The 288,358-nt window shown below is 38.9% G+C and overlaps 1 protein-coding gene and 1 long non-coding RNA gene across 2 annotated transcripts; one reads left to right on the plus strand and one right to left on the minus strand.

The window, feature by feature from the left end:
• Window positions 1-11,117: 11,117 nt before the first annotated feature.
• Window positions 11,118-228,191, minus strand: GRM5 (glutamate metabotropic receptor 5). The gene is made up of 7 exons (XM_080375144.1): window positions 176,522-228,191; window positions 93,360-93,595; window positions 78,144-78,390; window positions 72,830-72,998; window positions 69,134-69,260; window positions 52,218-53,157; window positions 11,118-28,161 (listed from the first exon to the last, which is right to left on the minus strand). Exons 1-7 carry the CDS (start codon window positions 176,791-176,793, stop codon window positions 27,339-27,341), a joined length of 2,814 nt encoding a protein of 937 aa, XP_080231270.1. The 5' UTR covers window positions 176,794-228,191; the 3' UTR covers window positions 11,118-27,338.
• On the plus strand, window positions 78,391-91,464 carry LOC308058795. The gene is made up of 2 exons (XR_013925973.1): window positions 78,391-90,562; window positions 90,844-91,464. It is a non-coding gene; the product is annotated as an uncharacterized lncRNA (long non-coding RNA).
• Window positions 228,192-288,358: the final 60,167 nt, after the last annotated feature.

Below are 288,358 nucleotides of genomic sequence, written 5' to 3' on the forward strand. Positions count from 1 at the left end.
TGTGCTGCTGATCACAACGCTTTGAGCCCAGCATTTCAGCCAATTTTCAATCCACCACACTGTTCACTTATGCAGTCCGTCCTTCATTAGTTTGTCTACGAGGATGTTCCAGGAGACACGGTTGAAAGCCTTACTAAACTCACAATAAGCAACATTCACACTCTCGCCTTGTCCATTTAGCCAGTCAGTTCAACCAGCTGAATTATTTCTTTTTCCTCTGCAAAATACTGAGTCTTTCTAATTGACAATTAAGTGGACTGGAAATTGCAGTCAGATGTATATGTTCTCAATTCCATTCCCATAGATGCTACTGTCAGAAAGAAATTTGATTTTGAGAAAGGCCACATTACCTCCCACTGAAAACAGTAAAAGTAATGCTGCTCACCTAATTGTAGGTAGCTGAAGATGAGCCTTTATTCTGTGCTAGTCATATATTTTCCCTGTTTCATGGAAAGATAGAGCATGAAACATCTCTGGACAACAGCTTTTCCTTTCCTGATGTAAATGTCTAAGGTGGGAGGATGAATCTCCTCTTAGAAGTAGTTATCTCTTTACGTTGACTATCTATGGAGTCCAAATGAAATGACACATATAGCTTTTATAAAGATAAGTGAAATTATCCTCTCCCTTACATGAAAAACGTTTTAACCATGCCTATACCCTTAATGCTCTACTGATGTATAACACCACCATACTGTAGTCATAGCCAGGTCAAATAGGGAGAAAAGGATAAAGTATCAGTCTGTGGAGACTTGATCCCCACCACTGGCATGGACTTCTGATCCTGTAAGGGAACTGTTTTCATCCAAAACTGACAATGGGGGGAATAATCCCTCCACTTATACCTCTGCCTACCCCTCTGCAGTGCATGGGAACAAAACAACAGCAGCAGTGTCTCGTTGCAGGGCTGACTAACAGCAGCTACAGCAGGGTTGATGCCAATAAAAGTATGTGGCACCCTAGTGACACTTCTTTGTTGACAGAGGGATTTCAGAGCACTTTCATCGACAGAGATGCTCTCTATACATTTGGATCCTTGCCTGCTTATTTTCTTACTTATTGCTGTCCTTTTCTCCTCTGCCCACAGTGGTCTTACTGAATTCAGGACCTCATCATAAACATGATCTTCTCCTGTGCTATTCATAGTGCAGCACAATTGCACCGATTGCATTACGATTAGTAGCAGAATTCAGCTCTGGCAGAGGAATGATAAGAGCCCTCACTGCAGTTAGATCAATTAATCTGCAAAGAAATTCTGTGAAAATGTTCTCACCCCGCGGACTGAGAGTGGAATACATTAGCACAGAAGAGTCTATAAGTTTTTGTCAATATAACATTTAATAGTTCATTATTTGGAAGAACTAAAGAAAGGTTTTTACCAATTTGAATAAATCCATTTAAATGTTACATAAATGCATGAAATTGCATCTAGTGTCTGTTATAATGGGTCAGCATTATGGAACATTTCTCAATTACAGTAAGGCTATGCCAGATCTGGAATATATTATTCTAGAATAGCCAAGACTGGAATACATTAATATATGAAGACAAAAGAAGCTATAATACCTAATGTATTTCTATCTGCTGCAGAAATCTGTCTTCCATGTAAAAACTAACAGTCATCTTTCCACTACATCAGACTTCAACTGTCCTGCAATAAATACTTTTCACAAGAGTGTTATACAGATCATAGTCTACACAGCACCTTCCACCTTGTAGCAGGAGTGATTTGTGATTCTGGTACTGCAATTACTATTTGCATTGTCTTACTTCTAAGTAATCATAGGATCTTCAGTTCCATAGACATTTTAAAAAGACTTTTTTCTAGTTTGATTGTCCAAAGAGGACATGACTCACTCATTTTTGAGAGCATGTACTCACTAGGTTCCTCTATGCCATGGGCCAAAACATTTCACATTAATCCTGAGATATTTCATAGACATCCAAATCTGTTTTTCTGTGGATTCTTGTAAACAATTATGTTTATCTTTGAAGTTTTACTGTCCCTTTTTGATATAAATCTCAATATGTTGGCACCACAGTACATTTTGTAACTTTTTATCAATATCTTGATATTGGTAACTATTGAGTGCCTGATGATATGAGTGTGTGATACACTGTCTTAATTACTGGCAACTGTAATAGTTTAAACTGGTCCAAAGCAGTGAGACAGTCACCCTTGAGGGGTGAGATTGCTTTGCTTTTATCTGGACTGCAACTCCCACATGGACTTACTTCTCCTGTTTGTTTGTTTACCTTGAAAAAATTGCTGTGAAACCATTGCCATCAGCATTGACCGTTATACTAATCTGTATTCTTAATTAAAGCTAAGAAATAGAGTATAATTGCATTTATTAGCCAGACATTTTAAAAATTATTTTTCCTTCCTGACTTTACTAAGCTTTTAGCTGTTTTGTTCTACAGCCAGTCCATAGGAAGGAGGGTGGCAGAAAGCTGTGCCAAGAGCAGTCCATGCTGTAACTGTCCGTATGTAACTCAAAGTCCTTACATTTTTTTCTGCCTTGCTGGCAGTAAGTTACATATTGTTACATATGCTGTAACCTTAAAGATGCATTCATTTAAAAAGAGTGAGCTATTTAAATGTTAAACTTAGTAAAAGATGAAAGCACATAATCTTTTCATTTTATAAGTACTATTTTAGCAAGTATAAAAGACCACAACTCAGCAGAAAAGAATATTCAGCCTGGCTTGCTGACAGTTTTTACCTGAATACAGATTTCTGGAATATTCCTAAAAATTGTTCATTTTTATTTGCAACTGATGTTTTCGTACATTCTTAGGATGAGATAATTGGGCAGATGGCAGTACCTTATGGCACATTCAGATTCGGGTCCTGACTGAGTTGAATAAGAATATTTCTGAAGAGTTAGGTCCTAATCTTGCTTCATTCTCAAATGAGAATTTTTTTCTTCTATGATGGAGATTTGGTCACTAGTTTGTCACAAGTTCTGATACAAACAGAAACTGTTCCTGTGTGAAGGCCTTTGATTAGGAGAGGCAAGGTGCTGTGTCTCCACAGAATGTATAAAGAAGCATTTGAAGTAGAGAAAAAAACACATTAGAGGGGACACCAGGCAGTTAATTTGCATGTGCATGGCTGGAACATTGGCTGAAGCTGACTGTCTACATAAATAGATTTCTGGCTAAAGATTCAATTTTAGTTTACATGCTTGGAGTCCATGTGTTAATATTTATGCATGTATTTATGTATGTGGAACCTGATAATAAAAATAACCCCAAGAGAAAATATGATCTAAAAGCAAAAGGGAACAACAGGAAATGGATTAAGAAAATGTCATAAAGGCACTCAGCTTGCTGAAAATACTGGTTTTGGAGCACAGATGTGAAAAAAACAAAAATAAAAAAAAGTGAGACCTGAACCTGCGTTCATCCATGAACAAAAAAATATGAAAAGAATTAGAGAAGTAAGTTAGATGTCTTTGTTTCATTGGATAAGAAGAATAAGGAATGAATGAGACCCTACTGTCAATAATAACGCATAACATGTTGGAAGAGTCAAAAAAGGTGACTGATTAGTGTCCCCACACACAATGAGTTTTTTGAAAGAATTTTCTTTTAAAGTCAAAAACAAGCAGCAGAAGAGAGAATACATACCAGGGTGAAGAACTTCTCCATCTACATGGACCTAAGGAAGACTTGCGTGTTATATTAATATGGCATTGCACAGACTTATTAAAGGCAGGATCATATGCAAGGCAGTTGTTTCCGGGTTTCAGGACATACCCTTGGCAAATACAAACAAATACAGCTTCAAAGAGATCTCACGTACTATCAAGGACAGAAGAATTTGTCCACTGAAAGAGTGAGGACAGTAATAGTCATTAGCTCAGACCAAGCTCACAGGACTACGAAAAAGAACCTTTTCTGGACACGGACAAGAGCATCAGGAAGATAAATAGCACAATCCAGTTTGTACATCATAGAAGTCAACATGACAGTGGAAGTAAAAATGCCTGAACTATGGCAAGTGAAGCAAATAGGGTTTGAAAAGAATCAACTAATATCCTCTTCTAAGAAAGACAGAAAGGAAGGGAGAATGAATTAATGAACAAATGAACAGACCTTGCTTTCTGCACTGACCAGTATGAGAGAGCACTTCGAGCATGCCTGGCACATCCCAAAGTTCTCTTTGCACTGAAGAAGGATGCTGCATTTTATGATCTGTTTTTACATTAAAGAGCAGTTTGTTTCCTGACAGATGGTGAAGATAGTTGTAATATCAACCCAAAAAAATGTTAAAGGGCAATTCTAGCTGCAGCAAATGTGGCCAAGTACAGGACATATAAAACACAAGCAGTCTGAAGGTGTTAGTAAAAGAAACAAAGCTGACAAGCAGTAAACATTGTTCCTTGAAGTTCATAGGAGCTGAAATGAAGGAGTACCACCAAGTGCAAAACTTGGCTTCGGTGAAGCTCTTGACTCAGCAAACTTTCACTGTAACTAAAATTTTGGTGTGAGAGAAAAGGGTGACAAGTCACAGTGAACTTGGTCAAAATTTTAACAGAACGTGTGCTTCCAGGAGTAAATTCAGAGATCAAACGAGTTAAAATTCCACAGACTCCCTGAGCTCACTCACTGGCACAATTCCTTTAACTTGGAGGGAAGCTTGGAAGTTGCAAAGAGGTCACAATGCACTTATGAATTTAGCACAGAACGTGATAGCAGCATAGCATTGGCCAGGTTAGCTGCGCTGGTTGAAAGACAGTTCACATACAATATGAAAGAAGTTCCACTAGATTGACCCAGGATAAAAGTCATATGGTATATTGAGTGATATAAGCTTCCTATTCCTCTGAAAATCTTTGAACAGGAATAGCTGGGTTAGAAACTCTTTGGATCTCCTCTTCACTGCAAAGGTGGTCAATGTAACTGAAGAACATCACCTAGTGAAACTCGAATGCTGGGATTTTTACTGGAAGTATTTTATTAGTAGTATTTTTACCATGAGAAAAGAAATGGCATGTTGCTGTGGGTTGTAGTTGGCATCAGGACACTGAAGGGATGCACAGCAAGGGCAAGCATTTCCCCTCCTAATGAAGCAGTGAGTCACAGAATCTGCCACTGGATCCAAACAGTTCAGTGACACATGAGAACATAAGCACAAGATGTCCTGTTCTGTGTAATCACAAAGCAACATGAAAATGGCATTGATAGTAAAGTGACTGGTGGCAATGGCAACACAGATAGGAATGAAAAGACAGTGTTGACTCATCTCTTGGGTTAGAAAACTCAGAGGCTGGTTCTGTGGTTGTCTCCTTCATGTGATGGATGGTCTATTACTGCCAAGGAGAGCTGGAGCCCCTGTGCACTGGGAATGACATCAAATAAAAACACAAAGCAAGAGCAGCAATCCGAATACTGTGGAATGCACAGCAGATGAAGTAGAAACAAATCAGGCAACAGTAGAGACAACACTGAAGATAGTTATTTCTATCTGAAGATAGGTTTTTGATTTTCTCAAATAAACAGAATATTGACCAGGAGGTGGAAGAAGACAGGGATTTCAGCAAGACTAACACAGGTGTGTTGAAAAGAAGGAGGTATATAAGCAAGGGTAACTGTGTAACTGAAGGACTCTGAATCTTAACAAGGATTAGGTATCACAATTAAGGTGCATGTCTGATGGCATGTCTTAGTGACCTCTGGCCTTAACAAGTACTTGCACTGCTAACAAATCACCCAAACTGTTAGAAAAGAAAATGATCTTTATGAAATTTAGAAAGAAGGAGATGGATTACAGCAGGGAGTAATCTGGAGGAAGCACTAGAAAATTTATACATGGCTTGAAAGTGATCCTCAGTTGCAGCACCTCTGTAAACAGTTCTCTATAGAAACATCATGTTAGTTTTACATGGTATTATCCATCATATCATATATTAGCCAGCAACCATATATGCAGTGTTGCAGATATTGTGTATGAGAATTTTTGGCTCATCAGCTATTGTTCGCTGCAGGTTTTCTGTCTTACCCTTTTTTGAGATGCATATTACATCTTGAGATGTACATTTTGAGATGCAGATTACAAATCTTTAGTAGGATAAACTAGTAACTAATTCAGAAGAGCTCATCTGATTCTCTCAGTCTCTCTGATTCATTCTTAGTTCAAGAAGTGGTAATTGTAGAGTTCATTTAGGCATTGATTACATATGTAAGTGATTGCCTAGAACAACATGCTAGTTTGTAGAGTAAGTTTTAGATATACTGTCACCTTTTCCCACAAGAAGAAAAGATCTTGGAGGGGGAAAGGGAAAGATGAGAAAAACACCATCAAGGTCTTCAGAGCATCTCCTTAGATATAGAAGGAGAATGCAAGGAGCAAGCATGTGCACTTTTGCAGCATACCAGGCCTTTAAACCCTTTAGACCAAAGAAAGCTCACAATGAAGGGTGTCTCAGCTTGCACCTGAGTTGCTCTACACTAGCTCCCTCATGGGAATAACCTGCATTTGTTGCTAGTTCATCTGTGGGTTCATAGCAGACATTCAGAGATTCAGAGGGAATCCCGGAGGAGAGGGTCAGAGCAAGTTAGTATTACTTAGGAGAAACAAGTTGCCCAGAACTAGGGAGTACAGACACATCCTTGTTCCAGGTCTCTGAGGATTGCCATCAACATTCAGCCCCAAGAAAAGGGAAGCGGCATTATTTCAAAGGCAGTATGAATGACATTAAAAGGAAAGATCCTCCACTTTCATCAAGTCTGAAATATAGGGTCCTGCAGAGGGTCCATCAATACCAAGCCATGTAAGTGCTGTGCCTACAAAGTGTATCTACACTAAGTGAATTATCCATTAGATATTTTATTATATGTTTGATAAAAGACTACACTCACAGCATCCTTAAACCTACAGATTCAAGATTAAGGTCATGTTTTCCTTTGGTCGTTCCACAACCAGGATCTAGAGTTTTGGTTCTAGAGTTCTAGGTCATTGGGGGTTTTCTGCCTCTAATTTCTCTCTCTCTCTTTTTTTTTTTTTTTTTTTTCATCTCACTGTTGTATTATTCCATATTTTCAGAAGGCGAAATACAGTCTAAATCAAGAGAGAAAAATCCTTGTGGGTAGTCTGTAATAGAAATTTTTCCAAAAGAGTGTTTTCTTTTGTGAAAGGATTTGTCTGTGCATACTAGTATCAGTCTGTGTAATTTACTGTCAGCTTTTACTGCTATTTGAACTATTGGATATTTCTAAGTATGGCTGACTATAAATTCTAAATAGAAAAAAGAAAAAGAAAAAAAGGTAAAAGAAATTTCACCAAAACCAATGAAAGAGCCATATGAGCTGGACATTTTGGTAGTGCTTCTCTTGGTGAGATTGGAAATTATTTTTTTCTGCCAAAGCAACAAAAATAAACAAAACACAGAAGCAAAAGCTGAAAGCATTTTAAAGTAAGTGCAAGACAAAGCAATGGGCATGATGCTTTGGCTTTTCTGGAAATACTTCAGTGCAGGAGTTGATTGTAGTGTGAAAGTATGACTGTGCATAGCAGGAGGTGAACAACCCCTCACAGGAGCAAAGTGCCTGGCTCCATGGCTATGGGTTTGGGGAGGGCTCCAAGGGAATCCAGGGAATTCTCAAAGCACAGAGAAAACCAAGTGATGTCATGGATTTTGAAGAGTCAGACTTTATGAGTCTTGTTCACTTTTGTACATGAAATCAGCGAGGCTTAAACCCCAGTTATCTCAGTGTCCAAACCCATTTATCACCCTCTGGATTCATATAGTCTGGTGGCATTCAGCAGGAGGTTGTTGTGAAAAATTATTAGAGAACTGCTTGGGACTGTTTTACCAAGGTCTACTAGCTAAAGGATCATACCATCCTTTGGTGACCACCTTGAGTTGAATATGAAGAGAATCTCTAGCAGTAAATGTTACATTATTGTCAATGCCATTGGTAATTCTTTGGGCCACCTTGCTTCTTTGAGTAGCACTGGAGAACCAGCTCACACAATATTATAGTAATAATTTACCACTTCATACTGACGTAAAAAAAGAGAACAGAGCTATGAAGAGAACATACTTGGATTTATTGCTGTCTGCCTCACGTTTTTCCTCATTTTAATAAATATTTTTTTTTCTTGTTTCCACCAGGAAACAGCAAAAAGTATAACTGTTATGGCTTTATATAGTGCGTACTGAAAATAAATCTCATTTCAGACTGAACAAGGCAGCTGGTAAGACAACCTTGAGAACAAGGTCACTAGCTATTACATACCCTTGACATTTTTTAAAAGGTTTGGTAGTGCTATCAAGCTTTTATGATTTCACCTTTTGCTAGCCAATCTCAAAATATGGGATTTAATTGAGGAACTCACCTAACTTCGCCAATCCAAAAGCCAAGCATCCTCTATAAGCAAGTCGCCTAGGATCTTTCAGAGGAAAAGAAACAGACACTTCCAAAGTATCATCCATCTCCATGCAGAGTGGTGTACTGAAGCATAGAGGACTGAAGGGACTTGCTCAGAATTATCCAGCAACAATCATGGATCATTTCTACTAACCGGAGGGTCCAGTAAAACATTGGGCAGAGCTGTTCTCAGTTCCATGATGAGTTAGCAACTGTATGCAAATCACACTGACTTTTTGTTTGTTTGTTTGTTTTGCTTGTTTAAATTTCTAACGCAAATAAATGAAGATCAATTAAACCAGATTACAGCCTAAATTTAACATATTCTAAGGCCCATTCCTGCTGTGGAATATGATAGACCCCAAGATTACAAGATATTTTGACTTTTCCTGTAAAGGACTAGGACACAATAAGTCTCAGTTGCAGCATGGGGAAGGATTGTAACTCCTTATTGCTAAGATTTTGTGATAATTGCATGCAATTTTCCCAGACAAACATGTTTCAGAGACTGTGAAAGTAACATTTTTTCAGAACTATTGATTACTTCACCAGAGCTAAAGTGCTGATAATCAGGTGAGTTGTTTTAAAAATGACAATAGGTTTTCTTCAAATGAGTTCCCAGTCTCCATATAAGAAAATCTGAGAAAAATTATATTACTTGCAACATTCAGGAAGTTAGAGTATATGATCAGATAACCTTAAGTGGTCTTAAAATGTTAGATTATGTGTATGGTTATGTATAACAAGGACAGAATAGTAAAATAACTGCCATTACATAATTATATTCTCAAGTGTATTGCCCTTTATGTGTACAATGTGACATATGCAAGATCTGTCATTCTTGGCCGTGATATATTTAGTGTTTAGTAAGTGTTTTCATCTTCAGAGTGTTTTCTAAACATACTTCTAATGCCTTGTAAGTACAGTAGATACATGATCATCCTATATTTGCAAATGAAGGCAAGAAGATTTAGGATTTAGGATTTAGAAATTTCCCTGAAGCTGGAGGTTTTGTGCACAAGATTCATCATGTCACACTTACTGTTGATTTTGTCATTAGAATGAGTTTTGTGAACTTAGCAATCTAAATGATGAACCAGTGCTTGTTTAGCTGGTCTTGCCAAAGCCAAGTGCTTTTGCATATCTTTCCACAAATAAAAGTCTCCAACAATCGATGTTCATGAAAACCTCTCTTCTAAAGCATCAGGTTGGAGTGCTTTCCAAACTGCTTCTTTTTCATTACTCTTCTGTGGCTCCCAAGAACATGTCACTAGTATTTCTTGCTATTGATTATGTTTGATTTATAGTCGCAGTGAAGCACAGTTAACCCAAGAGAACATGCTCCTCATCCCTCTTCCTTTAATTTAAATCCTCAAGCAGTTACATTCCTGGTTCTCCTAATACCTATGAATTACTTTATGACAGCATATGCTATGCAATGGGCGACCACAAATTTTCAGTTTGTTTTTCAATTACTTTCTATTTCTTCATTTATAAGCAAGGCATTAAATAAGCAACAGTCATCTGACATATCTCTTCACTAGATTTCCTCCTCTTTGTGAATGATTTTGATGACTGTTGTGAAAATTGTTATTGCCTGGCAGCTGAAACGAAGTATTGCATTCTGTTTAATTGTATGGGGAAAAAAAAATAAATCTGAACCAGAAATCTGCTACAAATGTTTTCTTGTTTAATGGACAAAACCGACTCTGTCTGCTATACTGAAGTATTAGTGTCATGACATAAGGAAACATTTCTCAGATGGATGGCATTAATTTCAAGGAACCAGAAAAAAGATTGACAAATTGAGCCTTTAGAATGGCTTGAGCCTCTACTGGCATCTTTAGCTTGTCAAAACCAGGTGATTTTCATACATCACATACAATAGTTGCAGGAAAAAAGATACTACAAGTTAATATTTTATCATAATCAATATATACATAACTTGAACACTAACTTTTAACAAATTTCCTGGCAGGTCACTGTGTTGTTTCCAGCATCTAAATAAAACATGTGTGAGCCAGCACGTTCTGCTTGGTTCATGGGTCACAAGGTATTCTCCAAAGCAAAGAAAAAAACAGTATCTCTGTGTTTGAAGTGACAGAAACTGTGATGTGGTGCATAGAATGCCTGATGATGATAAACTAACTTCTGGAAAGTCTGAAAAATGCAAAGAGAGTTAAATGGGGCTCTTTCAATTTCTCTGTTAGTTTTAATAGCCATTATTATTAGAGGTCCGGGATCTACCTATGTTATTTGTCAGAACACAACTGCTTTTTTTTTCAGGCTTTGAAGGTGAAAGTGATAGTACAGGTGCAAAACAGCAGATGGAGGTAGTAAGATGTGAGATAACACATTGTCATGGATGAATTTATGCATTTCTGTTGTTCCAGTGAAAAGCCATGATGGAGAAATCTTCAGCTGAAAAATTTTTGATTGCTTATATTGTGCAGATTTTTGGATTATTGTTTAAAACTGAAAATGCAGCAGGTTAGGGAACAGTGTGCTCCTTGACATAATGTTTGCTACTGTGTTCAGGAAAGGAGCTCAGTACTGGTGTTTGGGTATCTTGCTTTGTTAAGTGAGGGAGAACCTGCTTCATATGAACCTGTGTGGATGCAGAAAAGGCAGGAGATTTCCAAAGTACTCGCAAATCAGTTTTTAAAGTTATTTAGACACTTTAAAGTGTCTAAACATTTAGACACTTTAAAGTGTCTAAACATTTTAAGGTTTGTTGCTGCCAAGGGAAGATAGAACAAACTATTTTAAATAGCTGAGCTCCTCAAGTCGTGTCTGCAGTTCTTGGTACCACCACCACTGCCTGCAGTGGGCTGCAGATACATCTGCCCCAGCCCTAGCCCACCCAGGGCAGTTGGCAACACCAGATGAGCTGTGACAATGGAAAACATGGCATCAGCTGATGTCTAAGTATCTGCTAAGGTCACAGGTAGATCCTGTGGTAGCTCTGGCGAACTGCTACCAGCATCCAGGCTGAGTGGTTTACAGCTTTCTCAGACACAGCAACACCTTAATGCTGCGAGCAGCGTGGAGCCTTAGTGCTAAATGCAACCCTGCTTCATGACAGTGGACGTATCACTGCCCTGGTGTGAGCTTTCTATTTCTCTTCCTGACTTTTCTGTTCAAGATTTACAGTCTTTTTGTCCAAGCTGGCTTAACAGAAAATAAAAGCCAAGTGAGTTTTCACTGGAGTTGTTAGTAAAATTGAGCTCACTTCCTCCTCTATTACACAGCTGGTGTAAATCAGTACAGTCCTAGTGACTTCAGTGGTATTTTATGTTAGTTGCTCTACTTAAAAATCCAGTATCTCAATCCAGTAGCTCCCTGACAGCCATCACGGATGAGGATAAAGAATATCGACAAAACAACAATGCATCTTGTATTTCTCCAGTGGAGGAGGTTTCTTTCTCAGTGGTCTTTTTTTTTTTTTTTTTTTTTAATTATTTCTTTGCCCCATTCTGTTACACTGCCAGCTATGCGGAGAAGAGTGGTGTAATCTTTTGTTACACTGTCCTTACTGGAGTGTTATCCCCTGCTACCAGAGGGGCAAGCTAAACAGGTGCCGGTGGCACTTGCTACTTTGCTGAAGTAACAGTTTTAGACAAGAAGGAAAGAAAAAGCTCCCTGAATGCTAAATAGTTCTATGTGGTTCACTACCCACCCACTCTGCTGAAACATGGTCCATTAACTCAGTATGGCTGATGCAATTTAAAAGGGAGCACCAGTTCATAAAGCAGCCTGCATCTGCCAATAATAACTTCACAGATGCTGGGGGAAGAAAAACAAAAAGGTGGCATAACATGATGCTATGCAGGAACACTTCTAGTTCACTATGAAAAACATCTGATACTTAGCAGTGACTTTAAGGAGCAAGTGACTTTAAGGAGCAGATCTTGAAAGCTGGAGAGGGACATTTTACAAGGGCAGGCAGTGACAGGACAAGGGGGGATGGCTTTAAACTGAAAGAGGGTGTGTTAGATTACATATTAGGAAGAAATTCTTCACTGTGCGGGTGGTGAGGTGCTGGCCCAGGCTGCCCAGATCAGCGGTGGGTGCCCCATCCCTGGCAGGGCTCAAGGCCAGGCTGGACGGGGCTGGGAGCAGCCTGGGCTGGTGGAAGGTCCCTGCCCATGGCAGGGGGGTGGGACTGGATGGTCTTTAAGGCCCCTTCCAACCCAAACCTGTCTATGATTCTATGCTTCTGTCTGCTGTCTTCTGAGGTTAATAATTCTGAGCATGATACAAATGAAGACCAATATAAAAAGTTTTTAAAAGTTTGTATTCCTCTGGATTTGCGGACTATTTATGTTAGACATTATAAGAGTAAATAAATGAATAATGCGATGAATAAACAGTACATCTGCGAGGATGTATATATCCATATGTATTTTTGCATTAAGACCAGAGTATTTATTCAACTTTGAAAGGATCATGACAATATTTCCAGTACACGTTCAAAAAAATCAAGCCCAAATCTGTCATCTCCTTAACAAACCACAATATTTCCAGAACACAAAAAAAGGACTAGCATAACAAATATTTGTGAGGAGTGGGTAAAAGGAGATGGAAGGGGGAGGTAACAGCTGCTGGTCATGTGATAGCCTTTTTGGGAGGACTTTAGCTGTATTCCTTTGCCAAGTTTAAATGGCCAGCTCTAGAAATCCATATTGGGACAAACCAGCTCCTTTAGCAGGACATTTAGTGGCTCCAAGCAACCAAGAAAAGCCAAAGCAGTTATTGATTTATTGGGGTGAGAGAAGAGATGTTAAGGGTGTTGCCTAGAATTTGGGATGAATTCAATTATTTGTTCTGCATTGACTTTGTAAAGGATTTTGGGGAAATCAATTACACTATAGTATCTCATTAGAGGTTTAATTCATACACAGAGAGGAGCTGCTGACGCTAGGGATCATCTGAGCCAAGTAATAAGGCATAAAAAGGAGTTAAGCAGGTTGGAACAAAGTGTATCACCTGAAAATTTCCTGATATTTACAGCTTTCTCTACTCCATAATGTGTTGTGGGTTTTACTTCATTTTTCTATCTCTTCATTTGTAGCTTTTCATTTTCTTCATCCTTAGGAAGCAACTTCAAGGAAGAAATAGTAAGATTATCTCTGATGTGACAAGACAGCAAAATCCACAGAGCTGACAGCCAGCACCATTCATGCTCCACCAAAGGGATTTCTGACATCAGGAAGAAGGGCTGTGCTAGACAGAAGAAAAATAGCACTTAAATAACACTATTTGGTAATAAAACTCTCAGGAAGAGCTTTGTGAAGATATTTTTCCTTGCAGGCTCTTTTTGCAAATGCTTTAACCAAGTGGCAGTTAAGATGGGAAGTATAGAAATGGCAAAGCTAAGGTTCTAGCTGTAAGATTTATTGCACTGGATCAGAATATTTGCCCGCAGAGCCTAGGCTGGGCTGAGGAAGTAGGATGGATGAGAGGGTTTCAGACCTTTTAAGCTTATCAGTAAATCCTTCCCGTAAAAGAACAAGACTCTGTCTTTTTACAAGCCATAGAGATAATTAGCTAAATCCCACCGAATATGAAGTGTGAGGGGTGGTTCACAAGATGTGTTCGGGGTCAGTCTTAAATTACCCACCATGGACTGACCTCAGTTTGCTGTACTGCATAAAAATCTATCACTGCCTTGTCTTCGCTCGCATTTTGCAATGCTAGCTATATCAGTGCAAAACAAAGTCTTATTTTAATTTTTAGAAGTGGAAACACCGTTAATGGAATTAGAAAGGCAGAGGTTACATACTGTATTTTATTCATACTTTTCCTCCATGTTTTGATCTCTTTTACATTGGACCAAAATTATCTTCCTTTTGGGAGACTCATTAATTTGGAACTTGGTTCCTCTTTGTCGACTTGGGTTTTGACTTCCCATAATGCTGAATATTTAAAAACAGATAATTTTGTTCAGTTAAAGGGAATACTAGGAAGAAGGGAGGTCGTTTTGGGTTTTGGGGGGGTTGTCATATACCACTCATGTTGCTGAGTTACCATATTTTGGCTCATGCATAGCAGACCATGTGTCTGCTTTAAGCTTGTGCAGAAGTGAGGCAAAAAATTCAGGGAAGAATGTTTGAAAGCACAGTACATTTTAACACACAGTTGCACTAAACCATCAACATGCATGAATTTGAGTGACCATGGCCAACTGACTCAGTAAATCCATGTATTGATGCCAATAATGAAGAGACTTATCAAATAAATGAACTAAACCCCATTATCTTTAGGATTGAGACATATTTTTAGTAAGACAAAAGTATGAACATAATACTAAAACAAGTAGTTTTTTTCTTTTAAAACCTGTGACACTTTTGCCATAAGGGATCCGCTTTTTGTGTCTCTCTACTTCTCATACAAAAATATTTGTTGTGAAAAGTGATTCAGCTAGAATAAGGATACAATTAGTCACTGAAAATGCCGAACAATTGTTATAGATAGTACCACTGACTTTAAAATCAGAAATGTTATTATTGTCTGTTGAGACTAAATTGACAACTAACAAACAGAAATGTTTGAAGAATGAAACCATGTCACGCAAACCATAATGATTTGACCTATTCTGTGACTTTTGTTTTGATGTGTGGGTGGAGGAAAAAAAGAAAACAGTCTTATTTCCTTGTGTAGATAACATGCTTCACCAGTTGGATGCTGTGCAATGTGAGCTGACACACTGCAGAAATACAGCATCAGGGGCACCAATCTGCTGTAGAAGGAAGTTGTAAAGAGGAAGAGAAAAACAAAGGCGATGAGCAATAAGAATATTTTTACTGTTGTCTAGTGTTAAAAAAATTTTAAATAAAAAAAGTCAATCTAGTGTCTGCAGAAATGGCAGCTTTAGAAAACACAAAGTGCTATGAGCAAGAACAGCCCTTATTTTTTGCTGAAGGCTGAATAAAATACCACCTTGACCAGTTGTGTACCAAACCCCGTAATACAAAAATCATATAACATATACAAAAAGTACGTTTATTACCTAGCCAGTGGGTATTAGGAATTAGTGCTGGGTTTAACTCAGCTCAATACCCTTCCACTGCCTGGTAACTCCACTGAAACCATTGCCATTGCTGAGGAGAATGAGATTTAACTGTTGGGCCGATGTCTAGGGTTGCTGTCCCAGCAGCTGTAGCAAAACTTCTTTGGGCTGGGTTTGAATACTGGTTTAGAGCTCTTCCCTTCTTCCCCATAGGACAGAAGAAGAGACAAGACTTGAAAATGGTTAAATTCAAAAAGATTTGTCCCACAGAGTGATCATTCCCTTCAATTTTGATCCAATTGCTTTGACCTGTTAGTGTTCCACCCTGATTTTTTCATGTTTCAGGCTTGAATAAGTTCTAAAACAGAGAATATGACTTTACATCCAGTCTGTGCTAGTAAATTTAAGATGAATGGGAACATTTTCTGGCACTGACTGGCATGATGTAGCCTTTGACTATTCTAGGAAACTAACCCTCCCAGAAAACTAGCTTTGTATTAAAGGTAGTTGGTGCAGAATAAAATAGAGTATTAGACAGGAGGAAGTCCAGCTTTAGTCAGGAGATGTACTTCTGTGAACACGCGGTCTGCAGAAAATTATCCCCCTTCAGCTGCCATCAGGAACAGTGCCCCTGCTGATGCATATTGGGCTGTTATCAGCTCCAACACAAACAAGGTTAACGATAAACTTCAGATTTACTCACTAGTTAAGTAATTCTATGGCTGAGTTCCCATTGGCTTAATTAGAACTGGGATTTGTTTTTCTGGGTTTTAGTTTAATTAAAAGATAACCGGTACTGGCAGTACTAATACGAAATTGCCAAGGACTCGTTAAAATAACAAAAGTGAAAGGTTTTAGGAGATTTCCAATGGAATTCAGGTAGACTGTTTTTCCTAGACAGCTCTATCAGGAAAAATCAAAGCCAAGGTATTATTGAAATTTATCAAATATGGAATCTGGGAAAACAAATACTGATTAACAAAAGCTGCACATTCTCTGGCAAACTTCTGCTATGGAAACATTTCATAAAAAGTGTTACACTTCCACTCACTCTGTACACAGCCTTAGATTCTGACCTGTTACACGTGCATAAGTCCACCAGTTTCCAGTGAAATTATTCAGTATCGATATTGCTGTGAGTCTTTTTCTTCCACCTTATCTGGTAAAACATGCAGTGCTTTGCTTCACTCAGCTGACTACATGTTCCCTCTCAGCCAGTGTTGACTCATTGCTTGTATCTCCCAATCTATTTTGAAGACAACTGCTGTCGATGCATTATGAGATGGTCGAACATCCCCTGTTGGTTATCATGTTGTGAATTTGTTGTCTGCTTGGGGTAGTGAAAGGATAATGAAGGAATTAAAGGCTCACTATTCCATGGTCTGTCATTAGCAGATAACTGAAGAATAACAGAGCAAAAGATAATCCCTGTATTTTCATGGCAAAGTTTTGTCATGTGGTACAAGAAATGTACAACTTTGGGACTGAATTCAAGCCTGATGAGGTTCCCTTTATTTCTGTGATTATTTGCAGCAGACGTGATTTCTCCATAGCAGTGTTCAACTATGCATTTTCATCTGTGGTTAGGGGGTTTTAATTCACTGGAGAAATACATGTCTTGTTATATCTGGACTACTGTTTTGCTTTTCCCAGACTGAACAGATGCTGTTTGCTGTTGGAGCAGCAGTGCAACCAGGAAGCCTGGTATTTTGTAACCTAATGAAGTCATCGTTCCAAGCCTCCCAGGGCTATTTGGAAAGCAGCTGGGATAAACTGTAAGTGGCACAAGCCAAGGCACTCTATTATATTGCTTTAAGATAGAGTTTGGTGAAGCTTGCATTTTGGCTGAATGTTTTCTGACATTTGGTATTCATTTATGGGTAATGCTTGCCAGCCTTATCTTCCCAAAGAAAAATATGGCAAGTCTTTGTGTTTTCAACTTTGCCACACTAATTTGATGCCAGGTTTTTCTATGGCTATTATCTAGATGTCCAACATCTTTCTGGTGAGAAAATAACAAAGAAAAGAACAAAGAGGAAAAGGAACAAGTTAATCTGGAAGGAAATATAGCTGTCTCATACAGTTTATAGTTTGTGTCAGGATTTCAGTCTGACAGTGGCATGGAAATCCAGTGACCTTATAAGATCATTATAGGATTTATCTCCTGCTCTTTAATGTTCTCCCACCCACAGCTTGCTTCATGGCAATGTGATACACAGCACTTTTGGCCGGTCTGCCTTCAGGTGAGCTCCCAGAGTTGTGTTAGCCTCTTTAGTTGCTTCCTAAATTTATAGTCTTGTGACTACTCTTCTAGTAATATTTCAGCAAGCACTTCTAATACAGTCTTGAATTTTGGTTTTGATTCCCTTTCCCTTATTTCTATTAGTCAATTTATCTCCATATTCCATATGCTACTTTTATTCATTCTACATAGATATAGGACATCGCCTTTTCGTACTTTGCCTTGCTGGCATTTTATTTGTAAGCTTGTCAATGACACCTTGGTTTGTGAACACCCGGTAGTATTTTTTCTTCTTGGAAGCCAACCTTACCCTCTCAGTCTCTGAGATTGTTAGGAGTTCACATCCTCTTTGCATCTTCCTCTCCAGATTCATCAGTGATGTATCTCCACACTTAGTTAAACGAGAGTCTAAAGTGATTCTTGAGATTCAACTGACATTCTTGTTGCTTATGCGCATGTTTGAGTGTATTGATAATTGAAGCTCTGAAGTGGCTCAGGCAGAGGGTGCTCAGTAGAGAGGACCCAGGTTCTCGGAATTGCTGCCGTGAGGGCCAGACAGCCTGGGGTGTCTATTACTCACCGCAGAAATCTTGTGGCAAACACTCGAGCCTGCTTTTCATGTTACCAAACAAGCACAAATCTAAAGTCTCACTCTTTTCATACATGTGTGAACGTATATATGTTCAGAATATATGATAGAAAGTCCAGGCAACACTTATCAGTGAAGCTTTTAATTTACTAAAATTATTTATTATAGGAATTAAATGTGTTAAGATATGTGGAGGGAAGTTTTGAATCCCTGTTACAAAATCATACTGAACAAGCATGCTGGTTTCTTTGGTTTAGCCTAAAAAACATGACTAAATTGTAAGATGTGATTTACAAGCAGACAAACAAATAAAAACAGATGGTGGTTTTAAGCTGAACTTCCCTGAAAAAACGTAAATAAAACACAAAAGGCTCTGTATATGTGAAAGAAACCTAGTCAAATTCTTTGCTGTAACAAATGCCTCATGCACTACGCTGTGGTTTGGTCTGAAACTCCTACAACAGGAAAACAAGTTATTAAACAGCCCCTAAACAGACAGAAAGCCAGATTGCAGTTCTTCAAATCCCAGCCTTGTTCCCAAGGTTTGTCTCTGCTGTGAGCAGAAGGAGGGCGGGGGAAGGAAAGGAGCACCCTGTCCATGTATTAGTTCAGCTAAGCAGGGCCTGGGGGAGTCATGAACTTGCTTTTCTCCTTTTGTCATGTTCTGCCTCCGTTAAGGACACCGTTTGCCTGTTGCTGCTTCATGACCTAGGCAGCTGAAACAGGGTGAATATGATCAGGAGGGGTGGGGGTTGGAGTTTGTTTTTGTTTGTTTGGTGGTGGCTTTTTTTGGTGGGAACACAGCAGTGCTGGCAGTAAGGCTTCTATGGTAACAGATGGCATTTATGGACCAAACATGAAAGAAAGTTCATACTCCAGAGAGGCAGAGAAATTAAATTTCAAACTTTCCAAGACACTGAGATTTTGCTTGTCTCACCAGCAAGTGCGCTGATAGTTCTGAAGGCATGTAATGGAATCATACCCTTCTCTTTTTGTGTAAACACTAAATTGTGATTAAATCTGGGATTGGATTTATAAGTTTATTAGTTTTGAATGCCATCATACTGTAGTGATAATATAAACCAAGAAGAAATGCAGCTGAGAGGTGCTGATTGAGCATGGAAAGAATTAATTTTTCTTGTAAACAACAAAAAAAATATTAGATCCAGTGTTCCAGAGAATGCTTTTAAAAAAAAAAATATTCTGCAGTGAAGCAGGCTATTGCATATTGTTTTCAAAAACCTTGTCTCCAAAGTGTAGTGTAATTGCACTGTTTCTTTTGCTAAAACTTTCTTCACCTAAAGCAGTATATTTTGTATAAACAACTGCCATGGAGAATTCTGCATGGAACGAGTTTACTCTGGGATGTGGACTTTTAGATTGTTCAAAGACACAATGTGGATTCACTTTATTTTTAGTTATAGACGGGTACTTTCCCTACTATTGTGTAATGAAATTATTCCCTTTAATTCTTCAACAGCAAATAAAGCAAATCAGCAGTCCCTCTGGAGATGTGTTTAGAAAACACTGCGTGTGATAGTCTTTGTTCTGAGAGATGCAGTTCACATTCTGCTCGTCACTGCATACACTGCAGCTCTTCCAGATTCATGCCAATCTAAGTGAGACCAGATTTTAGAATGGGATGGAGAAGATTTATAACTAAGAAAACTGTTTTTTTGGGTTTTGGTTTTTGTTTCATTTTCTTTTGTTTTCCATTTAGCAGGGGAAGTAAAACAAAATCTGTTGGCTGGAAACAGAATGTAGCCAGACTCCAGGTAAGGCATTAATTTCTAGTGGTGACAATAGCAAAGCACTAGAAACCAAATTATTAAAGGGTGTAGAAAATTTTCTCAGATGTTCTGTTTGCAGTTCAAGATTATATGTAAACCTGCAATGGTAGGAGTAATGTGGTTTCTTACAACAGTCATAAAAATAACGCTTTGATATATGAATTCTCAGTTGAACAGCTTTGTTTTCGGTTGCTTGAAACTAGGTTATTATTCTATTTCCTCTTGACCTGAAAATCCATATATACCTCACCAACGAAACTGTATTTGTTTCAAAAGAGAAATATCAAACTATACTAGACTGGTAGGCAACTATATGAATGTAGTTAATCATTTAAAACAACACAGAGAGAGGTTATCATTGAAGAGCTTGTGTATAGGCACACCTGCTTCACAGAAAAAATGCACTGAGAACACAGCTGTAAGTATTTCAGAGAAAAAAAAAAATCCACTTTTCAGTCATATCACAGAATTTTTTTAATACTGTTCAAAAAGTACCTGACTCTACATAAACACCAACTATAACATGATGTAGACAATCGAGAAACAAGCAAATGTATTTTTCAATGCTAAAATAAATTACATTTGTACAGGTAGAAAGCAAAACCAAAGCTGATAAAAATGTTAAATTTTATGAAAAATCATTTTCAGTTCACATCAAAATAATAACTTTACATTCTCTATTTTTTAATAGTATAAGCAGCAACAACATAAAAAAGAACAAACGCTCACAGAATGTTTGAAACCAGTTGTTCATAAGTTATTAGCAAATTAAAAAAAATAATTACAAGCACTTGTAGCCCACACAAATCTTTTAGAATTGGCACCGTCTCTCTAAAACATCTATATTCTATATAGATTTCTAATTACAAATACCACCAGCAGCTGCCATATAATCCTATTAGTACATGTAATATACATAGTATATTTGTTCCCATTTGGCAGATTGGAGTGACTTGATGATTATTATTTGTTTGTACTGTCATTACTCAGATGAGACAAAACCAGCCATATACACCAATTCATCACCTAGATGAATTTTTTACTTACCTTTATGCTTCACTGGTCTGTATCTTTTTTCCTTTTCACAGTTTAGAATTGTAAGTGGCAATTGCAGAGATTTGAACAGAGGGTATAATAATAAACCATAGCAAAAAAGGTGAATTCAGATAATTCGACTGAAGTCTTTAATATGTGCAGTGCACACCGAAATGGGTCGCAGATGAATGATATTCTTGTTCAAGGAGAGTATTGACTTCCTTTTATGAGATTCATGAAACTGCCAGAAAACTGTGACCTCTTTCTTATTTTTGGACCTGTTGTCTCACATCCCTTAACAAGTTTAGTCAAAGTCTGATTTTCTCATTGAGATACTTGCTAGAGTAGCAATGATAAAGAAGAATGGTGGAGGGGTACTATTCACCAAGCCTAGCAAGTTCCTTCAAGAATGAACCTAATCAAATATGTCTACTGTTTGATTCAAAAGAATGTGGGAAGAACATCCTGCCTCTATCATTCTCTGCTAAAGCAAATAGCCTAGATCTAGACATTGACCTCAACAGGTCCAAGGCCAATGCCAGTAAAGGACTTCAGCACGTAAAGTTATGAAGTGTAATACCTATTTTTTTAATACTACTCGGCTCTAGTGTGGAGGCCAGAACCCTTTGTTAAATGTCCAACCATACTGTCAGGTTTGTGAGAAGAATTAGGTGTCCAGCTAAACAATGCAACAAGGAAAGAGATGTCTGCGATTATTCTGCTTGAGCCAGTATGGAAATGCAATGCACAGAAAATACTACTTTTCAACTGGGACCCATTTTTGGACATAGCTATACTTTTTGTTTCAAGGTTGGATCACCTTCGAAAAAGATGGCCGGGGAAAATGAAATGAGTCCATTTTTTTCTGCAGTCTCAGAGAAGTAGGAACCCAAAGTTTAATTCCTTCACCTATCCAAGAAGACTCAGACTCTCCCTTTCCATGGAGAGGTCTGAGAACTCCAGATGGAAGACAAGATGGTTGCAGACACAGAGGTAAGGAAAGGCACATCCTCCCCTCCTGTCACTAAAGCACTTTTCAGAGGAGTATTTTAAGGGGTTTTTTTTGAGCCAATACATTGCACAGAAAACATGTCTCCACTTGTTTTTCATTAAAATACTCACCTGGTCCCTGCTGCAGAGATTTTTAATGTATTTTATATCAAATGGTCATATACCATCCCTAATTATATCAAGAGTAGGTACTATCAGGGTGCTGTTCCTGTTCTACTCTGGAACTCTTGAATTTGTTTCTGTCCTGTGAAGTTACCTTAGTGAGATGAACAGAGTGTACCTCCACACTGAGTCATCACAGCACTTCCTAGCCAGGAGGAAGATTTCCACCACCTCTGGCAATGGCAGGGCTTGAATTTAGGTCTCTTGCCTTCTGACTGACTGTTCTAACCTCAAGGCTATTATAAAAACAGCAGCACAACCAGACCCATAGCCTTAAAACAAAGGATAATTCCTACTCAGTTTCGTAGGGTGTATGATCCTGCTGGTCTATGTGCTGTGCACTCTGTGTACTGAGTCATGGGATATACAGGGTTTTAACCTAAGAACCATTGTTTTCTGGATCCCTAATGGATTTTAGTGTAAGTTAGATGCAAAGATCCTTAGATGTGTCAAGATCAGGGTAGTTGTGAGCATATACACATGTACAATGCTAGATGCCTGACTAAGGTGACAGTTGAATAGTGGTTTTAAAACTGGATTTTAAATATAGGTATCAAATTCTGCTGAAATCCTAACTTTAGGCACCAAAGTCCTTATTTTGGGTCAGCCCTGCCTGACACTGGTCTCCAATAGAATTGAATGGTCATGGTCATGTTATTAATCCTGAGCATAGTGCTCCGGTTTCCCTAAGGACCTGACATTTTTTGCATGCTGTCTGTTGCTGTCACGTTTTTCCCTTTCGTCTCATAAATTATGCATTAAGCAGAATAGCAAAGTTGCACACTTTCCTCTACAGAACTTCTACCCCATAGCTGTGCTGTCATTCAGTCTGATCTTGATTTTTCTAAAGAAAACATCCCGAGGTGAGCATCGCTATCAACCAGAGTCTGAATCACGGATTGGCCTTCCCATTTACTGTCTTTGGAGATCTTATTCTCACAGTTTTGATCACAAAGTTTTCCTTTTGCAAACACAGGAACTGAATAAACATCCAAGCAAGCTAACATTTTTTTTTCTTTTAAAACTTTTAACAGTTAAATTTTAATTAGCATTTAACTTTTAATTCATTTTTGTAGGTGGAAATCAATGGAAGAAGCCAGGACTTTGTGATCAACCAGGCTCCCATGAAACATCAGCAAGTGCTTTGTGGACCATGGTCTAAAAATCTCTGGTCTAAGGTCTCTGTATGAGTTCTAGGCACCAAATGTTCAGATAGAAGTACAAGGAAGCACATCTCCAAAGTCATGCAATTATTCTTCAGAGCCAATTAAAAAATACAGTTCTTCTTCAGTATTGCTAATGCTTCTTCCCAGCTGACTTGCCAGAGTGATTCTCTTTATTTCAAAAACACAGATTCCAGAGGTGGTTACACCTTCACTCTTCAGGGTTGGCCTCAAGCACAAAAGAAACAAGTGATTTTCCGAGGTCCCTGTGGTCAAGATGACAATAGTTTCAACTCCTTTAATTCCCTTTCTGGCAGCAGCACTAAATTGAAAGGCAAATACAAGCCATTCAGTTGGTACTTGCACATTCTTTAGCTAGATTGGAAAGTGTTCATGATTGTAACCTTTGCTTTTATGTCTGAAAAACCCTGCCGTTATATCTTAATGTCCTAAACAGAGAATAGCATACAAACAGCATAATGAAATCATAATGTCTTAATTCATAATTTTCTCTTTTCTTATGTCAAACCCACTGGCTTCTGTCAAAGGACTTTCCAGTCTTGCAAATCTCCCACTGGGCTCCTTTGAATTACTGCTACAGTCATTACATAATTGTTACCTTCTTCCCCAAAAAACCTTTCTTCCCTTTGTTGAAATCCAAACATATCATACAAAGTGACATCGACACATTCCAGCCTGTACAATTAAAATGGATTTTGCCTTCTTCAAAGGCCACTAAGGATGACCTACCTTTCATTAAAAATAGACTGGCAACAGGGAGGTGCAATCTCAGCAAGGTTCATCCTTGGTTCCTTGGGCAATTAAAATTTCTCCTGTGGCTAACAGATATACAGAAGATGCACAACTTCTGCCAAAATGAGAGCGAGCAAAAGTGTTTAAAATTTGTTTTCTGTAATACTAGAGTTTTAGCCTCTGAAAATCTGTATTCACATGTTAGATTGAGGCATTTGTGTGTGTGTGCATGTGCACATGCACACCTATATTATCTTGGCAACATATTTAAGTTGTCAAGAAGCTCTGAGCTATAGCTACGGCCAGGATTGCACAGAACCACAGTTTGGGAGCAGAAGAGGTATATTTATGCTGAGTTATATTTTGACAGTTTCTATATCTCACTCCTTTTTACTAATTACATTTTTAAGAAAATATTTTTATGTTTGTCTGTATAATCCTTATTTCCACTGTTGATTATTTCACAGTGCAGTTAAGCCCACAGATTTTAGCAGGAATACATTGGTATTAAGTGTCCACCAACATAATAAAAGACTACAGAAACAGGAACCTAAAAGGCTAGGGAGAGATCAAGCTGGAAAATGTTTTAGTAAGGACATTGGTCAACAACTTAAAGTATAAGAGAACAGATAGTTATAGAATCCCTTTGAAATTCACATTAACTATCTCAGTACACTCTGTATATATCAAAACAATATTGCACTGATGGGAAATGTATTATCATATAAGTCTTCCATGAACAACATTTAAGTGGCCCAAATTCCCTAAATGTGAATGTTTGTCACAGACTAATTGGATGTGCTCTTCCCTTAAATGCAGGTTGGTTGTAACCTGTGAAAAAAGATGCCTTTTCCTAAAGATGTGGGCAGCTAAGGAATGATGAGACATGCTAGTACTGTGACCCAGGAGGGCAAAACCAAGCTCTGGTCTGGAAACCATAGAGCTGCACTAATCAGTCATGTGAGGAGGCAAGAACTACCTATAAGCAACAAGGACCTAAAGTCACGACTTGGTGTATCTACCTGCCTTCTGGAGTAGAGCTGTTTTGTGACCTGCTGGTTCACGCTCTAGGCATAGCTAGTAAACAACTCTACCAGGCAAAACAAGCATGCCCACAGACCGCTCTTGGATAACACTGTCTTGTGCGGGATGTAGAGTCATTAAAGTATCTCTGTGAGGTGCTAGCCTGGATTCGTTCATCCAGTGCTTTTGTTTTTTTAATGTTGTTGAGCAGCAAATTGGGGTGCAGCACATAATGGTGAAACTAATGTCCCAAAGGAATAGAAAAATGCTCTTTGCTGAACTATGTGAATGTGCTTTCATCTTTTTTGTTTGTTTTGTTTGATCAATTATTTATTATTTTGGATATGGGGAGAAAAAGGGGGTATGAACTTTGATTACAAAATATTTATTGTCTTTGAAGAAATAAGATCTAAGTGTTTTGAAAACGAAACATAGCAGCCTTATCAAGGCTCCCTTCCATGAGGCTGTCTTCTATGTAAGGCTACATCAACTCAACTTTGAGTTGAAGTACATTGCTCACCATTTCATACTAACCTTAAATAAAATAAAACAAACCCATAAAAGTTTGGCACCTGAGGACAGCTATGTCATGAAGAAGAGAGCCAATACAGTGTGCGTTTAGGGCCTGACTTGCAAGTTCTATGTAACTACACCTATCAAAAATTATGTAGCTTCTATTCAAACTTTAAAACTCTTCCCTGCCTGTATTAAAAAAGTGCTGTGACAGTATGAAGTGCACTAAACTGTACTACCTTGGTATAGGAAAAAATAAGGGGAATCCCCTTGCTTCTGTGAGTTGCTAAGAAACAAAGAAAGACTCTGTTGCTTCATATCTCATTAGGTCTTCTCTGTTTTAACTTTACTCTGTATTGCTTCGAAAGATTTTTTTCTTTTTTTTTTTTTTTTTTTTTGTCACAGTTCATAGCTGCAAGGCATCAGCAGCTAAATAAGGTTAAAATTGTTGCTTACTAAAGAGTGGTTAAATCACCTCTAAGCAGAGTTTGACGCAGGGTTTTTTCTCCCTATCTATGAGTTATGACAACCTTTCCATTGACAGTTAGCATTCATCATAATCCAGCTTGGTCTCCTAGAATTCTGTCATTCAAAGCATGGAGAAAATCCTTAGGGCGTTTACCTGTTCCTTACAAGCAGAGTCTATGGGAACCCGAATAAGTATTTTAACTGGTAATGTTAGCATAAGAACATCCATAAAAATGTGTGGATTTCAGTAGGGAGTGCAGCTATAATATAGCTTGGTAGTGCTGCTAGAAAGAGAATATTCACCTCAACAACTTGCCCTGATAAGGGAATTACAAAACAGTACTCCAGAAAATATTTTTTGCTACTTCATTATTAGTTGGCAACATGGTGAAATAGTCAGGAAGTCTTCCTTGGGTTTTGTTGCTGTGAAGGTGAATCCAATGTTAACAAATCGAATATTTGATACTGAGAGAAGAGAATTTCATAAACAAACGTGTAGGTTGAGAAGTCACTTGTAAAGCCCTCCATATTGCAGTCACTCACTGCAAAGCCTCAGCTTAGTGTTATCCACGTGGAACGTTTCACGGACACAGTATGCTTCAGCAAGAAGTTTGGTAGTTATTGGACATACATTACTGCTTTCCGAGATCTTCATAGAAAAAAAAAAAAGAAAAAAAAAAAGAAAGAAAGCTTGACAGGTTGGTCCCAGATTTGAGTCTGTTAGAAAATGTACATTCAATGTTTGGTCTTCTATTCTTGATAAAAGATCAAGGTTCACTTCTGGGTAAGGAATCAGAGTAAACAAACAAACCATTGTACAGTTGTTTACAATCTAGTTCCCCCCCTGCCCCGTATAGTGTACACACGGTTCATTGTAATACTAAAGCAAAGCACTTGGTATGTAACTGATTTAACAGACTCCTTATAAGCCCTCAAAAATAGATTCAGTGTTTCTGAAAAGCCCATGTTTTTTTAAGGCCACGATAATCTGCCAAGAGTCATTTTGTCTTTAAAACAGCATAATTAATCTGATGTTTCCACTTCTCAAGTAATTCCTCTTCTTCCTCTCTGTTTCTCACAAGATGACCCAACGCCTCTTGCTCTATCTGCGTAAACACTGGAGATCTTGAAGGCCTGGCTGTCCTCTCACTACTTGCTTGTAGTCGTTGAGATCCAACATTGCCTTGAACTACATTCACAGCGAAGAAGAACTTTGAGTATAATCTCTGATGAGGAGTGTGTCATACTTTGGGGAGGACGGGATACAGAGAGCCGATTCAGAAACTGGAGAGCTGGGAGACGCACTTCCAGAATCGATAGAGTCTCTAAAAGGAGAAGGAGGAGTTAAAGCTACCAACTCCTCCAGGTCTTGCTTGGCTGATGGGGTCTCTGAAGTGCCTTCTTTGACGCTGCCATTTGAAGGTTTCCTAGCTGACTGTGAAGCACCGTTGACTTCAATGGCAGGAAGTGGTTGGATCTCTGCAAATGTGGTCATTGTCGTAGGGAGCTGGATTTCCCGTGGAATCAGGTATGAAGAGCAGAGAGGAGTGGCCACCATTGTCCCTGGACTGGCTGTTGAAAGCATCATAGAGTTCAGCTCGCTGATATTGGCTGTAAAGCGAGTAACCACGCTACTGATCTGCTCCATGAGGGAGCCTTGAGAGGAGCTACTCCGCTGAGGAGGCTCTGACTGGAAGGTAGGGGCATCATCTTCTGTTCGGCTAACGGAGGCAGTTCTGTGGCTCAGGGTGCTGATAGGCGAGGGAGTCTGTGGTTGGTACTGAGCTGGGTATTGCTCTTCTGCTTCCGAAACATCGTAAAGCGTTTTGGCACTAGCCTCTGGAAATGTAGCGCTGCTACTATGTCGGCTACTATCTGTGCTTTTAGAAAAAGGCTTGATGACTGCGGTTTGATTTGGGTTCTCCTTTTTGTTGATGTGGATCGACAACCGCTGCCAAAGGTGTGCTCCTCGGCTGCTTTTCTCATTCTGGGCCCAGGAAACCGATTTCCCATTAGAGCTGTAAACAGAAATGAGATAAGATAGCAACATGCATCAAAGTTAGAAAAATAATCTTTATACCTATACCGTGGGTATGTGGTATCCTGGAGCTTATATTCATCATAAAACTTGACTGTAATTTCATCTATATCTATATTTGTATCTATACCTATCTATTGCAATATATCTATATCTATCATTTATACCTATACGTTCTATGAAAAAAATACGTGTGCCAGCTCAGTTCATGGGCCATTTGTGCATCCAGCCATGACCTACTCTGTGCTAGTTCATGGCCACTGCTGATCCCTCTGTTGCCGCCCTTGGGATATAGGCAGTGTCCATCCTGGGGAAAGGAGCAGCTTGATGGTTTCTCTTATGTTGGATTGGTGTCAGGAAGGGGCGGGGGGGGGGGGGGGGGGAGGGCTTTTGGACTGAGGGATGCATGGAGGAGTAAGGAAGAAGTAAATGCTTGGAGGGAGTAGGTGAGAGACCTGGACTGGCTGGGTTGCAGGGGGCAGGTATGTAGGCTGGCCTGGGAGCATTTGGTGGCAAGGAGCTTTGTGTAGGCTGCTAGCCATGGATTCCTGGGCTGGGGCAGGGAGTGTAGGTGGGGACATGGAGAAGTGTAGCCTGTTACAGGTGGGAAAAATTCTGCTTATATCCCACTACTTGGAAGTATTGGAGCAATATTCAGAAAGGGGCTATACTGGTTGTGGGTGGAAAGAGGTTTCTAATGGGTGACTTCTTCATCAAGGTACTGGGTAGGTTAGCCACCGCTAGGTTAAAGAATGTTATTTTTTTTAAAATTGCAGGTCAGCTTAGCAACTAAAACTATATTCCTAGCAAGAAAGAAAGAACGGACAAGTTATACAAACAGCTCCTCATGGTGACTTGAGTTTGGAGACAGCAATAAACATTTTGCTTCACTCTCCTGCAAAATGAGTCCTCTAAAGGTAATTTCTCTTCAGATCTCTTCATACTCTGCTCTTTATTCAAGTTGCTCATTTTTCTCCTCTTGCTACCTAAAAAAAGCCAGTTGTGGCACTTATAAACACCTGGTATGAAACTACTCCTTTCACATCTTCCTTAGGCTGATAAGCTGGTGTTTAGACATACATTAACTTATAGTTCTTGGGATTAAGAAAGACCATTTAGAAAAATTTCTTAGCTGAAACAGACAATGACTCTGAAATGATGTCAACAGAAAAAAACATAGTCTTCACATACAAATAAGCATGATTTATATATAAAATGCAACAGAGCTTTAAACAATTCAGTTTGGTTTCCAAACATTTGCCACAGCCATTTAGGATTTTTGGAAAGATAACCACTTTGGAGACCCTGGCAGAGTATCACAAATTTGTGGTTGGTTTGTTTTTTTTTTTAAGCCTGAAATAGATATACTCACACGTTAGCCTGCAATGAACAGTTTGCAAGACACATAGTTTACTAAACACAGATGACTTTATACCAGCCTTCATGTGGAGGCTTGCCACACACTATCAATTAAATAGCTCTTCCAGTCATCTGAAAAAAAAAAAGTTGTGTGCTGACTATAAACAAAACCTTCTTGTGGGTTCACATCCACAATTACATTACATGGAATTACGACGGATCATGTAACACTACATATGTCAACAGCTTTCCCCAACAGCAGCATGAAAGAATCCAGTAGACAAACACAACGTAAACCAGTGGGTATTTTAAGAGAGGCTAGACTGGGAGATGATCTGTATGAGTACATAAGGGCTCACCTCTTTGCTGCAGTGATCACCAGGATGTTATCTGGATCTTGGAAGTTACTTGACATGCACCTACCCGCAAAATGCCAGGCAGAACAGCTGGTGGCTTGTAACTTGCTGTTCAGACAAGACTTTCTTTTTGCTGGACCTCAGTCAAAGCCAGAAGGAAAAGCAAAATCTAACCTGTAGCACTGATCACTTTGACTCTTTGCATCTCTGGCGGATGCAATTCTGAGCTGATCAGGAGTTGACACTAACGTCTTCCCAGAGGAAAACTGTTGCCTCTGAGGACTGTGTGCTCCTCTCACTGGAGCGTGTACTTGGTGGCTGTTAGATGTTTGAGAGGCCTGTCTCTTTAGCCGTGCTGTCTTGAGCTCAGTGGGAGCTCAGTGCCAACAGTGGAGCAGGGGGAACAGATTTGGATCCTTTGGCAGGTGAGATCTTGCCTCTAGTTCTCATATGATGACCATGAGACACCTCCTCCCAACTCCTGCTGAGTTTGAGGTGGACCAGGAGGCTGGGTGACCCAGCACATACAACTTTGATCTGACAGAAAGAGAGGGCCTAGTTCTAGTCCTGGATGTCCTCCTTGGTGGAGTCTCTTAAGTTCTGCTGAGTTCAGAGCTCAGAGGGATCTGTGACAGACCTGCCTGCCACAGACGTGAAATAAATGCCATTAACATGAAGGCTTAGCCAATGCAAATGGAAAAGCTTGCCTGAAGAAAAATGTAGCACGCCTCCTGACTGAAGTGCTGGCTTAGTACAGATGTTCAAACCCTATGGCTTGAAGTCTGCACATGAGCACTAAATGCGTGAAGGTATTTTCAGTTTACTGAAGGTCAGATTGTAAGAGGTTGCGAAGGGAACATGCCACTCCCTGGTCACCATTCAGGAGACAGTTATTAAGGAGGGATATGAGGGTGAACAGCCTGGGGAAAGGAAAAGGATGAAGCTGGGGATGTCTCCAGCCCTTGGCAAGGGCAACTGACAGTTAAATCTTCAGCAGAGCCACTGTCACCAGCCCCCTGAATGCCAGTCTGGTTTTGGATCAGCCTTGGCTGCTGCACTTGTTTACTGCCTTTGCACTGTGCCCAAGAGTAATCAAGCTGTATGTGTGGCTCTCATGGAGATCCTAGGGTTCTAAAGGAGACAAAGTGGCTGTTTGATGTAAATTTTGTGCTAAAAGACTTGACCATTATTCATTGCAAATTCCTTGATATAAAAAACTGAGTAGGAAGCAAGCAGCAATTTATAAGTATGAATGAACCCTATAGTTAAAATCCCATAGTTTGCTCAGCAATAATTGAAATTGTTTTCTCAGAAATGTATCATCCAATTCATCATGCTGCACCTACTTACTACAAAGTTGATGCTGGACTGAGGTGTGCAATCATTTACTACCTCAGTGAAAGCAGCACCACTTGCTTTCTTATACCAGGAGGTGTGCAATCATTTACTACCTCGGTGAAAGCAGCACTACTTGCTTTCTTATACTGGCATGAAGCTGTGTTACAGATAAATTGCAGTGATCATGCTTTAAGATCCTGCTCTAACTGCCTCTTGCTGCTCTGTCAGGTTAACTGGAAACCACTGCAATGCATGCAAATTAAAAATAGAGCAATAAAGATAGATTGCAGACATAGACTGTGATCCCTACTAATGGAATTGTTTGCATTTATTATGCCCAGCTCTGCCATAACCCTTTGATGATGGGAACTTTAGGTCAGTGAAATTCTAGAGTTTTCTTGCACACAGATTTTGGCTTCCTCAGATGAGAACAGAATAATTACACTTTTGAGCTCCCAAAGGAATTCCACTGCTAAGTTTAGCTGAATACACATTTTTCTACCCCACTCTGCTTTTCTGCTGGCACACTACATGGAATAGAGCAGAGCAGAGTATAGGTTGTACCTGTAGAAGAGTAAATGCCAATCACTGACATAATTTCCAATCCAAAATGCTAGCAAAATACTTCCTTTTTGGTAAAACAAAGCTTTTTCCATTATGCATTTTTTTTTTAATTTCAATATATGTTATTTAGGTTAAGCTTTATGTACAAGAGGGATTCCCTCACAAGTAATACTAATTGTTTCTTGAGTCACTTTACTAAAAGCTGCTTTGATTTTGATAGCTAGGCTTCTTCCCAGCCTCCTAGACCTACCATGGTATAACATGTATAAGAAATGATAGTGGTATAAATGAGAGAGCTTTTAAGTGTCTGATATTTCAAATAGTTCCGCTATAGTTATCCACTTACCGACAGAATAGCAATTACTATTGTTTCTCATTTTCTTCTCTTTCTTATTCATTTAAGAGTCGCTTAAGTTTTGCCTTTAGGGCTTTGTTCTGTATTAATAAGTGATATTAACTTTTTTATCCATTTAGGTGTTAAGAAAAATGTTCCCCTCCCCTTACACATGATTTCTTTTTACAGCCTAGAATATATCACTTCGTTTTTGGTTGTAGTAGCAGAAGTTTTGTTTCAGCATTTCTTGCTCTGTGGTATGATTATCTATGAGATGGTGCATAGCTCTGCCACCAGGGCTTCTTTAGCCAGATACTATTAAAGCAAATGTGTTTTGTGAGGTCCTTCAAATTGCAGAAGAAATGAAACAGAAGAAGAGGACCTAAGAACCACAGCAGCTAAAACCTCATACTTTAGCAAGGGTGCCATTCTCATTAATTACCTGAAGCTGCTAAACTGAATTCTGGTGATGAGTGCCTAGGGACTAGTATTAAGAGTTTCTGAAAGCATATGTAATCTGAAAAGTTACTTGTTCTCTTGTTCATATCTTTAAATGAAATAAGAAAATCTGTTTAAAATGATGGAATTTATTATTTTCTAAGAAAGCTTAGAATGCATAGCTACATAGTATTATTCAGCAGTGGAAACTGGAACGCAAGGGAAATCAATAGAGATTAATAAAAATTTAAGGGAATTTTTGTTCTTTAACACATACCAATATCAGTATCTGAATCCAGATTCAAAATGATAGAAGTGAAAACAGATACTAGACAATAACTTGATGGAGACCTGCATGATCTGTTTGAAACCTGTCCTCACATTAATATAATAAGGAATGATTTCAAATTCTTTAATTTATAAATCCAGGCAAGGAAGTTTATATTTCACAAGACTGATCTAAATTTTTTTGAGCTAAAATTGGCAGCAGTTACACTTAGATGTTTCAATGGCTGAAGTAGAGTGCTGAATTCAAACTTGAAGCTATATCTTGTTTTATAAGAAGATGATGTGGTTAAATTTTTGCTCCAACACTGTGCAGACCAAGCCTGTTCCTTAAGGACAGTCTTCTGCTGTCTTTAAGGCAGAAATTATCCACAGAAGCAACTGGTAATATTAAGCAGGATAAACTTCTGTACTTAGTCCATACAACTTTCTGCCAAGGTGATTTCTTGTTATTCAAAATAAAAAGTAAGAAGTGGTTGTCCTTTTAGACTCCTCTGCTGAAAACTTGTTAGAGACTCAATGATATAATTGATAAACAGTGCTATCTGTAGATTTAATTAAGAACTGACTCTTCATAAGGGGTGGACCTATGTGTGTGTCTCTGATGCATGCTGGCATGGGCACGTCTTTATTTTGTTTTTCTGGTCTTGCCACTTGAGACAATCTCAGATCAATATACATTTTGCTTGTAGTGACCCAAGTTGTTCATCCCTGGGAGAATGCAAGTGACTTGCAACATGCTACAAACACTGGAATAAAATAAGTGGTTGAAGTGGCAAACTCCCATATACCTGTATGAAGCCACTGTTCCTCCTGGGACTGCAGGACATACTGGGTGACTGACTAAAACTGGATGCAGAACCCTAAGGTGTCTAAACTAGAGCAGTTCTACCACTGTAACGGTTTATGTTGTTACTATTCCTCTCATTTTAAATAGCTTTTAAGGAAACCTCTACATGCCTATAGAATTGTTTCCTTGGGTGAAAGCTACACACAAATAACCTGTCAGTGACACATCACTAGTCATTTAGCTTAAATTATTCCCATGTTGCTTTTTCTATGGAAATAAATTACAGTAAAAGGTATAAAAGGAATGATACAGGGCAAAAATTAATTTTGTCCTGTCCCAAGTTCTAGAAGTAAACAACATATTTTGTGATTATTTTGCAGAGTTGTTTTCTGTTAACAACAGCAAGGGCATTTATTTCTGTTACTCCACAAACTGTAATCTGTTGGTACCTCTTTTCTGTGTGAAAATCACAGCTGACATTTATATGAATTACTTCAATGTATAAGGATGTAAGAAACTACAAGGTGAGAGAAAGCTGATGGACAGAAACTTTGCCAGTGACCTCCCAGAGCAGCCACCAGCAACGCTGATGCTGGCAGCTGTTTCAGCAGCATGCCTAGTTAGAACAGGAATTGAAATCTCTGGTATCTGAATGAAACATTTATAGGACACCTATTATGACCCAAAATGCAAAAATGATTTTGATAGCAGATGTATCTTCTTTCCTCTATTACTGTGACCTCATTGCAATTGTTAATTAAGGCAGCTAGTGCTGGGTTTCACTTCTTGTCTGAGAAAATGTCACTTCAAGCATCTCTGAGCACGTCTACTACACTGGAGCATCCTGTTTCCAGGAGGCAAAGAGGACAATGTTGCCTCTTGAACTGTGAGTTCTGCTTCCTGATGCACAAAGCTTTAAAATGCTTTCAACATTGATTAGTCAACGTGTTTTTTCACTGATAATTTGCTAAAGGTACAAAATGGAAACAGGGAAAAATAGGAGCCATCAGCTTTCATGACTCTGGTCAGAAGCACAAGCAGTGCACAATAAAGAAAAGAAAAAAAGAAAAGAAAAAAGAAAAGAAAAGAGAAAAGAAAAGAAAAGAAAAGAAAAGAAAAGAAAAGAAAAGAAAAGAAAAGAAAAGAAAGGAAAAGAAAGGAAAGGAAAGGAAAAGAAAAAAGAAAAGAAAAGAAAAGAAAGGAAAAGAAAGGAAAGGAAAGGAAAGGAAAAGAAAAGAAAAGAAAAGAAAGGAAAAGAAAAGAAAAGAAAAGAAAAGAAAAGAAAAGAAAAGAAAAGAAAAGAAAAGAAAAGAAAAGAAAAGAAAAGAAAAGAAAAAAAGAAAAAAGAAAAAAGAAAAAAACTTTCCCAGTTATATCTCCATAATCAAGGGTTGATTTAAATTCTATCCTCTGCAAAGAGTATACCATTGGAAGAATTTCAGGTGTTTGGTATGCCTGATAAATAATTACAGTGATATTTATGCACATGGGACTTAACAGCAGAAAAATTATTTTTGTGAATTACTAAGCAGTTTCTTATTCATTGCATTTAATCTAATCAGAAATGCAGATATGATGCAAGAAATGCGGAAAAAAAAAAGAAAAAAGATAATTGTGATGCCTGCTTTGTGAAAGCCTCATAAAACATCCCATTCCATAATGGGTTTTATCAGATATGTATGAATGATGCTTACAGGTGATGTAGGGTGTAGAAATTTCCCTTACTCAGAAACAGCCTTACAAAGTATCACATAGCATACCCATTACTGATATTTTTATGTCACTTTTCATATTGAAAAATCCCAAGCCATTCTAATATACAGACATAGTTAGGCCTTAATGTGAAAAATATAAAAAATCCACACTAGAGTTGGAACACAAAAATAATATTGCATGTAGGATTAAACAGCACTGCCCAGTATGAAATTGCACAGCATTTTTTAGACTGAAAGTACGTAAGTGGGATTTGGTCAGTATCATGGGACCTTTTCATCCCATTGGGATTTTTTCATTATTCGCAGATGGTCAGACCCCTGCATCTGTCTTTTTCCATCTGCACTTCATCCCAGTGACTTCTAGCACTGGTCTGATACTTACTGAGACAGGAGAATGGCACCTACTTTCCTTTCTGCAACATCTAGGTTCTCTCTGGGAGGTTCCCAGGCTATGCAGTGGTAGCTCTACTTAGCTCATGAAATTTGACAAGGACCACTGGCCAGGACACTGTGGCTGGAGATAACAAAAACAGCCATCAAATGCAATTGCACTCTCTGTTAAGCAGCAAGTATTCTTAACTGTTTGAGTAGGTCTTGCAGCTGACAGTCTTGCTGTGGAACTATCAGACTGACACAGTTTCCAGTCTTTTTGACTGTTAGGGCATCCTCTTTAACAGGAAGCTTTTTCTCCTCTCTACTTGACTCAGATCGATTACAGTCTGGAATGCAAACAGATTCTTCACTGTGAAGATATAAAATATAAAAAAAGAAGTTTTTCAAATATATAAATATGGCCAGGCAAAACAGAGCTGAATACTGTACAACAAAATACAGTTGTTTGACATTTACATGTACTTTTCTGCTCTTCAAAATTCTCTTATATATTGACTCCAGATAGCTTTTAAATGAAGAATAAATATCACTGAAGGCAATGAAATGTAGGGGGGAAAAATTCCAGACAACACACAGACAAGAAACAGAATCCCAGCTGACAAAAAAAACCCCAAACCAACAGGCGTGTATACATTTTGTACAAGACTGAAAGATGAATGTTCCTGATGTTACTTAAACAGCAGGAGTCCCCCAGGTGTGTGCTGTGTGGTGTTATAGTTGATAGCCTTATGTACATGAGTGAATATTGTGGTACCCAAGGGGAACATAACACCGTGCAAGTGTTTCACTGAACACCCTCCTGCAATGGTGAAATTCACCTGTCATCTAACACTTGGGGAAAGTAAAGGTATAATTTGGTCATACTGTGCTCTAAGGTTACATTTATAAATACCTTGCAGGGGTCAATAAGGAATGAGTGAGTAGGTCTTTTAGTAAATGGTAAACAAAATGCTTGTAACTTGTAGTAGAATGTAAAACAACGATACAATGCTTATTAAGAGTATTATTTCATGAAAGATTTATAACCATCTGTGACACATGCTGCTTATTCATTTATTAATGGAGATGTCTGGGGAAATGGATTTTCTGTCCTGTGGGAGAGTTCAACATTTGGAAATCTGACTGGCTCAAAATGAGATGAATAGCTGAAATCTCCAAGTATTTCATAGAATTAAATGGTTTGAAATATTTCAATACATAAACATCAATATGGCCATATTGAAACAGTTCATCCCAGAAACACTGAAAAAAATTTAGTATTTGATATTCATTAAAATTGTAACTTTGGTGGATGGTGTCATGCAATATATAATGGTCAAAACAAATCTGAAATTAAATATATAAATTAAATTAAATGGAGAAAGCTATGAAAATGTGTTCTGAACTCTATTTGAAATGAGTTTGAAACCTTTCCTTAAAACCACTGTAAAACTCAGCACTTTCCCACAAGATATATTGAATGAGAAGAACCAACATTTTCATAATGAAAATGTTTTCATCCATCAGTTTTTCTCTGGTCTTTTTAAAAGCTCTTTTGACTAGACCTAATGTAACCCCTGACATGTAGTGGGACCACCATTCCAGAGGAGTTCTGGAGCTGCTTATTGTAAGGTTGAATGCTGTCTCTCTTCATCTGCTCTACTGGCTTAGTGAGTCTGGTGTGAGGCTTCTCCTCCACAGAGCACCATATTACAACAACATCACACAGGACACGTGGTTCGGATCACTTGAATGAACATGGTGCAGGGGTTTTTTTTTGGAGGTCAGATGGAACACAGAAATCAGCAGTGGCCACGTGTTTTCTATTTTCTTTTTCTTTTCTAAACATACTATTATGGGATGCACAGGAATTACAGACAGAGGATCTGGCCTGGCATTGTCCCAGGGCTGCTCCTCTTGTTCACAGACATATCACACTGCCCTAAGGCCACTTGCTGTTTGCTTACCTGGTCATTGTAGCTCTCCCACCATTCCCCATACTCCCTTTTGGGGTGAAACACTCTATTTCCGACTTGTGCGGGGCCAGTCTCCTGCCTTTGTACCTAATAAATCACGACAACAACAGGAGCAAACAGAAAGAAGTGATTGCATGCTCAGCTCTTCTGTGACAGCTGCTGTGCAAAAGGCCATGCACATGAATGCTACGGTGGCAGTGGTGGGGTATAGTGCAAAGCAGCTGTGGGAGCAGTGGAACAACTGCATAAAATCCCAGACCTGTGTTAAAGCAAACAGGGCTATGCAGGAGAGGTGCTCACCATTTCCTTTTAGATAGATAGATAGATAGATACATAGATAGATAAATAGATAGGAGGAGCCAAAAAATTCTGCATACTAAATAGCATGCTAACCTTCTGTCTTTAATATTTTTTGGAGTCAGACGAAAACGCTTGACTGAACAGTTTGACAATTCAATTAAGGATCAGTGAGAAATCAGCTGGTGGCCACATTGTCAACCCTAACTTAATCTTTTTCTCTGATCCTCCATCTCTGTTACACTGGATTTGTTCCTCTGCTTGTCAAAGCAAGCACTGGTGTAGTTGATTGCTGCGATAACATTTGGGTGGGCTCACAGTTCATGTCCCCAATGGGCCTTCCTCCCTCCATTAGCAATATAAGGGTGCTAGTGACTTGCTGAGATGTAGACATAAGGTCAAGAGAAATCAACCCCAATCCTAGAGTCCAGTTCAGTACTATGGATGTTTTAAATACTGTACCTTGCACTTGGATGAAAAATTCACTTGGATAAACATTTTAATACTTGAGGACCTAATTAATCCTTGGATAAGATACCAGGATAAGAACTGGTCATTGTTTACTTTCTGAGCACCTAACTGGGGCGTGAGCATTGAAGAAGTCTTATTCTGGCTCTGTTCCTGGTGGTGAATTTCACCCTCATTGTACAAGTTCTTGTGCTAGGTATTGAAATCCCTGTTTAAATGCTTTAATAAAATTTGGGCAAAATGCTTGCAGAAGTCTTCTCTAAAAGTTTGTGATAACCCATTCCCACATGTGAGGAGCTGCACTGTGGGCATTTAACACACTTCTGTGAGGAAGCTGGTACATTTTAACACTGCTAGTATTACAGAATAAATCAGTTATTGGTTGCTTATCCAGTGACCTGATCTAGATAGCAAAAGGTACCTTGAAAAGAACAACTCTGTAAAAGTGAAATAACCTGAGTGCACACAAAGTGAAGCTAAACTTTGGATGCAGTTTTAGTAGATCCTCAGAGGCAGTGTATATTGCATAAATAATTGAGGAAGAACCTTCGTGAATCTGAGAGTGAACCAGAGACAGTAAAATGAGGTGTGCTCAGTGCAGAGAGGTCCTTTCATTTATAATTGTAACCTTACTGAAATGAGGAACAACAGGAGCTTTGTGGACTGGCTACCAAGGTTTTAAGGCCATCCAGAATGCGGTATATGGAGTGCTCCCAGAGAGGCATGAAACTCGTGCAGGACACATACATATTAAGTTTCCTAGAGCAGAGGAAAAAGTGGAGGGGCTTAGAGAGTAGATAAATTCACTGAAAAATACGAAGGAAGTCAAACTGGATTGTACAAATTACATTGGGGTAGACAGAGAGAGATAGCAAAAGGAAAAGAATATTTTAGAAACTTCACAGGAAAGAAAAGGAAATAAAGCTGGGGTGGAGGTGTCAGACATCAATGGAAGTAGAGTTTGGGAAGAGCAGGAAGGAAACACAGTTACATTCAGATAGCCAAAAGAGGTACTCTGTGCCCAACAAGACAGAAAGAGAGAAAGTCAAGACTAAGAGAAGGAATTTGGGGACTCTAAATGTTCACAATAAGCTGAATACTAAAAAGTAGCCAACAGAAGGAAACGAGGTAAGTGTCCTTGGTAAATCCATCCCGAAGAACCCCTGGCTAGGATGTATGTGATGCAGATAAAGAAACCCCCCAAACTGCCCATTCCTCAGTCACTAGCATAGGTTTCACTGCCATGAACATCAGAGGAGAGATACTATGAATCTCTCGAGTTTTTCCATCCACTCAAAAGAAAATTACACCATCAGAAATAGTATGCTGTCATAGAATACCTCAAAGCTTTGAATCATAGTAACTGCTCCACTGCCATTCAGTCAGTGTCAAATATCCATGTAATTATGAAAACAGTGGCCAAACTCTAATCAACCCTCCTAGTCTGAAAACTGCATCTAACCAGTGCAAGGAAGCTGCAAAGTTCTGTGGGTGACCATTCTGGAAACGCACATCAGAGGTTCTGTGTAAAAAAAAAAAAAAAAAAAAAAAGGTGTTCAGCTTTCAGAGCAGATAAAAGACATGATTTTGCCTTAGAAGGTCTTACATTAGAAAAATGTCCCCTTCCTGGTTGTTAAAACAAAGGATTGCTTGAAAAGATTTAACCTGAGGAGAGAAAAAACCCTCAAACATTTCTTTGCAGTTGTCATAAAAAATGTTAATGTGAAAATTAATGTGGTATTTCAGCTGGTGTATGGAGGAGGCAGTGTGAGTAGTATTTGCAAGAATAGACTCATTGTCAATTCCAGGACTATGTATTAGTTAGAAAAGACAAAAGACTTTGCTTCTGTGCAGAAAGGCAGCTGCTAAATTCTGTTTAAGAATTTAAAAGATTTTGAGTCATTTCTAGTGGGTTTTTTTGGGGTCTTTGGGTGTAGCATTATGAGCTGTGTCATTTTCTTGCACAGAGATGAGTTATCTTAAGAAAAATGCGTAATGTTGCATACTAATATTTTTTATAAATGTTCATCATTGACAGGAAATTTGGGAAGTAATTCCTAGTAATTCAGTCACTTTGGCACTTGTCCATTTGCTGAATACTTTGTTGCATCACTGTCCTACACAGCAGTGCTCTGCACTCTCCAGAGGAAATCAGTAGAGAAAGAAACTTCCTCCTGGGCTGAAAGAAACCATGTCTGTCTGTACTGCCTTGGCTTTTAGTGAACTTGATGTACATGTGATACATGGCAGGAAACACCAGTGTGACTGCTCGGGAATGAAGGACTGCTGGACCCTTTCCTTGCCTCCTTCACCTCCCAACAAAACTCCTCGTCGGCAAAAATTAATGGATACTGTGGGAAACAAAGGGGAAATAAGGGGATCATCATCCTGAATGAGATTAATAGTCATCCAACTGCTAGAAACCAGTTGTAATGTGTAGATCCTTACTTTTGTTTGTTTGTTTGTTTGGTCTTTTTTTCCAGTGAAATTGTGAGCCCTTGTACAACGACAAAGAGCTGAAGCAGATAGTCTTTAGATGTGGTCTTTATTACACTATGCCTACACTTTAGAACCAGGTGCTGGTATCCTGGCGGTCCTGTCTTCATGTTATAGTGAGACCCAGGTGTGCTTATGGCCTCTCCTGACCCTGCTCTGTCTTGATTTCCATGCAGAGTCTTGGATGCCTTGACCAACAGTCCATTCCATATGGGAGTGTATCTGGAGGGTATTGGCAGGCCATACCAAGAAGTTGTGCCATAGCCCACATTTCTGAGCAGTATGGTCAAATACCTGAAATGTAGTCTATGGATAGAAGTGGGTAGTAGTATACAGATTCTGTTAAACTATCTAAGCTACACCGGCTGAGAAAGATTACCCAAAAGACAAGTGCTTACAACTGTGAAAAGTAGTTGTTTCAGATAACCTGTCCTCTGAAAAAAAAAAAAAAACAACCCCCAAAAAAATACCCCAGCAACTAGAAACTGGCTTTTACTCTTAGATATAAGATTTTTTTTCTCTCTCTTCTTTTTTTGGTAAGAAGTTGAACTAACTAAAAGTTATCTCAGGATGTCTTTGTTTTTTCTTTAATGCAATGCAAAGCAAATGTAATTTGATGTGTTGGAGATGGAGAGCTGTCATCAATCCATATTTCAAATGCAATCTTCTACTGACATGCAGAAAAGTTATTAATTAATGAGCACCAAGTATGTGCTTGGCACTGTTAACCCCAGAGGAACAGAGTAGCTCTAATCAACACAGGAGTAATGTCCTGATGAAACTACCTGGCAAGGGTGGAAAAAGTAATGTTACCACAGAAACAGTTAAGAGGAGAGTGATTATACAGCCGAATCTCATTGTAGGGCAACGGGTAATTATATATTGGGGACTTAATTTCAGCATTGCAGTGATTAATTCCTGAGATGCTTCTTAATTGATGGGATTGCAATTTTTGGTCTGTAATACTGAAAATGGTATTAGCTGTCTAAAACTCTGAATCAAGCTCTTTCCCACAACTTAACAATAATCAAAGTAGGTAATAACTATAATTTCAACCCTAAACCTTTCTTTTTGGCCATTTTGAAATAAACCTGAAGCAAGACTTTTTCAAAGCCCTGGACAGTGAAATTAAGAGAGGAGAGGGAATTCAGAAAGCTTTACAGTGTATTGATGAAATATTGTCTTTCCATCATTGTTAGAGTCTTTGCAATGTGCTTATGCCTGGAACTTGGACAGTTCATCTGCCTTTCCGGACTCAGTTATATTTTTTAATTGTCAGATCTTATGTGCAAGTAGTATTTTTCACCCGCAATATTACTTGGTCTTGTGGTTAAGGAATGATGAAGAACTTGCATTTCATAGCAGCAGAGTTAAGGCTGGCCTTTAGACTAGGTAAGACAATATGTGTGTGAAGAATTCTACATAAATGTTAAAGAATGAAATACGAAAAATATTTGGTGTTGTTATTGTAGGGGTTGCTTTGAAATACAAACATACTGTGTTCTTGAAAATCAAGTCCGTGAGACTGATCATGCCATCTTGACATTTTATCATATTGCACTGAATATTTTTAAAGAGGTTTCAAATTATTGTGTGACATTTTCCCATTTATATAATGGCTAAAATAAATTATATATTATTAAGCATGGCACTTTTTGTTCCTTTTAAAAAAGTCAGCATATAAACATTGTTTGCTCAATAGCTCAATTTCAACAAGCAAAATTACTTTAAAGCCAAACTCACAATTTATTTTTTTTCAAGTGCATCTTTTTTTTACAGCTTATTCTAATTAAGCAATCATATGTAATTGCAGCTGGTGAATTAAAATGACATTTTTGATGGAATGATATACAAAACATTATACTGGCTCAAGGGAAGATCAGACTGATAGCAAAATATTACCAATATGTTTATTTACCTTCTTCCAGAAAGGGTATTTCTGAAATATTGGACAAAACATTGTATAGGATTTTTGTACAATAGGGTCTCATTCACATAGGACTTCTTGTTCTACCCATTCTACTCACCATGCTGAGCTGTCCTCTCTCCTTCGGGTTTGCAGAACTAGACATGCCATAGGAAGGTGCCATTAATTAATTCACTATTTCCTTCATTGTGTTGAAAAGGGAAGCTAAATCTCATTTCCTCTGGAGTATTTTAAATATTAGAAACTTATCTAGGTTTGGGAAATGGATGGATGGGGGCCTACTTTGCAGTGCCTTACCTTGGCATCTAGTTTAACATGACATTTTTCAATTTTGCTGACTTAGGAGAAAGAAGTTTCTCTTTTCTAATGTTTTTATTACTCAAGATCTGTTATGCTATGCTGTATATTTAATATACTAACTCTGTTTTGTTTTCTGATGTTTTGCATCTTTAGTGTTTATTAGATTTTTAATCTTTCTTTTTCTCCTACCTCATTACTGGATAGTGAACTGTAAAATTACTTCGTTTTTTTTCTAGCAATGTGTAATTGTGTAATAAGTCATCAACTGGCAGCAAACTGGATAATCACAGCAATATATAATGTTATAATTGAAACTATAGCAAATTAAAGGAGTTTTGTGTTTATATATTTTAACAGACACCTGCTTTGAATTTCAGCTACAGTTATTAAAAAAATCTATAACCAAATGCAGTTCTAAGTCAGCTGAAATTCCAGCTCTTCTCCCAGCCCACTAACTTGCAGTATTCAAGGACAATTACCATTCTTTATCATTCCTACAGGTATTTCCAACAGTGGCAGACTAGCTTATATCTTGTTTGGACCTTGGAAGGAGGGTGTCCTAATTGTCTGTTTATCAAATTAATTCCAATGCCTGTTTATATCAAAGTATGCTCTGGAAAGATCCAGAAGTTCCTTTGGTAGATAAACGTGTGCTCGGGTCAGATGGTAGCTGGCAAGAGGATCTGCATCATGCATACTGATGGGCATGATGCCATCTGCATGGCTTGTCGGTGCTCTTCAGCATGAACGATAAGGACAGCATTGATATAGTATATGGTGACATTTATTTGTCACCAAAATTTTGGGAGACAGGCTTGAAGATGACAAAAAAAGGTAAAAGAGGTAGACATGGCTGTTACAAAATAGAAAAATCTTTCTCAGCTCTTTCTTCCCCTAAAAAATAAACCAAACTTCTGGGTCCCATCTTCACTGCTCCTTCCATTTCTTTCTTTTTTTTTTGTAGTACACTAGCAAGGCTGCATTTGCAATCTAGAGCGTATTTGTGTAACAGTAAGCAGGGAACCGCTTACAGCATAATTTAATTTGCACAGTTCAGCTTTGATATGTGGTTCAAAATGGTGGAGGTGCTGTCTTAATAATATAAATAATTCAAAAAATTAGGCTTGAATACATATGCTCACTTAATGCAGCCAAACAATTTGTATCAGTCAATCAGTACTTTAATTAAATTTAAGTTGAGGGGAAAACTCAGAACAACACCACTAGTTCTGTATAGAAATTAGAAATCATTGTAATCAGGGCATTCAAGAATATAAATTCATTATACAGATGGAATGTTTTAGCAGCAATTTATCAAAATCTTCCAGACCTAATAACTTTCACTGAGTTTCATAAAATATTCTTCAGTCATTTCATAATAGTTGAAGTTTAATTAATCACAGTATCAAGCTTGTCCAAAAAGACACCAAGACTAAATTATTTAGGGAAAAATGAAGGACTCAAACCATTCAGTAATCTCTCAATCTAAATTTTTGTAGCATATTAGATTAAAATAGCTCCAAATGATCCATTTGGGAACTGATTCATTAATAAATGCAGACTAATCAGTCAAAAGGATAATGACTTCCCCTGAAGAGTCAAATGTTTTTTTCCTGCATACATCAAAATTCCTTTCTCACAAGGCTACAAGGCAAACAAATAATATTTTTTTTTTGTATCACTGTGACCAGGTTTTGGTTTTTTACGTAAGAGCAATACCCACTGAGCCAAACCTTCACTTTGTGTAAATTGTTACCTGCTTTAATGACATTGTGTCGTGTAAGAAGCTTAACCCTCACTGTTTTGCCATCGTCTCACAATACAAAGCCATCTAAGCACTCACATGCAATTTGTCATCAATGGTCCCCTTAAACAGCATCTGTAGAAATTACCTTATTTTTTGGTACATGATGATTTCTCAGTGGCATCTTTTGCCTTACAGTAATCTCTGGTCCTCTTTTGTGCAGCACTTTCACTTTTCACCTTCCACTGGGATTTATGGCACTGAGGTAAGCAATGGCTAAAAGCTGGCCACTGCTACAGTTCAAGGATGGTGCTGGTCATTTCTATAATATAACTTCTTAAATATTAGTTCTCCCTATTCACAGTCTTCGATTATCACCTGATTAGATCCCCATACACACAAGGGTTTATTTAAAAAATAAAAAGTCACCAATACATTATTTTTCTGTCCTACAAAACATAAAGGTATCAAATAATGAATAATATCCTTTTTTTAGTGTTTGTTTTTTTTTTGTTATTGTTTGTTTGTTGGTTTGGTTTTTGTTTTGTTTTGGTTTTTTTTTTTTTTTTTTTTTTTGCCAGTGAAATAAAACCAGAATTGTAAAGGTCTTCTAGTGTAAAGCTAATATAAAAGCCTGATGGATGGGGCACTTGTGGGGTCCAAGAGACCCAAGCTGGAATCTCTCCTCTGCCATTAAAAATAATTGTTCTTTTCACCAGACTAGAAAATAACTTTCTGCCTTTTCCAATCAGTGTTTATTTTATACAAAGCAGAATGGCTCCACCAGGCTCCAGGAGGAGAGCAATCCGCGTCGGCATAACTGACAGGCTGCTGATGCAACTCCATATGAGAGGTGATCCACCAGTCCTGAGCTCTGTATCCTGAGGTTACAACCTCTTCTAGATTCGGTTTCACATTGCTATGCATAAACCAGTGCAACTACCTGCATAAACTGCAGAACCAAAGATTTTCATGAAGCCTGTGGCTGTTATCCTATGGATTGGGAAAGTTGTTTTTTCCCCTGTTTTTCCAGACAATGGACCTGATAGAGTGTTAATCTTAGTGTACCGTGTGACAAATCAGATCACCAAGGGTATCTCAGCCCTTTGATTGGGAAAATGGTGAGTATGAACCTGTAGCCAATACCCTGACAACATCTGGTAAGTAAAAAGTTTTTCGGTAAGTAAAAATTTTTACAAATTAGTTTGGAAGAGAAGTGCAGTGTACTTTTATCATCATTCAAAATGTGTCAAAGAAATTGTTCAAGCTGCATATAAATGAAGACAAAATTGGCACTTGTACTATAAGAAATGTGTCCCAATAGAACACGCTGTGGCAGAAACTCACGATCAGTATCTTTCTCAATGGGTGTGCACACACATGGAAGAATGTAAGCCAGCTTCAGCTTTCCACAAAACTCCCCCAGATTTTCTTGTACTCCGTATTCTTTCAGATCTGAAAGTTCCATGTCATATAACAGCCCTTTTTGTCTCTCAGGCAACTTATCTTCCTGAGGCATAGGGAATTTGATTCTCTCACATTTACATCTGAAATCCTCATGCTGATAACGCACAGACATATTCTAAAAAGATTTGATCACAGCTTGATGGCCATGGCTTCAGGTCTATCCACTTATTTATGGATGTGGCTTGCAATCAGCCAAGAACTGATATCTGGGCAACAGGAATTGCATGGGTTGCTTCTTGGAGCCCCTTGGCTTGGTAAGTGTAACAGTGGCAGAGCTTAATTTTAATGGGGATTCCCATTTGTCAGGAAACTCAAAGATTTCCCGGGGCTTCCTTAATAATGCAGCATAGCAGGAGTCAGATGTTGAAGAAGGTGTAAGAGTTAAGACTGCTCAAGTTAATTCAAGCCTGAAGTTTTTGGTTCACTTCTTTCTTCAGTGTTTTAAATTAATTTCAATTAGATTCAGAATTAGAAGGAATATTTGAAAAATTTCCCAAGGGGGGAAAAAACCCAGGTGGTTTCTTTGGAGAAATTTCAATTCAGGCTTCTGAAAAAACTAACCTCAAGATTTTGATGCTGAGATATGATGTACTGATGTATGATATAATATTTAGACTGCAATATTTTAAAACCATGAATGGCAGTTTCTAGGCTGTTCCAAGCATAGTTTTCTTATTTTGCAGATCAAGATAGCTCCTGTTTGAATTGTAATGAAACAGATATAGTCAGTCATAAGAGGGAAAGAGAACAGATAAGAGGAGAAACCAGGTGTTCCTTGCATAAAACAAAGCCCACAGGGTGATGGTAGACACCTGCTTCCAAAATATTTCATTATAGCACAGTTTGGGACTGTCTGATGTAAACACTAATTGTAGCCACTGGTGGTCCAGGGCTGAATCCAGTCCAGTGGAAAAGTCTACTTTTCTACCTTGCTTATCATGTTTTCCTCATAGGAGACAAGGAATGACAGTTAATAGCACATGAGCCTGGACACCTGAATGCTTTTTCTGATGCCTGTGCAAGGCAGGCACTTGGTCCCTCAAGCTGCTATTGCTGTACCCGTGTAACACTTGAGAGGGAGAAAAAAATGCTCCTGAATGGCACCAGATTCTTAGGTGGATGTGAGAGCACCCTTGTCTAAGTTGAATAAGAGAAAACAAAATAGTAATGATTTATGCTAATTTTTGTGGTTCACTAAAGCAAGGTTCTCCACTCCTGAATGAAAGCTGTCAGTCCTATCACTTCAGCAGACGTATACACAGCAATGCTCAATTCTGCAATCACACAGTGATAGACAACCTTCTTAAGAGGACAAGATAATAAATTAAAAAACAAATTAGTACTTCATTTGTTTTTACAGCCACAGTTTATGTTTAAATCTTTAGGAATTACTGCATCATGAGGTAAGTCCAGGTGGAATAAAGCATCACTGTCACACTGGGCTATTAAGCTTTAATCTCAGTGAGATTTGTGAGTTGCTGTGGATGAGTGTCTACGATAACATGCAGAAATCAATATGCATCTTTTTTCTGTTGTCTAGTATTGTTCACATTTTTATGGAGGAATTATGTGCAGTACCAAAAAATATCCAATGCATCTTGAATATGGCTAACATTATCTGACTATGCTGGTGATGATTCTTTCCTGTTCAGTGATCATATCTACCTGCCTGGGTAACATTGAAAGTACTGCTCAGTCCTTTAGAATAGTTATGAATAGTTATCTTCAGTGATCCTAACTCATTTAGAAGATGATGATCTGTCTTGCATAGTTTCAGGAGTGTACTTGTGGCTTGCAGCCTTTTGCAAATGTGGTACAAGACACCTAAATGAGTCCTACATCATCACAGGGAGAACGGCCAACTGGCAGGTAAAACCACTTTAGCTGCCTAATTCCTTTCTTCTACCTCTCACTGTTACTGCAAAAATAAACAAAGGGGGATGCATATGAAGTAAGCCTCAAATCTCCAGGCAGAGAGCCTTACCTTGGGGTTGCAATGGTGTTTTCTGACCTCACTCTTCTTTCAGCAATTCCCACCTCACTGCCTGAACAGCTCTGCTGTTTGTGTCCAGGTCACAGCTTGATCTATAGAAGGATGCCAGGTTGCTCTTTTCTACAATTAGTTGGAGGGAGATGCCTGTGTTCAAAGGGTTGGTATATGTAAGCTTGGAAAATGGGGCATGTGTAGTCTGGGCCAATTAAAGACGTGTTCCAGAAGAGATAAACACCTACAGTGGTTAAATTACTGTGTGGAATCCAGGGCTAAGATACTAAAAGGCATGAGAAACTTTGGAACATCTGCTCCGTCTCCCTGGTGAAGGTAGCATCATGACTGAGACCTTTTGGTGTGCAGTCCTGGCTAGAAATATCATAGTGGTAGCTCTTGTAGCAGAAATATACAGTCTTTACTTTACCTGGGATATGGTTTTATTTGAAAATGAGGAGAGGATAAATTAGTCTTGTATTTTGGACTCTTCTGGACAGCAAAAGGGCTGAGTAGCATATTCCTGGAACCTTAAGGCAAGATTTGCTCAATTTATTTATGGCCTTCCAAGTTGCTATGAAACTAACTGGTAAGGTACCCGGAAGCAGAAGGTCTGTATGCCTCTCTACACAGGTTGTGTGGCTTTGACTCCAGCTATGTAGTATTCAGCCGCCTTCTTTGTGGAGTCACTTCTGATAATGTCTGGTTTGTTAGCCCTATTAAAATATATCCCTATCTAAATGAGGGTAGAATATGTTTTGGCAAATACTGCTGAATCACAATAGCCTACATGAAAAGGTTTTCATTTCACTAGGTAATGAATAGTTTTACTTTCTCTTTCTACATATTTCAGTACGTGAAGATTCATTCCAACACATATCCACAGCTTGCCTGTGTTCTCTTCATTGAAGAACACCCCATGCAAAAAGTCATTTAGGACTCTAACAGATGCATTGCTTTATTTAGGCAAAAGCAGTCTTGTTATCTGTCATTTTGCAGCTGATGTGAAAGCTCTGAATGGAGAATTGGCATTATCTGTTTGACAATGATTTGATGCAATACTACACTGTGCTATAAATTAGTGTCAAGAAGCAAAATGCTAATGATAGGGGCCCTTCTATACACTGGTGACTTAAATAGCATGTTTCTTTAAATTCAACAGTGACTCACTCTCTTTTAAATAAAACCCCTCTGAGCTATTTAAATAACGGCATGTAGCTCTAGTGCATATTTTCTGTGATTCTGAGTACTTCAGTGTTTACTTGAGTAAGTATGCAAACAAGTTTTTTGAGCATCGTACTGAGTAATACCTTGAAACATATTACTGTGTACAAAAATATTTTATTAAATAAATGTTTGAATATTAACTAAAATGGTCAGGCTTTGTTTGTTTATGCTCTACAGTAAGCAGAACTGAGGCTGACAGTGGTTTCCTGTTCTTTTTTGGAGATGGTAACAGACATAGGTGAAGTTCTGAGCAGCATTTTACATTTACTCAGCCCATATCAGGACTCCTTTTTGTTTTCTTTCATGCAACTAAATAGGCATTGATTAGAGAGAATTTCCCATGACTGATGGAACCAATTTGCCCTTGGATCCCCAGAGCCTTCAGGCACCCACTGACTGAGCACTGCTGAACTCACTGGCACTGGCACAGTTTAGCCAGCTGAGGAATCAGACACATGGATTAGGAGTGTCTTTTGTTGCGGTTTTATGTGTTGATGAACACTGCTGATGACATAGAAATTTTTCCTCCAAATTTCAAATGAAATGTTATAGTTCTTTATATCTAGGGAAATAAGTCAATATATCAGCTTTGAGCTGCCTTTCTCATTCCTACACACACATACTGGGCACTCTCAATGTGTTTCAGGATTGAAGACATTTCCAAGACAGTGCTATTGAAAAAGAAGTCATTGTTGATGATGATCTATTTATTACATTCTGCTAATAACTCTCTACTGCAGGTGTTATCTACACATTGAGGTATATAAAGAAATGGAAACGGAGTCCTCAAAAAGAAGAGAATACACCTTGTCTTTTAGGGTATTTAGTAGCAGGGTACACTCCTTACTTTTCAGAACAAAACAAAGATTTAGAGCAATATCTTTCAAAACCGGGCCTTAATGAATGCCAAACCCAAGATCTTCCTGTCATCTACAACTTCATCTTGTTGAGTAAAAAAGCTGTGAGATGGCAAATAAGCTCTGCAGCAAAAGTGAGGGAAAATAATAATGATCTCAAAGAGGAGGAATGCCCTCCTATTAAGGACACGTTATGAAGAATGCTTCTTTTAGCAGGCCCAGAAGTTGTTGTAGGGCTTCTAACCTGAACACCTCAGGTCATTCAGGCATACAGACAGAGGCTGTAGAAAAGGTCATTGCAGGTAACCATCACTTAAGCTGATAAAGGATTTATTATTTTAAAATAGCATCCTACTCTGCACCTGGAAAGAAACTGGAAGATACCATCTTAACTGAACATAGGTATAAAATTCTTATAAGACTGGTCATTTCTGTACCAATTCAAAGTCACTGAAAAAGAAGCATTAGTGATAAACTGACAGAAACAAATCATCACTTTGGCATAATCTGTCCTGCAGGTATTACTAGCAATACCCTCCCTCAAGTCTAAACTGTGCTTCACGCGAAGATGCAAGTATAAATTGTCCTCGTTCCATGCCAATTACAGTGTGAACAATGGCATGTCAGGAAATATTTGTATTATCAATCCTAAGATCCATGTGTGTTTCAGTGAGGAGGAAAATCTGGCTACTAGTCACTTCCAGGCTAGACACACATAGCTGAGGAATGACAAACCCATTTCTCTGCACTTTCATACAGGCAGCATTCTTTGTTTATGCCAGAAGTTAAATAACCCAAATCATCCCCATAGCACTCGTATCAAAGGTGAAAGGGATCAAAAGATGAAAATGAACTGCTGGGCTGGGTGCAATTCTACACACTCTGTCTATGAAGTAAAACACTATTGTACTCCACAGCTCTCCTTTCTCTTTCACTTACTGTAATTTTTATACAATGAACATGCAAGTTGTCTTCATGATCACTGGATTAAAATAATTCTTTGGGAAGAAACCAAAATATCTCACAGGGGAGCATCTGTTTAGTGATGGGAGGGTAGCAAAAGCAGGGCCTGTGAGCATCTGAATTTGGTGGAGTTAGGGGAATGAACACAGCAAAAGGTATCAAGAAAAGTGAAGAAGAGAAGATAGATGAGGATAAAAAGAATGAAACAGGAAGAGATAGTGCAAGAAAGGAAAATCAAGGGAATAGGAGATAAAAGGCATAACAGAAGAGTCATATGAAACAAATCTTCAGATGCCTGAGAGTGGCTGCTCATGATATCACTTGTGTTTATTACTCCACCTAGTTTATGTAGCACTAGTAGCAACCCTGTTGTCTTACTGTTGTGACTAGAGGCAAAGTACAGACACTATGCAATTCATTTAAGGGGAAGAGACTGTAAATGGGTGCATTCAGGACAAAGCAATGAGTTATAATTCTCATTCTTTTGTGGTTTTTTTTTCCCTCCTAAGATCTAGTTTCCCTCCTTATAATAAGTCTACAGTTGACACAGCCAGTACTTCCAGCCTTGTAATTGTTTGCCCATTGCTCTGTCCCCTGTTTCTGCACAAGCGTTTTAACTAAATCAAACCCCAAACTGTTACAAAGGTGGGAGAGAGGATTAATTCCTCTCCCAGTGCAGAGGCAAAGGAAATAAACCTATTTCCCTTTGTCCTTCCGCTATTCGTAACTCTTAGAAGACCATAATTTCTTCCCCACACTCCCACATTAGGAAACTTTACCTAAGGATTTCACCAGACGATCCCCTTCTTTTCCATAGGTTCACCAGGCTGCTCGAGCGGCTTGCTGCTGAAGATGACTTTCCATCCCCTACGTGCATGCGGACTACGGTTGATGTGGTAAATGCACTGCGTACGTTTCTTTCAGGCTTAGCAAGGATGATATAGACCTTGGGCACAAACATGCAGCCGAGTGCCACCGTGGCACTCAGACTTACTGAGAAACACATGGTGATTATCTTGTAGTTGCTTCCAAAATATATTGGCACAAAAGCCAGCCAAATGATGCAGGTGGTATACATTGTAAAGGCGATATACTTTGCTTCATTGAAATTAGCTGGGACATTTCTTGTCTTAAATGCATAAAAGGTGCAACTCAAAATTAATAATCCATTATATCCAAGGGGAGTTACAACACCCAAGTTGGTGGTGTTACAAATCAGGTAGACCTCTCGGATGCTTGGATAATCATGCATTATATCTGGTGGCTCCATTATAAAGAGAGCAACAATTATGCCTAATTGTATACATATCAGGATAAATGCAATAACCAGTTGGGCGCAGGCACTCATGAACCTGGGTTTCTTTGTACAAATCTTCTTCTTGCTTCCAGCCAGGATTCTTGCAATGCGGTTGGTTTTAGTTACTAGAGCAGAATAACTCATAGCTGGGGAGAGGCCGATGCCAATTCGTTGAAGATAACAGTAAATCTGTTGAGGTTTTGCGATGAGACAGAAAGTACACAAGTAACCCAAGCAGATGCCAGCTAGAATGATGTAGCAAAGTTCTCGGCTGGATGATTTGACCACTGGAGTATCACGGTACATTATGAATATAGCTGTAACAAACAAGGTGGCCAGCAGGCCCAGACATGCAAAAACAACTGCTGCAATTGGTTCAGGATCACCCCATCTGAGATACTGGACTGGGATGAGGTCACAACCTACAGGAAAAAAAAAAAAAAAAAACCAACCAAAAAACAACAGAAAAAGAGAAGGTAAACAAGTATGTAGGAGTGAGATTCTTCAATGATATAGTTATAGGTTTTCCTGGTATTTCTCTTCTTTTTATCTCTCAGGAAGGTGCCATTATAATAAGTGTAGGCTAAGATTGTTAATATAATGTCACGATAAATACATTTCAGTGACTACTTATTTCAGTAATATACTTTATCTGGAATATAACACGATGACTAGAAAAATGGCCAAGCTGATTAAGACAAGTCATCTCTCACAGTAAAATTTTCCTGTTAAATTTTTTTAAACATAGTAATTTATGAACAAATTTTAAAATCAATTTGCATTACCTTAGTGCAAAATGCTTCAGGCTTGTCTGCATATTATATGCACTTAAAGGACCAGACATCAATCCTACTAATTATATTGTACATTATGAAGGATATTGCAACTTGTTTAATGATTGTGGGAAAGAATCTTACAGATTCTAGCTGTCAAGAAAAGGAGAGTGCTTCTGCCTCAGATATGCTACCTTTTTTCTAACAAAAATTTTCTGGGATCAGAGTTGCAGATAATAGGTAATTTGGGATGGCACATCCTGCTCACTTCTCTGTCATTCATGCTTTTGAGACTTCTGAGGAATTAAAACATCATCTAACTCATGAAATCAAACTGAATTAAATAAATTAGTGTCAAAGCTGAATTAGCAGTGCAACTCATATAAGGACACTTGTTTTTCAATCTCTGTATAAGTTTTAATAAGCTATTCTATATACACAGGTCACAGGAAGTCAACCTTTACATTCCCCACTGTGCAGATTAATGGCCAGAAGGAAAAGCTGGCAGAAAACTTGTTGCTCACATCCCTCCTCCATCCCTCCTTTCCTTTTGCACTGTAAAGGCTGGATAGGTGTGGTGGGTTGGGCCTGGTTGAACACCAGGTGCCCACCAAGACACTCTATCAATCCCCTCCTCAGCAGCACAGGGCAGAGAGAAAAAAAGATGGAAAAACTCTTGAGTCAAAATGAAGGCAATTAACAAAGCAAAAGCAAAGGCCATGTGCAGAAGCAAAGGAGAACAAAAAAATTATTCTCTAATTCCCATCAGCCACTTCCTGGGAAGCAGGGCTTCAGTATGCTTAGTGGTTGCTCCAGGAGGCAAATATCATTAATAAAAGAATGTCCTTCCCTCCTTCTCCTTTCTCTTGGCTTTTATTGCTGAGCAGATGTCATATGATATGGAATATCCCTTTGGTCAGTGTGGGTCAGCTGTCCTAGCTATGTCCCCTCCCAAGATCTTGCCCACACCCAGCCTGCTTGTAACAGGGGAAGGTTGGAGAGACAGCCTTGATGCTGTGCAAATGCTGCTCAGCAGTAGCCAGAACAGTGGTGTGTTATCACCACCTTTCTAGCTTCCAACTCAAAGCACAGCACTACGAGGGCTGATGTGGGGAAAATTAACTCCATCTCAGCGAGACCCAATAGAATCTTCACCCCTTATTCCATACCATTTTCATCATGTTCAGGTCCCACATAATTTACTATCTCTCTCTCAATCTCTCTCTCTCTCTCTCTATCTATCTATCTATGTATCTATCTATCTTCTAACCATCTCATTCTCATTACCGAAATCGCTTCTTACCAACACTTAAACTACATAACTTAAACCATCTTTATAGGCAACATACAGATTTATACATTCTCATTAACAACTATCCCCTGTCCTTTAACACACAGATATTACTATCCTTGGGCTTCCTTCACTCCTCTAAATGTTCACAGAATAGGCTATGACGTGTACCATCTCTTAAAATGGGTGCTCAGGACAGGAGAAGCAGTATGTTCAGTTGTGGGGTACCAACATATATCCATTATATCTCTCAACATTTCCAGAGGCTTTTGGGCAATAGCGGGTGCTACACCCACTCAATGCCATGTTCCTTTACCCAGGAGTTAATGAGGCTATTTCAGAAAGGGGTCCAATTGCATGATTCAATTCTTTCTAGGGTACCATGTCACCACAAAATTTGCCTTTCAAGGCCTAAGGGGGTGTTTTGGGCAGTGCCATGGTTTACAGGGTATGTTTCTAGTCAACCTGTAGTTGTTTACACCATGGTGAGTATGTGGCGCTTGCCTTGGCGTGTTTGTGGCAGTGGTCCAATACAGTCAATTTGCCATACCTCACCACACTGAAAACCCAGCCACCGCCCTCTGTTCCAGGGAGACTGGGAGACTTTACTTGTGTGGCTTGCTTGATTGCAGCACGTTTCACGTTCGTGAGTGGCCTGTGTGATGGGCCTCCATGATCAGGTCCACCCCTTGATCATGAGGCCATCTGTATTTTGCATCTCTTCCTAGATGTTTGAACGTTTTGTGTGCCCATTGAGCTACAGATCTCTCACCCTTATGCTCCCAGTACAGATCCACCTGATCAATTTCATTTTTGACAGTCTTGTCTACCCATTCATTGTTTCTATGTTCTTCAGTGGCGTTGTTTTGGGGCATGTGAGTGTCTACATGATGTACCTTTAGAGCTATGTTTTCTACCTGGGCAGTCATGTCCTCCCACAATGCAGCAGCCCAGATGGGTTTACCCCTGCAATGGCAGTTGATCCTCTTCCACTCCTGTAGCCACCCCCCGAGAGGGCATTAGCCACCATCCAGGAGTCGGTACAGAGATAGAGCACAGGCCACTTTTCTCATTCAGCAGTCTCTAGGGCTAGTTGGATGGCTTTCACTTCTGCAAACTGACTTGACTCTCAGTGGCTTCAATGACTTACTGTGTGGGACTCCACAAAGCACCTTTCCACTTCTAATGGTTTCCTACCACATGACAGGATCCATCAGTAAACAAAGCATAACACCTTCTGAGAACTCATTATATGATGGTGCCTCTTAAGCATAAGCTATGTTCTCAGGCAATGCTCCAAAATCTCTGCCTTCTGGCCAGTCCATCTGTTCCAGGATTTCTGGGTGGTTGGGTTTCCCCTGTTGAGCTTGTTGCATGATCAACACTACCTACTTACTCCATGTAGCCGTGGTTACATGTGTAGATGGGATGTTTCCTTTGCAACATGGGCAATTGTGGAGCCAAGAGGAGATATACTTCTGTACCAACAACTTCTGAAGAGGCTTGAACCTCTCATATGTTGCTAGTACTCTTTTTCAGTCGAGGTGTAGTGGGCTTCTGATCCTTGATATCTCTGGCTCCAAAACCCTAATGACTGACCTCAGATGTCTCCTGATGTTTTCTGCCACAGGCTGCAGGCAAGACCATGCTCTCCAGCTGAAGTGTTAAGTAGTTTGCACAGCTGGTACTGTCTGAACAGGCCCAAGAGCTACTGCATGAGCTATTTCCTGTTCGATATACTCAAAGGCTTGTTCTTGCTCAAGACCCAGGTCAAAATAGTTCCTCTTTTGGGTTACTCAATAGAAAGGCCTCACAAACTGACTATAACCTGAAATACGCATTCTCCAAAACCCCACATGGCCTAGGAAAGCTTGTGTTTCCTTCTAATTAGCTACTGGAGACATATTGCTGTTTTGTTAACCACATCCATAGCATCTATCCTTCCATTTTATTCCCAGGAACTGAATTTCCAATGCAGGTCCCTTGACCTTCTTTTCATGGAAAAACCAGCTTTCAGAAGAATCTGAATTACTCTTTTTCCCTTTTCAAACACTTCCTCTGTCTTACTGTGTCACACAGTGATGTCATCAATGTATTGTAGATGCTGAAGGACATTACCCTTTTCCAGTGCAGTTTGGATTAGTCCACGACAAATGGTAGGGCTGTGCTTCCACCCCTGGGGCAGTGGATTCCAGGTGTATTGGACAGCCCTCCATGTGAAAACAAATTATAGCCGGTACTGTGTAGCCAAAGGAATTGAAAAAAACACATTGGCAATGTCAATTTTAGCAAACCACTTGGCTGTCTTTCACTCTTTTGACTTCATACCAGAGGTCTCACATGTCTGATGCAGCAACACTCCATGCTGGCATCACTTCATTCAGGCCATGATAGTCTACTGTTAACCTCCACCCTCTGTCAGACTTTTGCACTGGCCATATGGGACTATTAAGAGATGAGTGAGTCTTGCTGATCACTGCCTGGGTCTCCAGTTGATGAATCAGCTCATGGACGGGAGCCAGGGAGTCTCAGTTTGTGTGATATTACTGCCGGTGCACTGTTCTGGTAGCAATTGGCACCTGCTGTTTTTCAATTCTCAGCAATCCCACAGCAAAGGGATCTTCCAAGAGGTCAGGCAGGGTAGATAGCTGTTTGGTCTTCTCTGTGTTTACAGTGGCTACACCAAAAACCCATCGGTACCCCTTTGGGCCTTGACATACCCTCTCCTGAGGAAGTCTATGCCAAGGATACAAGGGGCTTCTGGGCTGGTCACAATGGGGAGCTTTTCCAACTTGTTCCCTGTTAAGCTCACCTCAGCCTCCCATACAGAAAATTCTTGGCATCCCCTGTCACTCCAGAGATCCAGATGGGTTCTGTGCCCCTATACCCTGATGTCATCACCATGCACTGTGCACCAGTGTCTACAAAAGCCTTATACTTCAGCGGGTCTGGTGTGCCGGGTCATCAAATCCACATGGTCCAAAGGCAGGGACCCTCTATTCCTGTTCTTGGTCAGATTATTCACTGTTTGTTCCTTGCAGTGCCTGACCAGAATTCCCGTCATCCAGGTCAAGGGAGATGATTTCCGTTCTTCTGTGTCTGGGAGATCAGTGGTTGCCTTCTTGTGTCTCTAAAGCAACTAAGCTGATGGTCTTCTTGGGTAGTCCCTTCTTAATATCTGAATTCCGTCTCAGCATACACTGGTTTCCATCTTAAAGGTGGATTCACCATCCCACTTCCTCACGTCCTCCCCCTGGTCGCGCAGGAAGAACCACAGTGCTCCACATGGCATAGGCCTAGGGCTCCCTTTCCCTCTGACCGGGCCAGGAGAGGAATGATTTCTTGGGATGCTCCTGATAGCCAAGGCACTGGCCTATAGGGATGAGGAGATACAGAGATTTTCTTCAAAGTTTTGCAGCCAAGAAGACGCTCTCTCCACAGTTCATTTATCCACATCCAGGCAATACATTGCTTCCAAGCTGTTAGAATATGGCACTGAGGCACTTTGAATAAACTTCATTGACATGGCCTATGTGCACAGGCCATCCTCATGATCTTTGGAGACCTCATCACTGCCTAGATCACTGTAGATGACTTCCAGCACTGCTAATTTCCTCAGGTACTGGATGCCTTCATCTGCAGTAGTCTATTTTCCTTGGTAGTTCTCAAGATCTTCCTTGAACAGATATCTGGCCCTCACACTTGAGAGGAGCTGTCTCCAGAGACTACAAATTGCTGCCTCTTTCCCAGTTCTTCTCTCAGATGCCTGGTTTCTAGCAAAGGATTCCACCTGTTGGGCTTCCTTGCCTTCCAGTTGCTGACTGTCAATGCCATTATCCCAGCACTGGAGCAGCTGGGCAGCAATCCCCTCACCGAGCTGGCGAGCTGGCGGCTGTCATCTTTCTACATATCTCGAAGTTCTGATGAGGACAGGGACCTGGGAGTTTCCACTTCTTGTCTGAATTCTCTCACTCCTTCCTTCAATTTCTTTGTGGAAGGATTGGTTTCTTTATCAAAACTTTCCTCTTCTTCCTCCTTCCTTACTAATTGATAGTATGGACCCATTGTTTTCCTTGTCCATGCTTTCTTTTTCACTCCTGGGGCAATTGCTGTAGCTGTTATTTGGGTCCCTGCCTTAACCACTCTGAGAGTGCTGGGCTGTGGCTCGACAGGCCCAGGCCAGGCCCCAGTGCAGTGCCAGAAGGTGTAGGTTTTCACTGGGGTAGGCAAAGCACCCTTCTGTCAGATGGCACGTCAGTTTGCCAGGGTCACTTGCCTGTTCAGGTATAATGTCCCAGGTTATGGGAGGTGATATCCACCCTGGAGACCTGCTCAAATCCTTCCACACACACTGCCAACCTGGGACCGGCTGCCTTAGGGCACTTTTCAGTATCGCCTCACCCAAAAGTTGTCTTCCCTTACACCAGGGCGATACTACTTTCCATAAACCCCATAATATGCTAATGGTGTTAACTAGTAGTATTAAACAGCTCATGTAAAAGTGACCAAGGACCTCGGGAACCTGCATAATAAAACCATCCACATCAATCCTGGTTAGGAGGAGGAAGATGTATTCCCTCATCCTCTTCAAACAATAGTTCCCCACCCAGCAAGGCCACCAATGCCAGGACAAAGCACATGGCCATTATTTCTATTAACATGTTCCCCAGCTTAGCAAAATAAAGAGGGAAGCAGTGCAGCCAAGATACTCCATGACCTATACAGGAGCTTGCCACTTAATTACTACTATAGATATAGCACACAATACAAAACTGCTGTTGTCTCAGACCTCACACTGGATGCCAAAAAGGACTGCATTGGATGCCCACCAAGCGGCTCCATCACTGCACTCCTCAACAGGACAGGGCAGGGAGAAAAGAAGATGGGAAAACTTGTGGGTCAATATAAAGGCAGTTAACACAGCAAAAGCAAAGGCCATGTGCAGAAGCAAAGGAGAACAAAATCTGGTAATTTCTACACAGAAGATCTGCTTTTTGCCTTTTTCTTTATTTTAACTGGGGCTTAATTTTTTTCCAAATCTGCCACTTGACATTCTCAGTGGTAAAAATCATATCATGAAATGGTATGGGTAGATATTAAGCTTAGCTCCTCTCTTCCCCCAGTGTTTCTGTATTCTATATCTCTACATAATATATCATCATATATCTCTACATAAAATATCATCAAAAATATAATACCTACACTAAGGTGGTATACTCAATAGATGGTGTGGCAAAAGTACAAAGCAGGTAGGTCTGTGTTCTCAAAGAAAGTAGAAAAATCAGAAGGATTAGGGTCAACAAGTCTTTGACATAAGTGCAAATAAAGGATACAAATTTGCAGTCACTGCAGTGTAACAGAATTGTGCTCTTGGTTACTAAATGCAGAATAATTTGCCATCCATATTTTAACTGCTTCAGTGTGCAAAGTTTTCTGTTGCAATAATAAAATTATTGCCATGTCTTAATGTAACAAAGACATCTAGATTTTTATGGAACACTCTCATAGCATTAGTTGATGCCTATTTAACTCTTCTTGGATTCAAAGAGCTTACTTATTCATTGTGAGGGAGACACTATTTCATTCTGACTTCATGAAGATTAATATAGCACAGGAATCACATTATTAAAATCAACATTTTAAACCAGTGGGAGTGGTGGAAGAAGGGTGAAAACCAGAAAGCATACTCTGGTATACACAGATGTGGGTTCTTCCCCAAGAAGTTTTATGAGTATACGACCTCTAAATCTATTTGTGATCTTGCCAAAATGTAATTAATGTTTTGGGGAAACAAACTGTTTCCATCTTCTAATACTACTGTATATTGTTGGACAGGAAATCTGAAGAGAAAGGGTATTTATCTGACAGCTGGCCTTTAAATGCAGACATTGATATAGGGGCTGAATATTGCTCAGTTTCTAATGTTGCAGTAGAAGTGAATCATAACCAAGCATTTCTCATTAGTTTCAGACTATTTCATGCTTTCCTTGCTTTATTACTCTTTTTACATTCTCTTAATAAAATACCTGAGAAAACAGCTGAAAACTTGTCCCATTTCCCCCCCCATCACTGAGTATACTTTACAAGGAGAATGCAAAACTGTGTAACAATTTATGCCTTAATTAAGATTTAAGGACTGGATAGTCTTCATAAAGCAATGATTGGTGAGGTTCCCATATAATAGCTTTGCAGTTAATGGGTTCTGACAATGGCACTTTGCAGAAAGGGACAACTAGATCAAGTAAAAGAAATATGGAAAAACAGCACTGGGAGTGTTCAGGTTAGGTTGATGGCCAGGATTATGCCAAAGCAAAAGCTGAAAAATGGTAATACAAGAAGAACTCATTCCTATTCCCCAAATACGTGTATGCTCCATGATCATTTGGACAAGATCCTGCCCCACAGCCCACCTCTTACATTTCAGCACCTCCAAGCACCTGGAAAATCTTCTCTCCTAGCTGGCACAGAAACTCCAGGGGAACAGAGCCAGTAGCCTTGTCTTGTGGCCCGTGCAGTGTGCTGAGGCAATCCTTGGCTTGTGGAAAAGGCTGTTGGGAGCCAGTCCAGTTTGGAGCAGGTGTAGAGTTGTTCTACCCTGTGCTCAAGGGAGCATTGCTGCTGCGACTGGAGCCCCAGTAAAACTGACATAAAAATGCCTCTGTCTTCCTCCAGCCAGAAACGTAGCCAGCAGGAGCAAGGTACTAGATACCCATGTGAATAACAAGACAAGCAGATAGAAGAAATCGGTGCCCCATTTGACACAGCAGGGAAAGGTTTTCTAAAAGGAACATCATAAATCACCAACAAATTGCAGATAAGGATGTATAAGTATCTTCTGGGAAAAAAAATAAATCTGATATTTTGGAAGAAGATCTCGCTGATTCAGGGGTGGGCTAAATTGTGCCATACACAAGGAGAGGAGAAGCTCTTGAAGGCTTGACCACTGCCATAGGTGTATTAGTACCCTGAAGTCTCTCTGTAGAGGTAAATTTTTCACTTATTTCTGATCTTTCATATTGCATTAAAATTAGTTAATCTGGGAGAAGAGTTCACAGATATGAAGCACTGTATTACAGTCTGTGTTTTCTGGGGTTTTGATCTTGACGCTGTTTTAATTTGGTATTATAGCCCTGACGCCTAAGAGACCTTACCATGCCTTCAGCATCCATAAAGCTGTATTAGCTTAGCACTGAAAATCCCTTTCATGGCAGGCAATATAAAACATAGAATTAAACTAGTTCCAAAGGTAAACATGACATACTAAGGCCTGTGAATAAAATGCACTCTGAAAAGGGAAGGGAATTTAGTGAGGTCTCTTAAGTCAACACCATGAGATCACTGAATATCATGGAGACTAATACTGGAAGAAAACTATTGCTGGTTTGGTAAGTTTGGCATCCTGGGCAGTGAGTTCAACCTGTTGACAAAAGACTTGGTTTTCTTGGAAACTTTTCACAGACCCTTCCAAAGATAGCAGAAGTCCAGACACCAAGGTGAAACCTAATTAACAACCTAGCTACATCTTAATTGTGAATGAGTCTCCACATAGGATTTGGCACACATTATTCAAAGTGTATTGATGTTATGCTGTTAGATATTTTATATTAATGTTTCTGAATATTTCCCCATTTATAATCCCAAAAGATAGGAGAAGGGATATCTTTATTAGTTGTTTAGGGTTTCACATATGGAGATCTGAGATACAAAAATGTAGGAGTCAGAATAAAAATCTACATGAAGCTGACAGAGTAGCTTTTATATTAAGTTTTAAATTTATAAAATCCCAACTTATTACCCAAACAGACAAGGCAAAAGTAAAGATTACGTTCTCCAAAGTTCTGGGTGAGAAACCAGTCCTGACCTCCACATGGAATGTGGACCAACTGCAGTGAGAGAGGACATCTTTAACATTTCAGCATTAAGTTCTGGTGCTATGGTAAACTATTATGGTCACACATTATTTGTCCTGTTCTGGTGGGACATTTTGTAGTTGCTACAGTGGCAGGGCATGTAGAGATGACCATGTGCTGGCTTCTTAGCTGCTGTAGTTCCCAGGCTGGCACATTTACTGAAGCCATCAGTGGATATGCACAGTCAATGGATGCAGCTGGGGACTATGCATGTGTTTATTTTGCTACCTCTGCAGGGCAGGAGTTGGGATCAGTCACATTCTAAACTGTGAAAGCTGGGGCATCTGTAGCTCAGGAGCCTAAGCCCCTAGTAGCTCAAATGGACTGATCTAGCTCTGCATTGCAGTAAAAGGCAAGGCCATGAACCTTAGAATAATACATTAAAATTACTCTGTGACCACATGGGGAATGATTCCTTAATTACACAAATGTGCAGAAGGACTGGAACAACTGATGAATTGCAGCAATGAGGTCCATCCTTATGTTAGCTCTAATGTTTTGATTTAAGTTTCACTAAAAAATGCTGGCTGTGTGTTGTAAATGTTTTGTTCAGAATATGTCATATTCAGCAAACTTTCCATAATGTAAGGCACAATTAAAAGTAGATCCTTCTGGTGTTGTTGGCAAGTCCCTCTTCACCCAGTTCAGGAGCCTCCAAAAGCTGTTGAATGCTGAGCTCAGCACTCTTGAATTAGCAACCTTGAGCCTGAGGTGCTGTGTGGCTCATGCTGGAGACTTGTGTTGTAAGGTGTACTGGAAGCTGAAGTCCACACCTTACCTGGAACAAGCAATTGAGAGAAGAGAAGTCCACAAATCCAGCAACAAGGGAAGGGATAAAATGACAGCCAGTGATCCTGGTTGTCATATTGCCACCTGAACCCTTAACTCATCCTTATCTGCTTTCTCCAAGAAGCTGGTCTAAGATGTACTTATGGAAATGGTTACATTTCATTTGGAATAATGTAAGGGCTCTTCCTGAAATCCGTGCAGGCTTTTGCTGCTTGCTCCCGAGCCCTGGATGTGGGGATAAAGAAAAGGCTTTGTTGGCTGTCTGGGTGCCAGGCTGCAGTGATTATGCCTTAAAATGTAGTGAGGAAGCAACTGGCACTGAATCTGGCTCTGGGAGCTCACCTGCAAATCAGTTCTGTGCACACCTGCCTGCAGTGAGGGGCTGCCCAAAGCCTCCCACAGCTTAAATCCTGGTCTGGGGAGAAGAGACCTCCTCAGGTGAGCATGGAGAGAGGAAACAGCTCAGAGGAGCATGAAGTGGGTGCAAAGGTGCTTTGCTGAATGTAGGCACGTTCCGGGGCAGCACTTGGGTGGGTAAGTGATTGTATATAACCAGCACTTATGTATGCAGTAAAGGATCTCACCTGGGGTCCGTGCCTTCATATGCCACAGAATGAGAAATAAAAAGGAAAGAGAAATACAGGGTGCAGAGAATCAGGGTGAAAATTGAATGTTATCTCTGCTGATATGCATTTATAATGCTAAAAACAGCCAGATAAAAAATGTGTTCTTCTTCTACCCTCGGTTTGAATTACAGCCTTACCAATTATGGTCAAAAGCAAAGTCCTAGTAATGTTTCAGCAGCAAATTCAATGTCAGCACAGACTAAATTGTGTTCTGCCTCATGCTTACAACTGTCAGGCAATTGCTGAAATTGCCAATGGCTGTAACTTCATTGCAAGCAACAGTGCAAGAAAGCAGTTTGATGGCAACAAGCAGTTACCATCTAAAATATTTTGGACAAGAGATGAATTACTTTTTTGCTGGGGGTAGGGTAGGGGCAGGATCCAGTCTTACAAGACACTCAAGCCTCAGACTTCTGGGGCTTTTGCCACAGCCTGAATCAACACGCTGCAGGAAGAGCCCACCAAGCCCTGGTGGGGATCCCTTGAGATCTGCTGTTGAGCATCACCCCTGCCCTTGGCCCTGCAGGTGGTTTGCATGAGCCATGGCAGTGGGCTGTACCAGATGGTGCCTGGAGCCAAGACAGCAGCAGCCTCCAGCACTGTCTGTTCTCTGCAGCTCTCGCTGACAGTAGGAGCAATGCCCTCAGGATGAGAGAGGCAGTCATCTCCCTACTCAGGGAGGAATCCAGGTCAGTACAAGCCAAATGGGATACAGCATCAGTGTTGTCAGAGCTCGTTGAAATGGCTGTTGTGTCACTTGGATGTGGGGTGCCCTTTTTTCAGTCCTTTCTGTTTCAGGGTTGTTTGGATAATCCAGCTCTTATCTGGCATCTTCAGATAGGCAGACAAGATCATGATGCTGCTATCTGGGGCTTACTGTACCTTATTAGGTGAAGCCATTTTTGTATCTATAGTAAAAATATGTATTTCTGATATTTAATCTTATCCCTGAATGGCAAGGAAAACATTTCAAGAGCTGTAAAATATTTCAGTTCCTATTTTCATGGGAATCCAATTAAGAAAATCAAATAGCCAGCATATTTGGAGTGCACAGAGAACGAGAAAAATGTCAATACAGCCTGAAGATAATCCAAGTGTTACTGAAATTAATATCATCTACTTTCCTTGCAGTCCCTGAGGCCACTAAAGAAAACTTTGTTTCTGTTATTTTTTTTATGCTGTCCCTGAATGACAGCAAGATAATTGCCTCTTTCCCCCCTCAAAAATGTCCTTAAACACTAGTGATAAGTGTACCAAGATGTTTCTGTATCCACTGGAATAGCTCTGAGATGCTGAACAAAACTTATCTGGTCCTTTCAAGGCACCATTTCTGAATGCAGAAGTCCATGTCCTCAAAGTCGCTTGGGTTTTTGGAGAACCAAAAAGCCATTCTCATCAGGCTGCTGAAAAATTAATTTCGTTTAGGTTTGGTCCCCAGTGTTAAGGAAATCCCTTTATTTGTATCTAAACATGCCTGGCATCTACTTCTCTCCACTGTGAATATAATGTAAAGAACGGATTTGAAGAGTAAGGGAGAGGTTGGTGTATACTTCTGGACTTAAACCTGTGCGTTTCTCCTGCTCTAATTGAGTATGTGGCTCAGCCACACTGCCCACACTGATGTGTGGTGGTGTAACGTGTGGATGTTGCTAACACAATGCATAGGGAAGAAGGGGAGCAACAGTAGACTGGAAAGTACATCTCGATACTAAACCAGGAGGAAGAAAATTACTTGAGGCGCACATTGGGATGATACAGATAAATTTGGAGAAAAGGAAGAGAATGACTAGTTTTTTTATCCAAGAAGGAGGTTGGTCCCTGGGGGGTGTTTATGCATAAGCAATGAAACTGGCATTTGTGAGGGAAATAAAATATGGGTGGCTAAACATTGCCTTTCCTACCTCAGCTCCACTTCTAGGTGGAGATTTTTTTACAGTCACTGATTTAATCAAGAGAAACTCTTCCTCTCACTTGTCTTTCCCACTACCTTTGGGCTTCCTGTACCTTTCTGTACTTCAGAATGCAAATATATTTTTCTGTTCTCAGAATAACTTTGTTTTCCTACATGTATTACATCCTTTATGTCTTCTCCCCTCCTGCACCTGAATTCTGAAATCTGATATTCCACAGGTGACTGAAAAAGGCATTAATCTCTCTTCTTTTCTGTAAGCAACATCCCTGCCATTAGACATTTTATATAGTGAAATTTGTGGCACAAAACTGATGCTGGTTATTGAGCATAAGAAAGATGGAGCAATGTTTTGTTGTGTGAGCCAAGAAAGGATTCCAAAAATGTTTTTATCCAGTTCAGATCTCTGGCAAACACTGAGGTGCAGCTCCACATTGAAAGCCTTCTCAGGCACGTGGCTGATATATTTACAGGACTCTCATCTGAAGGTGATCATGCAAGGAAGACTTATTCCAATGAGCTTTTTATATGTGTAGCCTTGTGGAGCTGACATTGCCTAAGATACGGCTTTATCAAGCAGCAAAGAGACATAAACTGCTGCAGTATCAGATGTAGGGACATTTCAAGGAGATTGGTGTATGCTTTATAAAACTGAGGGGAAATTTCCTTGCCAGAATACAAAATACATCTCCCTCTCCTTACTTTTAGTTCTCATTTATTACTAAATCTTCTGTTGTAAACAAGACTCAGAGGCAGTTTTTTACAAGCTGAAAAAGTTGGAACAATAAATATGATCATTAGAAATACAGCTCAATGGATTGTATGGATAAGCTGGGAATAGACTTTTAAAAATCTGTTTTGGATTTAAAAATAAATAAAATAAGATCCAGCCATCATGTGAATAGTAAGTTAGGTGGGGAATACACAGCTGTGAAGCCATGGTGATGGCTGTCCTGTTACCAGGAGTGCATATTATGTCAGCTGTGCTCATGGATGCCAAGGGGGGGTGGGGGGGTGTGTCAGTTTCCAAATAGCTCCTGCTGAATTTGTGTCTGGCTGAGGAACGAGGGTTAGGTTTCCTGAGGAACATTGTTTGGCATTGATGTTGAAGGGTTGTTTTGTGTGTGTATTGACTTTGGTCCCTATAAAGGCATAAAAGGCATGTCTAAAGCCAGATGAATAGTTTGCAAAATGTAGAATACAAATACAAAAAGCAACTTGCTTGACTATGAAGACAACTACTTGCCTTTAAAACAATCAGGGCTGGGTGAAAAATCATTGACTCATCCATCCTATCCTATAAGAGATTTTGAAGTGCCACCCTATCCTGCTTTTCCATCCTGAAGGCCAAGTAAGACTTTCAGAGGGTAAATCCTCCCACAAGCCCAGACTGATGCCTTGCCTGAGGCATGGAGATCTGCATGCCCTGGGAAGACGGCTCAAAGCACAGACCCCAAAGGCCAAGATGGTGGCTGTTTGCTCCACTTTGCCTTACATATGATGCTTACAGGCTGATTACCCAAACTTCATCAGGTCAATGGGCAGATCCCATTGCTGGTGTTTCGGCAGTGGGTCCTCTGTTGGTCCATTGAGGTACTTGGAGCCAGTTCCCTCCTAAATGAGCTCCTTTTCTGGCTGATCTATGTTGGGTAAAACTTCAGATGCTCACTAAAACAGATGCATGAACTGGGATCTCCAACATCTCGTACAAGACCCACAGTGGTTGAAGAGTTGACTGTTTGCACTGACCAGCCTGGTGCAGTGGCCTGATCCCTGCAACATGGGCTTTGGAGGCTTCTAGATGACCTAGATGGGATGTGAACCTGAGCATATTCCACACCGCCAATATGCTGCTCTGGAGGACATGTGAGGCCAAGTCTCTTTTCCTCCCCTTCTCCATTCTTCTGGCAGAAGAAAGCTTTTCATAGATGGGAAGGCTTTGCTCGGTGATTGCTGCTGCCCTGGAGGCAGGGCTGGGGGAGTGAGACTGGAGGAGCACTTGCAAATCCATTTTATTGCTGTTTCAATTTTCTCAGTTAAAAGATTTTTGTCTTATGGAAAGTTCCACATTTTACATTTTCTGAAAAATGTCCCATCAGTTTCATGGCTAAATGATATTACTTCGCAATAATTAGGTGCCCTAGCTCATATATGACAGCAATGCAACATTCTGTACCACGAAAGGGTTAACTTTATATATAAAAATCTGTCAATAGGCCAAGCCTTGACTGACACTTCCACTTATATAAATCCATTCAGCCAACTGTTTTTCCCCTTGTCTTCCTTCTCTTTCACCTCAAAAATTTCTCCCCTAATCCACGAGAATTATATGCAAACCAAGTCTGTGAGCTCTTCTGGAAAAAAATCTGTCTCTTCTTCCTTTGTCTATACAGAGCCTGGCACAATGAAAACCTGATCTCTGAACAGGGCGCTGTAGTGGTGTGTGCTCTGAGTGTTTGAATACTTGAATTCTGTTTATTAGTCATAGAGAAGAGAGGCTGTGGGATACAAGAGTTGGAGTGGTTTATCTCTAAAGTAGCCAAACTGATATTTTGCAAGAGCATAGAGATTTACACCACAGCAAGGAGAACACCAACCCTGTAGTCTAGCAGACTCTGGTGAACAAAGATGCAAACAAAGACAAAAATGCAAACCTAAGACTGTTTGGAGCACTTGTGCATTTAACAGTAGTAACTACAGCAACTAGTTCATAACTTTTTTGGATTAAAAAGAAAGTATCCCTTGATTCTTTAGTACCTGCTTGTGAAGAAAATAAAACTCTGAAATTGGATCTCCCTGAATTTCTCAGCCTGGTTGGGGAAGGATGAGATCTGCACCACCAGTTAGATGTTAGAACAAGGCTGAATATAAAACCAGGACTATATTTTTTATTTCTAGATCTAGTAACTCAGGTCTTTAGAAGGCAGCTGAAGTACACCAGTGATTCCCAGATCAGGTTGAGGAGAGCAGACAAATACCAGCCCCAGTTAAAATTTCAGCTTTATCCCTGGGTTCGAACTGACTGAAACTCACTTGAGTTCATCTGCTCAGCAGATTAATATTTTCATTGACAACATAAGCACAGCCACAACTCATTTACCTGTGAGGTCGTCGTTGGGCCAGGAGCCGAGCTGGCAGGCTTTGCATGTGTATTCATCAAATACGTATTCGTTCTCTTTACAAGGAGTGCAGGTCCAACAGCAACTCACTTCTCCTTTACGGATCACCTGAGACAAAAATTGACATTTAGTTTAGCAGCATAAATATACATTCATGCTGCCCCAGTTGCTAATCTAATTTTTTTTTAATTTGTTATTTTTGATAGAGTTTTTTAAAAGTTTTATTTTAAAGGAAATTCCTGTTCAGGATATGTTTGCTTATACAAAATATGATACAAGTTCTCAGTTCTCCCATCATGTATGTACCAGGAGAAAACATCGACTCCACAGAAGTATAAGTGGAAGTGTAGAATGACAATAAGATGTTTTTTTCCCCTTCTTATAATTAACAAAACTCTAAATTGCATAGATGGCGATGTGCCTACAGAAGCCAGTCCATGATACTCAAAGCACATAATTCAGTCCATGGTGGTCCATACAGGGAGTCATGTCAACAGCGTTACTTCTGTAAGGGTTCATTACCCAAAGGTTTTTGGGTAATGTGATTATTCTTCACCCAGTTGTGAATGATTTGTTAAAATTGATTTTTTCCAGCTATCAAACTGAACATGCCGTTTCCAGTATTATTTAGGTATTTCATTTCTAATTAACATTTAAGAGTGAGAATGTTATCTTTATCTATTTTAACATCTGACCCGATTTCTCATTTTATAATTTACTGCCAAATGTTGTTGCACACTCATGATTGAGATGCAGATTTTTCAGGATCTTTGTTTATCATCTCTGCACATTGAAAACATCTGTGCTTCTTTTCAATATGTCTTTATTTTGAAATAAAGTATTCCCAGCTTCTCTACTCTTCCCAAACAATTTATAAAAGGATACTCCCAATTACAGCATAAGTAGTAGGTTGACTTATGTATCTTTTGCAATGATGAATTTAGAAGGTGGCTTCAAAGCCAGATGTCTTTATTGCAATTTTAATAAATAAAATGTAAAGGAGTATGATCAAAAAGAACTGGATTACTCTTTGCAATGTTGCAGTGAAAAAGGTGTAAATTATCATATTAATCAGAAATATGGGGACTTGAAAACTTCAATTTTTGGTGGTGTTTTTAAAATTGTAGGCTATGAAAAAAGAAAAAAGCTACACCTGAATAGCTAAACTGGCAGAAAGGCCATAGAAGCATAAGTGATTTGCTCTGCACATGTTGAGATTAAAGCTACCTGCAAAGCAAAATATCTGCCTATAAGCATTATTTGCATCGTGGGATTTCTTTCATTTTGAACTAGAACAAAAAGTTGAACAAATGACAAAATTTCTTGTGTCTGATAAAATCAGTTCTTAGGAAGCTTGTACTAATTTCTGGACACATATTTTGGTAAACTTAATGCATTATAAAAATCCATAATTTTACAATGTACAAAATACTCAGGAAAATGAAATGACAAAATAGAAACCGTATGGTGTTATCAAAGCACCTAAACCTTTTATCAAAACAATTAATTTATACTTTTCTGTTAAACTTTTCAACAAATCAACATAATCTACAAAATACTTGGAATTTGGCATATCTGTCAGAAAACTTGGTACAGTGATAATTTCTTACCCATCACTAACTAGGGGTTAATCCAGAGAAGCATTATGTATCCTTCTCTAGGAATCAAAATAGTTGTTCTCTACTACTCTACTACTCAGAATCAGGTTAGACTTTTCTGTATTAAATTGCTTAGTCAGCTATTTCTTCATCCTATTAATTTCTTGAACAATTGTTTGTTGTAGCACTTAACTGTAAAACAACCTTTTCTATCCCTTTTAATAAAAATAATTTTTTTTAAAGCAAAAAAAATTTTCCCTTCCCCTTGTCATCTGGGCAATCCTTTGAACCTCTGTTTATCTAAATAATAGCATGTTAACATTATTTCAGGTGTGTAGAGTTAGGTTATTTGGATTTTATCAAGCACTTCAGATGAATGTACCAAATGTTGCTAAGTGTTGGATATATCATTACACTGAATCTTTCAAATTCCTGCATAATGACTCAGTCCCACAGAATTCCACCACAGAACTTGGCAGGGTCAGGCTCTCCCCATCATCTGTGAAGACTACGAAGATAAAGGACTGTGAAGAATATAATCAATAACCTAATGAGAAGCATAAAGAATATTTCAGACACAGAACTTCAAGCATGTGTCTAAGTGTGCGATGTATTGTACTCATAGTGAAAAATCCTCTTGGGAGAATCCTTGAGAGCATGGGCAGAAGGTGGAAGGAAACTGCGTTAATGAAGATCACAAGATACTTCCCATCACATTTGCTGTGGCAACAGATCATAAAGAAACTCGAAGCCGCCCAGTTCCAACGTTATTATTGGTTTGTCCATCTGTGTCCTCTCACATATGTAACTCTGGCTGGAACAGGCTAACATCAAATCCCTGTTTAGCTACTGCGAGAGTAAGTCACACCACCTTTCTTTATGTGTCTGCAGAAGGTATGTTCTCATCTGAACCAACTGTCCTGGCTAGGTGCCTTTTCCCATAGGTGAAGAGAAAGAAACGTTTTGACACCAATATTCATCTTAATTGTGTTCAAAGCCTACATGAGGATGAGATGCCTCCTGATCTGGAATAACGTATTGTTTCCATTGACTATAAAGAAAGTTGAGAAATCTGATATAACTGTATACACCTACACTGAAGACATATACATTTGGTCTGATGAGACTCACTTACTAACTCTACAAAGACCAGTTAGTGAATAAAACATGCTGACTGTGTCCCAAAACTCTGGGAAACTCAGACTGAAGAGATTCACTTAGTGTTGCAGAGCATGGTCAGCCTCCCACCAGCCCCTCAACGTAGCTGCTTCCCAGTTTTGCAGGCATGCCATGTTAACACAGGGGGAAAATAACCCAGCTTCCACTGAGACATGTCAGAAATTACAGCTGTTTCTTTTTTTTCAGTCTGTTGTCTGTGCCCATCCTCTTAGTCCACAGGCTTTTATATAAATGACTGCAAGGTAAGCTAAGGACTTGCAGTATTTTAACTGTTCTGCAGTAAGTGCCATGGGATGCTGAAGGATAATAAAAACAATTAATATGTGACAGATTAATATGTGACCCTCCTTACTTGAACATGGGAAGGGAGGAAGGAAAAATGTAAAACCTGGGAAACAAAGAAACAGTAAACCAGGCATGATTAAAAACAAATGTTACCTACATTTCCTGAAGTTCTCAGTACTGGTAGTTACTGATATTCTGTGATAATACCACAGATTTAAGGTCTGATTAATAATGTTCCAGTATAGTTGTCTATGTCTAGCACTGAAATAGTAGCAATTATTGTTTATAATTTACCTGCAATTGTACCGACAAGTCCCAGTCAGGGATTTGCACTCCACTGAATCATACTGTAAAAACATGCAGAAAAAAAACCCCAAACAATACCTGGTCTAAAGCATTTGGAATATAAGGATAAAAAAGTCAGCCATTCACAGATATAGGAGTACAAGAAAATGGCAACTTATGAAAATAATGACTATGATAGGAGTAAGAACAAAATACATGTCTGGACTTTAAGGTGTGGGATACTGTCTCCCTGTAAGAGTCAAGAAACACTTGCTTTCAGATTTCAAGGCTATGCATTCCACGATTGAAGTAAATGGAGAAAATATTTACCTTTATCTGGCCTTTTTCACAGGGTTCACTGCACACAGATCTGATGATATTATTTTTCTCTGACCATATTTCATCATCGTCCATTTTCAGCTCACCATTGTCCCAGCTGCCAACATTGATATAGTCAAAGTAGTCCTTCCCCATTTTCTTAAAATTCATGATTTCATATCTTTGGAAACACAAAAGGGAGACATAGCTGAGTGGAAGAGAACACCACAAAATGTTTACAGGAACACTATACAGTCAATCTCAAGCTGCTGAAATAAAAAAGGCAAAATTTCAAGTATTATACTTGCCCTTGAGTGTCTCCCAATATTTTTTGTGATATCATAATCTTTCTTTTGCTTTGTAATTTCATTTGTTTTCTTCTATCACAATGAAAGTTCCCTGAACACTTGGGGTTAAGTGACTGAGTTTCTGAGATTGACTGTATTTATTTAAGGAGAACAATGAAATGAGCCGGACAGGATTCGTCCTGTGTAGCTTTCAGCACTGAAGCTTCTAAACAACTGCATAGGGAACCCTGGCTGTCCTAGGCGGCTCCCTCTATAGCAGATGCAGAGACATCTAAACCTACAGTGGCAATTGTAGTGCTCCTCACTGTTTGCAGGCGCTTATTCCTTTCTGGAGAAAGCAAGCCTGAAGACATCTGAGCTCCTAAAGTGAGGCAGAAGCAACCTAGGTCTGTGGGATCAAAAGAAATGTCCTGCGCTGTAATACCGCAAGGTGCAATTTGGTGTTGCACCCAGAGAGGGGTCGGGCATCATTCTTCAGGCACAGAGCCCATGACTCTGGAACTTGTTCAGGCTTCAGGGAGATATTCTTATCAAGAGGCAGCTTGTAGTCCAAGGATTTGAAGAAGAAAATCGAGACTTGCCTTCCCCTCCCCCCCCTTTTCTTCTATAGCATTGCAGCAGCAAATGTTATTCTCTCCCATCCATACAACTCCCTTCATTTTGATGTAATTCCTCCATGATCAGAACACATTTAATTCCTTGTGCAGGATGGTGTGGAAAAGAAAGAGTATTGATGCCTCAGTCCTAGGCTGCTTTTGTGTCACATCATCTCATTATCTGGGGACAGAAGTCTTAAGAGCAGAGCTAGAGCTGATCAGAGTTCTCAGTTTCATGCTCCTCTTCCTCCTGCTTTCTTTTTAGCTCCCACAGAGTCTTACTGTGGAGGTGTGTGGGACTCACTAGCCTCCTACTGGCATGCTGAACACCAGGCCACCTTTTGCCTTACAGGCCAGTTCTTTTAGCATTTACTTGTAAGGCATGTTTGGAAAGCTGGGCAGCTCCTGAAGTGATGATGCCATGCTTTTCTTTACCTTGCCTTTAGTGGATTTGGCAGTAATCTGACTAAGCAACATGAAATTCACTGATGGAAAATAAGCAAATGATACAGACTGAGAAGATCAGCACAATCATAGGTTTAGAAAACCCGCCTGGCTCATGAAGAAAAAGACTTTTTTCTTGCAGCAGGCGTAAGATTAGTCCTCAAGCAAAGCATACAGACAGGGTTGGATTAGGAGTGGTATTTTCAGAGTGTAATTTGTGAAGTCCAATGTACAGATAAGTAAAAGAACCAGCTCATTAAATCCATCTCTTAACTAAGATACCCAGGTATCTCCCGTAAGTTTGGAAGGAACACTTTTAAGACTGACAAGCAGTAGCCATAATATATCTAGCATCAATATTTTTTCCCATGCTGATAATTTACAGTAAAACTGTTCTATAATACTCTCCATCCATGGATTTCAGGATGCTTTGCATCAGGAAACAAAGTCTAACGTACAGTGGGGAAACTATGGCAGGGATTCGATGTCAAAATCACACACAGGTCAGGATTAGGCCTGAAGCATCCTGTGAAAGAAAATGGAAGTGTAGCCTGACTGAATGAGTGATATGATATTACCGGTACCACATGACTCTTGAGTCTTTCCAAAAGAAGAGGAAACGAGCAACAACACAGCTAAGAAGAAAGGTTTATGGTACTCCTGGATTTTGGAATATTTCACTTTCCACCCTGTCTGAGGAAGGAAGCGTCCATGGATTTGAGAATGACCTCATCTAAGTTGGAGATGTGAATTCCAGACTGACACAAATGAGTTGAATCTAGATAACACATGCACAAACCAAATAAACAGGCTTTTACGCACAGTTATAAACCGAGATTTTTTTTCTGAGATTCACATGCATAGTAACAGTCTGTTCAAGGATCAAATGGATTAACCAAAAGGTTAGCCCAGAAGCCCCTGTGGAGTCTTTAGTCAGTATTGTCAGGACCTTTTAACGCTCCTCTGTGGCTTGCTTTGTTAAAGCTGTCAGTTCTGAGTTTCATGGGCAGATGAATGACAGTACTGCCAATGCTTAACAGGCCACAGGACCTAAACCACACATCCCTCCAGTAGTAGTTCCATGCATACATCCCAAGGGGAATACCGGAAAGAAATCTAACAAATTAAATAAACTATTGTCTCAATATGTTGTCACTCTCTTTGTGGAGAACAGCATTGGTGGGCTGATAGTAGTAGCCAGACACAGTAAGTCCATTGCTATAGTGGAGTTCATGAGTCAGTGTTTCCCTGGAACTTCCTTGAGATACCACAGGGACAGATTGTCACTTTAAGACAGGAGAGACCAGATGGTGCAGCAGCATATTTCCAGCACTGCCCTAATCTCAGTGCAAAATAGTTGTTTCAAAACAGAAGTGCCATGAAGTTGCCGAGAATCCATATTCTCTTGGTAGCACAACCAAAACGTCAGCATCTTGTTTTCCTTGCCCTTTCTTGCCTTCTCAATTTCTTCTTTGGAGTTTTGATAGTATTTACAGATAGCCATTATCTTCCTGACAAATCATGGCTGTTCCTTCCATACTCATTTGGGTTTTTCCATGTCTTCTGTCTGACCTAAATGAAGCCCTCCACTAGACTGTCTGTCTGCTTAAAGTTCAACATATACGTACAGGGCATTGGAATAGGACCAGGATTCAGGACATCTTGTGGGATTAATCATCTGTTGCATAATATCGAAGCCTTTTTGCTATACATCAAAATCCTGAGCTATCTAGGTCAGAGAGGTTTTTTGTGTTCTCATTTCCTGCTTAACACTGCCACCAGGGTACAGGGGTACACTTGTGAGGATTTAAATTTCTGTTTTACAAAGTGAAGATGCAGCTACAAATGCAAGTGACCAGGGGAGAGGTGTTGTTCCAGTATGACTGCACTATCTCCCAGCTGTTGCAAATATGTTTCACAGTGCTCAAAAGACTATAAACTACTCAAAACCTGGGCATTGGAGATGGACCTTCCTGTAAAGCCTTCTTAACCATGAAAAATTATATTTTGACTCAGTGTTGTCTAATTTAAGCACATAGACTGGATTTAATGATGCGACTATTGTAGGAAAAGAGAGAACAAACAACTATGTTTCAAAAGTAAACAAACTCCATGGACATTTTGTCACCACACACAGTCCGTTAGTTTGAATTGACAGATTCCTACTGCATCTCACACAAATCCAGTGAGGCTGGACTTACTTAAAGTTGTGTTACCCCGAGGTGCATAACCCCTGCTCATCAGTGAAACACTAACGTCCTGTTGTGACTGAGCAAATGACCGCACATAATTCCTTCATTTTTTTTAGAATTGAATTTAAAAAGACCCAAGACACTCAATTAAATTCCTTGCAACAAACTGAATTAAATCGGTATTGTTAGGCAAGCCAACATGAAGGAAAGCTGAAGCTAAAGATCTCTTTGCAACATTTAGATATTAACCTTGGTGTTGTCATGCCACATATCATTTATTTGTAGCAGTCTTCTGTCTTTCTGCAAGATATGAATGAAACAGATAGGAATAAGGTAGGATGCAGTCCACTGCAACTGAGCACCGTTCAAACCAAATAGGAACCCTTTAAGAGAAGTCTGGGACAAGTCTTTTTAAAATAATTTGGTCAGAAAAACCCAGACTGAGCACTTTTCTTCAGAATTCAGCTATTTGTAAAAATAGAAATGTTTAGCGGAAGACAGCCTTGCTCACCAAAACAGTGCTGAAAATACATTTCCATCTGAAATTTTTCTGGGTTTCTGCCAGTTTGTGCCTGAGTTCTCCTACCAGCTCACAGTGCACTTCCTTGGAGTCTGAGTCTGAAGAGTCTGAAAATTTGTGTCTCCAGAGAAACAGTCTGCTTTTGTAGGTGGCTGTCCTGCTTTCCCGTGGGGAGAATGCTGACTTTCCAGGTTTTCAAATGAAATACAATTTTAACAAATCAGTTCTGAAATTACAGGAATTTTTGGAAATGTCAAAATATTTTTACCACTGGATTTACCTTTTCCTACCCATACTCAGAAGTTAATGCTTTCCTTTCTGTTCACATTATTGGGAGAGGGCAAAATTTAAATTAGTGTACAGGATGAACCATTTTCCTTCTAGTCATCTGTTTATACAATGCCGTCATAAAGATGTTTAAAATCTTGCCAATAATGTAGACAGAAAGGGATGCCTCAGTCAAACTGGAGCAAAAGCAGTGAATAAGGCAGGAATCTACCAACTGAAATACAGGGAAAAATTATACTTTGAATGCTATCACACTTGCTCTTCATCTTCTGAGAGTTCAGTAGGCAGAAACCCAGAAAAAAAATCATTACACTTTTCAATGTGCATTTATATGGGTACTGCATATATGTCATAGAAAAAGAAAAACTTGTCTTACAATTCATAGGTGTATGTGTACAGCAAAGTTAACAGCAAAAGAAGTTTTATTTAAATTCAATTTGGCTTATAACAGCACAGTATGAATTAATAGCTTAGTCTGTTATGCAAGGCTTTATTTGGAAGATATGGAAGCAGATTTTTAATAATTCTGATGGGAAAAAAATCCCAGACAAATCAGTAAATTATTTCTCACACTGTTTTACCTTTCTTATTAAAGAACTATGTCTGCTGTGATCGCTTACTGCTCAAACACATAGATTTAAACATCCAAAGAGAGCAATGCTGTGGTGGCTGTCATGGTCTATCAACATGAAGTTGAAGGTCGTATGATTTTTAGTGAGAGCAAATTCCTTTAAATGGTACAGATGAAAATGCAGATTCATGCAGGAAGATTGTATGAAGAAAGTTCATGTCTTTAACCTTAAACATCATAAAAAATGTACATAAAAAAAGAAGAGTTATTTTGGAAAAATTACACAGAAAGTCAGGAAATGTGAAAACAGAAGTATGAGATCTTAGCTCTGGTGTCAAGCCCACATGTATCTACTACGAACAGTTAGTATGTCTGGTATTAAACAGTTTGACAAATGTCAACATTACCTTCCTGGCGAGTCACCGTTCTCATCAAACAAGATCATGTCCCCAGAGACCCCAGTAAAGTTTGTCTTCATGAGGGATTCCAGGAGCTTCCGACCATCTATGGGCTTCATGGCGTCACAGAGGCCCACGTAGCCTGGGCACAGTGACATCTGCATGTTGTGGAGGCCGTATGCCATTGAGTATATTGCATTGATCACAAAGCCCATCTTGGAGTCCTGAACATGCTGCGTCCTCAGGGTCATCTGGCCTGCCAGGGAACAGCGCAGAGTGGGTGGTTAGTGCGTGGGGCTGAAATACAGTCAGCCCTTCAGACATCTGTTGGTAGGTTGGCTATGAATGGTGGAAAAAGTCTTTTACAGTGTCTTAAACAGCTCATAGCAGATGCTCTTACCGGTACACACACTGACCATGCTAAAAAAAACCAAACAACAACAACAACACCCCCCCCAAAAAAAAAAAAAATAATAAAGGAATGAAAGAAGAGATTCCCCTCAAATGTTTTACTATCCAGCTGCTGTTTTTCTCTCTGTATGTAGCTCCACACCTCACATACGTTATTTTCCATTGCCTTCTCTTCCATGTGTTTTTTTTTTTAAGCATGATTTATGATCATTATAACATGTTTTGGGGAATCTAGTGCTTCTCCACACCTGCAGAAATCTCCCCAGATCCTCACAAATCTTTTGTTGAAGTATAAATGCTGACATGGGGTCTATTCTATAACGACCTTGTAGGCAAGACTTTTGTTTCAGAGACATGGGAACCCATCCTGTGCAGACAGACCTACCTAGGCACAACTCCTTTACTGCACCAGAAGTTTCTGTACTAACTCTTCTGATTCTGTCTCTCCTGCCTCTCTATATTTACGAAGTGAGGACAATGATGCAGTGTAGATGGATGTATTAAAATGTCTGTGAAGAGTTTGATGATGCGGGTTAGGCAATGACTCCATTTAGCCAAAACTGGTTAACCTTACGATGTTTGGCTTTTAAAACATAGTGCTTGGATTTGTATTTCCTATTTAAGCTTCTGTGAAATGCACTATAAAAGTACATTGAGTAGCACCCTGAAGGCCGTTTTTTTATAACCCGGTGTTATTAATGACACAGATTCACTCTGTTGGCAGCACCATCCCAGCTAAGGAAAAGTAGGCTGGAGGTTTTCTGCCTCGTATGTCATTAGCAAAGCTGCCAGCTGCACTCCAGCCACCAGATCTTTAATACTGGGGCAGTGAAAAGAGCCAGACATAAAGCAACTGCATCAACGGTGCTGGGAATATGTTGGACACCTGGAAAGGTTTGGCTCTGGAGGGAGGACAATGAAAGAGCTCTACTAGAACATTTGCTTTCCTTTTATCAGTCAAGCAGCAAACCCTAGGAGCTAGGGAGTCCCACATGTGGGCATCTAGGAGCAAAGCAAATGCAAACAACCTTCTGTGTCCACTCTGTAAGACAGTGTCTCCCATAGAGACATTGGCAAGGGGCAGGGATGGAGCTTACACCTGCAGGGGTAGCACAGTGTGAGAAGTAATTTATGCCACAAAAAGACTGACATACAGACAGTTTTTTTTCTTGAAATAAATGAAGACTAATATATCTGACCCTGAGAGTGGCACTCATCTAGTTTAACAATATCCATCCAGCATCCAGTCTGACATCTGAGCACCTTTTGTGGAGATGAGTAAGAATGTCCAGCTGGTGACTGATCCCATCATAAAACAGGTCCCTCTACAAACTCCCCTTTCCATTAGCAAAGCAGATCACCACACAGTTCTAATCACTAAAACATTTCTGAGCACTGAAAACATCAGGAAGGGTGGCAAAAATACATAGTTTGAACTGAAAATGATTGTGTAGAGGTCAGTAAGTGAATGAGGGGACTGAGAGATCCGTTTTCCCGTTCTCTTTCATGTGGGAGCTGGCACCCCCAACTCCAGTCAACCTCAGGAGCAGTGATTAACATTTTGTATAGCAAAGTGATATGAGCTTGGAATATCTGGAATGGAAAAAAAACCTTGGAAACAAACCACAGTGTTGCTCATTTGTTCTGTTCTACCAAGGTATTGCTTTTTCCTAATTACAAATAATAGGCATAAAAACTGCAACAGTGGAGTACATGTAAAACCCATGTTAATTGAAATTAAGTGGAAAATTGAACAAGCATATTACATTACAATACACAAAACTTGGTTTAACCAATTATTCATCCTCAAAATTAACAGCTCACAAACCATGCAGTTAATTATAGTAGCCATTAGAATGAATCAGATTTGCATCAGCAATAGTATTTTTTTATGAAACAATATTCAGCTGCTTTATTGTGTATGATTGTTTAAAAACATAATAACTTAATTCTTACAGGAACACTGGGCTTTGTGCTTCAATTTTACAGAATTATTATTATGACTTCCTTTAAACATTGAACCTCATTCAGTTCACCTGATGATTTGTAATGAGGCTGCTTAGCTTGTCACAGAAGCTGCTGGCAATTGTCAATGGAGTTGTGAGGGAATTAGCTGTTGTGAGAATTTTAATATACTTCCTGCAGCTGGAGAAAGCATTTACCCAAGATGTTAACTGCCTTGCTTTGCTCTATAGGGGCAAATCCAACCTGCCAAGTCTGACACTTCGTTTACAGGACCTCAGGACTCTGTAGTTAAGGGGAACATCTCAAAAACTGAGACAAAAGAAAACTTTTGCTTTTTAATATACTGCAATATGGTCTTAAAAAAAGCCAGTATTAGAAAAAGGAGTGAAGTCTGAAAATATTTTTCAACGCATTTCACAAAGTACTCAGGCACATCAGACTTGAAGCATATAAGTAACCCTATTTACCTCAGTGATCTGACGATTGATTTTAAGGGAAGGCTGAATACACAAGCTAAAAGGTAGTTTCTCAATCAGAAAAAAAAAAAAAAAAACCAAAAAACAAACCCCTGAAAATATTTTAAATCTATCTCTGCAACAAGTATGATTTAGGTAGCCTTAAAACCATTGTCCACTTAAGTGTTAATGCCTATTGTTCTTGCTGAAGTTTGAACACATGTTCTTCAATTCATACACGAGTGCTGTCTTCAGTCAAGAACCTTTCCTGACACAGGTCACCATGAGATGGAGAGGTAGCACAGATGAATTTAATGATGATGATGCCAGTAATGTCAATGGAATTGAATTTGAAGTTTAAACTTTTAATCAAGAATAAAGAAAAGATCTAATAGAAGTTGGGGAGTTCCTACATAATTGCTGGGCAGAGAACAAATATCCACAGACTGTAACCCATATTCTTGTTTGCAACACCCATAATATAATACTTTTCTATTAGAGTAAAAAAAAACCCCATATCTATAAAAGATCTGTTTTTCTCCATCTTGCATATTCCCATATAAGAAAAATTTGCAAAGAAGGAAATATTAATGTCTTGCTTTCCTGTGGGCTGGGAAAAAGCCAGCACAATGTTGCTTGAAGTTGTCATGTAGGGATAAGCAGCACATGCTCGCGTTTTAGTTCAGTTCAGGTGTGGGCTTTCAAAGCTGATTTCCAAATCGTTCCTGCTTATTTAGTTTTTATTTGGACTGGGCATCACAGTTTTGAGGTAATGTATCAAATTTCTTATGAAAGACACTAAACCAACTAAAGTGCCCCAGCAAAGAACCTAATGCACACAGTTGCAAGTGGGTGTCCAAACCTTAGGACGAGGCTACAGTCACTTTAGAATAAACCTCCCCTGAGCTGTGAATCTTTCTTGGCTCACAGAGTTTGCAATCAGACTCGGCATTGCTCCCAGGATGCTGCAGACAGCAGGAGCTGGAGGTACACAGGTGACAATGTGCGTGGGCCACGTACAAAGCTGCATTTCATAGGTCTCCAATTGATTCTTATTGCAATTTTGACAGGCTGAAGTACCTTTTCTGTGGCTGGACTGAGCAATTTTTTCAGGACGTAGCTCATTTTCCCACAAACGTTGTTTAGAATTATATCAACCTGTTTATGAATCTATGCTGAACTTGGTGATTATGTCCAAATGATTACAGAAAGTAATCTGTACTGCAGTAGCTCAGAACTAATAAATATTAACACTGTACCATGAGAATTACTGCAGAAATAAAAAACTCTGCCTCCTGTAATTAGGATGAACAAGTGGAAGAATGCAGGGTGAATCAAATCATACTTAATGAGGAAATAAAATAGCGCTTGCAATCATAAATGATCAAACATCATGGAATTCTCTGAGAAATGAGGGAATCTCAGTGGTTAGAGCATGTGCACAGATCCCTCGGTTCTGTTCAGTGTATTTCCTTATCTTTCCTGTCCAAGTAATTCTGGTAAGTAAATAAAGGCTTATCCTTTTATTTTCCAAGCTGTGAGATCCTGAGGCAGTTCCAGATTTATTGTCATATTGCCATTTCTGGCTACAAACATAGACAAAACCTGTCCCTTCTTTGGCAAATCAGATAACCCCTTCATCCTTCAGCTTCCCATCTACTAGTAGTATTCCTTTCAACTGTGTTTATCTGCCATCTTTCTTTAGACTAAATATTCCTCAGGAAAAGGACTACTTCTCATTACCCTCCTGGTTTTCCTCTGCTTAATGCAATGGGCTTATTATTGGCTGGAGTTTTTCAATATTATTGTGCTATCTCTGAAATGAATGTAAAATTATCCTGGATTTCATGGGAAACATAAGTATGTAAATATTTATTCTATAGATCATTTAGGAATCTATATATACAGGATTCAGGTGGCAATATGGTCACATGCATTAAATATCAGCTGAGGAAATTTCTGCCACTGGAGTACATAAGCTAATATGCATGTTTTTTCCTGCTTAAACATATGTTCTGTATGTCTGCTTTTATCTGTATGTTCCCAGCTTTACTGTAGGACTGTGACTATAGCAAAGCCAAAGAAGAGCCTGAGAACGGTATAAAATCACAGCATCGTAACCTACATCTTTTCTGCCCACACTTCTGGGATTGACCCAGTTTAGGACACTCCAGCAACGTCACAGCAGAGGATGGATGTGGGTGTTGTGGTTTAACCCCAGCTGGCGACTGAGTACCATGCAGCAGCTCGCTCGCTCGCCCTGCCCCCAGAGGGATGGTGAGGGATTCAGGAAGTGATAAAAAACTCATGACATAAGAACAATTTAATAATTAAAATAAAATAAAATAATTATAATGATAATGGCAATTGTAATGAGGAGGGGGGTAAGAGAGTGAGAGAAAGACAGGAATAAAATCCAAAAGGGAAGAAGCCAAGGGATGCACACTACGACTGCTCACCACCTGCTGACCGATGCCCAGCCAGTCCCCAGGCAGTGAAGGGCAACCCTGGCCAGCCCCCCCGTGTATATATATAGAGCATGATGTCCCATGGTATGGAATATCCCTTTAGCTAGTTCGGGTCACCTGTCCTGGCTGTGCCCCATCCCAGTTTCCCGTGCCCCCCCAGCCCTCCCACTGCCAGGGCCTGAGAAACTGTAAAGGCCTTGACTTAGCATAAACATCATCCAGCAACAACTAAAAACATCAGTGTGTTATCAACACTGTTCTTATACTAATCCAAAACACAGCATTGTACCAGCATCTGAGAATAAAATGAACCCTATCGTGGCAGTGGGCTATGCAGGGCCATCACACAGTGTGAAAGAACACGTACAATGGAACTAGATGGTACCAATGGTACTAAAAAAGATGCTCAGCAGCACCTGCTGGAACAAGGCTTGTAGCTGTGCGAAGGTAAGCGCGGCTCGACGCACACTGTGGCTGTGCAGTCCAAGCTGCGGCAGCCTGTGAGCATGGACCTGGGCATCTCTCTGGGGTCCGGGCAGGGACGGCTCAGAAAGCAGCCCTGAGCCCACCATGAGCCGTGCAGCGACAGCTCAGCTCTAAACTCCCCATCCCAATTTGTTCTTTTCTGTTGCCACATCTCCAAAACACAAACACGGAGATGATGGAAAAGAAACATGTTCTTTCACCAAGTGGTTCCAGCTGGCAACGGTTCATTTCTTGCATCTATTTAAAAACAATTAGCGTACTTATGGGCACCGAGCCAAGCAAGCACTGAAGGGTGCTCAAAGTCCCGCTGCAACGGGAGCCAGCCCCGGGCACAGGCGGTGCTGAGCCCCCCTCACGTCCCAGTGCTGCCCCCACGGACCCATCTCCCACCCCCAAACGTGGAAGAACAAACCAACACAAAACTAAGTCAAAATGCTGGAATTTCACTGTCATTTCCAGCATTTAGCAGGTAAATAAATTGAAAACGTCCTTCAATAAAATTCATTATTTTATGGATTTTTTTATGTAAAACCTGTCATTCCTCTCCCCCCCCCCCCCCCCCCCCCCCCGCTACTTTATACCCTCAAGGAAGATGAAACACCATTTTCTCTGCTTGTCAGCTGGTGACATTACAAAGCCTCATCAAGCAGGGATGTTGAAAAGTGCAAAATTACCGTGGTTCAGTATGCTTTTTCTGCTTTTGAATTTTTCCAAAGCTGAGAATACTTTAAATTTTAGAGTAAAGAAAGTGTAAAAGGAAGAGTGAGAGTACTTTACATTCCAGGCAGCCCCCTCTTATTTCTCTCTTGAGGAGAAACAAGAGAATGAAATATGCAACACAATATGGGAGAATATTTTTTTCATAGTGCAGAGCACCTTGTTTGCTATGCAGTGAGTTTAACATTAAAATAAAGGGAAATTGGAGGAGTTTATTTTTATTGTTATTATTATTTTAAAATTTCTTAGTGATCAAAAGGTTGTTTAAGACAAAGTCGTAGGAGACACCACAAAGGAAACCAGAAATATAACCTATGGTCTCCAACTATCTCATAATGTTTCCCTATGGCTAACTCACAAATCAGTTTCTATAGTTTCCATATATACATTAAAGACTCCATCAATTCTTTGTGCTAATTTTTGTTTCAAAAGAGAAGAGGCTGACAGCAGTGAGTTCTAGTTTTGCTAACAAATACGTCCCACATTCACTTTCTGCTAGCGGTACTTGAACTTCAAACCCACCAACAAATGTGGTGGGTTTTTTTTTTTCCTTTTTTTTTTCTTTTGCCTTACTGAATATTTAAAAAATAAAAAATCAAGACAATGGGCTAATCTTTGCAACAAAGACATGGTAGCGCCTGTCTGCTGCAGAATATGGTGTGTGAATTCTTAGGTCTGTCATGGGTCCACACTATCCCACTTGTTCTCTTTGGGAACACACCGGTAACCTTGTCTGGATCTGCATGTTCTGGATGGCATGCCACCAAGTCGGTCTTCCCAGAAACATGCATGTCTTTTCAGTGAAGAAATGGAGTCTTATTAAATAGAGGAAAAGTTGCACACGTGAACCAAGGTAAAGCATAGTGTTCATACCTAATTATGTTATCATTGTTTAAAGATACAGAAAATTACTTCTTCTGGAACCTTTTCCAAAATCTGTCATCAGAGCTTTTCTGTTAAAGCAATGCAAAAGAAAAAAGTAACTTTCAGTTCTCTGTTACTTGTAAGGTTCCAGGTGTATTTTTCTTCTAACAATCCGATGTAATAGTTTATTTATTTATTTATTTTCATAATTTAATTTCTTACTCAGACTGAAGGACAAAGATATTTTCTGCCCTACAGGAAATTTCATGTAGTTGAAATATCCTTTCCATTCAAAATGAATACAAAAAGTCAAGGTTGGATTTTATCTTTTCTGAAAAGGAAATTCTGAGTCAAAAGAAAAGGAGACTTGGTACCACTGGAAAATATCATTTGGATTCTGAGGCAATAAACATAGGATAATACTGAAGCAACATAAAAGCAAGTCATAAACTTGAGAAACAAAACACTTCAGTGTTATTGAAATAAGAAAGCAAAAAATGACTCATTTCAATGCTTTTCTTTCAAAGTCTGTGTCATTGAATCAACATGCTGCTATGGAACATTTTTCAAATTTGACAAGCAAATATCTTCCAGTGCGATCCACTCGCCACATGTTTTGGACCAGTTCCAACTTTCACTCTTCACAACTGAAAGCCAATTAACTAACACCATTTTACTTTATGTGGTGGTTATCACTAAAATAGTAACTTTGAGAATAATTGAGGGACAAAATTCAGTGTCTTAAAATGTGGAGAGGACTTTCAAAAGTTTTTTTTTTTTCCAGGTACTTAGTTGACTTTGCTGTTTCATATCTATTTAAGCCTAGACGAGCAAGGCACCTGCAGATTTCTCACAAATCTGGCTGGAGCTTGACCTGAATCCTTGGGTGCCCACAAAGCAGTGGAAGTCTGGCTTCTGTTGTGAGTTCAGTAAAATCAGCCAAAAGAGTAACAGTAACAGTCAGTCCTAGGAGAGGGTAACTAAATAGATAACCTCTTCCTGCACACCATTTCCTGAACATTACTATCCTTTCACCTTCTACAGAATTCAGTTTCTTTCCTCATAAATTACAATGAAACACAACCACTACAGATGCAAAAGCACATTAAATGCTGGCATAAAACTTTCTGTACTTGCAAAAATACTCATATGAAAGGTTTGAATCTCTGTTGGAAGTCAAACTGCTGAGAGAAAAGAATGACAGGAACTTCTCCAATTCATCAGTCTAATAAGACTGATATAGCTATATGACCTGAATACCTTTCATTATAATTTTTTTTTTTTTCTTAAGGCTGGAGATATATGGTCTGTACCTGTCTACTACATGCATAATGGTACTACTCTCTTCCAGATAGTTTTCAAGGTTCAGAAAGGAAGTTAGAAAAGGAATTAGAATTTAAAGAATAAAACCACAGTAGCATGGTATATCATCAATAAAACCACAGTAGCATGGTATATCATCAAATATATCTAATAGAAGGAAGAAGGAAGGCAGGGAGCATAGAGTGAAGGAAAAACAGATGTAGCTTTGTAGTCAGATATTGAAGGATTATGATGAATTCCATAACAGCAGTGAGAAGACTGAAGTTATTCAAGCATTTGAGTTACAGGTGTGTTAATATCAGGATCAATGTATATCAAAAACTCTTTCAAATAGGTATGAGAAATCATATAGCCGTTCTTAGTGCCACACTGCTGCTTTCCCTGAGTCAAAAAAAAAAAAAAAAAAAAAAAAAAAAATAGTGGCACGTTTGTGTAGGCTGCTGGCTCAGATTATATCAGGCTTCTAGAAAATTGAGATCTAGATCTTTGACTTACAGCTGATCTGCCCTTGGAAATTTCTGGACTTGATGCAGCATCACCATAAAAGTAGTGATAAACCGTGTTTGAGTTCCAGATCTGAAATGTGGGCTGTAAAAATGAGGTCTGGACCATCCTTCAGCTTGCCAGTGCCCAAGCATGAGGCATAATAAATCAAGTATCAAAATGTGTGACAGACAGGATGCATTCAGGAGAATTAAAATGCCTTTTAATTCACTCTTTTAAAAATAGAAATTAACTTTAACTAAATTTGTTCTGTTTTGGTTTCATTTGCAATCTTAAAATAAAAGTGTAGGAATGCTAAATTTGGGGAATATGAGGTTCAAATGTGACACATTCCCTGAAATGTGGAAAATACCCTTGTGTTCTGACAGCACTTATTTTTTTACTGGCTGAGTTCTGATTAAGCCAACTTTGGCATTTGAGCTTACGTTTAAGTGACAGATTATTAGCTTGTTGCAGTGCAAAGACTAGACAGTCATATTTTATTCCTTAGTTCTCTCTGGAAACCCAAAAGGGCCATTTGTTTAACTAAATTTCTGTTCAGCTGAAAATGTGGGACTTGCTGCGGGTCCTTTTGACCTCATTAAAAGGAGCTGGAGCTTGATGAAACTCAGCAAACAGGTGAATAATTTTTGCATTTACATTTTATGTGCCCTTCTGTACCCTGAGCTGCAAAACTTTTCTCGTACTTATCCCAAATATCCCTAATTTCCCTTTCTGCAAATAAACTCACTCTTAATCCCACTCTTAATTGCTTGGGGATATATTGGTCATCCTTTTTCTATGTCGGTTTTTGCAGCTTTGGAAAAAGTTTCTTTATCTCAAAGAAGCCACATGGTTAAGTCTTGAACAGGATATTTGGATTTCTGCATCCTGCTAAGACCCATTCAGAATGCTGCTGCAAATCTCATTTTCCCTGTTCATCACTTTGCTTATGTTCTTCCCTGTAAACCCTGTCACTGGCTTCCTGCTCCCAGCCATGTCAGACATAAGTCACGTTCCTCACTTTTGGTACCCTCTATGTCCTGTCTGTGGTTGATCTTTGTGATTATCTAACCTCCATCATTTGCCTTTGTGTTTTCTATCTCACTGCTTTGAACCACAGTATTTACTGTTAGGGCCCTGCTGTAAACATTTGCAAAAGTGCCCCATCACTTTCCTTCAGATTCTCATTTCTGTGGCTCCTCTACATGAAACTTCCAGTTTTTTCTGAAGTCTGTAACCTCTGCCAGTCAAACTAAAATGTTGCACTTCATCAGCATCAGCCTCTATTGATTTGCTCTTTCTTGTCTTACACTTACATCACAGATACTTGGGATGTGTGTTCTAATTTTGCTTGTGTTTAACTAACATCTTAAAAAATGTTTTTCCATTCATGCCTCTGGGTTTTACACAGCATAGTAAAAATAAGATTACTTAGCAGCGGAGGCAAAGGGATTCATTTAACAGACTGGCAAATGTAATAAATATGCTTCTGCTTCTGGTGACTTTGAAGACTTGACTTTTTCCACTATTATCAGTTAAGTCGGAGCTTCACCACACACTTGGCTTGTGTTGGGTTTTGTTCCCGCTCTGTGTTAAGATGCATTTCTAAAACACCCTCACTAGGAGGAAAAAGTACCAGAAATTTGAGTTCTGGTGGGGACACTTCTCTGTAAGACAGCAAGGACATACATACCTAGTCTTCAAAGGCCAAAAGCAATCAATACTGAAGGATTGGATTAACCTTTGATGACCTGAAGATGGTCGTTGAGTGGAGTTACTCATCTGGATCAGCTTGCTCACCTATTTACGAATTTTACTGAATTGTGGCCTTAGATAATAAAAAAATATCTGACTGGTGCCAGAGGGGAAGCAAAATCCAATTCTTGTAAAATCCTAAGTGTTTGGAGGCCATTATATGTCTTCTTCTAAAGATGCATTTTAAATTCTTTGATCTGACTCTTAGTGTTCAGAGGTGGTTTGTAGCAGCTCTCCTGTGGCATGGAACTGATTACACTGAGAATCAAGTCAGGTAGGTCTGCAAATTTCTCACTTTCTGCAGTGCTCCAGCTGGGCAGAAAATCAATGTACTTAGCAACAGAAGTGACACCCATTTGGATTAAGTATGTTCAAATCTGCAAATTAAAAGTGAACTTGATGTTAAAATCTTCATCTCAATGAGAACTAAGCGTATGTAAAGGGATGGAGACCTTTTAGTGCTTGACAGAAATGAACAGAGAAAAAAATATTTTGGTTTGTTTTTGGAATTATCTTTATCTGGCTGATTTCACAGTTTTATTATGCATATTTTACTAAATCATGCATTCATTTCATAATAATACCTGCTTGGCACTGTCTATGGACAGCTTATATTCAAAAATGAAAAAAACCCTCATAAGTCACCAGAGCTTCAGTCATTGACTTAGGACTTCATTTATTTTCTGTCCCAGAGGTATACGTAGCCTACCATTTTAGTAGGCAGGGATCAGCAAAGTAAATACAAAGGTTTGAATAACTAAATTAATACCTGGTGTGTAGTTGAAGTCAATTATCTGTTCAGATTTCAGCCATATCTCCTTGTGTTTATTTTTTTGTTGTTTAAATAAGTTGTTTATGCTGTTAACCACTGTTTATTTTTTCAGGATAGTACAACATGATTGTGGAGAAGAATTAATTTTTTTCCACTAAAGTAATTGTTACTGCTTTTCAAATAAACCCCTTCATTTATTAATGAACTCATCTATCAACACTAATCAGCTTTAAGTTTATCTTTTTTATCATTACCCCAAGAAATAAAAAAGGGCTTGCCTTTTGGTGTGAAAATAGATTTTTATTTGTCCTGGTTTCAGCTGGGACAGAGTTAGTTTTCTTCTTAGTAGCTGGCGCCATGCTGTGGTTTGGATTTGGTGCTAGAACAGTGTTGATAGCACACTGTGGTTTTGGTTGTTGCTGGGTGATGCTTATACTAAGTCAAAGACTTTTCAGTTTCTCAGAACCTGCCAGTGAGAGGGCGGGGGGGGGGGGGGGGGGGCACGGGAAACTGGGAGGGGACACGGCCGGCACAGCTGACCCCCCTGACCCAAGGAATGTTCCATACCATATGGCGTCATGCTCAGCGTATAGAGCTGGGGGAAGAAGGAGGAAGGGGGGGACGCGGGGAGTGACGGCGTTTGTCTTCCCAAGTCCCCGCTGCGCGTGACGGAGCCCGGCTGCCCTGGGGATGGCTGAGCCCCTGCCTGCCCGTGGGAAGCGGTGGGTGAATCCCTTGGGTTGCTTTGCTTGCGTGCGCGGCTTTTGCTTTACCTATTAAACTGTCTTTATCTCAGCCCACGAGTTGTTTTCTCACATTTACCCTTCTAATTCCCTCCCCCATCCTGCCAGGGAGGCAGTAAGCGAGCGGCTGCTTGGGGCTTAGTTGCCGGCTGGGGTTAAACCAGGACATTATTTCTCTCAAGAAACTCAGTCTTTGTAATTGGAATCCTGATAAATGCCTTTAACTTTTTTTGTTTGTTTGTTTGATTTTTTTATTAAATGCAGCTCATGGGAAAGAGAATGTATTCCATCAGATAAACTAAAGGGCATGGTCCTGTTTTCTTATCAGGATGAATCTGAAGCAGCACCACTATATTCATCATCATGCAGAAACTGTCAGGACAGTATATGAAATGCTTACCACTGTTGAGGGGAAGTATCATCTTTACAATTGTGAAGTCGGTGCTGAAGGAATTTAAGACTCAAGACTTTGAATGCTTGAAGTTAAGGAATCAATACAAAGACAAGATTTTTAAAGTCATATGGAAGATAGAAAATGAGGCAGAAACAAAAATTACCATTACAGTCTCAAAAATTCATGTTAATTTTGAGTTTAAAGTCCCAACATCAAAACCTCTCACTCTTGCAATTCTCAGAGAATAGATTTGTGTCTTTCCTGCTGGAAAATCTACAGAGATGTCTAACTTCAATATTTCTTCACTTTAGCATGCAACCTTGCCTACTTTTGGGACTACTATGAGAAAAATAGCATAGGTTTCTTAGCACTTATGACCAAAAAAATTGTCATTAAGTAAATTGGCATATCGCCTTTCTGGCCAACCTTTGAATTTCCTTTATATGAACTTCGACAGATGGTCTAGATTAAAATCATCACTATAAAATTGAGTAACACAATGACTCACAACTTTCTGTGTGAAAACCCTGATTAAATGGGCAGTTTTAATCGATTGGTGTGTAGTGTTGTTAATCTGGGGAACTCCACAACCGAATTACCATTTTCCACCCTACAGCAACAAGACAGAATTAAAGCTATTACAATCCGGTTTTCATTCTTCTACTACAGCCGGTCATGGCCAAGCATTGAACACTACAATAAAGCTGAAGGAATAGTAATTAGAACAATCCATTTGAGAAATGAGTCCTTTTCTCTATTCAAGATTTGCAAATCAGCAGATTGTGATTCCTGCACATTTCTTTGTGTGTTTGACATTCCTAGGTTTTAGGAACCTATTTGAGCTGTGGCTCATTCAGGACCTCTTTGTAGGAAACCTTCTAGCGATGAGTGCTGTTTAAACTGAGCTATTCAAGCTTTGTGATTAAGTTGTCTCATATCCATGATTGGGTGGCTTCATGTCTAAAATAACATCTCCCTTAACCCCCGAGATAATTTTTTTGTGATGGTGGATTTTATTTTAGGCACTATAAAAGACTCTGTAGACACCTACATTTCACAGTTCCCAATCTTTTATATAAACCCGAAATTAGATTCTTCCAGTGTTGGTAAAAAGTAAGTAAAAAACCAAAACCCAGAAAAGTCAAGTTGAAATGTCATTGCTAACACAGCACAGTGATGGAAGCCAGGTCTTTATTAGCCTGTATCCAGCCATGCCCACTGTACTTACATCTCAGGAAAGAGATCTACATTATTGTAGGGAAATCATTGAAGTTTACTGTTCAATATGCAGTACCTGTTGATAGTGCAAATAAAATCTGTGTCAGGCTGTGTTGGTAGGGTAGCAGTAGAAAAATAATGGAGAAAATCAGTTGCATGTTGAAGGGGTATGCTGAGAGTTTGGGATTCCTAGGTTCAATTTCCATCTCAGACACAAACTTCCTCTGTGACCTTGTCCAAAGTAAAAGAAAGACTAGTGGATGTTAAGTGGGACACGGCGGGGGGTGGGGGGGTGGGGGGGGGTGGGGGTGGGCTGGGTGTGTGTGTGTTGTGTAAATTCAAGACTTAGATCCTCAGGGTCTCATGGATGTGTGGAAGATACTGACATTTTTAGGAGGAAAGGTCCCCTGGGGCTTAAAGCTGTGGTTGGGGTAATGCCCAGCACAGCACCACCTTATGCCCCACCATGGGCAGGACATCAGGACATCTGTTGTCCTAGTACTGCTTGGCATCTCATGAAATAACAAATTAACAGAAGCAATAAAAAAACCCAGAAAAATGCACCACATCTTTCTGGGGAAAAAAGTTTTTTTGCCACTGTTTTGCAAAAATGACAAAATGTTGTGGCAGTTTTTGCTAAAATCAGTACAATTTAATGAAAAAGATCAGCTCAAAATGGCATTTCCTGAAATGACTCATGGCTGAAAGAAAACCTAATGAAATCTTTCAAACCAGCTAGTTTTCTATCTGAGGTACACAAATAATCATCATTACCATATGGACTTCAGATAACTTTTAGTATATTAACTCTTATTGGTCCCGTGAGCTAAAGCAACGTGATCAGCCCTGTTCTGAAAAGAAGCACTGAATTTCATATTACAACATTTTTGAAAGGGTTTAGATGCCTATGGAGGTAGAGCAGCATCGTTTTTCAAATATAAAGAGGAGTTAGGTACTGAGGCACTATATCTGTTTCTTTAGAGATCTGAATACTTCTAAAATCGTGGTTGTCATCATTTTGAAAGGTCAAGCCTTGCAGTTCCAGCCTCCTTCCTGCAAACCCTGCTCACTATTCCACCGGACTAGGCTGCATCAGTCCAACATGTGCTGTTTACACTGGACCTTCAGTCATACCGGTTTATACAGCAAAGGTAATAAATTCACTTACTTGTGCAGGTCTTGTTGTATTTAGGGTTCTCTTGAGGAAACCCTTCCAACCGGCACTGGAATCTGTGCTGCCAAAATTCCTGAAACCATGGATTTCGGTGATTGGTTTCTGGCCGAAGCTGTAGGTAGTAATCATCAAACCATTTCACGTCAGGAGACTGGAGCTTGATCGTTATTCCACCGACAGCTTCACGCTGATACCCGTCTGTCACATCGTACCTGTCTGCCCAGCCATCACTGCAGGAATAAGTGAAAGAAAGACAACATTAACCATTCAAAGGAATAAGAAAAGAACTTCAACATAAAATTCAGAGCCTAAGAGCACACACCCACACCTGTGATCCTGTGTGAAGTTTAATGAAGCACCTGCAATACTTTTACTGGAAGAATTCAGTGTTTTCCTTTTCCTTACATTTGCTTGTCATTGGCACCTTTTACTTAGTTGATATGTTCTTCATCCTCCGCTTCAAGTAATTGAAACAGCACTAAGAATGACAGATCCTGAAATCTGTTGATTATAAGCACCTCTCCGCACCATGCTAAGCCTCACTGTGCTCTGGGGAGAAAATCTTGGATTCAGTGTTTTAGTGACACTAGTTTGATACTACTCTTACCTGAAAGGAAGGTGACCTTGAGGACAGGACCTCTTCCAGTGTGAAGGGCAGGACTGTGCTGCAGACCACGCAGCCTACGCTGCACAACAGAGTGTGGCACAAAGAGCCAGAAGCAAATTTTGAATGGGCTGACACTGCTCAAGCAGAAATACCAGCTCAGTGCTCAGATGCTGAGACAGTATGGCACTGCATCCGAAGCAATAAATCCTCTCTGCAGACATGACTAATGAAGCTGGGCAGAGCATCATGCAGATCCATGTGTTGCTTTTGTTTCTTGGTTGTTCGTGGCTGGAGTATTACGGAGTTGTGTGACAATGTATTGTCACAGAATTTTAATCCCTTTCCGTTAACCTTTCTGCTTGCAACACTAACCACAAGTAGCCAGAAATGACTGAAAACCCAGATCAAACAAAATGACACAAATTTTTCAGGATAATTCCCCTCTCCTTGGTTTCACAATGGATTTTCTTGGAAGTACTGACATTTATGAAATTTCACTCAACTCCACTAAAAGAATACGTATCTTATTAGAGCATTGCAGATTTCTGCTGTTTTTCATGAACATGATATTTCAGTTTTTCAAAAGCCCCAGGCCCTACAGTTAGAGAATTATGGAAGAATCTCGGATTAGATTTTTCCCCTCTAAAAAGCACCGATGCTAATGACTATAGAAAGCACTTTTAAATCCTAAAAGTCAAATAACTGAGTGATAAAAAATAAGCTTAATTTATCATATTTTAAAACTTCATGAGCTGTTTAAAGCTATCCCTAAGTATTTTAAGTTAGTCATAGCGTAACTGATGTAGGTGACCTTCATCTGTGTGGTTGTGTTGTTCCGTTTTGACCATTTGCTGCCTGGCTTAAGCTTTGCTGCTGTATTGCAGAACAGGCGGGAAGCCTGCTGCCGTCACTTTGGTCCCAGCACATTCCCTGTTCACTACATTCATCTGTCCTCACACAGTGCAGAAGTCAAGACCTCAGACAGTGACTCGTTCTGCACAAGACACTGTTTTTATTATATAACACTTGACTATGTGTTATTAACACAGCTGCAATGTCAATAAATAGCAACTTCACTAGGGGCAAAAATATTATCCAGTGTCTGGAATGAAAATGAAAGGACTATTAAACATGCTTCCGATTTCAAATGCACTCATTTACTCAGCACAAAAGAGGAAAAATACATTTGTGAAAGGAAAAAGATGAGCACTGATGTTCAGCTCATATTCAGCACTTGGAAAATTTACCTTCAAGCTTAGAACCAGTGGGGGATGGACACAGGGGTTAACGTTCCCAACCACCCTCAGGAGGTTCAGCACAAGCCACCTTCCCCACCTTCCACCAGGACTATTTACTGGATGAAGAGTTAGAACCATTTATGTATTCTTTTCTGATAAAAGCCGCAGAAAGTATTTTAAATTTATGAGTCATTTAACCTTTTCTTTGAAACATTCATCTTAATCTTTGGCAAGTTTTTAAGCAGTTTTATCCATCCTCATAAAATCTGACAGGTTTTATGAATGCAGGGAGTGACAGCTTTTTTGTAGCGTGGTGTTTTGTTTTTTTTTTTTTAAACTGAACAGAATTTAAGAGAATTAAAGCTGTGCTCTCAGTATCCCAGCTTTATGAGTTGTCTTAACAGCTTAAAAACCTCCTGTTTTCTTGTAATTAATTTCTTTATCATGTTTCAGAGGAAAGGTTTTGTAGGCCTAATCCAGCAGAGTGCTATAGAATGTATAGTGTTACTTTATGAATAGTTATCCTCTAAGATTTGCAACAGAGATACTATTTTATAACTTTAAGTTATCAAAAAAGATAGAAATAACAACTTCATGTTACATAACCCTTCTTCTTAACTTTTCCACAGAAGGGCTTCTTAATTCAACAGAGTCGCTTTTCACTCAAATAAGTATTTCAGCTTAGCTTCTTGGGCAAAAGGCATTTATGAGCTTTGTATAGAAGATGTACTTAAAATGCATATTGTAGAGACAACAATGTAGAGATAACAAAGCCTCAGACAGACAAGGTGGCAAAGCAAATGCTAAACTAATATCTAAAAGCCAGTGCAAGTGGAGGAGGAAAACAGGCTTACGTGAATATAAGAACACCCCAGTGGTGCGTGATATTTAAATTCTACACCCATAGTAGAGTAACGACACCTATGGGATGTCAATGACAGCATGATATAGATGTATTTGGGATGTTAGACCTGTGACATCCTCTGAACTCATTAAGGGGTGTGAAGATGAGGGAGAAGGGGACAGAGAGGGAGATACCTGCTTAGTTCTGTAGTCCTGTCTGTCCCTCCTTATACCTTCTTTCTTCTCCTAATGGCTTAATTTTGCTGTAGTAGCTGGCAATATCATTGTACTCCATTGGTGGTTGCATTATGAAATGCTAAAAATGGTATTACCCATCATTAAAATCTACTGGTTCAGCTGAAGAAAGATGCTCTGGCACCAGAAACAGGCTGTGACAAGAGCTCCAAAGGAAGTCTGGTGTAATTTCCATTCTCACACACAGAAGTGGTGAGGTGCACAGGTTGCCCCTAACAGAGTGTAGGGCTGCTTGCTGGGAGACAAATGGTTCTTTATGTTAGCAGTGGGATGTATAGGATATTTAGGTGAACAAGTGGTTAAGAACAGCTTCCTCGCAGGTAGTAAAATAAGACCAGGTGAATGGTATTGCAGTAATGATTATGAAAGAACCCAATCACAATTAAATGGGACATGGATATCCTTAACAGATAACTACACAAGTTCATCTTTTCTCCCTTGTACTGACATTGTGCTTTCTGGTTTTATTCTGATTAGGTGATTAGGTGGTTCTGATTATTAGAAATAAATGCTATTGCTTTTTAACCAATGGGCAAATGTCCTTAAAGTGATCACATCAAGACTTAAAGATGGACTTGCACACAAAGAAACCTTGCTGTGAAAGAAAGCAGCAGCTGCACAGCTGCAGCACCAAAAGGAAAAGCCCCTTGCTGAGCTATCTGTCAGGTGTGCACAGTAATTCATACATCTCATTCATCAGCTTGCCAGGGTAGAAAGCTGTCAACAAGGTAAGAGGACGATGACATGTGCAGATCTGGCTGCCCTCAATATTACACTCACGTTCAACACAGTGGGGAAATGTCTTTCAGGATCATGGCATGTTTTCCCCTCATCTGATTCTCTTGTGTTTGTTCTTGTCGTCAGGCTAATGCCTGGTGCATTTTCCTTAAAGGCTGGTGATACGATACAGGATAATAACATACTGTATCAAACAAAATATATCATCATTATTGATGTTTCTAAATAATAATAAAAAATGAACAAATACGATTTTAGACAATATTTCCTCACCAAAGAAAATAAGGATACACAGAAAGGAGGAAAAAGGGAAAAGTGGCTTTTACTGTTGCAGTACTAGCAAGAGATGAACTTGGAACAGGAGTTCTGTTATCGTGATGTTCTTTATCTGTCATCAGATCTTACTTGCGTGTGTATGTTGTCCCAGCTACCATTTTTTGAAGGACATGCCAGGGTGATGGAGATTTTAGTGAAAAAAATGTCCTTCAGCAAACACAGGAGAAGAGTTCTGCTCCTTTGTCAATGGTCTGTCTAGGTTATTAACAGTAAAACACAACATAGTTTTATATCATAGAAAGGCTCTAATAAATGGCACAACAGAGACATCAATATTTACATAAAATTATTAATGTATAAATATAACAATAAATAGATTTAAATACAATAAAATAATTCAGTGTTTGAGATCCTTGCTGTACATATAATTATTTTGAAACAGCTGAATGGAAAAGTAGAAGAGACGGTATTTAAATGACTAGGTTGCACAGCTGTGATCACGGATGGATTGTTAGCACCCTGCTTGCTTCCCCCCACCCCCCTGCCCACCCCCCCAACACTGGATGCTGATGGTAGGGAATAACCAGAGCACACCTGAACAAGCAGACCGGTATACATTGTTATACTGTATATACACAGAAGGTAGAGATGTAGACTTTTTAGGATCACGTTTGCTATGGTAAAATACAGAGAAACTTAAATGTGGCTTCCTGGATTTTCTGTGTTTTGTTCTTTCCCATCTTTCCCACCTTCCATGTGAAATAGCACTAAGAAGAACTTCCCCAGGTGGGTGACACTCTTGTGCAACTTCAATCCACCTTGCCTATCATATACAGAGATTGTGGGAGGAAGGAAAAGCAATCCTTGACAATAGTGTTGACACCCAAAAAAAGATGAAACGTGTGACTGTATCTGTTATAAAGAAATCTCCAGGTGCTTCAATGAAGTCATTTTATTTCTTCTGGGAAGAATCACCGTGGAGGGAGGAGAACATTCAAGTGAAGAGCAGCACGGGAGCAACCTCATGCTTGAAGCATTATGAAGAGGTAATCAGAAAGACAGTTAATGACTATAAAGACCATTCAATATTCGTGATGGTCATGGCTGTTTTGGGCTTATACAGTGCAGTCAAGCAATTGCTAGCCTTCCTGAGAAACATTTACAAAAAGGTGAAGTTGTAAATCCCTGTCAACAATGACCTAAGCAGTAATTCCACAAAACATCTTCAAAAAGACAAGGTGGACATTGCTCCAAGAGTGCTCCACATCTACTTGGTAAGCAGCATGATGATCAACAGTCTGGAGTATGTTACTGATGTCAATCTGCTTATCAGGGATAACAGGGATTTGTAGAAATGACTGACTCCTTCTGTAGGACTAGGAAATGATTAGAGTTGCACATCACTGCAAACAGGACAAAGGAAGAGAACTACTGCCAGCTTAAACTAGATAAAAGAATGTGGAAACCTTGATTTCATGGTTAATATTTGTGTGAGACAGCAACTGCTCAGAAGAGATCAGTAGTCACAAATAAATAAATAAATAATACAAAAGATTTAATGGTTTGAGGAAAAGCAGGCAAATGGAGTAGGAAGAAGGTATTGCCTCATGTATCATGGTTCCATTCACATGTTCAGAGATGCAGAACATGGAAGGAATTAGGACTATTGTTACTGGCCATGCTTACAGGTGACAGATGTATGGTCCCTCCTGTGATGTCTGATTCATGCCATCAAATCTGGAAGATGATGTGGAGAAAGCTTTTTGTAAGCTGCTACCAGAGCATCCTTCAAAGCACAGAACTTACTGATAATGAGGGGTAGCAGAAGAATGCAGTAGTCTACCAAGTTCTTGGAAAGCCTAGGTCACGCTGCTTGGGTACAGGCTGTGCCTAGTGACAAGAGAGAGGAGACTCTTCTCTAGGTGTTTAAGCAGTAGGTGGGGGCTGCCTAAGGTCAAGACAAAAGACGAACTGGGAGAGAACAACCATGAAAAACAGCATTTGTGACTTAAAAGAGCAAAAAGGAAAACCAGAGGACTTCACTAAACCTAGAAAATTTTACTATTAGGTCTCTGGTAAGGAATATCTAAGGAAGTGTAGAATGAAAAAGTACTTAATTAAAAATTACCATGCAGAAGATGGATAGAAAATATGGTTAGACATTAGTGCACCAATCTCATAGATGGAAATACATGAAAAGCAGAAGCAAGCTCAGATTTTCAAGGATCAATGTGAAAGAAAAACATTAGATGGATAAAATGAGAAACGTCAAGGCACAAAACGAGCTGCAACAAATGGGACATCATAAGTAACAGACAGCAGTTCTCTAACAACTTTGTTGGGAGAGGAAGAGTAAAGAAAATGATGACCTGCAGTTCACTACAGGGAGAAAGCTACTAAAGACAAACCAGGACAGCTTTTATTACCAGACCTCATACAAGGAAAAGCTAGCAGTTAGTGGCAGAGGTAAAGGGTCAACCAAAAAGTGGGAAAGTGATCTAGAAAACAGGCTTGATTGAATTAGTCGAAGATTTATAACCTAAAGAACCAAACACAATACCAGGGAAGAGATGTGATAACTGTCTTCAGATACATAAAAAGCTGCAGCAAAAATATCATAATTTGTTTCTCACGTTGATGTAAGCATTTGTGGCTTAAACTGGAAGGAGAGAGACTCATTTTAGACACCAGAAAAACATTCCTCACAGTAAAGAGTATGAAGAACTAGAAAAGCTTGGAGACTCTTGGGGGTGTCAGAGATTAAGATGTTGCAAACATCCATCTGATGTAAATGACCCCGCCTTGGCAAAGGGAGAATGGTGGGTTACCTGACTTCTTGACATCCACTCTGCCCTGTATTTTTATTAGCCTATGTTGAAGTTTGACATGTCTGGGAATGGTGATTGTACTAAACCCAGTGGATTAGAGAAAGAATGCCAAGAAAGTTAAAATACGGCCCCTCCCTCAGTTTCCCCAGCTTCTCATGATGTTTTACCTTAATTCTTTTCCTGTTACTGTATTTTTTCTCTCTCCGCAGTTGCTATGGGAAGCATCAACAAACAACTGGAACTGATTTAGGATTAATTGTGTGTTTGACTGTACATACAGCTAATTCCAATGGTGCAGTTGCAGTAAGCAGGAGTGTGCATGGGGTTACACACCTGTACCCAGCAGAGTCGGGGCTCCTGTTCTAGAAGGAAACACCAAAACAAGGCATGCAGGAAAACACTTCCCCATGCAGGGGCAAAGAAAACAGCGAGGTAGGTGTGTGTGTGTGTAATTATCCTAACTAGAGCTAGCTAACATTTCACACAGTCAAGATACTTCAAATGAAAAGGCATTTTTTTTCTCTGAACTGGAAATGCTTGTTTCTAATGCTATTTTAGAATGCTCAGTCTCCTTAAAATTACTCTGAATGAAAATTATACTTTTTTATCTCTTTTGTGGGGTGGTGGTGAAAGGAAGGGTTGTAGCTACATTCCACAAATAACACTCTCTCAGTATAATTAAGATAAAATTTTGTGGTTTAAAATCAGAAAAGAAATTCAATGTACCCTAATTTAGACACTTGGGTCAACAGTCTGAACTAAACCCAGGTTTGGCAGTTGAAAGCCTTTCGCTCAGTTTTGAAAATCCATAGCAGCAATTCTGTAGTATTGGCCCTACCAAATCACTTCAGTCATGGGAACTGAAACCCTAAGGCCAATTAGTCAACGGTAAGACATCAGATCTGAACAACAGCAAAGTGATTGCACAAGTGGACATGCCTATATACTAAATGGTTGCAGGCTTTATTTTCAAGCCAGTCCTTTATACTGTTTATGACATTTCTTAAATCTCAGCTATGGGGTTCAGATTATTCTTTATAATGAATGTTTTCAGATTCTTGAGAAGCCTTCCAAGGAAGTAGGAAAAGTCTGCAACTTTTGAAGGACAGTTGGACTAAAAAAGTTTCAAAGACGACAATCATATGCTGATAAAAGCATTAAATAGATACTATAATTGATTATTTTTCCATTCAGTACCACATCACCCTTCAAGGACAGCTTCAGATTGAAGTAGTCCTGCACAATGCCAATGTCTGTTACATTTTTGTTGTCTTTCCATGCAGTATCCTGACAGTACAAAGCAGAATTGGAACTTTACTGTTCAGAAAGTCTAGTGTATAGAAAAAGACACGCCACAGGATTTGAAGAGTATTAATTATAATCCACTTCAAGATTTAGCAGGTGCATATGTTGGATATAAGAAGAGGGGAAGAGCAACCAGGTGACAGTGTGCAAACTGGCAGTCACTGGAACTACTGCAACCCTTCTCAGTCACTGTATTATATGCAACTTTGACCATAAACTTACTTAAACTTCATCGTACTAATAAGTTAAGCAACAGTGAATTACAAATATGACTTTTTGGCCAGTGGGGAGATTTTTGTTAGTTGCTCACTTCTAAAAAGTTAATCATGGATATGCTATCAAGTATCAGGCATATACCATCAAGGTCTAGCATACCTAGCAGGTATGATCAGGTATATACTATCAAGATATCAGGATTTATGGGAAAAGATCTAGAGTACATTTTCTGCCATCTATACACCTGGTATGTTGAAATGTGAAACCATCCTTAAAGGGTGTGTTGTATTAAAAATTTATTTGGATTGCATAAATAACAAATTATGATAAATGGTAAGGTGAAAATACGGAAATTTTAAACTGGTCTTTCCTAAAGTGCACACAAATTTCTTCATTACATAATGCATTCCATACAGAGCCAGCTGACCTACCCAAACCAAATTCTGTGCCATATGTGTTATTTGAAAATTATGTAAGTGCTGGTTTGCTGTACTTTAGTGAAATGGCTCAGGGATTTTTTTAAAAAATTAGGGTTTTTACAGTAAAAAGTTATATACTGTCTCTGACACACTGAAATCCTAAGATGCCACCATTCATAGTATTAGAGCTAAGGCTTCTTTTAATACCACTTGATACCACTCCTTTGATACCACTTGAGTTTCCTTATCTAGGGTGGTGGAATGGCCTCTTTTCTGCTGCCAGTCCTGGGTGGGAAAGGGAAGCAGGGAGAGGACCAATGCCAAACCAACTGCAACTAGGTAGGTGGACATCCAGACTGCCAACTGGAAGAGGTGTTCCTGCAACAGCTTCTCACCATGTTATGTGTTTTCAGCTAACATCTGTCTTTTTACACCAGTGGGATACAACATAGGAAGCTAGAGATGTACCTGCTAGTTTGGTCAGTTAAATAATTCACTATACCGAAAGTAACTTTCCAGTTATTGGTTTTGGACAAACGGTGATCAGTGAGATGCCATGAGTCAGTAACAATGGGCTGGGGAATGCAGCTTTAGGATCCCTGTGAAAACTACCTGGAACATTCAACACACATTTCTAAACCACTGTTTCCAAGATTAGACAAAATACTAAGAGATATAAGAGATACATAGAACAAAAATAGACTCCCTGCTCTCCCTTTTGTAAACAGTTCCACTTATTTTCTATATTGAAAATGCAGCAGTATCTTGGAATTAGTCGAGCTGTTTTCCTTTTTTCTAAAGTCCCTCCCCCTTCAATCTATAGCTGAAGCTATTACAGTTAATGAGTGCATTCATTAGGCTGTAGACTGGTCTTTCTTTTTTATGCAAAAACCTCTTTGCAGGCCACATAATGATGATGGAAACTGCTGTTCTGCCTTCTTGTAATCACTTTCCTGCCAAAAATCTGACCGATAGCATTTGAGAATATATTTGAAAATTTTTCTCCACCTGTGTAGGAGTTTGTTGACTGAGTAGCTGTTGTTAATTTTCCTTTCATTGTATTTCTCTGCTCTTTCAAGGTTTTTTTCTATTTCTTAAAAGCTCTATAAGTGTTAGAGAGTCCTCACACTCTTCTGTAAAGTGCTGCCAGTCTTGCAAAGGTAAATTCGTTTGGGGGATGGGGATGGGGTGGGAAATTGCTTTTGTTGAGCAGCTGTAAGTTGTTGCATTTAGATGAGTTCATTTTATAATATCTGTGTATGCAATGAATTCTTGTCTTGCTGCCTGGCTTTTTTTAGGTTGCAATTCCTCATCTTTGTCTTCCTTTTCATGCATATTATAAAGATAAATGGATTTAAGGGTAATTCAAAGGAAATAAATGAACTGATTATTTTTAGGCAGTGTGACACACTGTTTTCTACAAGATGATATCTAGAAGCAGCTGTGCTGTGAATTTGGCAGATACCTTGCACAGGGGATTACTGGTACTAATTACTTGCAGAATATCCAAACTTCCCCAAGCTGAGAAAGGTTGTGATGGCAACTTGAGAGATTGGTAGTCTATAGCAACATCTCATTTGCATGAAAACAGAGTTTTGCAGCTGTCTGCATCTGTAGTTCAGAGTTGCAAAGTAATTTAGCCTGAGTAGTCCAGTCCGCAACAAAACACAGTTTGCAATGTGTGATGCCCCTTCTTTATGCCTGCAAGCTCTCATAGCTAATCAGACTAATTGGGGGAAGTTATATCTGCATGTATAAGTTGCATGGGCTGTCCCCTAACCTGAAATTTGACTGAATGTTACCCCTCAAATCACTAAGGATACTCAATTTGTGCAGTGCGCTGTCTTGATTCCAGAATAATTCTTAAATTTGACATATTACCTGGCAGAGAGGCATTTTGGATGCCCAGACAACTTTATAAGGTCTTAAAGTTGTTTTTCCTAAAATATAATGTAAATCTGTGCTACAATTTAAGTCGTTCTTTTACTGCCTTTGGTTTAGAGCAACCATTTGCATAGACTTTCAGGCTTGTCTAGACAAAATAAACCCAGCTCTTTCCAACTTTCCTTCCAAAAGCTGTTTTCTAAACTTGCTGTCATTCTGGGTCTCATTCTTCCTGAAAGTGCCCAGCTGGTCTTTGTCACTGCAGACTCAGTGCTACCTCGGGATACTCTGAAAGCATGGACAAACAGTGCCAAGGATGTGACCTGGGTATGGCTGCCAGTGAACACCAAATTCAGAGCTCTGTGGACTGAAGATGAAAGGGCAGTGATGGACTGTCTTGTCGTGATCTGTATAGACATAGGGATGTCCTATCCCAAGTAGGAGACCCTCTCATGCTTGTCCACATTCCTACACTGAAGTCAGTGGGCAGCTCCCACACTGTCCCCAGCCTTCTCCCTTGAGCCACCAGGAGGAACTGCCAAGGCTTAAATAAGGGAGTGGAAAGAGGAAGAAAGCTTGATGGATGGTTTGTTTTCATGACATGTTAGGAAAAGAGGAGCAGGAACCATTTTATTCAGGTTTCACATTAGATATGGACTGCCAAGAGAGTTAAACCAAAGGCAAGTGTGTACACTGTAGGAAAATCTAAAAGTTCTTTGGGAATTGGCTATCAGGCATCAGAACTGCTTCCATCGCTGCTTTGTTATAGGGTAGAAAGATTACTTCACATCCCTGAAGTGTATTTTCCAAATATGGCAACAGCTTTTCTTTTCAACAATATTAATGCTGTTGACTCATATTTATAATTCACTCTAAGCTACTCAAACTGAAAACTTCTCATGACAGCCTAAAAAACACCACTTACATAACGGCAGCAACAGAAGGAAAACAGGAAAGAAAAAAATGGTTCATCTGTAAAACATTTCAGTCTAATATGTATTTTTACTGTGAAAACATTGATTTTTATCTTCCCTAGAATGCCTGACTTCAATATAGATTCTCAGGCACTAAAATGTAATGTACAATGCAATGCAATGTTATTTACACACTAAGCCTATATAAGCAAATACCAAAAAAAAAAAAAAAAAAATTAAAAAAAAAAATGTCCTGTACAGAAATCACATCTTGGCAGAAATTATAAACAAAAAACTACTGCCTTGAAACACTGCCACAAAACTATTTTCTGTGCACCCCATGCACCTGAAATGGAAACAACTCTGGGATGACCCTGAATGCAGGAGGACCCTCAGTCTGTTCTACAGCAGCACACTATGACCACAAATATAAGCCAATGTTATTTTTCTACTCACGATTGACTTTGCTTGCATGGTTTGAGAAGTTTTGTATTAAATCAAGTCCACCAGGAGAAAAATAGCTTATTCTGAATCAGAATTATCTTATGTTAATGATTTACTGGGGCTGCCAGTAATGGAATGATTCCTCATCAGACATCCAGGCACTGCTTTTATGGATATGCAACAATAAATTCAGACGTAGTGATTGATATGAATGAACAGATAACTGAGATAGCCTTACTACTTTAAAAATATTTCAGAAATGGGTAAAAAAAATAATTTAAGTGAAAACATTCACTTAACAGAAATGTAATACACATAAACCTATACATGTATCTGTATATGCACCCATAAATATATATTTATTTCCTATGAATATATATTTCCAGCATTTTTAGCCTAAAAAAAGTAGCATGCAACAGAAATGTCACAGGCTATAATGTGGTTTTTTAAAAATATATTTGTGAAAGTATTAAACTTATTGTATGACTATGAAATATGATTCAAAACAACACTTGAGGTGTTGCGTCTTACTGTTCCTGTAGAACAATTTTAATCATAAATAATACACTTAAGCTTTGAATGTATAAACGAGGAAACAGTATGAGTAAATCAGTATATATGGGCATATCTAGGTATTCTAAGGAGGTGTAAACATTAAAGAAAGTGAGTTTAAAAGACAGAAAATAAAAAATTAAATTTAAAGAAACATAAATACATCTCACATTTCAGCATTTACTTTTAGTAATAATGCATATGTTAATACTAAAACTTATTACTTTAGAAAGAATTTGTCTGTTTATTACTGGTCAATAACTTTGGGGTGAATCTTAATGGTGTGCTCACACACAAACAATTTGAACATGGAGCAAAAAGGTGAGGATGATATACTAATGATATTATTTGTATTTTTAGCTCCTATTTTAAAACCATACAAACCTAGAAAGTTTTCATTGGTCTAGTAGCACAGAGTTAAGCAGACTCTACTCTTTTACAGGTCTTAAATCTCCAGACTTCTGTGCTTGCTCTATAGTAAAGCTAGAGAGGCTAACAGAAAATCTGTAGTTGTAAAATGGATAACAAACTGTGTGTGTGCCCAAAGGTTTTAAAATGACAGATGTTAGTTATGTAGGGCTTTTTCAGAGAAATAAGTCATTTCAAGTTGATAATTGCAATAATTAGCACACATTTAATTAATCAAAAATAAAAGAAATTAACATTCATAGTCAGTAATTTCAGTAATTTTTTTTAACATTCTGTTCAGCAAACTGAGCCAAATATAGCAAAGGAAACCAAGTCAGACCTAGAATAATGAGCTAAGCAGGGTAAATATGCTGAAATCCTCCTGCTGAAATCAGCTGAAGCTTTGCCACTGACATCACTCAGGAGTGCCTTCCTAGCTCTGTGCTCAGATCAAAACATATCCCTCTAATTAATTCAGTGCCTGCCTTCCAACAATATAATGTGTGATGGCTAGCTCATCCCTTGCACTCATGTTGGTATTAGATGTAGATATCCACAGAACTGAATTATAGAACAGCTTATTAAGCCCTTCGTCTTTTAAAATGCAGTTCAGAATAACTCAGGTGTCATAGGCTAAAAACATGAAGTTCTTTCAGTCAACTGTTTGAGGAAAGACACACACTTTAATGATTATCAGAGAAGGAACATCACTAGAAAGGTTCATTGTCATCAGAAGGAATAAATTGCGTCAAAGACCTTGCAAACTGACCATTTCATCACTTGCTCTACAGCATTCAAAGCCAGCTGCTTCTTGAAAGTAATAAAGGTGCCGAAATGACAGAGCTTATCTACAATGTATATACATCACAAGATTTGAGACGTTTGTGCTAAAGGATTCTTTGCTGCAGCAAATCACAAATCTTTTCCAAGACACTGAGCAGGTTTACACAGGTACACACTCACATCTTGGTGGCACAAAGCAATGTGAAAACAAAGAGTGATTTCCTTTGTTATATTTCTTTTGCTGAAGCAGCTTCTATTTCTCAGTTCCACAGATTTAGAAGCAACATTTTCAAAAGAGATTGCATGTCTGTGCCCTCAACTCATTTCAAATCAACTACCTGAGTTGTCCAGTGCTTGGAGTTAGACATTTTAAGTAAGGGTTTGTAATTCTCACTGTGAGGCATTGCCTTGGTTTCTGTGTTGACGTCCACACAAACACGAGAGATTTAGTATCAAAAATACACAGAGCTTGCTTTACTCTATCCAGATCGAAGCTCACCAACCCCAGCATTCTTTCCCTGATGGGTTCATAAAACATATCTTATATTCAATCCAGTCTCAAAGCAGAATTTGAATGAGTTTAGCAAACACCACCTCACAAGTTCTACCATTTTAATGGGTGATGATTTTTGTCAGTAACATAAAGCAATAGAAGTCTGATCTGAAGCGGTCTTTGGCACAAGGGATCATTCCAAATTGGGTGAAGTTAAGAGAGCGAGTCATAACAACATTTTCCTAAATCATTTTCAAAACAAGGGAGTACAGGAAATCTTAAAAAAAATTGTGTTCCTAGTGGCTTCTTTACCATCTCTCAGTGTTTTGGTATGTCACAAAAAAACCCCTGAAGTTCTCTCAGCATAAATATTGCTGAGATTTCTTTAAGCTGCAATGACCCATGTGGAGGAGGAACTTCGAAATAATGTGAAAGAACCCACACACATGAAGATCAGAAGAAGCCATTAGATGAGGACCATTACATTTTGCTTAGTTTCTCTGCTCAGGTGGGCCTGATTCACACTGAGCAGTGCTTTTATGGCCCCTTTATAGTACTGAGTTGGCAGAGATTGGTTTTACCAAAAATAAGAATGAGGCCCGGGGGTGATCTGTACCCTTGGTGTGTAATTGACTTCTGCATCAGAAATTTGCTTGAAAATACAAGTAGCCAATGTATAAAGTTGGAAACAAATTCAATCCAGAATATACTTCAGAGAAAAAGCATGAAAAGGTAATGAGATGATCACACTTTAACTAAAAATGTGTCATTTAACACAATATCTATATCTAACTGTAGGTCTGTAAAGAAGAAAGGTTTAGGAAAGGACTCAACCTGCTTTGGTTGCAACTACTGAAAACGATGCTTATACTCGTGCAAAGACTTTAAGACATTATATTCAGACTTTAGGTTTCAGAACTGTGGCTATGGTTACCACAATGAACACCACATGTAATTTATCAGCATCTCTATATCTGCCTCTGCAAACACAGGTCTATCACTCAAACTACACATGCATCTGCAAATAGAGAGACACTTTGGCGGTTTTTTTTGGCTCTAAATGTGGTATAAAAGGCTTTGAAAAGGAATGGGTGTTAATGGTCTACAGAAAAAATAATGTAGGGGTTATCTAGAAAATGTAGATTTCTATTCTATCTAACACAACAGGTTGTTATTTGATAAGATCTTTCCAAAACTGTATTGCAAAATACATTCCAGAATTAAATTATATGCAGATGCACATGGAAAACATAAATTTTAGGAAACAGTGATGCAAAAACAATACTTGATTTTTTTATAAATAAATTATAACTTAATGGAGTACATGTTCCTCTGTCTTGTGATCATATTTAACAGAAACTGACATTTGAGAAGTACCTTGTTAACATTTCAAAGTGATATGCAAGACATAGGGCAAGAAAGTATGATTCCATCCGGAATTTTATATTGCTTTCCTTGGTGTCTCTAGCCTTTGATGTCCTAAACCAATGATAACTTATGATAATAGGGCATAACCTATCATGATTTATAAGTGAATACACAGCAAGGCCTTTCTCTGTGACAGCTGGGTAATTGAAAAGTCTCCAAATAAACCAGTAAATCCTTTGTCTCACATATGCTAATGTATTTTCTAGCTATTCCTCTATAAATGGCACAGTAATTCTGGGGATATATTCCTTGTTTAAAATATTACATACACATTTCCTTTCAATATCCTTTCCTTCAGGGTTCATAGTAAAGTCAAGGGCAATACTCTTAATGACTTCAACTATTTAGCACTAGCTTCATGGGCAACACCAACACTGTTTATTGCTGGAAGCAGTTTAATTAATTTCTTTGTTAGAGTCTATTTGAACCAAGCCCTAATCTGAATATTCCAAGTACTGGAAAACTGGTTCAACATTTTATGATTAGAGGGTATATGTTTCGGAAATTTGGTGTGCATTGGTCAGCATGAAATACGAGCAACACAGGCTCTACAGATTTACTTTGTTTTCTGTATCTTAATTTTGTATGTCCATAATTTAGTTCCCCAATTTTAGTTCAGTGCCTGCAATATTTCAGATAACTCATAAAAGTTTATGGGAACATTTCAGTAACATTACAAATACTGAGGAAATCAAATCTGCTTGTCAAATGAAAAACAAGGAATCTTTCAAAACTAGACAAAATACAATATGCTGAATCCATATCCATGTTGCTAAGAAACAGTTTACAACTAAGAAAATGTAAATATAAAAGGAAATTAAGAGTCAAGATGATATCTGTGCCATAGCGGATCACTAAGCCATGTTGAACGTTGACCATACTTTCTTGAATGAGAGCATCAAGAGATATTCTTCTGTTTCACTGGCATAAAAGAGGTGTTAATGGAGGGCATAGACTTGCTTTCCTAATTATGAGAAGCATGCGAAAAGGTAAAGTGAGAGGTGACTATGAAAAGGGGTAGAATTAGTAAAGTTGTAGTGCACTGTCTGTGTAGTGTAGTGTCTGGTGCACAAAACCAAATAAGTGCCATGGGAACTTTTAGTCATGATGGCAAGTCTCAATAGTACCTTGAGATAATAGGCTGATGAAAGCCCTGTTTTAAACAGAAGTAGGCTAAGAGGGAAAAAAAAAAAAAGAAACTTTTTAAAAGGGTTTATTTTGCTTATTCTCTTACACATTTTTTTTGCCATGAACTAATGGTAAACCACTCGGAGTCTTCAGAAGCACCTAACAATAGTCTATCAATGGACTTACTTGACCTTCTCAAAAAAAGTGCACAACTTTTCAAAAATGCTCCATGCAGTCCAATTCTGCTCTCACTGAAGTCAATACCTTTTCAGTTACTTCAAAAAGAGCACAGGAAATGAAGCAATTTGAAAAGAAAAAAAAAAAAAAAAAGAAAAAAATCTTCACAACTGTCCATCTTTTAGAAGTTTAGTAGAAAGAACCTACATGCCAGTTTTAATTCATTTTCATTTCAAAGTCGTTTGGAATTTGTTTTCTGGGCCATTTAATCCCAATCAATTTGCATCAAAGCTGTTGTGGCTTTTCTTAGCAGCTAACCCTTCAGCAAAACTCTGGCTCCTAGCAAATCTGCTGGTCTAGATATTCAAAATGCTTTTGAATGCAACTCTGTGATAATTAGATTAATATTGATTATTTCAACTATGTTATTTGATTATTTCTAAATGTATGTTGTTTAAAATAACATTTACTGTAAGTCACATTTCTTTTATGCCTTTTTTATTCCATGTTAAAGACTCTTCTGCTTATTCTTAACAAACTATAATAGGTTCACGTTTTCCTTTTCCAATCTCAGACAGAAGTCTGAGCATCTCAACAAAGGATGCCAAATTTTCATTGGATGATGATTCTTATTCCTGTTGTATTCATCGTCCTGGCATGAATATTTGTTTATAATAATTAATAAAATGAAACAAATATTCATCATCAGATCTCTTTTTGCATTCGCTTTCCTGTAACATGTTCGTACTGTTGTTTTTTTTAATCAAACCCTGCCTGAAGCAATTTATTAATCATGCTAGAAAGTGTGAATGGACATGACTAAACAGTTTGGTTAGACCATTAAGCTGGGAAATGAGGGATTTAGAGAACATTTTGGTAATTTCTATGGAGTAGGGCAGAAGTAGTGAGGAGACTGAGAGACAAGCAGCTCAGAATAATTTCTGAGGAACACACTGACAGCTCAGTTCAATTTCTGTCCTGACTAGGCAAAGAAAGGAGCTGAACACACTTTCTAGGAAAGTGAGCACAGTGGAGGGCTGTGCAACCAGGGCTCGTGAGTGCTGGTTCGTTACTGGTGGAATGACTGCGGCGTTCGACAATACCGCAATGACTGTTCAGCGGGTCTCTCCAGAGATACAAGTGTCTTTCTATTAGGCTATCAGCCCATGTATCCCTTCCCCCTTGGTAATATCTTAATGGATCTGTTGGCCTATATCAAGCAAATACAACAGGCCTGTAGTTGTTTCCAAGGTAGGAAGTCTGGACACACAGTGAGAAAGCCAGCCGTCAGAGGCAGGAGAGCAGCTATTTGGTCTGAATATACTATGCGAGGAAATGCCATCACCACTGAGCTGCTTGTGCTCTCTGGGGGGGTAGTTACACAGAGTTTACCACAATGTTTGCTGACACTTGCCCAGCCAAGAACACGTATTCATAAGGAAACCAGCTTCTCCGGTGTAGCGGGACAGAAATTCAGCCGTGTATCATTGCATTTGTGTTGGGACGGGTTTGGTTTTCTTGGGGCTGTGGTAGGAACAGGAAATACAAGAGGGAAATACTGTTGGGTAAATAAGAAAAAAAATGCTCAGCTTGAAAAAATACTGTGTTTGAAACGATAGAGATTCGAAGTAAGGGCAGAACCACAGCTGATGTGTGGCAGAAGGGTAGGTAGAGACCAGGGTGCGTGGACTGGATGGTACCAGCCAAAAGGGGTGGCTGGTTGTTGGAAACACAGCTGCTTCATCCGTTGAGACACAAATGTCAGAAGTGGGCAGAAGCAAACGATAATTTAGTCAAACTTGTCATGGCATGAGGTAAAATTAAGTTTACATGGCAAACGTGGCCAGCAACCGCAGAGTGTTGGCGTAAGAAAGCAGCAATTTTGGGCCTGAATATACCAGCAGAACACCATTTTCTGTAAATGAGTAGGTCATATACTGTGTTACTTCTCTCTTTTATTTTTTTTTTTACCTTGCCCAAGAAGTGAAACTCTAATAAGTAATATAACATGACAAAATGTAAAATAAAGGTGCAATTAATACTGTGACAAACAAAAGGCAAGTCATTGCAGATGCAGAATTTTTCAGGAAAGAATCTAGTGATATACAGAAACCAGTTTTACTTTGATTCCTCCACAGTGTTTACACAGGTTAAATTGAAGGGGAAATGTTCTATAATTTAGAAGGAAATACCCTAACACAAATTGCTATCAATTACAAAGTGCAATCACAACTGAGGTCTGAAGGAGAATAACGCAGATGGCTCCCCCTAATATTCAGGTCAATGAGACTGTGAAGAAGCAGCTACACATCCTCCTACAGATTACACAAATATTCTCAGTGATGGGGGAGGAATTTTTCCCTTTTTCTGACAATGAATCAGAGTATCCTTAAGGCTGGAATAGTCTAGGGTGTTACAACTGCCTGTCTACCCACACGGCATTAGTGTAACAAGGAGTGTGAACTATGATTCCAGTGCAGCAAAAATAATTTGTGCTGATATTTCATAGCTCTCAACACTTCTGAACCTTGTCAATACTCCTATACTTTATGCTAAAATAGGATTATTTTATCACTCTGTTTTGTGACATTTGAAGTTTTTATTCTGAGCTCATATACTTAAAATCTCTGCTATGCTGTGGATTGTCAAGTCCACAATATGGACAGACACATATCGATTTGGAAGAATGAGATTCTAATTAGTTTTAGTGGGATAATACATTTAATATCTTTAATGAGAAAGGTAATTAGTGATAGCGAAGATCAGAATACACAAGATTTGGAAGCTTAAAGTCTGAAGTCTTTGTGGGCAAAGAACCCAAGAGCCATACTTGTCTATATTTGTCACACATATATATTTATATCCATCTTTATTTTTATATGTGTTTTAACCACTTGAATAGCTAAAAAAAAAAAAAGAAATATGAAGAGGTGGGGAGATGAAGAGACAAAACTGCCTTAACCAACAACTTCAGGAAAAAAAAAAAGAAATCAGAAGTCCTTTTCTGGTAGGAAGTTTCAAAATAAACTTAGCAGCCTGGATTGGACAGAGCTGAAGATTTCTTACACTTTGATCTTTTATAGCCCAGACTGCCTTCTAAAGGTCTGCCAAAAGGAGTGTAAAGGAGATGTAAATACTTAGAGTAAGTGAAAATTGCTCAACTCAGAAAGACTTCTAAAATATAAGCACTACCTTATCTAAGGTGCCTTTATCAGCCACAGAACATTTAGATTGGCAAAACAGTTTTTGAAATAGCTTGATGTTATCTGAAATCGAGGTCCTATGTGAGGAGGAATAGTTAGGCAATAGGAATTAAAAAAAAAACCACCATCTTACAAGAGAAATAAACATAGTCCCTCAAAATAAAAATGTAACTTTAATTCATAGAGGAAAACACAGCTTAATCCTCTGAAATTCATGAAAAAAAAAAAGAATGCCAAATGTCCCTACTCAATGCAATTAAAAGTGCCGAAGGTGTTTATTGCTTTTAAATTACAAAAATTAAGAGAATGTTAGTATGATGAACTGTTATAAAAATAGGGGGAAAAAAGACATGAAAGTAGTGAATATATGTTCTTTTCCTAATCTAGGGTGGTGGTTCCTAACCCATGAGATATGAGCCCAATACATGGACACAACCCAAACTAATAAATTCTCCTGATGCACACTCTCTCAGCGGGATATATTCTGGCTGCTATGAAATCTGGCTTATAAAAATTGGGAATTATTCATCCATTGCATATAGACATCCTAATTTTACTTAGAAAGCTGCACTTAGTTTTGCCATAGCATAAATATTCTCTGTCAAAAAAGAAAAAAAAAAAAAAAATTAGAAGTTAAGTTGCTAAGAAATTTCTGACAGCAAAATTAAACATAAGGCTTTGATCACAGCTAGCGTGATAGGGAAACAACAGAGGGCATCTGGAATGTAGGGGAGGTTTAATTTTCATTCTCCTCTGTTCATGGCTTTCTTGGTGTTTTTCAGCAGACTGCTATCGACTGTCTTGGGACACTTTCATGGGACTGTGTTTGGCAACAAAAACTTGGATCATTTCCCGAAAAAAATTAACATCGTAAGATATAGTTTTTAGTCAGCCAACCAAACTAATACAACCAACAACATTTTATGCTCCTAGGTCTCTGCTTTGGCTCAAAGCACAACACTGCCAGTGGCTCATAGAAAGACAGCAGAGAGCTCTCTTTTCATTTTAATTTAGGGCTTGCTGATCTTCAAAGCATTTCTTCAGGGAAGAAGGTCTCGGCTGTAAAAGCACACACACAAAAGTGAATTTAATAATAATAGAGCAGGAGCATATCTGCAGTGCCAAACTGGGAAAAAAAAAAAAAAAAAAAACCAAAAAAAAAAAACAACAAAAAAACCAAACCAAACTACAAAATCCCATTCCCCAAAAAAACAACTTGGGAACTGTCCGACCTGGAACTTAATGGCATGTGTAGCATAAATGGAAATAGGAAGGAAGAGATAACTGAAGGCTGCAACCACAGAAAACAATAGAAAAAATAAGATAAAGAAGAGTATTTAGAGTGAAAATAGAAGAAAATTACTGCAGCTACTTCTATGAGAGAGGGGCAATTTTTCCTTTACTTATTCTCTAGGATGCTTGTAACTGCCAAATGACAACAGTAAAACATTCCAGCAAAGAGGCAGCAGTGGTGCCAACTCCATATCTAAAAGGCAGCATAACAGAAGTACTATTTATGTTAGCAAATGCTTGGAGCGGGGGTGTTCAAGAAATAGAGTTTGGATGGCTAATCATGATCATTGAACACCATGATCATCCAAGTGACTCTTTATTTCACCTGCCTTTAACATCATGTCTTTTACTAACATTTATTGCTTTTGCAATAGCCATCTATTCCTCCACGAAGCAGCATGGTGCCATCATGCCATCTCTTTGATCTGGTGCCATCTTTTCGATCCAGTGTCCTTTCCCAGCAGAACACGTTGGGTTATGCATGATGCATTTTCTTTGCACCATTCCTAGATGTTTTCTTGATCTAGTGGCACATTAAGAAACTCAGGGTATTAAAATGAAGTTCTCAGTAATGCTGGACATTCATCATATTTTATAAGGAAGCAGCTGTACTTTTTGGAGGTTTTTTCAAAGGTTTTTACGGCCATACAGGTTGCTATGTAAGATAGCAATTGCTTAGAACCAGCTGCAAAAGTAATTCCATTCATCCGTTTTAAAATGAAGGATAATTAAAATTGCTTGCTTTATTTTAACTTAATTGAGAGTGTGTGAACAAAACTTCTTGTCCTAGTATTTTATAAAGAATAAAATGTTATTTTTATTCTATTCTCTGACACATTTACTGTACCTCGATACAGTGATGGGCAGTGTGAACCATTGAGTGAACCTGGAAAATGTTCTTTTTCATACAACAATGTGTTTTGAGAACTTAAATGAATAATTTAGTAGAAGTACATTTACCTTTTCTTTTTAATCTAATTAAAAAAAAAAAAAAAAAAAAGATGAAAGGGATCTAGACTGAAGTATGTAGACCTCACTTCCATTGATACAGATGTAAGGCAGTAAATTCTGTCTCATTTTATCAAAAGATTTGAGATTCTGTGGACTTTGTGACTGTTATAATTTTCTTTCCCGTCTCTTAAAAGATAGACAGTCCTGTTGGTTTGTGTTTTGTTGTAGGGTACGGTGGTACGGTGGAGTGTCAGTTAATGACTATGGCCTCTAAGGCATGAAATAATTAATAGTTGCCTACAGTATTGAATGGTTGGGCTCCACCTTTCTATGAGAAAAATTCAGAAATATCTTTAATTTTGGAATTTTTGTCTAAGTGAGTTTTGCTTTTGTCTTATTTTATGCCTAGAAGTAGACCCAGAAAGGAACTTTATGAAGAACAGCTACTATGAAAAAAGAAGATGGCTGATCCTTACTTTCATCTTATCTATAATGACGATTTCACACAAACTACAACTTCAGTCCTGTCAGTAGCACCAAAAATCCAGCCAACATCCCTTTGTATGCCATTCAGGCACCCTTTTCACTGAGAGTTTAATGATCTGTCCCATCCCAACCTAGCCTGCTTCCCAGGATGTACACCTGACTGGATGAAGCAAGCATGATCAAATCCTCTTAACATTTTTTTTTTTTTTTTTTTACAAATCTAGCTTGGGTTTAAGGTGTTTTCTTGAGAAGCATAAGTCCAGCCTCCCTTGGGCTGTGGAGACCCCAGAAGGCCAATTTCCTCTCTCCTGATCACGTGCTGTAAATTTTAAGCTATTCCATGAAATGTGAGTGTTGTCTCTGGCTACCTGCTTCAGCAAAAGTGGTAATGGTGACTGTTTTTTGGGTGACCAGTCCTATAACTGTTAGGTTTTCTACAGCATGTTCCTTAATTAAACCTGTGAGATGATTGAGACACATGAACATCTATCTTGGAAATGCCCACTTAGGCATAGGATATGATGGCTGTGTTCAGATCTGTGGAAGTGGAATGATATGCCCTAGAGAAGCCTAATGGCATGGACATGGGCTTCTCCCGCCTCTCAGGTCAGTGGTCAGACAGAACGTGGAAGACAGCAAGGTGAGCAGCAAGTGCCTAACTCTGCTTGCAGCCCCCTGGGACCCAAAGGACTTCACTTGGTTTGAAGTCACAGGAACCATTCTGCAATAGGACAAGACCAGGATAGTGGTGATGAAGAGAACATTGCTTACTCTCTGTATATAGATACAGATAGTTATAACTTAAGTCTATAACTTAAGACTCTGATTCACTCTTATCCTGGACTTCTCCAAGCTACTCTGCTGATATTTAGGGGTCTTTCATACACAGCTTAATTAACTGATTTAATCAATTCTGGCAGGATTCCTCCTGTGAGAAGTGGTTTATAACCAACGTGAAAACATCGTTTCAAGAAACTCTGTTCTTTCTTCCATTTTGGCCATATGGAAGAACACAGTGAGAAATAAAAAAGAAAGAATAAGGTCAACTACTACTACAAAAAAAAAAACAAACAAAAAAAAAACAAACAACAAATACATTGCTAAGTAAGCAGTTATTGCTGGGGAGAAAGAACAGAGCTAAAACCACTGCTCAGACTGAGGCTGTGCAGCCAGGAAATTCCAACAGCCAGTATGGGTAGTCAGTTCAGCTTCACTTCACTTGACGTTTCTGAAAACTGCAGTATGAAGCACACTCACCACTACTAGGGATTAACTCAGCTAATTCTCAAACATGAAGAAACCTGCCTTTACATCTCTGCACAATCCATCTGGAATCTCGCTAATTTTACTGCTGCATATTTCACCTCAGATGTGAATGAGCCTGAGGCGTTTGCCAGACCTGTGAAATACAGTAGCTGGCAAACACCTGCTATTGTAAGACAAGCAAAATAACTTCTGTAAAATCTGCGATTTGTACTCAGGTTTCTTTAGTCTTCTGCGTATACAATGACATGACGTAAGAACTTAAGATTCCACCCCGATTCATTTACTGGACATCCAGTATCAGCCTGGAAGCAAGGTGTTAGGCTTGTAAACAGTGGCACTAAGGAATGTCCCATTTACTATAGGCACTGACTACAATGCCTAGCCAGGCACTCAAACGTGAGTGGTGACACCCGGCATTGAAGGAAGCACTGGGATAAGGGTCGTGTCACAAACTGATTGTTACAAAAAAAGCATCAGGATGAAAAAAGAGCAATGCTGATCCCAATCAGCGTCACATACTCCCAGGACAGCCCATTCTAAAATAAGGCTACTTAAGCTCCTGCTACAAGCGAAACAACAAGAGTTAAAAATGGAGAGCAGAAACTGCAAGGTATATATACAAAACCTCTTTCTCAAGGAGAACTCACTATGTAGTGAGTGTGATAAGGAATGCATTGGGATGGAGGTATGCCACTCATGCTCTGGACAAAATTCAGGGAAAGATAAAGAGGATTCCTACTCAGGATCTTGGGAAAATAAAAAAAAATATGTCCCAGCTCAAAGAAATTAATGGAATAATGTTTAATTGTGTTTCTTAGCAGGCTGACAAGTTGTGCATCCAGAGGGAAAAAGCAGTGACTAGGCTAAACCAGTAATTTTGCAAACTGTTGGGAGGAGACACTGACAGTCAGAGTGCAGCCTCCAAATCCCTGTTACTTGCTCCGTGGCAGTGCATAAGAATCTCAGCAACGGACCTGGGCTGTGGTATACAGAGTGCTACATAACCGGTGAACAAAAATAGCATCCTTGTCTCAAACTATGACAGGAGGAGAGATGATATTTGAAAAGATGAGAAAATAGAGACTCCTCAACATGCTGGGTTGGGATGGGTAGTGCAGGATTACCACTGTGTATGAAATCCTTTCCCAGATATGGGTGTTTCAGGTACCCAACTTAGTGACACTTTTAAAAAGGCTGCTTAGTGGCCTCACAGAAAGGACAGTAAGTCTGTGCAAGGAAGTAGAAATTATGAAGATGGATGAATGCAGCTGAGTTTGGAAAATGTCCTCTCTGTAGCTCAGCTGCATGCCAGTGGCCATTCTGGTGCATTGCAGATCATTAAAAGACCAAAGAGCAGGGCCCACTGTTTTTGCAGAATCACCACCTACTTGGGAGCTGTAATTTTGATTTCACTTAGACTCACCACATAAGCTTGTCTCCTTTTTTTCTGATTCAGGAATCAGACCTGACGTATTTCAGGTATGGATCTGTATAAGGTAATATTGAATTAACTAGGAAGATAAAGAAGCAATAAGCCCTTCAGGTAGCTGTAATAAATTAGAAGGCACCCTACAGCTTAGCTATCTACGTTTTAACATAGGAAAAGCTACGGAGAGTCACCAAAGAGACCAGATTTAGTTTCCCATCAGTCTCCTGATGCAAAGTATCAACTTTCATACAACCAATTTCAAAACCAAACATTTAATTTAAAAATAAAATCCTGATAAATCATTTGCCAGATCATAAGATTGCAAAGGATATCCCCATCTGAAGCAACAGAGAATACTACAAACCATGCAAATGGAGTTGGACTTACTGAATGGACTTACTCTTTATTCCTCTGGGTAAAACTGCAGCAACTGAGTTTTGCTCAGTAAAGGAAAAAAAAAAAAAAAACCAAAACAAAGCAAAGCAAAGCAAAGCAAAGCAAAGCAAAGCAAAGCAAAACAAAACAGAACAAAACAAAACAAAACAAAACAAAACCACAACCCAGAACTAATTACAGGAAAAGATTTATTTGTCCATAAAAGGTAGACACTATACTTGTGAAACATCTAATTGGAATTACGCTGCAGTAAACTTTTCTGTCTATTATTATGTTCACTCAAGGCCATCTGGAGAGTTTGTATGTGTAAATTTAGGGGCTGACAAGAGTTGTCCTGAATAAAAGATTTACCAGTTTATTTAAATGTGGCCCGGACAAGGACCCAAATACTTCTAACTTAACTCTAGATAACCTGCGTCTAGGACTCAGAGGACTAAGAATCAAACACCCAACCTCTAGTCTCTGGCAAGATCCCTGGGAGGAATATAATGACTGATTCAGGGAGTTTTGAAGAAAATAAGAAAAAACCCAAAAAGGTCACTTTTATAAATAATTATAAGCAAATTGCTGTTGCAGATTAGTTTAGCACAATAAACTGGACATGACTACTGGTGGGCTGGAGATCCCTTTGCAATACCACCGTGGTAGCTGGCTGTATCCGGCCTCAAAAAATTAGTCCCCTACTTGAAAATCTCCAGTTTAGGCACAATGCCTAGTGAATTTACTAGCAATACAAAAGATAAAGAATATTTTAATTCTAAAACATTCTGGGGCCATTCCCTGGCACTACTGACAAACAGGACGGTGAAATCTGCCCATGGCTAAGTATTTTCTTTCTGTCTCTCCCCTCAGCAAGATGGTCTTGTCCAGACTGCCAGCTGAGAACACTTCATGTCATGTTATTTCCTAAACTATGCTCCTCTCCAGGAAAGTGCTGCTGGGTTCAGGCTAAAATAGTTCCCGGGAGTGTGGTAATCATACAGCAGTCAGGACAATGATGGATTACTGTTAAACTCTGTGACCTTAACCAGTTTCTTAACTAGTGCAAACACAAAAAAGTACCTTCTGAGTTACAATATTCAACTGTCTTTTTTTCATGGACAACAGCTTCCTGTAGCGCTGGACACAGGCTCCATCCTTAAATTACCTAATTTTTCTCATTCTTCTTTTCTGGAAGGCTGCTCCAGAACCTCAGTGTTTTCATTATTAGAAAAAAAATAATAATTCTAGCTCTTCTTTACTCATAGCTAATTGATATTAATTTCTTTGGGGTTTTGTTACAAATTGTTCTTTCCTTTCCTTGTGATTTTTATTTATTCTTTTTCTTTTCTATCTCTCCCACTCAACCCTTGGCCTCACTCTTTCAAAGTGAACAATTCAACCCTCTCCCAGTCTGTTAACTCACTAAAACTATTTCCTTTAGCCTTCCTGTAACATAGGATCTTCATTGTTTACTTAATAAGCTTCTCCTATTCCAATTTGAATAGGTCTCTGTGGAACCAAGAGCATAGCAAAGTATGAATGATTCCTACCCAGGGCTTTATATACCAGCGTTTGTCTGTTTGGAGGAAAAGAATATATTTAGGTGACCTGCCTTTTCACTGAAGCTTATTCAAATCCAGCTGAAGTCAACAGAAAGACTGCGATTGACTTCAGAAGTATCTCCTGTTTAGTCTTCTGTGAATTTGTGGCCTTTGCAGCATGGGTGCTTTGCAACTGGTAGCAATATAAAATCCTTTATTTCACCACTGAATAAATTGTTTTAAATTTCCATTGTGGGAAAAGGAATTCCTGTGTAGTGATTCACGTTGTTTATGACAAATTATGTGAGTGACCCTTGTGGCAATATAAACATTATGTCCTGCTCAAAGTTAGCAGGCTTGGGCCATACTAGATGTGGCAGAGCTATGCTGAGGACCTCCCTTCCCAGAACATCTTGTTTTACTCAGCAGCACTCATCTCGTCTGCATGGCACTATAAGGATGGATTTAAAGGGTACGAGACGTATTTGCAGTCAAGAATGCTGCCACAACTTCTCTGGATGGAAGACAAGGAGGCTTGTTCACACACTCCTTCTCACCATATGGTCCCATCAGCTTGACTCATTCCCTGTGTCGACAGGCCTGCATGGATTTGGAGCTGATGATACTTTTATTATGTTGTATAATGTCACTTCTTGTAATTGAGTTTCATCTGGATTGGATGAAAGGTTTCAACAGTTCTATTTTGAATGGATTCCAAGTGAGAATTGCTCACTGATGCCTTCCTGCTATCCTCAGATCAGAGGTAGAGGCATTGCACGTCCAGGTTTCATATATCACTTTCTTCCCCTACTAAGCCAGCAAGTACATTGTAAATTAAACATGATATATATCCTTAAAATAGCAAGTTTATGCATGCTGCTTTATTTCAGTTATTGGAAACAGCACATATACTGGAAGACCTATCTTGAATTCTCCTTGCACAGTGAATTCATACTTAAAAAAAGTTTTTATTTATTAGTTAAAATGATTAACATTTTACAAAATGAGAAAACGGTTTGTTGTTGTTGTTGTTTTAATAGCCTCCCATTATTATCTCAATTCCTTTATAAATTAAATTTATCTGGAGGAAAAGCAGTCAGAACTAAACTCAAAGCAAAAGTTCTATTTTCTCAACAACCTCACAGTGGCAGCTGAGTTTCAGAAACAGTAAATCTCCCTCCTGATCAGCAGATGGCTATGTTTTTCTCCCTTCTTGACATGTGAATTTACCTTGGCTGAAATCTGCTTTGCTGACAAAGGGGCAAATTCTGGACCTTCAGACGGTTTTGTCACTCTGAATGAAACAGGTACAACTGTAGCTTTAAGTGGTTGAAAATTTATGCACCAGTAAAACAAGATACAGAAAAATGATTAAAAAATTATGCAATGATATTTGGATTTGGATTTGTTTGTTAAAAATAGTAAAGTCAAACCAGGATAACTCTTGCTCCTCATGTTATAGATATTAAATCTCATCTTTCTGGTGTTACTTATATGTGACAAATATGTTTGATATTTTAATATAGTTTCTAAGGATACCTTTCTTCATAAATATTTTTCCGCTATTTACCAAAAAATCACATACTTCTGTTTTACATATTGGGAACAAAATCTAATAATTTATTTTTGGTAGTTCTATATTTTTTTATCCAGTTTTTATGTTTTAGAAAGGTAAACACACTGAAAATGCAGGAACTCAAACACCTGTGAGTTACCAAACTTGAAGTGTTACTTCATGTAGGAGATTGTACTAGAGACTTCCAATGACTCAAGATGAGTTATAGAAGTACTGATTTTTAATTTTGCCGTTACAAAATGTAGACTATTGTTTTAAAGTACATTATTAACTCTAATTGAACACTTTAGACTTTCTCCAATAATACTGATGGTCAGTAGTGGCTGTGAATCATAAAAATAATTGTGGCAGTCATATTAGCAAGTGTTATTTTAGTAAAGATATTTTAGTAAATGAACTTCAGGAGGCCTGTGACTACATAAGCCAAGAGGAATGAAGAATTTGATTAGAAAGTTCCAGCTGACACTTATAGGAGATTGTACAGGAGTTCTGTGGGAAGTTGTGTGTTACACAGAAAAGCAGATGTTTCATTTGTAGTAGTCCTTGCATTTTTGGTACTAAATGTGATTGGAGCAGGCACATGAGAATGACTGGAACATGTAGGACCATAGTGGTGATATCCAACCCCAGCAGAAAGCATATACATTTAGGTTTCTCTATGTAAACATCTACATGTGGATTAGGCATCTAGACTCCTGTTGCAGTGATTCAATACCAAAGGGTGATTCCATTGCTGAAGCAGAAGTGTCCGGTGTCATTTCAGGCACGGTGACGTGTCCTGCCTGACTGCTCTCTGCCACTCCAGAAGTGTGCACGTCCCACAGGTTCTGTGCTATATCTGGCAGCCTTATGCAGGTGGTTTAATCTATTTTACAGTATCTCAAGTGGCTTCAGATACCAGTATATAGACAATTGAATTGAGCTCTAGGGTTTTTTTACAAGGTAACATGGATTATTCTCTAGATACCTCAATATGTGTTGACTAAGGTTCAGTTCAGTTGCTTACATAAGCACCTAGAGGTCTTTGTGATCCCAGAGATGTGGGTGGGCTGGCAGATTAGGACCTATGGGACACCGCTGCACTCCTGCAGCCAGGAGCCAGAGTACTGTAGGGCATTTCAAATGACACTAGATAAATATATGCATAACTTATGTTTCTACTGTCCGAGAGTTAAATCTTCTTGAGGCTCCAGTGGGTAGTGGCTAGATCTCCATTCACTAAAACAGGATATGAGACATTGACGACCTTTATGGACCTCCATTCCAACTGAAGATATTCTGTAATTTTATGATCTCTGCATGCAGTTCGATTGCCAAGAACTTTTCTAGCCAGTTTAGAAGCCATCATAGCTCCCTTCTTAGTCACTTTTTGGTGTTAAAAAAAGATAGGCAAAATGCAAACATCAAATTTTCTCTTCCTCTCAAGTTCTCTTCTCATATTTGACTGCAACAACTTCTGCCCCATCGAGACTAGCTTTCAAGGCTGACAAATTCAGGTGATTTATGTCCTGAATGCAAGGATGAACAACTCCAGTGGTTAGGGAAGTAGCATAAAGTCTGGAAAAACACACATGCATTAATGTAGCCACAGGAAAAAATGACCAAAGAAAAACTGTGGTTATGGGCTTTCACACGGTGTCGCATGTGCTGCAAGATGTGTCTTGTCTCAAAAGGATGCAGCCAAGAACATCAGTTCAACAAGAGGAAGTGAAAAGTCCTGCACCTGGGGAGGAACAGAGCCATGCACCTATATATGCTGGAAAGCTGCCTGGCAGAAAAGGACCTGGGCGTCCTTGTGGACACTGGGTTGAACGTGAGCCAGCAATGCGCCCTTGTGGTAAAGAACACTAATAGTTTCCTCAGCTGCATTAGGCAAAGTGTTGCCAGCAGGTCGAGGGAGGCGATCCTTCCTCTCTATTCAGCACTGGTTAGGCCACACCTAGAGTACTGTGTCCAGTTCTGGGCTCCCCAGTATGAGAAATACATGGACGTACTGGAGAAAATCCAGTGAAGGGCCACAAAGGTGAATAAGGGACTGGAGCATTCTACTGGGAGGAAAGAGTGAGAGCTGGGACTGTTTAGTCCAGAGAAGAGAAGGCTCAGGGGGACCTTATCAATGTATAATAAATATCTGATGGGAGCATGCAAAGATGATGGAGCCAGGCTCTTTTCAGTGGTGCTCAGTGACAGGACCAGAGGCCATGGGCACAGACTGAAACACAGGAGGTGCCATCTAAATGTAAGGAAACACTTTCTTACTGTGATGATGGTTGAGCACTAGAACAGGTTTCCCAGGGAAGTTGTGTAGCTCCCATCCTTGAATATATTCAAAAGCCATCTGGACGTGGACCTGGAGGTGACCCTGCTTGAGCAAGGGCTTGGAGCAGATGACCTCCAGAGGTCCCTTCAAACCTCAACCATTCTGTGATGCTGTGATTCTGTGATTAATGTAGTCAGATAGATTAAAAATGTATGTGTTTCTTTTTATATGGCTCAGGAGTAAAGGCAGAGTCTCAGGTAAGAATACAGAGTTCAGGAGCCATCAAAGCACAGCAGGTGGTAACCTTGGCTTACAAGCCAATGCATTCTCGACTCAAGCTCTTCATTTGCCCCTGATGCAGTAGTAGGAGATGGGGCAAGAGGTAGTTTAGAGACTTCAGACTGCTGAGGCGGTGGTGAAGCTGTGTCAAATGTGCTGCAGAAGGCTGAAGGTTTCTGAAGGGTTTTGAGTCTTAGTTGTATGCAGTGTATTATGAGTTGAAATAATTCAGTCTGGAGGTGAGAAAAGCTGATTAAAATTAGGGCTAAGATGGACAGAAATAGGCACAAAAGCATTGGCCAGACTGTAGTATATAAAAAGCCAATGCATTAATTTATATTATTTGTTAGCATGGAAGCTGTCAACCTGACACCCAAGCTGTGAATGCTGATGAAAAGAGCCTCAGCCAAGGACTGAGATGTAAGTCAGTCATGTCCTTCAGCAATTTCCCTTAAGCCTCTAGAACCAGTTCTGTCTTCTCAGCTTTGGACTTCTCTGGCTGACTGCTGTCCTCATCCTAACCTTGCCACAATACTGGGAAAGGCTCCCAGATGCAGTCTATCAGATGAGAGAGGGATAAAAAGCTGAAAGACATGGATAGGCTAAAGACACTTCAACCTCCTTCCATCATTCTCCCTAAGTCTTGAAACAGCCTTAGAAACACTGAGCAACCTAGGCAAAGCAGATGAGTTTGACAAGAGATGTGACAGAAACCTTGGGGCTGCAGAGCGTCTCCCAGCATTACTGGGTGAGTTTTTAGGTGAGACGAAAATAAGCCCTGAGCATAGCCCTATTCATTCTCATCAGGGACTGTAGAGTCTTTCAGCATCTCTCTGTCTCTCTGTATATGTATGTTCATCCAATAGCCAATGTGGGATAATAATCTGTGCCACACATGTCCATCAAATATAGGCTCTTTTGTCTCCTACAATTTTGTTTTAGCATACAGAAACAAAGAACTCCAAGGACACAGATACGCACCCTGTGCTTTGTGTTTATTCCCAGCACAGACACTAGAACAGCAATAAAACTGTTCAACTTGAATTGGAAAAGCATTACGGCTGTTGGCAAGCAAAGAACACAGAAAATATCTTACTTTGACTCCGAAGTTCTCATATTCAGAGTGCCTGTTTGCATACCAATAAGCAGAAAGCTGTTCCAACTTCTAAGAGAACTCAGGCTATGCTTAAAACAGAAGGAAAGGAGAGTAAATATCGAAAAATATAAGCAATAACACAGTGGGTCAGACCAAATTTACATGGAGATCAGTATGCTGCCTCTGATGTTTGCCAGAAGTGGCTGCAAGTACATAGTTATCTTTCCATTGCTAATTTATGCTCATTTCCTGCTACTGGCAATTTAGCAGCTCCCTGAACCAGAGGTTGCATTTGGACCTACTGCGTTCAATATTTACCAATGAGATTACCTTTCCTGAATTTGCCTCATCCTTTTTTATTGCATGAGTTTAGGTTCAAATATCTTAACTAACTCTTGGTACTCTTGTACAGTGTTTCGATTAGCCATGCAGGCAGCAAACCTGAATTCAAAATTCTTCCCTAACCTGTGGTTCTAAGTATTATTACGAGACTTTTTCTTATAGTACCCAACATGTTATATTGGTGTGCTATGCTTATTGTTAAAATAGTGTCAGAGAAGGTTACCATTTTGGTCTTATTTACCTTTCCTTTTTCAAACTTTTATGAAAATTATGCCTGGGATGATGTAAGTACTGGCCGTGGAATAAAACTTCAGGTTCAGAGGAAGGGGGCCAAAACAAGTAATATTTCAAGTTCTTCCCTGCAACGAAGACAGTTTCTAATGATCATATTTGTCTGCAGTTGTTTTTAAATATAAAGAAACCCATATTCCTTTACAAAAGCACTGAGGTTACAATTAAGCATAGCCTAATTAACTTTGATTTTTAATATATAATGGTTTTAAAGCATGTTATGGGTTATGTGATTTTATTCAGAGTGAGTAAATATTTGACCAAATCTCCACTTTTGTTTTGTTTTCTATACACTGCCCAAGAACTGAGCAATGATTTGAATGCATTCAATCAAGAGAACTTGACCTACTTCCCAGTATATTTTTTGTTATAATGTAGTCAAACACTCATTCCATTGTTTCTTTGTTCCATGGTGTGTGCTGGTTACAACAAATTCATCCATGAATTCAACCTAAGACTGACCTCAAAGAACATAAACTTGATTAGGTATTTGTTAGGTAGCAGAGACAAAGAAAATACAGAAGGTTGGTCCTCCAAAGAGCTTTGCACCAAAAAGGATAGCATGCTCATCATTAGTCTGTGTAGAAAGCTGATTATCAGAAATCTGGGGTGTTTGGGAACAACATTTTGTAAATCTAATACAATTGGTAAAATGAAACAAAATATCCATGATGAACTGTGAGATTTGTATAAAGCTAGTTAAAGGCAGCAAGAAAATCATGGCATATAATTTTCTATAATTTGACTATAAAATGCAGTACACACTATAAATGGACCAAAATAACCTTCACTTCGGGCAGCCTTCTTTTCAAAAAAAGCAATTACAACTTCTTAGCCTTTGAATTTTGTTTCTCCTTAACAGCATTAAAAAGAACATAGTTTTTAGCTTTGGAGGTCTAAAATGCTTTACAGAAGCTTTGTTATAAGGTTGTTTCGTGTGCCAAATGTCCTCTACCCAATTTAAAAAAAAAATAAAATTAAGCTCAGTGTGCATTTTTGATCTTTTATTTCCAACAGAGACATTCTTCAAATCTTCTCTATTCTTCTATATCGCATTAACTAATGCAATATATAATCATTTCTCAGTTTTGAACTGCATTCTGTTATCGCAGACCTTTATACTGACACAGTCCTATTGACTCAAATGAAACTCTGCATGTGTGGAAAGGACTGCTGCACTGCAGAAACAGATGCTAAATTAGAAGGGGTAAGAATAACTTCCCCATATGACATGTGGAGAGTTTGCAATGCACAATTCTGCACGGAATTTAACTCGATGGGCACTCAACAGGAACTTCTTTTCCATCCAGAGGCCACTCTTGTTTCTCATGCATTGACCAGAGCGACATAAAACAATGACTCTAGAGATCAACTTGTAATTACATGGAATAACAGCAACTGAGATTTTCCAAATAATGGGAAGGAGAACAAAGTAAACACACAAAAACCTAACAAATTTTCTGGGACACCTAAGGAACTTTACTGATTTCCTTTTGCACGGGCAGATTGGATCACCCTTAATGGTTGGATCATCACTTAACAGCTAGCTCTAGCGTAGAACTGTGAGGTGCATGTAGTCTGAAATTCATATTCACTGCATTTCTTAGTGCTCAGGGAGGGTTGTAGCTCTGTTATAGTATAATATAATATATATTTTATATATATATATATGTAAAATATATAATCTGTTATAGTGCCTTCAACCCTGACTGGAATGTAGCCCTTTACTGTGTGGAGTTCTGCAGTCTTTTATCCAAGAAACAGTCCTCATGAATTAAGATGGGTGTTTCCTCAGCCCTTTCTGAAGAATGTTACCTTCCTCACGCTCATTCTGCTTCTCCTTGTAGCACAGTCCTCTACACCTTTTTTTTGCACAGTCCAACATAGCTGATCACTAACTTCAGAGCTGCCTTTCCCTTTGACTAGCGCTGCCTCCCAACCCTCCATTTCAGACAGGTTGCCTCCAGCTTGGTGTGGTTGCCAGACTTGCTGTTTGGGAGGTACTCATTCCCACCAAGCCAGGCCAGTTTATCCGGGGAAACACATCTTTAGTACAGACCTTTCCATTCTGGATTTTATATCCACCACAGCATCACAGAATACGCCAGCCTAAATGCTGCTCCAAAATCAAGTAGACCCAGGGGTGGGAAGCCCAGTCTGCTAAGTCACAAATGTAGAGCTAGCATTTCCACCTTTGCACTGGTGGGCTAGCTGGCCAAAGCTGCTGGTGGTGTTAGTGGCCTCAGATGGGCACTGTACAAACCAATTGATTTGTTTTTCCTCCAGATTGGACTCTTAGTCACAGATTCATTTTCTGTGTAACAGCTTTGGAAAGCATAATCATAGGCATAGTGGCGAATAAACATACTAATTTATAAATCAGAGCATAACTGAAGGCTTGATATGCTTCCAAGTTGAATAAACAGCTAGACGTGGCTGCCCTGTGGATGCTAAATGTGAGACCTGTGGACCATGACTACAGATTCGGTTGTCTCTATCAAAACTTAAGTAGATATTTCTAATGAGCAGAAACAAAAGACAATAAAACAAACAGCAAGAATTTATGCTGTTGCTTATTCTGCATAAAAAGCAATTTGCTTTATGACAGCATACCTATTCATTAAACGTTCATTTCTTATCTTCTTATGGCAGTGGGAAGCAAGGGTTATTTCATCACAATCAAGTGTTATGAAATCAAAAGTGTGGCTGTTCCATCTTTAAAGGATTAATGCCTTTTTCTGTGAGCACTTCACAAAATCTCCTAGAAGTGAGTGCAATCCAGTGCTTACCATCGCTCCATTGTTCAGTTAGCACTAAACAACACAAAGAACAGGCTGGCAAATTGGTGGGCAAGAGGAAGATCAGGGCTCGACACAGCAAGCCCGGAAACACAATTCACTTTTACAATGATGCACCTCATTACTTTCTCATTCCTTTTGAAAAAAAACGGGTTGGGGCTGTACAGTATGTCGTGCCAGCAATTGATACCTGGTTATCAGAGACAGAACATACTGGCTACAGAGAGTAGCGGGTCAATGGGCATTTTGAAAAGTAGAGATGGTCTGGGGAAAATGGAAAGACTATCCTTGTAATGCAATGTAAATGCAAATATCTGTAAGTATGTATAATGCAAACAAGGGAAAGAACAATACCAGAAAAGTGGTGGAATTCTGGTATTGTTTTCCTAAGAATAATTATATTCCTACCTCTTTTAACGGAAATGTATTATAGACCTAAACAGTAAAAGGCTGGATGCCTGACAGACATCATCTATTGAACTGCTGAGATTAAAATTTAGCTGCCAGGAATATCATGCTTATTTTAGTATATGTTCTATCCACCAGGAAAAATCAAGAAAAAGCAACAATTCGACAGATTTGTCAAATCTGTTCCATTTGACAGATTAAGCCAACACACTAAGGCATATGGTTAAGGAAATGAAAAGCATATTTATATTTGGGCAGACACCATTAAAAACTAACTGTTTTTTAAAAAAGTTTTTCAGTTGGTTTAATTTTCTAATAAAAGTAAGTGTTTTGCCACACAGCTGCTTCGTGGATTAACATGATCTTTGTTACAGGTGTCCATCACCTGCAAAAGTAAAGACCCAACAAATCAGGGAAAAGGTCTTAAAATTTCTATTTGATTTTAACCTTCCAACATTCATTTTTTTTCAGTTGTGTTCCCATGTATATGAATATAATGTATATACAAAAAATACAGAAAGAGAGAATGAGTTTGAAGTAGCATGAAGCCTCATTAAATAAAACAAGGATGACAGTTTATCTGGAGCCTCTCTTAGCAAAGTACACTGAAGATAGAGATGTCTGTTGTGCTGCTTAAAGTCCTTCCAGTGCTTTAAAAGCCAGGACATTATCTCTTTGCAGTAATGTCTGGAATCAAACACCTTGATTGTAAAGCCTGCCCGTATCTCAGAAAGTGTGATTTTTAGTATACCAAGTCCAAATTCCCTCCTTATTACAGTAATCTCCAGAAGTTACAATTGAAAGCCTGGTGTGCTGGGAACTGTTCATCAGGCCAGAATTCACGTACCACTGCCATCAGGTGTGAGAGATTAACCCAAATCAGAGGTCTTCACTGCCTGTGCAGATCCGGGGAAGACATCTTCACAGGGTGCAACACAGAGGATGGTGGCTGCTTGCTGGTCTGTGAGATTCTCCCAATTTCTCCACTTGGGAGGCTAAGACCGCTGCCGTGCTGAGAGCTAAAAAGCGTGCATCTGGCATTGCCACCTGTGATAGTGTAATTGCAGCCAATGTCATCTTAACAGGGCTTTCATTCATGAAGAAGAGTACAAGTTCTACTTATGCTTCGGTGATGTGAGCAAAAGCTGCTGGAAATGATCTTTGGGCTTTTTCAGAGATGTGTGAGACTCCTGTTTGTGCCATGGACACTTTGGTAACACCTCTTCTTTCTCTCTACATCCCCCACACACATAATGCATCTCTTTTCCCCCACAAAGCATAGAAGCTAGATAGAAGTTCCTCAGTGCTGGGTCATCACAACACTATAAATACTGAAGTTTCAAATATTGCCGGTCCTGCAGTTACTGCTTAACCAACAGAATTTATATTTAAAATAAAAAGATAATCTAGAAGCCACAGAAGCGGCACAGTTTTGAGGTAAATGTTGATAATCCTCATTTGTTTTATGACTGTACTGATTTGAGTGGATTATAAGGACAGCTCACTCGGAGAAAGCTTAGTCCAGCTGGATGTCATATTGAAACAGAGTGGGCACAGCTTTCATGCTTTGAGCTGCAATGTTGGAAGGAGATCATCGATTTTAAATTACATTTCTGTCTCAGATTCTTTAACTGGCTGCTATTATGAAAATACCTGAGCTTATCAGAACTGTAAACCATTATTTCTCACAAATTTTTGCATTAGTTTGTGCCTTTGACATCACTTTATGCTTTGTCTATGCTATTTCTCCTGTAAAATCAAGCTGCTACTGTAGAGCAAATGATTTTACTTGTGCATTTCCTTTGATCTTACATCTGAGATCTACAAATGTAATTAAGTGTGATATTGCCATTGCCATCAATTTGCCAATATTGTTCTGACATGTTGCTTCCGAAGCAAAAAGCAAGCAAACAGCATTTATGTAAGATATGAAAATAGGACTGTAAAATAATTATACTGGGGCAACTGCTTGTAGGTACACAGCTAAAAGAAATTTCTAACTGAAACATGGTTTTAAACTTTGCTTAGGTTTCCTGTGGCCTCTCTATATTCTTGTCTGTTCTCTCTAGAAATTTATATTATACTCTAATAAATTGCTCACTTCTATCTGTTATTTAAAGTGTTCTGACTTCATGTATTTTTGTACGTATGCACTGCTGTCTATATCAATAAAAGCTCTTTGATAATTTAAGAATGCTGATAGAAAAGGGTATTGTGTGGTAGTAGGGGATGTGTAACCCTGTAAGAATAAAGATCAGGTAATTTTATGACCATTTTTTGTGTGGTAAACAGCTGTTATGGAACCGGAATGTAAGGCTTTCCTGTGTCAACGCATTGATCTCACTTTGCTAGAACCATAAGAAAAGCAAACAGATCAACAAAGTGTTGGTTAGCCTGGTGACCATACTCATCTTAAAGACACAAACACACTTTGCAAAAAAGTCTTCCTAGTGACAGGCTGACTGGCATGAATTTTTTTTACCCCTGGGAGACTGTCTGGTCACTGGTAATCCCTACCAGTGCTTCCAGAGGGAGCAGAAAATATCAGTACAGAAAACAAGGTGACCTACTACACTAATCACCTCATTTGATACACAAGGTTAAGGTGCTTGGTAATTTTCTAGAAGAATTATGTGATTCATCAGGGTCAGGCATTCTTGGGAAGACTTTTCCTGTCCCAATTTCAACAAGAAAAATTGGTCAGCTTCCAGTGCTCAGGTCAGAGACGGAGACTTTCTTTTTTGTCTTAAGGTAACCAATGTTGAGAGCAGCCTCTTCAGATATGGGACACTGTGATTCAAGTCCCTATTCCTGATTTAAATTAGAAACTGGAGCTTTTTTTTTGCATATCAAATACAAATATTCTGACACTTGTGTTGCAGTCTGCCTGAAAGTCTGTATTCCTGAGATTCCAGTACATAACCATTGTCCCAGGCAGGGAAATTGAGTGAGACTGATTTTATAGTAACTGATATTTAATACTTTGTTAATAGAAATCAGTCTTTCCAGGGAAATCAGTTATCCTCTGCACCTCTTCCATGGTAGTCAGTAGACTTAGGATGCAGGCACTTGCCTAGGAGCAACTTGCTGTTGGAGCAGTGCTAGCCACTTGGAGGAAAACGTGCCCCTCTTCTTTACATCTTAGAAAGCAAACTGAAAATTTTATGCAATTTGAACAGCTTTCACCATACTACAAATACATTCCTGAGCAGTGTTAAGCAAGGTTTGAGAATTTAGTGCCTTGGCTAAGACTTGCAGGATTTCTGTCCAGAAAAAGGGTAGTAGTGGGGACACGACATAAACGTCTAGAACCATTTCAAATGCTCTACAACCCACCTAAGAGGAATGTCAGATACAATATAGGGATGGTGGGAAACTTGTGCCAGTGAGGAATGACTTCTGGCGGCCAGGAAGGATAATAAGAAACATATGAAACAGAAGTAGACCTTTTGCATGTAGGTTATCCCTTAGTGACTAGAAAGGCTAGAGGCTCATGCCGAGAGTCTAGGGTAGATATGGAGTAAAGCAGTGCCTCAAAACTCTCTAAATTTTCCTTCATATTTTCCTAAGTAAACATCCACAGGGCAGCATTCATTTGCCTAATTGCAAGCATCTAGTTCTATTTGTGATGCCCAAGGGTATCCCACCCATCTTCCAACTGTTACTTTGGTAAGAATCAGTAAATCCTGTGTCACATATTCAAGCTCTGTGAGGATATCCTGGGTATCTACAATAAACACATGCATATTTGCACACAAACCTGGGGTCTGGATGACTTAATGGTAGCTAATGTTATAATCAACCCATGAATTGCAAAACTCTGATTGACAGATGCGGTCAAATGTAGTATGTGACAGCTATTTGTTAACTTATGTTGCATAATATAAATTTCCATTCTAATTCTATCATTAATGGACAAATAGTTATTCTGTAAGATTATTGACTTAATTTGGAGCCTGCTTTAGTAGACACAAGAGAGAGATAATATTTTTTTTCTTAATCTTTCCCATGATACATTTCATATTTGCTGCATTACTCAAAGTAATGTTAGTGCAGTTTGGAGTTGTGATACTGTCCCATCAATGTCATCGAAATGGTGTTGATTTATACCTTTGGAGAATGTTGTCTTTAGTGTCTAATTCTATGCCTGACTTTATTAGGCCTTGTTCATGCAAGTACACCAGTATAGGTATATCAGAGGAAAGGTGAGTTAAGATTAATGTGGCAAGTAAATGCCTACAAAGTAGATGTCAATGTCTAATTAGTGACTCCTTTACTAGTAAATGGACAGAAAGTGAAAAAAATCCAACCGTAACAATTATAAAAAACCTGCTAGGAACAGTTACAACAAAACAGAAAATGATCTCCTACATCTGGTCTAAGGGGACTAGCTGAAACCGTCTCCTCTCTAAGGCAGAGGAGATGAATCTACCCATGACATCCACTTACAGAATTAAGATCTTGATTCATTTTGCAAGTTCTGCTAATCACAGTAATAATGTTTTAAAAAGATGAAAGTATCTGAGTTTATCTGTCATTTTCTAGACCTATAACCACATACACTCTGTCTTCAGAAACACAACAGTCAGTGATTCTGCTTCAGTCTTTGGCAACATTCCCAAATCTTCACCGTTACTTCAAAAGATTGCCAATCATGCAGGGCATATAAGAAATATCTAGTCTTATAGCCCTCATAACTGAAACTCATGGCTGCCAGATGTGTACTTGCCCCACTCCCCATTTCCCTCTCTTCCTGTGATGCAGTTGCTGGGTGAAGCTGTGTGGGAATAGTGAAGGCAGAAAGGATGCCAGAGGCAGGATGGCTTTTCCTCACTCCCTCATTCACAACATTTTCTGAGACTGGTTAAAATTCATCAGCACTAGTGTGAGAATGGGGGCAACGCAGGGAAAGGGTATGGCGTTTCAGTACTCATGCTGCAGAGCTGTCTAATGCTTTTGTGCTACTTCAAGATGTGATGTAGCCTATAACTGTCATGCTCCCTGCATGCCGGCAGCTCCAAAAAGCGAGACAAGTGCTGTCTCTACACAAACCTATACACAAATGACCCATGTATGTAGATACATGCAGAGTCTGAATGCTTTTCCTCAAAGAAATCCTGCTGTAGAGATGAAAATTCTTCTCTGCCTACTGATTCCTACAGCCAAATCCACTCCCTTCTACCCCAAATCCACATGTTAAAAGCAAGAAGCCACTATTACCTTTTCCTGTGACAAACAATCCACAGTGCATTTTTTTAAATGATGTGTCAACCAACCCACAATTTAACACTTGGCTTTAAATTATCCACAAAGTCATTCAAACCACTATGACTTGCTGTACAACACTGATTTTCAGGTGCTTTCTAAAGATCTACAGATTATGGTACTCAAAAAGATTTCAGAACCAGGTTCTTGTTCACTTTGTCTTCTAAAGTATTAGTTCCAGATGCTCTTTCATCATATGAATCACAGGTAAGGACCTTGTACTGAACTCTCATTTTTCAGATAAAAGGTTCAAATTTGATGTCAACGTGTTCTTGTTCTAAGGTTAAGAAACTGCTCATTTAGAAAATTACTTACATAAACTCCAATCATCTTTTGTTCTTCCAGGGTTCCAAAAATGAATTCATTTCTTTGGCTATCATTTTATAAAAGAAGTAAAGGTGGAATAATGGTAAAAATTACTAGATTTTTTCTAAAGAGAAATCAAATCTTACTCTATTTCAGCAGTGCATAGGGTACTTCTATTCTGCAAACACTCCCACAGGCTTGTATGCATAAAGAAAGGCATTTATAATGGTTGGTATATATAGCAAAGCATTACTTAGCTAGGGCTATAGTAATGAATCTGATGAATAATACTGCTTTTTTTACATGTTAACTCAGTGTCTTCCATTCATTTTTTTCCATCTTCTTCATTCTTAAATGATTCTTGCCAGAGCCTCAGTTGTGTCACAGCAGCACAGGGAAATCCTTCAACCCTAAGAAGTACTCTGGTGTTTAAATCTTGAAAACGTGACTTTCTGATAGCATAAGCAGGCTCTTGAGAATGTGATGAAAGAAGAGGGATCTGTGTTCCTTGGTTAGTTTATCCATTTCATAGTTGCATTGTAGGTATGTGTATGCATATAATTCTTTCTACTGTGCTTACATTAAGATCTTACAAAGTCTCTGAGTCAACATCAGTCTTTGCCTTCTTTTGTTTATACTGCAGTGTGCTCCTTTCCAGTCAAGAAGCCTCATGATGCTCAACGGGAAAACAGGGTTATTGTCTAGTAGTCTAGAATCATAGAATCATAATCACAGAATCATAGAGTGGTTTGGGTTGGAAGGGGCCTTAAAGTTCACCTAGTCCCACCCCGCTGCACTGGGCAAGGACCTTCCACCAGCCCAGGCTGCTCCCAGCCCCGTCCAGCCTGGCCTTGAGCACTGCCAGGGATGGGGTATCCACAGTTTCCCTGGGCAACCTGTTTCAGCTTCTTACCACTCTCACAGTAAAGAATTTCTTCCTTATGTCCAATCAAAATCTATCATCTTTCCGTTTAAAACCATTGCCCCTTGTTCAATCACTAAAGGCCTTGGTAAAAAGTATCTTTCCATCTTTCTTATAAGCCACCTTTAAGTACTGGCAGGTTGCAATAAGGTCTCCCTGGAGCCTTCTTTTCTCCAGGCTGAACAACCCCAGCTCTCTCAGCCTGTCTCCATAGGCGAGGGGCTCCAGCCCTCTGACTGTTTTGGTGGCCCTTCTTTGGACATGCTTTAACAGGAGCTATTTAAAAGATGTGTAGATACAATGCTTAGGAATGTAGTTTAGCAGTGGACTTGGCAGTGCTACGTTTGCACTTGGACTGGATGATGATGTTAAGGGTCTTTTCCAGCCTAAATGATTCCATGATTCTATTCTAATGTATCTTTTCCAGCCTCCAGCCACCACCACAGAGTGCAGATCTCCCATGGCTGTTTACCAGCTCTATGAACATGTCTTGGATATCCTACATATACCTACCAAAAGTCACTACATGACTGTAGAGGAATGAAGCTGGTTAATTAGCATTGATAATATACAGCTGTGGGTTGGCTTCAGGGGCGGTGGGTTGGCTGATGTAGATAAGGTGCAGCTGTGGCTGGTTCTGTTAAGGGGTTGAGAGCCAATAAAGAGAGAGCAGCCGAGGAAGAAGCAGAGAGAAAATACATGCTGTGGGTGAGGAGAAGGCAGCAGAGGGACTGGCATGGAAAGTGTGCTGGTATGAAATGGTGAAAGACCTTGTTACAGCTTGATAGTTTGGAGAGTGCTGTGACATATGTCTATGGACAGAAACAAGCCCTGAAATTCATTGGACTTACTCTAAACATTTATAGTGTATATGTCTACACTTGAGGTAGTCATCCAGACCTCCTTGGAATCCGTTGAGTGAAGTAGGCACTTATGGCCTCTTATGGCCATTTTTGGTTATCTTTTATAGGATGTTGGCCATATCTTTGAAGGGTCTTTTTCTAATTATTGATATAAAATGAGTCTGGACAACCAATTCAGCTATAATGTCCTTATTGTGGATAATCTGGAGAGAGAAATAACACTTTAATGACTGCAAGCTATGCAAATGACAAAACTTTTCCTACCCAGTTCTTCTATCCAACTGCAGTCTGTCTAGATGAAATTTAAGAAAAATAGCGCTTTTTTTCTTAGGGTCCTAAGCATGTTATTAGGGGAAAAAAGATTCCTATATCAGAGAAAGTAAAGACAAAATATTTCTCTAAGATTTTCCACTTAACACTGAAGCTGCTGCAATCTCTTTTCCCCCAGCAATTTCTTTGGCCTTTATAAAAAAAAATGTAGAAGCTTCCCAAAAGTAGAAATTTTTCAGGTCTTCTCTGAAGCCACAGAAGTGAACTTTTGCTGTGTATTCAGGTGATGCACCCAGTGCACTAAACTGTACCAATGTGTTTTTACTAGAACCTCAAACCTTTAGTTTATTGATCATCAGTGATCAATATTGTTGCAAACTAAATTACACGTGGGCTAAACATGTGATTTGTATGTGCTGAGGATTTATATATACTTTTATCATTTTGTGTACCTCTTTGTAATGTAATTATTTTGTCTTTCCAGGTTCTTGATCCCAATCAGACTCAGTCCTTACTGAAAATTTGTCTTTAAAGGAGGTCTGTTACATTTGGTGCAAGGATGTTTACTTCCTTACCAGTCAATATTCTCATTCTGCATCTAGCCCAGTGTCCTGGTTTTGGCTGCGATGGAGCTGATTTTCTTCTTAGTAGCTGGTGCAGTGCTGTGTTTTGGATTTGGTGTGCGAACAGTGTTGGTAACACACTGATGGTTTTAGTTGTTGCTGGGTGATGTTTATACCAAGTCAAGGACTTTTCAGTTCCTCAGGCCCTGCCAGCCAGAGGGCTGGGGGGGCATGGGAAACTGGGAGGGGACACGGGCAGGACAGGTGACCGGCACCAGCCAAAGAGGTATTCCATACCATGGGATGGCACGCCTGGTAAACTTGGGGGGTTGGCTGGGGCCTGTGGATTGTTGCTTGGGGACTGGCTGGGCATCGGTCGGTGGGGGGTGAGCAGCTGAACCATGCGTCACTTGTTTTCCAGAAAGGAAACCGTGCGTCACTTGTTTTCCCTTTCCCTTTGGACTTTATCCTTCCCCCATCTTTCCATTATAAATGTTATTATTATTGTTCTTTCATTTTTATTCTGTTTAAATTATTAAATTGTTCTTATCTAGTCCCTCAAGTTTTACATTCCTTTCCAATTGTTCTCCCAACCCCACTGCGTGAGGGGCAGTGAGCGGGCAGCTGCCTGGTGCTTGGTTGCTGGCTGGGGTTAAACCATGACACCCAGAGATGAAGCAAATTTCTACTGGACCTGGCTATTGAGTTTAAGCTAATTTGTATCTGCTTGCACCTTCAGACTTAGAAGTTCCTTGTTCAACTACGATGTGACCCAGACTGAAGCAAGATGAATTCACCAAACCAATGGCATTATTACATCTCTCCTGATATGCACGTGGGATTAGTAAATACTAAATCCAGGTCTCTGTATATATGGCCTTCTCAGTGCTTCCACAATGACTTTTTCCTCATCTGAGTTTCCACTCTCTGAAAGAGTGTGGTATTTTGGTTTCCTATCCCAATTTCAGTGCAAAAAAACCTTCTTGCAATATTACCGTTCCCCAGAGGACAGTAACAGATTTTTGACCGTCTTTAAGAATAATCTACTTATCAATGAACAGGGACTGAAATATAGGTTCTGAAACCTTTGGTACTTAGGTATATTTGTAATCCAAATATAGAACTAGAGCACTTATTTGCTGATTCCAAATACATGAGGAACTGAACCGAAGTCCCAAATATAAGGCCTCATCAAGCCAAGCTAAGTAAATCAGTCATAAGCTTTTCAATGAAAACCTATCTTTAAGAGTAGTAGTTGACCAAGAACATCCATCTAAATCAGTGTGTATGCATATGTGAGATGCGTATTTTATCACAGATATTTTAGCAACCGAAAGAACAGATTTGTGTCCCTGCCTTGTCTCCATCCTTTAACATTCTCCATTAATCCCTCTGAAATTCTTGCCTTTTGCTAACATCCTGTGCATCTTCTCCTACGACGAAGCAGGCTTGGACTTCTTTGCTCTTTCCTTGAGAAGAATAAGGAACATAATACCCACAGCTACCTTAGACCAATATTCTTGATTTAACAGTGTGTAGCAGATCATAGTAATATGGAAGATCTTTGCTATCATTCTGCAAGGCTGATAGTGCTTGAAGATGATTTTGTTGCATGTGGCCTTTGACATTTTGTCATTTACATCTAGTTCATCAAGATAGAGAAGCCAAAGCCGGTAGATTCAACTTTTATAGGTCATGACACTAGTTCAAGCCATCTCTGTGTACAGAAAAACATGGAGTCCATTAGTGATTATATTAGTGACGATAACAAGAGCTTAATCCAAGTTCCACAAGAAAACCCTCAGAACAAAGGACTCAGCCACTCCCCAGACCCACAACGTTCACACATCAGGCAGTGCACTCCACAGCTTTTTTATATTAAGAAGCTTGTTTTTCTAATATAGGCACCAAATAAACAAAGAGATTAATCAGGAAACCAGCATTTGGTTTCTTATGTACCCAAATATACTAGTTAAGTGCTACTATGTCAGCAGCAACAAAGATTGAAGCCTACTTACTACTTTTATTTCCTCACAACTGAGCACCTCTGATAAGCCCTATTCTCAGTCCTAGCAGAAGTATCATGGTCAAACATCTTTTTCAAATAGGTGAAGTACTTGAAATATGTGTTTACTGAAAGATATTTTTTAAACAGTAAAATTTTGTACACTTCTGCTGACATTTAAAGAGATTCTGCCCTCTGCCTTGATAATTTGGAGAATGGGCCTGAAATGTCTCCTGCTGGTGCTAACTTTCCTCTGCGATAATTAGCAGAACTTCTTCCAGAGCAATTTACTACTTGGTGTGAGTAAAAGCACCAGAATCTGTCCTGGATTACTATCTCCATTTACAAAGTATCTGTCTTCCAGAAAAAGATCTTCAAAAACCGAAGAAGTCAAGCACTATTGTTAGCAGAGAGAAGATAATTAAAATAATTGGTAGTTCCTTGGTGCTTGAAGTGCCAGTGTAGGCAGTAAAATAGGACAAGATGTTATCAGATGCCTTCTGTTAATTTATTCCGGCACTGTGTTTTCATGGCCGTTTGCAAGAATTAATGCAGATTGTATCCTATAGGTCTGCCCATGCTGAACAGTTTCTTCATCTGGCACTGGGACTCCTTAACAGCTCCATAGCTCAGCTGACAGTGGGATTTACTTCTATGCAACCGATATAAAACCTAGTGAGAGATGGCAATTACTGAACAATTACTGGTGTACATCCAGTCATATCTATCTTAAATGCTTTATAAATCCAGCTTTACAACTCTGCTAGTTAGCAAGGTTATCAAAGATTTGCTTTTTGCTTTGCTTCAAAAAAATATTAATTAAAAAAGAATAAAGAAAAAGAAAAGCTTGCTGGTACTAACAGTCATTCCAAAGAAGAGTAACTGGCAAATTGTACTTTTGTAAAATTCATTTGAACTCTAACCCTATTAGAGCTTTACTTCCTGACTTTCAGATCACTCCTGTGGCACAGTCTGAAAAATCTTATTGTTTGGTTTGTATTTATAACCTTTCCGAGATAATTTTGAATGCTGGTCCAAATACACATGAAGGCAGCTGTATGTGAGCAGGTGGTGAGCCTTAGCTGTAGATCATGGACATGCAGAAAAGAAGAAATAAATACAGCAGACCTTTGTCCTCTTACTGGTTTATTTCATATTATGCTTTATTCACCTGAGTGGCAGGTGCTCTTTCTTCAGCCCTGTTCAGTGTGCTACCTCCTATGGCTATTTCTTTATGGGTAAATAAAGCAATTTTAGAGACTGTCCTGGCTTTGAAGCCTATAGTACAAACTGGTCATGTTCAGGATAGATAGCATTTGTTCCTGGGTCTTTTCTGTGCTCCATGTAAGCTTGCTTAAGACATAATTATTTTTGTTATCAAGAAGAGTCCTTTATACAGGATATCTAAATAATAACACTTCCAACTTAGGTACATCATTTAATGCTTCATTTAAGTAAGAAAGCACCAGGCCAGGGATATCTACTTTCCGAGAGAAAGTGAAGATGCTGCTTTGCCTCAGGTGCAGATCAATAACAACTACATGACCTCTATTAAATGATAGAAAGCAAGTCAATGAAATCATGCTCTCACAAGTCACTTGGAGGCAAACCTAAATGTACAGACAAGTCATAGCACTGTATGACATCGTTAGGTTTATAAAAAACTAAGAATTTGAAAGGGAGATAGTTAACTCTGTAGGTTTTTCTTGAGTATCGTCATAGGGGTTTCTGGTGATCTTTCTCCTTTTCCTAATTCTTATCCTGTTTACTATTATAGCTATAATATTCTGCTGTATTTTCTTATCCAAAATATTATTTTTGCATATCTGTTTGTTGATTTCAAGTTATGATAGCATTAAATTGGTGTGATAATGTGAAGAACCATGTATTCAAGTGAATTGAAGGTTGAAGCTTCTGTGGTTTTCTTTTTATCTTAATTTTAGAAATGTCCGAAACATTCAGGAAAGAATACTTGTTTTGACAGTATTTTTATGATGATGTGGTGCATAAAATTATATTCTCTGGTTATACAGTGGTGTTTAGAATGTTTCACAAAGAGAGAGAGGACCCAGTTCTTCCAGTTCCAGAAACATCTAGGGTAGAAAATATTTGCTCTGAATCACCATTTGAGAAACACTGGTCTTTCAGGCTTGGAGGTTTTCCCACATTAAAGAAGCCAAAATTTTGATGTGGGATCACTCAGCTGGACACATATTCCATTTTCACAGGAGAATGCATTTGGCTTGAGGATTATCACAGTGTGAAAGCATAAAAAGAAATTGAAATTGGAAAATTTCTTATAAGAAGCAGCATTACCTTTTGGTCAACTTGCTGCTTTTCCTCCGACAGGAAGATGAGTACAGGAGAGAAACGCAAAAAGTGATGCAATCTGAAAGAAAAGATCATTTTCTTCTCTCTACCCAAAAAGCCATTGGCCAGATTTACCGCATGGTCTAGTAAAATCCAGACTGTGAACCCACATATGGTAATTCTGCCAACTGTGCAAGAGGCAAAATGACAATGTACTTTGCAACAGGTCTTTAGATAGTGAAAAGAGCTGAAGTGCTTGCTGCTTGAATAGGATGGGATGTCCAGAAAATATGCCGATCCAGAAAGATTTATAAGGAAAAACTCTTGAATCCAAGGTGAGGGTTTAATGTCTCTCAGGACGCCTCTGGGTGTTGCTTTCACTACATTTTTAGCGGGTATTTGGCTCAAATAATGCTGATGTTGTTACCATATTGCTGTCTTTTACTTGTAGGGGCTCTTGGTACGCCTGTACCATTTCGTCCTTTGAGAAGGGCTTCATTGCTAGTTTTGTGAGGCGAGTCATTGGGGAAGGAGCTGTTAAAAGCAAAAAATGTTAGCTTTCTACTATAAAATTTCCAGAGATGAAACACATTTTTTTTTTGTGGTACAATTTTTGTCTAAGTTTTTTCCAATGGTTTCTTTAAGTCTCGAGAAAAATATGTTTACTATGCTGTATTTCTGCACTACTTTTGCATTCCAATCAGAAGGGGGGTTTGTGTTATCATTCCTCACTCCTTGGGAAGAATAAGGATAAAATTGCTCTGCATGGCACTAGTGCAACTCTGGAATGGAAGCATCTGTGCCTTTATTAAGCCATATAACCAAAAGCAAAATGTGGCCTATGATTTGCCCTATGTTTTGGAATAAGAGTAATTATACAAATGTAAATTGTTATTGTTGTTGGCATTAGCAGTACTACTATGGCAACAAGAAAAAGCAACAAAATAGTCTGTGTATCCAACCTGTTTTCTACTGTCATAGGGCTCTTTCTATTCCAGCTCATGGTTATTTCTCTTGCATCTGTAGTTTTTGCACAAATTTTAATGAAGTACCAAAAGACAAGCTTGCACTCTGATGCCCATTTTCATACTATATATTTTATTATGATGGTGTGGAATAAAGCCTGCAATTATTTCAAGTGCAAAACCAGAAGTAAAGGCACTATATTGTCTCTTCAAAAACAAATACAGTTGCTAGCATAGGGCAGTGGTTTCTAGCATTTGAAAGGGTGAGCTTCTCTTCTCCCCCCCCCCTTCTTTCCTTTTTTTTTTTTTTCTTTTCCTGAATAAAAGACCTTAATGAGGAAAACTTCATGAGAAAAAGATCCCAAGGATCCTGCATCAAATGGCTGAATGTCCATAAAGGTTTGTATCTGTATTTCATCCTGATAGAAGATTAAATGAAAAGTAGACAAAGGTAAAATATATAAGCATAACCTGATGACAGGGAAGACACTTACTTCCCTCCAAGATCTTCAAACAGCAGAAAACCAGCAAAGCCAGGATGAGAAATTTCAGATTACTTAAACTCAGCTGAATTAAATCCCACCCTCAATATTTACCTAGTGCTTGGAGAATATGACATAGCAAGATGCGATGAATATCAAACTGGAGTTGGGACAATGCCGTGGTCTGACAGAAGTTTATCAGTAAAAATGTTACTCTGAAGTGAATAATCGTGCACCACTCAAGAAGAGCAAAAGTATTTCGGCTTTTCTTTATGGATTATCTGCAACAGTTGGTTTTAATAGGTGCTATCTAGCAATTCAGCCAGGAGCTGGAGGTGTGTTGTTAGAGCCTCTTAATGCATATGGAAACTAAGGCTGTTCTTGGCTACACTGGTGGCAGGCACACTTGATACTCACAGATGGTATCCTGGCTTCCTGCACTCATGTCTGTTTATGAGGCTGGTTGTGTGCTCCTGTTCACTTGGCTTTTTTGATTCATGGGCATTATAGAAGGTGCCAAGTGAACATGATCTGATATAGACAGCTTTGCTGGAAATGAAATCTTTACTGCAAGGCAGCAGTTGCAACGTTACCCTATGTCTCTGATGATACCTCTTGATACTGATGCACCCAAATAGGAATTTTTTATATAGAATGGATGGAAAATATGGGGTGCCTGTGGTGATCCTCATTGTCTATCCTGAGACCACCTAATTGCATCTTTCTCAGAGGATGAGTGCTTAGTATTTTGCGAAAAAAAAATTTTAGGTGTGTCATTCTATTTAGTTTAATATTTCAATTATACAGAAAAAATAAATTAAAAATCTGTCTTACTGTTGAAAATAATTTAGGACAAAAAAATCCCATTGTTAAAAGGGACCATAGGATAGATATCGGTTTTGGTTTCCTGTTTGACTCATGTTTGTGCCTCAAAGTCTTTGTTGCATACTGCTTTGCTCATTTAGCAAACTGCAAGCAGACTGCAAGTTGCAACATGAAAAGGACTGTGTATACTGGATATCAGGACACACTTAAAACTTTTCTAGAAAAAAAGACTAGATAATAAAGACTTGTGAGATTAGAAACGTGGGACTACAATGAACATAGGAATCAAGTGAGGATATAATGAGATATTGTATTAGCCAACTGGCAGGAAACAGGTAGCCTAGATTTTGAAAACTTTTGAATGCATTCTTGTCTCTAAAAGCCTTAATCCCTTGAAAATGGGGCCATTAAGTAAGCACTTGTTGGGGTGAGTCTATCTCACTTTATTTAAACTGCTTAAAAGTTAGCTGCAATATTGACAGAGGGGGTGAGTCACTCACTCACGAGACAGCCATTTAAGCTTGTGTGTCCTGAGTGCGACCCATCTACCTACACAACTGTAGAGAGAGACTAAACGACCATATTGTATGAGGTAGTCAACATGTAGGTAAAGTGGGATAAATCCTACCTTAGGCATTGCTAATCTACAAAGACCGCAAGTAGATGCCACTTAAATTATGGAATAGGGGTTTGAGGAGAACAGAGTTTAACAAACTCACAAACCTCAAATAAAAGGGTCATAGTTCTCCCATGCATAATGGGAATATTTTGTTCCTGAGGAATTACTCTGTTTTAGTAAATTGTCACACTGACTATTCTGGTGATGAACTCTGTCTATATGACTATATATAAATGCAGCATAGCAAATACTCAAGACAGTGCAGACAGTATAGTACAGAAGGAGAGGACACTGGAGGAAAGAAATTAATTATTTGGTAAGAAAGCAAGACACAGGACAGGATTTATGAAAATCAGTAGATTTTTCATAAAACAATTGAAATCAGTACAAAACAATCAGTTAACTGCAGTTAGGTTTTTGAGTATTGTAAGGGAAAGTTTCAGGGTACAAAGAAAAGACAAGAATGAATGTCATTCATTTTTAATCTTTAAAAAAGTTGTCAGTGAAAGGCGTTATGGATTCTTTCTAATTCTAATTTGTTAAATGTAAAACAAATCCATTTATTCAGACTTCTTAATTCCCTTCTGGATAATTTAACAATTTGGATGATTGGATTGAGCTGGATGATTGCAAGGGAAGATCTTGTCCCTGAACACTTCTGAAAGATGCCAGACATTCTAAATTTAACATTCTGGCTTTTCTATCTCTGGTTACCAGTCTGAGTGGTCAACACATATGCCTTAAATCCACAGCCTTATATCTGTTGATGTCTAAAAATAGTCAAATAACTATCTTTAATGGGTTAAATATAATGCTTTATTTTGTGCCTTCATTATACTTAGATTTGGGGTTTTTCTTGGTTGCTGATGTGAAATTGTACTAGAGACAATCTTCATAGAAAACACAAAACCAGAGCTTAATTCCTGAGCAATAACACAAACAGATATGTACCCAGAAAAGGTTTCCTGTCTAAGTTTCTAGATTACTTAAGTTCATTGCTTCATTTCAAAATCCAAAAGAAAAAAAATGGTTTTAGTTCTTTTCAAATCTTCTTTTACCCATTTACGTTTGTCAATTACCCCTCATTCAGCAAAGCACTTAAACACCTGAAAAAATTGACTGTGAAAAATGTCACAAAATAGGTCCTACAATCATCTTGTCCAATCTTATTCTAGTGTTTGATTGCTTTTATATTATTGCTGATGTGTTTAGAGGTCATTAATTTATCCTCTAGCCATAGCTTGTTACTCATAGAATCATATAATGGTTTGGGTTGGAAGAGACCTTTGAGATCACCTAGTTCCACTCTCTCTGCCGTGGGCAGGGACCTTCCACCAGCCCAGGCTGCTCCCAGCCCCGTCCAGCCTGGCCTTGAGCCCTGCCAGGGATGGGGCACCCACAGCTGCTCTGGGCAGCCTGGGCCAGTGTCTCACCACCTGCACAGTGAAGAATTTCCTCCTAATAGCTAATCTAAATCTCCCCTCTTTCAGTCTAAAGCCATTCCCCCTTGTCCTGTCACTGCCTGCCCTTGTAGAAAGCCCCTCTCCAGCGTCCTTGTCGGCCCCTTTAGGCACTGGCAGCTGCTCTAAGGTCTCCCCGGAGCCTTCTCTGCTCCAGGCTGAACAACCCCAACTCTCCCAGCCTGACTCCATAGGGGAGGTGCTTCAGCCTCTGATCATCTTTGTGGCCTCCTCTGGACTCACTCCAACAGGTCCATGTCCTTCTTATGCTGGAGGCCCCAGAGCTGAGGGCAGTACTTCAGGTGGGGTCTCACCAGAGCAGAGGGGGAGAATCACCTTCCTGCACCTGCTGGTCACAGGTTCCTACATTTATTTTTCTCCTGTTTTCTCTTATGCAATTTTAAACCTCCCCAATGCTAAGATTTCATCAACTTGTCTCATTCTGTACTAGAAGAGTATCTGAGGTTGCAGAGAAGGGCCACATACTCATCGTTACGTAATGTGACAGTGCAAGGAATGTGGGGAGAAGAGTTTGAGTATGATGTGTCAATATAAAGATGAACTTGGCTATGGTGGTTCTGGGTATATGATAATATATCCTCTCATAGGGAAGGGTACTCATATCCAGTAGCAATGCCAAATGTGGCTTAGTGGGAACATTCTCATCCACTGTCATATTTTGAACATCAAGAAGAAACGAACTTTAGAAGACCTAAATGTTAATTAGATAGTTATGTGATATTGACTTTAAATGGTTGCACCTGTTAAAGGTAAAATTGTCAATGTCAAATGGCTACTGCAAAATATGATGGTGGTAATGTTATGGGTCTAGTCAATGCAACTTGACTAGTCAGGTTATTCTCATCCATTGTGAAGCCTGCCCACTTCTGCTTGACGTCCTTCCCTGTAAACAAACCTTTTCTCTTCAAACATTTTAATACCTTTATTTCATCTCTTGAGCAGTCTAAATAGCTGCTCTTGTCCTTGTATTGCCTGACAGAATGGAATGCCTTTATTTTCTCGCACTAAGTGTGGTAGAAACAGAGGAGTTAAGGGTTACTGACTTCTGTCCTTAAAGCGTTTGTGAGTGTTAATCATCGTTCTCCATGAAAAGTGTGATTCCACACAGCTGTTTCTCATGGGATACTTGAAGTGAATGTAAAACTATGGCTGTCCTCTAGTTCTGATGAAATTAAAACTCTCTCTAAAACTGTGCTTGAGTAAGCTTTTACTGTGCTCTTTGGCTTGCTCCTGCTGAGTTGCAAAAAAGCAATTTAAAAGACTTAGAAATACAAGCCTTCGTGGCAAGTCTGTGACTCATTGCCTAGCAGCCTCACTAAAAACCTGATAGAAACATAGGATCAGGAAAGCCTTACTGGCTCACTAAGACCAGTTCCCTGATGACGCAGGTACCATGTGGTGTCATCCCTTCCATAAACTGTTTGGGCTCTCTCTGAAAGGAAAGGGTTTTTTTAAGTTTTGGAAAACCAAGTTTTGGAAGCTTGGTTTTTGCTGCTGCTACTTTGATGTACAACCAATGTGTAAGAAAACGTTCAGACAGGACAGCCCTGCATTGGACACAGCACTCCAGTTATCTGTCACCAGTACTGAGTAGAGGAGAAGGACCACCTCCCCCAGCCTGTGGCAATGTTCTTCTTAATGTCATCCAGAAGGTTGTTGGCTGCCTTTGCCTGAGGACCCATTGCTGGGTATTGTTTTTCTTAAGGAACATTTCTCCCTCCTCAACTTCTGTTGACATTGTATTTACTGAGAATAAATATGTCATTTCTCTTTCTTCACTGTGCCACGATGAATAAACTTTCACTCTTACAGTTTCCTGAAATAGTCTTTCAATTCCTGAAGTGACACTACAGTACTTTTGCATGCATGTTTCAGTTGTACTGTATTTTTTTATAAACAGAGAGGACACCATAGAGCATTCCAGATGAGACTATCAGAACAAAGGTTCTGATCTATCTAAGTAGCTCATCTCAACTGTACCTTCGGCAGTAGTTCTGTATGTGGGAGCAGTACTACCTGATCCCTGCTGGAAACATCAGCTCGTTTTAAGATGAGCAGAGCACAGTCATAGAACATAGTCTTCTATGATGAATTACTATGTGCATGTGTTTATGGTATTTCTTATTAGCTGCATGCTTACAGTGAAAGTCTCTGTTGATGACAAATAGTGGAAAATCTCACCTCAGTCGAACCATCTAAAAAATTAAGTGATGGTGTGGCGATGCACACTTTTGATCATTGTCACATTTTCTCATTTGAATTACTATAGACTTCTTTGTCTTCTCATTCAATTTTCTTATTCTTCTTTGTTTTGGAAGGGTGTCTCAATATTGACATATCAGCAACTTTCATTAGTGGTCTTTTTCATGCCGTGTGCCTTTGTGAAAATAATAAACTTGGCCCCAAGATGTATCTTTACCTTTCTTCTATTGAAATATTTTCTGTTTCAACAAAGCTAGTGGTCATGAAGTCTTGACATTTTTTTGTATTTTTCAAAATGTTTACACTTCGTTTAATTTAAGCTAATTTTTTTTTTTTTTCCACAGGCACTATACCAGCTACCGTACAGAAATTCAGGTGATGGAGGGAACACGTTCACTTTTGCCAGAGAATTATTTTTCTTCAAGAAGAGTTACCAGGAAATTTCTGTCCAATCAGCCTTTGGTGAGTATGCTGCATTTTATTTGATTTTATTCTATTTTCTGTTTATCTCTGTATACTTTGGAGAAAACCTAACAAGTCTTTAGTTATCTGCAGAACACCTCCATTCTTAAATATGGCATTTAATTTACCAAGAAAACTTGCCACTAACCTTACAACTTTATTTTCCAATTTCAGCAACTTTCTGGGATGGAAAACTGCTAGTCTGTGTCACTGGGTGCATTGGCTACGTCTCAATGAAGCTGAAGGAGCGTGAACTGTCTACATCATCTCCACTCTCTACCTTAAGGTGGTCCATATGATTGCTTTATGCAAACACAACGAAACCTTTTCTGGCATGTCCAGCTGTTTGTTAATTCACTGAGCATGTTCAGCTATGGTTTCATGTGCTCTGAGCATTACATTCTGACCACTTAGGAGCCTGCAAGGTTTCAGACTAACAGTCGGTGTAGTCCAGACAGGAGAATCTAGTCATGACGTATTAAGGACAGCCTTTAACAGAGGATAAATATAGGTCCTCAGTTTTACTCTCACCTCAAATAGTCATATTCCAGTTCCATATTCACTAAACCAATGGATGTCTCCTTTTTCTCATATTTGGCAATATCATACTTACTATAAAGTGAAAAGAAAGTATTTACTCAGCTTTTGGACCATAGCTAGATTATCTTTAGTTACTGCTGCACAGCAACTTCACATCATACTTCCTCGGGTTTCTTGAACTGTACATGGTAGAAGAAAATTTCATTGCTGTTTTCAATTGCTCTACTACTTTGCAGAAATTTTTGCTTTATCCCTATACTTAGAGGTGCTAAAGACTTAATTTCTCTTGCTTATTCTTTTAGTCCACACATTATTAAATCTTTGCTTTTTGAACTGTTGGATAGTCCTGTTTGGCTCAAAACACTTCTCTATATATCTGGAGACACAGCTCTGTACAATTTTCAGCCACTTTCTCTAAGGCTCTGAGGTATATTATTTTAAACCCGTTGCAGAAAACTGTGTCTTAGCATTCCCCTTGCTTACTGGTAACAGGTCTAAAATAATACACGTTTTAGTGGCCAAGTAACAGTATCCTGTCTAACACTTTCACGAAGAAGAGACCCTCACCATTACTGTTTATATTTCTTTCCCATTCTGTTTCTGGGAAGTCAATGTTTCCCATTAAGACCCAGATTGTGGTAACGCTTATTTCTCTTTCCAAATATATCTTATACACAGCAGTAAATTAGTAGAATCTCTTCAACTGCTCCAAAGCTGTTACAGCCTAAACAGATTTTATTTTATGCTTTATCTCCCTTCTTATCTCCATAAGACCTATCATATCTTTAATTTGGGATATGACTCCACAATAATTTGTGTTTCTACCATCCTAAACATCATGCCCATGAGTGTCAATGTTCTGTACCACAACAAATATGTCACCATGTCATTTTTGTAGTGTCTGTCTATGCCTATGGTGTTATTCCTATAATGTCTTGTTTCACCTCCTGCATTTCTATCTCTAGGTACTCCACTTTGTTGCTTAAGAATCTTGTATTAGTCTACATATTTTTCAGTTGTTGTTTTCGGTGAGCATTCATCCTCACTTCTATTTCAGTTTCCATAGGGATCCTCTCTCCCATCAAATACATACCAGTAACAATCCTTGGCAGGTAGGGAAAATTCATTTTCTTTTGTTATGCCATTTACTCAAGCGTAGTCCAAGGAAAAGAGTTCAACCTTCTTTTCTTCCTAAATGCTACTTTTTGTGAAAGAATTTTTGGAAATTTCCTGTTAGCTTTGAAGCTTGACATTGCCCACAGGAGTTGGATTAATTTATACTTTCAATCACTGGATGGCACCGAATGACAGTCTCTGGGTACGTGCAGCTCAGGCTCAGTCTCTGATGCCCAAAACAGGGAGGTAGATCTGGGAAGTCTTGTGTATCTCCATAACACAATGCACTATTGGGCAGACACTAGCCTGGCTCCCAAACCCCTGTAGGTGAAATCACGTGATGCTGCTACTGATTTTATAAGCCCTGACCTTGTTAAGCAGGACTGGTTAGTCATGACCCATAGCCAAACTGATGTTTGTTGCACAGATCATTTGCAGATGGTTTGGGGTAACCTTCAATGCTTTTAATGTGCCGTGTGACAAAATTAGCGGTTTTCATTTGTAGCAGTATATAAAAGTGTGATTTATATATAGCTATACATATATATAAGAGAATGGCTTGCGGCTGCTACTGTTAGTAAAGTTTAAAGTTTTTATGTTTATTAATTATGGTTAATATTACTTGTCTTTATGTAAATGTTTTCAAGCAAAATAAAAAAAAATAAAGAAGCTTCTGCTTTTACTTCAGGCTAAAGTTTTCATATATGAAGGTGGCTAAAACTTTAGAAAAAATAAATCACAACCTTCTGAAAAACTCTATTAAATCAACTCTATTAAATTAAGAAGTATCTGAGGGAGCACATAAAACTGAAGAAGTCTAATGAAAAATTGGTCCTCCCTGACTGTGAGATAAAGGTGACTCCTTCTTTTTTGCCATGTGTTTAAACATCTAAGTTGTTGCTTCCACCATTTAATTTCTTTAGGTAAATTTATGACTTATTGTATTTCATCTGGTGTAGGTGGAGATTAATCATTATTTAAATCGAAATGATATAATGGCAACATCTGTTACTTAGTAACACAAATGTATGATTATATTCTGAGGTAGTTAACTACTTTCATAAGCCTTTTTGAGCAAATTACATAGCTCATTAGACTTAAGAGTCACCTGCACTCTACATAGACTCTGTGCTAGTGCAAATTATGTTCAGAATTTGCCTCGGGGCATGTTTGCCCTAAACTATGTCGGCTGGGGCTGATGTGACTGGGAGAGGGCTGCTACCCACTTGAACTGCTGAGTCACGATACATTACGACTGGATTCAGGATGCGTCTGCATCTTACAGCCTGCAATGCTACAATTGCTGATGCCAGAGATTCAGACAGGACTGCCTGGAACATTTAGCCTTATAAAAAAAACAGAGAGGTTGAGGGAGAAATAGCTAGGTAATGAAGAGATGGTGAAACAGTCAAAGTCCATACGACATTTAGGACATGTGAAAATACACTTATCCATAGAAACGCAGTCATCTGAAATAAAGGGAGCCAGAAATCTAGAGGGCTCCCTGGAATAACATAATACCAGGAATTTGGGGAAAGGTGGGACAAAGAAGATAAACTGTTGATTATACATGATATTGTGTCAGGTTCCCAGCTTCTTTAAGAAAGTTTACCTTTGCTGGGCATGTAACTGAGCATGGATGGCATCCCTCTGTGGTTTGCAACATTTCAGATTGAGTCATATATCACTTGTTTCTTCTCTGTTGCAGCTGATGAGAATGATGATACTGGCTACATGGGGCTCAAATTTGTCATGCATAAAGTGCACCACATGCCCCAAAACCATTGCATAGCTGACTTCTGCACCCATTACAGAAGGGTATGTAAAAAGGAAAGGATACCTGAAGTGACATGAGAACGTAGGAATTAGTATCACTGCGGGTCAAAAGTTGAATATTGCGTCTTGAAATAAGGTGTAAGCAGGAAGAAAATTACCATTTGGGGCACTGATGATTTATGTTAAGTTCTAAATGTTTTGATAACTTCTTTATCCTCTTCCCTGTGTGCATGTGTCACCCACAGACTGTGACATCCATCTCTGGCAGCAGCACCTGAATGCAGAACTGCCAGTGAATGCTGAAGCATCACAGAGCATTTACAGAGAATCAACCACCATTACTCCATTTCTGCTACCATACCTCCTGTTCTCTATTTTCTAGTGATATTTTTTCTCTGATCTTTTCCTAAATGTTTTTAATTTGTAGCTTGGATTTAGAGCTGAATATCCCAGATGGACATGGGTAAGCATGATTATTGGGAGGCTGATCCAAGCTGAAGCAGGGTCTCAGCTATACTACTTGTGCTCGTTTCTATAATTTTTGCGCTCTGTTCTGTCAGGAAGTGCTGCTAAGTTAAAACTATTTTCCTATATTGCAACAAGTAGGAGAATTTGGAAAATATCCTTTTTAATGAGGCATTTTTTAAAAAATCACATCTTATTAATCAAAATATTTTAAAGCAACTTTTCCACTTAAAAACAAACCTCAGAAAAAGTAACACTTCAGATTAATTTTGCACCCTACTTTAGTTGATTAGAGTCCATTATAATCAGGAGGAAGTGAGAGTTAAATGACACCCTGAAAATTTCTGTCCTTGTTAGCAAAATTCTTCTTAGCATGCATAAAGGTTTAAGGATAAGACACATTATATTATTTAGCACAGCAAGGCCTCAAACTTCACTTTATACTTACATTCAATTCTAAATATTAAGATAAAAAATTGAAACAAACACATTTAACAGAAATATTTCATGTGATACAGCTGAAAATCACTGAAATACCTGAAGCCACAGAAACTGCACATGGAAATCCATTCTGGCCCATAACAAAACATGAGGGATCCCTACCATTCTCAAAGATGTTTTACTCCAGAACAAGTGACTGACCATATTCGTATTGCAAAATATTTGAAATAAACAAGTCTAAAAAAAAAATAAATAGACAAGTGCTGGACATAGCTAGCGTCAGATTAGGCACCAAACAGACGGTTTCTGACTGGCATGTCTTGGAAAGCTATCAGACTTGCCACCTGGCTGTGGCTGAGTTGTTTGTTTGTTTATTAATTAATGTTCTGTTGTTCTTTTAATGAACATGTTTCAAAAATGCGTAATAAGATCTCATGAATACATTTGGCAGTGTTCATAGGACGACGGCTGCACTGTCTACACAAAACGAAGGGCTCTGTTAAGCTGCGGTCGCCGCACCACCTGTCAGGAGTGCCTCTGCATGGGAACAGGTTGGACAGGCACAGTCAGATGCTGTGATTCTCCTCCTCTGGGTGTACTCCGTGATGGAAAATCGACATTTGAATAGGTGCCTCACCAGCAAGCTAAAACCTTTGTTAATCGTTCCTTAAAAAATCCTCAGAGTCAGTGTGAGGATCCCTCCGATCCAATCTACAATTCAAATTAGGCATATGCATAATGTTTTTGAAGGTCTGTGTTTAAATTTCAAAAATGGAGATGAGCGTCAAAAATTTGGTTAAATCATGTAAATGTTTAGAAATAAGTAACTGAATATATTCAAAATACTACACATAACTCCCCAAGCCCACACATACACAATAAGCTTTTGCAAAAACTAATTGTCACATGCATGAAATACTTTCTAATATCTTCTTGAACTATAGACCGAAGACTAAAATAGCAGAGCAAGTGTTTTATGCAAATAGTCACATCTATCAAGAATTTTTGGAAAATAAATTCTAGAGTTAGTCATTATTACTGATGACTATTTCCTGAGGCATTTTACTAAAAAATGAACAAGCAAACAAACATATATACATTTTTTGTTGCTGGTTTCATGGAAAACAAAACTCACTTTTTGGATTAAAGCAACTGACAAGTATGCAGCCATGTGGAAATGTATTTATTCAATATATTTTGACTTAAGTGCTTGCCTACTCTCTTTCTGACTGTAGGCAAAATTAATACCCATGCTGTTCATACTAATCAATTACCTAGCCTGAGATTCAGTCTCCAAACACAAGGTAAAAAGATCCACTATGTAAAACTACAAAAATGTATCAAAAAAAAGACCCATTACTAGGGTAGGTGATAACTCTGCTATATGAGCCTTCTCCCGCGTTCTTTTTCTACTTTACACGATGCTTTGAGTATTCCTACATCCTTGGGACCACACAGTTTTTATTTTAGTATATGTTTGACATAATGTTCAGTAAAAAAAATATCTCTGATTTTCTCTTTTTGATCATGAAGCTGACACTGTTTCTATCAAATAGTGCTATGTCAAATGAAGTTATACAACTGCTTTTCTGATTATTGCAAATTGGTAGGTCCTTTTGGGGAAGAAGGGAAGAGAGCAATTTTCAAAACTGTAGGGGTGAGGTTAACTTTTAAACTTTGAATTACCTGTTAGCTGTTTATCTAGCCAAACCTCACCAACGGGAATTTGATCCAGGTGCCTATATTATACACATCTCTACTTCACCTTATAGCATATGAGACAGCTGCAAAAGGCTAGGTGGTACAAAACAGGGCTTATATGATATCCATACCCTTTTGCAGTAGCAGCTAGGGGCCAGGCAAGAGTAAGATGCAAGATCTAAAATTGACCTCTTGGTTTCCTTCAGGATGAATTGTCCTCCAAAAATGTCTATCTCTTTCCACTTACCACAGAGCAAAACTAATTTATCAGCTTGGGCCAGATATCCAACTTTTAGCTGGCTAAAATTAAGTAAAATGAGTCCAGTTCCAAGGCACTCTCAGTGCCCTTACAGACTTTCTCCAAAGATCAGAGATAGGTTTTTACCTAAGTAAAACAGTTCTAGGCTACATCACACACATACAATATTGCTTCAACATGTTGACGAAACCCTTCTTAACCTGTAAGTCTGTTTACCTTAACTTATGCTACAGCTTTAGTCAAAGAATTGAGCCACCCAGCTCCTATGGATAACTTTTAAAAAGTCTTGTCCCAAACTGCAGTTTATTAGCGCTTACAGAGATAAAGTTTGGTAAAACCAGATTTTAAACCTGAACACATGCTAAGTGGCCCCAAACCCCTACATAACCAATGCATGGTGACCTCTGAAGCTTTTGAAAAATCTTCAAATCACTCAACTTCAAGGTCACAGACATAATCATACTGCCCAATTTCTTTATGTAAAATTTCCACAAAGCACAACAGATTATTTTCATTTGTCTGTCACTAGGTGACAATGAAACATAATGGAGGACACCTTGATAAGTTACTTTCAGCTGCTTCTTCTTCCTGTTGAAATCCTATATAAAATGACAGCAGCTAAAAAGCTAACTGGTGTTGCCACATTTTTATATTGGTACTTAAATGATCACAAATTGAGCTGCCAAACATTCCATTGGCATCAAATGGGTTGTGTTATTGATTTAAAAAGTAAGAGCTTTGCCTGGACCTGTTTCAAATCGTGAGGATGATTTTAGATTCACATATCTACAAGATTCATGTGATAGGTCTCTGGGAATTGTTAGTTTCAGCAGTACCTAATTAACACTCTCATGCATGCACAAGTGCAAACTGTATTCCAAAACATATCTCTCAGTTGAAATGTTTGTCTTGGCACCAGGATTTTTGCTCACCACCAATTAAAATTTTTGGGAGCATCTGTAATTATTTATTTTCTTGAAGTTACAGGAGAAAAATGACCAATACAAATTGAAGTGCAATTATATTGTTTTCAGGTAGCCTTCGATGGTGGATTTTTAAAACCTTGCACTGGTAAGATGAATGGTCAAATACTGAGAGTGGGAAAGAAACGAGGTCTCCCGATCCATTCTTGGCTAGCAGAAGGCACTTCAAGCCACCAGTTTAAGCTAGGTAAGTGTTTGATGTTATCGTACAGATGAAATAAAACCCACAACTCTCCTTTATTTGTCAATCCTCAATATATTTCCTTGATGGAACTGGGATGGTGGGAATGGCTCAGGGGAGTTAAGGAAGGTTTCAGTTCCTGTTAAGGAACTTAGTAGGGCACAGTTGATGATCTGGTTCATTATCACAGCAGTTGTCTTTGTCTCTTAACATCACCTCTCTTCTGTACCTTCTCTGTTTCAATTTTCCTTTCCATTCAGTTTATGATTGTTTACATCCTTCTCAGTGTATCAGTTTTCCCGTCTTCCAATGTATTATCATACTAAGTTGTCCCCATTTTTAGGTACAATTTTTTTCTAGTTCTTATCCATTAGTTCAATTTTTCTTCATACTACATTTACCCTTAAATATTGGAAGCCATTATCCTCCATGATTCAAAGAATGAGTAGCAGCATCTTAATTTGCCTATATGCTGGCTTGTAACATCTGATCTCCCCATTATGTTTCTCCTTGATGTTTCTCTGAGGCTTTTGAGAACAAAAAGGGTATTGATGTGATATCTAAACAAATTTATACATAACTTCTTAACTTTATTCACATTAGCTGAATTCACACTGTAAAGTTTGCACATCACTTGTAAGTAATAGGAATATTATTTTCTTACTAGCTACTATAAGCAATATTTTGCAAGTGGTTGTAAATCCGGTATCGTAATTAATTATAGAACGAAGGATAAAAGCCCAAACCCGACATTTCTTTCAAATCAAAGAAGGCCAGAACAGTTTGACTGGACATTTCCAAGGGGGAAGGAAAAGAAAATGCCTTTAGGTTCTTTTGCAGTTAGAGAAAATGTCACATACATAACAAATCTTAAGTGCTATTTTATTTACTATTGATTTTAAACACCAAAATGTCTTCTGAGTAATCCATAGGCATAAAGGACAGCTGCTTTACTTACAGAATATGGACACTGAAGAGACATTTAGTACAAAGAAAAAAGGACAGGTGTCTTTTTAGGATATGCAAAGTCTAGGCTTGATTTTAAGCATTACCACAGACTTTCCACAAGAGGAGGAGCAAGTGACTTTGGTAATACTTATTCAGACAGATGTGGCCTCCTCTTTCTGCATTTGAATGTGTTTAAATATCATCCAGGTTCAGACCAACAGGATGGCACTGAACTTGCATGAATATACTCTTCTTTAGAGACCATCTTCACATAAGTAAGAACGGGGGAATTTACCCATATGGTACACTCAGCCTACAACTTCAATTAAAACAGTGCAATTGGTAATTAGGCAATATAATTTTCAGTTACTAAGGAAGTGAAGTCCAACAATGCATTGAGGTAATGCATGAAAATAATTTTTTCCTTTATTAAAGGTATTTGAAATTCTGAAGGTTATTCGAAACATCCAATCTCAGTCTATCATTAGCTGATTAAGCTAATTGGCTGGTTCCCCTATAGACAACAGAGGAGATGATTTATGGCAGGAGCCATAGATTTCCAACCCAAATGCTAAATAAACATCATTAATGCTATCTATGGTATCTCTCATACTTGTTGGCTCATACTGATCTTGAAATCCTACTCAGGGATCATTATGTTCTTTCTTCCCCAAAAGAAGCCTGTGAATAGGACTGGGTGGAAATCACATTTTTATCAAGGGTAATAGCATGCCCATACTGTAATAATTTCCGAGTCAAGGAATCTGTGTGCCCAGCACAGAAGATGAGATGGCACTGCCACACCTGAAGCCCAGAACTTTGGTCTCTCAGCTGTAACAGGACCCAACACATCAGACATGGTCTCCTACATGAAAAGATAAGACCTGGGACATCTGAAAAACACAGAGCCAAGGAATGAGAGACTATGGCACAAAAAAATTTTCCAGTGTACATAAAATCCAGCAACTTTTCCCTTCCTGTTAACATCTCAATGTCCCTGCAAAATAGACAGCCAGCCAAGAGTTTCAGTTCAGAACAAACACACTTCATTTCCCTTACAATGCTACATCACACTTGCATAAAGCACTTTGGTATTTTTAACCTAGTGACTTCTCCCTCACTGGGATTTTCAGCCTACTTGAAGCTTCTCTGTGTTGTGAGCTCCTTGGCATGCCAGTGATTCAGCTGCCATAACAAAATGCACAATTTTAAAAAGCTTGTTTTTAATCAGTATCATCATGAGATATTCATTCATAAAGTGCTTATTTATCATCTGACATACATTTCCATCATAATTCTCAATTACTTATTGTTCTTACAGGACAGTGAAGTCATCAGAGAGATGATGCACATAAACACAAAAGGAAAAAGATCAAAAGTGGGGAAAGTATATAACATGTATATGCCTTGAGTATGTGAAAATAGCACTGTTACCAGGGTTACAAAATGGAAAAAAAAATCACTTTTACAATGTATAGAGCAAAAGATCTAGTTATTAGAATAAAACTTGTCCCTTAAGATCCACAGTACAGCGTCTTTCTGAATGTGGAATTTCTTGTCTAATCAGAATTTGAAAACATCCCCACTTTAAAACCACAAGACAAGATCAATATTACAAAATCATAGAATAATGGAATTGATTAGGTTGGAAAAAGCACCAGCCCCCCCAGGCCCTTCCCCGCCGGGCAGTTCCCAGCCCCCTGCCCCCAGCCCGCAGCGCTGTGGGGGGCTGGTGTGACCCACGGGCAGGGCCCGGCACTCAGCCCCGTTGGGCCTCATACAACTGGCCTCGGCCCCTCGGCCCGGCCTGCCCAGACCCCCTGCAGAGCCCCCTGCCCCCCAGCAGGTCACACTGCCCCCAGCTCGGTGTCCTCTGCAAACCCACTGCGGGTGCGCTCCAGCCCCTCGTCCAGGTCATCGATGAAGACATCAAACTAAACAGGACTGGCCCCACTGGTGACTGGCTGTAACTGGCTGTAACTCCATTCACCACAACTCTTTGGGCCTGGCCATCCAGCCAGTTTTTAACCAGAGAACAGTATGCCTGCCCAAGCCATGAGCTGCCAGTTTCTTCAGGAAGATGGGGTGGGAAATGGTGTCAAAGTTTTTACTAAAGTCCCCGTAGACAACATTCATGTGTTTTCCCTCATCCACTAAGTGGGTCACTGTGTCTTAGAAGATCAGGTTAGACAAGCAGGACCTGCCTTTCATAACCCCATGCTGGCTGAGTGTGATTGCCTGTTCTCCTGCACACGCCATGTGATGGCACTCAGGATAATCTTTCTCCATAACCTTCCCCATCACCGAGGTCAGGCTGACAGGCCTGTAGTTCCCCGTATCCCCCTTCTGGCCCTTCTTGTAGATGGGCATCGCATTTGCTCATTTCCAGTCACCTGGAACCTCCCTGGTTAGCCGGGACTGGTGATGAATGATGGACAGTGGCTCAGTGAGCACAACAGAGTCCATTTCCTCTAAATTTTTGATGTGGCATGAAAAGTTTAGCTTAATTTTTTTCTGATTTCATTTCAAATGATTACTGATATTTCAGAAAATACAGTGCCAATATTGGAAAAATATTTCAAATACAAGTTTCTGCCTGAAAATAGAAGCATGGAGCCCTGCAACTTTTCAAATATTTTTCAATATATTGAGAGGACATCAGAAATATGAAAAAAACCAGACACATTCTTACAATCACTTTTTCATTTCAGCATAGTGGATTTTTTTTCTATGCCAATTTTTCAGTCTAGAAAGTCCTAATTGGTACTGAAAGTGACCCTCCAAGCTCATTTCATGCAAATCACACAGGTCAGTCAAAGAAGACTGTGCAGATTGTTTTTTGGTTGAAGTACTTAACACACTTTGAATATGTTTTAGGAGATCAGGTACAAGAAGATCCAGTTTCGGGTTTTTTTGAGTACAATTCTGAAATATTGCCTGACTTTGTGATTCTATTTTATTAAATTCTGTGGATTTTCTCTTATGATTTTAATGGATGAAATGAAAGATCCTTATACAGAAGTTAGAATTTCCTTTGCATGTTTCACATTATTATACATATTTATTAATATTAATTTTCATTACTATTCAGATACCTGAGGATCTGGTTGATAGAAGTATGCATAAAAAATGTGAATGTATTGATTATAATGACCTTCAGTGGACTTCTTGAAGTATTACATGACTCTCATAGGTTTACAAAGCACAGATTTGTACATTGTTGTACATGAAGTGTACATTTGTACATGAAATCAATGTGGATCATTGTACAGTCCTTGCAACATGTTAATGCTATGAGGAAAGGTATGTAAGCAGAGAAGAACTTAATAACTTAGTTGCACTTACAAGTCTTCTTTGTTTTAATATATATTGGTTATCTTCTGTCTTTTCCCCCTCCATATTAGTTTTGTTCCAGATCCAAAAATACACTTAATTTCACAAAAGAAATTGAGTACTAGTTTTTTTTAAGTACAGAAGAAGAGATTATGGAACTCTGCAATATTCTCATTAGATTTATGAAATTTTTGAAAACAATATTTCAGGTCAAATTTTCATTCTGCAAAGATAGGGAATGATTGCATTATGCACATCCTTGTACAGTGCATATTTAATGTTCTCTGGGTTAGTGTTTCTGAAAATAAAGCTAGATGGAGGCAAAACAGTAAAAAAAATCACAGTCCAGCTGTTAACGAAAGCCTAGTAATGAACAGCGTGAATAGTTAGTTTGTTCAAAATAGTAATTTAAATAATGTTCAGCACAGACAGAGCCATCTAACCTCAACACATTTTTTTAGAAGATTGAAATTCAACTGTGAATTAATGAATGACAAATTCCTCTTACACAGTGAGTAATAATCTGGCACAGGACTCTCGTGCATAGTAATTGGTTAGTCTTTCCAACCTAGCACTTGAAGAGTATCTCACATAAGAAAGGCAAACTGAATGGATGGTGTAAAATCTATGACTATCTCACAAACAAGATTTTTTCATTTCAGAAAACTAGTTTTAGGTGAAGAGCAAGGCAAATACAGCAAAATCATGTTTACATTTGTTTGCAAAGTATATAGTTCAAGGTAAGGATAATTCAAGGCTCCAGAGAAGCTTCTTTAACCAGTATTAAACCAAACAGAGAATTTGTTTCAAATACAGAAGAAAAGCATTTATTAAGATACTTGTTTCTCTTCAATTTATTTTTTCAATAACCATATCCACTAGGATACAAAATTCAATTTAGAAAACCATTTACTGTATCTTAATTAAATACCAAAGACTGTTGGAACATTTTTTTTCTAAGATCTAATAACAAGATAGCCAATTAAGATGTTAATTCTTAAATAAAATGCAAATTGTGCCCTGTGATTTGCGCAGCATCTCTGAGTTTTGGATTGTTTATGTGAGGCTCAGAATGATTGCTGATTTAAATGACTGATTTACCTGTTTTCTCCTGAATGCTCAGTCTCTCCATGTCTTTTTAAGCATGTGGGAGAGGATTCACCTGTAAAAGGCTCAGACAGGGAGTAAATGCAGTAAAATATTTTAATGCCTGAAACCAATAGTTGGGAAACTACCTAATTAGAAGCCGTGAGTAGAATCTATCATTAATATTACTTTGGAACTTAAGATCCATGGACACAGTCTAGGAGTCTGGGGTGTTAGGACCTTTGCAAGCACAGGCCACATAAAATCTTGAGACATAAAATCAGACACAAGAGTAAAACCAACATAAAATACATGAAGAGAGAGGAATACAAATAAAGAATATCATGAGGTAATATGAAAGCTAATGGTCTTGCTGTGCTAACTATTGCCATTCACAGAAAGAGCACAGAGGAGAATATCCAAACAGAGATGTAAAGGAGGATGAGACATTTTGTGGGTATCGATATGAAGTACGTCCCAGTTTTAACAGGCTGCCAAGGCAGAAAGTGCTTTGCAGAAATCATATCACTCACTGAAATACTCATGGACGGAAGCTTAATTCATAAATGTTACCTATTACTCTTCCTCATGTTTTGGCACACAGTAAGGTTAACGTTTCTTCTGAAGTGAAATTTTTTATGGGATGAAAAAAAAATCAATAACAACAAAAAAAAACCCACTACACAAAATGGTCAAAGAGAAGAAATGTTTATTGGTATTGCTTACAGCTGCTGTGTCTGATTTGAGAGCCCATTTAAATGCCATCATTAGAATAGTTATGAGTAGTGTGATACAACCGTTGTGAACTGATCACAAGAAAGGAGGGTAATGCCCACCAAAGAAACAATGACTATAAAGGCAAAATTTTCTAGCTACAAAGTTTTGTAACTGTGGTATTGAAAAAAAAAAATATTTGTAGAATTCCTGAAAGCATTTCACTTCTGGAGATTTTTTTCCCAGTACTTTGAAAGACCCATCAGTTACCAGAGCTGAAGATGTCTATAAAAGTGCTTTTCTATCAAAATAAAATCTTGCATTTTTTTCTAAACTGAATATTTTAATGAAAAGTTATTGTGATAAAGTATCAATAAAAATGATGTAGCATTTTCATTAATACATACTGATAAGTAAATTTATTTAAAAAAAAAAAAAATATGTTTGGAGCACTCCAAATGAAGGTTCCTGGTTCTTGACCACTGGCACAGATTATGAAAACAAAACAGCCATGTACAACCTTAGTCTGCTTTTATAAAATTAGTTTCCAAAAGACAGCAGCTCAAAAAATACCTTTGCAGACAACCTGCAAGGGTCTAGAACTAATTCTCAAAGTCACTTGCAGCCTTCTGCTATTAAATACTCACTTGCATAAGCATGTAAAGTGCTAGAAACAGTAACACTGCATGAGACTTGCCTTGAGAGCCCTGAGGGATGGGGTCAACGTTAAAGCTGCTACATACCGGGAACAGAGAGCAATCTTAGGAACAGTTTTGTAGTTCCACACATCCAGATTCCCCTTGGTCTGTCTCTGAGAACTCCCAGCCACCTAAACCACTAGAAATGCCTGGATGCAGCATCCCCAGACAGAATCGGTGGGGCTGAAATTAAGGCTAGAAATCAAATTCCTTTCTGGAAATTTCTCTTCTGAGATGTGCAAATAGCAACTAATTCAAACTTTTTCAGTTTGTACCCTTTGGGTCAGGCCTGGCTGGGGAGTCCCAAAGGTGGAAGGATTTTCAGGTGTTCAGTTCCTCAGTCAGTGAGGAAAACATCTGGTCTTTATTTAATAGGCTCGGCTGTCCCTTGGCACATCAAACTACCAGCTCCTTTTCAAGGCAGAAGGCAGCAGAAGATACCAGAACCTGCCTCTGAGCACAGAGAGAAGGTGCAGGAGTATGCAGGAATGTAAATTTACTATACTCTTTCAGGAAAAAAAAGGGGTTCAAGGTGAAGAATTCTCTTTCCTGAACATAAGTAAGTTCCTGAACTTGAGTAGACTCCCTCCATAGACCTCTCCCTTTTTTAAAGCACAGATGTCTATTAAACCTATACCTGAGGGAGCACCCCACATCTGCCTACCCACCTGAGCAACAGCACCTCTGCTCTCCCCAGAAGCACACATGCCTTCTGAGAGAGCGGAGCGTTGGTCAAGGTAGATCTTCCCTGATTCTCAGCAAATAACGTATGTTTGGATGTATTCACCTCAAATCCCCTTTACTGGGGACAGAAAGGACAATTTATCTTACCGAAGATCTGAATCACCCTATGTGCATGCCTGCAACTCTCCACTGATTGAGCTCAGACCAGTTTAGTGCTGGTCTTAGATGAGATGAATCCTGCTTTTCTCCGTCAGTACTGTAAATGGCTGGATAAAAATCTATTTAAATCAAGAATGAAATTATGATGTAAAACCATTGCTGCTTATTTTGAAGAGGAATAGGTCCTTTTCTCTGGTACGTATGACTCAATACACATTTCAGAGAATCAAGATACAGCCTGAGCCCAAGATGGGCTTCACTTTTCAAGAAATGTAACAGAAAATACCACTGCTAAAACCTCAGAAAAACCCCCAGTTGATTCCCTGCCTAGGATATACATCCTGACCCTGGGCGGATTTCTGGGCGCTTCAGAGGAGAGCTCAGAAGAAAGATGCGTGGTTTCAATGGTCAGCTGGGAACACTGGGACTGCATTCCTGTGGGAGTGACATTCTGCATCTCTCACCTGAATCACTGCAGTTGAATGAAACGCAGGCAGGCTCGGTGGTACCTGTTGCTGTTTGTTGCTGCTGTTGTTCCCAGGGTGCTTCTTTAGTCCTATTGTTTTCCACCGGGAGAGAGGAGTTAATGCTTTGTGGAGTATGAATCATTTAGTCTTCTGGCTACAAGAGCACAATCAGAATGAAATAGCAAACTGTCAAGGAGCTTCTGGCTGCCAGTAGCTGAAATTGGCATATTGAGTTCAATGTAGTGTAAAATAATGGGGGGAGATTATTAGAAAACACTAATTACCTTTACCCAAGCCCTTGTACAGGGAGATCCCTCATGACAAGGACTTATGGAGCAGCAAGAAGTAATTAGGTTTTTGACAGAGTGATTGCTGCATAAGTAATTAAGCTATCTATTTTCTTATTATTGCTACATAATATCCGTTATGCATCTTGTGGTAAAAATAAAAAATATATCTAAACTTTCTCAAAAGTTTCAGCTAAGAGATGACAGCTGCAGAAGCAGGTCTATCTTTGATTTTTGTTTATTAAGAAAAACAACAACTGTGTATTTATTACTCCTCTTCTATGTAAGGCAATTCCAAGTAACCAGCTATCAACAAAACCAGACAAACAACCTGCAGTTAGTGTTTTGGTTTCTGGACATTCACTTCTATGCAGGAGTTCCTAGATGTTTGTATAACTATCTGTGGTCAGGGCAAGTAACTAAATAACACATTTCAGTATATTACTTCTGCTTAACTCTCCTCCCAAATTTCTATTAAGTTTACAACTAACATGAAGCCCTGCATTTTGTGATAGTCACCCTCTTCAAGATATCGCTGAGCTGACAATACATTACAGTGTAATTTTCATGTCAGAACTGATCAGATAAAGTCAAGTTTGGGTGTTTAACATGCTCTTTTTCTTACCCAGACAACCTCCAGGTGATGCACATTTAGCTATGAAAAGTGAACTGATTTAGCCAAACCCTGAAACCTTTGGACACATGCAGAGTTTGGAAAATTATTCAAACAGAAGCATATTTAACTTACTTTGTTTTAACTGCTGGGACACATGGAATAATTTTCCTTTTGGTATGTTTTGGTGGAAGTATATTAAAAAATCAGCTCAATCATGGTTAAAAAGTCAGCACGCAAGATTAACATTGGTTTGTGCATATCAGCACTTAGAGACAGAGAATGTTTAACAGCATACTAGTTAAAACACTTTAAATCACCGGCTTTGTAACTATGCATTTTCCCAGATAGAGATGACTGACTTCTTACTATTCGGCCAATCTTCACTTACTTTATTCTTACTAACCAACATGAATAAATTTTGAAGGATATGACCCCTTAGTAAATACAGGTTTTATTTTATCAACTTTGCCTTCCTAATTAAAATACTGTTCATTTAATTCATTCTGTTATTACAGCGTTTCTACTTAAAAGGGAAAATATCAACAGAATTCAGCTTGGGCCATATTCCTTGAAATAGTACACGGGTTTTTATCTGCTTTTCCTGAAAGCAGTATATTCTTGCCAAGATTTATACTGTCTTTTCAAGGCAGTAGTGAACTGAATGCCACCAGAATGAGGCTGAGAGTGTTTTGGTATTTCATTCACGTTATCAGTCGCCTTCAGCCTTCACCTCTGGAGACACAACAGCTTCACTAACAACTATCAATTCAGCCATAGTGAGGGGGAAATGCGCTGCTGTGTGCGCTACTTTGTCATTTTAATAGAGTGATAGAAAAAATGAATTACGCCACGAGTTTACAAATCAGAAGTTTTCATTACTCCGAGTAAGATTCTTCCATAATCACTCAGCAGTGTTAGTGAGATGGGTTCCTTGGTATAAATCTCTGCCATGCGGGTAATGTTTTTATGTTCAGATCTTCAGGGTGTTTTAAGTACAACTAAATCATCTCAAATGTGGAGTTAGAGAAAGCATCTCCCTGCCTTTCTGATCCCCACTTCTCTAACAGAAAAACGGAGCATGTGTAACAATAGCCGTGGAACTGGAACAGTCGAATGAGTATTGTCCTAGTGATCCAGTATTTCTTTCCCTTTATCTGCCACACACTTTTCTCATGTTTATCTATACAAAGGGCCTCTGTCAGAAAGACGTGAACAGAAGTGATGGCAGATTTGCCAAGAGAAAAGGCTGTTTCTGGACCACGTGATCTTGAACAGATTCTCTTTATTAGGAGGTGGGAACATGGAACTACAAACCCCTGGGTCTTTCCCTCTCATAAATACCTTCTCTGTATCCAGACGTGTGTGTGGTTTGTGCGTGTGCAGTGAGTCACTATTCCTAGGTGCAGACTCTGGGATGATGCAGATAAAAAAAGAAAGAGAAAAATAGAAGTTGTGGAAAATAACATACCCACATACTACAGAGAAAGATAATAGAAAGGAAACCGATCTTAACCACTAATCAGTACCTTCCCACAAATCCCTATTTGTCACCATGTTCATTTTAAAAAAGCAGAAATAGGTTTGGGTTTTTTTTGGACAAACATATGTCAAGCTTTTAATGGAGATCATTTTAGACTCGCTACACTTTACACCAAATATAGCTGTTCTAAAGATCAGAATTTTTCAGGGATAATGCTAACTTTCATCCAGTTCCAACCACCTTTAAAAGTTTCTAGGGATATGTACCGGGTCACATTTTCATTCTTAGCTTTAATGTTTTAAATAGTTACCTTTTATCATATAGCCTACACAGAATGGTGGAATAACAATGCTGGAATTTAAGATCTTCATTTCTTTTCACTTCTTGAATTCTTGTTTTTGAGAAGAAAGCATCTCATATTTTCTCAAGTTTAAATAGAGGTTTTCATTGTTCCAAGAGTATTTTTAATGCTTTTTCTTATACTTGGAAGAGTCTCTTTCATCATCAATATAGGCTCACCTCAGAAAATTCTCTGTGGGCATTGCTTATCACTCTCAGAAGACATATTTGAAATGAGCAATCTTAAGCGAGCCACCCATAGACTTCTCCCATCCTGTGTTTTAATAAGGTGTTGAACAGAGTAGACCTTTCAAGTCAAAAGTAAAATCAGAAGTGTATATTCCTTGTGGGAGGACAGAGATGCACCCACAAATGGACATGATTTCCCAGCAATGCCACTGACATAATTTTATGCAGAACTGCAAGTATGGGTCTACTGGCAATATGGAGCTGTCTCTGAGATTGCCTCACTGTTTTTCAACTGTGTAAGTCATGCCATGGATTTGTCCTTTTCCAGTGAAAGTAAATCTCATATAATGCTCCAGGATTCTTTGCCAACTCTTTTTCTGTGCTTTTCCCCATGTCTCGTTTCCACTGGGAGAATAGAAATCTCATGTTATTCCAAAGCATAAGACATGTTTTCCCTTCATACCCAATGTTATCAAAGGAGACTGAGGGTAAGCATAAGTCATCAAATATATAAATAGTAGTCTTAGAAAGGCAGGGAATTAACTGCTTCCTTTGTTCACATGGCTAGGACCAGAAGTAAGCGGCTTAAAACAACCGGTTTAAATAGGTAGGTTAGGCATTAGGAAGAGTATAAGAAGTAGTTAGGCATAGGAAACTGTTGCCTGAGGAGACTGTGGGATTTTTATCTTTGAAAGATTGTAAGCAGATCCATCCAAAGAGGGATCAAGCATCCTGAGTTCCTAGCCACCACCATTCCCTACAGTGCTAAGGCACAACTCTATTCAAGTGTATTGACTGACAAAGCTGCCCTCCCTTGGTTGTTAATGCCAGTCTTAGATAAGAAAGATCAGATCCTTCAGGAAATAATAATTTAATTGGACACACTCATGATTTGTCATGTCATGAGAAGGATATATTCATTACCAAGGCCAACTAATTATTTGTTTCCTATTGAGCAAGACTGCCTATTGAGCTCACTGAATTTGTGCTACTCTATAGAAGTACTTGAATAATCAAAAGACCTTGGAGCCTCGTAGTCCAAAAGGCAACACAGGTAAACAGTAAAACACAGTGTCTAGCCTGAGTTGCTCACTGTCTAAAGTAATTCTGAAAGGCAGATACAGAGAAAAAGCAAATGCATATAAAAGTAATGACACATGCAAAATGACCAATATTTATAGTGCCGGTACTAGTATTAAAGCTCATATCTCCTAGGACTAAGCTCTGCATTCATGACCTACCCCCGCATGCTTCTTTCTTTTTATTCATAATGCACTGCACAAGGGTTTCCTTACAAAGACACCAGCTTTGATTTAGCAGGTTCCTGAACTGCAGATCATTTATAAATTTAAGAATGCTCCAGGAAGAATTTGCTCTGCTGTGATTTCTGCATTATTTGCTGTTGGCCGCTTCCAGAAGCAACACATTGATTTGGTGGACCTTTGATCTGACCTGATACAGCCACCTTTATTTTCTAATGTTATGTTTTCAGATGTGTAGGACCTGAATTTCCTCTCAGAGACGTACACATCTCTTATGGACATAAATAGAAGGTGTGCTCACTTGCCAATATGCTCACTAGGAAATTCTCTGATGTTTCCTTGATACCATGTCACACCTACACATGCTCCAGGAAAGATACAGCATTCCTGTGAGGGCAAAATGAAGACATTCTTCCAAACATGCTTACAGCTTATTCCCATCCCCCACTGCCTCCAGCCATATCAGTGACTGTGAAATTGGTCTGCAAGATACAAGATTGTTTAGAAACAGTTAGATACAGATCCTTTTTTTTAAAAAAAAATAAATAATAATTTAAAGAGGTAAGATTAAAAAAATCAAGTTGATTGATTGATTTGCTTTCAGTGCAGATGTTTACCTCACTTGTCTCCCTAAAATTTTGAAGCATAGCTTGTGGGGTCCTTAGTTACGTAAGGACTTAATCTTTTGTGGTTCACATCCTAGAAGAAAAATTATGCTCCTTTTGGTTATTACACAAGCAGCCTTGAGGTGCCAATCTTCAACCTGCAAAGCCAAGCTTCCATCTGCAGCAGGACACAGCTGAGGGGTGCTGCTCCTCACCTTGAGGGTCTCTGAGCTACAAAGCTGCCAGGTAAATGGAGAACACAAAGCTTCTTTCTAAAACTAAGTTATTCTTTACCCTCTAATCTGCTTAACCTCTGAGGACACTGTTTGGATATAGGAGAGAAGACAGCTTTTCTCTTCCCCAGTCTCTTTTACAGCTCTAGAAAAGTAAACCTTTGTTTTACTGTGAAGTTCTTTGTCTTTTGGGTGGCAATGAAGATTCTGACTTAATGCTGCTAATTGCAGTGCATTTAATTACTAGGTATAATATGATAGCTGCTTCCTTGGGCTACACATTGATGCCTGACAAGAGTACTGAGAGATAAATGAGTGGGCAGTAGGCAGTTGCCTTAGAGGGAACAGCGTTCAGGGGAGGCTGTAGCAGGCTCCTATCTACTGCAGCTTGAAGAAGAAGGGAGCAGACTCCTCACAGGCTGGGGCTGCATGATTGTACTCTGAAAGTATATTTTAACCTGTTTGTTTTGTCCCTGGAGAAGAGATCTGCACGCTTCTACGACATTTAGCTTCCACATTTTTGTCAAAGGCTGTCCAGTTAGGACTGTTCTAGATAGAATAATTTTGACTGATTAATTTCTCCCTGAAGAAGCAGAAATCACCAAAAATGAATTTAATGCATATTTCAGGTCTGCAAAAATTCATATTGTCATTTAAGAACTTATCCACCCATTGAACTTGTACAAACACAGAAAAAGGAGTGTTAACCTACACCACACAGCATACTTTAAGGAGGGAAATCACATCCTCTGCAGTGAGATCTTTCTTTTTCTAACAGACACTTTTACAAGTCTCATGAAAGATCTCTTTGAATTATTGAAAAGAACTCATGTCACTCAGATAATCTATCTCGCTTTAATTTTCCTGCAGCAATAGCTGCCCTTTTTGGTTGCTAACCAGATTTTCTTCACATATTGCTGAGTTTCCTACCAGCCAAATTACTTTGGGGACTTCCCGGAACTAATGGTCCTCCACACTTTATTCTCCTTCCTTATCTCTACTACTCACCTTCTACTGAGCTCACTTCGCTGCAACATCTGTGAGACTCAGAATCAATAATTTACTCCAATCCTTCCCTCAGGAGCGAAGCAGGTAAATTTTATTAGGAGTGGTAATTTGTGAAATTTAGGAAATACTTGTGTTGTTCTGAGAAGAATGGGCATTGCTTCAGTGGGCCACCTTCCCTCTTGCAGAGCAAGGAATTGCTTGTGATCATCACACTGCTGGAACTGGTGTCCTCCTTCAGCGGGACATGCTTTGCCACTAATGGCATGCTCGAGAGGGTTCCCCTTACCCTGGGGCACAGCCTGTTGCATATCACAGAACGCAGTGAATTCTGAAAATGCAGGATGTGGGTTTTAATCTTTGCAAGGGCATTTAAAAGCATAGTCATCAAGTTCTGATTGCACGTCAAAGAAACATGGAAACTCTGTGGGGTGTCCTGTAGTTCTAGGTTTCCTGCCTCTTTGCTGCAGATATTGTAAGCAAGACACAATTTTATACTATTTCTGCAGACCCTTGACTGAGTAAGTACCTAAGAGCCATGTGGAGATTAAATCAGACATAAATTTCAGTGATGTTTCTCCAACTGGACAGCTGAAAATCAGAATCAATACTAGAACCTAAGGAACCATTTTCATCTCTGCTAGATTTTTTTACTGGTTGTGTTTAATTTTGTCATTTTATACTAAAGGAAGTCCAGATAATCTTAACTAACTTGCCTTTACTCAAACAAGGTAGTCAATACCAGAGTAAATCTGACACACGTTATGCACACTGGAACATGCAGCATATAGAAATCCCAGTAATTCCTTGCAGATCAATACTGCCTCTGGAATGCCATTTGGAAGCTGGAGATGCTGAGCATGCTATTTTATCTCTAAATGCCTTTACTTCCCTCTCTCCTTTCCCTTTTCCTCTCAAGGTAGGAAAAGTCCTACTGTCTTGCATTTGGAATTACAAATCCTTTGCAAAATTTCTGTCTTTTGTTCTGTAGGTTTGTATAATAACTGATTTTATGCTATTAAATAAAACAACCCAGGGCTGTTCTCTTGTCTGCAGATAAAGGGCATGCAAGGCCTGCAGCCATGTATCTTAACATTCTTCTACCCCAAAACAGAATATCTATGTCCAAACTACATCTTGGTAACAGTCCCTGACAGTGCTGTCACCAACACCATGCTCAAGTCCCATCCCAGAAGTGTTAGTTGCTATAGGATAAAATAGTGCCAGCAAGCAAAAAATAGAATAAAATCATTCAGTAGTGTGGTACTGTTCTCTGAACCATTTTGTTTAGAACAGTTACAGTCAATAGGCATGATTTCAGTAGTAGCTAATCATTTCTATTGTACTATAGAAAATCATGTCACCTGGCACTAAAATACTTAGTCATTCTGAGGGATATTTTGGAATTCTTGTAGATGAAAGGCATCAGATGAATTTATCACTGGAGAGAGTTATTGCAGATGTTTTTTTCAAACATCAGAAACTAGTAGTCAACAAGAGCAGGATGAAGGCAGACATACAACATGAAAGAAAATTTCAGCTATTGGAGCTGTTACATAAAACGAGGAACAGCTGAAAATCACCTACAACTACATAGGTTTTATCTGCACAATTAATACTCCATATTTTCTTCTGAAATATGTTCCAAAATTATTCTGTTATGTGAACTTATGATTTACTCTTTAATGAATTTTATCTATAAGGATATCTCCTGGCGTATGACCTGTGGATGACAGAAGCAAGAAGGACAAACAGATGAAGCCTGGTGTCCATATCTCAATTAAGTTGAATAATGGTTACGTTAAAATATTTTTTTTTTCACATTTGAAAGACAGCACACTCACCTTTTTATTTGAGGTTAAGTCCAGTTCCTCAAGGTTCATGAGGTAAATATTTGCTGAGCATTTAAGATGTTTTCCATGAATCAAAAAGCTCTGGAATGCTACAATCACTAATGACGTGCCATCTTTCATCTCTGTCACAGGCAGGCAATGTAATTTTAGGAACTGCATAGTACATCAAGAGTGGAGTGTTTATTGAAGGATATCTTTCCTCCTCCCCTTGGGACTGTACAGGGTGATTTATTTGATAGGCACTCTCCTTGGCCACTACATTTTCTGTTTATCTGAGCATAAAACAGGTGCTATGAGGAATCCTTAGCTTTCAAAAATCTCCGTATTTTTGCAAGGCTTCAGATTTGAAATATTAGAGGTAAACCCAAATCAGAAACGGAACAAAAAGCCAAGTGGAAATGTTAATTTCTTGTGGTTTCCCATAGAGCTACTGTGTGGCTTAGGGACTTTAGTACTTTCTGCATTTTGAAATAAAATAAAATAATCCTCCATTTCACAGAACAAGGGTGAAGCAACATGCATCTGTGAGATAACAAATATGTATCCATTAGTAGATGAAGTTTTCCATGTGAACCCATTGCATTTCAGTGATAGGCATTCTCCCTACACTTGGAGTGGCCTTTTCTAACCTTCTCCGTTGAATGGGCAGCCCAGAGCAACTCAAGGATCACAGCATGAGTGAAAATATAAATCTTTTCCCAGTCCATTTTCCTGCATAGCTTCACAAAAGAAATCAGTTGCATGAGCCTTCTTTTATTTCGGATGTAGCTCTTTCCCTTTTGAGTGCTCTGAACCATCTGCTCTTTTAAAAATCCTCTGAAATGCCTTTTCCACCTATAAAAATGATGCACAATAAAGTCCCCAACATAATCTGCTTGTAAGATCTGGGTTTGTCCTGGTGTCACACCCATCCCAGGTCAGTGACTTGGGCTGTCCTACACAGAACCAACAAGCCAAGCTCTGGACCAACAATTAAATATTTGTGGACAACAAAGGCAAACAGCACAAACCAAGAGAACACACAGCACATCAAGGTTCTGGGAAATGGAGCTTTAGATCCCTGCAGGAACTCAGGCCATCAATAGACAATGATATTATTGTCTTGCATCCCATCTACATCAAGAAACCTTCCTGCAAGTTCCCCGCTTTTTCTTTTTCTCCACTCCACCCCCCCACCCCCTCACCCCCCTTCTTGTAATGCTGAGCATTTTTGTGGAACATAACCGGTCCACAACATCCCACACTCTGCACATGAGTCTTGCAACCCTGCAGGGACATGAAGCAGTTCTCTCTCCTGATTAAGGGTAACTCAAAGCCAAACAAAAGTGCTCAGTAGGCAAAATGAGTTGTTTTATTTCTCACTTATAGCTGGTTTATAGCTGGCTTCTAGATCCTTAGGATCTCTGAAGTGTAGAGCCGAGAGACTACATCACCCCAGCTGTCCTCAGCTGTCTGATGCAGCCAAAGGAATGCTCTGGTTGGGTGACGATAAGTGCAATTAGTTTACATCTGTCCCCAGCAGCTACTGGCTGGGAACAGGTTAACCTACTTCTGAGAAACCACTTCTCATCCAATACCTTGGAATCTCTGTTAATAAATGGAAAGGATATAAAACAAACCCATACAGTTTCATCGTAAACACTTCTAGTTCAGGCTACATTTTTCACTCGTAAATTCTATAGGACTGCCACACGCATGGACACACATAAATTGGTCTGGTAGAATTAAGAATTTTTGTTTTAACTTCAAACACATTAAAGTTTAGACTTCTGAAAGAAGCTATCACTTTCAATTTACTGAATGGAAGGCATCTACTGAATAACAACTTTCTTATAACTAGGCATGACAACTCCTACTGCAGGTAGAAACAGGTATTTTTCACCAAAAAAAAAGCAAAGCCAGTTCTTTCTAGACCTTGCTTTTTTGAAGACCTAAGCTGTATTGCTTCGTTCTTATTCACAATCGCCAGTTCCTGAAGTCCTTATAAAGGCATCTCAAGGGCTAAGTTTAGCAGTGCTGTACATAAACAAATCCCATACAAAATTAAGTATGGCTTGGAGTCTGGAGGTGTCAAGGGCCAACATATTTTTTGCAAATGATACTTATGTGCTTCTAGATTTGTGTGCTGCTGCACAGAATTGGCAACTTCTTGTGTTGGATAGAAGACAGCAAAGGTCATGTGGCACCAGATTCAGTTAGAGATAGTGGAGGCGGCATTTGCTCCGCTTTACTCTAAACAACTGGCGGGTAGGCTTTTCCACCAGAGCTAGTCATCAAGAGAGACTTTGTACAAGCCCTTTTCTATAAATGTGATTTCTCTGACCTACTTGAAAGGTCCACATTACAAACAAGGGACCTAAGAAGGTCCTGTTTTTCTCCTTTAACTATAAAGGGAATCCTGATTGCTAGCCCACATGGAAGTGTCTAAATTGTAGACATCTAAATATATTTAGGTCAATGTCACTCTGAGGGCTTTGGTCCTTTTGGGTGTCAGTCCAGGCAAGGGCCAAGATAATTTGTGGAAGAACCTACAGATAAAAAGTATTTGAAAAGAAGGGTGGACACAGTTGCTATAAGACAGAGAAATATTGAAGGCATTCACATCTGAAATTGCCAAAATGTAGGCTGATGCCACAGAGTAAGGGTAGAGGCAGGAGTCCCTGTTGTTGCCTGCTTGCGTTCCCCTTTGCCCGAGGGGAAGAGAAGCTGTGTGCAACAGGGCGGACAGGAGATAGAGGCGGGTGTCCTACCAGCAGGACAGTCAGCGTCCCAGCTTTCAAGACAGCTGGGCAGAGGTGCAGTCCTTACAAGTTTCCCTGAAGGTCTCACCAGGACATCTGATTTCATCAACACCGTTTTATTTGTGTTCCTGTAGGGTTTGTGCTTGGGACAGCATCAGGTCATCCTTCTAACAATGCTCTGCAAAGTCATCAGGCCACATTGGCTGACTTCTGGCATGCTCCAGTTTGTGGTCAATACACTGTTTTGCTCATCTTATTTAGGGTTCACTTGTTGAATACGTGCCAAATACAAAAATCCCCTTAAGTTTATGTAAGTATCTTTTACTTCTCTGTTTACTAGCCCAGAGCCTTTTCCTGCTGGGTAAACACATCTGAGTGAATTTCCCTTTCTGCCTTCAGTGGTTAGGGAAGGAACCACTGACATCATTGAGCTAAGAGAAAGGCTTACCTATATATTGCCTTTAGGAAGTATGCACATGTCAGCAGATTGGCTGGAGAATAAAATGGGACGGTTAACAAACTTTGTTTGGGGAATATCTATTTCAGGTCCACCCAGAGGCCACATCAGCAATTCTTAACACAATGTTACTTGAATGAGGCATAGCTTCAGGCCGTATGTGTACATGATGCATTTTAAACTGCAGTGAGCAAAATGGATGATACAGATGAAATGTTTGTGTGCCAGCCTTCCCTTACACAATGCTATTAGGACTGGCCAAGCAGTCTTGTGTTTGCCTGGCATGTCATGAGGATGATGCATGTCTTTGTAGAATATGCACTGCTATGACATGGCTGACATTACCTTCTATCTTTTAGATATGTGCATATATAGGACAGAACATGAGTATGTGCTTTACATATGCTTGACTGGACTGTTGTTTTTTGCCCTACAGGCTGGCTATAATTGTGTAGCATTACTCACCTGCCCAGCAGCAAAAATTCTCCAGCGAGTCCCAGGCGCCTCATAGCCATTAAGAGACCTCTCACAGTCATGCCTTCACAGAAGCAAGCAACCACTCGTGCCTTGGGCAGGTGGCTCCGAAGTTTTCGCAGCAGCTTGTCAAAGCTCTGTTCACCAGCATTGCTATAGATCTTGTAGGAATGTGCAATGCAGATCCCTTCCTTGGCCGCCATATCTTTGAAAGCTTCCATTCCACTTTCACCGTAGTTTCCTAAATACAAAGAGAAACACATATGCCCGTATTAAAATTTGCAAAGCTTTTCTCGCTTTGGAAACAGCAGACATTTTAAAGAATATGTTACATATCTGTGCAGAGACCAATGTACCGATCTTAACAAAATAATATTAACATTTTAGTGAATCCATTTTTCAAGTCAAGATGAACATTTTTTCCTCAAAACTTTACTTCTGTTTAGAAGCCTGCATCTTTGCTGAAACAAATGCTGTTAGGTACCTCAGTAGCAGTGAAGATCTCGTCCACAAGGTGTACCTCAATAGATGTATAAATTGCCATCTCTTCTGATTCCCTTAAGTTGACTGAATGTGGCCAAGTGCTCTGGGGTTTATTTCAGAAAATTTAAAAAGATATGTTCAGAACAAATTTTGAGGTGTAATATTTTAAGTGTAAGCAAAACCAAACAATGACTCATAACAACACGACTTTGATAATAACGCAATCTGAAAAGCAGCAATTTTTTAATTACACTGAAAGGTAAAACTTACTGTGTTGAAGAAAGAACTTCTGGAGAATGAGTAGCAAAATTGAGGATTAGCATTATAGGTATCACAAGATCACAGATTAACTAAATATACTTCTAGGGGTTTTTTTGGGGGTAGGGTTTGTTTGTTTGGGGTTTTTTTTTCTTTATTAGTTGTCTACCAATCCAACAGGAAAAACATCTTCAACCTATTCTTCCTCTATGGGATAAACTGGTAATAAATATTAACAGATAGATACATTTGTTCTTTATGCTGTCTCACCATAAAAAATTTCTTCATTGACAGGCCTACATAAAAGTCACGGTGCTTAAACAGTGGGTGTACTGATAACACTGACAACCATCCTGACCAGGATCGTCTTTCTGGTTCCCTGTGCTCCTCCATCTGGCTGTCTAAATCTGTTTCATGTCTCATTTAAGTAAGTATGCCTCTGAGGAAGGAAATCTTTCTCCAAAATATTGCCTTAACCCCTCAGTAATATTCCACAGAAACACAGTCAGTAAATTAATAAGACTGGGAGTGTTAAAGTAATGCTGTTGCAAGGAATTGCTGATCCTTCACTTATTTCTGTTAGTTTGCAGCTGGAAGAAGCTGTAAGGAAAACACCTTCTTTTACTAACAGAGTTGCAAGTATATAAGAGCACTGACAGTGAAAATGCATGTGAAGCAGTGAGAATCAGACAGCTGCATGGGGACTGCTGTCTCTTTTTGTGACCCAGAACATCGGAGCTGTCAAGCATCCAGCTTGCCCACCTGGGGAGTTGTCCCCGTTGCTCTGGTGCTAAGTTTAGAGGCTGTATTACACTCAGCACCGTATATGAATGTGAAAACCAGTCTTCCCTTTGAAGATCTTACCACAGAAATAGGCAAAAGAGACAAAGAGCAGAAGAGAGGAAATACCATCACCTTCACATCAGGAATAAATCACTGCCACCCTGAACCTGTGCCTGAAATGGTGCCCAGCCAGAATGGCAACCCAAATGCAGATCTCCTTAGCTAATATGACTTTCATTTTCCTATCCGCTGTAAATAGGCCTGGTGGAAAACCCAGGACTATGCAACTTGTTCCTGGGAAAATGCCTTAAGATTTTTTAAACTCAGTGGTTGCAGTGCTTCCTGGGAATCGTAAATCAGGTGCCTGGTGCTTCCCCACGTGTCACGCTCTCAGGGCAAACTTTGTTTCCTGTAATACATGAACATCAGGTGATCCCCACGAGACACTGAAGCGGTTCAGCTAGAGGTTGAAAATGTGATGCCTCATGAAAGATGTATGATAGCCTCAGAAGTCGGTCTGAAGGAAAAATAGGGGTCAGTCATATTTAACTCCCACTGGGCCCTGAGGCCATCTGAAATAAAATTAAGCCGTTTGACAGGAAATACACTTCTTTGTTTAAAATTACTCTCGTTTAGGTCAACCTGGATCAACATTAAATGTTCTGTTTCTCTTTTTCCTAGCAGGAAACAAAAGGAAAAAAAGGCCATATCAAACTTTGCCATAGAAGATGAAAGTTTGAAAAAAAGCTGTTCCATAGTATACCTCAAAGAGATTGAAATTCTGAAGACTTCATTTTCTGTCAAAAAAAACCCTGTCAATGGAAAATTCCCAGCCAGGTCTAACTGACTTACAGAACTGGATCTCTTCAATGTTCCAGATACTGCTGTCTTTGAAAGTATTATAAGAGTACAAACTGTTACCCTGAGGCTTGCTATAAAGCTGAGAACAGGTTTAATTACAGCACTGAAAAATAGGAAGTCTTGCAACGAACATGAAGTGCATTAACTCTCTTCCAGTTAAATAAAGTTTGCTCTAGCACAAATGCCATGGTCTCATCATGGATCAAGACGGGGAGATTTTGTGAAACCATACAGAAAGCAATGCAACATCCAAAGCAAGAGGAAACATGTTAAACTACCAAGGCCACTTAGAAAAGTGTTACATTCTTAACATTTGGAAGAAAACCATCTTGGCAGTCCAAATCTGAGAGTGACTGAGTTCTCCAGCTGGGAAAACTATAGCTGTATGGCATAATCTCAAGGGAGGTTTGATGAAAACAGAAAGCAGCTTTGCTTCAAGATGCTCACACAAATACACCAGTGGAGCTCTTGTCATGATCATTGCTGATTAAACTCTACTTAATTAATTATTCATATTGAATTCCCCTGTTGTGCAAGAGGTTTGATGAGGTATGTATATTTAATTTGAGCTATACTTTGGGTATAATGAACACTCCTTGATGGAAAAAGAAAATCTTTCCCGTTAAACTCCTTTGCACACAGATTAGGATGGATTTCTTCTGGGCTAGCTTTCTTTCAGTGTAAAACCTGCAAGTGCATGAAGGTATACATGTAGCACTGATGGAGTGGGAGTGGAAACTGGGTAAGTTACATTACATCTTTCCTTGAGGATGAGATGTGAGGTTCACAGTGGAAGATCATCGCCATGCTTGGAACCGTGCTCCTCATGGACATCTGGTTCTTGAACTGTGGTATATCCACAGCAGTACTATCAAACCTGCCACAGCAAGAGCAAGTTCCCTCTAACAGTGCAGTTCTCACTCTTCATCCAGGTCTATGACACAAGGAGAAGGATTACAGGGACTTTAGGGTTTGCACACATGGATGGACAAGTGAGCACTTATGCAGCCTGACCCTGAGGAGGAGTTTGTAGTTTCACCCCCAAGGGAAAATTAATTCAGACTTCCTAAGCTGGAATCAAAACGTCTTCTGTGAGTCTCCTGTGATCATACAACCATAGACTCCTTTAGGAAAGGTCCTTTAAGATCATCAAATCCAACTGTTAAACCCACGACTGCCAAGTTCACCACTAAACCATGTCCTTAGAATCATAGAATCATTTAAAGCTGTGATGGAGGCTGCCTATGTCCTGGCAATGTATCTATGTACCTAATTTGTTCCCATCTTTAAATTTAAAGAAAGATCCTAAGGAAAAAAGCAGAAGGGAAGGATTGATTACTTTTGCTTGGCTAGTTCCAATTCAGCAGAAAAGACTCAGCAAACAACACAATCTGGAGCTGAAGTATGGTCAATTTGTATTCAGTTTCTCTTCTCCCACCGAACTCCATCTCCATTTCAGCATTTGGAAACTGGCACCTCTATATTGTGACTGGTTCAGCTGGAGGAGGTATCACAATTTTTTACTGGATGTTCATCTCCTACTGAAAGTTTGTCTGTCAGTGGCGTAATCGGAGTTGCTAGCTGTCGATGTTTTTTGTAAATATGCCCTATACTCATGGCAACAACTGGCAGCTGGGTTCTTTTCAAATGCCAGCCTGAATCCTGCATGTTGCCTACCTGAATGTCTGGCCCTAAGCCCAGTTCAAAAGCTACTCCCATATGTCTCTGCATGTTTGGAAAAAAAAAAAATAAAAAAAATTACATCATCATGCAAAAGACTCAGCCCTGCTTTAGAGTTGGAATTTTGTTCAAAACTCAAGCATATGCGTCCCCACCTACAGTCTAACTATAACAATCTGTTAGTTCCACTTCCCATGAATCAGTACTAGAAACTATTAAGAAGCTTAAAAAGAACAGATTGTGCTTTTTTCCCCGATGAAGCTTAATATAGTACAGTACATAATAATACCTCAATCTGATAGAAAAGGGTCAGGCAAGCTGCAGGCTGCTCTTGCTGCTCCTCCTGCCTAGCAGTTGAGCCAACTAAACTATCTAACCATAAACCATCAAGATCTTACCTGCATTACACTGCAAAACAACAAGGTTTTAAATTTTAAAATAATAGGCAAAACACACTGACATTACTCTATCACACTAGAAGTTATCAATATGAGATAAAAAGTCTTTACAGCCAAATGGAATAATAAACTACAATTTCTTCTGCCCAGGGATTTTCGGGGTGTCACACATTTCTTTTTGAATACAAGAGCTTTTTTATCATTAGCCACACATTCAAATTGTTATCAAGTATTTGTTTAGTTGATAAGAGAGTTGCAGTGAATATAGATGAGAAGCAACCTTTAGGAGAGATTTAGGATGTAAAATTGCTTATGGCAGGTCACAGTGAAAATTCACAAAATAAAAAAAGAGGAGGCTCAAGTGAAATTGAAGAAACGTTTTATGTCATTCATTTAGCTGGTGATAATCCTACCTACCACAAAGCATATTTATTTAAGTAGAAATGCTACCATCATTTTTATAGACAAGGAAGAGCAAACCAGAATAATACACTATGCTGTTTCTGAGTCACAGAAAAGAAGCCAAGTCAGGTTGAAATTCTCAGTAGATGTTTTGCAAGCAATACAAGGAATATAGAGCTTCACTTTTTACTAGCTTTCATTGGCACCGATACGACACACTTTGCCAGAAATTGCTAAAAAAATCTAAGTAGGTAGAATTTTGAAAATGTGTGTGGGAGTAATAGAAGATATTTATGAAAGGCAACACATTGCTTGATTACCAGGACGATCTTCCTGAAAGTCAAGGATATGGGGGTGTAGAACAGTTTCCCAAATGGAAATGTTAGAGGTCTTTTCGACTGCTAAAATTCAAATTAATCATGACAAAACACCAATGCTACCTACTACTACTGATACCTACTAGATATTGCCCAAATTTAACTGCGTATGACCATTTAAAGTTTCATCACTACTAAGAATAGGGACATAATATCAAATATTTTGAGCAGCTATAGCAACCACATGCCATTGATATAACATGATCAAAACCACAGCCTCCCTGCTACAGTTATGTTTGCAAATGAAGCATTATTTCATCCTAAAGGGTACAAACCAAATGAAATCAAATCACATGTGCCTGAAATTCTGCAGCTGTCTATGTGTGCTAAAGTAAGAAAAAATGTTTTTCATTTGACAAAAATATTTTATTTAAATGATTTTTAAATAGGATTTCAGTTTCTATATTAAGTATATATGTATAAAACAACAAAAAATGAAATTAAAAAGGTCATTTTGAATGCAGCCCATTAAAAAATACCTTAAATGAGACTAGTTCCCCAAAATATAGTCTGCTTTAATATTTCCAACCAGATCTTCTCCTCAATCATCACTCAGAGACTGGGCTGTTTCACTTCAATTATCTTGAGCACTAGACAGCAACTTCAAGGCCTTTGAGCTCTTTCCTTGTAAGATATTCAAACTGAAAATCTGAATTTAATGGGGAAAAAAAATTATATGTACACATACACATTTGTAAGGATGTTACTCTTTTTTATAAAGTAATCTCTAACATTCGGAGTACAAGTAGTCAAATGCTGCTCGGTGAAAGGGCAACGACCCAGAACAGGTCCCACTAGGGTCTCCCCAGCACGACACCAGGCCATATCTCCAGCACCATGCCTCATCTGGAGCTGCATACCAGAGCAGACGTTATGAAGCTTCTTCATAGGGCTGCTGCAGAATTGTGGCACCGAACAGGACGCAGCCAAGGTGGAAGACCCCTTGATGAAAATATGGCTTGTTATATGCAATTAGTTCTCACACAGGAGTGGTTTTGCTGTGAGATCATGCTCTTTGGCAGGAGTTGTCAAGGTTTATCTGTTGCTCCTCAGGCAGAACCAAGCGATGATGCTGAGAGAAGGTTTCTCCAAGAAACAACTACTCAAGCAAAGCGGCCAGGCAATGTTGACTGGGCTTGGAGAGGTGTCAGAGAACTAGAAAACAGAAAGGGCGCAGCACAGGGCAAAAGTTCCCTCAGTGACTAATTTAAGACTACTACCTACTCCATCCTTAAAATTGCTGTACCTGCCTTCCTTAAGCACAGACCATCTCAAAGTGATTCAGAGGCATGATCTAACAGCTAAGGCCTTATAAGGGACAAAACCCACATGGCTGCAGTTAGGACTGTCCTTAGCAATCTGTATGATCATGGAGAACTCATGTATCTCTACCCTTGTTCATCTTTTCTACTCAAACTGAAAGCTCTTTTGAGCAGCATTTACGTATTGCTAAGGGGTCACAAAACTCAGACCCGAAAGGATTGCCTATATCCCTGGTAGCTTGATAGATGAAGATACTACAATTCAAGGTATTTCAACATAAAGAAGAATTAGTTGTCAGGACTTCAATATGATTCTGTGAACAGTTTTGAGATTTTCAGGTTTTTACCTTTGAGGACAAGAAGTGTTTTCATAATTGCAAACATATCAGCTAACTGAAACCTCCACCTCTAATCCTCTTAAAATTCAATTCAGTCTGATTGAATTAGTTTGTTGAAATGATCTTATATATTTAATTATTATATTGACCATTTAATCATTTCATATATGCCTCATATTACCTTCCATAATGTAAAATAAAACTCAAAACTAGTTTATTTTTATTTTTAAAATAATTAACTGAAATATTTTGGCATTCAAAAATAAATCCAATGTTTAATTAAGAAATTAATTAAGCTCTTTTCTGTGAGGTTTTTAAGTTTCAGCTACTAGGTATTTTCTGACCAGAACTTTTCATCCAAAGGTATTTAGACTAGCTCCACTCATAAGGTCTTTGCTTAAAAAAAAGAATGTTTAAATTATTTTAGTGACAATAATATACAATATGCATCAAACATAACTGTACTTAATTATATTAATATATCTGTTCATTATCTCCTCATCTAAAAGAGCTCAGAAGTATCCCTTTGATACCAAAGTTTTTCTTATCTTTCTCATCTTCTCTTGGCTATTTTGAAATAATAAATTCATTCCTCTTAAGAAAATGATGACCTAGTTTCACAGTTTAATGCACCTCACTTCTGTTTATTTTTAAATTATCACTTCCTAACGATAAAAGAAAGATTCATTTAAACATTGTTGTTATGTGAGAAAAGGGAACAGTCTGGAAAGAGCCTTTTCTGTACACATCCTTTGATCCGCCCTGCTAACTGGCACGTCTGCAGCTTTGTGGCCTTGTCCATTGAGCAATGTTTGAAGTCCTCCATGATGCTAATGTCTGCTAAAGGATTTTAAGCTTGACAGCTTTTGCAGAAACATGCTGCCATCGCTGACTGCTGTCCTTGTTTTCCTACTGGAGAGATTAAACATTTTCTGTACTTTCTGTTCGTGAAATAAATCTTTTGATCTACCTGACTCCAAGATATTTCCTTTAGATATTTCCTGTATCATGTTATAATTTCATTTCAAAACAAAATCATTAATGAAAGCACAGTTCCTAGTGGACTCCAGGGATACTCTAACTTTACTTTCATTTGCATTTAGGTTTATACTTTTCAGTTTTTGTTTGGTTTTCAGATAGAAATGAGGACATAGGAGACTGACAGTGTTAGACTGGAGGCTGTTCCTTTCGGGAGACAAATGCTGTGTCAGAAAGAAAAGGGCTTTGCAGTAGGAACACTTGTCTATGACCCTGTACCCTTCATTGTAAGCATAGTGAATCCCCAAGGAATGCAGCTACCTGGGGTTTTTCACTAGTTGGACCCAGTCCCAGTTCTGGTTTAGGCTATTAATTATTACATTTCTCAAAAGAGCTGTCCCCTTCTACATGTGAGTAACATCTCACTTCTGTATATTCATAACCTGTAGCATACCTTCATGTAATATTAGTTCTTAACACTGCTATGGTTTGTAACTCATCTTCTCTGAAATATACTTGATGTCCTATTCTGCTGCTGTTGTAGATAAGCACTACCAGAAGTCATCCAGCAAAAAGGGGCATAATTCAGGGATTAGATAGATTCTGAAGGCCTTCAGTTAATCTTCTGAGTTTTCTGGTAAGTGCTTCTCTTTCTGCCCTGTCTCCTCATATGTGAAATTGAGGTAAAAAAAAAATCCTGACAGCGGTCATGAGAGAATAAATATATTATAGATCAAGAGAAACTCAGACAACTACAGTAATGAGAGCCACATTTATGTGGAATTCTTGGAGCATATTAATCATTCTTAAAGTATTTTATGTAGGATGAGAAGGCTTATACTGTGTGACTAACTACTTTCTTGGACAAAGTCTCATTTTAGTGACATGTTGGGTAACAGTTTCCTCTTGGTGGATAAAGATTGCATTTCAGAAGACTATTTGAAAAACGTATTTGAATATTTTAGGGGTAGAGGTGGTTTTCAAATTATAAATTCAGAGGGTATTGCCAGGTAGGAGACTACCATCCTCAGCTTTTGGATGCAGAAACTGAATAAGGAAGATAGTTACAGACCAGGGTTGAAGGCAAAGATATGATGTCCTGAATTTCAGACTATGTTGCCCTAGGGCAAAAGAACAGTTAGCTATTAAATAATTACAGAATAATTTTTGGTGTAGAAGCTCTTTACAGTGGTGGAGATCTCATGGCTAACTTGGAAAATCTGTCCCAAGACAGACTAGCCTTTCACAAGATCTTCTTCTCTAGTTCTTAACCTGTTCTTCTATGTTCTCTTTCAATTTAAGCCTACTGTATTTTGTCCTACGAAATATGAGAATAACTTCTCAAAATTGTGTTTTCAGAAGTCCTTAATGGTTTTGAAGACAAGCACCATGTCCCTGCTTATTTTTTTATTTTTTTTAAGACTAAGCACTTTTAATCTGATGATCCTGTTTTCTACCCTTCTTTTCATACTTCTGGTTTTCTTGTGGTTGATCTCAAATTAGTTCTTTTTGTCCATCCAGCATGATGTGCAGTTTTTGTGAAGGTATTGTATTTTCTCCACTGTGTACCTTGCCTGAGCAGGGTAGAACTGAAAGACTATTTCATATCTCTGAAATGTATTACCTCTTTGTATACTTTCAGTATGATATTTACCTTGTTTAACAATGGAATGACACTTTTGACTTCAGTTTAACTTGTGATCCATTTTAAACTTCTGGGTCTTTTTTCTGCAGAACTGCTTCTCAGTTGATCACTCCTCACCCAGTACTTAAGCAGCCAATTATTCTGTTCTAGGAGCAGCTTCATCCAGCATGATACTATTTACAGATTTAATAACCACACTCTGTTTATCAATTCAAATCAGTGTTGGCAGTATCAATTAAAAACAGATTCAAGGCAGACCTCTAGGAAAGCCTTGAGCTTGCATCTCTTGTTAGGAAGCTAATAAGTGAGAAATACAGTCTGAATAAAGTTTTAAAGCCATTTGTGCACCTAAGACAGGGAAGGCTAGATTCATATCTTCTTAATGTGCTTATAAGAATGCTCATATGCAATAATAAAAAAAATAATTATTTTAAGGTACAGTCACTCATTCTTCACAAGTGCTTGAACTGGATACTAGTTTGGCTTGATATGATTTATTTTTGAAGAACACGCATTGTTCTTTCTTTATAACACCAGAAGGAAATTGCCCATTTCTTACAAACAGTTGTTTATTTGTTGTAGAAATCACATTGGCTGAGCTCTTTCCTCACTTTCTTTTTCAAGATTTCAGTTTGTTGGAACCTCATACGTATGCCAAATTTCTCCAGGAAAACCATTAAAGTCTTTTACACTGTTTCAATCAATTCAGCAATGTGGATGAACCAGATGTTTTAAGAACTTATCGTTATCTAATCCCTAGAAATTTCTATAATTTCTGAATTTCCTTTACTTTATTCTAGCATGATGTAAAGTATGACAGGTAGAATTTAGATCTTGAACAAAATCTAATCCTAAAATCCTTAAGCCACTGCTGCCTAGATTTAATGTCACTATTTATCAAGTATTCTTCACATTCAAGTCTCCAAGTACGTATAAGATGTCACTATGTCAAATGAGAATTATTTTTTGACCAGAAAGATCATTTTAACAGAACAAATAGATTGTGGCCTCACAATTTTCCACCCTCTTTCCAAGAAAGATAGGTTATATACTGATTAGTATAGCACTTTTTCGGAAATCGAAGAATATGAGTTTGAACAAACTCAGGCTAAGGAGGAAACAAGACTCAAATATTCATTATGTTCTAGGACCATATTATAGTTGCTAAGCTATGATATAAAAAAAGGTAGCCTCTTTCTCTACCCATGTCTTAAGAGAAAATAAGCCTATTTTCAGGATAAAGTTCAGACTGGGAAACAAATTGAACAGTAGTAGTTAAAGATGTGATCTGTACCTGTCTTGTTTTCTTGCACATTAACACAAAGATTTTCTGAACCAGATGCTGAAGTATCTCGCCCTATTTAGGTGTTAGACAGAGAACCTGCATACCAAACACAGAGCTAGATACCCCTTGACAAGCATCAGTAACCTAAAACTACAGACTTTGCAATACATCCTTCTGAGACAGATACATTCCTTACTGCATCTAGCCTGAAATCTTTCAGGAAGACAACAGCTGTAGCTGAAGATAGTTTGATCTTTTGGCAATTTAGGACTTTACTTAAAGTTTCTGGTCCTCTGCCTATAAAAGTGTCAGTCCCTAGCCTCCATTTTTATCTTTTCCCATCTTATTTTTTTGAGGAGGGAGGGTGTGTGTGGATGGATGTGTGTGTGTATGTAATCCATGATACAATAAACTGGAAAATAAACTAGAAAAATTATAGAAATTGTAGAATAAATAGTCAGTCGGGGGAAATTTTGAACTCATATTCCTGACATCTTATTTATAGTTTCATTAAGTATTTCCCTCTATAATTTCTAATTGACTGACCAGATATCAGAGTAGCAAAACATTTCTACAACATACTCACCTACTGAAAAGAAAACTGTTGAAAGAAAACCAAACTGCCTTCAGGCAATGAAAAAAGTGGGCAAATTAATCTATCTGAGCATGGACTGAAATGGCCAAGCTGTTTCACATCAACCATTAAATGACCATTAGGACATTCCTTCTCCATTCCATCACTACATGTTACCCCATTAAATTATTAAGAGACTAGGAGTGTTAGAACTGACGTGTTTTCATTTCCTTTTGGAATAATGCTTACTTTCAGCATGTTTAGGAACCATGCCATATATTTAATGAACAAATGTATTTTCTTCAAGAAGGTTCTCCATAACCTGAATGCCTAATTTGGGGGCAGGGATGGAGCAAAGGGGAGCTGATCCCATAGTATAGTTGACATGACTTTGCGAATTTCAGCATTTGAAAGATCAGCATTGGCACTTGGCATGGCAGATTAATGAGCATTCAGAGTGTTCTGAAGATCAGTCTGGGCTAATTCAGCTGGATCTCCCTGTCAAATGCCCTTTAATTGACATGATTTCAAGGATGCCATTGACAGTAAAGGAAACATGTTTTGGGCACTGCTGTTGCTTTACATATTTCTGTTGTTTACAGAAACACTGCAAATAAATTTTGCCTAGAGGGGCGATGAGAAATATATTTACAGTTATTCTAGAATGCTGGGCTTTCCTGGAAGTACACGGAACAGAAACCTTTTGGCCAAAGAGCAGATGGTAAAATGATCAGAGGACCAGAAACTCTTTTTGACTGTGAGATGCTCAAGGCCTCATGTGATGTGCTAAACACTGTTATCTAGCAAAGTTAGCTTCTTCCTTAATGAAACATGCAAATTACTTTCAACTGGACAATGTCGAGGGTGCCAGCCAGGATACAGAAACATTGTAAAGTTTTTCAAAAATATTGTTAACTTGGCTAGAAATTTGGGGAAAGAAAGAAGATCACCTTGTCATACTTACACTAAAAATTTTGGGCTGGATGGAAGGATAATAGCAAAGGCAACAGAGAAAGAAGAAGGAAAATAAGGCATAATTTTGCAATGAGGTGATGTGTCTGTCTATGTTTTGTTTAATTGCTTTTTCATTGTTACCTTAGACTTTCAGAAAAAGGAAGTGTGATTTCTGTTGCCCCAAACTGTTTGCAAGAATATTCATTTTTTCTGAATGTTTTTCCTCTGGGGAAACAAGCTAATTATTGTACCTTTATTCCCCAAACTGCCCATTCCCCAAACTGCCCAAAGGGTCATTAGGACCCTTAGAAAGGATGCTGGAAATGCAATCTCATTCCCTCTGACTGAGGAGTATCTGATCTGTACCTTCCACTGTGGATAGCCTGCGTAATCTGGGATGGGTTCTCTTAATCTTTCCTGGTGCTACTTGTCCATTTTTTATTAAAATTACATTTTAGTTTCATTTCTCCCTATATTCAGCAATGCTGAATTTTTTAATCCAGAAATCTCCCAGAACTTTTTCTGGGTTTTGTAGCAGCAAAGCTTTCAACTTTATGCATGTAGCCTCTCGTAAAATATGAAATATGGGACAGCAGGATGTTCACTCATAGCATGCCAGAAGTTGTCATGGAGGTTGATATGTTAAGTATAGGAAAGAAAATTCACAGCATAAAATACCATCCATTTCCTAGAACAGTAAGGTGCAAAGGCAAATGTTTTAAATATACAAATAATTTGAAAAACAATTGTTATAATTACTAGCAGGGAAAAGAAGATAATTTGCAAGCTTAAAAGTAATATCCTCTACATGAATTAAATCATAAAATACATGGCTAGGGTCTTAAAAAATGTGAATTAAGGACTAAGTTTTAGGTTAACATTTGTGTGGTGTCTAGTTTGATAAGGTCACTGCAAGAGTAGTCATAAGTATTCCTAGATCTGGAATAAAAATAATGACATCATCACTGATAATAAGACTTGAATCAAAAAAATGGGAAAAGTAAAGAACACTACTTAAATTATTTAGGTAAACCACCCCTAAAATGCTGAAATTGAACAGTTTTTTTTAAAAACAATGGCTAGAGATTTTACCATATATTAACCTTGACATTTTTAATGGGAAAAGTTAATCTTATTGCTCAGAAACGTCAGCCTGTCATATTTTGGTTCATTTTCTTTAGACCAGAAAGATAGAGTATAGATTTTGTTGTGCACTATAATATACAATGCATACTGCAGGTAAATTTATTTTGTGTTGTAAAGTATGCATTACATTTTATAGAGCTGAAATCAGATATGTTATTATAAAAATAGAAATTAACCAACTTAACTAAAACATTCAAAATTATCCCATAAAACAAAGCATTCCTGTAATGCTTAAGCAAAATATTTTTATGGTCTGTAGTCTTTTTCATTAGAGAACTGTCATGTTTTAAGAAATTAAAAAAAAAATATTTTCCTTCAGAGCTGAAATTTAAGAAATCGGAATACGAAAAATTCAATCCCCATCAATCTCAGGTATTAAATTTATCTTAATTCCGGAACAGACATATTTTTTAAAGGGCTAGAAAGATACCTGATGTCATAGCTTTTTTAGAGGTATACACAAAGGTTACAATTAGGTCTAAAAGCCAGCGGCAGGAGACTTTCCCTGTCTGCTTTTACAAATTAATCTGAAGTCCAGACTTGCCTGGGACTTAGTTTAATTTGAGCTATAACTAAGGAGCACACAGAAAGAAGAGGCAGGGAATAGACTGACATATCAAAGCAGGTTTTTTTCTCTGTCCATATTTAAAGCTTCCTCAGAGCTTCATTTTCGTTGTTACCTTTTCAAAACCACTAACTCACAAGGCTCTTGCAAACATCACAGGTCTTTTTAAACACCTGATACTGAATTTGGTGACAGTGTTCATCAACAATGAAGTGTTTCATTATAAAATTCCTTTTATCAAAAGCCCTAGGGTAAATGCCAGGAGGAGGGAGAAAAGAAATAAAATAAAAAAGCATAAAAGAACAAAACCAATCCAAACCAGCCTCTGGATATTTTTTTTATTATTATTTTTAATTTTTTAAAGCACTGCATACAAAGAAATTACTGTTCTTCAGGATTTCAACCCCAGGTTAGATTTCATCTGTCCTCCCTATCAGGTGCAAGGCTCAGGGCTGACTGGGGAAGTCAAAGTCCTTTTCATCATGTATACACTCGGCACACTGTATTGATTTCAGATATTAATGGAGATCATAAAAATCAAGCCACGACACAGCAGCAATTGCTTTTCAGACTAGTCTGACCATGGTGCACAGTAACAGGCAGTGTTCATGCGAGGTGGTAACCGAAGGAAACTTCTCTAAAGTACAAAGGTGGCACAGACATGGAACAGAGAAGAGAGAAAGAAAGAAAGAGGGAGACAGCAAGGGGATGGGGGGAGGAATTTTACTACGTTGCTGATAAAGCAATGTTGTGTTAAGTATTTATATCCTTCAACTGTGTACCTTTAATTACTGTTACTATGAATAAAACTAGTACTAAATATTGCTTGGAGACTCTACCTGCGATCTTGGCCACACTATATTAAGCATGTCAAAAAGACAGGGCAAAAGAGTCCCTTTTCTGAAATAGGCAATTCTAATCAGACAAGAAAAGTGAAGAATGAGAATGGAAATAATGTCACATGCGATAAAAAGACTTGCAAAATGTTAGGCAACAGATTGTTTATAAAGGAAGGATAGATGTATTGTCCCCTATGGCACTTGATAGTTGGGATTTTAACCCTGTTAGGATCTTAACAGTCATCCTCCTTGGCAGTGTTTGTGTTCCATCTATAGCAAACAGAGTGGAACCAGCAGATGCAGGAGATGATACTTCTACCTGTCTTACACATATTTTTCTAGATGAGCTGACCAGAGTTGTAGAGTGTATAATTTTGTTTGGTTAGTTGCCTTATTTTCAGATATCCAAAGAATCCCACCCAAAACATGTTAAATCATAGAATCGTAAAATCATGGAATGGTTTGTGTTGGAAGGGAAATTGAAGACAATCTGGTCCCAACCCCCTGCCATGGACAGGGACCTTCCACCAGCCCAGGCTGCTCCCAGCCCCGTCCAGCCTGGCCTTGGGCACTGCCAGGGATGGGGCACCCACAGCTGCCCTGGGTAGCCTGGGCCAGCGCCTCGCCACCCTCATCAGAAAATATGTTTGTTTTCCTTATGTCCAATCTAAACTTACCCTCTTTCGGTTTAAAACCATTACCCCTTGTCCAGTCACTAGAAGCTTTGGTAAAAAAAAAAATATCTCCATCTTTCTTAAAAGCCCCCTTTACATGTTGAAAGGCTGCTAAAAGGTGTCCCCGGAGCCTTCTTTTCTCCAGGTTGAACAACCCCAACTCTCTCAGCCTGTCTTCACAGGAGAGGTATTCCAGCCTCTGACTATTTTGGTGGCCCTCCTCTGGACATGCTTTGACAGGTCCATGTGTGTCTTGTACTGTGAACCCTGGAGCTGAAGGCAGTGCTCCAGGTGGGGTCTCACCAGAGCAGAGTAGAGGAGGAGAATCCCCTCCCTCGACCTGCTGGCCACGCTGCTTTTGATGCAGCCCAGGATACAGTTGGCTTTCTGGACTGGAAGCGCACATTGCTGGCTCATATCCAGCTTTCCATCCACAGGTATCTCCAGGCCCTTCTATAAAACTGTTCTTCAGCACAGGAGGGGAGTAAGTCTTTAGCTTGTGGTTATTCCTCCAGAATCAGACAGGGCTGTGCTTCTAACAAAATGAAATACCATCACCAATTGAGTTTGAGTACACCACAATCCAGAGCTTCTCACCCTGCAGTCAGGGAATTCTCTTAAATGAGAAATGATTTTGGATTTACCTCTCCTTGAGAAGAGGGGACTGAAGCCCAGGTCTGCTGCTCGCCAGTTGAGTACCTGGGCCACTGAACCACTGACTAAAATGGAAATATCTCAGCCTTTCTCATTTGTTAAACTAATTCCAAGAAAATCCTCCCTCCCTCTACTCACAGGGGGGAAAACTTCTTGATTTGCATTATATTTTTGGACCAAATAAGCAGTATATTTTTGGACCGGAAAAAGATTGCTTCTCACCCTTAAAAATAAATTTCCAGCTCTGGCGAGAGCTTCATCAAGGAAATTATTTAGTCTCCCAATTAAGGGTAGGAAACTGAGCCAGAGAATAAATCTAATACTAGGTTTAGGAAATTTTAGACTATTAGGTTCCAGTAGAAGAACTGGGCTATTTACAAAAGAACTTTGCTTATTTTGGGACACATCTCCTCCCATGTTTCGGTGAGCTTGATTGGTTCGAGTGGCTGGTTGTGCATTAGGGAAAAGAAAAATCTTCTAAGGATATTTTGTAAACAATAAGTAATAGACTACTTCCTTTATCTTCTTTTAGATGGCTCAGTACCAGCTCTAAAGACTTAATGGGTTTATTATGGAGTGGCTGGTTTCCCTTTTACTGTTGAAGTTACAGCCAAAACTGTTATTAATCAAATTTTGATCACTTGTTTAAGCCAAAGAAAAAAAAATCTTCAGACTGGAAGTCATCTAAGAATTACCAGTAACAAGTAGACTTCGTCTGAACAACTTTAAGTGTATTGGAATCCTTTACAAACTATTTGTTCGAGGTATACTGGGTTTTCTAAGGACTACTTTTCTCCCTTAGACAAATATAATCACAATTACTATAAACATTTAAAACATAAATAGATTTTATTGTCCTTGCCCAACTCCAATAAATTGCAGTGTTATTTTTCAACCAGTGCACAGTTCATTGAGTATGCAATGATAAATTATTTAGATATAAAAAGAATATTAGGTCAATCTTCACATCTGTCTTGAAGTGCAAAGACAGGCTATCCTATGAGAAGTCTCCATTTGATAAGTGCATTGCTTATTTTTGATTGAGTTTGATAGGGAGTATATCAGAACAGGTTTTCCCCCAAAGTTCATGTCAACATACAAAGTGTTCAGCTGAGGTTATTCTCATCTATTAGGATTCCAATGATATGTGAAACTTGTGGAAGCATTTAGTGAAAAGATGAATTTTTCATTATTGAGGCAGTAAATACAAATGTTTGATTTGAAACACTGCTGAAATACAGAGGCTACTCAACCTGTAATTTGCAAAAATTAGAACAAAGACACTGATTCATTTTGACTAAGCAATTTCCTTGCAGAACCCCTCCCAACAATAAGGAAATACGTCTCTTACTCTTCAACCACTATGAAGTAATTGAACAACCACTGCTGATTAGTTGGTAGACATTATCTAATCCTTCATTATTGTAAACTGATGACTCCTCCAGACTAGTTATTTTTCATTTTAAGTAGCTAGGTCAAAAAATTATCCTCTTATTTCAGTATGATTTAGGTTCCTGTTGGCTTCATAGTCCTTTACATCCATGTGTCCAGATCCTAAGCCTCAGTTAAACACTCCTCCCTTCAAGTGACTCCATCATTACAAAACTGATTCTATATGTAATGCAGTTTAAACAAACCATTGAAAGACAGCACCTCTATCCTTGATGCGCATAACAGAGTGTCACCCTGAATCCTTCCCTTGAGTCAGTTACCTGTAAAGCTCTTTTTCCATTCTTATTTGAGGACATGAAAACCTCATTGCCTTCCTTTGCAGTTTTCCTCCGCAGCTATTCAGACTTGAATATTTCTCCAACAGTATTTACACTGTCTTCATAATAAATGAGGATTTCTTTTGTAAAATTCAAAGAAATACTAGCTAATAAACAGGTCAGTGCTTGTGACAAACTTCTCCGATTTCCAGACGCCTTTGCATTTCTAATTGTCTCGTCAACTGTAATGGTGTGTTTGCTTAAAAAAGGCTACAACAGTGTTGAATGTCAATGTTATGAAATGTATTAGTATTTCAAACTGAGCAGACCGAGCCACTGAGCAGAGCACACCACAGCTGACTGCTCAAATGGTACAAGGACTAATGGACCACAATGAGCAGGTATCACAGCATGTTAATCTCTGTGTAAAATAGATTTGAGTTTAAGTAATGATGCTCCCACTTGGACCAGATTCCAAAATTAGTGCAGAAAGCAGCAAGCTTTCTGATCTGGTGCCAGGTCATCAGGCACTGCCTTGAACAGATGCTCCTTATGGAATTTATTGTATGAAAGAAGGAACACCAGTTAATCTGATTTACAAGGTTATGCATAATATTTCTGCACCACAGATTTCCAATTTGTTATAAGCAAACAGCTTTAATTCTTCAATAAATATATTTGAGAAGATTTGCACTGGGCTTTGTTAGTTTGTATAGGAAGAGCTACTTTGCACGTATCCCTGTCCCCATAGCATGTGAAATGATTTGTAATTCTGAAAAGTACATGAATAATGTGGATAATTTTAACCAAAGTCTGCAATAAGCTGTATAAATTAGGCTCATAAGTAAAAATAACATTAACAAGGCTGGCAGGTGGAAAATTTCTGCAATGATGCCTGCTGGCCTCCAAATGACCGGGTGCATCCCTCTGTGTGTTCGTGTGTGAGTGAACTCGTGCACATTTGTTGGTTTATCATTGCTATATATTGCAGTATTAATAACACTTTTTCTTGATTTGGGCTACCATTTGTGTATAAAGCTTAATGACGTTACATTGATTTCCTCTCTGCATAAGCAGTTTAAGGCAGCAAATCCTGACTGAAATTCTGCAAACAAAATAGATCAGTCTTTACTGGTTTTGTTTGTGGGGTACAGAGATAAAAAAATGTGGGTTTTTTTAAATTTATTTTTCACCAGCACACTGCATGCTTTATAGGATTTATTTGGGCATCCACTAATATTTTTGCTATCCTCATTTTACCTATAACACAATTATTATGTGACAATACCCGGTTCTGGAACCAAAGTCTGATTTCTTTCCATCTCTTCTCTCCTGAAAAGGTTATATATTTATATTTTCCCATGAAATTCCCAAGCTGATTTCCAGAAACTGAACTTTTCAAAGTGAAAAGGACCAGCTGTGATCAGCTTGTTGTCATCTTTCATAACAAAAGGAAGGGATGTTTTTGCTTCCACAAAATTAGTTACTTGCTTTCAGTTAAAGCAAATTCTTCAGACTTCTTTTTGACAACACCAAAAATACAGTTATTGTTTTCTCTAAGTTTTAATAAAATTAATTTACTAGTAAGATATATAGCTTAAAATCACACCTCTAACCTGATGTTCAGGTAATAAGGAGGAGGGTGGAGGGTGTCTGCTACGAGGTCTTGCTGGCAACGTTCCTGCAAAACTGCAGAATACACCGTCACTTACTTGAACAAGGCATGATGAGTCCTCACCTTTCCCAAAGGCACAGAACCTGGACTAGTGACAGTGGGGAGATAACTAAATGCCTCCAGCATTCTGAGCTACTGCAGAAAATAACCATTTAATACTCAGCAACTAAGTAGCAGGGGAATAGCAAGGGGACAAACCAGGATTTTAGAGCCTTGAAGAAGATTTTTGTTTGTGTGTGTCTGTGGAAAGTGTGATCAGTATAATCTGTTGCAAGTAGAACTTGATTAGTTCAGAGAATCCAAAGTGACACTATTCACTCTTTGTTGTCATTTGCAGCTACTTTGCTATATCTGCTTCACTGTCATCCACAGAAGCCAGGATCAAAGGATCATGATCCATTGTACTAATCACTGTGAATACAAATGAAAGACATTTTCAGTCTCAGTGTTCAAAATGTGATAGAACAGGAAGATGCAATAGTTGGAAAAAATGAAAAACAGTGGGAGATGAGAGAAGCAAAATAATAAAATAAAAATATGAATATGTTTTGCATAGAAGTCAGACTTTCTGCTATGAATTCCCCTCTGAAAACAGAAAAGAATAAGGCCACAGTGTGCCAGTGGGTGGGCTGAAAAGCAAAACAAAATGCAGTTGCTACCTTGAAGACGAGCTGCCAAGTCTGTACAAACAATGTGTTGCACTGCAACTTAATAGCTGCTCTGCTTAAGGTACAGCCATGAAGGATATCCAGTGACATTGCTATCAAAGATATTCTTGTGTCTTCATCCAATTCTTCACCCAATCCTGTCTTCAGAAACCTGGCTTCCATAAATTTTTAATCCTCAGTCATCCCTACTTATCCCTGAAACTTCTTTGCCTTCGCTGCAGGTGGGATAGGGTTAATTTTCTTCCTAGTAGTTGCTACAGTGCTGTGTTTTGGGTTTAAGGTGAGAATAACGTTGACAGCACACTGATGATTTAGCTGTTGCTGAGCAGGGCTTACACTAAGTCAGAGACTTTTCAGCTTCTCATACTGCCCTGCCAGCGAGGGGGCTGGGGGGGCACAAGGAGCGGGGAGGGGACACGGCCGGCACAGCTGACCCCCCTGACCCAAGGGATGTTCCATACCGTATGGCGTCATGCTCAGCAATAAAAGTGAGGGGTGCTGGCTGGGGAGTGGGGGCCTGCTGCTTGGGGTCTGGCTGGGCATCGGTCAGCGGGTGGTGAGCAATTGCATTGTGCACCATGTGTTTTGTATATTTTTTTATCATTATTAGTCTTTCCTTTTCTATCCTATTAAACTGTCTTTATCTCAACCCATGAGCCTTTTTTCCCTGATTCTCTCCCCCATTCCACTGTGGGGGCAGTGGGCAACCAGCTGTGTGGTGTTTAGCTGCATGCTGGGCATTCTTAAATTTAAAAAAATTCCTCTCTCCCAATGGCCCTTCTGCTCCTCACATACAAAATAAATCTGTACCTCTGACCATATCTTCTATGAAGCCCAAGGGAAAGTAATTTTACAGTGGTTATGGACTGTGTCTGATTTTTGCTTAGTTCCCAGTATTGCTATGGATACCTTGAGGAACTCAGGGAAATCACTGAAGTTTCGGTATTCTACATGAACACTGCCTGTCAAGAGGTTAAATACATGGAAGCCAGGTAATGCAAAAGTGGAAGAATTTGGCCATACTTACTGGAACTCTTACTCGCTAGTGGTGGTGTTGGGAGGTAAGGAACAGAGCACAGCCAGAATATTTGTCCCAAGGCAAACAGCACACTTCACTTAGTGCCTTGGCAGGGCAGGGGGGAGGAACTGCCTTCAGACACGCAGGCTTACCGGCTTCCTGCACTACTAGAAATAATATCTTTGGAACCTGCTGAGCTAGGCTTCATCTCTCATAACATTAGACATTTATATTCTAGACATCTGGTTAGATGAATGCCACCTCTGAAGGCATCACACAGTGTCTTGCTCTTCCTGTCTCTCCTCCTGTCCTTGATATGAAGTCTAAGCTTTACTCTTCACCTTTTCATTAACTTTAATATTGGTTAGCAATTCTCCACCTAAATAATGCAGCTTCCAGAGTCTAGTCCACACAGAGTAATGGAACTGAGGCACTCCAAACTATCACTCCTGTGGGCCATAAAAAATGTTCATTCTTGTTCTGAGTAGACTATAAACACAACCAGTCCTACCAGGACTTGCATCTTTATTCAGGTTGAAAAGATAATGGGGTTTTGGTCCAACTCCATTTATTTAATGTTCTTCAAGAACCTTTGGTCCCTACTGATGCTGCTATGAACATCAACAGAACTCTAAAAGAAAACTCAGTAAAGCTGAGAAAACCTATCAGAATAAAAATAGAATATTCTTGAAATGAAACAAGAATAACTCAAACTGATAGAGGCAAAAAAATAACACCCAGAAACGTGCGAACTGAACTAATTAAACCATACAGAAAACAATACTAAACATATTTCCTTAAATTGATAATAATTAGTAGTAATAACTTTCACTTATATTGAATGAGTCACCCAAGGATCTCTAAGTGCTAGCTAAAAAGGAATGTTAATTGTTCCTCATGCTCACTGCTTTGGAAGACACAATATGATTAAGTAAATGCTCCAAATTCTTTCTCTAAGCTATTGACAGAGCACAGAAACTGTCACAGTCCATTGATTCCCAGATCTTCACTGTGATCAGTTGTCTGACAGCGCTTAACTGAAAATCAGAGAAATCTCTGAGAATGATCAGCACACAAGCTACATAAATGTAACCTCAAGGCGCAGCATGGTATCTTGTATTTTTAGCAGGTATGAAGTGCTATGTGAAGTCCTGATTAAGCAGGATACCCTTCCCTCTCCAACTCTTCTGCCCTATGGCTTTGTACGACATAAAGGTCTGGTTCTTAATACACGTCAGAGAAGTTAGAGTTAGGCAAAAACGGAGGGGTGTGTGGTTATTCCAGTCACACAGCACCATGAAAAGCAAAGGGTGGCATTGCAGTTTCAGAAAACTGAAGATAATCACTGCTTAATTTCTGATCATTATTCAGGTGAGACATAGCTGGCCCTCAAGGGCCATTCCAAAATATCAATTACAATAAGCCTTAAATAATTAATCGATCAACCAACCACATAATGCATATGAAACTAAGCTGTTTTGCTATACAACAAAGGAAAAAAGAAATGCTTGAAGAACAGCCTAAGGGCTAATCTAACAGGAACTGCTGAAGCACGTACTGCAGTACCTACTGTCTAGCTCGGTACTTGCTTTAGGAGAAGAAAACCATTGTCTGAGCAGAAAGACTGTTAGAAAGCAGTCTTGTAGGCAGGACTCTTGACATTAAAGTTTTGTCCTGAGATTTGGCCTCCTTTACACACAAAACTAATCTTTGTGAAATACTTTCCTTCCTTCCTTTATTGATGAAAGCAAGAAGTGGCTTTGTAACAGCTGAGCCTCTGTTGCATCATGTTAATGGTAAACTCTTGTTTAAAATTTTTGGGAGACTGAGTTACACTTGTGAGGTGGAAACAGGGCAACTATCCTTTAACAATATCTCCTGTGAGCAATTCCTACCTCTAAGTACAAATCTGGAAACCTAGTTAAGGTGATGAAAGCAGGAAAGCTTTTCTTAACTGGCTAATAAACATTTTGTAGTATTTGGCAATATCTGTAGAAAGGCTGAGAGAGTTGGGACTGTTCAGCCTGGAGAAGTCTCTGGGGAGACCTTACTGCAGCCTTTCAATGTATAAAGGGGGTTTATAAGAAAAACAAAGAGAAACTTATTACCAGGGACTATAGTTAAAAAACGAAGGACAATGGTTTTAAATTGGAAGAGAGGTTTAGATGGGCCATAGGGAAGAAATTCTTTATGATGATGAGGGTGGGACACTGGAACATGTTACCCAGCGAATCTGTGGGTGCCCCATCATTCCAAGTGTTCAAGGTCACATTGGATGGGGCTTTGATCAACCTGATCTAGTGGGAGGTGTCCCTGCCCATGGCAGAGGGGTTGGACTAGATGATTTTTGAAGGTCCCTCCCAACCCAACACATTCTGTGATTCTATGAATTTAACTAATTAGCCCCTAGATACCTAGCTGAAACAGAACTGCTCAGACTTAAGGAGAAATACAGACACTATTTTGTATTGTTTAATGCCCCAATTATTTTACTTATTCCATTACAAAACCATTAATTATGTTGAAAAATGGTCAGTTATGATCAGTTAACATATCACTTGGATGACAGTCTAACAGTACATCATATAGCTAGACTTCACTCATTTGTAGTAATTCAAACAATTGTCTCAAAATTTTAGCTAGCTAAATCTTTTTCCTTATACACTACATTCAGTTCTCTAATCTTCACATATTTCATCCGAGTTTCAGTATACATGGAACAGAAATTGGAACTAGAATATTTCTTTTAAATTCTGCATTTACACTCTTTTGTGATGTGCAGATCAATTACTAACCTGATGTTTAGCTAACTGAATAGACCATGAGAAACAACTGGAAACAACATGAGAAATTGCCCAACATGACAGAAAAAAACCTGAGAAGCTGTCAAAAGTCATAGATAGACTCCATTAGCACACCAAATGTCTAAAAATGAATTATTATTTTCACTATGGAATTTTCTAAAACCCCACCTTGTTTCAGGGAAGATGCTGTATGTCCGGTTTGAACTACTTACCTAGTATACAAATCAGTTTTAAAAATCACTGTCATCTTTCAACATATCATTATGCTTTGTAAAATTCAAGTGTATTGTACTTTTAATATAATCCCGTGGTTTAATCTGCTTATGTCATAACACTCTAAAACGATTAATAAAACCACAACTACCAGAGGTAACTAATAGCCATAAACCAAATAAACATGATTAAGGAATATTTTTATGGTTCTTGACAAGTAAACCGAGGCTGGAAAACCTTTCTAGGAACTCTTATGTGACAAAAAATGTTGTTTCAGTTTAGGGTGCTGCAGAGGGTTCTTGGACCCTCCAAAGTATTTTGTCATCCTACTGAATTCTACCAATACATATTTCAGACTAAACTCTTGACATGTGAGGCCCTTTCCCTGAATTATCTTTTCCCCCCTCCTCGAGTTTTATGTCTTGTCTGGTGTGATCCGAGTTGTACCATGTTTCTCTGCAGAGCAGGATATCAAGTCCAGATTTTGTGTATAACAAACTCAGCTTAAATTAAATCAAAATCAAAATTAAGTTTCACTTCAAGCATCATCATTTAGTTTACTATGAAAATACATGGTAAAATTTTACTTAAGAAGTCTAAACACTGCTTTGGGTAAAGAGCCTTCTAGAATTATAAATACATAAGTACACACATGAATATGTATAGAAAAGTAGATAACTTTGTGATACACCTGAATTTATCATGCTATCTGCATTCATTTCATATCAGAAATCTGTTGAAAACAGTTTGCTACACTGTTGTATGGGGACTACAAGGAATTTATGAGACGACTGTACATTAATGTTGACTAGCTCATTGATCATGCTCTGAGGCTTCTTCTGTACCATGAGACAGGCAGAATGTGTCCTGCCTCCTCCCTTTCCCAGGGCTCTGACAACCTCATGTTGATCTCCATTGCTTCGCAGTTGTCCACAATAAGAAATAATATAATAAAAAGAGCTAACGAATCACAAAATGTGTTTTTCATCTGTCATAGCTACAAGTCAATTCAGGCTAAAAATGGTTGACTATCGCCAGACGATATTGGTATGTATCTGTAAGAACAGGTATGATGTTTGCATTTCAAGCTATGAAAGCATTTTCACTATTCACTGTGTCTTCAAACCCCTGTAAAGTAGATAATGTTTAAAACTGTTTCATATACATGCTATAGAAACCCAGAAAAATAAATTTGTTCAAGGTCATATAAAACCACTTAGTGAAAGAGACAATCAATGCTGGAATATGAAAGTCTGGATTATCCAGTCCCTGTAGACCTTACTAACCGTCAACCTCCTTAGCAGCAAAAGCTTTAGAATAATATACCACAAAGTAAATTCAGAAGAGACTTTCAGCCTTCACACTGAATGAACTGTCTTGCATTACTGGGTCTGTCAAATCTCTGTGTTATCTGAGCTCAGTTTTTGTGGTTGCATAGCCCTTTATTCTGTTATTTGTTAATATGTATTGGCAGGCATCACCATCTCAGACTTTGTGAGTTTCACTTCAGAACAGCTGCCAAGATAATACATCTTAGTCTGAGGGCATTTCACTGATGTGGACACAGCATGCTCAAGGGAGTCTCTTCAGCAAAGATGCTGGTTATTAATGCAGACATGTATCTATCATAGCTAAATGTATCTCTTCCTTTCTGGCATCTCAGAGATTTAGAAAGGCTGGCATTTTCCAGTAAGACTCCTTTCCTGCTTGTCACATGCAGAGATATTCTGGAAGGACAGCTGGCCTTTTAGAAGTGCAAAAGAATACATTCTGCAGCAGAATTTAGAATTATATGTTCTAAACACTAATAGATGTTCAGTAAGTAATTCTAACAAATTAAGAAGGAGCCATCATGATATTTTTTTACTTCACACACCCCCAGTAACCCAGTGTTTTCCAGCTACCTACTCCTTCTAGCTTCAAATTAAAAAAGTATTTATGGATATGCTTAATTATGGTAATGTCAGTAAAGTCAGCTGGATTATGTGTTTTTACAGTTAAAGATGTACTTAAGTACATCTTTCCATTGGCTTCCTGCCAAAGTACTTATTTTCACTTCCAGTTGCTTTCCCTTTCAAGGTTGTTAACTCCTAGTCCTCACCTATAGTCTCTCACTGCATCCTGAAACATTTTCACTTCTGATCAGCCTGTGACGTCACCCTCCTTCACCTCCTTCACATTTTTAAATCGGCAAATTGTCCTCTGACACACCTGGGAGAAGTGCTTCATAGGTATCTTTAAGCTCACTCTGTTGTTCTCTTTAAACCTCTTCAATACCATGACGCACTGAAAGATCAATAATTATTTGATTGCTGGAGCACTGAGGATACAGCATTGCCTGTCATGTTTTCAAGTCCCGTTTTCCTTATATGTGCACATTTTATGCTTTGCTTGTGATATAGAACAAGTTATTCAGGGAAGAAAGCCTCATCTTCCCTCACCTGGAAACCTCACTGCCATTGAGAGAAGTCCCTTTCTGCTCTTCATGGTGTCTTTTGACTTTGCCTACCTGACAGAAGAAAAAAAGAAAAGGGGTGGGGTGGGGGTGGGGGTGGGGAAGTGCTGTCAAACTGTTGACTGGCTAGGTGACAAGGACATGTTTGGTGAGGTTTAAATAGATTCTAGAACTGCCACAAGGATGCTAAGCAAACAAAAACAAATGTATGAAGATACCTAATATGTGCTATGTTGACTTGTGCTTTTGACAGAACAGGGAGCTCCTGCGTTGCCTCCGGAGACATCCACCTTCCCTATTTAGTCAAAAGCAAAAATGAGGATCACTGAAATGTGGACTGGATAGCTTGCTTCAGTATTTCAGAGGACCTTTCCTCTTTTTTTGAGTTTATAGACATAGCGTGTAGGACTGGGTTGTCATTTCTTTCAATTAGGAGCATACCAGGCCAGCTGCTCAAAATTTCAAGGCTATTGTGCCCATTTTGGACATTTAAATCACACAGACTGAACTCTATAATCACATTTTACAGTTCTTAGAGTAAAACCATCTTTTAGCTCTGTGCTCCTAGCAGCATAAGCCTGGTGTGCAAAAGGGTGCTATATAAATGAGACATTCATAGTATAAGCAAACAAAACATAATCTTTAACTTCCACTACACAACCAGCAAATATATTCTTTAGCCACAGTGTCTGATCATGAATAATTCAATTAAACTTTTTTTTTTTTATTTTATTGGAAGAAGGTCCCATCCATTTAAATACAAACGGGCTGGCCATTTATCAGAACCCATCAAGTTTTAGTTGAAGAAGTAGCCCACTTTCTACTCTTGAGCTACGTGTGAACACAAACGCAATTAAGAAAACAGAGGTCTGAAACTGCTAAAGAATTAATGCAAAGTGATTTCATCTTTCAAGATGCTTAATCATCGTCTGCTTATGAGATCAACACAAATCATGTCAGCTTGTGGCTTCACTGAATCACACAAGTAAGATAGTACAAAATTATTATTCTTGCCCATTTTTTATGGGGGGGATAAACATAATTTGGGATATAATTGGTGCAACTTGTCAGAATTTGTGAGAAATTGCATGAACTGACAGATGTCAAAGCACATTTAAGGAAAGAGTAATACAATCTCACAAATAACTGACCTGAACTGACCATGTATTTACAAAAATATATCAAAAGAATATTTCTATAAATTCCTTGTGATAGGTTTTTAATACTCTCTGCAGCAAGACAGCCATTTTTCAAACAGACAATAAGGTTATTCAGAGTTTAGAATTTAAGGTGGATTTCTATGAAAGTTGTAATTCATAAAAATCCACAACACAACTAAATACAGGTTCACTCTATTAGGAGTCACAGTAAATTTTCCAAATGATAAACCTTCATCAAACTATCTAAATCCCTTGGTTGCTTTCAAAGTGCATTCTCAGATGTATATTCAAAGACAATCACAGAAAAGCCCGAAGTATTTTGCATACCTTTATTTAATTATTTTCTTTTTATATTCTAATACTTGTTTCAAATGCAGTTAACAGGGAAATTTAGGGTTTTAAAGCTCCGTGCAAGGAAAATTTGCAGAAATATTTGTTATACAAGCAATTTTGAGGTCTTCGTTGGTGGAGAAGATATGGGTGTTTTCCTATCAGTAAATACAAATTAGGCCACATGGCTTAGTTTCTGTGTGATTTATGGACTGCTCAGAGTGACGAAGGCAATTGGTCAAAAACTGAGACAGATGGCAGTGGTCAGAAAGAGATGCAGATGGTCCTGGGATTGACTAGAAATATAAGCCCTTACAACGGGATAAAATCTGCTGAACAGAGCAATTGTATGTGATATAGGCTGGGTGACATCTAAAATGACTAGATTTTCAGAAATCCAGAACCTAAACAAATTAGCAAAACTGGAGGAGCATAGATAAGCATAGGAACAGGTATGTCAACATCAAAAAAACCCAAGAACGTGGCCTTAAACTGAGCCAATAGTTTAATGTACGGACCACCTACCACCTTTTTCTTGACAGCTTCTTATTTCTTCCTGCCCCCACATTTAGGACTTTGAATACAAGCTGGTACTGCATAAATGAGGCAGGAGTATAGTGTATTATTCTTCAATACGTACTGGTAAAAAGCTGGGAAATGCTTCCAGTTAGAAATAGCCTCCATGATCATCCCAAAACTATGATGATGTCCCTGTAGCTGTGCAGACAAATTGGTGACATAGACTATGATATAAACTGACTTCAATATCATCATTTTCTTCCTTAAAAAGGGAACCTATTCATTTTGCTTATTCTAATGTTAAGCCTGTTCCAAGTTCATTCACTTAATTCTGAAGGTAAAGAATCAACTTATTGTTGGCATCATATCAACCAAGATCTGTGTAGGCATGTTTGTACAGTGACTGAAGTCAAGTGCTGGGGAGGGCTCAACACATCTCAATTGCTTTTATACCTTTGTTACAGACGCTTTTGATGAAATAAGAAGTTACTTGATTTCATTTGTGATATTTCATACACTGACAATTGAACAATCATGTACTGTTTAAGCAATTTACAAAGAAAAAACCAGCTGATTTTTCTTCCGCTGTTCTACATTTCTTTTCTCCATAGGGAGCTTATACTATCTCTAAGTCAAAGGGCTCGCTTATCTATCAGGCTGTAACATAGATCCAATCTTGACAAAGCAAAAAATATGTATTTCAACATGGAATTTACTGGGAGAAATGTCCCACTTACAAAAGTTTCATTTTTCTCATATTTTCCTTTCTCTACTAGCAATTTGCACCAAAGTGAGTGGGTTGGACAAGATTCGGCTCTGTTGGTAACGGAAAAGAAAAAATTTACATCTGTTCTTCATTTTTAAAAAAATAATTCCTATGAAAATATGTATCTTGAAAGATATTTTCTTATGGGTTTTTTTCCTATGATTTTTTTTTTCACTATTAACCTAAAATTTTACCATGGGACAGAAATTCAGCTCTTCTAACAGCTTTATTTCTAACACAGTCTCTAGTCTTGAGTTGTTTCTGAGAAGGTAAATCAGCTGAGTAAGTAGTTTGTTGTGATTAGCTTTGAAACAGCTTCTTTTTAGATTTTCTAAATTATAAAAAGCAAGTTTAAGGAAACATCACTAACCTGTGAACATTCATTATACATCTGAAAAAAAGGTAGGTTCTAAAAACTTCCCGGCTTACTCACACATCATTTAGCTGTAACAAGGTCTGTTCCATAGGCGCGAGACATAAATTAGTAACATGCACTCTTCCTAGGTATCTAATTCTGTATGTGAAAGTTAGTGGTCAACAAAATTCTGCAGTGACAGCCACTAATAGCAAAAGAAAGTTGTTAGCGTCCATTATCTCCATCACAAGTTACTTATGCTGGCTGCCTTTAGCTCCTTCATGTAAAAATACTGAACACTGAGTTTGAGAAGTGGTTTCATTACTGTGTCAATCTACAGCGATGCTGCCACTGACAGTGTCAGTCACACCCTCTCTCACCTCTCCTAGTTATGTCTTCTCACCTCCTTCTTTCCCCAGTGTATAGTGCTCATGACATTGCAACAACAAAAATCTTATTTATTTTCCTTCCCAAGCTGTCTACAGAGCCAGTACAAGGCAGTGATGGGAAAACACAGCAGGGAAAAAAGGTGGGTGGAACAAATTCTTCAGGCAGTACAAGCTCAACATGAAATTTTTTCCTGATTACCACACAAAGAGGGTGTACGTGTGTGTGTGTTTGTGTGTGTGTGTGTGTAGGAGTGGAACTTGAATCTCTTTGGGTCTGGCTAAGCACTTCAGTTAGTACCTTTTTGTTTCTTCAGTCCTGAATTTCCTAAGGCCTTTATTGGAGCAGGCCTCTTCCTTAACCATCTGCCACAAAATACCCTTAAAGGAATAAATGCAGATGCACAGACAGATCAAAACATAGATAGAAAGATAAGTAGACAGATTTATGTAGCTCTACTATGCATTTATTTAGATGCAGTGACAGAAATGTTCATATTGGGCTTGTTCCTAAATAAAAAGTTTCCATTTTCGCGCCAAAATGAACCAGCCTGTTTTCACCCTTTTTTCCTTCTGTTTGTCAACTTCAAGTTGAGTTTGCAAATTATTTTGTTAACCTTTAAGCCATACTTTTCAGAGAAAAAAAATTGTCAAAATGTCAGGTGATTCCCATGCTGTAGATCTGAAATTCTCACTGTACCCATTGCTACCACTTGCATCTCTTCCCCTCCCTCTGCTCCATAAAAAATCCTGACTAAATGTCAATCTGATCCTCCCAGTTTCTGCTAAAAGCAACTTGACATCACCCAAGAAAATGTTTTTTATTGGCTCCTTCTGCGATGTGTCAGTTATCTTAATTTTACTCACTGAAAACACTATGCAACCAATCTTAGCATAATACTTTTTATTGTCTTCCCTAGCAAGCTTTCTCTCTTGGCAAGAAGCCACTGCATGAACCGAGAATCAACAGGTCTGGATGAAGATTGCAATCTTCAATATTTATGAACTGCCTATTGAGAATCTATCATTGTTTTGTGGTTATTGAAACAGAACTATTGTAGTAATACATAAAATGCCACACATCAAATGGAGAAAATGGACTTCATACATCTTCCAGTACAAAACAGTTTGCTATCTTTTTAATTTTTTAAGGGGTTTTCTATCTTCTTCATTTCATGTTCAATTATGTATAATGAATTCAGGGAGAGATTTTGAGACAAAAATACTTTGAAGACAATATTTATAGCTCAAATCCTCCTGTTAATGAATACACATTATGTCAACAAAATGCATCATGCTAGAAAAGAAGAATGAAGAAATATGGGCTTTTTCATATCATAGCTTAATTTAATCTTAGAATCTTCTCACCTCAAAATATTTAATATCCTTTGCTGAATGGAAATAAAACTATTCTACAATTTAATATCAGCGCTGTTCTTCTCCGGGGTCAGTAAACATCAATTCTGGTTTTGACAGGGTTTATTGGACACTTTTTACCATTTATACTTCCTGAGGAAATCAGTTACAAGCCTAAGAAAGGAAGCAATTTTGTATAAGATGAAAAAGCAGTGCAAATCTTCCTATTGTAGAAAAAGAGAGAAAGAGAAATGCGGAAGTGTCTGAATATTAATCTCTAAGAAAACACATCTCTTTTTATGAGTAGAAATGTGATAGGAAGCAGAACTCCAACAAACAGTGTTGTTGAGTCCAAAAGTGTACTGAGTTTCTGCATCAAGGTTTCAATACCATCAGAGCAGCAGTGGTGGCTGCTGTGAGAAGATGCCAGAAGCTTTCCCCATGTCGGATGGAGCCAGTGCCAGCCGGCTCCAAGCCAGATGCACCACTGGTCAAAGCTGAGCCCATCAGTAACATTGGTAATGCCTCTGTGATAATATATTTAAGAATCATAGAAGACCAGGTTGAAGGGACCTCAAAGATCATCTGGTCCAACCTTTCATGGCGAAAGTGCAGGCTAGACAAGACGGCCCAGCACCCTGTCCAGCCAAATCATAAAAGCATCCAATGTTGAGGAATCCACCACTTCCCTGGGGAGTTTATTCCAAGAGCTGATTGTTCTCATGGTGAAAAATCATCCTTTTGTGTCCAGTCAGAATCTTCCCTCAAGAGTAACTTGTACTCCTTTACCTTGTACTCCTTTATCCCTCACCTTCTCCTTCTGACTTCTTGTGACATGGCAGTCTCCATCTTTTTAATCACCCTTTAAATATGGGAATGTGCTGATAAGGTCTCCCTTATGCTTTCTTTTTTCAAGGCTGAACGAACCCAGTTCTCTCAGCCTTCCCCCCATACAGCAAGGGGTAAAAACCTGCACATCAGCAGTGGAGAAAGAGGGGGGACAGGAGGGGTGAGCAGCAGCCCCACAGCCCCCCGGGGCAGGGCCGGGCTGCGGGCAGGGCCAGTGCCCCCGGGGGGGCTGGAGCTGGCTGTGGTTCCTTGGCGGGCACCTGGTGGTTAGCCAAGGTCAACCCATGAATCATGTAATTCAATAATGGAAAATAAATTAGGGAAATTAATGGAAGAAAAGGACTGGATCACAAAAAAAGATGTAGATATAGCTGCAGGACCACGAGGTCCTAAGGTGAGCTTTTTCAAAAGCTGAGAAAGTATGTGGAAGAGAACAATTTTTTGTCATGGAATAGCATTTTGTGTTCTTTCTATAAGTATGTGACCATGCTCAGCATGAGAACATCAGTCAAAACAGGTATTTCTCTGGTCTACAGTGGTTATATTTATATGCCGATCAAGGTCTTGCTGCTAGTTATGGCCATGATCGTGCAAGCCCATCTAGTTGTATTTAACCCACCACCACCCATACTAGCAATGTTGAGCACAACCAGGCAGAAGCTGCAGAATAAAGATCTGTGCAAGGGGTTCCACTGCCTTCCCCAAGGATCCATATGTGAGTTCAACATGTACATGTTTGCTGATCCATGCCCTTGTGCTGAAAGATCGACTGATTTCCTTGCCTGGAATCTGATTTCCAAAACCTTCACACATTCACAATGCCTGCTATGTAGTTTTCTTTATTGGACTTGACAGAAAACATCACCTTAGAAAATTATAATTTTTGAAATCACATTGGAAAAAATTTAAACTGGAGCATTTTGATCTCATCAAAACATTCATTCTTGCATTTTTAAAATGGAATTTCAATGTTCAGTTTGAAATGTAAAGCTGTGAAAGAATACTACATTCTACTATAACACAGAATAGAAAATGTCAACAGAATGAACAATTTTGACTGATTCAAGATCAATTATTTTTAAAATTGTAACTTTTGGAACGAAATAAAAGAGAAAACTTCATTCTCTTTTGGAATGAAAACAAATGTCAAAATTGAAAAAACTTTAAAATGAAAATTCAGGTTTTGTTATTCATGTGAATTATGGGTTTCATCAACATCACTGAACTACTCAAGTGCTTAGTTGTTTCGTACAATTGGAGCTTTTGTGCTACTATGTCTTCAGTAAATCAGCCAGATATTGTCCTCAATCTAAATAACATAATATTTATTAAAAACAGTGTAAGATCTGAAATAGTCTTCTAGTTACATAGTGTTAGGGTTTCACATTCTTATCATCTTCCTTGTCCACTCCTGTTTATTAGATGCTTGTTCCAAATTACCTCAGCATATGTTTCTTCATGTGGTACATAGCACAGCAAACCCAGATCTCTATGCAAGAGCCAGGCAGCACTGTATTATAGCAAATAAATAGTAATCAGCAGGAAATCTTAATTGCAAGAAAAAAATAATCAAGGTTCTCCCAGATCACAAATACCCATCTGCAAAGTATCAGTTGAATCATATTATTCAACTACTCATTTAATGTATTTCTAGTTAGTCTTTGCCAAGATATGAAAATACCAGTTGCTGCTTTCCAAAATACACAATTTAAGAGTAAAGTTCATTTGATGAAACTAAATTATTGGGAATAATTGAAGACCTTTCTTCTTCCAAATAGAAACATTAAGCAAGCATATTATTGATTCAATTGGCTGTTCAAGGTTTATATCCAAAAAAGTATATGGAACACTGCTGTGCAGTTTGTAGTTTGGAACTGATGTTCTTTTATTTGTAATATATCTACTTCCAAAGAAAATATCAGAAGTAACACAAAATACAGGCAACAAAGCCATATTTGAGGGTAAATGTTAGGAAAGTGGAAGGAACTAGTACAGAATGCTCACAAAAGATTACTCAACAAAGATGAAGAATGGTGAATGAGGTTGTGGGACAGTTCACAGGAACTTAGACACACTTCTCTCAACCTTCAATGTTCCTACATTCAGCATGACAGCAGTAATGACCGTAGTACCAAGTCTGAAAAACTAGTGGTGCAAGGTATCAACTAAGCAAGACCTGGAGAAATGGAAAAAGAGGTGCTAACTATCTGCTAATTACATCATACCTCTGTTAGACTGTTCCGTGGGTACTCAGTTTCTTATTCATGTTGATTTGTCTGAGATAAAACCTTTTCTTATATCACTTCTCATTTATGAGTAGTGCGTCTTTTGCACAGTTAGCTTAATGAAAAAGTGGCTTCTAGAAATACAGACCTGTTAATGATTATGTTTTTAAACCCTGAACAAAGTCTCCCCAAACGTAAGTGATAGGTGAACTTTTTGTTGTGAGCCTTACATTTTCAACCTCACAAATGAGCTTTCAGAAGGAACAGTACAGAAGGTCACCAATACTTATTTAGCAGCTTCAGTTTCATCACTGTGTGCAGTGTTCTGATGTCACAGTGGATGTGATAACACAGAGGAGAGCATCCACATTTAAACATCAGATTGCAGAACAGTAAAGCAAAGCACTCACCTATAATTAAGTTTGGGTTGAGCTAAGACAGCAGGAAAGACTATATTTTACCATTTAAACTTGGGTTTAAATGTGAAACAATCCTCAACATCAAAGAAATCAAGTCCAAGGTTTAGGTTCAGATTTTCACGTAGTATGAAATGTGGTTTTGAAATGGGACTCTAAACAGAACAGACACTTCTCAATCAGAGCAAAAATAGTTTACAACCATTTCATAACAAATGAGGAAGATTTCGATTCTCAGTGTTCTTATATCATTTGCAAGTTCCTTTTCCCTTATTCTTGCCAGAAGTCTTGACCCTTGGAAGTACATTCAAGACAGCTGAAATGAGGAAGAAAGTAGAAAAGGAATGTCATCTGTCAATGTGAAAGAAAATGGCTTGGGATAGGATTTATATTTAAAATGATAAATGTGTCTAGTGAAACAAATCTACTTCATCTTCATTCAGCATCGTTATATTGACCCCCTGGGTTTCAAACTACATAACAATGATGATCCATCCAGTAAGGCATCATTTCAGTAAGGTATTTTGAGATCTAAAACATCACTACATTAATCCATCACCATATGCTGGTGGGAGATCAGAAAGATGACAGAGAATGACTTCCAGCAGTGGAACAAGTGCATGCAGGAGAATCCACCTACAGCTTGTATGGAGCATCCTTGAAATATCCTTTAAAACCTGGGTAGGTTGGCTGAATTCTTAACTGATCCCCATTCATACTTTACTGTTCACAGTCTTGTGATAATTTGGTAAAGCCCCAGGATCATTAGTATTATGGCAGTGTCCTGCAATGAAGTACTTGCCAATGAAAAATCTGAAGGAAGAGGTAATTATGCTCTCAAAAGCTTACAATGTAATTTAAATGAAGATGTAAAAAGGGATCATAATTCAAAAGTAGGGAAAGTAAGAATGTAGTAAGTGGTGATAGGAGCATACAATATATTGGCCGGAGATGTAAATGGATATATGACTCCACAGGAAGATTGGGAAGCTTAATTTATATTTGATCTTCAGAAAAGAGGTCACCATTAATTGCTAAGTATTATTGCCATTATCTATTATTATCACTAATGTTAGCTCTAAGGATCGGTGATGGAAGGCACAATAAACCCAGGAGGTATCTTAATAATTTAACTCACATAACTGCCTTTTTAAAAACATTACTTTTAAGCTGTGAAGCTTCTTAAACAGAATGATCATCAGTCTTTACACACTTAATTTACACTTACCCTCAAAACTTCTTGCTGAAGAGTCTATCCTTTTGGGCACCATGATCTTTGTAATGTCAGTTATTTAAGACTTAGAAATATGGTGCTGAAAAGGAAATTCCATCAGATAAAATAATACAAGATAGAACTCAACTGATCAAATACAAGTTGTCATCTGGACTTTCTTCATGGTGGGATGACACAGGCACTTTTAAGGCAGAATCCACCTCATTTTAAAGAAGACCTTTAGTACTAGTTGAAGAAAATACGGCCTAAAATGCCTATTTCTCTGCAGTTTTTGAATTAACCTTGCAGTGGGTACAAACAGATGTCCTGTGTTTCAAAAATATAAAATAAAGAGATACAGTATGAAGGACCTAGAGATGTGAGATGAGATGCAGACAATAATTAGTGTATCTGGCAAATCTGAAAAAAATAAACTGCAGATCAGGTTGGATTACTAGCTCAAAACAAACCATATATGGATTTGCATATTAATTTTGAAGATGTATTTATTTCAGCATTATTTGATCTCCACATGTCACAAAAACTGGAGTGCTCACAGGCAGCAGAGTTCATTCAGTACTGGTGATAGCAGTGCTCAGTCTTTCTACATTTGTGTCTCACCTGGAACACTTGCCTCCAAAGTGGGATACATAGATTTGATTCCTCCTCCAACAGAAGGACCCAAACCTGCAGCTAACACTGTTGAAAAGTGATAATTTTAGTTATTAGGTCATATGCTATTATGGCTGGCAACATCCTCCTCCTCTCTTGGTGAGACATGTCATTGGGTGTGCAAAGGACCAAGTAAGCACTAGTGATCCTGAATTTATATTCCTTTCTCTAGAGATGCATTTTTGTGAGGCATGGATTGCTGCTGCATGGCTATCCCTGCACCAACCTGTTGCACAGTCAGTAGGCCTTCCTTTTCCCTTTATTTTCTGTCTGGTAATTACCTACCAGATGGTAGGTAGAATAGGTAAAATAAAGAGTGCAGGAAAGCAAATACTTTTTCTGAAGCATATTCAAACACTCCTGGACTCGATATTCCATACAAACAGACTCAGGCAGTCTCCTGATGGGTGTGTAGTCTCTGTGAATAAACCCTTTAAGGACTACCACTACCTCTCTATCAAAAAGGAGCATCATCTATGTAGAGAATTACTAAGTCTTAGTCTAAAGTGCTCTGAATAATTCCGTAGGAATAGATACCTACAGGATTAGACTTTATAATGCCTAATTTATTGCTCAAAGTAAATGATCTGACCATGCCTCCATCATCCCGTTAACCTTTGATAAGTTTTCCATGATTTTCTATACCATTTAAGAATTTTGTTGTTCCTGTTTCAGATGTATTTTTTTTACTAGGGATATGTATGGTGGTTTCCTTCTGGAAAACAGAGTTCTTACAAATCCTTGTGTTCCCAATTCTTTCAAGACACAAGTCTGACCCTGCTTTCGTGTAGGAGTAATCTGTGGAATGGGAAAGAAGAGCATAATTATGGTGGCCTACCAGTTGTTCTCAACATGCTACACATGGCAGAAATGCATCCTCAATAATTTCTAAATTGCCCTCCACTAAGAATGTTCTGATTTATCTTTTTAATGTTTTGTAATGGAAGGATGTGAAGGGAGTGGCATATATTATCCTCACAGAAAAAAATTGTCAGTATGTAAATTTGTGGAACTCAGCTGCTACTTCTAACCACAGCACAAAGCCTAATTAAACTTTTTTTCCCTTTTTGCATGCCTTGCTACTATCTGTGGTAAGAATAGAAACAACAGCACTGAACTACACAGAACCTGTTGTTCGAACACACCAGGAATCTGCTTTTGGATAATAGTTGCAAAGGTGTTCACCCAACTGTCTATAGTAGAATAAGCAACATCTCCCTCCTCTTCCACACCCACACATTCAGCATAAGGAAACATTTTATTATTATGTAAGAATACTTCTCCGTAGCCCCTCATATTAGCAGGAGAAGATGAGAGAAAGAATGCAGCCAGCGGGGAATTTGTTGTAAGATGTCCAACATGATCTCATCTACAACTGCATTTTGAGGGTGCAAATCTCCCCAGCCTGATAGAATAATTTATAACAGAGAAAAGAGCAATATAAAGTGCTTGCTAGTTAGAGTTAACTCCCATTTTATGTGCAGTTCTCCTGTTAATGACTAAACCAGGGACAAATGGTGACTCATGCCCTAAATGCTTATCTATAGCTTTTAAATTGCTATGAGTATCACAAAGCGCTACTCCAAGTACTCAGTTAATGGGAAAGGACATTTTATTAGTGCTGCCACATTTGCATGCACAGCTGATGTAATTATATGGATGCATACCATAGTAAGCAGAGCACCTGGAAATGCTCATGGTGACAAAGCAATGGCATGGGTCTCAGTCATTCAGACTGCAGACTGCCCATTGAGTGCAGGCTGCAGCTGCAAGCTCTGTCCATGGGAACAATGCAACTTCTATTACTTGGAAATTATTCCTTATCTGTCCCTCTGTTCCTTTACTTGTTTTCCCTTCCCTTACTTGGAATTCTTGCCTTTCTCATGAAACAATTTCTGTTGCTAGCGAACAGATTATTCAATTCTACTTTTCTCAAAGTGATCAAAATACCTCATGGCATATTTAATACAAGCGAACTGGTTCACAGATTTTGATCACATTAGCCACTGACTGAATTAGGCTGAATTTCCTGCAGCTTCTTTCTACTGCTGAAGTTATTTTTTTTCATGCCTTTAGCCGACTCAGTATATTTAGTTTCTGACTCATTTCTTTAGAGCTCTGAATTCTTTTCTGACTCACTGGGAATCATTTATTCTGTTTTGGTTTCACCAGGACAGGTTTTCAGATTTCATCTCTCAAATGTCATCACTAATGTCTCAAAGTTTGTTTACAAATGAGTTTTTGTCTCACACAGAGGAACACTGATGTCAAATGGTGCTTTGCCAATCAAAGCTGTTCCAAAGCTTCCATGTCCTAAGATATTACCTCTGTCTGTAGCCTTTCCACAACTTGTTAATTAATGGATTTTTACCCCAATGCACTGATGGTTAGCTCTTTCCCCTAAGGAAAGAGGTTGCCCTTAAGCTTGCTTTGAATAAATGTAATATCATCAACTATAAGTATACAAAAATAGCAGGAATCCAATGTGTACTGTCTGCTGAAATTAAAACAAGAATGAAATTGGTCAAAAATGATATGAGGTCTCATTAGTGAATGTGGGGTTCTACTTATTTGCCTTCTGGTCCTCAGAATCTAGGATGTACTTGGCTGACATTTCCATCTTGTCCTCTGCAAACATAAAGGCAGAATTTGCATTTCTCTTTTGAAATATGAATTTTTCCTCAATTTGTGCAATGGAAGGACTTAAAAGAAAACATGCCAATATTACCATTATCATTATGAACTACGTGATAAAAATTATATCTGTATTATTAAAAACAACCACTACAAAAATTGATTACTGGCTTCCAGTGCATTTATATGCCCTAATGTATCCAAACCATCTGCACAGAGTTGGCACAAATGACACAGGCTTTACAGGAAAGCCATAGCCTTCTGGAGCAGCAGCTGAAGGCCAGGTGAGGTATCTGTTAGCACATAAAATAACACTGAACATTTGAAATTAAACAATGGAATCCTCGTCCCTGTGTCCACAAAACACAGCAGTGTCTCCTCTAAGCCTCACATGCCCATGCCACGGTGGTGTATTTACAGCATGACATTAAGGAAGCTTAACATCATAATTCAGTGCTTTGCAACACGAAGTCTATTGGGACAGTGTGGAAAGACAGTGTAGGGTAGAGGGAACTTGCATGTCCCTCATTTCCTGGATCAGACTGTCCCCAGCACCACAGCTGACTAGGAAAGCAGCAGACAACACATGGCATGATGCACGAGGGCCTGGGTTTCAAGGATGGACTCTGGATCATAGTTACTTGACAGTGTAGATACAACCTTACTGATAGCAAGGGTGAGGGCCAGTTTGGAGAGTCAGTCAAGATACCTCAGTTTAGATATCTATATTGAGTGGCATACCTGTGTGCTTTGGTATTTCAGCAAGTAGGACCTCAGTTCAACAGGTGCCTGGCAGTATCTAAGGCACTAGAATTGCTGAGACTTAAAAGTAGAGCTAGCAAATATGATTTAGGATGTATAGGATGTACATATCCTTTGGGACTGGCAGCTGGAGATCAATCGGGACAACTGCATGAAATCTAGTGCCTACTGTTAGTGAGATGACTAGTCTCTAGACTCCATTGAATAGCTCTCTAATGACTGTCACAGGACTTTTAGACCCACAGTTCACATGCACCCATGCACACAGGTATATTTCAACGTCTTAATCTGGAATGAAACTCTTTACAATGGACACAATGAATGGACCAAACAAGGTGAAAACCTTGAAGACCTGAGTTAAAAGTTCTCATTAAAAACCGTCTTTCAATCTGCAGTTATTATGTAGAAGCAATTACAAGTGGTTCCAGGATCCATAACAATAGTAAAAAAATAATTTATTGACATTAATTTTCTTTTCAGTAGCAGATCTTGTTTTCTAAGAAGTGGAAAGGACTGCTCACTCTGCCTGTTGCAGCTGAAGAACATTTCAGGCTTTCCCATTTCATCTGTTTCCAAACAGTTTCCCATACAGTCTGTTTTCAAACCAGTAGCATTTGGCTGGGACAATATTAAGATGGCAGAATAGGCATCTTTATTTGATATAAATCCTAACCTAAGAAAATACAAAGTTTAACCAACTAAAAATAAATCGATTGAGTAGCATCATTAATGGGATATGAAAATGTGGTGTTATCAAACCCACATGATTTTTAAAATTAAATTAGAAGTATGTTTGATAAAGTTAATAGTGTCAATAAGATTAATTTCAACCTAGAAATATTTAAATTAAGAAACCTGAAAAAGAGCATCTTACAGAAATTAGACATCACATTAAGAATTGACTGATAGTTTCTAAATCATGTAAAAGGGGAATTAATGAATGTAATGTAGCCAGATCCTGCAGGGAGTAATCCTGGACCTTCTGGCATTTACTGTTCCTATTAAAGGCCTGGAGAAAAATTAAGATTTGTTAATCAATTCAAAAAACAGCATGAAGACAGATGAACTGCAAAATCTAAACAAAAATAGACAAAAGTTATGGAACATCCTGGATGATTCAGCAAGTTGGGTATAAACTAGTGACGTGTTTGAATATAGGCAAATGTGAAGTTATGTGTCTAGGAACAGAGGAGGGCTGTATTTGCAGAATGGAATTCTCTGCTCAGATGACCAATGACTCCTGAAAAGGACTTAAGATAACTCATTAGCTGAGCACAGGTTGCTGGGCAATGGTGTGCTCAAAAAGCTATATAAGCTGAGGTAGATTGAAGCAGAATAAAGGGTCACCTTATCTATGTGTTTGGGTTTGATATAACTGCTACTGTTAAAATGATTTTGTATAAAACAAGGAGAATGATAAATTGATGATCATTCAGATAAAACCCATCAAAATAATTAGAAAACATGCTGTATAACAAAAGAGTGGAAGAGATCAATCTGTTTAGCTCACTCAAATGAAGAGCAACTTGTGTGACTCATTCACTGTTTGATTATTTAACACAGAGGAGATACCAATGCACATGCAAAGTGTGATTATTTCATTTAACTTCAGATATCTACCATGTAGATATCTTCATCTAATCTTGTCCAAAGTGATCCCTGTAGCTCAAAAAGTGGGTGAACACAAGGAATCTCTGAAACCCGTATGAGAAGATCTTCACAGCAGTCCCTGTCAAGCATCAACCAGGTAAACATCTGTAGTAGCTTCTGCTTAGCAGAGGTGCCACTTTAGCAAAGGAGGGAACTGTGCTGCTAACTGTAAATTTATGTACAGAATTCAAACCTATCTTATACAGAATTTTTTATTTCTTTTAACTATAACAAACTGAAGAATGGCATAATTACAATGTTAATCTTCACAAAGGTTTACAGGAATGATCAGATGAACTTCAACAAACATGTTTCTTTCCACTGGAAAGTTATTGTCCTATAATGGTGCTGTTCTGATACACGTAAGGCCAGAATATGGTCCAACAAAAAGATAAAACCAATTTTTCTTCTTTTCATAGTCCTCACTCTGACTGGAGTTATTGTTATGAATAAGTATTCAAACAAAATGATCCCAAAACTAAATTAATCTTTAAACAACAGTTCTTAGAACAACATTGTGCTAACACATCGATCTAGTTTCTTGGTTGATGTTGTAAAAGATATGCCTAGAGAAGGGTGCAGGAAGGTACTCAATTTCAAGTAATAATATTACAATAAGATTGAATTTTTATCTTCTCATACTTATTGTACAGACTTTGTTTTGCTGTGCCTATATTTTTTCTTTTTCATTAATATTCTAACCCTGTGAATGGCAAAGAAAATCAGTCTTTTATTCCTCCTGGGCAGCCAGACATCAATTTTAGCTGCAACAACTCACAGTCATTATTGTCTGGTAACAGTCTGTTGGGCTGACTTTAAAGAGATATTTTACTGAATTTAAGTAATTCTCAGTAGATGTCACCACTACTTTTGGCCTGCTGTTTGTATGCATACATGTTGGCAGCTTCAGGCAAAAGAGTAAAAAATCAAACAGCTATCATCTCAGTCTTGTAAACAGTTTGTTCTTGCCCACACTCAAAGATGACATTCTGGGAAGGATAATAATATTGACTTTCACTTATTGTATCTATTCTGTTCTTACATAACTTTTTTTTTTCCTCCAGAACTATCAACCATAAGAACACTTTTCTATTTTAGAAAATTCTCACCGCAGTCTTATACAGGCCGAGCGTGTGTGAACAATTAGCTTAATAAAACTGAATCAACTTCACATTATACATTTGATTCATGGAAAAAATGTATTTTTGCAGCAGATTATCTCATGCAAGTCAGCAGCAGGCTTTGCCTGATATTTTCTCTAGTTGAGAGGACCAATTTTCTCCTGTGTTAGAAGGATGGAAGGAGGCGCACACAGAACACTTGTTACCAGGATTCAAATCAGGGTTGTGTCAAAGAGGCACTCAGTCAGGCATGACCTGTGGTACCAATATGCCCTGGTCCAGGAGAGAAAAGATTTTCTCAAGCGCAGAAGAAGATGAGTGCCTCTGCAACTATCAAATGAAGGATATTTTTCAAAATGCTTCTGTTCTATTTGAAGTTGTAGTTGTTTTTGAGCCCCCCTTATCTACACTGACACTGTTTACCTGTGGCGGATAATGAGGGATTCAAACTGAAATAAATGTCCGTACTGTGGCTTGACTTGGGCAGAAAGAATCAAGTAAATTAGGATTCATAGCTGACATGCCGTCCTTATCTGATCTCATTATACATCAGTACTGCAAACATCCCCACTACCAGAATAACATCGCACATATAACAATACGTTGACATTACAGGGGTGATTTAAGGATGGAGCATAAATATTAATTTGGAAATTTCTTGACTTTGTAGGTTTAAAGGTGACTTACAAGTGGCTTGATAGAGAACCTAGTTAGCTAGAGATGTAATGCAGAATGCTGTCTTGTGTTCAGGGTTAGTCTGAAGTTCTTGAGCTGTGACTGGTCCATTGCTGCTGGTTCTCAATCAGACCCAATGAGCAACTTGAATTTTTAGCCTAATCTTCACAGCAGTGTGAGATTTATTCCACAGCTATGAAGATCCCCAGCTTCCATAACCACCAACAGATGTATGTTTTTCTGGGTCAATAAAGATCATAAGAAGGCATTGTTGCAGATTAAGTGCAAATGAAAATTCTCTCTTAAGTGACAGTGCAGGAAAAACTGGAGAAGGTTAGATGAATCTAGTGTGTGATCACCATTAAGAAGAAAATCTTCCAACAGGACAAAACTTTCCTGTTATAGCCACAGCTATGTCACAGCATTCATATACCCTTTCACTTCAGAGACAGACAATTCATTTCTACATGGTGAAATATCCCAGTACTCTCAATTCTGACAAAAGGTGGGTAAAAACCCACAGGACATTTTCAAAGGCTCGAGAAAATGCCTTGTATTTCAGATTAATGAAGCTTAATCTGTTTAGTTTGTGAGAAATAAGAATAAGGTGACTTGATTATGATGTATAACAGAAGTTGGGATGTTAGGAAGATGTTCACAGAAGTAAAAGCCTTTTTTGTATAGGGTGGGTTACTGTAACAGCAGGCCACAAGGGACTGGATTTCTGTCTTGATCTACCCTACGTGCTGGCAACTGGGCCATGCTGTTTTGAAGAAGAAAAACCATCAGGTGTTAAACGTCTATTTATTCTAAAAAATTGGAACTGGAAGTATGAGTTTCTCTATGATTAGGTGCATCAACATACAGAACAAGAGAACAGCTGAATCAACCAGCCATGGATGCCTTCAACTCACAAAATCACGTACAACTTAGGTGACGCATGAGGAAACTCAGTGAACTTCATGGACTGTGTTAAAAAGAAGCAGCTAGACGAGCTATTCTGAAAACTCTTTGTCCTAAAATACGTGGGATGATATTCAGAAAAAAAATCACTTCATGTTAGAGAAGGCATTAGAAAAGTGATGGCTGTGGTGAAGTGATTTGGAAATGTTTTGACTATGTTTTCTTATATCAAGATAGTAAATTTAAAAATTTAGAGCAAGGACTGAAAAAATACCAAAACAACCATACAATCTCTACTGATGTGCTGCTTGGAAATAGGAATTATATAGATTGTCTTTGATGAAAGGTATAGTGTACAGATCTTTAAAAAAAAGAACCTAACTATGGCCCAGTTGGAAGCTCAAGGATGTAATGGCATTCCAGGACATTGGAAACACGTAGAGTATATATCTATCTATCTTTCTGGGTTGGTTTTGGTTTGGTTTGGTGTGGTTTGGTTTTTTAAAGTATGTTACATCTGCATTAAGCTTTTCTTCATCTGGGACAATCCTTACATAGGTCATAAAACAATGGTTTTCACATCAAAGAGAAAATGAGATTACTTTCAGACTTCAACTTGCAGTCACATTTTCAGCTACATTCTTCCTGAAATGTTGAGAAACAAAAATCAACAAAGCTAACCAAGTCATCAGAGAAATAGTTAGCTCTCTTTGCTAAAGATTTTTGGAATTTTGCTTCTTATGACTCTCCTGCTTTCAGAAACTGTTTCTAGTTCCTGTGGGGTTCACATAATTTCCTTTAATTTTGTGCAAAACTTGGGAAAATCTAAAGGTGCGTACACTGCCAGCAATATACGAATAAGTAGGAATAACAGTAAGAATTTAAACCACCCATTATTAAACTATCTATACTATCTGTTGTTAAGATCTGGAATCTTTTAAGGTTAATATGAAATTTTTCAAATAATTTTATTATATTAAATCAATGGAAGAGATACCTGGAAATGTGGAAAACCAAAATTGCTTCAATAAAGAAACTACTTGTGACCAACATATGACCAACATTTAGGTAGTCAATTTTAAAAACAATAATTAAGCATTTCAACACTTTTCAGACTGAAATGGAAATATAAATTTCAGAACTTACTGTAATTTTGAAAATTTTCAAACCTTTTCAAAATTGGTTGCTTTGGAAAAAAGTACTTCAAACGAGACCTGAGGTTTGAGATATGTTTCTGGCGTTAATTTATACTTTGTTGTTTCTTTGCATTATTTAATGATGTGTAAATAGTAGCAAAGCAAAATGATGCATCATTGTATATCAGATTTTGAGATGACTTTCACATCATGCAGAAAAACCAAAATGTCTTGAAAAATTGTAAGAAAAGACTTGAGAAGAATATGATGAGTCGTCATATTCTGAAATGATGTGACATGTCATATTGCTCTACTACTATTGACATGCCATTTAAGTTATGTAAAACAGGTAAAGCTATAAGAAAAAAATGGGTATTACAGATTTTGTCTTATGATTGTATTTTTTTCAGATGTTTTTTCATAGAAAGAAAGAAAGAAACAAGCAAACACAATTTTCAAGAGGGTTATGTCATAATACTCCTTTTCTCTTCTCTCTCAGATTGCCTCTGTGTCCTGGAGAAGAATATATAGGTCCATAAAGCTAAAAAAACCCCCATCAAAACCCCCAAAAAACAAAACCAACAAAAAAACCCCAAAGCACAAAACAATCAAAACCAAATAAAATAAAAAAAAAGATAAAGTTTAAAAAAAAAAAAAAAAAAAAAAAAAAAAGTCAGCCAGCCATTCTGTCCAGGACTTAATTACACTCTAACCAGTAAGTGAATGAAGAGGCTGTTTAATCTAAATGTCATCCTAACTCTGTCAAAATGCTTTTCAGTTAACTGAGTGAATCACACACACGATTACATTTGTTTGTGCCTAACTAGAGCAAAATAAACTGAATCTTGCTACTAAATCTAATAATAGTCTATTTCTACTACTGCTTTTACTAGGAATGAGGTCTGCTGTGAGATGAAGGGAGCTCTTCTAGTATTCTTCAAAGTGCTTTTCTTGGAAGAAGCATGATGTTGCTTGTCTTCCCTTCCCCTGACTATAAACTATACTAACTCCTTTCACAACATCTCCTGTAGGACAGACAGACCCAGCCCGAATGAGGGAAGGAATAAGAGTTGTGCACCTCTGATAGTCTTGTGTGCTTTGGGAGCAGACACTACAGCTCTAGGTAGGAGGGGAAGAAGAGTAAAGCTACCTTAGCCCATCCTCCCTGTAAACCACAACTAACTGACACATCTTCAGTTTTCAATGGTGAGTGTTCACAGCAAATAGTTTGTAATCAATCTGTGCGCTGCAAGGAACAGAAGAATCATGGAAAAAAATATTGAGTGAGACAGAACAGTAAAACACCTTGAAGAGATCACACTTTCTACTTGAATGCCCTATAAAAATAAAAAAGTTCTTCTGGTGAATTATCCTGTTTATGTTGTTCTCTCAGATTCTGTCTGCTGATGTGAATCATTTTGATAATATAGCAAGACAAAATCACGATTGTAATGCTGATTTCTAAGTAATTCATTGTTGACAGTCTCAGAAATAGTTTGGATAATTAAAACAGATTAGGCAGATGAAAGTTCTTGAAAACACATTTGTATTAAGAATAGTTTTATGCTGTGACATTTACAGATCTTGCTGAAACCTTCAACATAGGAATGTGATATGTTAACCATAAGCCATGCTAATCCCTGCAACAGACACATAAAAAATTATTTACCCTTTTGAAATGGAATACTTTAGTGTTAGTGAAAGCTATATGTCTTTTCCTCAGTTCATATAGAAAGTTATATGGAAATATGCTGACAATCAGTTCACAGAAACTGATGTACCAAGTACTTTAAATGAAGCCATTATTTGTTTCTTGGTTGTATTTGAATCAAACGACCAAATTTGATACAGCACATATTTGATAAATAGCAAAACAAGGTACTATTTAAATATAAACAAGAGAACTAGACTAGGTAAGGTGAAGTTATTTGGAAGTTCAGTAAAGCTTTCATTTTCCTCCACATCTGCCAATTCACTAGACTAACCTGATAATACAAGATCATAAATACTTATGACAAAAGATTTAATGATGAAAAAAGTTCCTCAGTTTATAAAAGGTAATCAAGTTTGCAGAAATGTTCATTTAATGCACATCTGATAGGCTTTGTTTTCCACAATGAAAACAATGAAAAAAATACAATTCAAATCACTGTACATTATCTAGCAATTTTAAGATTCTTATTTGGAAAATTACAATGAGGCTAATAAAGCCTTGTGTTATACATGCTAACATTGCCACCCATTCTGAGTTTTAGGACATCAGAGAGCACAGCATCCAGCTTTTAAATAAACCAAATAAATTTTGGGTTACTTCATGTCAGAAAATTGCCAGTTAAACGAGCATTTCCATAATTAAACACTATACAATACATAAATGACAGACAGTGGCTGTTGACAGGGTTTTTTCCACTTTGCTTAGAGGAGTTAACATTTTTCTAGTTTAAACAATAATATGGTGTTGTCAACAAAAGCATCAGGAAAAATCTATAAACAAGCTGCATTTATATATATTAGTAAGGACCTTTGAAAGGTTTGATGGAAAGAAAACTTAAACAGATATTATTCTATTCAGAACATGTTCCTAAAATAATCAATCATCAGATCTGATTACTGCAGGTAAATGTGGTTTGTGTTTGGAAGCATAAATGTTGCTTTATGCGACAGATTTGCATGATGTGACCTCACACCACGGCATCTGATGGTGCAGTCAGGGAGGTTCGGATCGCTCTTTTCTGAGGAGGCAGAACATTGCTAGGAGAAGCAGAAAAGTCTCCTCTGAATAGCTAGGTTTTTGGAAATGCACCAAGTTTACCACAAATTTGGGCAGAAGTGCTGGATGTTAGGATCCCTGAGCTCAGATTCTGCCGTAGAAAATTTTTCGGATGGTAAAGGTGACAGTGAAAAATTAACAGTATTTAAAAATTTAAATTATTTAAACAGATTTAGCTCAATCATTCTAGAAGACAGGGAGGAAAAGTGGGAGATAGCAAGGGAACTGAAGGGACACAAGCCATGGTATGTCCTTGATGACATTCTGTGAAACCTCTCAGACCAACTGTTCACACAGTAAAAGATTTGTTGCTGCCCCTGTCCCAGGGAGGGTTGATACATACTGGCAGATATGTGCATGTGAGGGGAAATTGTCCTGGTTTTATCCTAATCAAAGCATTTCATGCCGAATATTGCTCCCAAGACACTGATTCCACTATGCTAAATCTAAACAATGTTAGCATTATCTGCAAGCTAAATATGCAACTAAGCTCTTTAAAATGTTTGGATAAAAAGCATGAAGCTATCAAATGTTTGGCAGATGTGTTACCGGTGACCAAACTCAAAATCATCTGTTTTACCAGCATGGAGTTTGCTTAGTTGCAACATCAGTGTTGCTGACAGCAGGATACAGCTCAGAGCCTGACAAAAAATATCTTCTTGCTCAAACAACCTACATAATTTCACCACAATAAACTGCTGTTGTTGTCAGCTGCAAGTTTACAACTACTATCCATCAGATGCAACATCATTACTAGCCAGATCCAGACCCTGCGAACCATCAGCAGCAGTTAAGGCAATTGATGGCAGATTCAATGCAAAGGAGAACTATACAGTTGAAAACAACGTAATAGATCAGTAATTTTGCCTTATACTCTTTAATATAGAGAACTGAAAAGTGAAGGGTTATTGTTACAAGGCTTGTTGAACAAATGCCAAATCCAAGAACGAGGGACATGAATTTAAGCTGAGAAAGAGACAGCTACTAAATTACTTTGGTCAGAACGTCTTTTCAGACAGAAAAGCTGCAATATGAAATCAACCACAAATGTCAAATCCAGGACAGCTGGAATATCTGTTTCTTTAAAACTGGATTGAAAAGTGATTTGTATGAAATAAATACGACAGAGTAAAAATGTTGAAGTAAAGCTGGGTTTGTTAACTTTTCTTTTAGTTAACACTTCTGTTCTTCTGCCTTTCAGATAAATGTCAGCTTAATACAGTTCTAAAGTAATTTATCTGTAAGCTTTTCCAATATAAGGAATAAGCGTAAGTGTATTAGCGATGACACTAAGTATTTGGCAAAAGGTAAACATTAATGCCTGTAGTGACTTCATTTTATGAGAAAAATGTGCCGTAATACGGGCCTCAAGGGAAAGGAGACAGGAAATATAATGAGAATTTTCCATGTGATGTATCAACAACAAGAGCCAAAAAATTTTTAAATATTTCTAAGTTGAGAAGCCATCTCCTGTGGGTCTTGGCAGGCAAGGGGATAAGGAAACAGAATTAAGTAGCTTCTATAATCTTCCCAACTAAAGAAGTAACTACAAACCCAATCCTTTTGTCCTGTGACTGCAGAAGGGATTTGATGGGCTTCCATAAGGGTCAACAATGTAAAGATAGGGCAGCTGGAAAACCCGGTGCCAGACTTGGAAGTAATAAAGGTGTCTGAGTGGACATCATCTTTTGTCTGAAGTGCTCGTGAGTTTTATCCATCGTGATAAAGGTTTTGAGACCGAAGTCTGACACAATAGCGTTGATGTGACTGATTGTAGGTTGTTAGTAGTAGCAGCTTTGTGGAGTACTTGCTGTGTGAATTGCTAACACCTCAAAGGCTGTTGGAGAGTTGTCTGTTCAGCACACTGACTGTCCAAAACTGCCCAATTATGAATAAACTCTTCTGCAGTCTAAATAACCATCTGAGGAAAACAATTCTATGGTGCAATAACATGGGAGATGAAATGATAAGCTAAAAAATCTCAGTTTACTGCTTAGAGTAATCAGTGTCCATGGCCTGAAGCATGTGTTATTCATCTGTCTATAAATGCACTAGTAACAACTGAGAAAGACCAAGAAATTGAAGGCTCAAGTCCATACTGAATCCTTGCCCTCCAGGAAAAACTTTTCAATGGACGCTTCCCTTGCAGACTCCACCCTTTCCACTGGAGCACTGGAGCATTTCAGTCTCAGAACCCCTGATCTCAAAATAAAGAACACTAAAAAAGTATTTAAGACTTGATAAATGGGAACTGATCCTACTGTGCCCTGAGGAGGGTGAAACTCTCTATAACTGTACAGTCTTCTTCCTTATTTATGGCCAGGATAAACAGAATATGTTTATAGTCATGTCCATAAAGATGTTAGCAGAGAAAAGATGGAAATGGAAATCCATCTTCAGATACAGAGCTGAAAACATATCTCAGAGTAATAGAAAAATATATGCATCTAATATATGCGGTTTGGATTTGGTATTTTATAATACAGATTTTATGATATTTACATTTAAATAACTTGCACGCACCAGAGCTGAGTGAATTCTTCTTTATTAATTTGTGTGCAAAGCAAAACATGGGCAGAAGTCATAGCTGTTTGGATTAATTTATTTCGTAAATAGAAACAAGATATGGTGGTTTGAGTAAAAAGGATATTCCGGTCTTCCAATTAACAACAGAACCCTGTTCTTTGATAGCCATTTGAAGATAGTAATTTTAAAATTAACAGATATAAATTCTTGTGTATAAATCTCTTTATAGTGAGATTATGCAATGCAATAAGCAATAACAGTCTTTATGTGGATCAAGAAGAACTTTTCAGAATCACTCAAAATGTTTTTATGAATGATTGGTTAGCATAAGGGATTTAGTTATAGTTCTGCAAATAATTCAACAATATGATTTTTTTTAAAAAAACCCAAATTGTTCATGATTGCAGCCAGCATTTTAGGTTTTGTTCCAAGTAAGGTTTCCTAGACTGGGTCTCATGATATTAATTCTTTAAAGATTTAATTTATAAAAAATTAAGAAAGCACGTGTGTCGTCCCCCGTGTCGTCCCCTCCCCCCCCCCCCCCCCCCCCAAATAAATGAAATTGGTGTCAAAGTAAAAATATTCTACATATCAGCAAAGCAATGTTTTGGATAAACACTCCTACAAACACTGCCTGCCTTTCATGTTCCACAAACGATAGTACCAGAGGACACCCTGTCCCTAAGCTCATGGTGCTCATTCATGATCCTTTCTCAGCTTCTGGGCTGAATGAAGGCTTTGAGAGATAAAAGAACAAACCTCCACGTAATTTGAAAAGACCAAAAGACTCAGTAGCCTGTTATAAAGTTCAGCAATGGGTGGACAAAGATACACACACCTGTTGCGTGATACTTAAAGCTCAAGTATTGTGGATTGTAGCCTCTTTGATTTGAATGCTGTCTGAATGCCCTTCAACTCATGACTTCTTGCTAAAGATGTGTGGAATCTAAGTGGATTCTCACTGGCTGGCTGTAACCGAGTGAATCAACAATATTGGAGAATTTTTCAAAAACACTCATTTCTGTTACTGCTTTCACTCAAATAACAAGATTTTTTTATAGATTGGGGGTGGGTAGTGATGGTGTGTGTTGCAGCTGATGGAAAGTGTTGGACCATTGGATACTATCTACAAATCTCACTCATTGGTATAAATTTCAATGCGAAATAAAAATAAGAAATGTGGACGAAGCAAATGTTACCAAAGGCTTGAAGGAGAGTGGGAACTTGTTTCTGTCTAAACAATGTTGCTTTGCAGTCAGGAATATCATAGTCTTTAAACTGGGTGGAGAAAAGGCAAGAAATGAGCAGTTTCTTCTTCCCATTGGTTAGAGTACATATCTTGTCCTGACTTCTAAGAGTAACTGATAGCTTCTATTGTACAGTCCTTAGAAGAGAAACAGAAGCCATGTGAGGAACAGAAATTATCTTAAATACTTGTCTGAAGAATCAAGGGTCCCTTTGCTGTTCTCAGGACTCGACGCCTTCCTGCCTGCTCAGTGGCCCAGCTTTCATAAGACAGGTGGAGTGCGCCATGCATTTTGCAGCAGGTAGCTTACTTCCGTACGGGAAATTTGAACCCTTCCAGGTCAAGGATCACTTTGAACCACTTCTACTTCTCTTTCTGTAATAGAGTCCTCTTCATTGGAGTACCAGAAAAAAGCAGCAAGAAATCCCAAGCCTCCTACATTCCCAAAGAAGCACAGCCCAGAGACCTGGAGTTGCTTCACGCTGAATCCCAGGTCACAGAGACACGTATTCCATGGCTATAGGTCGATGGTAACATCAGAAACAGAAGTAGTACTACCAAAATATCCATCCCCAATGCTTTCTCTTTGCTGCTTTGCATCTCATTTTCTGGGAGCTGCAAACCCTGTTCGAAAAATCCTTTGTTTCTCTTAAGATCATATGAAGAAATACAGTTACCCAAAATGGAAGATTTCATCACTGAAACTGAGTTTTTTAGAAGTAAACAAGCTACTGTCTGACACAGCCACATGAGCATGTATTTCTAGATCTCCCCAGAAACATTTGACTTCTAAAGCAATTAATTATTCTGTATCAGTATTTATAAGTTATGATATTATTAGCTCTCTGACAAGTTCCCTTAAAAGTAATTAAAATTAATCACATTTGTGCACAAATTTAGCTTTGAAAGGAATAATTGAGACAGGTTTGGCAATTCGTTTTCATGGGGGCTTGGAATTGTCATTTACATTTGACCTGTAAGACTTGAGACCCACATTTTCTTTTGACAAAGTCACACAGAAGCATCCAACCAAATAATGTGTGCTCTCTGCTTGAAACATCAGAGGAGACTGTGGTAGCTGCTGCAGGAAACTGTTGAAGGAAAATGGTACCTCGGAATGGTATGAAAAAGATGTATATGCTTCTTCAGGATATTTTATGATGTTGTGGAAAATACTGGCCGTTTTCCATCATCTATCTGTTTATTATTTCCATTAAATTTAAATATCATGTTTCAGGTTCATGTAAAAACTGCCAGTGAAGGCTGAACAACTTCACATTGATTTTAAAATCCATTGGTCAACCTGATCTCTTTCTTTTCACAGTTTCCCATAACAATCAGCAGAAAAATAAACAAAATGGAAACGGATGGAAAGAAATAGACTGTACTATGAATGATATGTATTATTGTAGTGACATCTACAAACCCTCCCTTGTCTTCCCTGTCAATTCTTTCCCTTTGGTGTTGTTTTTTGTTGTTGTTGTTGTTTTTTGGTTTGTTTTTGGTTTGTTTTTGTTGTTTCGGTTTTTGTTGTGTGGTTGTTTTTTTTTTTGGCCAGAGTAGAGTTAATTTTCTTCACAGCACCTGCTATGGGGCTCTGTTTCGGATTTGTGCTGCAGTGCTGATAACGCAGGGCTGTTGTAGCTGTGGCCGAGCCGCGCTGACACCGAGCCAAGGGCTTTGCTGCCCCTCACCCCACCCCAGCAGCGAGGGGGCTGGGGGGGCACAAGGAGCGGGGAGGGGACACGGCCGGCACAGCTGACCCCCCTGACTGGAGTATTCTGTACACATGGCTTCATCCTGGGCAGTTAACTGGGGGCATGGTGGTGTGTGTGCTACTGCTCTGGGACTGGCCAGCACCGTCCCTTGGTAGTGAGCAACAGTTTTCACTCGTACCACTTGTCTTTCTTGGGTTTTATTTTTCTCTTTGTTATTTCATTTACTGCGTGCCCCTTTTTTCTTTAGAAATTATTATTATTGTTGTTCTTACTATTATTATTGTTACTGTTATTATTATTGTTGTCGTTGTCGTTGTTATTATTATTGTTAAACTCTGCGTGGGTTGGCCCGTCCCGGTCTGGTGCCGCCGCCGCCCTGCCCCTGTCCCCAGCCGGGCCGGGGCTGTCCCGGGGCTGCGGCCGGTGCCGCCCCCGCTGTCCCGGCCACTGCTGCCCCGCCGGGGGAGGGTCCTCACCCCCTGCCCGGCCCCAGCGCGGGGCCCCCCGCGGGGCGCAGCCCCTCAGGCCCAGCCGGCTCCAGCCCCCCCGGGGGCACCGGCCCTGCCCGCAGCCCGGCCCCGGCCCGGGCTCCTCCCCGCGGGGCCACGGGCCCTGCCCGGAGCCGGCTCCGGCGCGGCCCCCGCGGGTCACAGCCCCCTGCGGGCACCCCCTGCCCCGGGCTGCGGGGGGGAGCTGCTCCCCCGCGGGCTCCGTGGGCTGAGGGGCACAGCCTGCCCCGCCGGGGGCTGCCCTGCCCTGCCCTGCCCTGCCCTTCCCCGCGGGCTGCCGGGGAGCCTCTGCTGCGGCGCCCGGAGCCCCCCCGGCCTCCTCCGGCCCGGCCCGGCCCTGCCCCGGGGGGCTGCGGGGCTGCCGCTCGCCCCTCCCGGCCCCCCTCGCTGCCGCCGCTGTTCCCCCCCGCGGGGTTTTTTCCCCTTCTCAGCCCCTTCTCCCCGCGGCGCTGCCCCCGCGGCTGCGGGGCTCGGCCTCGGCCAGCGGCGGGCCCGGCCTGGAGCCGGGGGGCAGCGGCTCTGCCGGCCGGGGGGAGCTGCCCGCGGCACCGACACCCGGCCATGCAGACCCGGTACAAACTGTCTTTATCTCATCACAGGAGTTTTCTGACTTTTACCTTTCCAATTCTTTCCCCCATCCCATTGGGGGCAGGAGTAGTGAGTGATCAGCTCTGTGGTGCTTAATTGCCAGCTGAATTTAAACCAAGACACCTTTCCTTTCCCCTTTCCCCTTCCCCTTTTCTTGGTTTTGCCTTTTCTCTTTCTGGTTTTTTTTTTTCCTTTTTCCCTTTTCTTCTTTTTCCTCTTTCCTTTTTCTTCTTTCTTACCTTTTTTCTTTCATGCCACTGAACATGCTTCAACTCTAGGAAGCACCAGATGGAAATAGTTTGAGAGAAGTCTGTAACTGTTCAATATGTGTGTCACATTCTCTACTTTTTCCAGTCTAGAAAATGAAGCTTTTTTTCTGTCCGTACATGCAGATCAATCTGGACAGAATTCTTCAGCTCAGCCTTCTAGCTAGGGAAGCTGTTATTCCCTGTGTCAGCCCAAAAAAGTGATCATTATGTATTTTTCACGGCCTCTAATCCCGAAGTAATGGGTCTCTGTACAGCTCATTAGAGTTGTTCCAAGCTGCTGTTCCTTTATCACAAAATCCATGGTCACGGTCACTGGCAAACCCTGCTGGCCTTTCCAGGACTACTCGAAAATTGTAAAGAAACCCTCACTTTGTTTTTTTTTAGAAGACATGATTTAAACACCTCACATAACAGGTAATGTATTATTTCTTTTGCATCTCATGGTACATCTTTGAGGTCAAGGTAGGGGTGGAACAGGCCAGCAATGTAGGAAACATAGGTGGTGGTGTAGGGGACACAGGTGTGCTGCTGTCCAGGCTTTGTCTTCAGTTCAAATAGATTGAGACAGTTCTGGCTAGCCAGAGTGTAATGAAGCACAGTCACAGAATGGTTGAGGTTGGAAGAGACCTCTGGAGAACATCTGATTCAACACCACTGCTCAGGCAGGGCCATCTAGAACCATTTGGCCAAGACCACATCAAGGTGGCTTTTGAATATCTCCAAGGATGGAGGCTCCACACATTCAATTTCACACTGTTGATAAATGAAAAACTCCAAAAAAATTATAAAAGAAGATAAGCAACATGAAATCTCCTACAGTTCCCTGCAGTTATTGATTGCCTTGAGTTGGTGCAGAAACGCAGTAATTTTCTGATTTTTTTTCTCAGTGCTTTTTGCTGTTCTTCATAATATAGTAAGCTGTGGATGCTTATCAGTATGTGTAAGTACTATGGAGAAATGTACCCTTTGTCCTGAAGTGGACTGCTTGCTATACCATAACAGCTTTAACAGGATCAAACAGGGCTAAACAGCCCTATTTAAAAGTGAGCTTTACTTAATCAGCTTTTTACAGTTTTATTTTATTATTTTTATCCAGAAAGGGTAGAGGTTATGCGGAGATTGCAAATCATCGTTGATAATCTGATCAGGCTTTATTTTAATGATTCATTTATAATGCCTATACACATAATGATTGTAAATCATTACTAATTCTTGTTATCTCCTCTGAGACACAGTTCAGATCACAAATTCCAGGTTTATCAGAAAAAAAAAAATTATAACCCAAGAATATAAACTGAATTTTAGTTGTTTTCTGACAATCAATAACAGGAAAACAAACATTGAATAAAAAAACCCTGACTGATAATCTTTTGTCCTAAGGAAAAACAAAAATATAGTCAGGCACTTTAACCCACAAGTTAGGGTTGTATTCTGCAGTAGGTCAATTAAACTTTGTCAACATCCAGACATTTGTAAGGATTTAGCAGAGCTGCTACAAGCTACTCCAAACTAATCAAAATTTTATACGAACATTGCTGGCTTGTGAGCACCTTCCCAAATCCCTGCATCCCCTATTTGTACCTGTTTTGACAGATTCTATTTTTAATCTGCATTTCTAAGCCCAGATGAATCAACTCTCTTTTGTTATTCTTTGTACAAATGGTAATAATTTTTCAGTCTCCAATCATTTATTACTTAATAAATGGAATTGTCCCATCCAAGATGCCACTGTCTATATATCTTGTGAAAGATTATGACAGAAATCTTGAATACCTGTGTCCCTGTTCTCTTATTCTCTCCCCCTGGTTGATGGTGCACAATGTTAAAAATCAATATTGTGGTTAGCCAAGGAACATTTTAAAGTATTCCATTCAGTGGCTAAACATGTATCTCTTTTTTCTGCCCTTACTCTTTGAAACATTTACTTCATTGTAAAATGCTAAAGAGGCTTAGACTAAAAGCTTGTGCTGATGATTTTATCAGTAAAAAAAAAACAACCAAAAAAGAAAAACAAGAAGAAAAAAAAGAAAAAAAACCACCCAACCAACCATAGGGAAAACTCCAACAGACTGTATGAGAAAAAAAAAAAAAAAAGAAAAAAAGTAAACAAAATACTGCATACTTTTTCAGTGGATTAGGAAACAAAAATAGTTATGTGCACCAAATAAGGTTATTCAGGCTTTTTTCTTACATAACAGTGCTTACAAATTGAGCCACCTCTTTGTGGATAGACTGTTTCAACCACCTTTTGTATGGAAGCAACAGGATTCTCTTCCCCACATTCCCCTCTGATTTTGCCTGACATTAGAGATTTCTCCTAGCTGTCTTCTGGGAAGCTCTATTTTTTTAAACTAGTCAGCTTTAGTTATATAGATATATATGTATTTTATATATATATATATATATATATATATATATACCAGCAGCTTCCTATTACTGGTAGCTGCCTGAGCTCCCCGAAAGGGGACTTCTTCTCCCTCAGAGTGCTGGGCTGCTCTCAGCAGTGTGGGGCAGCACCTGGGGCAGCTTGGTACCTTCACAAGCTCCTCCATAGAGGACTCGACAGCACCCTAAATCCTTTCCTATGAATATTTCCTGTTCCTGACTTCACATGGCTTATCCATATTATCCTTAAAGAGCTATAGTCAGGTGGGGCCTTTCAACCCGATGTATATCCAAGAAGAGATAGTTTTTCTTCTATTGTTGAAGATGCAATTGCAAGTTGATCTTAATGATTCTCCAGCTATGGGAGAAATCTTCTGTGAAATCTTGCATGCATTTGGCTGCCTGCTTCTCTATATGCTCAATAAGTATCTCTATATGCTTCCTCATGCCCAACATTAATATACTTGAGAAAGGAACACCTGGGATAACAGGTATATCACACTCAATTTGTTTATTCCAGGATGAGGGGAAATAAAAAAGCCAAAACATTTTTCCAGAAACGGGCAATGCTAGAGAAAATGAAGGCTGCCTTTGTGTGTGCTTAGATGGAAGCATCCCTGCAAGCAGTTTTTGAACACTCCAAACTCCATGAGAAACTTGCTGAAATTAAAAGACCCTTATTTCATTGTAACATCCCAGCTTTTTATGTAGACTGGGAGTTTATGATGGTACACAGACTACTACCTCTATGTGTGGCTGAAGTTGTAGAGAGATCAACTGGCTAGACCCCAGCTGGAAACAGAATATTCCATATACTTTTTTGACAGTTTCGGTCCAGTGATTGTTAGGACATGGGTGCAGATGGCCACCTGTGATCTGTTGCTACATTAATACGACAGTTCATAGTGTTACAGGTGGGAAAATGGTAATAATGTGTATGCAGACTATTGGCTCTGAGTTTTGTGATTACATTGATAAAATAGTAATATAGGAAGTGGTAGAAATTAGACACATTATGGAAAGAAAAGGAGGTACTAGCTTAACAAAGTTGCTTTCTAAGGTAGAAATTACCAGGACAGCAATGTCATAAACATCAAATAGTGGTATCAAGTCAGAAAAACTTGAGCAAATGTGGAAAGACTAAACAGGGATGAGCTGTTTTTTACAGAAGGGATGACAGCGATGAAAAGGAATAAATTTGGAGGGGAAAAAGCAAATTTAAGACATGGAATATTATGTCAAAGGCCTTTCACAGGTGACGGGTAGCCCTGTTCCTGATGACCACAGCTCAGAACACGATAATAAACATACTGTTGCTCTGACAGTATGGGTGTCCAACTTGTTTCTGTGATCAGGATATACCTGGAGTGCTTTCCCTTCCGCTGGCAACAGTGCTACTAAAAATGCTATTAAAAAACACCCAAACATATATTAAAATAAATAATAATTATTATTAATAATAAAATAACAAACAATAATGAAAAATAAAATAGAAACGGTTTTAAGATTTTAATATTTTGTGGTTTTATCTAATTCACTAACAGTTTTGGTCCCTAACTATCCCTTTTCTCCAGTCTTACCCATAAGAAAACATGGGATCCTTTCAAAATAATATAGTGTGTCACAGTAAAAAGCTACTAGAGTATCTTTTAAATTAATACCTGCCACACTTCCCATGTGGCTTCTAGTAGCACATTTTAAACCTGCATTTTTTCTTCCAAGCATTAAAACATCTGTTATTAAAGAAGCGTTCCTGGAGAGTAAATGAGTACTCCTGTCAGGTTTTTATCTGTGAATCACAAGGAAGAGGTGTTAACAAGTAATATCTGCTGTGGTCCCCACATGTAAAGAATTCCTTCAATGCAGTAATTTCATGAAGATCATTATTTCACTTTTGTTCTACACTGTTTATGGGCAGAACCAAGAATGGGCTTACATGCTCAGTAGTATCTCATGCTATTGAGATTCCTGCAACAGCATATATGTTTACAGAACTCAAGACTGCAGGTGAAATCTTACTTCACCTTATTCATAGAAGACCGAAAATAAAAGGAGAAAGTTTATTTTTTTATTCATCGTCTTACGGTGACAAAGATAATTCACTCCTCTCTACAGCTACATGGTTTTCCTGACAGATTGCAGATCTGTTGTTCTTTAAATCTTAATTTAAAACCACCATCCATCAATCTAATTAAATGAAAAATCCTCTGTCAAGCACACAAAAGTTTTATGTGAATTATTGCTGGGCCCCTGTAATGTTGTTACATTTGAATTTCACTCAGATAAGATCTCCTCTAGGTCTCTTCTGGGTTACTGAACACAGAAGCAAAATCATAACATTTCCACGGGGGTTCCTGTGCACACTGAAATTCAGTTTCTCTCTCTGCTGGATGGTTGCAGAAACACAATAGCTGCACACTAGCAACTGTTCACTACTGTTCAGTCTCCATGGTCACAAAAAACATTGGTGGCTGAATAGCTGAGCAGGGAGTATTATAAACTCATTTTTACCAAATTCCAAATTATCAGAGAAGGAAATATTCTGGCGACTTTAAATCTCTCATGCAACCTCTGCAGCAGATGGTGTGCAAAAAGGAAGGTGCAGGGAGCATCTCCCCCAGCACCCCATGAGCATGAGCTTCTGAGGCACAGAGCAAGGAGAACTTAGAGGTCTCTGAGGCCAGAAATCTTGAAACTGTCCTCTGATGTCACTGCCAGCACAACATAGGCCACTGAACATAGTCCTCTCCATGGATTCCAGAGGGCCTGACTGACCTGTGCAGGCAGTCTTAGGTCAAAAGGATCGAGGGGTGGATACCACTCCTACTCTGGAGACAAAAGTGTAGGTCTCTACACTCACCAGTAAGTGACCCTACTGGTCTGCCACCAATAAGAAGGCATATTTTAACATCTTGGTAGTGTAAAGAATACAATCTGACAATCTAAAAAAAAGAAACTCAGGTTTAAATCTCATAAGCCTGGAGTCAGTGCACTGGAGGCAAAGTCTTTATTTATATGAAAGTGGGGAACAGAGATTTTATGAGGATATCTACACTCCCATATCATCAGACCAGAGTCATATAGGCCTTAAAGGACTTCAGACCCAGCTACCTGTTATGCTTATCAAAGGATGCCATCCTACATGCACCACAGCAGAAATGAGTATGTGTAATTCAAGAGGGCATGGACCAATAAATCCCACAAATCCCCACATATCTGAGAAGTGGAGTCAGCTGCAAGTGAGGCTGAGTGCGATATGATTAAATGCTTTAAAATATTCAGACTTGTGCAGAAAAATCAGACCTACTCTGCACATCATCTGATAGGCAATTATGTTTAAATAATTCAGTGCTATCACTTAAAGGTGAAATCAGCATTTTCTTGCATCTGAGTTTCTAAGTTGTTGTCAGCAGGTTTCTGTTAGTAGGTAATGTAGCCCAGAAGTGCTTGTTCATTGAATCGATCTTATTAAAGCAGTTTATATTATTTTTATATGTCGTTTTTCTTTACATGATCAATTTAGTACTTATCTGAGAATCTAGTACCATTCATTTTCCATATAATACCATCGGCAATTGAGACAAAGACATAAAAGGACTTTAACGTAAGAAAGTACAGACCTTATTCATTTTGTGTGGGATCAATACGTTCAGCAAGGAATACATCATGTATTTATCATAACCAAGTGCCTGCTGTTCTATATACTAATGAATGTTTCAAGGAAGAGTCATAGAAATCCAAGACCAAAAAAAGAAAAAGAAATAGTCCAGCCTTATAACTCTTGTTTTTACATCTAAAATATGCTAAACCTGTTTATCAAAATACTTTTTGAATTAATTTTGACTTACAGGTTTATATACCAATTATATACAATAAATTCTACATGACATGGCACATTTGAGTTGGGAATTTTTGAGGTCTGTCGGCAATCAGCATTCTCCTTGCTTCTCGATTTAGGTCAGACAGCAGGATGCTAATAATACAGATCATAGTCTGCATGGTAAATTTTCTTCTTTAATCCTAAAATATTTATCAAGGTCTCAGATCTCTAGATCCAGCAACGGTAACTTCATTTGGAAGAAAGACATTTTCTAGTTGAAACAGTGTTCTCTGATCATATTTTCATCTCTTTTCTTCTTAGCAGGGGCCACATAAAATAATGAGGGTTTTATTCATCTAGAAGTTTACTTTGAAAAAAAAGTGCCTGTACTTAAACCCTTAGCTGAATCAGGACTTTGTATCTTAAAGCAATTATGTTATTAAATCCCAGTTCTTCAAAACATTTAATTACTGCATATATCTCTTCATCTATAATGGAACTCAGAAGTACGCTTTCCTGAATCAGGGTCACAGAGACAGTCATCAATATCTATTTCATGTCACAAGCTTATTTAAACATTCAGTAGACAAATGAACCAGACTCCACTCCTGGTTGGTCTTCAAGAGCCCAAGAAGAATAGTAACCTGTCCTTTCGCCTTTTCAGAAACAAAAATATGAGCATTCTTTTTTCACTCCCTTACGAGACTTTTTAATATTAATTGCTTTTAATTAGCTAGAACATAACTAGTATTTGTATTAAGAAAAGTTCATGCATTCAGTATATATATACTGAATTGAATAACTGTGTTTAAATTGCTATCATTATTCTCCTTCCTTTTTGAAGATCAGGATCTATGATTATGAACTCAAATTATTTTAATTAAAACATCATTAGATTCTGAAATTAACATCTCAAATGAGAGATGGCATTTTGTGTAAGAGGCAAACACACAGTTTCAGAAGCAGCTTTGCGCACATCCCACAGTATGTGCCACCATAAATTCAGTGAAGGAAATGTCACCAAAGGACTTACGCTGTGTAAGTACAGCAAAAGGCTGACACACCGGAGGGCAGCTCAGAGCAGTGTACATCAGCAGGATGCAGAAAGCACAGGGTCTTGAATAAGTAAAAAAATAAAAAATAAAAAATAACATCCTGCACAGTCAGAAAAGCCACCTTCATGGTGTGACTCAGCTTTTTGAAGAGGAACTACGCACATGCAGTTTTCCACACTGATTTACTGTCAGTAGTTGCTGTCACTGCACAAACTTGTTTTATGAGTTATTAGGTAAGGCTAAGGTGATTGTCTCGTTTGCCACAAGGTCATCGCAGTCATGGCCCTCTGCACTGTACCTGTGGTGTTGACAGGGTGGAATTTGGAGTACGTCTACAGGAGACTCAACCCATATACTTTAGACTTTGGAATCAAGTAAAAGAGCAGTAGAGGAAGCCTGATCTTTGTTCCACCAGTAATATCACTCACTCCTTGTTTCACAAAATCAGAGGATAATTGAGGCTAGAAGAGACATCTAGAGATCATGTGGTTGAATGACCCAATTGGACTTGGATTGACAGGGCCCTGTTTGGTTAAGTTTTAAATATCATCAGGGATGGAAATTCCACAATCTTTCTGGGCAACCCGTTTTGTTCACCATCACTGTGAAATCAGGATTTTATATTTCCTGCTTTTCAGTTCTTTGAGAGCTTCATTGTTCTGTGTGGCTTCATGTCTGGAAACTTATCTGTAGAAAATATGCCATGTGTTTCTTCAAAATCTTCATTCAGACTCATTTCTAGAACTGAAATGTCTGCATCTAAGCAATGTTTTGTCTCCTTCAGCACCTTTCAGTTGAACACTTCTATACCAATATGTGAAATAAGGTTAAGGCAAGGACTCAAACATGGGCCTGCTGTTGACTAAACTGTTTAACTGTAACCACGTTTCCTCACATGGTTTTGCTCAGGTTAGGCAACAATGTTCCAAACAGGTATGGTTCACAAGATGGAATGGGCCAGGAGACATTCTCACCATAGCCAAGTGCTGTGGGAAGGACATGGACTTTTTATGACAAATCTGGTGTGATGGGGTCTTTATCTGGTTAGAATTTCTAGATCTAATATAGGATTTACTTTTATAAATATTCATAGTCCGAGATTCAAAGAATGCTGCATCATGCTTTTATAACCAACAAGCTGGTTCATTGCACTGAAGTGCTCGTGTTCCTCAAAGACAAAGAGCACAAAGAAACTGCTGAAAACTGCAAAACATTCCATATGGTATGGAATAATAGTGCAGATACATGAGTTACACAGACAGGGACGACAAAAGAGCTTATAGGCTATTTAAAAGCCTAAGAAAGCTTCTGGATCTGCTTTTTCACAAAATAGGGCATAGGTTTTTGGAATCAGATTGGGAACTTCCTTTTCTACTGAAAAGCATAATTAGGATCTCAGTCCAAAAGAAGCATGTCCAAAGCTTAAAAAATCGAATTCTATAGCATTTGGTTATTACAATTACACTTCTGCTGAAATCTTCTTAGGATTGTACTCACTCATTCAGTAACGGAGGACAGGAGCTCTTCTGAAAAAGTGACTCATTTCTATAGTAATAGAATCTGTTAGCGGTCACCAAATTCATGAGTTCTACTTTTATCTGTAGAAAATATTGAATGTGTGAACATGGCTTCCTCTTATCTCAGGTTTTGAATTCTTCTTGATAAAGAGTGTACAGATTAAAGCATGGCTAGTTAATACGAACATCCTCCAGAAAAGTCCTAAAAATTTCTGATAAATTGTGTAAATGTCTAGCTTAAAAATTAATCTGATCAGAAATAATGAATTACATTAACTATTTCTTCATATCATAGCTATTCAGATTTCTCGGACATTCTCAGGGACAGCGTATCTTGGAATCTGCTAAACACTGGGGTTGTGATACAACATTGATGAAAAAGCTTGTTAAACCTCTCCAAACTCCTTTAGAAAAAATAAAAAAATACACAAACAGGTTTTGGATGCTAAATTTTATTTAGAGGTCTTTGCCTTACTATACTAAAACAGAGTATAGAACTATATAAAACTACCTTACTATACTAAAACTGAGAACCTTTCTATTGTTTAAGAAAGTGCTTTACAAGGGAAAACAGGACGAATGCCACTCATGCATTTTTCCTCTCCACTACATGTTTTAAAGACACTTTCCCATCTTAAACATATTCTTATTTACTTCCAAGGGAAGCTGAAGGCTCAGCATTAAACACTGTGCCTGTTTCTAAGTCACTTACTGCAGTAACACTTCTAAGTAGGTGTAAATAGATTTGGCGGCATAAGTAACATTTTTTCACACTACTCCTCTCTCGTAAGAAGCTGATACTAATCATATTTTTAATACACTTTGTCTTGGCAGAATGTCTTGCATAAACCTATTCCTTTCTAAAGCCTTGAGGCTAATACCAACAATATGTTTTCTTTAATCTAATTCCAACAGCAGGTTAGCATATGTACCCATGTTTACCACTGTCACAGATGTGGGGCTAACAGGGTAGAAATAAAAATCTGCCTGGATGACAGCGCTAGCAACTCTCACAATTTACTGCAAATTACAACTGATTTTTTTTTTCTGTAAAGTCCCATGTCCTGAATGAATGTGATTTATAGGGAGAAATACAGTCTCTTTTGGAACATAAAAGTTCTTAGCCCAGTAGATGCAGAAGAAAACTAGAAAGTACAGCCAAAATGTACTTGAAAGGCTCATAAACCAGCAAGCAAGTACATGAATATTGATTAGATCAGTTTCATATTATTTGGAGGAGCCTGGCAGGTTTGGAATAGCTGGGCTGAGGGGGCTGGATTGCCTGGGGGGGAGGAAAAGGGCACACAAACTATTGCTTTAGCATACAGCTCCTTAGTACAGAGGTTCCTAAATCTATTACAATTCCGAGGCATACAGTAGGGTTGTAAGCAGGGCTGGTAAGGGCACTCATTTGTTTTAACTGTCATAGATACTAGTAGATTTTACGCTTATCCATGATTGATTGGAGGCAGTAGAATGCCATTCAGGGATCAAGAAAATTAGATGTGACAATTTTTTGGCTGTCAAGACTTGAACTTTCAAAGACTGATGGAGCAGTACAATAAGTAGACAAGGACTGAAGGATGTCCACTGATAAAATAACCTCATTTCCACAATGATGTAAGAGTCTAAGGAAAGAAGCTTAACCCTAAACTATCCTCTGTTTTCACGGTGTATGAAGTGTTCAGAACATAACCAATAAATTGTTTATGTATTCATGCTTATTTCACTAGTCCTAAACTACTGGTGAGCTATTGGATCTGAAAAAGGCATGGTATAGTGGTACTGGGGATGTCCAATATTTCCATTCTCCTGAGACAGCCACCTGTGTGATGTGTTGCCTTGAAGAAGCAGTAAATTGTTTTATGAATGAAGAGTGATGCTGCTACTTTCCTTGCAGAATAGCAGTCTTTTGAGATCTTCAGATACGATGCATTTTGTTCTAAAGTACAGAATTATTAATAGTATTTAAACAAGTCAACTGTCAAGGTTTTTGTATCCTAAGTCAAAGCATTGTTCCAATGCTTGTTGCCATAGAAATTAAACATCTCAAATCCTCCATAAAATGTTACTCTCTTCCAATACAGCCAGTGGACTTTTCATACTCATCAGCACTGATTTTGAAGTGTTTGAAGAAATATTATACCAGTCCTTGAATATGGAGATGGCAGTACTGAAGACAATTCTGTTTTCCTGAGCAGGCTTCTAATTCGAGAAGAAAAATGCTGGCAGTTTGAAAATGAGAGGCTATGTCTCTGTAGTACAAGCAAATAAATCTGTTTCTTTATGTAATTGAAGACTGCTTTTTTCATTTAGGTCTTTTCAAACCACAGATACTCAACAGAGCTGTTGATTGTGAGTTTTGTTAATTAAAGATCTATTAAATGTAAATAAAATTTAAATTAAATATAAAGAAGTCTTCAAAATAAGGGGGAAAAAGAATTAGATTGTGTGAAGATCTTGATACTATTTCCAGAGTGGAAATCAGAGAAGATAGTGGGGGACCTACCGTGTTTTTATTTCAGCCTTTAACTAGAGCTGCCTTTTCTGACACAGCTTCTAAGGGACATCTCTGTACATCTGCTTCTCCTTATCCACAAGCTCCCACAGTTCAGCCACTGTCTCCAGCTAGCCTCCAATTTCAGCAAAGATGTCTGTCAGTCAGGTGTTAAGTCTGTCAACTAGCATGGGCTAGCACCCACAAAATTTCCCTTCTGAGACTTATGGACAAAGACAATGTAGGGTGATAGAGGCTGTTTGACCAGAGCAAAAGCAGATTCATAATGCTAAAAGAAATACAGCATCCAGAGGAAAATTGGTACTTACACTTTACTAATTTTTTACCCTCTAGGCTGTTTGTGATCTGATTTAACCTTTGAATCTTCCATTTGCCTATAGTTTCAACAGCTGTTTGTGAACTACAGATCTTCAAAAGCGTTCCTCAGCTGCTGGACAGGATTCGGCACCCTTTCCCTCCTTCCCTCTCCAAAGACCAGTGCTCTTCCTTTTCTCAGCCATCACCATCAGCGTTAGGTTCAACCACCTCCATGGTTATTTTTTCAAAGGGGTGCTCTATATTCCTGCTGTCGTTTTACCATCCATGCCTGGTTTTGACAAGTCTTTTTTATCTGTTTGTATGGATTCAAGCTGGGTGATGTCAGACGGACAGACTGAAGTGGTTGTAAGATTTCTAAAAAAAAGACAATAATTAAAACATCTCTGTGCTCTCCCTAACATCTTGTTGTCTTTCCTGCAATAGTCTGGGCTGTAAAGAGAAGCAGGATTGCCTGCCATGAGTGAGGCATGTTCACATCGTTTTCATGATCATGTAAGTGAGCTGATTTCCTGGACGGGGAAGGATGCAGTTGCCTGAATGCAGATTCATAGTGTTATTCTGGTAGCTGTGAAATTGTAGCCCCGTACCTATAAATTTGTTATTACTGGCTAAAGGCCACAGTCTTTTTATTGGCCTAACAATGTAAGGTCTTGCCTTGGCTTGAGCTGATTTTAGCTTAACTGTGACAACAGTAGTGTAGCAGTCTGTTGATGATTGTCTGAATTTGTATCAGTTTTAGTTTGACTTAATAAAATTGTGTGGCGTAACCCCTAGTGTCAATTAATACATAGCAGAAACAAGCAGCTTTCCTGTGTAGAAGGAACTATCTATGAACCTAGAATAAAAATATGAACACAGTGGGCAATTACTGGTCCCTGAGTAAGTACAGCCTTGTGGGTCAGGTAAAACAATTTTCAGGGATAACAAAGAGAACAAAAAAGTGAGTCTGATAGAGAACTGCAATTCAGTGAGGAAAAAGCTAGTAGGCATATTGTGTTAAAAACTTACAGAACAACCTGAATCAGACACAACACCAGAAAAAACCTGGCAAAGAAACCCCTGCCATCACCGTCACACTCCTCTTGGTGAGGAATGGGGGCTGGGATAGGCTATGGTAGGACACTGCATGTACACACAAGCACATATGCACACACACACACGCACACTTTTCTTAATGAAGGTCAGTTAATATGTTAGTTAAACCAATATTGAGTTTGGGGCTCTGCTCATCAGCTGTATTCCCTTTTTGACCGTAACACAATGTTAAGCTGAAGACAGTATCTGCCTAGGCCATTAGAGCTCTAGAGTGGAGTGGGTCCCCTGTAGCTCTTGCAATATGTCTGTGTGCCCCACTAAGGTGCATTGCATGCCCTAGGATGATGCAATAGCAACCATAATCCTACTTATGCAGCTGAATCCCATCCTCAATATCTGTTTCTTTTTCTTCTCTCTCCTCCAAACCACCCTGACAGCCATAGAGGGAAATCACCATACAAGTACCTTTCAGTCACACAAGCTGTGCCTGCACGGGGCTACCCCTAGCTACACATTGGCATCCACCCTAGCTCCAGTGAAAGGGAACTGTACACGAAAGCCCACTACAAAATGTGTCTGAGTTCTCCTCCTGTTTTACTGTGGAGCCAGATGGAGATGATGAGCAGGGCAAAAGGAAGGCCAGAGGGAAGTCAGGTAGGTGAGAGTTAGCTAGTTGACAGGTACCTCTAGGTATGCAAAATCTCAAGTAGAAATAAATTCTGGGCAGCAAGCAATGAAGTGTAATGGTTATGGTAGCAATTCAGATTAGTAGTGTTAATGATTAAAAAACAGTGATCAAAGAACATTGCTAGTTCATTTCACTCATGTCGTGATCCTGTAATACAAAGGAGTTTTACTGAGCCTTAAATTAAAGACAGTAGGTTTGGAACACAAAATAGCTTCTTCCTTCTTCTTTTGCTCCCTGGCGTTCTTCAGGTTTCCAGCTTTCCGTATGACATGGCTCACATACAGTGCTTGGGACTCTCATTGCATCACCAACATCAAAGGGACACTCACCATTGATTTAAAACAGGAAGAAGCACTCACAGACTTTAAAGCGTATCACAGGACCTATTGGTTGTGAATAGTTCATTTGTGATGCCTCCCCCAAAAAAGATTCTTGACCCAGCAATCGTGCAGTTCACTCCCCTCATATGATCAGGGATGTGGCAAATGGGAATGCACAGATATGTCAAAAGAAGCATGATTTCTATGGTGGCTTTATCCTTGTACACTAACAAACCCTCAGGGGATAAAGCAAAAGTTGCCAGAGTGATTGATTTCCTTATTTCATAAGTACATGTTTTTCAACAAGACAGCACGCAACTGCATTTTTCAGCTGCCACTTAGCAAAGTTGCCGCAGAGTTCACCAGGAGTTTGGCTGTAGAATTTGCCTATATTGCCAACATATGAGAGTACTACATCTTTGACTAATACAATCTTTTATGGCAAAACACAATAACAGCTTCTTCTTTCTGTTCCACATTAAGGTTTCTGCATAAATTTAATCAGGACACCGTGGACCACCCACAGGCTGTCACACAAAGCACAAAGCACTTTCAATGTAAGAGACAATCTCACTGTGCAGTTCCTCAATGATGGACCAGATTCCCCTCATCTAAATTCAGTTCAGTCTTTAGTCAAGTATTTCTTGCAATCTGTGCCTAGCAGTCTTGTTTACAAAGACTGTTTTCCTCTGTAGTTTACTTGGAGAAATGAACATACTGATCTAAATAAAGATAGTATCCATCTTCTCAACTCATTTTGGACTTTTTCAAATGAATGGACAGACACTAACTGTTTAATTGATAATTCAATGATGTAAATTTATAGATCTAAATATCTAAAAGGTGGATCTTCAAATATCAAGAGGATGTGCACCAAATATTCACTCTGAAATCCTTTTTAACATTTTGAAATAATTAGTCATTCAGATATTCTGGCTAAGACTAAGCATCCATCCATCCTCTGTAGTCTTTCACGTTCAGCAGCCAAATATGGTGTTTAGAAATAACATACTAAAAAATTGGCAAACATACCATGATGGTCAGAGATTCTTCCACAGCTTTCAGCTGAACACAAAGCATTGTTTTACCTTGTAAAAAAATCCACTAATGTACTATCATCAATTTTCCAGCAGTGGTAAACTGTGATCCAGGAAACTCATTTTTCTTTGTAATAACCACTGAATTGCTCACCTTATCTCTTTGAATGGCATGTAGCTGAGAAAATCAGTGATTTTCTTCACCTTTCAAAACAGAGAGCTGTAACAGGCATTTTTAAAGTGGCATGTGCTTGCTATGCAACATAGTCAATGAGTTTTAGATTATAGATAGACAATAACTATGATTCCTGTGTAAATTACTATTGAGAGAATATTCTGTGTGCCTTCTTGAGAGTGGGGAAAGATGGAGAAAGTGACAGAGATGGTGCTGGCACTTAGGTTTTGGCAGTGAAGATGATGCAGAGAGAGAGTAGACACAATCATTAGGGATGACTTGGGGGCGAACAGGATAGTCTTACAACTATTATGGTAGAGTTGAATCACTGGAGTATTACTACAGCTGGACAAAGCTTAAAGTGCAGTTAAAGGGGCTATGAAGTTGTCATGATGGTCACTGCTAGCTGTAGTTTCATGGAATAACATTGAGATTGAGGGGATCTTTGAGTAGGAAAATAACTGGCTATGGAGGGGTGGTGGAAGACTATGGTCTGAGGACAATGAGTACTAAAGGTGAGAAGGCTGGAGTTATACTACCAGGGCATGGAGGATGTGGAAGATGTTAAATAGGGACGGAGATATTAGAACTGTGCTTTAATGAGATTGGATGTGATGGAAATGAGGGAGTGGGGATGGTACAAGGGTTAGAGGTTGGGGATACTGGAGATGAAAGGACTGTATGGTACTAGAGATGAGAGGGCTAGAACAACCCTGGAGATGTGAATTTGTATAGGAGGAGATGGGGAGAACTGGCCTCCCTCAGCAGACAAGGAGCAGCAGCAGGGAAAAGGCAGGCCCAGAGGCACAAGCTGCCCTAATGAGGCACAGGGCACATATGTCAGAAACCACATCACAGCACCATCATCTCTAGAAAGGAAGGATGAGGGACACCACATCCATCCCCTTGGTATCTTCTCATGGTGAAGGACAAGAGCAGACACAGCAAGCTCAAGAACCCCACTAGCCCAATGAAATCACCCTTACTTTGTAGAGGAATGAAGGCAGTGGGCTGATTAGCATTGATAACATGCAGCTGTGGCCTTGCCTCAGAGGCAGTGGGTTGATTGACACGGACGATGTGCAGCTGTACTGCTCATTCCTGCTAAGTGGTTAAATAGCCCTGAGGAGTGTGGGGGAGGGGTGTGGTTTGATCTCTGGAGGAAGGAGCTACAGCACAGAGGAAAATCTGACCAAAGGTAAAGCCTTGTTGCAATCTACTGGTTTGATTGTGCTGCAACATTACTCGAAGTCTTTTTTAGCTTAGTGAAATTGTTCCTTTACCAGTGTGAAGCATTACCTGATGCTTTCTCATCTGTACGTTAAAAGCAGTATCATTTCTATCTGTCTTACAGGCACGCAGTCAGGCTTAGTTTCTGAACCACTTGGAGACACTCAGATGAAATAGCTGCACAAAAGCATATCAGTTAGAGGAGTAGATGTGTGTAAGCCTGTGGGCATTCTTTAAATGTGCTTAGAATAGTATGAGATCTATACTAAACCTTGTGAGGCTTAACTAGGCATGCAAGATTTTTTTTTTCTTGCCCTAATGCTATCTAGTACTGTAGCTTCCTAATCCCAGTGGGATTTGTACAACTTTGTCTTGTCAGCAGTCATTACAACATATTGGTGTTATGTGAGTCTTAGGAAAAGTTTGGCAATTGTATAAGCATCAAAAAGTGTCCTAGTGATAACAGCCTGTTAGTGGAATAGATTTCCAAGGGAGGTAGTTGAAGCTCTATTCCTAGAGAAACTGAAGAACAGATGAGATAAATCAGTGCTGGATAAGCAATAACAAAGCCAGGAAAAATTCAGGGGACTAGACATAACCACATGTGGATTTTTCTGGTCCTTTGTTGTGATATATTACCTATGTGTTAGCATTTGTTTATTAAATACATGAAAGCAACACTGAGGCCATGAGTACTTTTCACTCATGAGTAAAAGGTAAGGTAGGTATAAATTACTTGGATACATGTGATTTGAGTTTATAAACACAGACTGGGAGATTGGTAGATTCTTAACAAATTATCCAGAGTTCTAACATAACTATTGCTTATTATAAGTTTTCTTATTACCCTCTAGAAGTGACCATCACTATGCATAGACAATATAGAGACACAATACTGGGGACAGAAGGAAGCCTGAGAACCCAAAATGTACACGCACTAGCAGATGCTTTGAAAGTATCAGAGCAGAATCACATTCTCATATGAGTTTATTATCATATATTTCTCCTTCACCAAGATAATTTTCTTGCTTTTAAAGTCTACATGGAAATTATAGTCTGTATGACTATTTTCACAATTTATCTTAATTAACAGCCTGAGCCTTCATGTACATTCCAGATATTTTAATATTATGCAACCAATTAGTACTATCTTTATTCCCTTAACTCATCAATGGAAATTTCCTTGCATATAAAGATAATTCACAGCTTGATCCCATTTGAAGATAGAACTAAAAAGATCTGCAAACCAAAAAGATTTTGTAAACGTAGGCATTTTTAAGAATTCTGATTGAGACGTCTAAGCTGTATAGATTACACAAGGGGAAAATTTGTGTACTGGGGTACAAAAGCTATCAGCAAGAGGTGACTTCTGCAGTTCAAAATTATGTTCCAAGGTGAAACCATGATGTTAGAGGTCACATGCACTTAGCTGTCATGTGCCTGGCAAGCTCTAATATCTCTCAGGGTTACTTCCAAAATTTAAATTGGAAATAAGATGTATGCTCTTAATACTGAAGGTAATTAGCAACTTCAACAAGCATCCAATGGAAGCAATAAATCTATTATAACTTGAAGTCTTTGAATATGTCTTTTCTTGTAGTAACAACAAATTAGGCTGATATAACTTTGTTTCATTCTGGCAGAAAATCATTCCCACAGTTAGTTACTGCTACTCAGGGTGCTATGTTATACAGGTTGGACAGAATTTGAGTTGTCCTCTTTAAAAATCTGACCCTATAGGGAAAAACCAGCCAGATCTTTTACTTCAGACTCTGTGTTTCAATATCAAAGCAAGTACACCAATGACCGTCAACTTTCCAGGTCCCGAACTTGATTACACAAAACAGAAACCTGGTTTTCAGTGGGTTGCCTATACTAAGTATTTTAACTTTAAAGGCTTTTGACATCAAAGCTTTTTCTGACTGGATAAAAATAAGTTGCCACTCTTCTGGTAATTTTTTTCTATTTAACTCAGCATTTGCATTTTATATAGTTATTTTTTTCCCCGGTCTCACAACTGTGATTAAATATTACTGATAACTGTAAAGACAAGGTGCAAATTATAGACTAAAATTGGTTGCATACTGTACAAAGCTACAAAGAAGAAAAGTTAAATAGTGTTAATGAAGTGTAATTTGTTTGCTTCCTGGTGACAACGGGTGTTTACACCCTTTTCTGAAAGTACATCTCTCTTGTGGTCGGAGAGACTTAGGTAACTGGCACTATCAGAGCTTTTATTAGTATTTTAGTATGTTGAGTGTTTAGTAAGTATACATATAAAATGAAAGCATATAAATACTAATTACTGTCTGTTTGGGCTCATTACCAACATAAGAAGTACATATGCTCATCCTGGTAGATTTTAACATGTTACTCTTTTGCAGTGAAGCATCCGTAGTAGCACATAAGCTGATTTTCAGACATTTGAATTCTTTTACATCATTCTTCACTTAAGCAGAAATTGATTTATAGAACTTGAGTTACATATCAATAACTTTATTAACAGAAATCTGACAGTGATCAAAGATGAAAGGATGTTTTCCATGTGTCTTATCTAAGATATTTATGGGAGCTCCATTTGCATAATATCACAAAGTTTCACTACTCGTAGCAGTGTTACAACCTTTAAGACTGAGAAAATCAAAATTTGAGTTCACAGAGGCAGTATTATGCTTACATATCAATATGTGGTGAGACCGCACCTCGAATCCTGGGTTCAGTTTTGGGCCCCTCACTGCAAGGAGGACACTGGGGTGCTGGAGCGTGTCCAGAGAAGGACAACAGAGCTGGAGAAGGGTCTGGAGCACAAGTCTGATGAGGAGAAGCTGAGGGAACTGGAGTTGTTTAGCCTGGAGAAAAGGAGGCTCAGGGAGGACCTTATTGCTTTTTTCAACTACCTGAAAGGAGGCTGTAACGAGGTGGGGGTTGGTCTCTTCTCCCAGATAACAACTGATGGGACAAGAAGAAACAGCCTCAAGTTGCAGCAGGGGAGGTTTGGGTTGATTATTAGGAAAAATTTCTTCACTGGAAGAGTTGTGAAATATTGGAAGAGGCTGCCCAGGGAAGTGGTTGGGTCCCCATCCCTGAAGGTATTTAAAAAACTTGTAGATGTGGTGCTTAGGAACATGGTTTAGTGGTGGACTTGGCAGTGTTTGCTTTATGGTTGGACTTGATCTTAAAAGGATCTTTCCCAACCTAAACAATTCTATGATTCTATGTAAGATCATTTCCAAATTGGTGTCCAGACCATTGGACTATAGTCCCATACAATTCTTTTCTCAATAAAATCTCATAGCTAGATGTATTTATACATGTCTATTACTTCAATTGGAGGAGAAAAGAAGGATGGTAAACTCTTTATGCTATTCTTTACCTGCCAGCATAAAGAAATCTATGGCAAATATCCATATCACACCCCCTTAGTCTGTACACAAAAAATCTTATTCTTCCTCATTGAGATACATATCAAACCTCTTTATGTGAACATTGGGGTAGGAAATAACCAGTTTTTTTCTGTGCAAACCAAAATAAGCAAGCACAGGCTGGTTGCTAAAGCACAAAACTATTTGGTTTTAAACCATGTTCAGTGTACATACAGCCTGAAAAAGAGTTAAATTAAAAATTAATTAACCTTTCTAGTGAAGATACTGCCCTATATGAAGTTTATGGAAGACTTTTGTGGGAACATGAACCCCCATTTCCTTGATGGTTGTTCTGGACAGTTAGTTGTGAGGGGAGGAGGGATAACGAGCACTGCCACAAATCCAAAGGCTTGTGGGCAGTTTGTCTCAAATCTAGAAGGGTAGCTTTATGTAGTTTTCCCAAATATCTTTTCCTCTTTGGTGGTATTAACTATGTGAGCACACTGCATTAAGCACTTGGTTTTTTTTATTATTTGAGGTTAGATCAAGAGGGTCGTTGGGGGGGACAAGTTGGAAAATCAAGTCATGATTTAGGAGAACTGCTGAGAAGGTAAGATGTTTCAGGACTGTGGAATCAAAGGCTCTGAGGAGACTGACTTGACCTTCGGATTAGTTGCCAAATTATCTCATAACTAGCAGAGCCAAAAGAAAAAAAAAAAATTGTCTAGACTAAAAGTGAGGAGCATTTCAGACAGATATCTGGTACATTTAAGGATGGCCAAAAAATATGTTTGCTGGGCCCATAGATCATGTGTTACTTTTTTCTCTTAAGTGCTGCATTTTAATTGATAAAATCACTTTGGCTTAAGAAGGCTCCTTGACCCTCAGTTCTTCTCCAGAATGGTTCGCAAAGGAAATAACTGCGGGTACCAAACCCAGAATTACCATACAGTAGCAATGACACAGGACAGCTTTGAACCAGTCAACAGAACACAACACTAGGATGACTAAGTTCATAGAAAGCAGTGCTAGAAAATCTACTCATAACAGGATATGCTGACTTTCTAAGGTTAAGTCCAGATAAGTTTCATGCAACATAGCTTGGCGGTACACCTTACCAAAAGCAGTATGGTATTGCATGAACTTACAGCTACAGTGCTCTAAGTCCTTTATAGAGACAAGGGAAAACTTGTGATTAGTCAAGATGGGAAAAAGCAAAAGGAGCATGACTTTTTTAAAAGAGAGCCATGGTTAAATATATGTTATTTAACTAGACAGGTTTGATTCAACAGCTCAAACAGCATTCATCCATGCTATTTAATCATTATCATCATTCCTATCAAGTTTTTTGTCCAGACCAGCTAATACTGTTCTAAGCGTGTGGCTACAGCTCGGGGATGAGCATGGCCAAAGACTATTTCCAGTAGACAGCTGTATGTGGCCTCATGTATAATAAGAGTTTAGATGTAGAGATGCAAGCAATATGATGCCAATAGGCCTCTTGTTCCTGCGTTGTTTTATTTAGTAACACAGATGTAGCCAGAGAGGAGACTGGGGCAGGGGGGGCTGGGGTGGGAGGCGGGGAGATGGATCTGGATCCAGCTGTCTTTGAGCCATAGCATTTTTCTTTATAATGCACTGAGGCGGATTTGAGAGGGTATTAAAAAATCATGACAAAACTCTGTATCTTAGAGTAGTGGGCCTAAACAAAATAACTCACTCTTTTACAAGGTAATTAATTTACCATCAAAGTTTTGAAGCACTGGAGAAAATGCATTTGTAGGAGGGAATCAATGTGTTATGGAAAAGATCAGACTGACACAGCGTCCTTATAAAGACGGACATCCAAGCTGAACCATAGAATTAAAATTGTTACATAATTCCTGCTGTAGGACATAGCCAAGCTGATGTATGAGGCTAGGAGTAGTGAGGCTGAGAAAAGACAGTACTTAAAGCTCATTTCCTCTAAACTTTCATTATGATCTCCACCGCACGTATACATTTCAATTCTCCGTCATTCCATATGCTGCAAGTCTAACTGCTACACACAGAACAAGATGTCTTCTAGGAGCCAGATTAGGGTGAAAAAAAAGTTTCCTCGTGTCAGTTAGAAGCTGATGAGTAAATTGCCAATGCAATTGTAGAAAATGCAGCCAGAATTGCATGAAATGTGGTCTAAAAATTATACATACAGAATTTTCATGGAAGATTCTATATTTATAAGTCATAAATTAAAAGTATAAATGAAAAGTACACAGAGAAAATAAGCCAATAAAGCTGATTTTCTCATCTTGTTATAATTCCATCAAAAAACTGCATAGTCATACAAGTTTTGAAGGCAGACTGTAATCTAGGTAAATTTCACTGAGTCTGAGATTCTTAGTGTCGTAGTAGTTGCATGTTTCTACCTCAGTCGTGCATTCTGCTTGAATTCGTCTAGCTGAAAACACTGATAAAGAAAACAAAAGTATTGCAAATATTTGTGGAACTGAAAAGTGGAAATTGAGTTCTTCTGAATTGAATTGAAATGGGATCTTTCCCTTGTGGGTCAAGAATAAAACCAGAAAGGGAATGACATTTGAGATAGGAAAATAGGCAAAATACAGACAGAGGCTGGGAGTTGTATAAAGGGGTATGAGGAACCAGGGAAATCAGCATCTTTGAAATTCAGTAGGAACAGAGCACCTGATCCTTTACAATTACTTGAAAATCCTAAGCAAAATTAAAGTTGTATTTTACAAATACATCAGGCAGCTTTCACTTTAACTGTCTTATTTACTTCTAAAGCATCTGTTGCAGCTGGGTCCAAGTGTTACTTGGAGGCAGAAACATACTCGCTTTTAAAACTGGGATCTATTTTTTTCTTGTCCCAAATCACTGCATTACAGGTGAGATTGGTGTCAGCACGTTATGAACCTCAATTTGCTCTGTAAAGAGGGTTCAAAGGCAAAGCAATCAGTAAGTCAGTAGTTAACTGGGATTGGCTGTGGGGAAGAAGGGGAGAACCTGACAGAGGGTATACTGAGAAAGCCAAGGCTAGGGCCACAGATTCCTGGGGCTGGAAGGTAACCCAGGCTCATGCTGATACTGGAATTAGCTGGGTTTTTTTGTCACTGGCCAAACTGTCACAGAGCAGCCTTCATCCCTACATTGTACCTCCCCAAATAGGGCGGATGTAGTCTGCTTATCCTGACTACTAAACTGTGCCCTGGACATCTGACCAGGTCAGGAAGTTTGCTAGTGGCTTAACAGGATGGATCATCAGATGTCACATATTCTGGTACAGGCTGAGGATGGACTGGCTAGGTAGTAGCTCTGCAGGAAAAAAAAAAAGACCTCAAGGTGCAGTTGAGAAAGGAGTTGAAAATCAAGTGTGCTCTTGCAGTGATGGAAACTAATCGCATCCTGGGATGCATGAAAAGAAGCATATCAATCAAAGGAAGTGATTTTCCCCTTCCGTTTGGCACTTGAGGTTTGAGAGGTAAGTACAATTAACATGAAAGGAAAGCTGAACTTGCAACTCAAAATGAATGCCAGACCTGAACAAATCTCTTCAATGAAGATGAACAGGTGTGGGAATGACAACTTTTCTACTGCTGCTTACCTTTTTATTCCAGCAGTCAACTGAATTATTGACATGCAAACACACACAATGACCTGGCTTTCCATAGCTGTGATGTAAGTATAGCTGCAATTGACACCCCACACTTCCTTTAAGGTCAGTGGAGGGGGGGAGGGAAGATGCTTCTGGTGCCAGATTAGAGATGTAATTGAGATGTCTACTTCAGGATTAAATAAATCTTATTCTGAAGTGCCTATATTTCCCTCTTGACAGAAGAGATCCAGTTGTGACCTTCTCGGAGGAAACCACTAATGCTGTAGACATATACATTGCCTGGTGAGTCGTCCCTCTTTTTATCAGTTTCAGACTGAGGAGTGTTTCAGGATGTAAGGCTCCAAAGCAAGGATTTTCTAATGGAACTTTCAAGAAAAATACCTAAGTTCCCACACAACTGATCAATACTTTCAAAGTTTTGGTTCCAGGGAATCAAAGAACTTTTTTGTTGTTGCTTTGGGGCAAAGAATGTGCTTGCTTTTCCTACCCTTTCCTTTCCAGCTCTGATCCTTTCTCTCAGTTGTCCCAGAATCACTCATGACTTTGCTCAATTTATCTCCTGAGCTTAATTAAAATAATGGTTCAATTGTCCACTAAAAGCAATGCTCATACTCATTTATTTATTTAACAGCTTTCCTTTGTTATTTTGGAAACTTCAATATCAAGATTATGTTCAGGAGCAATTCAGTTTTCCAGCAGTGAAATTACTTTTTCCCCCCTATCATATTAAGATCTGCATTCTGATTTTTTCTCTTTCATTGTGTACAAGCCAGGGATATAAGAACAGAGCATGAAGAGGCAAGAAAATGTAGGGCGTCTTTTGCAAGAAGCTGCATAAAGTAATTGGCATGTGTAAGAAGGACAGAAGCAGGTTCTAAGTACCATACTTGAATGGTAACTCACCAGGCACTTAATTTATATTTTTTGAAGGCTTCAGCAAGCTCCCTTTAAGTTAATGAGAGTTTGCAGATTAAGAACTTAATAAGGAAAACTGGAAAGTCCTCAAGATATGACCTGTAGCCAAAAGATGGACACTCCCTTCATTCACTGAATCCCTACTTGGCAAGACTACCAAAAGAAACCTTGGGAGAGTTGTATTTTTCCATTCTCTTTGACATGCCAAATGTTCAGCAAATAGCCTGCCAAATGAGGATGAACTACACAGAAGTATTTGACTAATATCAAGTGGTTGTATATCTGGAGAGGAAAGAAAAAAGATGATCATACTAGGGTAATAAAGAGTAGTTGAGGCAGCCTGTAGCCCACAGGCACTTTCCTTCCGCTGCAGCACATGGGTGTTTATGCAATATAATGTGGTAACAGGCAAGCAGCTCCTCACCCTTAGACCTGGTCTGTGTCTGTCTTTGTGGATTCAAGCATTCTTTAGGAGACTTAAAAACATGTTCAGAGATGGAATGACTCTCCAATGAGGAAAGGCGGAGTTTGTGGAGTTTAGCATGGAAAAGAGACTGCTCTGGGAAGACCTTATTAGCAGCCTTCCAATATTTAAAGGAGTCTTGTAAGAAAGATGGAGACAGACAATTTAATAGGGCCTGTAGTGATAGGTCAAGGGGTAAGGGTTTTACGCGTAGTCTGGATCTATCCTCTTTTAGTTTAAGGAAGACAATTTTTATGATGAGTGTAGCAAATCACTGGAACAGGTTGCCCAGAGAGGTTGTAGATGTCTCATCCCTGGAAACATTCAAGGATGTAATTGCAAGAGTGTTTTGTTAATAAAACCTTTATGTATTGAAACTGAAAGCAAGTAAGATACTCAACATAACTTAAAGCTGACTTTGTAGTATGCCACAAATTTATTCCATCATTTGATAAAGCATCACACAGCAAACTTGAATTGTACTGGTTCATATACCAGCTCTTCCCTGAAACATTTGTTTGGTTAAATAACTACTGGCAGCCAAGTTCTTTTGCATAGCCACATCTGTCCTGCTGTCCTAAACATCTGCTGAACCTTGGAGAAAAAGGAAAAGGCCAATTCAGAAGGAGAGCAGTCTGGGGATAGGGCCAAGAAATTCACTGATATTTATTCTGTACTGCTCTCGCTTCTCTACAACTTGTCAAGCTGGCTTACCAAAGTTGTCTGAATAGATATTGCTGGCAAGATTGGCTTGACAGCTTACAAAAGAAATCCAGGGCTCTCATTTTCTGCTGTCTGAATCATACCTCTAATAAGTACAAAAGCAACTGTGGTTTGCTTTTTCATGCTGCAGCAGATATTTCTTAGCAAATAATGGGGGCATCTACGTTTAGTTCATACTAAAAGTACACTTCTGAAGTAAATCTCCCAATTTTTCTCTTTTATTGTTGTCTGGTTTACATGGTGATAGAGTATGATGACTAGGTTCCATTTGAATGAAACTAAGCTGTACTCCAAGAACACACCTATTGTACACCAGCACAAATGGACACTCACTTTCTAGGACTAGAGGAGGGCTACTCCCAAGTTAAAAACCCCAAACAAATTGACATTTATAGTGTTGACATACAGTCCTTAGTATCAGCGTTCTTCCTCTACAAGTATGAATGTTATGACTCTGCTCTACTAGTACCACTACTGGGGCAATATTACCAAAAATTCTGCCAAGCAACACCAGCTGAACATCAGAACATGCACAGTTTGACACAGTAATGACTGTTCACCCTGCCAGGACATAAAGTGCAGCTCATCATGCCTTCAGCATCCTTTCAGCTGCACTATAGGGAGGTAAGGAAGTACCACTGAATAATGCAAAACTCATCCATACAAACACCAGATTATTATGTTCAAGAACTACATTACAAAGAGAATTTTGGTGCGGAACATCAGTCAGTAGCAGTTCTCCCTTGCTTACCTTATGTTTCCAATATCATATATGGTATAGCTGTTGCTTGGTTTATTTCACTTATCAAACTACTTTTGTGAAAGAAAAGAACAAACTCCTCAAAGAACAGTTTGATTTTGCTTATCAAAAAACAGTTTACAGTTTTAGTGAGTCTTCTCTTTCTTTGTTTTTAATCTTAAGGAATAATGAAATGTCATGTATTTTATTAAATCCGTTTGCTTTCTACCCTGAAAATGGATGGGTGCAAAAAATGAGCAAAGATATTACTGAAGATTTGTGAGTCATACTAAAATTTGTTTTAATCAGCTCAAACAAATTAGTACAAGTGTTTGCAAGTTTGTTACATGGTATCATGTTTAAGTGCATGAATATGGACATGCTTCTGTGACTGAAGGGATGAAAAGCATAAACAAAATTATCCAGGAGCCTGGAATTTTAAGTCTTTTTGCTTTTATAGTCAGGTGGCAGAACAGAAAATCCATATGTCAATCAAAAAGGAGCTGCAAAGGATTGAATGGAAAATATGGATCCAGATAAAGAAAGTACAAAGGGAAGGTTTATTCAACCCACTTACTCCTAGAAAGTACCCTGTGGTAATTTGCATTCTTTCAAGACACCCATGTATTTTGTGCTGGTTGGAGGTTTTTTGCTTGTGTGTTTTGAATAACTAAATACATTTACTTTCTAAAGGTGATATTTATTTTTTTTTTTTACTTTCTAACAAAAATGTTGGCAACTGTATACTTGGTGAGTCTGCTCTGTTCTCATGAGACGTCACCTGGAGTACTGCATTCAGTTCTGGGACCCCTGGCATAAGAAAGACATGGATCTGCTTGATCCAGTTCCAGAGGAGGGCTACAAAGATCATCTGAGGGCTGGACCAGCTCTCCTGTGAAGAGAGGCTGAGAGTTTTTAGATCAGAGAAGGCTCTGGGGAGACCTTATAGCAGCCTGCCAGTGCTTAGAGGCACCTACAGGAAGGGGGAGGAGGGACTCTATCAAGGAGTGCAGTGGCAGGCCAAGGGGGAATGGCTTTAAACTGGAAGTGGGTAGATTTAGATCAGATATTCGGAAGGAATTCTTTACTGTGGGGGTGGTGAGACACTGGCCCAGGCTGCCCAGAGCAGCTGTGGGTGCCCCATCCCTGGCAGGGCTCAAGGCCAGGCTGGACGGGGCTGGGAGCAGCCTGGGCTGGTGGAAGGTCCCTGCCCATGGCAGTGGGGTGGGACTAGGTGACCTTTAAGGTCCCTTCCAACCCAACCCATTCTAGGATTTTTTTGACTGATGGTTTGGGAGAATATAGTATGAAATGAATCTGCACTAAGCAGCTATTCTGCATTCTAAAACTCTTATGAGAATCATTGCAGAAAATTCAAGAAAAATTTGAACTGCAGGCAATTTTTTTTCCTTTCACTGGATGTTGTTAGGGAAATGACACTCAGCTTACTTTTGAGAGGTGTAGAATGGAGGAAGTAGTTGTCATTTCATGATTAAAGATTAGGAATAAAACTGTACCAGATCAAGCTTTAAAGCAGTATGAACTTAATAGTTAGGATGCTAAAAAAGTTATGAGTTATTAAAAAATGAAATTTGGGAGTCAAAAAAGATTTGAGAATTAAAAGGTGGCAATTCAATTCACTGAGAAATGTATTTCCTACACTGCCCCCCCCCCCCAAGCTTCCTAAACAACATAAATTGGAATTAAGTAAATAAACTGACTGCTATTGCATGTGCTTTCTCATTTTCATACAGCCTTTATCTTTTTACATGAGGACAAATTAAGGCTAAAGAAGTCTGACAGATGATTTAGTTCATTTGTTTGTATCAAAAAGTAAAATTGTTATATCTGTTTTACACTAGCTAACACAGTATTTCCCAAAGTGAGAGCTCTGCCCTTGTTAGCAAAGTGAGGGACTAGCTCAGGGTAAGTGTTCCAGGAAGCTTTTCAGCCATTTGACAGAGTCACTGTTTTTTCTTTAAATTTTGCTTCATTTTTAAAAGATGGTTTCCAGCTGTTAAAGTCTCAAGAAGTATTTTCAGAGTCTGCTTCTGAATCTTCAGAGAGCCTAAGGAATCACTTTGATGTATCAAATAGAGACATTCCTTCCAGGAATTGCTAAATTCATACGCCTGTATTTTCAGTATCATTATAGTAATTATTTTACCATGATCAATGTATGTGACAGAGGACAGAAAGTATTTTTTTTGAAGAATGTCAGTCTTAAAACGGGTGCTGAGAACTATGTCAGCAGCTACTCAGTAAGGTGGCTGCAATAGTGTGATGGATTTATATCTGTTGTTTGGTTTTGGTGTTTTTTTTCCTCTGAAGTGCATGGTTGATTTACAAAAGATAGACTGAGAGCATGGCTGTAACATGAAATACTTCCACAGAGGCAAAAATATCAGGTACTTGTGACTTCAGCAATGAAAGGCATAAGGAGGCAGTAGCTGTGAATTGTAGCTGGGCATATTCCAACTGCAGATTACACATGCATTTCTAAGAATGAGGGTAACTCAAACCTCCAAGAGATTCTCAATCTGTTCATTTTTCTGTTCAGCCTCTAACACCTTTCTAGAAGCTCCTCTTTAGTTCATAACAAGTTCCAAGGCCCAGTGCAAAAAAACCTGAATACACTGCAAAAGGCAGGCATCCAGACTAGATCTAATGGTCTCCTTATCCTTGAACACTAAAACTTCAGAGCTATGAAAAAAGGATTTGAAGAATAAACCTTGTTTCACCTAACATTGCAGCCGGGCTGCCGTCAGCTTCCTCCTGTGTCCTGGCTGCCTCTTTGCTGGTTGTTTTCCTCTCTCAGCGTGTCTGGACTTCAGACGACTTAGCCTTTGGGAGGGAGGCTGCAGCATCCAGTGAGTAGGGATGCATGCAGTGGAGCTGCAACCCTAACTGGGCTCCACCGAGCAAAAGAAATCAGTGGAAAACCAGATCTTGCAAAGGGTATTCAAGAGATGGCAGTGTTGCACTCACCATCCATCCCTGCTGCTGGAGATTTCATCTCAGCTGGTCCTGTGTCAGTGGAAGTTTTCCAGGCTTTTCAGACCTCTTTTCTATCCCCTCTCCAGTCTTTCAGCTTGTTTTACTATTTTAAATTCTAATTATGCAACTGAACCATACCCATTAAAAAGAATGTGTAAAATGCACGGATAGCGTACCTCAGGGTAAGGGACATACTAGAGGCTCTCCAAAACTCCCTAAATGGAGTAGCAGTTTTCCTAACAGTCCCACAATGAAACAAAACTGTTTTCCTCTATCTGGAAATACCCAGCAGTGCCCAGTGCTGCACAGATTACCATGTGTTCAGCACCAGGCATCTGGGTGACTGTTGAATGTCAGGGCAGTGCTCCAGCAAGAAAGTGTGAGAAACCATAAGCAGAAACAGAGTAAACCACTAAAATTAAAACAAAACAAAAAAAAAAAAAAGAAGCAAGGGCTGACTGATATAGCAAACAGTCACTGCTGATGTTATACTGGCTGGTGCCAAGAAGCTGGAGCAGAGAAGAATTACATTAACATAATTCTGGTGCTATTTGGCATCAATAATGCACAGCAGCAAATAATAGGGAATGTCTTATTGACTCTCTTGTCTTAGCTTGCAGCACTGTGGATTCATACCCAGCAGTACTGCCCTAAAGGCAAATGCTCCAGCAATATTTCACCACATCCAGCAGAAATCAGGTGTCAGGTCTTACAGAATCCAGCTAGGAGCTGGGGAAGCCCTGCCATAGGGGTTGAAACTGGGATGGGCCTGGCAAAGACCTGGTTGGGATGACTGCTCCAAAGGGTGCCCCAGGCAATCCACATCACATCATTTGGAACAACAAATTGGAGAAAAAAAAAATCTAAGACAGTTTCTTAGATTGAAAAGGTGTCGAAGTCTCAGCGAAACTCTAAGCACTGTTTAAATGTAAATGGCTATTTTGTCTGGAAGAAAGTGGGAGCTTCGTTGGGATGGTTCCATTCATCAATACTTAATTCATATATGCAGGTTCTTAATTTATATGTTGTTCCACTACACCACTTGGCATCCATCAGCAAGAACAGCTGAGCTATGCAGCTGGGACTGGCATCTGTGCTGACAGGAGTCTTGTATTCACATGTCAACTATTGGCACGAGGCACCGTGTTTTTTGACCTTATTTAAGGCAGAAGTCTGATGTAGAGTATCACAGCACAGTCAGAAGCAAACCACCATGCTGATTTCAAGGTACAGAATCTGTTCAAACAGAATCATGTAGAAATGCAGTTTCCTGTGCTCGAGAACTGAGTGGGTGCGTACAATCCATTTTAAGAAATATAAATAAGTCAGGTTTAAGCATGTTTGAACTTTTTCAAACTTCTACCTAACCTAAATTTCTGAATTCTCAGAAAAATGAAGTGGTTTTCTTTCATACATTATATGTTTCTAGACACACCAACTTTGTCTACACAACAGGAGCTGGTAGGTGCGTGCAGTAATAATGGAGAAACCGTGCCTTGGGCAATGTCTTGGCGAGTGCTGAGGACTTGCTGTAAAGAAGAAAATTTTGTTCTCTTCCTTCCCAGGGAATTCACAGGATGTTGACAGTTCTCAGTCCCTTTTAGCACTAACCCAGGGGTGCATATCTTGCTCACAGTCTTTTAAAAGGTCATCTTTAATCTTTGTGGTTCTTTCTTTGCAATCATCCAAACATCGTCAAATATCACTCCACCAATTCAGCAAATAATGGGTGAACACATCAAAAGCAGTGCACTCCAGAGGCCAGCAAGAGAAACGTTTGTTTCACACAGCCAGGTCACACAACTACCTAAATTAAGCCTTGCTTAAAAGGGAAGGAATATTTGTTTTAAGAGAAATCCCTAACATCCTCAGGAGTGTTATGTAAGGTTTGTACTGACTTCAGACCAGCATCACAGTGACAGCGTTGTCAGGGTAGAGGGCAAATCCAAAGCCTGACGGGGTCAAAGGACCTTCTCAGTGGTCTTTGGACAGGGCTTCTAATCTACTCTAATGCATAGATGTGTCTGCTATGACACATCAACACTATTGCTCTTCATCTCCTGTACTGCCATTGCTTTTCAACCCTGGAACATGGAAATTGGGGGTTAGATGGAGGTGGCGTCTGCCACCTTCACCCTGCCTGCAGATATGTTGCCTGTCACCCTGGCAGACACATCAGATGTGCAATGCACCAAAAGGCAGCAAAGACAGAAGAAATTAAATTTAAACATACATGCTGAGTTTCAGTAACAGCATTAAAACAAATAAGAGTTTTCACTTTTTCTCCTTTCTACAAGCAGTCATTTTGTGACATGCTAAGTGTCCAGGCTCTATCTGGAGAGAACTAGAGGCTGAAAGGACCGGTTACACTGACTCAGTAAGCACTGGAAACAGAGAACTCTGGCTTACAGTGGGATTACAAAGTGTAATGTACATGAACAATGAAAGACATAAAAGCCAGCACACTTTATTGACAGTTGGTTGAGACCATGACTCAATAAAACACCATTCAGTAATTCAATATATTCTGAGAAATTCATCATGCATAGGAGTGCAAAGATATTAATCTGCTCTTCATATCTGTGTTGCTACAGTATTTAAGTGGGAAAAGAGACAATAAGCAATTCATCTGTTATGCTTCTGCAAAAACAAGTACATTGATTATTGTTAAACAAAATCAAAAGCCATGTAAGTGTGTTTCTTAATTACAGAAAAGGAGCCCCAGCAAGGGGCTTGAACAGGAAAAGTCGCTGATGCCAATATTTTATACTGAGAAGTGGTAAGATTAGTTGGGGGTGGGAGGCAGGGAGGAAGGGGGTAGGTTCCTCTATCACCAAGCAATGAAATCATTCAATAAGATACTTTGTTTTGAAAATGGAAGAGACATTGCAAGCCACAACTGAAATGCAATATGTCAGGTAGGCTGCTTTTGTTCATGACTAGATTTTTACCTTCTTCTACATTTAACAGCAATATTTATAAATATTATCCTGGACTATGATCCAGGAAAGTAGTTCTTACAAACCTACAATAAGGAAGGTTTTATTTAACTAATTCTTATGGATTCTACCCTAGAAATTGCCAAATGCTTCAGCCACTAAATACACTCCAAAGAAGATCAGACCGTTATGATACCACTGCCTTCCAACATAATATATTTGAGCTCTGAACAAATTAAAAAATACCTCAGATGTAGTTATATTTACTGTGATGAAAAAAACTTGATAAATAGCAGTGCAATAAACCTTGAGAAAACTTACATGGGAAAATTCCCATTTTTATTAAGTAAAATGAAAATTGTTGTCATGATGAATTAGTAGAAATAAAGTAAAATACATTTTGCTTTGTTTCTGATTTATAAGTGTTTTCTACAACTAGTCCCTACAGAGTATGATATAAAGTAAAAATCAAAACAGACCACAACATATTGAAGTAAAAAAAGATAGGAATAGAGGAAAGGGAGACAAGGGAGGAAAGGTGGATCAGTCTTGTCCCTCCCTAGGCTGAAATGTAAATGACATTTTCATGTCTAAAAAAAGGTGCCCGTGGATGACATCAGAGATGGAGGACAACTTGTTGGCTGTACCAGTGTTGGTTCTCCCAGTTCAAGAAAAACTGAAAAATTGGAGGATATCCAGTGGAGGGCCACCAAGATGGTTAGAAGCTGGAGAATTTGATATATGAAGAAAGGTTTAAAGAACTGGGTTTGTTCAACCTAGAGAAGACAAAGCTCAGAGGGATCTAATCTCTGTCTTGTAGCACCAAAGAAGTCGTTACAGAATAGATGGCAGTGCTGTTGTCATAGCAATCTATGTGATGGGACAAGAGGCAAGGGGAACAAGCTGCTTCAGGGGAAATTCCATCTATAAAAAAAAAAAATACTTCACTATGAGACCAAATAAAGATTGGAATAGGTAGACCCAAAGAGAAGTTGTGGAATATCCCTCACTGTAAGACTTAGCTTAACAAGTTCTTTTTATTTGCAATAAAAAGCCACCAATAGATATTTTTTAATATTGTTTTATTAAAAAAGAGACATGTTTATGTTTTATGTTTTTAATTTCTGCTGTATTTAATTTAAGTTGTGCTTAAATTAAATACAACTATGTATCAATAATTTCCCCAATGATGTGTTTGTATCTGTTTAAGAAAATAATCTTTTGGCATTGCAATGCTTTTTTCATTAACGCACATATGTTTTCTGAGATATAGAAAGACACATAAATGCTTGTTGCCTTACTCCAGGGAGTCATTTTGCTTTATCTGATAAGAAAAGATATGCCTTGATGCAGAAATTGTGAACACAAAGATTTGTCCCATAGGCATCCAGAGGTGATACTAGGTGATCATAAAAATTAAACACAATATAAGGTTTAAAAGCAACACTATTATTAAATGAATTCAAATAGTGGAAGAATTTAAGCTTGTTTTTCCCACCTGAAGCACCACTTTCAAAATGCATGTTTTTGAAGTTCGAATTTATTTTTTTTTTCTGAGAAGATACACATTTTTACTCTTTATTCTTTTCCCACAAAGACTTCCTAGTACTTGTAGCTTGTTTTCTTCAGAAGACATAGTGTATTTGTCAATCCCCTGCTAATTATCTCTTGGCCAATTTTAGCCACCTCAGAAAAAAAAAAAAAAAAAAAAAAACCCACAAAAACCAAAACAAAGAGGAGAGAAGTCACAAAGATGCTAAGTGTTCTCACAAATTTAATGAAACAAAATCAGTGTTACGGTAGGGAAGAGCTGTCCAAATCACTGTCTCTGCTAAGGGAAAGAGGCAGCGTTCAGCCCTTTTCTGCTGTGTGCAGCAGCACCTGCTGATAACATTCCACGTGCTGCCTGCATGGAGGAACTAGCTGACTCTTGCTTGGCTACTAAACTAAGGCTAGTGAGATGGAGCAGTTAAGGGAAAAAAAAAATCTGGAGAGAAAATCAGACCTTTTTACTTCCAGGGCTCACAAAGCTGCTTTGATTACAATCTCAATGCTGCAAAGAAAGAAAAACAACAAACTAAAAAAACCCCAACCACTTTGATGACTCCACCTTGTGCTGCAAACACTCCCGCAAGAGACCACCACTCATATTTTCAGCAGGGAAGCAGGGAAAATTTCATTGAGCCCAGTCTCCTCCTCAGGTTCACCATTCACCTCCATCACTGCTAAATGCAGAAGCCTAAAAGAGCCTAACCTGTAAAATGCTCACTATCTGAAGTCCTCCTGACTTCTCTCTGTTCATGCTTTCCTGAGGCCTTACACAAGGGTAGGGAAGACCTGAAAAACCTTCCATGCCATATTTATTATTTCGGACACTAGGGTCAAAAATTTCACAAGTTTAAGCTAAAGGCTCAATATCTGTACAGAGAACTAACAGTCAGACTGGTCTACTTTACAGAATCTGAAGGTATTAAATCAAATAGATATTTTTCTGTTGAATCAACAGATAGAAAGGACTTTGGGGTAACTCCAGTTCTTTCAGGGCATGCACCACTCTCTGCACCTTTCTACCCCTGTCTTTGCACACATGCTGTGGCTGAGTGTACCTTGGCATCCAATGATTTCTGCCACTTAGAAACCAGAGGAAGACCAATAAGGGTACAAATTATCCAACCACAGGATCTCATTGAAACATGAGCTGTGAGACACCAACAGACGTGACAACCTGGGAAAAAACAGACAGAATCGCAGAGTAGTAGGGTTGGAAGGGACATCTGGAGATCATCTAGTCCAACCCCCTGCTAGAGGAGGTTCTCCTGGAGCAGGGTGCGCAGAGTCACATCAGGTGGGTTCTGAATGTCTCCAGAGCAGGAGACTCCCCAGCCTCTCTGGGCAGCCTGTGCCAGGGCTCCGTCACCCTTACGGTAAAGAAGCTTTTCCTCATACTCAGGTGGAACTTCTTATGTTTCTGTTTGTGCCTGTGTCCCTTGTCCTGTCACTGGGCACCACTGAAAAGAGCCTGGCCCCGTCCCCCTGACACTCGCCCTTGAGATGTTTGCAGACATTGATGAGATCCCCCCTCAGCCATCTCTTCTCCAGGCTGAACAGCCCCAGCTCTCCCAGCCTTCCCTCACCAGGGAGATGCTCCAGTCCCCCCATCATCTCTGTAGCCTCCGCTGGCCCCTCCCCAGTAGCTTCCAGTCTCTGTGGAACTGGGGAGCCCAGCACTGGACCCAGCACTCCAGGTGTGGCCCCACCAGGGCAGAGCAGAGGGGGAGGACCCCCTCCCTCGACCTGCTGGCCACCACGCTCCTCCTGGTGCCCCCCAGGGTCCCACTGGCCCCTTGGCCACAGGGCACACCGCTGGCCCATGGGCACCGTGCTGCCCACCAGCACTCCCGGGCCCTTCCCCGCAGAGCTGCCCCCCAGCAGGTCACCCCCAGCCCCTGCTGGTGCCTGGGGCTGTCCCTCCCCCGGGGCAGGACCCTGCTCTGGCCTTTGCTGAAGGTCACTGGGTCCCTCTCCGCCAGCTCTCCGGCCTGCCCAGGCCTCGCTGGACTTAGCCCTTCATTTACATGCTGTGAGACTATTCCTGTTTCTCTGGGCATCTCATTAGGATTGGTACATTTTAACTGCTGTTGCTAAAGGTTGACCAGTTTGCAGAGTGGCTTACTCAGTTTTAACAAGGAATACTACTTTACCTGATGCCTTTGAAATCATTAGTGAATTAAGGTGTTATGTCAGCATGGGTGCAGAAGTCAGCCTAGACTCTCCTCCCCCTCCAATTAAAAAATTCCCTGGATGTCACATATATGAGTCAATATTAAACCCCTTGTCTTCGTTGAAAGAAAGCATGGAATTAGGTGGGGTGAAGCTAAAGAGCATAAATAAATGAAAAGAGCTCCATTCCCTTTCCAGCACAGGATCCTGTAACCAGTGTGCTATGGATTTTAGGCTCTTCTCATGTGGACAGTAGATGGTATTTAAGGAAAAAAAAAAAAAAGTATGTTGGTTCTGAACACCTCTGCCACTAACCAGTGCTGTCTAGTGTATCCCAGGTCAGTAAAATTAGATTTTTAAAGCACTGATTACATTTTTTTAATTATTAATATTATGGTATTTTAAACAAGTTTTATCAAGATGAAAAACATACATAGCCGAATATGATTGTTTTGGTCAAGCTTAATCAGAGACAGACATATGTCAAAGCTCCCAAGTCCTGGATCACATGAAGTAATTGATCTGGGATTGGACAGAGTGGGAGTATGTGTTTAGGAGCTACTGACAATGAAAGAGAAGGCAGGAGTGTGTCACGGACATCTTTGGCTCAAAATCTCAGATTTCAAAACCCTAAGTAATGTGAAGAAATCACCTGAAGAAAATAAATCAATAAAATAAAGGGGTCAGCCCCTATTTTCAGCAGGTCCCTCAAGCCGTCAGTACTGACTGCTGAATAATGACTCCCTGACATCCCAGCATAGTAAAATCAGGTTGGTATCAGTAAAAGGCAAGTATCTCCCTAAGAAAGATTAATTTCTTCTTCAATATGTTTTTATGAAGGTGAAATCTGATTTTGGCAAGAACACCTCCCCCTCCTTGAGGCTGATAGCCATGTTGAATGGAAATCAAAACTGGAAACCTCCACTAATTGGTTCAGAAGCCAAACTGAAGCACATTTTACAGACAAGGATTCCTTCTAGCTATAAAAAGCAGCATGTTAACTGCGAGAGCCAGATTTTGATATCCCTCATACTCATGTAAATCTAAAGCACATTTTTTGCATTGATTAGAAGAGCTCTGTATTTGCACCAAGCTATCAGGATGCATCCATCAGCTGGGACGGTTGTAGACTGAGATTAAGACCAACAATCTACAAAGACAGACAACAAATAGAAACCCCTATGAAGAGAGAGGTCACAGTGCCCTATTATTTCCATAGAAGAATGTCTCCATGGAGACAGACACATTCAGATTGGAAGCAAGACAACTTTTAACAGCAAGAGTAATTAACTGTTGCAACATAATTAAAGGATGTAGCTGATTAATCATCTCCTGGAGGCTTTACATTTAGACCAAATGTCTTTCAATAAGATATACACTGGTTTAGTCACAAGTTCACGGGCTTGAGAACACTTGCATTAGAGGAAAGCATGATTTCTTCCACTGCTTGATTTACTGGGCAAAATTCCGTGACCTGTGTTATGCAGAAGGTCTCAGTGTCTGAGCAGATAGGTTTCTTCTGGCGTTTAAATCTATGGAGCAATGTAAAAACTCACAACACACAAGCCTGCCTTAGGGTGAGCAGGTAAAGAAACCACAAATCTTCAGCAATACACATAAAACAATCTTTAATATATTCCCTACATTGTTCATTTGAGCAGAGGGTCTGCTCATGGGTGGGAGGAAATTTGGCCTTATGCTTCCCTTCAGACAGGTAATTGATAACCCAGGAAAGAGGAAACTCGGCCCTCACATTTGTAAAAGTGGACAGTAAGAACAAATAAGGCAGAGGAAAAATAGACAGAACTTACATCATTACTTCCTCTGCACTTCCTTCATTTATCTTCCTCTGCATATTTGCATTTGAATGTAATAAATAGTCCCATTAAATTTTTTTGAGCTTTGGAACAGACCCTAAACATTTCACATAATAGATATGTGAATATATATTCATTAATATGAACATGTGAATATGTGAGGCCATTAAAAAATATGTGCCCTACTTCTTACTCATAAAAGTCAATTAGTTTGCAGCTACTGGATTATTTAAAATTACTCATCATAGCTAAATCCAAATACATCTTTGCTTTTCTGTGAACAGCAGTTATTCAAGCTCGAATCTACTTTAGATCTCTTGACACAGTGAAATATTGCTTGCTGTCTGACTGCATTTGTCAAAGGAGGAAAAAAAAAATAAAATCAAATCACCAGCGCTGAATCATTGCAACATACACGAAGGTGGCAGAAATCTTTGGTACAGCTCCTAGTACAATCACTGATAACATCTTTCATCTAAGAATATGGACCTTGAGTGACCACACACTCATTCCACATAGCTAAAGAGTTAGGTTACATACACATATGAATGCGTACACACTCGTGTTGTACAGATTTCCAAATGGACGTGCAGTAGTCCAGATATAAAAACTTTTTGTGTTGCTGAAATGTCTATAAAAGCTCTAGTTCATTTTCCTGAGAGGGTCAGGGTAGAATAATCCCACTGCATCAGTTTGATCACAGTGTCTGTAAACATGTAAGTCATCTTCTCATAACACAAATTTATTTTAAAAAAAAATTGACAGTTAAAAATAGAGTTCTTTTTACCTCAACTTTAATTTCCAGTGTTACAGAAGATAATCAAAGGTTAGATTAAAAAAAAAAACAAAAAAAAAAAAACAAAAAAACAAAACAAACCAACTTAGCAACATATAGCAACAAAATAAGTGGCATCACATATCATCCTACAGCAAATATGCCTACCTCCCATCTTGAAGATTTTTTTAGCTTTTAAAACTACTGTTTGATACCTAGGGAAGGTATCACAGGCCTACAAAACTCGGCACTGTTTATGTTCACACGCTCAGCTCTAAAAGAATGTATTCTATTTCTTGACAAGCAATGGGGGACATAAATTTCTTTTTCATCCGCCTGCCTACCTCAAGTTGCCCACAGTACGTTGTGAGGAGAGCTTGCTGGGTCTTCTGCAGGAGGTTCATACTCTGCCTAAATTAATTCAGACACATTTCGATGGGAAAGATACAGGATTTGTAGTCCTACCCCCCTTTGGCACAGTTCAGTAAGACGTGGCCGCTGCCATCCCAGTGTCATCACTGAGACCAGGACTCCACCTGTTCCTGGTTTCTATTAGTTGTAGTTAGACTCTACTGCATGAAACAAGGGCTGACCCAGACTACGTTTGGGATTCCGAAATTGTTCTCCACCAGCACAGTTTAGAAATAGCCAGTGACCACTGCCTCATCCTGTGTCCCTCCATCCTGCAAAAAGGGGGATCACAGTCTGTCTCGTAAGGCTGTTGAGAGGGTGTTATGATATCTGAAATGCTACGTCAGGAGAAGAGAGGAGTAAGATTGAGTCAAAATGCATTGTGTCCTATTTCCTTGCTTTTCCCCCATACAACAATTACTCCAGAGAATAGAGTGAAGTTGGAGGAAGGTTCTGGAGGTCACCTGGTCAAACGCTTTGTTCCAAGGAGGGACAACTTCTCAGGTTGATCAGGAGCCTTTCCAATCAGGTTTTGAATACCTCCAAGGATGAAGACTTTACAGCCTCTCTGGGGAAGTTGTTGTGAGGTTTAGCATCTTGTTGGTAAAAATCCCCAAATATCTAAGAGTAGTCCCCCTTGATAACTAACACTTGTGACCCCATCTGGGTAAGAGAACAAACGAACAAAAAGAGGTTCAGATACCTAGCTATCCAGTTACCTAGCTTAGGATTAGCCATCTAGACTTCTGCAGTGCAAAGAAAAGCCCACCCAGAGTCTCCAAAATCAACCTTCTGCTTTGACCTTTACCCCAGCTAGACAGCATAAAATACTGTAAAGGGCTTGCCCTGCATGCCAATCAAGGTGCCTGGTTTAGCTAGATGAAAGCCCTTCCCTCTACTTGAGAGTCGCACCTAGTGCCTTTATCTGGGATTGTTCACTTTAGCAGGGTCGGTACTTCCTCATGCATGAATCAGGCATAATCATCCTCACGTGAGAAGAGACCTTCCTTTCCCCTCTGTGCTTGAGCTGAAGTAGGAGCTGCAAGGCATGATGACATGTGTTTCCTTCAATGTCTGCAGTCAGATATTTTAGTTTTCTAGAAATTACTCAAATATTCAGTCCGCCCAGGAAAAAGCAAGAATACAGCTTTGAGGAAAGCACTCGCCTTGCACAAAGACATTCCAGTCTCTGATGCAGTCAATAGTGTGGATTTTAGAAAAAGATAGTTGCAAAAAGTCCAGTCACTGGCCTAGTGTTTAGGAATATAATGAGATATATCTCAAGTGTGTGACGCCTGTTTCTTTCTTACTTTCTTTGTGTAATCAGTCCCCAATTAGAATCTGTTCTTATACTGAGAAAACTTTGTTGATCAATTGAAGTTTTCCTCCAACTTGTAATTAGCATACTAGGCAGCCCAAAATCTATTAAATGATTCCTTTAGAATTTGCAGATTTCCCCCTGTGCACAAAATTACATTCCATTCAGTCTTGCTTTTTGTATTTTTTATTGCACACTGGATTTCAAGAAGAGAAGGGGACAGGATAATGAAGAAGAAGCCACAGGAATTACCTCTGCATAAGCTAACTTTATGGAATAACAGGCCATTTTTCTTGTCTCCTTATCTAACTTTAATATGACATAACCATTGGTTTATTTGAATGATGGTGTAGATTTTAACATCAGGATGTATACCCTCTCTACTGTTTATCAAGAGGCATTGCATCCAGTTTATAAATTGCTGTTCTTCCCCTGTTTGCAGCCATGTAGCTTACCTCATTTCAACGATCATGCAATGTTCTTCCTGGGAAGTAAAATTAAGCTAACCTGAAAATTCATTGTATCTTACTGTCTTCATCAAGATTAAACATACCAGTGTTCTCATAAGCATTTTCTCCTCCTTGCTGTTACTTTCAAAGATTCTGAGGGTGCTTTTTATGATGCACCTCAATTTGGTTGTTTCTTCCAAAATGCATACACACATACTGCTGAAGATCATGCATGCACTGTATCTCAAAACCAGATGCAATCTGGACAAAAAGTTTATCTCTTGTGTGTTCTAGAGTTCAAAATCCTCCTAATCCAGCCTATACTTATTAACATTTTTCTCTCATCCATCATAACCATTCAATGTGATATATCTAAAAACACTAATGATATTACTCAGGCTTCATTTTGCTCTATTAAACAAAGACAAATCTTCTGGGGTCCTGTTTTATGGTAGACTCTTCAGATGACACTGATAACCCTTCTTCCACAGCTGTCCCCACTTTGATTGTTTCTTCCCCAGACATCAACGACTACCAGTCTGCAACAGTCAGATAATGATTTATAGAATCCTGTACAGCAAGACAAACACTATTCTATTTTTCCTGAAAATACCACTTAAATATCTCATTTGCCTTTTCCGTACCTTTATCATATTGGATTCTTTTTTCTCTTGCACGCTCTCCTCCTAAGTGCTGAACTCTTGGGAAACCACCATAATGAACATTAATCAGTAAGGAAAAAGGAGTATTTGTGGCAGGCAAGACAGGAACTTCATCACTCTGAGCTTCACTTTTAGTCAATAGAGATCATTACACACTTCAGAACTACTCTGGAAGTCACTTAAAAACTTGAGTGTCCCTTGGCAAGTGTCAGAATTTCTTACTGATTTACAGATGAAGTTTAGTATGCCTGTGCCCCTGGATCGGACTGTTCAGGTTAGATATCTAAAGAAAGGGAAGGTTTGAAGTTCCTGTTATAATTTGTTTTAGCCTCCAAAATTTGTTTTAGACTCCAAAAAAAATTGGTTTAGACTCCAAAACTGTCTAATTCTTCTTGTACAATTGCTCTTTTTCTCCTTTCTACTCATTAATATTTTTCTATCATCAGAAAATGCTAGGGATTAGACTAATTATAATTGCATCAATTGCAAAAGCACTATATGAAAGTAGTCACATTGTTGATCACTGAAGACTTCTGTGAAGAACCTTATGCAATGTCATAGCTCCTTTTACCATGTCACCCAGTTTCCTGCCTGCCTCTGTTTCACAGCATTTTCCAGCTATTAGAAAACCCAAACCCTAACTCTAATTTCCTCTGTAGCACTATATCAGCACTTAACAAGACTGAACAGAGGAAACCCAAACCACATTTCTCTCATTTGGGGAAGGGGGGGGGGGGGGGGGGGGGGGGCATCAGAAATTAAAACAATAATCCCATGAAGAAAAAGATTGAAATATCTTGGATCTTACATTTACTTCCATACCCTTTTCTTCAAATTTTATTTGAAAGTAAACATACTATAGAGAAATGGTCTATGGATAATGAGATCATTCCACCCACACAAACATGCATTAAAGCACATCCATTGTCTATGCTATTCTTTGGTATTACGCTACCACTCCTGAAGCAATGCTTTCTTTAAAGAACCCCCAAAAGATGCTCTAAAAGTCCCTCTTTAAAAGACCTTGCTGCCAGGTTTATGATTTCAGAGATAACTAGTCTTAATCCTCTGGGACCAAGATTATCCAACACTCCCTTTAATTTTACTGGACTTTTTCTTCCACTTCCGTGCGGTCCTTTCTATTTCCATGTTCTCCTGCCTGCCAATCAACTTGCCTTTCCCGTCGTATTCTACAGTCTTCATCTTTATGGAGACAGTTATTCAGCACATGTAATTTTACATAGCTACCTAAAGTACCCAAGTTAGGAAGGCAGCAATCCAAGGTCACTAATGAAGAGTTAAATAAGATGGAGGGTTGAATCACCCCTTGGGAGCGACTGTCCATTGAGTGGATAGGGTCTCTGGGACAATTTAGTTAGCAGCTTGAAGAAAAATGAAATAGAGCCGTCTTTTCCACCACTACTATGCCAAGAAATGTTTGTTTTGGCTTAGGGCCAAGACCGAATTACTTTTAATGTTGACTCAATCTGTTCTTGTTCTTCTTCATAACTTTGCACACAGCAATGGTAAACTTTAGTGATCTGTTTTTATTTACGTGGTGAGTTTTAACTCATCTTGACTTCTACAATTCCTACTTTATTACTATTTTGGATATTCATAATACGTTAGCTAAATAAATTTTCTGAGGGATTTTATAGTTCTTCCTTCCATTCCCAAAGGGAAGATCCATTCCCAGAGGATCCCATTCCAATAGATACCATTAACTGGGGTGAAAACTTTGGATAAGAAAGCCATCTTTGCCTGAGTGCCCCATCTCCTTTATATTTGACTGTCTGCTCCTGAGTAGTTTAATTTTTATAATTCAGTTTCTCTCATAATTTTTCAAATACCTGTTCTTTTGAAATTTGCCCTCTTTCAACAAACAATAATGTTCATACAAAATATATTCCTTTAATTAAATCTGAATGAGCTCGCAGCTAGCGTTTTTTAGTGTCGCATTATTCAAACCAATAAAACAAAGCACATAATAATAATAATACAGTTTCAGCTATTAAATATCTCAACAAGCTGTAGAGAGCTGCGAAGAAATTAAGATCTTTGGAAAACAAAGAAGACTATGCAAAGATTCAAGTGGAGTGAAAATCTATATGTTTGTGTTTCTATTCATTACTGCTTTCTTTAATATATACCTCATGGTTAAGAGATATTTATCAGGAAACAAAGGTAACATTTATATTCATATATTAAAGCATCACCAAAGAACATTCCTAGTATTGAAACGTAATTCTCTATTGCATTAAATTGTTATAATAGTCCCTGGAATCATTTTTGCCTGGATTAAATAGAACTGTCCCAAATAATTCCCAGGCACAGTTGGAGACAGTATGAATCATGAGTCATTCAAAATAGGCATGTCTGGTATGATCAGACCATACCAGTTTTTTGAGAACAAGGAAATAAAGATTCTTTAGGTATAGCAACTGAAAATGCAGAATTATGTGACATTTACTACTGCAAAGCTCACAAGGAGGATACTGCCTCTTTATGTTCACACAAGGGCTTCTGCACAAAGGAAGTCTAGACAAGAGGCAGGACAAGGAGAAGTTTCAGATCAGCCTGCATCCATTGCTTAGGGCCTGTCCTCATTCTAGCAAATGTGCCTTGTGTGAGGATCATTGCAGTGGTCTGGAAGACAAGCAGGTGTGAGTTAACAGTTAGAAAGCACAGTGCTTAAGCTCAGCCTTTTGTCTTTTTTATTTTGTGATGTACACATGCCTGGAGAAATTTCATTCCCTGTCCCAAACAGTTTCAAGTTAATCTGTTTCAAAAAGACTAGAATTACTCTTAGAAACATGAGAAATATAAGGTCTGAACTCCAGGACTGGAATAGTGTCCAATGTTCCAAGTGGGTGCTTATAATTTTCAGATACCATTTTGATCTACCAGCATTTTACAAGGACCATTTTTCAGATCAACAGCACAGATATGTAGAACTAGCATCTTGCTTGCCTTCAGTGATCTCCAACAGCAAGGTTACTCCAAGGTGCTGGTTTTACAGAATTTACAGTAATATAGCTGTTCCTGCTTCTGCTTCAGTCAAGACTGAATAGTCAGAGGGTTTTGATCACAGAAAAGCATTGCATGGAAGAAAATGAGCAAACTGATTGCCACGCACAGTAAGAGTCCTTGACAAAACATGTAATTAAGGCAAGCAGGCAATTCCTTCACCAGCATTGTTCTTGTTCTAGCAGATAATACTAAACACTTGTCAAATATGCATTCAGAAGTCTATTATCTTTCAGCAAAGGATACTTTTTGATTTGCTGCTGCTTAACCAGTTGAACTGTTCAGAGCAGAAATAGCAAAAGGGTTCAGAGCATTTGCTGAACCAGATCCCTGCAGAATATGTGATGGATTGAAACTGCCATCTCTGTTGTCTGCAATTCCATTGCACTCTCTGGATTAAAGAAATAAAACGGTTGATGAAAGAAAAGAACTTTGGCTTTAACAGTAAAGTTAGTCAAGACTGCATGTGCTACCATTTGGGAATGAAAATTCTTTTTGTAAATTATTTCTAATGATATATATGAGCACCAGCTAAGGTGAAAGCACCTTGATGCTAGATGCTATTCAAATGCATAATAAGAGAGAGGAAAAGCTTTCAGTGCAAATAAACAGACAGCAGAATCACAGTGATACACAAAGAAATATGGGGGGGTGGGGGGGGTGGGGTGGGGGGGAAGATCTTTGCTTGTGAGAGAAATCCTCACGTTCCTGTTGAACAAACTGGCAATGCATGTGTCCACTAATGGCACTGTGCAGAAGTATGTAACAACATGCCATACAAGCACAGCATTGAGTCAAGGCTGTGTAGCTCAGACCAAGAACCAGTCTGAGCACCCAAGGGGTGCTTTTTCCGCAGCTGGTTTATCCACAGATAGGTCGGGTATCTCTGCTTGATGCTGAATTCCTGAATAACTCAGGAGATTGTTAACCTGCAGAACTGGGTGTTTTGGTACTACTGGCTAAAGTTAGGTGTCTAACTAATATGTAGTTTATACAGAATTTGTTATTTGTAAACGATTCATAACCTTAAAGCAATGTGTGATTGGAAAGAAGGCAGCAAGTATCCTTCCTTAATACAAAATCCTTCATATCAGAAAGTGTCACTTGGTAACATTTTGGAGACTTTTCAGTTGCAAAGATTATACTGAATCAAAAGTCTCACTATGTAATTTAGAATAATAGAACATTTTATAGATTTAAATATTTCAAGTAAAGCCCATAAATAGACTATATTCATAATCCGACCAGCTCCCTGAGTTATGTAATTACTTGTTATGTTGCCCTGAACACTTTTTAGATTATATTTAAATCCAAAGCAATCAGTCTTATTATTTATTCAGTAAATTTTGTATGCCAGGAAAAATGCTGATCATTGAAGTCAGAGCATCTTCTCACACACCCATGCAGATTAGCAAAATAGTTTCACTGCAAATGTCAGCATCGCTATTTTTAGAGGACAGCAAAAACAGCCATTGGGTTTATGAACTCTAACCCATGGCTGCCCAGAAGTGTGGTGTGTAGGTAATAAGACTATAGAAAATTCCACCAACAGAAAATGTCAATGCACATGCACCGACTCTTCCCATTTTGAAAAGCATTTTTTATTTAAAAAAAACCACCACAAACAACTCTTCCCCTTTTCCTATATCTATTTACTTACAGTTTATCTATTTTCTGCAGAGGAGAATGAAAGGAAATGCTATAAGATTTTTTTTTTCACACTAATGTAGAGAACAAACACACAAAAACCCCTCTCAAATGTTGTCATAGTTCTAGTTATGATTTTTTGACAAACTACAAAATTGTGAAGTAATTATTCATTTCTTGCTTATGTAATGAAACTAGTAGCACCTCTACCATGATCATATCAAAATGACATATTTATCTAGCCAGAGAGAAACCATCAGCTTATGAGAAGTTATTAACATGACTGATTTGAAAAGCCATTTTATAAAGCAAGCTTCAGTCATTTCTACTTGACATATTTAGGACAAATCAACTGCTTATAAACGCAAACACAGTTCTGAGTCATTGCTGTATTCCATAGTTTTCTTTTGCTTGAAATTTACCTACGTCTGCAGAAATATTTAGTCCCTTGAGAGCACCTCGTTGCGTTCTCACTTCTGATCTAAAGAAGAACTTCAGGCCTTGTGCTCCCCACTGAATCCACGCAATGGGAGAAGGACCCAACATGGCACGTGCCATACAGTAACAGGTTATGACCATCAACCATGAAAGACAGCTTAGTACAAGGCAGACCAGAGATCTGGGAAACGAGAAAGGTGCCATGGTTGACCTCCAACACAGCATGCCAGCTTTCAGTCCTTTAGTTCCCTAGCAGTAAAATTATATTTAATTTGTGAAGCATTTCAGGGCCTATAGAGGACATGTTCTGAAGAGGATCTAGGCTCTGTTAAATGTTCAGATCTATAAACTGTGTCAGTGAAACAGTTCATCTTAAACACCACTGCTATTTCTGTGCTTCATTTCTGTTAATCCCGTACTCTTGTCTTTCTCTTTAACCTTTGGTATTCTGCTTCCTCCCCTCTTGCTAAAAGTCCTGTTAGCATCCATACCCAATCTCCACAGAGTTCACTCCCACCCTTCCACAGCTCACCTGATAAAATAATCTGTGATGAAATTGCTGCAAGTGGCATGATGTAGTGCTCATGTCTGTGAACCAACACCGCAGTGAGACAGAGGGCAGGGAGAGCACTGCCAGATCTGGGCCGCTTTGTTCCACGTTGTCTGTAGACACAGGGTGTCAATGCTGCCCTGTTCTAAGGACTCTGGCTACCTTTGGCTAGTTCTCTTTATGGACGTGTCTGCAAAATGCTGAAATGTTACTTTCTGGGAAGACCTTGACACTTTTTTTCATTTATCAGTATGCACATACTGACGCTGCCTCTTCTCCCCCAAAACCTTCCATCTTGTGAGTAAAAACTCACCTTTTACTTCAGTTGTATTAAACCTTAGGGTCTACACATCTCGATGAAGCTATGTGTATTGCAAATGTCAAATGAACTCCTTGATATGTGTAGGTAAACATACTATAAGGTTCTATAGGGCCTATGCACATATAGCAAATGGATCCTTTGGGACTTGCACCTATGTTTTAGTTGGCAGTGTAATTAGGTCCCATATGGTTAATGAAATGTAACGTGTCAGTATTTTGTAGGCTGAGATTTGTCACACGGAGGTGTTGGATGTAACACCCACTCTACCAACTGTTCAAGAGTAGAAAAAACAAAATCAGTTAAAAGATAGTGCGTAAAAGAGAAATAGGAATCAGCCTTCAAGCTTTCATTTTTCCAGGCTTCCAGTGTCCTCTGCCTCTCTGCCTTCCTAAGTGAGGTATGTTAATCAAGGCACTTTTTCTCAATAATATTTCAGAGTACCTTCTCTAGGGGCACAAACCCGTGCATGATCAGTAACAGAACACGCACACAAACTATATGTCCATGAGCTCCTCTGCCCTACATTACCAATAGTGTCTGAGTGTCCCCTACTCTCCAAAGTATTGATCCTCACAACATTTCTATCACACATTTGAAATGTGGGTGTTTGGAACAAATGTTTCAAAGACACCCATGTGTGCCAATTCTCAGCCTACAAAATGCCAAACCATTATAAAATCATTAAGCAGCCCCCCTTGCAGATGGCTGGAGGCATGTCCACAGCAGGCTACAGAAGGGGCTTCAGGCACTCCCAGTGTAGCTTTAATCTATTTGGTTGTGCTGAGCCACTAGTCAAGATCCTCAGCTCCACTGTATTTCTTAATGGAGAGATCAACTTGAACACAATACTGTGATGGTACAGCCCAGTGCAACCTTGGTGTATTTAAATCAGTTTCTCCATTGTAAGGTTGGTGTGATTTCTATAATTTCATTGGGGACACATGAGTAGTCCAGGAGAGCACAGAACTGAGTCTCTCACTTCCACATTACCCATCCCAAACTCCCTGCTCCAATAGCCACTGCATTGTCCTACTCTCCACATCCAATATTCTCAGGCCAAATTTTGTGGTTCTGCTCATTTACTTTGATTTCCACTCCAGCTGAGACCAGAGAAGTTGAATGGTGTTAAAGGAAGAGATAATACTGTGCTCCCAGCCCACAGAGACATAAGCAAACCAAATGGCAAAGGGTCTCATAGCATGGCTTAGTGTGATGCACATACCATCTCCTGCGGACGAAGAGGCTTCAGCATCGGCCTGACATAGGCATAAGCAACCATGCACAACTGAGAAGCTTCTCAGCACCTTGCCTCCTGGGTCAGCACCATTGACATGTCACTTCTCCCACAGAGGGGTGCCTGAAGGTATGGTCTATCCCTGCCTGAACAGCCTGTGAACTGCTCGCATAGCAGAATCTGTCTGCATAAACTGTTGGTTGAATACACATGAATAATGCATAAAGCTGTAATAAAATCAGCTTGGGAGCAGGGAAAGAAAAGGGGCTATGTTAGTCTGGATGATTCAGACAGTTCTAGTTACCAGGCAGGAGGCCAGGGAGAGAGGGAGAGGGAGAAAGGTCGCACAACTGAAGAAAAATCCAAATAAGGGTTGGTGGAGGAAAAAAGAAATTGGTACATCTACAGGTCAAGTAACTGTCACTTTTTTAAAAAAGCTCTATAGCAGGATGTTGTTATAACTATAAAGCTTATACTCCTCGGCTAAATCTTAGGTAGCTTACCAGAAGGAACCACATTCCTAGCCTGTCCCAGTTGTTACGTAAGTCGGACTTCTATACAAAACCCATAATGCTGAGATCCCCGAATGCATGCTGTACCAGATGCTTCATTTTGAGCTACTTAAGCATGCTGACATTTATGTTTTTGCATAAATGCCTTTGGATTTGGGAAAAAAATATATAAATATCCCTCCACAGAAATCCTGTCTGAGTGAACGAAACTTTGAGCCCCATATCCAGTAAGACATAGACCGTCTACATATCCCTGTCTTTTCAGTAGGCATGGAGATGCCAAAAATTGAAGTTGAATGTCTAAATGTCCCATACAGTGGATACAAAGGAGAGATGCAAATCAGAGAAAGAGAGCAAGTGATCCAACTTTATCATTTTCATACCCCTTAAATTTGAGTTAGTCTCATACTTCCCCTTTAGGGAAAGAAATAGGTTACACAAATTGCCTGTCTTTTTGCATATGCATGAAAATAAGCAAGGTAACTTCACATCCCACTGTTGGAAGGAACAAATCAAAGCAGCCCTTTATATATATAACCATGACTGAAGGCATATGAGAAGCTTATATTGGAAAGGTAATATACACACTCTCATATTCGCATTTTGGGCACATATCCCAATCTTTTTGAAAGCTTCTTTTGATGTGAAAAGGACTTGAATCCTGGTTGTTTTTTTTTTTTTTTGTATGGTGAAGATGAAAGAAAAAGGAAGAACTACTTACCTATCGATTGAAAACTTAAGTTTGGTTCTACTCATAAAAACAAATGAGCAGCATGTGCAGGTTTTTACTAATATTCCTCCCTGGACTTCTCCAGAACATTATGAGAAAATTCTTAATAGTCAGCATGGAAATAAGAAAGGCCCTGAACCTCACTGCTCGTCCTCCATCAACAGAAACTGTAAGATCCCTGTCCAGACTTCTGGCTTTTTCTCCTTTTCTATGAGATCATAGGCATCTCCAATACTTTCTGCAAGCCAGAAACACCATCAGGAGCATGCCAGCATGCTCCCTGACCACTTGCTCATTCTGTTTGCAAAAACCATCTCTGAGGCAATCTGGTGGAGAGGGGGTGGATGGGACGTGGTGTTGGGTTCTTCAAGTGCAACAGATGCTTTGACCAAGCAGCCTATTTGAATTAACTGAGAATGAAGTTGGGTATGAAGATTGTTGAAACTGATGAAGGTAAAATAGAGGAAGAATTTCAGGCTATCTTTCACTTTCAAAGTTTTCCTGAAAATGAAAAAATGTCCTGTTTTTCACTAAATGCCAAATCTACAAACTGAAAAACTGTGATACTCGAGGCTTTAAGACAAAATAAATGTAGAATTGCTGAATAATGTATCTAGTTAGAATTAGATTTTTTTAAAAAATAAGAATCTAGACTTTAAAGTCTGAACTTCAGAAGGCATCTGGACTAAGTTTGGGTTTTCAGATGAAAGAACTTTAAAAATAGTGTGAAACTTTGATGGTCTTTTTTTTAGCCAGCTCTCAATCTACATTGGTTAATAGCCACATAAATCAAAAATTTCAGAAATTTCCAAATCAGTGCATTTTATCTTATTCAAACAATTATCTACCTGAAATTGATTGATAGTATTATTTTGACTGAGGCGGGATAAGAGGAAAAAAAAAACAGTTAAACCTAACTAGGGAGAAGAAGCAAGGAGTCAATGATATCAGAAAAAGATATAGCAGGAAGGGAAAAAAAGCCCACCAAACACTGAGGAAGGAGAGATAGTAAGCTAGATGGGCAGAAGATGAATTATGACAAGACAAAGGCAGATAACTGTAGAAGGGAAAAGTAAACTGCAAGTTTATAGGCCACCACTGTATCGGTTTGCTAATAAGGTAAGAAACAATGGCTTGTATGCTGATGTAGGGAAAAAAAAATTCTTGCCTGACTGCAAGTTGAAGAATTGGATGGAGTACCAATCCCTCTAAAAATGAGCAAAAAAAAGGCTACATGCTCTAAAAAAAAAGGATTTGACAAAACCGGAAAAGTTTATACAAAATCTAGAAGCTTAACTTAGTGTCTGGAAAACCCACTTTGCAGAAGCGATGGCAAAACTGAAGTCCTTTGGTTTAGCCAAAAGAAAGATTAGAACAGGGTCTGGGAAGAGAAACTCTGAATACATATCAAGATCAAGGAGCTATAGGTTGAAGCAACGCAAACACTTAATCTGAAGAACAGATAATTCATAGCCTGAAAAGACTACCCAATGGTGAAACCAACTCTATCTTTACATGAAGTCCTTCAGTGAAGGCGCTCTGTCTGTATCTTCATAAACAATACGGTTTAGCCTAAGCAGTAATTACCAAGAACTACTTAGCATTTTATTACCTATCTTACATAGCAAAAGTAAGATATGGAGAGTAGACTTCTGTAATTTCAAATGAGGGAAAGGTGAACATGTTCTGTGACTCTGCCATGTTAGCTTGACTGTAGTTTATATATTCTTGCCTAAAGCTTTATGCACTCTAAAATAGCAATGCAGGACAACAGGTACACCTGCTGCAACTACCTTGATCACAAAAAAAACTCTTAGCACTCAGGTAATATAATTTTCTAGATCCTAGATCGGGGGTCCTCAAACTTTTTAAACAGGGGGCCGGTGCACAGATGAAGTGGCAGGCAGTCATCTGCGGCTGCTTGGTTCCCCCCCCAATCCCCGTGGAGGAGTGGGGGGGGGGGGGGGGGGGGGGAGGGGGTTCTCTAAATACCAGGGCCAGATTGAGGACCCTGGGAGGCCGTATCCAGCCCATGGGCCATAGTTTGAGGACCCCTGTCCTAGATGCTGACCATAGTCCTCTCACTACAATTTTGCATGTTTCTTTTGGCAGTACTTCTATTCATTTCCCTGCTAATGGCTGTAACATCATCTAGGAAGTTAGAAGAAATCTATCTCAGGAAGAAAAGGTAAAAAAAAAAAAATATATATATATATATATAAAATCAAACCCTAGTTAAAGAAAATAAGAAGCATTTGACTAGACCACAACAGACTGAGAAACAGATAATTTTCCTCATCTTTCCACTGTTCTCAAGAGTTATGTTGGATTTTGGCCATGGGATTCATTCAGTGTGCTGGTTTACTATCCACCCCAGTTATTTTCTTTCCAACTGGTCTAGTACATATTGCACTTGAGCAATAGCCTTCCCCCACACATTGTTTGTCTGCCCTTTGACAATGTAATTGATTTTATATGAAAGCTTCCACTTATATCACCTGGATCGTGTCTCTGGCCAGCCATGAATGCTGCCAGACACTTCCAGGAAAAAAAATAAAATCAACCCCCTCAATCAGAGGAAGTCTTAACTGTGGTGTTTTGCATTTTATTTTTCCCACTCAGCATATTTAGAATGATGACTTACGTTAGTTTAAAAACGAGGCTGTAATTTATGAATGGGATTGTCTCAAAATTTGGTTGCCAAGGTAGATGGTAACTATTCTGTTAATAACCTTCCCAATCACTTCTTTCATGTGTACACATACAATATATTTATGTATAATACTCTGCATTACAGCATGGCATGCCTCCACATCATCAGAAGCCTGCAATCAGATTTTAGTAACATGATTGCAATGTTATCCTCTTTCCAAATTAAATCAAAGGAAAGTCTATAATTTTTGATTCACCTCCAAGATCAGTTTCCTGCATGATCAAGAATCAGCTAGTCAGAACTGCCTTAGGGGAGACTGAGAAGTTTAAAAGATCCAGCACAGGCCTTTTGCCTTTCTTAGCTTTCAGGGAAATCACAGGTTAGCTCTTGTAAGCACAGGAAATTGCCCTCCATGTATGGACCAAGGTAAATATCTATTCTGTTCCTGAACTATACAGGAACTTTCCAATTTTGAAGCAACATTGATTTAATTCCTTCACTATTGAGCTACCTACCACATGGTTTTGAGGCGTAAAGATACTGACAAGTGCAGGGCATCTTCCTTTTCCTTGTTTATGCAGGAAATTGAATTCTTTTGTCTGGTAAAGTCTTTTCATCCCTGGGGTAAACTTGCACTCTGGAAAGTGGGTTCTCATCATAGTCCTTCCAGTGACGTTGGATAGATTTTTTCTGTCTCACCATGTCCTGGCTCCCATCACAACAAGGCCCTGATCTCCCCTGAATTCTCTATAACAGGATCTATATCAAGGAATATGAAATAATGGTTTGAGTGGGTTTTTTTCTTGTACTAAAGTGTACTAACTGCACTTTTGACCTTTAAATCTATGAAAAATTACTTCACAGATCCATGATTTAAATTTCCTGTCACTAGGTAGCATGCATGGAAAAAGAAAGGTCTATGGTTTCAAGAATAATAAAGAAAAATATTACAACAGTTTTAGAAATACTACAAATCATCACAAAAAAAGAATGATCTGGTTCATCAGCCCCTGCTTAACTGTTGGATTAATGCCACACCAATATATCCAAAAATGTTTAATTTGTATACAGCATTGATGATATAGAAGACATGCCAAATAAAATGGAATGAGGGGAACCTTCCAGCTCTTCTCTGAGTAAAACACTTTTTATCAAAACTGTCAAAGAACATTAATATTTGTGCAAAAAAAAATGTAAAGGTTGACAACTTTCTGAATAAAGTTTGCATTTGATTTATAAGGTTACCTTTCATCAACTCTTTTAATATAACCACAAGACAAGCAGTTTATTTTGACTGACTTCTGAATTTTATCATAGCTTTCATTCACTAAAAGTGGTGTCTTGGCTTTCAATTCTGACTTGGAGTAAAAAATACTTTAGGAACTTTTTTTTTTTTTTTTAATTTGTTGTATGGAATATCTGTTTTCCAGTCAAGCCTATAGCATATATTCTTTCATCTCAAAGGCAAAATATCAACAAGGGACACAGAAAAGTGTACCACTGTCACTGCCCATGGTCATCTGATCACATGTATAAGGATTGTCTTTCATAAAACTCCTCTGACCCAGAAGGCACTGTGCAGTGAATCCTTGTTTCCTGGAAGATTTCCCATCTCATCAACTTGATAGATCCCTCCCTGACTGAAGAGGTGCACCCCAGGGACGGGGACAGGAACTGTGCCATTTCCAGGCCTACGGCAAAAGACAAATTTAAGATGAAACTGAAGGACGCTGGACTCCCACCATCTCTTCTCAATGAAGGCAAGTTTTGTGACACTGCAGCTTTCATTGAGTAGCCATAGAGTCTAAGTGACAGAAAAAGTGACATTCAAACACTTAGCCCCTATGCAAATGTCCTGTTTTTAGCTAAGTCTACCTTATATCATTCCTTTCAAAGTGATACTCTTTAAAACATTTTAGAATACTGCACCTCCTAGCTCACCTTCCCTTTGTCATCTGATGGTATTTCCCATAACAATCTTCATCCCCATTACACTCCAGAGTATACCCCTCATATTGTATTTTTCCGTCAGTCAAGATGCTTCACAGCGGGTACGTCTGGCCTGAGCCATCTGCCAGCAATGCCAAAGCGCTGTCTGGTCAGCCAGTCACTGCAGAACAAAGTCAACATTAACTTGATGCTACTTCAGTTTTCTACCTCAGTATTCACAGGTCATTGATAACTTTTGCTCACTTTTCACACTTGTGATGCTAGGATAAATATTTGAAATTGAGAAAAAGGAGCTGCTTCTTTTAGAGAGGCCAATAATCAATAAACATGAGCAAACACCTCAGCAAGGCAGGACTGGAATAGGGTTTTCCATTTCCTGTATTTTCTTTCAGATTAAAGGTATTTTTTATTTTTTCTACCAGATTAATGTGACTGAAAGCATATCAAATCGTAATCATCCTGATTTCAACATTTATGTTTGAAAGAGTTTAAAAGTCTCAAAAATTAAAAAATAAAAGTAATTTCAAAAATAAAAAATCCCAATTAATTATTTTGTCCAAGAGCAAAAATTAAACATTGCTGAAATAGAACATTCTCCAGTCTTTAGATAGGAAATTCTTCAATTTTCAGAAACAGATTTTTAGAAGTAAATTTTCTTTGAAAATGAAAATACCTTCATGGACTAGCAATGATGGGTTTTGGTACGTTATTCCTATGTGGTATTTTTTTGCATATAAAGAATGAAAAAATATCATCTATGCTTAAAAAAAGATATCTAATTTTCAATTATATTATGTTGTGAAAAGCAAATATTATTTCTGACCATGGTATAGTTTTTCAATCTTAAGTAGCAAAATCTAGAGCCTGAAAGAAAACTCTCCACAACGTCATATAAGTACAATTTGTTCCAAGCAGCAGGTCAGCTTGTTGCAGCTCTTTCATTATTTCTTCATCATATTCTTGTAGACTACGAGTAATTTTCAATTTGCTTTTTACTTGGTAGCAAAGGATGAAGGCAAAAATAGTCTTGTTACCAGGCACCTTTGAACAAATATGAAAGGAAGTATGTGAAATAACCCTTATCTGCAAGAAAAACATATAATTCTGCTTTTGTTATGCTTGCCTGGGTACATCCTCAGAAAATTAATGTGAATGACCTCTTTATATGCACTTATGATAAATTAAAGTTGAGGAAAGTGGTATTAAACAGAGAGGGCTCTGAAGAAGAGTTTGGTCTAATGTTTACATGCAGAGCTGTGTAAAGAAAATTAACAAAGTGGTTTCTTTCTTAAGTCTGTATTCAAAAGTAAATCACAGCTTTTACATAATGGAGTGAAATTTATCCCTTGCCACCCCCAATAAATATGGCCTATTGTATTTCAGTTGTACCCCTGTGAAGTTCTTTTTTTCCAGCATATATCACCTCTTTGCTCCATTCGGAGTGGCAAAACAGACAGTTTCAATGGTAATGAAAATTGCCTTTCAAAATATTAATTCATTTGTCTCCAGGCAGATTTTAAGCACAGGCGACTCTCAGAGATTGACCTTGTTTGCATCTAGGAAGGCCTCATCCAAATGTCAGTCCAGTCAATGAGAGAGGATTGACTCCAAATGGGCTTCCAATGAGGCCTTCAAAATACAATGATAGGAGAAGAGAAAATTGTGTACATTTTTCTCTAATCTTTCAAAAAGACTAGGGAACGCTTTCATATGGGAAATGAGGTAAACAGACAGTTCTTCCTCTCTTGCATCAGACAGCCAGCTTCTCTCCAGCTTCCTGACCATTTCTGACCAGGTGTGATGTCCAGTGGTTAGGTGAGAAAAGGCCAAGACAAGACACCAGGTGTGCTTGAGCTGCATGGCCCATCTGCAAGCCAGCCATCACCACCCAAAATCCAAATACAGGCACAGATTTTCCTCTCTGCATCCTTCTATGTCCATTAGTTTCCCTGGGGGTGGACAACGGTTACATGAGCTAAAAAGGATCCCTAATGTGCTCTGAGAAACTGGGGGACTAAACCAGGGGGCTACTCTCTGCTGAGCTACTTTGCCTCAGAAAGAGGCACAGGATGAGTTCTCAGCTCATTATTGACTTGCTATCTGTCTGTGAAGATGGTTGAAGAAGTGAAAGTTGGTTTAAGTTTAAGAGAAGTTTGTTTAAGCTCTGCTCCTATCACAGTGGTGGATAAAAAAAAGATCTGTAAGGTCAGCTGAAAGAATTGGATCAGTACACAAACTTCAAATAAAATGGTCCCCAGCACACCTTGCATGCCTGTTGTAGCAATCCATAAAGTTGAAGGCACTTGCCT

The sequence above is a fragment of the Falco punctatus genome (assembly GCF_963210335.1).
Source record: "Falco punctatus genome assembly, chromosome: 2".
In the NCBI taxonomy this organism is placed as follows: Eukaryota; Metazoa; Chordata; class Aves; order Falconiformes; family Falconidae; genus Falco; species Falco punctatus.

Excerpts from the sequence above, each read along its gene's own strand:
- GRM5 (XM_080375144.1), bottom strand. The coding sequence starts at position 176,793 with ATGTGTTTCTCTTTGTATTTAGGAAACTACGGTGAAAGTGGAATGGAA. Across the intron at positions 69,261-72,829 it reads GTGAAAAAGGCCAGATAAAG|GTGATCCGTAAAGGAGAAGT; the intron begins GTAAATATTTTC and ends TTTTTGTCTCAG. Across the intron at positions 53,158-69,133 it reads GCCCAACGACGACCTCACAG|GTTGTGACCTCATCCCAGTC; the intron begins GTAAATGAGTTG and ends TTTTTCCTGTAG.